At 47.3% G+C, this 243,793-nt stretch overlaps 8 protein-coding genes and 3 long non-coding RNA genes across 17 annotated transcripts; 2 read left to right on the forward strand and 9 right to left on the reverse strand.

The window, feature by feature from the left end:
- Window positions 1–9,934: 9,934 nt before the first annotated feature.
- Window positions 9,935–36,166, reverse strand: PCBD2 (pterin-4 alpha-carbinolamine dehydratase 2). 2 transcript variants are annotated; one of them, XM_061457049.1, is made up of 4 exons: window positions 36,021–36,166; window positions 33,518–33,649; window positions 11,487–11,567; window positions 9,935–10,071 (listed from the first exon to the last, which is right to left on the reverse strand). In XM_061457049.1, the coding sequence occupies exons 1-4, from the start codon at window positions 36,114–36,116 to the stop codon at window positions 9,976–9,978; spliced, it is 405 nt and encodes a 134-aa protein (XP_061313033.1). In that variant the 5' UTR covers window positions 36,117–36,166; the 3' UTR covers window positions 9,935–9,975. The 2 variants fall into 2 exon arrangements, with proteins under 2 accessions (XP_061313033.1, XP_061313034.1); XM_061457050.1 differs by lacking the exons at window positions 33,518–33,649; window positions 36,021–36,166 and adding exons at window positions 17,989–18,080; window positions 19,953–19,981.
- LOC133271164 (uncharacterized) lies at window positions 25,835–31,197 on the reverse strand. Its single transcript, XR_009744019.1, has 2 exons — window positions 31,059–31,197; window positions 25,835–26,108 (listed from the first exon to the last, which is right to left on the reverse strand). It is a non-coding gene; the product is annotated as an uncharacterized LOC133271164 (long non-coding RNA).
- A 300-nt stretch (window positions 36,167–36,466) lies between the features above and the next one.
- On the reverse strand, window positions 36,467–39,896 carry TXNDC15 (thioredoxin domain containing 15). Its single transcript, XM_061457051.1, has 5 exons — window positions 39,807–39,896; window positions 39,310–39,719; window positions 38,639–38,802; window positions 38,308–38,438; window positions 36,467–37,793 (listed from the first exon to the last, which is right to left on the reverse strand). The coding sequence occupies exons 1-5, from the start codon at window positions 39,856–39,858 to the stop codon at window positions 37,597–37,599; spliced, it is 954 nt and encodes a 317-aa protein (XP_061313035.1). The 5' UTR covers window positions 39,859–39,896; the 3' UTR covers window positions 36,467–37,596.
- Window positions 39,897–41,776: 1,880 nt separating this feature from the next.
- On the reverse strand, window positions 41,777–54,840 carry CUNH5orf24 (chromosome unknown C5orf24 homolog). Of its 2 annotated transcripts, XM_061457053.1 has the most exons (3): window positions 54,719–54,840; window positions 46,028–46,457; window positions 41,777–44,193 (listed from the first exon to the last, which is right to left on the reverse strand). In XM_061457053.1, exons 2-3 carry the CDS (start codon window positions 46,452–46,454, stop codon window positions 44,153–44,155), a joined length of 468 nt encoding a protein of 155 aa, XP_061313037.1. In that variant the 5' UTR covers window positions 46,455–46,457; window positions 54,719–54,840; the 3' UTR covers window positions 41,777–44,152. The 2 variants fall into 2 exon arrangements, with proteins under 2 accessions (XP_061313037.1, XP_061313036.1); XM_061457052.1 differs by having other exon boundaries at window positions 41,777–46,457.
- Window positions 54,841–61,528: 6,688 nt separating this feature from the next.
- On the reverse strand, window positions 61,529–80,363 carry DDX46 (DEAD-box helicase 46). The gene is made up of 23 exons (XM_061457054.1): window positions 80,228–80,363; window positions 77,744–77,926; window positions 77,335–77,475; window positions 76,841–76,958; window positions 75,773–75,938; window positions 75,339–75,490; window positions 74,921–75,034; window positions 74,108–74,273; window positions 73,635–73,755; window positions 73,120–73,295; window positions 72,570–72,691; window positions 71,782–71,860; window positions 69,902–69,984; window positions 69,023–69,187; window positions 68,511–68,673; window positions 67,518–67,711; window positions 66,808–66,945; window positions 65,984–66,133; window positions 65,138–65,332; window positions 64,585–64,803; window positions 63,231–63,375; window positions 62,586–62,659; window positions 61,529–61,858 (listed from the first exon to the last, which is right to left on the reverse strand). Exons 1-23 carry the CDS (start codon window positions 80,242–80,244, stop codon window positions 61,811–61,813), a joined length of 3,129 nt encoding a protein of 1,042 aa, XP_061313038.1. The 5' UTR covers window positions 80,245–80,363; the 3' UTR covers window positions 61,529–61,810.
- Window positions 80,364–82,638: 2,275 nt separating this feature from the next.
- CAMLG (calcium modulating ligand) lies at window positions 82,639–87,212 on the reverse strand. The gene is made up of 4 exons (XM_061457055.1): window positions 86,984–87,212; window positions 85,287–85,729; window positions 84,506–84,571; window positions 82,639–82,948 (listed from the first exon to the last, which is right to left on the reverse strand). Exons 1-4 carry the CDS (start codon window positions 87,138–87,140, stop codon window positions 82,757–82,759), a joined length of 858 nt encoding a protein of 285 aa, XP_061313039.1. The 5' UTR covers window positions 87,141–87,212; the 3' UTR covers window positions 82,639–82,756.
- Window positions 87,213–89,847: 2,635 nt separating this feature from the next.
- SEC24A (SEC24 homolog A, COPII coat complex component) lies at window positions 89,848–115,485 on the reverse strand. 2 transcript variants are annotated; one of them, XM_061457057.1, is made up of 23 exons: window positions 115,296–115,485; window positions 109,629–110,150; window positions 107,225–107,392; window positions 105,722–105,799; window positions 105,226–105,392; window positions 103,969–104,141; window positions 102,943–103,045; window positions 102,042–102,168; window positions 101,589–101,698; window positions 101,111–101,223; window positions 100,355–100,473; window positions 99,673–99,728; window positions 99,159–99,365; window positions 98,729–98,849; window positions 97,994–98,152; window positions 97,359–97,532; window positions 96,844–96,954; window positions 96,309–96,484; window positions 94,803–94,940; window positions 94,162–94,266; window positions 93,923–94,015; window positions 93,287–93,390; window positions 89,848–92,881 (listed from the first exon to the last, which is right to left on the reverse strand). In XM_061457057.1, exons 1-23 carry the CDS (start codon window positions 115,366–115,368, stop codon window positions 92,767–92,769), a joined length of 3,312 nt encoding a protein of 1,103 aa, XP_061313041.1. In that variant the 5' UTR covers window positions 115,369–115,485; the 3' UTR covers window positions 89,848–92,766. The 2 variants fall into 2 exon arrangements, with proteins under 2 accessions (XP_061313041.1, XP_061313040.1); XM_061457056.1 differs by having other exon boundaries at window positions 109,629–110,165.
- Window positions 115,486–115,515: 30 nt separating this feature from the next.
- Window positions 115,516–129,999, forward strand: SAR1B (secretion associated Ras related GTPase 1B). Of its 2 annotated transcripts, XR_009744021.1 has the most exons (8): window positions 115,516–115,589; window positions 119,902–119,977; window positions 123,458–123,577; window positions 124,358–124,423; window positions 124,966–125,069; window positions 125,228–125,359; window positions 127,014–127,200; window positions 127,365–129,999. XR_009744021.1 is itself a non-coding variant. In XM_061457058.1 (7 exons), exons 2-7 carry the CDS (start codon window positions 119,920–119,922, stop codon window positions 127,128–127,130), a joined length of 597 nt encoding a protein of 198 aa, XP_061313042.1. In that variant the 5' UTR covers window positions 115,516–115,589; window positions 119,902–119,919; the 3' UTR covers window positions 127,131–129,999. The 2 variants fall into 2 exon arrangements, 1 of the variants encoding a protein (XP_061313042.1); XM_061457058.1 differs by having other exon boundaries at window positions 127,014–129,999.
- A 4,894-nt stretch (window positions 130,000–134,893) lies between these two features.
- LOC133271173 (uncharacterized) lies at window positions 134,894–147,959 on the forward strand. Its single transcript, XR_009744022.1, has 2 exons — window positions 134,894–134,975; window positions 147,488–147,959. It is a non-coding gene; the product is annotated as an uncharacterized LOC133271173 (long non-coding RNA).
- JADE2 (jade family PHD finger 2) lies at window positions 147,601–224,086 on the reverse strand. 3 transcript variants are annotated; one of them, XM_061457061.1, is made up of 12 exons: window positions 224,028–224,086; window positions 216,466–216,523; window positions 213,454–213,539; window positions 202,453–202,610; window positions 184,242–184,411; window positions 173,949–174,160; window positions 169,451–169,618; window positions 168,822–168,938; window positions 162,568–163,029; window positions 158,467–158,584; window positions 153,764–153,892; window positions 147,601–152,175 (listed from the first exon to the last, which is right to left on the reverse strand). In XM_061457061.1, the coding sequence occupies exons 2-12, from the start codon at window positions 216,521–216,523 to the stop codon at window positions 151,325–151,327; spliced, it is 2,529 nt and encodes an 842-aa protein (XP_061313045.1). In that variant the 5' UTR covers window positions 224,028–224,086; the 3' UTR covers window positions 147,601–151,324. The 3 variants fall into 3 exon arrangements, with proteins under 3 accessions (XP_061313045.1, XP_061313044.1, XP_061313046.1); XM_061457060.1 differs by lacking the exon at window positions 224,028–224,086 and adding an exon at window positions 223,226–223,620; XM_061457062.1 differs by lacking the exons at window positions 153,764–153,892; window positions 224,028–224,086 and adding an exon at window positions 223,226–223,621.
- Window positions 224,087–225,256: 1,170 nt separating this feature from the next.
- Window positions 225,257–236,355, reverse strand: LOC133271174 (uncharacterized). The gene is made up of 3 exons (XR_009744023.1): window positions 233,822–236,355; window positions 230,424–230,555; window positions 225,257–227,809 (listed from the first exon to the last, which is right to left on the reverse strand). It is a non-coding gene; the product is annotated as an uncharacterized LOC133271174 (long non-coding RNA).
- Between the last annotated feature and the right edge of the window lie 7,438 nt (window positions 236,356–243,793).

A 243,793-nucleotide genomic window follows, 5' to 3' on the forward strand; every position in this document is an offset into this window, starting at 1 on the left:
AGGGACTGGAGTGACAGGACAAGGGGTAATGGGTTAAAACTTAAACAGGGGAAGTTTAGATTGGATCTAAGGAGGAAATTCTTTCCTGTGAGGGTGGTGAGGCACTGGAATGGGTTGCCCAGGGAAGCTGTGAATGCTCCACCCCTGGCAGTGTTCAAGACCAGGTTGGATGAGACCTTGGGTGAGATGGTTTAGTGTGAGGTGTCCCTGCCCATGGCAGGGGGGGTGGAACTGGATGATCTTACTGATTCCAACCCTAACTATTCTATGATTCTATGATTCTATGATTCTATTATTCTATGATTCTATGAACCCTTTCAGCTGCATCTATGACAAGCCAACCAAGAAGGCAAATAGGATGCACAGCCTGGGCTGGTATAAAAATAAGCAAGGAAGGAAAAGGTAATTTCTCCTCCATTGAAGGTTCATCCACAGCTTGTGCTGTTCAACATCTGACATTTGCAGCCAGTGCTCCCCACTCACAGCCCACCTGTTCCAGAGTGACTTGGTTGCTCGTGTTCTTCCCCTGCTCTTTCAGCATCTCCTGTTTCTTCAGCCCACGCAGCAGCCACCTCTGGTGCTTTGCAGTCCTTGCACTTCTGAGTCAAACCCTGCCGGTGGCAGACAGCAGGGATGTGCGTGAGTCCTGCAGCTCACAGGTGGTGGGGGGAGAGAGGGGTCAAGGAGAGATCCTGAAGAGGAGGTTGCTCAGTGGGATAAACACGACCAGGAGCACGTGGCTGCTCCTAAACCCACAATGATCCATCGTGCACTGTAAGTCCGTCCAAGCATCGACCTGCAAATGTAAGAGAGACCAGAGAGTGAGTTCCAAACCACAGCATAACCAGAAGCTGTATGAAATCTTCCTCTTCCTTTTCTTTCTCTTTATAAACTGAGCAGTTTCTCTGTTCCTCAGAGGTGCGGGTTTAAATCAGCTACTACAGCTTCACAGATTTACCCCTCTGAATTTGCAATGCTGGGTAAGGAAGTTTGTCTATCAAAGCAATTGTTCCCAGGGATCTGGAATAGGAAATCACTGTTGAGCAGTTCATACTCTCCCTAATGAAACCACAGGTTAATCAAACAGCTTCTTCAGCAGCACTCAGTCATTTGGCTGAGACAGAGTAGAAAATGCTCTGTACTTGCAGTCACCAAACTGAACAGCTTGAGGAAGGCAGCCTTAACCTGCCCCAGTTTTTAGTGTCTCTGGTTTTGGGATCTCCATCCATGTCCCAGCGTGGCAAATACAAACATCAGCAGGAGCAGCAGGATGAGGGTGTGCATCACTGCACCATCTAGCCAAGAGTCTCTGTATAAACCTGCACAAGGAAAAACAAAGGTGTGCTCCACGGGCGAGGGAGATGCTCGGCAGGGATGAAGGCTGGGAAGTGGGGCTGGGGATGCGGGAGGTGACGGCCTCCCTGGACCACCTCTGAAGCAGCTCCCTTACCTGCATCCACAGGGTTGTGCTGGGAATTAAGGGGAGGGAAGGGGCAACCACCACGATGCAGAGGCTGTGGCCATGCGTCGGTCTCTTAGACTGGGAAATGGTTCTCGTAGGGCTCAGTGGTGAGTAAGTGGCAAGACCAAGGACTGCTTGTTGGTCCTGGAAGCATCACACCCAGCACTGTCCATCCATCCATCCATCATCTCTGACTGCCAGCAGCATCTCAGGTTAATGCTTTGGATCGCATCCGGCTGCTTGGATGGTACCGCCTGGAGGGGACGTTTGTGCAGAGCTAGAACAAGGGGCTCTTCCCCCTGTCCTCTGCCTGCCAAGATCCTGAGATGGGTTAAGGATTCCTGCAGCAGCTCCCTGCTTTTGCAAGTCATACTTGTCTAGGTAATCATCCCACCACGCTACGCATGGGATGGGCAGCACCCAAAAGAGACAGCACACAGAGCTGTGTTGTCTGCAGAACCACCTCAGAAAGCCCAAACCAACCGCCCTAAACCCATGGAGATTCCTGGAGGAACCAATGGAAGGTTTTCCTGCCTCTGTGCACACGGAGGCCGCTCCAGCAGGCGCAGCAGGGAACAAAAGCCATTCAACCCCCAAATTCAGGCGGCATTTTTGCCACGTTATGTCATGGCATGGGGCAGGTTTGGGCTGTGGCATCTGGTCATAAAGCAAAGCAGCAACCCAGGGCTGGGGGCAGCAGGAGGGCTGTAAGAGTGCCTCCCATGCAGGACCATCACATCAGCTTCAATTGCCAAGGCTTCTCCGGCTGCTTCAGGAACCACTGTGGAGTCCTCTGAGCTTTTATTAAGGAGCTTTGTGGTCTGCAGTCTGCACAGGCAGTAAACTACATGGGAATTAATCCCAAATATATTTGTAAAAGAGCAAAAAAGTGTTTTTTTTCCCTTCCCCCCCCCCTTTTTTTTAAGGAACAACCTGGCATTTTGGGAGTTTATTTTGAAATTGAAATGAGGATGAATGGGGCCTACACTAAAAGAGGGATTGCAGCAAACAGAACGTCTCTGTATGGAATACAACAAGGAAATTATTTCCTCAAGGTGGAAATTTATTGCTCCGAGGTGGAAGGCAGAGTGTTTTAAAGAGGTTTTTAATTAATAAAGGGAAATGTGCCAAGAATGTGTTGCATGTTGGAGCTCCCTGCATTAAATACTGCTAACCTGTTGAGGTCTAATTGAAGCTTTAATTAATAAACACCAATGCACACAGAGGCATAAACAGCCTCCTGCACCTTCAGCAGAATGCATTCAGCCCTAGCACACTCTAAAGCAAGTTTCAGGCAAAGAGGTGCTGTCTCTTGGGATGCCAAGCGGCTCAGGGCACTTGTCCCATCAGGTCAGGACACAACAGCAAGGACCAAATGCCCCTGGAGCTGGGAAGCAGCGGCGCTGCAGGGTTTTGCAGGGCATTTATAGCATCCCTGGAACAGGAAAGGGACTGTGAGAGCCTGAAGAGTTTTCCTCTTTGGTGTCTTTCCCTTGGTAGTGCCATTCGAGGCATTCCCACCCCAAGCCAGGATGCGATTTCCCAGTGGCCCCAGTCCCTCAGGTGTTAAGTCCCATTGACTTCCACCCACCCCTAGTGCTGCCCAGGTTTTCCAAGGCATTTAAGCTCTTTAAACTTGCAGGTTTGTGCCAAGCAGGGCTTTTTTTTCAAAGCACCTCAACATTTAAAGTGTCTCAGGGGGAACGGTGCCAAATCTTATCCTATGCAGCTTCTTCCTTGCGGTCCCCAGACGAGGCATCTCCTGGCTCAGTTCAGTCCTCATGTGCATAGCGTGAGGCTCAACCCAACAAACACATGCTTACCCTCATTTAAATGCCCCCCTGTTTTGCCACGCATCCATTTGCTCCCTTATAATCAGCCAACCCAAACTGGAGCATCTGATTCCCCATGCTTAACCCATTCGTTATTTCATGCTCTCCTACATGTTCCCCCTTCTCCCAGTGACACAGAATAATTAACATATAAAAGTCTGGTGACAAGTGAAGTTTACGATGCAAACCAGAGGAACAGAGGCTCAGAAGTGAACATTATAAGAGCCCTGTGCCCATAAACATCCCACTTCTGGTGGGCTACCCAGCCAATTAATCACACGCAGAAATGCTGGCTGAGCATTCATTGCCCACGTAAGCTCCTTGCTGCAAAGCAAACCTCCAGAGTGACCAGGAGAAAACTAAGGAGGAGGTGGTGTGATGGAGGGAAAATTACATATGAAAAATACATGAGCAAGAATAGGATGTGGCCTATGTCCTATAGGCTGGGTTTTTTTTGTGCCTACTTTGCTGTAGTAAAAAGTCAAATCTCTCCTCTTCCTTTGGGGAAGAAGAAACAGGGAGAAAACCAACAGCCAAGCTGCTTAAAGAATCAGGAATGATAAGTTTTTGCCTTTCCTCATGAGCTACCACAAGCATCAGTCCCTATTAAGCCAGGCAGCCCCCAATACCTGGGTACAGCAAAGCCTTCCCCTCTTCCTGGGCTTGGGATTCCCCATGTCTGCTGTGATATAACCACTGACCAGCACTTTACCTTCATCCTGCTGCTGTGCTTGATGAGCTTGAGTAGGTGGGAGGTCTGGAGACCTCTGTTTGTCCCTTCCAGATGGGTCCAAGTGGTGGTGCCCATGGGCAAGATGTGCTGGAGGAAGGCAACGAGGGGGATGATGGCATCCGAGCTGTTGTAGCCGCTCTTGCAGTCTCCATCACTCCTAAGTGATGGGATCCATGAACAGCTTCAGCAAAGGCTCAGTGTGATGAAGAAAGCATCTGTGACTTGGACAAAGGAGGAGGTGACCCCAGGCAGGTGCCTGTGGCTGCCAAACCCCATGCACCAAACCAGCAATTCCACATTCAATATCCCCAACAACATCCCTCTGCCCATGGGGACCATTTCAAACGCGAGCCAAGCTCACCCTGCTGCAGCCATCGTCATGGCTCACTGCCCAGCACAGGAAGGTCCTGGTCACTTCCCAGCACATCATGCACCCCACTGGCCCCTCAGAGCCATTTGCTTCCCTTCACAGAGCCTGGTCCTGCAGGCGGAGCTCTCAGAAACGTCCAGCATTAGTGACTGGGTTTCTTGACATTAGCCAGGCCTGGCTATATATTACTGGGATATATAATTAAGGCTCAGAGGTTTGCATACAGTAGCTGGCTTGTGTAAGACAAGGAAATCAAGGAGCATGACCAAAAGGGATTTTTCAATGTAAAAATGAAGTATTAAAAGGGTGCTTAAACTATATCTGTGCTAAAACCACATGGAGAAAAGGGCTGCCATGGAAAGGGCTGAACAATTGCATGTTAAGAATGATCATTATCGGATAAGTGAAGGGATCTGAGGCTGAAATGCATTCCATCCAGGCCCTGGGCTAGAGCAGGCAGTGGCACAGGGAAGGAACAGCAGGCTGGAAGCCACCCTGAGCATCTGTAGGGCCTGGACCCCCATCCCCTCCATCCAGCCCCTCCTGGGTACCGAACATCACCTCCAAATAGGAACCCCAGCACAACAAGCAGCAGTGGTTGGTCCCCACAGCCAGGGAGATGGTGCTGGTGGAGACGATGCAGATCATGAGCATCGCCCAGGAGGGAGGCACAGAACTCGGTGCCCTTCTGCTATCAGAAACAAGGGCAGAGCTGGAGGAGCTCTGACAGCCCTGCCTGGACTCCTTCCAGCGTTCATGTGCAAACGAATTGTCAGCTCCTCACCAAAGGGTCCAATCCTGCAGCAGATCACCAGCCCGAGCAGCGCTGACACGAGCACAGCCTTTGATGTCAATGGGGTAGCTCACACCCATGTCTGATTCTTGCCTTGGCTCCTTAGGAGAAGGACAAGTAACAATTGCCAACTTATTTCAATTAGTCAGCATCTCTGTGCTTGCCAGCCTGGGCACTCTGCGAGCACTTGCTCCAGGACACACACGTTTGGCCATTCCCAAGGTGCTGCTTTGTGTAAACCACAAATACTTGTTTCTTGGAGCAGACACGGTGGAAGACCTGAAGGTAGCTCACGCAGAACTCATCGGGCTCAGTTAAGTGGCAATCCCTTCGTCAAGCTGAGGGTGGAAAGGCCAGAGGATTGTGAAGCGCAAGGCTGTCAAAACTGTGCTTTGCATGACTGGAAAGCACAATGAGGAGAGGACCTGACAGGCTGTGAGGCTGGGCATGGAGGCAGTGCTGGAGCAGGGATCAGGCAAAGCCAGGAACTGTGCTCATCACCAAAGCGCAGGGACGCTGCAGGCACCCCTGAGCCAGGGCCAGGCCGCTGTGGGGACAGAGAGCAACAAAAAACTCTGGTCCAATGGGATCTGCCCTGTGGTTTCCCTGTGTTGAACCCCAAGGGCTGCTGGTGGGGCTGTTACCACTGGCACAGCAGCTGGGAAACATCCCAAGGGATGCTGCGATGCCTCCAGCCCCATCCCGGAGTTGGGAATGTGTCACAGACAACAGGGAAGCATCTGGGAAGTAACCACGTCAGTCTGTCCTTCCAGCCTTGAGGAGCTGGGTGAGGACACATCCTCTTCAGCCTTCTGATGTCCAAAGAGCCCTTGATGAGAGAGGTTAATTAAGAGCAAACCAACCTCCTCCCCAGGCACTCCACCACCGCCCCAGTCTGGGCAGTCAGGAGGATGAAGGGGAAGGGCAGGAGGAATCCCAGCACAGCCTGAGCCTAACTCACAAACCAGCACAGGCTGCTGCTTTCTAATCTGACCCTGCAGAGCTGCCTGTGGGGACTCCATCCCCAGAGCCCTCCCAGGGCCAAAGTCACCCCTTTCAATATGATTTTGGCAGTTTACTGGGCCTGAGCTCCCACTCTAGGGAGAGGAAAGGATTATCCCTGGCCCTGGTTCAGAGGCAGTCCTGTGAAGGTGTGATCTCCAGCCTCGCAGGACCGGAGCAGTGATCCCAACCGTTTCGCATGCTGCCAGCATCCTTCCTGCTCGGCTTTCTCAGCCTTTGCTTTTTAATTTCCTGTGGTCACAGAGCACCATATGAGGGTCTCCCAGGGTTGGTGTTTCCCACACTGGGTTGGGGGGAACACAGTGAGTTCAATCAGTCTCTGCACAGGGAAGTTACCTGCAAGGAGGAGCTGGATTTCACGATGGATTATCCACATATTTCAAGCCACAGTCAGTGTTAAAGCAAAGAAAACCCCAAACATCCCAGGGGAATATTTAAGCTGGTGGCTGCCAGCCATGAGCTGAGCCTTGCAGTGAAGAGGCAAATGGGATTAGATTGCAGGAAGAGCATTGGGGTGCAGGCACATGGGGACCAAACACCAGCCAGCACAGCCAGGAAAGCTGCATACTGCTTGACCTGTATCATTATGGAGCATCACATCACCTGGAAAAGACCCAACCCCTGCACCCTGGCTACTTTTGTTCAGAGCAGAGCTGATGATGCTTTTCACAGGAGAAGGTGCCTTAGGCTGTTTCCTGGCCCAAATCCAGCACCTGTCATTAAATCCTTGCTGTGTACATCTGCTGTGAAGCTCCAGCTCTGTCAGGGAAGCTCCCTCCCCATGGTCCTCAGCATCCTGCACTCACCACACACCAGCAGCACAGTGCTGGTGGAGAAGAGCTGGGGAGATGCAGGAGCATGGAGAGGCTGCAAGCTGGGTGCTGTGGATTTAAGGAGCTACACGGAGGTGGGTCAGGGCTCCTCAGCATCACAGGGCTGAGATGCTGCTGAGATGGGGCTGGAGGTGGAATTCAATGGGTATTCATTGCAGTTTTGGGATGCGCTTCAGAAATGCTGAGAATCTTGTCCATAAAAAGCACCACCCCAAAATAAAAGGTTCTTTTACCATGAAGGAAACCCCTGGGTTCCGGCAGGGTGAAGCTTCCCAGCTCACACAGGGCAGCAGCCAAACAAAATCAAGCAGGGATGGAGGCAAAGGCACTGCCTGGGAGCCCTGAGGGAACCTCTTCATGGCATCAGCAGCGGCAGGATTTCACTGGTGAGGCTGCCCCTGCAGCCAGCACTCGCTGGAAAAGAAAGCAGAAGCCGTTTATTCCCTATTTTCATTCTATTATTGTTGGTGTTGCACAGCAACGCTCGCAAAAGGCACTCACAAGCCTGTGGGATGCCCAGAAGTTAACAGGGAATTGTGGCTAAACAAGCGCTGACCTAGAAACGCCGAGTGCTTCAAAGACATCCTGCCCTTTTCGGGGTGTTTTTGCCTCTTTGCTGCTCAGGCTCCTCCAAGCACCACGGCTGCACAGCTCTGCCATAGCTGGACGCTGCAGCTCTGCAGCTCAATTGGCTGGTGGGGATTCTTTTTGCCTCAGAGTATGTAAATAAACATCAATATTCTAAAGCAAAGACCTCCCAGTAGCTAAACGTTATTTATCTTCAATTTCTCTGAAAACTAAACAGCTTTGTCACATCTGTACAATAATAAAGCAAATCACAGCGGAGGAATTTGATGTGATTGGTTTTATTTGGAGCGCACGCGTTCGGTACCCATTGCTAACAACAGAGTTTTCACAGCTCGTTAGAGATGTTGTTACAACTTTGGGGGAAGCTCCTTTCACTCCCCCACCAGTGACAGGAGACATCCCAGCCTCCCTGTTTGTTTTAGCTCTGTTCATCCCTCACAACAGTGACCGCTTCCAACCATATCAGGGAAATACTTCACTGGGGAAAGGCACTTTGTGAGCAGCGAACTTGGGAGCACGTACTCAGAATTTGGGTCTTTTTAGGTCTTAACGCGATCCCCCAAGTAGTGTTACCAATAATAAATACCAACATAGAATCATAGAACAGTTAGGGTTGGAAAGGACCTTAAGATCATCCAGTTCCAACCCTCCTGCCATGGGCAGGGACACCTCACACTAAACCATCTCACCCAAGACTCTGTCCAACCTGGCGTTGAACACCACCAGGGATGGAGCATTCACAACCTCCCTGGGCAACCCATTCCAGTGCCTCACCACCCTAACAGGAAAGAATTTCCTCCTTATATCCAATCTAAACTTCCCCTGTTTCAGTTTGAACCCGTTACCCCTTGTCCTGTCACTACAGTCCCTAGTGAAGAGTCCCTCCCCGGCATCCCTATAGGTCACCTTGCTTCCTGTGACCAATTAGCACATGACAGTGCACTTGCTAAGGATTAACAAAAAATACCTTTCTTATTTTATCCACAGCAACACTCGCGTGGCAGCCATGTGGCATTTTGCATCCCACATATCTGAGAGACCACACACCTCGCGTACACCCCCCCGATATAGACGCTGGCGCTCGTGGATCTCCCTTCTCAGTAGCTGGTGGCTGTGTCATGCGAGCAATGCACTCAGGCATTTGGGAGGTGTCAATCTCCCCCATCCAAGAGCTGCTTGCAGGGCATGACAGTACACGTCGGGGACACTGCAGCGGGATTGCGGAGCCCAGAGGCCCTTCTGCAAGCCTTAAGCAGGTTGAAACCTCCCTGCCGGCAGTGGAAATCTGTCTCGGTGAGGATCATCGGATAAAAACAAAGGCTTTGAAACCAAGGCAGAAATTAAAGCTCGTCAGTGGGATCTGCAGCTCTTGGAACAATGTTGGCGATGAGTAATTGTAGCTACAGAGGGGGAAAAAAAAAGGGTGAGCATAGCTCCAGAAGAGCCCAGCTTAGCAAGAATCCTGCTAATGCCGCTTTCTTCACTGCCGGCAGCTCTGGATGGTGCCTGGATCCAATGGGTATGAGTGTTACAACACAAATAATGGCTCAGTCCCACAAGGTGATGAGTCCTGACCCGGCCCAGCCACACACTCAGCCATGTGCTGCACTTCATGGTGTGAATCTGGGCTCTTTTTGTACTTGCTGGACCAAAAGCTAAAGTTTTCAGCAGCTGCAGGACCCAGTGCTGCATCTGAGATGGGGAAGGGTTCTCAGGCAGCCACACTGCTGCTGGGTATAGCTGCTGGACTGTGCGTGCAAAAGGGCTCAAAGAGCCAGCAGACAAGCACAGAAGAAACACTGAACTGCAAAGCTGTAATTGCCAGTTGAGCTGCAACTCCAAGGAAGCAGCAGCAGCTTGCACTGATCTCACCAGCACCCCTTGTACTTGCCAGGGGTCGCTTGCAGAGATGGAGGGACCAGTTCAGAGGGACTGATCCAGCCTGGCTGCTCTCCCACTGTTTGAAGTGCAGAGATGTATAAATCTATAGTAGGGAAGTGCCTGGGCACGGAGCAGGCTCCTGTGGGCCTGGGGAACACCGGCCCCTGTGGCTGGGCTCCTGCTTTCATTCCAGCTTGTCAGAGGTTCTAGAAAAGCACTGTTCAAAATTTACTTGTTGGTGATTTATCTGCTACATCCGTGTGCAGTGCCAGCGACAGCAAAGGACAAGCACAGGCATCCAGAGGGGTCACAAGACTAAGATCTTAAAGGCCAAGAAAGCTAAGCCACTCTTTACAAAGCATCCTGTCTCAGGAGATTTGGGAAATAAGGGTTACAAGGAATGAGGGATACTATTTACATAATACTGGTGGACGCCGTATTGAAGTGTTTTACATCCTGGTTACACTGAGGCAGCAGCTTTGTCAATAAACTGAGCCAGCTTCACATCTCTTTTGGTCAGTCCACCGCAGTCGTGGGAAATCAGAGTTATCTGAACCTGTCAGAAAAGGAAAAGAAAGGGGTTACAAAACCATTCTCATCTCAGACACAGTCAAGCAGCAATTCATCGGGAATGCTGCGTGCCTCTGGCAAGCTGGTTTTACATGATGCTCCCCACCAGCAGCGAGCTGGATGCTCTGCTCATGTAAACCAGAAGACGTTGTAGGTGGGGATGCTCAACAGAGCCTGAAGTGTAACCAAAGTGAGCCCCTTCACAGAAGAAAACAGGCTTGGTGTTCTTGGGCTTCACCCAAGAAGAGGCGTCTGATTAAATAACTCACTCTTCACGTTTAAATCCCACAAATGGGTTTCATGAAGAACCAAGCTGCCAACGGCCCAGTCAGGGGCTCCAGAGTTTGGTTAAAAACCCAGCACCCTGGAGGTGAAGAACTGGTTATGCCTGGTGCAGATTAATTCCAAGAAGGGAAACAAACGGGCTGGTGCGTTCTGCTGTGATGCAGCTGCCTGCGCCGGTTTGTGCAGACTAAGGCGGATGACGCGGTGCATTTGTCTCGCCTTCGACTGGGATTTTGGGCAAAAAGATGAATTGTGAATAGTCTGGAAACACCCAAAAATGGTGAAGAGCAGGTGAGTAGGTCTTTGCTCAGCAGTCATTTAATGTCCCCTTAAACAGGGGGACCTGAAGGGCTGATGGAGAGGAGCTGGTGTGGCGATGCTGCCACAGGGAATAGAGGTGGAGATGTCCTGCTCTAGTGATTCCAAGCCACAGGCTGCTTGTCCATACCTCCTTTCAGTGTATTTTTACCAGTATTGCTATATTCACCAAATGCTAAACCAACTTGATACAATGCAATGAGAAGTATTAGGAAATAAAAATAAAGGGAGAGCAATAATTTCCCCTTTCACACAGCACCTTTCATTCGAGGGTTGCCATGTACCTTGTAACTCTTGTAAACACGAGACCACCATGAGTTAGGTAATATTATAAACAAATGTTATAAGCTGCTATGTAGAGACATGGGAGCCTATAAGGTTTAGAAAATCAAACCTAAACTGAGAGTGCCAGGCTCCCATTTAGGTACCTACACAGATACCCTACCACCCTACACTGCTGGGCTCCTGACTTGCCACACAGAAAGGAATGAGAGTTGGTGAGTAGTTTCCAAACAGTGATTTATTCAGGATGGCTAAATAAGAGTTTAAAGGCTTCTATTTGATTTTGAGAGGTGAAGTTACAGGTCCAAACCATGCAGCTGGCGGCAACCACAAAGAGCTTGATTCTTGATTCCTCACCACTACAAATATCTCGGCGTCTCTTTAAAATCTCAAATCTCTTTATAAAGACACAATCTATTTCTATTCCCTTATCTTGTATATTATAAGCTACAGGCAGAGAGTGGTTTGGTCTCTTTAACTTGCCATGCCTGTAAATAGAGCTGGTGAACACGTTACCTTGCTGTAGACATTAAACCATTCTGGGTGGTGATTCATCTTCTCTGCTTGTAGAGCAACACGTGTCATAAATCCAAAAGCCTAAGGAGAGAAAAAGCAAAGAGGAAAATACACCCTCACCTGCCAAGACTGGCAGGGGATCTGCAAGATTCACTCCAAAACTCCTAGAGATGCTCCAGATTGCTGTACCTCAGGTTTGTGTGTGCTAAAGGAGCATTTCAGCACCTCACACCACTGGAGCATTTCCTGAGACTGCTGAAATCATCTCCTTCAGACCCTGGTAAATCACTGCTCAGTGCTACTTCCTCCAGGATTCAAAGCCATTGCATGAGATCAATGATTTCACCTCTGGCATCCAACAGTGCTTTTAAACATCCACCCCAAACCCTTCATCACTTACTGCATCTTAGAAACGTGTCATTTCTAATTAAGCATCATGCCACAGTATTACTGATACAACTTCAAGGAACTCATCCTTCCATGTAACTATCTTTGCTGTTTATTTTACTGGGGGGAAAAAAGGGACAGGTGGGTTTGCCCCTCTGCTTTAGGAGAAAGCATTTCCCCTTTAAATGAACTAAATAGGTTTCCTCATGCTCTGCCCCTATATTCTGCACGGCACGCTCCCCCAGGACACAGGTTTTATCACAGCCCCAAGAAGAAACTAATAGCAGGCTCTTGCAAAAATACTTCGGGGCAAATCACTGCATTATGAAGAAAATTAGAATGTCCATGTAAATCAAGGATGCAATTACACAGCGGGGCCCAAAGGGCCTCGGTCCGTGAGCAGGACGCCTCTAAGTCAGCGGGCTTTGTTCAGACCCAGCTCCATCTACTGAGGTTCAGGACTTGAATTAACAGGCAAAACTAAAGTAACATCCACATTATAGTCTGGTTCATATTATAACACAAGCTCAACAAAACTCTACCTGATTTAGGTAGGTTTTTAGTGCTAACTTATGGAAGAGAACGTACGTAGCCCGCATTCTGCCAAGCGATGGCCATTTCAAACAAACATGTGGTCAATGAATAACATATAATGGTTGATAATAGTTTCAAGTCTTTTTTCCTCTCACAAATTACAAAAACCTTTAAGTAAAGAAAGGAATTGGTGCCTGGATGAAGTATGACTTTGTTAGCTGCTTTGCCAGTCAAACGAACGCAAACGTTATAATCAGAGAAAATCATTCCAATGAGGTTTGTCATTTGGAAATCACCAAACTGTCAGCAATTAAAAAGCTTTTTTCTTTGACCCAAGAGCATTCCAAAATTCAGGAAAACCTGACTTCCCTCGGTTTAGTTTTACTTGGAGCGAACAACTGCTTTTAAAAACTGCAAATGTTTCAGCAGCAGCTTTTGAAGCAGAAAGCTGCAAGTTGTGCATTAGATGTCTGAAATGATTTGGGAAACTTCTGCCTTAATAAAGCCAAATGATTATTTGATTTAAATGGTTTTAGTGTGTCCATACAAATGCTATTTCCAGTACAGGAATCTGTAACAGGAATGTCCCCAGAAGTTTAAAACAGCAACTGGATTGCCTTTGTACAAACAATGAGAGTAAAAAATACATTGTATTTATGAAGATCCCTACTAGGTTCGTGTTTGCTCTACTGGTGTCTGTCCATCCCAGGTACTCCCCCGCCTATGCATACACACAGGTTACACTACACAAACACAGTTCATTGACTGTGTGATAATAATCGTTGCCCCAATGGAGTGAGCCATGCAAGCAAATGAGTCCACTAAATTAATCTGCTCTGCAGACTTTCCTTCACACTTTGTGACTACAAATCCTCCCAGTTAGTGGACCACCAAATCCTTTCCAACCGGTGCACCACAACAACCCACCGCCTCTTCCCCTGCAGACAGCAAAATGTCTTCAAGGTGAATAAAAGGGATGCTGGGGAGGGACTCTTCATTAGGGACTGTAGTGACAGGACAAGGGGTAACGGGTTAAAACTGAAACAGGGGAAGTTTAGATTGGATCTAAGGAGGAAATTCTTTCCTGTGAGGGTGCTGAGGCACTGGAATGGGTTGCCCAGGGAGGTTGTGAATGCTCCATCCCTGGCAGTGTTCAAGACCAGGTTGGACAGAGTCTTGAGTTGCATGGTTTATTGTGAGGTGTCCCTCTCTGCACATGGAATGGTTCGGGTTGGAAAGGACCTTACCATCATCTAGTTCCATCACCCAAAACAACTTATTTCGTGCATTTTAGCTTATTTTAATGATACACAAAGTGCATCTCCCACTAATAAATGAGCCACGGTTCTACCAAGCAATTTCACTGCTGCAATCTCCATTAAGGTCCTAAATACTTCCTTTGCTAATTAAACGCATTGCAACGCTATTGTTGATGAATCACCTTTATATTTGTAGAGCCGTAACCTTGCTTAGGGAAAATACAATTGGCTCTGGAAGGAAAAGATATTTAGGTTTGATTGGATATGAAAACACTATTACACAAAATCAGTTTGGACATTTCTTCACGTCTTGAAACTTGATCGGTAATTTGGTCTAATTGGTGATCAAGGAAACTATCTTGTGATCAATTAAAGTAATTACCACATTCCGGCGACACAACCAACCTTAATTGGAGCAGGAGTCTGCACTTCTTCAACGTGAATTAAAAATAATGGGAATTATTCTGCAGTCTGCAGTGCAAGATCACTGCCAAGCCTGCATTGGTGGGCAGAGTTTATCGGACCATCACACGTTTCTTGATGAAAGTGGGACAAGTACTTTACTCACGCCAGTAAGACTCAACACAGTCCTGACTTTCACTATTAATAACAGAGATCTGCAGCCCCTTGGTCACTAACAAGAACTTTTATCGATTTTGCCTTCAAAACTAAAAGGGAGGAAAAAGAAAGGATTGGTGCATTTTCTAGAAGCCATAAAGAAGTATTAAGTGAGGGTCGATGTACTAAGTATGATAAAGTATTCGGATATTTCAGTGACAGGCATATAAGACAGACATTTTCAACTTAATCCTTTTAGGACATTTGGGCTAAAATAACATCCAGGTTACGTTAAATGAGTACATCAAGTCACCTAAGTAATGCAGACTGCAGAGTCCCTGCAGGGAACCACGAAGAGCCACAGCAGCAGCAGCGAGTGAAGCAATCCTACACAGACAATGACATGCCTTGAGCTCCCTTCATGCCTGTTAAGACCATGAAAGAAGGAACTAAAAACTAATGGTGTTTCAGTCATAACAACACTTCCAAAATGGTTTTTAAATACTGGCAGCCGTAGTACGTCTTTATGAGATAAAAATCAGGGCTACTCTTAGAACGAGTTAACCTAAAAGGGTAAAACAAACCCCCAAACAAATCAGGTAACACTCAATTCTCCAAGACTGGCCAAACTGCTTTTGAAATACACGATCACAACGTAAGATTTAATGCGACTTTTTTTTGCCTGAGAATGGGAAAACCAGGGCCAGACACTTTGCTGTCAGAAGCGGGAGGAAAGATGAAATTCCATCCGTCCCTCTGCACCGCACAACGCAGCACGGCTCCGGGAGAACCACAGTATCCCAGAGCTAATCTGCTATTATTCTTCCTTTCACACTTCTTAAGCAAGGAATCAATTCATCTTAATACTTTTTAAACATGCTGCCTTTTGTACAATGCTTGCCAACATTATCTTGATGAGTTATACATCAGAGGAACACAGGTCGATATGTCGTGCTAATACATCACCCGCCCGCGAGTCCCTGGTGATGGATTACCCCAGTGCATCTCCAGAACACAGCAGCTGACAGTACTTGACTCAAAAGCGCAGATATTCAAGGGAAACAGCTGAAAGGCTCAACAATAAAACCATACACACTTTTTATTTGTTTGTTTTAACATGTGAACGCTATGAAGTGCGGACCAGGGCTTCTTAAATCCTTCGGACACTCAGCCAAGGAAACCATATGCTAATCACAAGTACATTAAGGTTTCTGCCTCCCATCTGTCATTATAATGCTGGAGGTAGCATTAACCTTGACCTTCTGCGGTACGAGGGCTACCTGTCTTCCCTTCCCCACCCACACAGGCTTCATCTGTATCATTTATCAGTGGGGAATGAACAAGTAAAACAAGTTATAGAGTCCTTGTCATACAAGGCAAGAGAAGACTGTGCTTCACACATTTGCTTTCCATTCACCCAGAGTAAAAAATACTCAGGATACAGCACATGTTCTCCTTAGCAGCTTGACACTTATAACAACAATAAACTCGAATCATTAAGGTTCACTTCCAAACTGCAGAAGCTTTCACACATCCAGCTGACATTGCTACCTAAGAGCGAGCTACAGGCCAGCACATAAAAGCAAAAAGTTCTTTAATGTTGAGCTATTGGAAGTTATGCTTAGCTCACCACAAGGGTTGCCATGATGTTTTATGTTGTGCTCTGAAGACAAATGCTGGTTTCATTCCATTTACTCCATTAAGAAGGACTCACAAAACCACACTCTTCACCTGAGAGTGACACCATGGTTAAAACAGCAAAAGAGAGGAACCCAACTAGTGATAGCAGCACAGGAGGACAGGCATTCATTCTCAAAACCATGTACCCATTTCGGGATTCTTCCCTGTTGGCATCATCAACCTACCTGAACCATTCCCACAGGCATTGGATCCATGCAGCATTAGGTATTTCCCTTTTCCTTTTTTTTTCTTTCAAGCCTTGTTTGGATTCACCCCTGACATAAATCAGGGGAACACCTTCCCGTTGCTCTCCCCCTTTTAAATATAATTCCAAGAACAACAGGAGACAATGCAACTAAAACACACCCCAAAAAAGAACTGAACTCAGCTTATTCACATCCCTATCCACTGAGAGTGTGCCTGCATTTCCCTACTCCCTCCATCCCACCCCATCCAGGCACCCCCAGCATGGTCTGGAGGTGAAAACCACCCAGCAAACCACTGGCAGAGATCTGGTTTTCTCCTCTTTAATAGCTTGAGCATCATTCCCAACGCATCATTCGTGATGAGGGAGAGCAGTATTCCTAACCCTGAAGGACACTAATAAAGAGAAAGGAGGGAAGAGGAACACTACCAACACACTGGCATGCACTGAGATGCCATTTCTGTCTTCATAATAACATATGAAGCTGTAACAAAACCCCCACAACTACTTCATTTCTGTGCTTTCCTGCATTTACAATATTCCTTTCAAAGCCAGGGCTGACCGCTCGCATCCCCCATGCTTCTCTGCACACATCATTTATCCAAAAGTGAAATGCTGCTTTGCCCTCCCAAAAACTTACCTATTTATAGTCCTATTCTAGCTGTAAACACTGCTCTCCATGTTAGACCTGCAGCAGCGTATGTGAAAACCTTTACACCATGTCCCACAAAAGAAGGCTGTTTCTGTCTCCCAACACTTGTTTACAATTATGTCGGTGAAGAAACTAGCTCGCCAGCTCTATATCAAACATTTTTGACAGCAAAAGCACAAACACTGATCTATTCTAAGTAGTTTGCCACTCGCTGTAATCTTGGAAAAGGCAGCCTTGCCTTTGATTCGAAAAATGTTTATACTTCATACATTATGCAAATAGTTTTTATATATTAAGAAATAATGCAAGCAAAGCTCAAGTTAAATTTAATTCCCCAACAATAACCTTGCCAAAGCACTGATTTTCCTATTACAAAAATTATTCCAATTTGTTGATCTTACATTGGATGAAACATACTGTAACAATCTTCATAATTTATGTCCTGTTGGGACACTATGATTTAAAGTAACATAATACAGACCAGCATCACTGCTAATCTAAACCACCTGACCAGATAAACAACAGTTTCCCCTTCTCTCTTCATTGAGGGTATTTCTGTTTATTGTCATATGATTTACCAATTTCAAGAACATGAAGAATAAATGGAGGCAGAGAGCAGCGGAGCTCGGAGGCATGGCCTTTCCTCCACGGGAACGTTTCTCACACAGGTACCGGTACAATGTCAAGAGCTGCAGGAGATGACAGAAGGCAATTCCAGGAATGCTGTCCCAGGAAAAGCCTGAGCAGCTCACGGCCAAGGGAAGTTTATGCTCACTCAGCACAAGCCAGACCAGGTGCTGCACAAGACGTGACATGGTCCTAATGATGCTCAAGATGCAGCTCTCCAGAAGAAGTCCAAGTCAGAGGCTTCTTCCAAGCCCAATCCATGACATCACTTTGCCATAAAGCAGGTGCAAGCGTAATTTGCCCCATCTGAGGTTCAACTGGTCTGAAAAGCAGATGCAGATTTTCTGCTGAGGCCAAGGGATGTGGATCAATGCAAGAAGAGGGTCCGAGAGGAAGGCAGAGAGCACTGACCTGCTCTCAGAGCCTTCTCCTCGCTTTGCCTTTGTCTTCCCTCGTGCTTAATAAAACCTCAACTGCACAAACCCCCTCAACATTTATCTTTTCTCAGCCCGTTTACATCAGGATTTTCATAACTGCTGAATTTATACCTATTCTTCTCCTATCGGTGATAACACGATGCAAAACGTTACTTTCTATTACCTTCTTCCTCGTCACGTCTTGACTTTTCCAGCAGCCTCAGTGCCAAGGCTCATTTTCCCTATTCTCATTTTTATTACAGTAAGTGATTGCACCTGGATTTCACGAACAGAAAGCAGATAATATTGTCAGTGATTCAACGAACAGACTTCACACCAAAATTAACCACCTATTCCTCCAAGTAGATGGAGTAGAAGTAGGGGAACACGGAGATGTCTTAAAGCAGCATAGAAACTTCTTTCTGGGAGTGATAAAAGTCAATACAACCATACTAAAAAATACATTCATTTGCTTATAAGATACAAATAATTATAGCTGCCCATAAAGATGACTGCAAAGTAGACATCCTAAATCCCAACCAAACCTGGAACAAGGAGCTGTGGAATTTGTGATACATCACTTTGTATAGAAATATGCAAAATAAATGCCTTTTTTCTCCCCAGTTCCTTAGCACTTTCGGTGAACACAGACTCACAAATGTTATTTTACACATTAAAACATGCAGATGTCTAAATTGTTTTTTTAAGAAAATGAAGGAAAATAATGCCAGCTTCAGGACTGAATTAGAACATGGAAGAAATCCTCCAGCCACAGTCAGCTAAATGCAGCTCTCCACCTCGCAAGCCATTTCTGTGTGCTTTGTGCTAAGAAAAAAGGAATAGGAAGGTTGCACTTAGGAGGTTTACACCAAATAAAATAGCTGTTTCAAGGAACATGACTTTTCAAAATGAGCTTTTTGCACCCTACCTAAAAACATGAAATAATACAGCAAAGCCCCCATTAACCCAGCACCTGCTAAAGCAATCAGTCACTTAGAATAATAAACTCTCCTGGCTGTGCAACTGAAGGAACAATGATAATTTCACTTGTTAACACAAATGTTTGGCCCAGCAAATCAAACCCGTGGCTGCACCCTAATAAAACCATCACACAAACCACTATAAAAATAAACTAGTAACAAGGTGCAGTCAGTCCCCAGTTCCAAGCTTTCCAATCCCTGTTAAGGGACTCTGCTCACTGATGTGTTTCATACTGCACAAGGATGCTGTTGCTCAGGCAATGAACCATCCTTGATCTCTCAGTGCCAGCCCATGACATGAAGCTATTGTAAACCAGAGCAAGCAAGAATTAATTGAAGTGAATGCTTCACTTCCAAAAGGTGCTCAAATCCTCTGGCTTTTATAGGGCTCAGGTATGGGTGTAGAAAGGAGTTCGTTATTCCATTGCACCACGTTCTGGATGGAACAGGCCTGGCTACAGAATGAAATACCACTGTTTTCCCCAGTGTTTCTTTTTACTTGTATGAGAAGGAATGACTTCATTCTGTAGATATGAAAGTGAAGCTCACATGCCATACATGCTGTTGATATCACAGGGAGTGCTCAGGCAAAACTCTCCTTGGTCTTCTGGCCAAGATTACACACACTACCAGTTTAATATCCAAGATCTTCTCTGCTGAGTATTCAAGGGTAATCATATCCTGCCTCTGATAATCCTCTAAATCTCTACCATTTATGATTCTCAGAAAACATCAAGGAGTGATAAGAAAGGCATTGCTTTATGATGGATTAAGAGAAGCGGCTGGTCTCATGACCAGCTCATTTCATCTTCCAGCATCCTCACCCACTACACTGTCAGCTTTTCTGTTTCTCCTTGTTATGTTAAAGACAAGGTCAGCAACTCAAACATGCAACAAAGAACTCATGATGGAGGTGCGAGGCATTTGAAGAGGTCTTATACTGACCCTCTTGGCCAAGCCAGAATCTAAAAAGACCTAAAGCTGTGAAGTAAAGCAAACTGAGGAACATTTACTGCAGATCCAGTCAGGGAATCATTTCACTCAACTACGTTGGTAAAGAATCCTACTGTGTTGTTAGAATGGATCTTCATGCTTGCAAGCCTTTTATAGTAGAAGAGAAAAACAGTTTCTCTTCAGGGCTCCCTCCAACCTCTAAGCAGAGGGTTACCTGGTTTACCATGCCCACTGTTCCCTATGCAATCTGTAGGTCAATCTGGACCTGTGCTTCATCCATCTCCTGTCTCTGGTATTTGGACGAGTGGCTGGAGCAGGTAATGGAGAACTGGACAAAGGCAGCTACGTTAAATGACACTACTACACCGTTTATACATGAGAACATTTGGAAACAGAGAGACTGGCTCACAGGGGAGACAAACACTAATTCTCCAGTGAACATCCAATTTCTGTTAGAAGTTCATAGGAGCACAGCACAAAGGAAAACCCTTTGTGCACTTCTGGGTTTATTAAGTTAGGCATTACAAGACACATGCATAAACACAACGTCCTGGACTTGTACAACTGACAGTCGTTTTGCTTGCTACAAGCACCCACCCAGTGTATCACAGAGTAAAGAGTCTCCCAGCCTCAGACGCCTTGGTCATACTCAGACATATATAAACCTATTGCTTTTCTCATCACAGCATGAGGAAAATCACAGTAAACCATTAAATCAGGACTCTCTCTAATCCTGGGAATACAAAATGTATTCTTACAGAGCACCCTTAGTGATAAATGAACCTAACAGTGTGGAGCTGACTCAGCACAGGGCTCCCACCAACCCTCCTCTAAGCTTTATGTTTGTCCAAGGCAACTTTTCACCTCAGCCCAACAAAACTCAAGGAAGAAAAGGGCAACGGGAAGAGGAAGAAGGGAAGCTCTCCCTACAGAAAACCTACACGAAGCAGGTTTGCAGCTTTACAGAAGAGGCACAAACCAGTTCCCCTCTCCTCGCCCTGATAAACCGCGGCCCTGGCAGTGGCTTGGGAGAGCAGATGTAACGTTTTAGCCAGCCGTGATTGTTTGTGAAAGAAATGATTCTGATCAAGCCCTGAAATTGCAGCCAGCAGAAGCGCTGCTCTTCGTCACGTTAATCCGGCCTGACGGGGAGCGGCGAGCGGAGATTCCTACTGCGAGAAGAGCAGATGCGAGAGGTCAGCGCCGGCCCGCGACTTCAAACCCCTTAACGTGTAAAACAGTGTGCATTAAAGCCCGAGACGGCTCAGGGCGGGATTAACGGATGTCCGCTAAGTGGGTTTGATGTGCTTTTGGTGAGTAATGGTTCATTTGGAAATAGGGGCGGTGGGGAAGTTTTATTTCGGTTTATTTCTGCCAGCCCGAGCCCACTTCGAACTGCAAGTGCAGAAAAGCATATCCCAAAGCGTGTGTCTCCTGTGGGGGATATGGGAAAGTGAGAGCTGTGGGGGGAAAGGGCAATTCATGGTCTGAAAACACAGGCATTATCCTGAAAGCGAGGGGATGCAAAAGGTGGAACAACCAAGATTGAGGGATGCGCTGCGTGCACTTTATCAGCATCTTTCCAGCATTCCCATAAAAACCCATTTTAGTGCATAAAAAGCTAGAAGATGAGATCTCCTTCAGTGAAAAGGTAAAAGAATTATTCTGAGTGATCATCTTTTCATCAGCACCATCAGCCTGACTTGCTCTTTCCCAAACAAAGGTGTCCAACTGAATTCAAACCCATTGGATTTACCATTCCTTTTCCAAAGGTGTTTTAGCAAGGAAACAGCCCAAACTGTAGATCAAATCAAACTGCGCTGCTCATACTTGCTCTCTGTTGGTACGAACGTGCAGCAGCCCTGCGTCCATGGCCGGTAGAATGTTTGTTCTGCTTAATTCAGACAAAGTGAACAATCAATGTGGGCAGCTGAAAAAGAGGAGGAACGTTTCTTCCACTCCAAAGCTACAAGACAGCTTGTGAAACCCAAAAGGCATTTTGACAGATAATTCCTTTTGCACTTTGAGATCAATGCATGCAACAAGCGCAGGGCAAACGCTGTAATAATTTCTACTTGAGTGATAATAAATCCATCTCTTAGGCAAAGCCGCTGCATTAGAGCCAACTGGAGAGCAGCCCAAAGGTCAGCTGGGCAGATTTAAGCAAAGGCCTGCTTAAATGGAGATACAACAGATCTCCTCTGGGGGGGGGGAATGCAGCAATTAGAAATGCCATTGCCCCTGGTAATTATAAATAATAAAAGAATAGTTTATTCTAGGGGAAATATGACTTAACACATCAAGAAAATGAGCATCCCTAATTACGGTTCAATCACAAGAAAGAATTAAACTGATGCAACTTCTGCAATACCCAGGATGGGACATTGTGCATGGTGGCGATGAAGGACACGTGCCCACTTTGAGACTTCAATTTAAATATGAATTAATTTCATTTAAATATGATTAATATAACGACATCTTAAATAATCCTCGTAGCCTGACACCAGTGGAATTGCCATGATGATAGTGGAATGGGGACACTGGCCCTGTTATGATGCTTGTCACAGGCAGATGGGATGTGAGGATGGTGGGATCTTTATGCATAGACCCGGCCAAAGAGGAGATGAGATACGCCATAGTACGAAAAGGAGGAACCACTGCTCACCATCTGCCTGACACTGATCAGCCACTAATTTCTTCCATGCATTACAACTGTGACGGTCTAATAAAGGGACTGAAGGACAAAACTAGGTTCCCAGACATATAAGAAAAGGCCAGTGGTGAAGACTTTGCCTTTAAAAGATGTAAGAGGCTGCTGGTGCACTAACGCAACTCTATTTAGAACAGAAGAATGTTGCCAAATGCAAAGCACTGGTCCGAAAACATTCTGAAGCACAGGCTGATCTTACATACACTGCCCATGAGAAGAAAATGAATCCTTTATTTCCCAATTCCCAGCACCAAGGATTTCATTTCTGCCTAGATGCAACCCAATCACATACTTCCACCAATACGGACTTCCTCACTCACATCATTTCCCACCACTGGCTACCAGTTAACTGGAAGCATCACTGGACACAGGACATGCTGATCAGGGAACCGGTGCCATCTCCTCCTCAGCCATGGTAGGAGACTCATAAGCGTTCAAACAAGCCATGTCCCAAACCTTCTCCTTTCATTTCACCCCCAGCCCGAGCTCCCTGCCTTCCATGGGCAGTGCCAGGCAGTGGCGCAGCAGGACCAAGCCCAGGTCCTGCAGCTGCACCCTGACCCTCCAAAGCCGAGGCGAGAGCGTTATTTCCTCCGTCAATCACCAGAATAAGCTCAAGGAAGGTGCGAGCATCCAGGAATCATATATTTTTACTGTGCTCCGCTCCCAGACACTACATTCAGCGCCAGTTCATTCAGCCTGCACGTTAACCTCTGCCAGTCCCCAAAGCTTCGCTATCGGTTTCTAATAAAGGAAAATGTCAACGGGCAGATACGCCAGAAATTCATTATTCTCAGATACAAAGATTTTTCTCAACTCTCTAAATCCACTCATAAATAACTCTGATTTATTGTAACTCTGTTACTGCATTCATAAAGGCGGGGAAGTTAGTGAACAACCTAACTACCACCAGAAATACCTTCATAACTTCGCAGGTGCACAAATCACAGCATATGGGAGAGGACTCAAAGGATAATGGAAAACGAAGCAGTTTGGGAAAGCCTATATGAAAACCAGCACCTACCTAGGCGGATAAAAAATGTAATTCATTTCCATTCAATGGGCAAACGAACGCAAAACTCTATCAGACCAACACTCCATTAAAATAGTGATTCTCCCCCCAAATGAATGAAAACAAGTTCACCTTTTGCTTAGCACAAGTGACAGTCGAGGGCTGAGGCTGCTCAGGCTTTGAGGTTAAACACAACTGACATAAGCTGCGCCTGAATCCAATCACTCCCCGTGCTCTGAGAAGATTCACATGCGAGAACCAAATTTGTCACAACTGGGTTGGTTTCCGATCCTCCCGCAGCCAACTTGCTTTATTCTGACCTCCATTTAACAAATCAACTTAATGGGCACTGGGAGTGCCATAAAACTTAACAATGGAGTGATTTTTACTTTTAAAATATACTCATGAAGCAAAATGTTGGAGAGCTCCTTCAATACTGGAAATCAAATTAAATCTAGACATTTTTTAGCAGTCTTGACAGATATAATCCTAGTTACCATGTAAATTTATGGTAAGCTGCTGTGATATTAGCCACAGGTGCTACTTTTAATATATGGCCCGCATCTGGCTGGGAATAAAATTTCTCAGAGGACTGAAAATGACCTCACTATCAGACAATGGAGAAGAAAAAAAAACCCCACAAGACCACTGTGGCATATAAAAAGCTGGAGATGTGGCCCACGACCGAATATTTAACATGAAATTCATTTCAGCTCTGCAGATTGTAGGTTAAAGGATATTATGTTTTCAATATATAAAAGGCGTGGACGTATTTCAGCCCAACAGCCAAAAGATTAAGTGCATAAAGCAGCAATGAAATACACAGCCTACATATATAAGAACAACTTTTCCATTCTTTGATCGATGCAGAAGACAAAGCAATGTGCAGGGAGCTGAAATATCGACACCCATTACATTACAGGGACTGGCACAGAGTACCCCCATCAAAATAACTCTAGAGTATCCACTGCATATCCCACCAAATTCATTCTGATGTGTAACTGGCATAATACAACAAGGATGATGAATTTAAAGGAGCAAATCTGAGCATGTCTCTCTATAGCTAAAGGAAAATAATCGGCATTTCAATGAGGGGAAAAGAAATCAAAGCATCTACCATACCATGCTCTGTCTGCTACTTTTTTCCCTGGATTACAAGCAAGCGAGCTAGTGAATTTGGGAAGGAAATGCAAAGTGAGAATAAGAACTGATTTAATAGTTCCAGAGGTTTTGCACATCTTTAAATCACTACTCAAAACCCCAGACTCCGCAATGGCAACGCAACACATGTGCTTCCACTCTCCCTGCACACTGGGCTCCAAAGCATCTCCTCACTGTCCTCTCCACTCAGGCTCATCTTTCGCCTGGGTCCTGCAGCCTCCAAACACAAGATGTATTTAAACCAGCTTCTCAGGCTCTTAGAGCATTTGATTTCCTGTCATTTCATAAATGACGTTAGAGGTCTTATGCAGACTTCCTACATGATTTACTCCTTTTCTTTAAAAAACAACCTTAATTAAAAACGGACCCTATAAAAGAAAGCAGCTGTAAATGCTGAACCTGACCATCAGCAAACTTGCCCACCTTTGTAATTTCCTAACTGCATTTTCTGCCTTGGCGTGATTACCTAAGGAAATGTAATCACACAGGCAGTTGCCCCTTAAACCTTCTGGTCAAATCCAACCGACTTTGACAAGAGACATGGAAGACTCGAGAAAAGAACCACGTATCCTATGGAGCCAGGCTGAGAGAGCTGGGCTGGGTCAGCCTGGAGAAGAGAAGGCTCCTTAAGGGGAGACCTGAGAGCAGCTCCAGTGCCTGAAGGCGCTCCAGGAAAGGTGGAGAGGGGCTTTGGACAAGGGCCTGTAGGGACAGGCCAAGGGGAATGGCTTTAACCTGCCAGAGGGGAGACTGAGATGAGCTCTTAGGCAGAAGCTCTTCCCTGGGAGGGTGCTGAGGCGCTGGCACAGGGTGCCCAGAGAAGCTGTGGCTGCCCCATCCCTGGCAGTGCTCAAGGCCAGGTTGGACACAGGGGCTTGGAGCAAGCTGCTCTAGTGGAAGGTGTCCCTGCCCGTGGCAGGGGTTGGGACTGGATGAGCTTTAAGCTCCCTTCCAACCCAAACCATTCCATGATTCTATGTTCCTGCAAATTTGGACTAACAAACAGCACGAGCGCTTTCAAGCTGTGGGTTACAAATTCCATAAGCCAGAAGTGTCATTAGCTTGTCAGCCTTACAAAGGCAGACCCTGCCGCTGATCGCTTTTAACTGAGCTAATCTCAGCCTGAAAGCTTCAGGAATCTAAATAACTCTTGTTTCACAGAAGTTTCATTTCATTCTCATGCTGAAAATAATACACATCAAGCAAGCTCATGTCTACACATTTGCACGACTCCATAATGAAAGTTGTGTTTATATTCCTAACATCTGTTGACATACACAGACTTTGTAAACCTGGCACAGATTTTAAAGGCACAGAATTTTCCATGCATCATGAACATTATCTGCGAGAAGCAATAAAGAATAGAGAGCAATGAATACATTCATCATCCCAATATCATCTGCAACACATAAATCTGGAATACCCTTCCTGTCAGCTCAGCTGCCTTGTTTTGCTGTTATTAGTATTTTACACACCTGATTTTACACCTGTCCTGGGTTCAGCAGTAGCAGTCATGTTTTTTCCTTTGTGTTAACTGGTGCAGTGCTGTGTTTTGACTTCTAGTTTTGAGAACAGCGTTGGTGAAGCCGATGTTTTCGGTTGTTGCTAAGTGATGTTTACCCTGACCAAGGACTTTGTGAGGCTCATGCTCTGCCAGGGAGGAGGGGAAGCTGTGAGGAAGCAGAGACGGGGCGCCTGACCCGGGCTAGCCGGGGAGGTATTCCATACCACAGCACGTCATGCCCGGGGTGGGGGGTAACTGGGAGTTGCCCGGAAGGACAGGGGCTTCCGGGTGGAACTCGTTTTCTTGGCCGGTGGTATCGTATTCTCTTCCCTTGTTATTTTCCCTTATCATTGTTTTAGCTGATAGTAGCGGTGGTGATTTGTTGCTGGACTGTTCTTGTCTCAACCCGTAGGAGTTGCACTCTCTCGATCCTCCTCCCCGTTCCTCCGGGAGCGGGGAAGGGGAGAGCCCCGGTGCAGGGAGGGGGGGGAGACGAACACGGACCTTGATTGTTGTCAGCTTGGCACCACTCACTGGGAGTGAGTGAACAAGTTACCTGACTGGGTTTAAACCACGACAGTTCTTTTTGGCGCCCAACGTGGGGCTCGAGGGGTTGAGATAAGAACAGATCTGACTGGATTGATAGTCACTCGTCACAATGCTGATTTATTGGCTCTCAAGGTTTTTCCTCTTGATCTCACAGTTTCAGTATACCATATCTTACGTCCATCCGGTATTGGCTGTATTAGTGTTTTTCAAGTGTGGGGCTTGGGCTAAGGTTTTTATCCCATTGTACTTTATGGTAATGACTTGTAATACAATAGAATCATTGATCATGAAACTGATCTGGTTTATGTTCCCAGTGTGGTCACCACCTTTATACTTTGGGAGGTATATGATGGAGGTGCTTAGCAATTACACATCTTTTTTCTCCTTCTCAGGTGCTCAACCTGTGAAGGAGACATCCTTTTACCCTCCTAGTCGTCCCCCCAGACCATTTACATTTGAGAGTTTTGAATTTTTTAAATGGCCTTTTAATGCTCTTGAGACTTGTTTGCTGATGGTGATGGGAATCACCATGCTAACACGCATACAGAGTGTGTTTTGCCCACTACTGATTTCAAGAGTTAAGCAGATTCAGGTTTGGGTCTTGTCTGGGGTCAAACGACGATGTAGGAGGACCGAGAGATTTTCCCAGAGGCTGGACAGCCATGAGTGGCAGGGTGTGTGGGATAGTATGGGCAAGTATCTAGGTCAGTGGGCCCCTCCAGTATTTTGGAATTTCACTACCGAACAACTGCAAAATCCAGAAGAATTAGTAAAACACTTAAATGAGGTGTGTGGTCATTCTGGCCATACCAGAGATGGACAAATCACGGCAACGTGCTGGGGCTTGGCCTATGCTTACAGGGCCTTGTTCAACACTATTCAGCACCTTCAAAAGGAAAAGAATGTCGGCGGATTTGAGGGCAAAGTGACAGTCGCTACTCAAACTTTGGCTGCAATGAACTGCGCAGCTACCCCAGTGGCAAGTACAGCAGCTGCTCAAACTTCAACTGCAACAGACAGCGCGGTTACCCCAGCTCCAAGCACGGTAGCTACACCACCCCCAGCAACAAGTACAGTCGCTACTCAAACCACAGTGATAATCACTGCAGCCAAACCAGAGGACCAATTCGTACCAATATCAGTTGCCCCTGTACGCAAGAGAACAAGCAAAAAGGAGGCAAAAAGGGTGAAGCGAGATGAAGAACCAATGAATTCACCACCCGGTCCAGAATCTGATCAGGAGTCATCCTCACATGACGAAGAAGAAGAAGAAGTCTTTGAGAAAGGGAGGAAAATAATCCAAATCCTGCTGAAAGCCGGTTTTGCCATAAAACGGAGTAAGGTCAAGGGACCTGCACAGGAGATTCAATTTTTGGGAATAAAATGGCAAGATGGACGTAGACAGATCCCCACAGATGTGATCAACAAGATAACAGCAATGTCTCCACCAACTAATAAGAAAGAAACGCAAGCTTTCTTGGGTGCAGTGGGGTTCTGGAGAATGCACATCCCAAATTACAGTTCGATTGTAAGCCCTCTCTATCATGTGACCCGGAAGAAGAATGATTTTAAATGGGGCCCTGAGCAGCAACAAGCCTTTGAGCAAATTAAACGCGAGATAGTTCATGCAGTAGCCCTTGGACCAGTCCGAACCGGACCAGATGTAAAAAATGTGCTGTACACTGCAGCTGGGGAGAACGGTCCTACCTGGAGCCTCTGGCAGAAAGCTCCAGGGGAGACTCGAGGTCGACCCCTCGGCTTTTGGAGTCGGGGATACAAAGGATCTGAGGCCAGCTATACCCCAACTGAGAAAGAGATACTGGCAGCCTATGAAGGGGTTCGAGCTGCTTCGGAAGTGATTGGCACTGAAGCACAGCTCCTCCTGGCACCCCGGCTGCCCGTGCTGGGCTGGATGTTCAAAGGCAGGGTCTCCTCTACACATCATGCAACTGATGCTACATGGAGTAAATGGGCTGCACTAATTACACAACGAACTCGAATAGGAAATCCCAGTCGTCCAGGCATTCTAGAAGTCATCATGGACTGGCCAGAGGGCAAAGATTTCGGAATGTCACCAGAGGAGGAGGTGGTGCGTGCTGAAGAGGCCCCACCATATAATAAACTGTCAGAAAGTGAAAAGCAGTATGCCTTGTTTACTGATGGCTCTTGCCGTATTGTGGGAAAGCATCGGAGATGGAAGGCAGCTGTATGGAGTCCTGGACGACAAGTTGCAGAAACTGCTGAAGGAGAGGGTGAATCGAGTCAATTTGCCGAGGTGAAAGCCATCCAGCTGGCCCTAGACATTGCTGAACGAGAAAAGTGGCCAGTACTTTATCTCTATACTGACTCATGGATGGTGGCAAATGCCCTGTGGGGGTGGTTGAAGCAATGGAAGCAGAGCAACTGGCAACGCAGAGGTAAACCCATCTGGGCTGCTGCACTGTGGAAAGATATTGCTGCCCGGGTGCAGAATCTGGTGGTGAAGGTACGTCATGTAGATGCCCATGTACCCAAGAGTCGGGCCACTGAGGAACACCAGAACAACCAACAAGTGGATAAAGCGGCTAAGATTGAAGTGGCTCAGATGGACTTAGATTGGCAACATAAAGGTGAATTATTTTTGGCCCGGTGGGCCCATGACACTTCAGGCCATCAGGGCAGAGATGCAACATATAGATGGGCCCGTGACCGAGGGGTGGACTTAACAATGGACACTATTGCCCAGGTTATTCATGAGTGTGAAACATGTGCTGCAATTAAACAAGCCAAGCGGTTAAAGCCTCTTTGGTATGGAGGACGATGGTTGAAGTATAAATATGGGGAGGCCTGGCAGATTGACTATATCACACTGCCACCAACCCGCCAAGGCAAGCGCCATGTGCTTACCATGGTGGAAGCAACCACCGGGTGGCTGGAAACATACGCTGTGCCCCATGCCACTGCCCGGAACACCATCCTGGGCCTTGAGAAACAGATTTTGTGGCGACACGGCACCCCAGAGAGAATTGAGTCAGACAATGGGACTCATTTCCGGAATAACCTTATAGATATTTGGGCCAAAGAGCATGGCATTGAGTGGGTATATCACATCCCCTACCATGCACCAGCCTCTGGGAAAATCGAACGGTACAATGGGCTGTTAAAAACTACACTGAGAGCGATGGGTGGGGGAACTTTCAAGCATTGGGATACACATTTACCAAAGGCCACCTGGTTGGTCAACACCAGAGGATCTGCCAACAGGGCTGGCCCAGCCCAGTCAGAACTTTTACATATTGTAGAGGGGGACAGAGTTCCCGTGGTGCATATGAAGAATTTGCTGGGGAAGACAGTCTGGGTTATTCCTGCTTCAGGTAAAGGCAAACCCACTCGTGGGATTGCTTTTGCTCAGGGACCTGGATATACTTGGTGGGTAATGCGGGAAGATGGGGAAGTCCGATGTATACCTCAAGAGGATTTGATATTAGGGGAAAACAGCCAGTGAACTCAATTGTATGCTGTTGCCTGCTGTGTAATGCTTTTATAGCCCATCAACTAGATGTCTCCAGGTCACCAGCGACTGGCCCTGACTTCCCTCCAGCCATCATCCCAACAGAGAATGAACTTGGAACATCATGGACCGAATGGACTCGGCAGCATTATAGGGATTGGTCCATGCACTAAGAAAATGATTTTTTTCCTCTTGGTCTGTATGTATATGGATGTATATATGTGGGAGAGCGATGGTGTATTGAAAATGTGGGATCTGAGCACGACGTGAATGGTATGGAATAAGGGGTGGATAATGTCCTGGGTTCAGCAGTAGCAGTCATGTTTTTTCCTTTGTGTTAACTGGTGCAGTGCTGTGTTTTGACTTCTAGTTTTGAGAACAGCGTTGGTGAAGCCGATGTTTTCGGTTGTTGCTAAGTGATGTTTACCCTGACCAAGGACTTTGTGAGGCTCATGCTCTGCCAGGGAGGAGGGGAAGCTGTGAGGAAGCAGAGACGGGGCGCCTGACCCGGGCTAGCCGGGGAGGTATTCCATACCACAGCACGTCATGCCCGGGGTGGGGGGTAACTGGGAGTTGCCCGGAAGGACAGGGGCTTCCGGGTGGAACTCGTTTTCTTGGCCGGTGGTATCGTATTCTCTTCCCTTGTTATTTTCCCTTATCATTGTTTTAGCTGATAGTAGCGGTGGTGATTTGTTGCTGGACTGTTCTTGTCTCAACCCGTAGGAGTTGCACTCTCTCGATCCTCCTCCCCGTTCCTCCGGGAGCGGGGAAGGGGAGAGCCCCGGTGCAGGGAGGGGGGGGAGACGAACACGGACCTTGATTGTTGTCAGCTTGGCACCACTCACTGGGAGTGAGTGAACAAGTTACCTGACTGGGTTTAAACCACGACAACACCATCTGTAACAGGGCAGCGGGAAGATCACCAAGGAAATGATATTTCCAAGTCCTTTGACTTTTATTAAATATTCATACTTTCAATACTGCAAACAGAACATTTATTCCCTGAAAGAATTTGTTCCTACAAGCTCTATATTTTTCATGGGTATAGCCCCACTTCTGCCATTTGTTCCCTAGGTTGTAATCAACACAGTATTTACTAACAGTCATTCTAAGCATCAATAAGCACACATGCATAAGTTTAATTTACTTCCAGCTTCATCTTATTGAAAGGCAAATTCTTGCTCCCTAATTCCCTAACACCCTGGGGATCCGCACACTGAGCCCTTTCCTGCACTGGTGTAACAGGACTGGCTTCTGCCCTCTGCAACCGCACATGGAGACACTGCAGCTAGTTTGTAACAATCAGCAGGTGAAACTGTGCCCTCAGATATTCACATAGAACCTTCTTCCACCCAGAACCCCCTGCCCAGCTTGATGTTCAGTTGTGAAGTCAATTCCCAGCCTTTCGCTCTCCTTTCTGCCTTACCTGACATCCATAAAGGCCAACCACGAACGAAAGAGGCTGCACCAACATCTCCCAAACCATTCAAGATGCGGTTCTGCTGGAGTACCCTTTCTAAGGTGAATTATAAATGTATAGCTCATCACTTATTAATGAGCATACTTGAATATAATCAGCTTCTTATACTGGTACACTTCACCAATCCTCAAATGAGGAAGACATGGATATGACCCTATCAGATGAATCTACAGCCAAAAAAACCCCACAACTTTGTAAATGTTTGCCAAAGCAGTGGGTTTCCTAGGTATCTGCTGGTGCAACACACAGATTTGTCTCTTGACCTCTCTGTGGGCACACTGCTTAAGTCTTCCTGACCAAATTGCCTTAGTTACAGCGTGCAAACCCACTTCTTAGTTAAGGGAGAAAAATAAGTCATTTCTAGCTGTGCAGAGCCAACAAAGACTTTGACCCATTCCCTGTCAGAAATGCCACTGCATGAATAGTCAAAGCACAAAGGCTGAAAATCTTAACTCCTCCAAGAGCTACTTTATCCAACCGGTGTCAAATGTGCTGGTCTCTCCCTGTTGCTCTACCAAGTATCTCACCGAGGTTTCATCTGAGCTCCCTCTCACGGGCTTCCCTCCTTTGCTGCCCTCTGAATCAGCTGATGCAGTTCTATGTGTTCTGTATTACCGTTCAGGTTTGAAGTGCAATCCAGGAAATCATGTACTCGTGGCTCCAGATGTGCTCATTGTCCAGCACTGCCCTGCTCAGGAGCTGGATTCTTCTGCAGTTGTTTTCTTTTGCTTTCACCCAGCTCAAAGGGGCAGGGAGCACTTCACTCACCTTCTCTCTACTGCCTGGGCTTTCCTTACCATGATAGCTACTGTCTGAAAGAGCAAGAGAAGAGCCAGTGTTCCAAAGTGCTGTTTACCTAGCTCACTGTGGCTTCCTAAAACATCTCGGTCCGGGTTTAGGCACAAGGTCTGTGTAAATAAACAGCTCACTGCATAGCTCCTGGTCCCTACACACCAACAAACCACAGCCTCCCTCAGCCTGGAGCTTGCTGCGTCCCTCCCATAGTAAGGAAAAGCTCAGCAAGAGCCATTGCCCAAACAAAGCCCTGGGTTTTTTCTCCCTACCAAGGAAGCACTCACCTCTCCTGCAGAAACAAAACAGAAGGGAAATGCCTGCTCTTGGAGCATGATTCTTGTCTAAGCAATGTCATGACTCCTCAGTTGTTTAGGGGGATGCAGCTGACTGCAGATCTTGATATAAACTCAGTATTCCTATAGCAAGTTTGTGTCCAAGGTGTCTTCTTGTGAGTTTGAGATGTGGGTCAGGATCCTTACACCTAATAGAAGCCCAGTGAGGTCTAACCAGCAGTGTGACGTGGTGAACACACTGTGAGATCAGCTACTATGATTCATAGGATCACAGAAGATTCAAAACAGAATCACAGATTCATTCAAGAACATAATGGAACTCTGTCTTCCTGCTTAGAAAGTGAATGTATCACATTCTCCCTACCTTATTTGCCAAAAGTCTTCTATTTACCCATTTTCCTTGAGTTTTTCCCTGATGAAAATGAACTCCATTGCCCATCACTTACATATTTCCAGTATTCACTTGGAAGTGCTAATAATGAGGAAAAAAACAACCCAGAATCAAATATTATTTCTCTAATCCCATATTAATGGCCCTGACCCTGATATTCTAATCAAGAAACTGTAATATTAGAACAAATCTACTTAACACCTCCAAACCAGAATTAAGTGCCTCCACCTAATGAGCTCAGGATCAGAGAGCACCCGTTGAGGCAAACCCAAGGGTTTGGCTCCACACAGCTATTCCCGAATTTCTGAATATAAATGTTTTCCCATCCGGAGCGCATGGAAATCAAAGCCATTGTGCTTCCTTTATATGAAAAGTGGTATCTGGCAATAATTACCTGATTAAAACTCTTGAAATTGAACTCTTTGTAGATGGCATCTCTTTCGCTCAACTCCACCCAGCCTGAAGCCTTGAGATCCAGTAAAACCTGGTTCCTCTCCTCCGTCGTCAACCAGTGGGCCTGTGAAGACTATTGAGGAGAAATGAACACAAACGTGACACGGGGGAGGCTGAGGCTCTCTTTTGTTCAACAATAAGAAAACCACACAATGAAATCATGGTTATGGATTGCAGAAAGGTGAGGAGGTGGGAAATTCACTTTGTCGTTTCATAGAGCAGCTTAACTTAAAGCAGCCCAAAAGCACCACTGCAGCTTGGTCAGTTAAATGCTAAACGCTTTTGCACAGAACTAGGGAAAAGCAACAGAAAGCAACATGGACACCATGTACCTGTACCCATCTCCTGTTCATCTGAATTGGTACAGATGCTGTAACACTTGAAGCATTTTCCAATCTTCCATATAAATAAAGGATTATTTACATTATATTCTAAAGGTACAATGATAAGGCTAAAAGGGAGAAGCAAACCAGGAGATTACATTCTATCTGTCTTGTATTTTACTACTTCCAAGAAAATAGGAATATTACTCATACTATTTCTTTTACTATTGCTAAAAAAGCAGGAATGGATTTAAGGATAATTTAAGGCTAACATGCGCTATTATTCCTACTGGTGCTTGTTCTACAAGCAACAAAGAGCTCTCCTTAACAGCGAAAAGGAAGAAAACTGACAATACAGATGCAAACATGGGAAGTTACAAGTTACTGCTACGAGCACGCAATTCTGCAAAGTGTTTCTGTTTAAATCTGTCTGATTTGAAGCAAGAGCAGCCTGTTTGAAGCCACTGCAAGCACAGGCAGCACAGATCAAACTACCTGCTTAAATACCTGAATCAGTGCTGGGGCTGTGTGTGACGCCAGAGCTTCCATGGGGCATTTGCAAGAAGCTTGATATTTTCCCTCAAAGCAGAGACTAAAAGCAGTAACCTATATGACATATTGTGACCAATGGGTCTGAAATCCACGCTCCCAGCACAACGCTTGCATGGGAAGAACCTCTCTCCCCAGCGCAGCAACATTTCGATTGCTTTCGTGCGTGTACCAGCAGCCAGCACAGCTTTGTGAGAGTGTCTGCAAAAGGGATGAGCAATTTTGCCCCAAAGCTTCACAGAGACCTTGCAGGTTTGTGGGTATCAGCTCAGGGAATCTCTTCCCTCTGCCAGTTGGTGAGAGACCAGCAGCAGCCCCAGTGCCACCAGATGGGGCTGTGAGCCCGAGCAGAGAGGAATTAATGCAATTAAGGCGTCCCGAGCGAGGCTTTAAGGGGCAGGCAGCCAAACAGCAACATTTTCACCAATAATAACGGACAAAACCAACCCCAAACGGCATAAATCAATCGCATAGCATCGCTGCCACCACTTGTGTTCAGCTGGATACACCCAGCCCAAGAGACAGGGTTTACAGGTCCCAAATGGAGCTAATTCCAGCTCTTTACGCTTCAAATGCAACTTTGGACTTGCAATAACACACCTATCAGATTTGTTGCTATAACAGCAGTTGCAGACATCAGTTTCTAATGTTCTTCTTTTTCCAAGAAGATACAAGAATTGCCAAAGCTAACGGCTGGCTTGAAATACATTATCTAGCATTGGGATGAAGTTAGTTGATAATATACAGGAATAATGGGGGTGGAGGGTTTTATTTGCGATAGCAAAGTTCAGGATCGTGACCAGGAGGCAGCACAAAGTTCATTCCTCTGGCTGGCAGCAGAGATGTTCTCTGTTAGATTTAGGGATGTTGCAGTTACTTTCCTAAGGCCTCACCCGGACACACAGGTACTGATGAGAAAATGCTCATGTGACTTGGAATGAAATCATAAAGATCTTAACAGAAATAGAGACTGAGCTTGATGCAAGCCCTGGAGCACAGCGATGGCAGCGTTTTGCTCAGGAACAGGTTGGGAAGGCAATGTCCTGAATCAGCCCCTCCAGCACATCACAACTATATGCAGAAACGCAGCAGAAAGCAGCAGGAACTTGCTTGTAAAGAGAAGAGAAGGTGGAAGATGTCACTTGCATCTTCACAGTTTTGCATACATAACACCATGCCACGGGCAGGGCACATGCAGTGAGACCAGCAAGGCATGGGCATCAGCACACAAATAGTACCTTAGCACACAGCATGACAGCACCCAACCTGCGACACACTATGATACGGCGAGTTTAGCCTGGCTATTGGTGACATTCATTTTGAGGGGAAAAGAGCTGTTAGTTACATAAAACGTTAGTACAAGGTGGGAGTCTGAACCTGAGCTGCAATTACCCATTGGGTCCATGTAAAACACAAACACTCGCCCATAGGGTCGCGGCTCATGGCCATGGCAGGCAGGGAACGCACGCGGCTCAAACCCCAAGCACGCGTGGCCGTATCCCAGTTCCGGTACCCCCTCCCCGGGCAGGGCCCAGCGCGGTCCCGCCGCCCTCCCTCCGCCGCGCCCCTCACCATGGCAGCGCGGCTCCCACCGGCAGCTCCCCGCGGCCTCGCCGCCCTCCGCGCTCCCAGCAGCGCCCTGCGCAGCGCTGCCCCGCCGCCTGCCATGGCCCCGGCCCCGGCTCCGCCTCCCGCTGCAGCGCCGGCCCGAGCGGAGAAAGCGGTGCCCCCACCGCTGCCTTCCGGTGCACCGGGACACGCTGCCCGGGGAGAACCGAGCAACAGCGGCCCCGGCCCGCGGGCGGCGGCTGCTGGGAGCGGAACGAGCGCGGTGCAAGGGGAGCTGCACCGAGCCCGGCGCTTCCCGCAGCGGAGGGGCGCTGCTCCCAAGACAGCGGTGTTTGGCCAGGTGACACCCGTTATCCAGGTATGGGTTAGGAATTACCGCCATTCCTGGGGAAGGTCCTGCCCTTACTCTCTAACTGACTGCCTGGCCGAGGCAAAACCGCTCCCATTCATTCAGATTCTTCATTCTTTATTAGTAAATTACAGCCTGGCTTTAGCTGCAGCAATACCAACGTTGTGTTTGCACAGTTTCCTTCTCATACACAGAAATACAGAGCCTGAGGCTGCTAAAGGGGAAAGACACATCCACCAGAAAAATACCTGATAAATAACTGCTCTGCAAACAATGAATCTTACTGGGTTTGTGTGTCTTTGTTTCATTTCAGCTCAATTTGCACTCTAAAGCTTCCTGTCAGGGTACTATGTCAAGCCTCCCCTGTGTATAAATGCCACGCAATCAGATAATCCAAGCCCCCACACAAAATACCAGTCCATACCTCATTCAAAGTCTTCCACACTATTTATAGCTAGAAACCGTATCAGTTCTTTGCATAGCCTCAGCTGCAGCCTGTGCAACCAAATCTGGGTTTGCTAAGTGGGGCAGGTGACCAGTACTTCAGAAGTTCATGCTTTTAGTCCTGTGAGAAAGTGACTTAAAAGGTTACACTAAAAACCTGATTTATTAAAAAAAAAGAGTAAGGCCAAACCATCTTTTTTCTCATAGTTAATTTTCCTGACAGTCAATTAGCACCATAACCACTCACCTGTGGTTTCCTTTGAAACATTCCAGGAATACACAAGCCAAAACCCAAAAATGATCTGTGTGGTCAACACATCCTAATTCTATGTGTTTACCACACCGCACAACAGCTTTAGTTCCTATGTCTGTAGGATCTGAAAAAGATCCACAGGTTGTACCAGAGCAGAAGTGCCTCTGCTCCTGTGCCAGGCAGCGCCTCACAGCCAGGCCAGGGTGATGCTGTACACATCTTGATCGATGGAGCTTGAGGACCTCTTCAGGAGAGGAGAGGAGAACTGCACCACCTATTTGTTACAGTCCAGGAACAATAAGCTGATCAGCTTAAGAAATACTTGTTTAGTTCATGGTTTTCATATTTGTTTACTTACCACAGTAATTGCCACATGTTCGCTTTTTACAGCTTGATGAATAAAGCAGATATTTAGTCAACGTTATAAATTACAACCACCAAATTCAACAGCTCGTCCTTCTGTGCTTGTAGTCCATACAAATTCCTGCATTACCAATAAGCAGGAAATTCTTTTCCTGTTTCAGGATCTCAGATTATTCCTGATGCTCATGCTCTTGTCCCGGGATCAGCCACCGAATACTCTCCGTGCGCACGGTGGCATAGAGGACAAAGCTGGCCAGGAAGAGCAGTGAGAACAGGAGCAACCAGTCTATGCCCTTTGTCAGAACGCTGGGCAGGGGCCCTTCCCAGTCCTCCTTGGTCACAACCACGTCACTTTTCGCTTCTATTCCTGAAAGAGAAAGCACTTGATCAACACCAGAAATAACCATTAAACACAGAGAAGCTGGTTCCATTTGGAGCTTTGTTCCTGATCCCAGACTACAGTATGTGTACAGCCCTCACAGCATCTCTGTGGCCTCCTCTAGATTCGCTCCAACGCACCCCTCTTGTGTTGTTGTCTGAGAGCTGGACACTGGACTGCAGGGGTGTCTCCCCAGAGATGAGCAGAGGGGAAGAATCCCTTCCCTCAACCTGCTGGGCAAGAGGATGTGCTCAAACCTTCTAGCACCCTCTCTAGTTAAACACCGCTGTTTCCCCCTGTTCTGTGACAGCAGCCCAGTGAGTTGAGTTCCTGCTTTCAGCACACTCTGAAGCCCAGCTCACTACAGCAATGGATTCTATAAACCTCTGCTGGGTCTTCATGAAATTAATTTCAAAGAACAAACAGCAGGGAGAGGAAAGCCCAGCTTGGAGCTACAACCAGCCTCTTCCTCCTAATGACACATCAGGGCTGATTCACTTACCTGTTTGATTAAAAATGAACTCTTTCAGTGTTTCCAGTGTCCTGTCTGTATGATTAAATCTAGCCATAGGCTTAGCACCTTGGAAAAGGAGGATATTGGGTACAGCCACAGTTCCAAATCTCGTTGATAAACTGGTGGACATAAAGCAAATACAATGCATGAAGGAGAAGGGATCCACTGGACGAAGAAACAAAGATACCAACAACACACAAAGTGGCAGTTTTACTAAATTAAACTGACACTTTATAAGAAAAAAAAAAAGCCACCCCGTTTTAAAAGACAGATTGCTAAAGGAAATAAACTGATGCTAGAGACAGGGAGTGCAAGTTACCTGCTGTGCTGAGATGCATCCAGGGCCAGGAAGCGAAGAGTTGGAAACGCTCGAGGTAAGGAATTAAAATGAGGTGCCAGGCTGGCAGAAAAGCGGCACCACGGTGTGTAGAACAAGACCAACGTGCAGTCACTGCTGTTTGGGTTTAGGAACTCCATCAGGTCCTTAGAAAATGAAGGAGAAAACCAAATATGGATGATTATGTATTTGATAGAGTTGAATTCTATGCAGGAACACATCACTCAGCAATCGATTAGACTCTCGGCAATACTTATCAAGTAGCTGCACCTTTGTTTAACCTTTTTAATAGATGAAGAATTACATTTAAACTTTTTAAAAGGTTGTTTTAAAAGCTTATTACTTAACAGTATATATACACACAGCCACTACAAGAAACAAACTAGAAATAGGTGCTGGCAATAAGCACCACTAACAGTTTCAGAGAGACACACTAATCCATGCAGCACAAAGGTTGATGGTTCACTGCATACAGATGAGACACAGGCATGGGGACTGAGATGTTATCTTCATTTTTTTGTGCTCAGAATGACACTAAAGGCCTCCTTGGCCAGACACTTCCTCCTGTTGATAGCACAGAGGATGTTATACAAGGACATTCACACAGCCAGACACTGAAAGCAACACACACATGGTGCTGAAAGGTAACCCACCTGCGACACGTTCAGGATCTGCAGCATTAGGCGCTCCATACCAGTCGTGTTCCTCTCTTCACAATTCACTTTGGGAGCCTTGGCGCTGTCGGTGCTGTTGGTCTCCTCGGCGGGCACAGGCGACACCGTCTCCAGCCCGGCTTGCTCCCGGGACTGGCTGCCCGTCGCGCCGCATGCATCACCTCCGGCCAACGCGTCGCAAACCCCGGTAGCCCCGGCGGCCTCCGGGCCGTCCTTCGCCTCCCCGGGCACCACCGAGAGCACCACGGCCTGCTGCGGCGTGGGGACCCCGCAGCCCTGCATCGCATCCGCCATCTCCGCAGTCCGGTACCGCACCGGCTCGCCGCCGTCCTGCGCGGGGCCGCCCCCTTGGCAGCGGGGCTGCCCTCCCGTGCTCTGCTCCGCCGCCCCTGCGCCGGGAGGGAGATGTCAGCTCTGCGCACCGACCGGGCCCTAGAGCCCACCGCGGTTCCAGCGCCGGCACCCCCCGCCCTCACCTGCAGGCAGGGCCCTGCCGAGCCAGGCCAGCGCCAGCAGCAGCCGCCACATCCCGGTACCGGTCTCGCCGCCTCAGCACCACGGCGTCTCCCCGGACAACGGCCACTTCCGCCGGGGCCCTACTCCACTTCCGCTTCCGGCGTGACACCGCCGTGCGTGTGCGTGCCTAGCGCAGTGAGGGCGGAGAGCCGCCATCTTGTCTTGGCCGCGGGGCAGCGGCTGGGGTCGGGAGCGGCTCCGTGAACGCCGGTGCTCTGCGCGGGCCCGGCCTCTTCCAGCACCACACACACCGGGCTGGGTTTGTCTCCCGCGGGGACCTGCAACCCAAGGGCCTGCTGCAGCCGGGGCGTCCCGGTAGCCACATCTGCCTGCCCGCCCACCCACCGCAGTGAAGCACAGATTAGAGACCGGGAAAAAACTTCCCTGTGAGGGTGCTGAGGCGCTGGCCCATCCCTGGCAGTGTTCAAGGCCAGGTTGGACACAGGGGCTTGGAGCATCTGTGATTCTATGAAAAATCAATGTATTTTGACATAACTAACCCGTATACTGAATATATGTAATATATATGTTTTAACTGTACACGCGCCTTGGTGTGAGAAGAGGAACAAAGCTCCAAATAGAACCTAAACCTTGCTACAAAGCAAGTAAGCCTTGGTGTCTGATCATACATTAAAGGATGTAAAATCTTCATTTCATTACATGGCAGAGAACACAGTGGCCATGGGAGCAGTCAGGCAACTTCCAACACAGCCAAAAAACCTGGATTCTTGTACGATATAATCCATGACTGACAATACCCCAATACTGACAGTTTCTTCACAATCAATAAACTGATCTCTTTTGCTCAGGGTATTGCATCCAGGAACTGATTTTTAGGCTAGGAGGGAGCAAACTGTGCTGTGGAACTCTGTGCTGGACATACCCAGTCATCTTGAAAGCCACGTATATAGAATCACCAGAATGGCCAGAAACAAACTGAACTGGCATCAGATGTCTTTTTCAGTTAAAAGCAACCTAAACGTCTGCAACTGACATTTAAATGTTTCAACCCTGTATTGAAACGTTTGGAAGTACATGGAGAAAACAGAGGGTGCTGGAGAGCAAGGGAGGACAGAGTCTGGCTGCTAGGTAGCACTGGCTGGCTTCCCCACCATCACTGAAAAACATCAGTAGAGGGGAAAACTAAACTACACTAAACTAAAAAAGGGAGCTGGGGGGTATGCAAAGCACATCTTACCAACAAAGAGAAACTGGAATATTGCTGGAATACAGGGATAAACAGATCTCATTCATCACAGAATAATGAACAAGGAGCACCATTCTGTGAAAGTGTGCTTTATGAGCATTACAAATTGATATCTATGTGCAACAGAGGAAAAAAGAAGTTAGCAGCTTACTATTTATATGGAACTCCTTTCCTCCCCTCTTCTCATATTTGAGTGCAAGGGTAAGAACAATTACGTTACTGTAGCAGTATTTTCAATTCATTAAAATAACCAATATTCCCCTGTGTTTTGATACCTTGCAATTCATTCAGGCTTTCTGCCTTAATTCAAACCTACGGGACTTGCCTGTAGCAAGCAATACACCTCTCATGCTGGAATTCAGAAAGCAAAGTATACTGAAAGGGCAGGCTTATTTAATTGAAACATCAATTTAATTCCATTCATCCAGTCACCCGACACAGTGACCTCCCAACACTCACCAACCCTGTGTACGTTCTGAAGTGCACACAGGCACGAACACAGTCCATCAGTGTCAGTTACACTTCGAGAGGCAGTGGACAAACCCTAACACTAATCTAAGGGTGTGAAGTGAAATGTGGACAAGGTACCCCAAAACATTTCAGTGCCAGTTTGCGTCACTTGTCTCTGACCGAGATGTCAGGAGAACAAACACATTTCCATATCCAAGAGGCATCTTCATGCAGGATTTAAATGAAAAAATAGAAAAAATAGGGAAAAAACAGTTAGGTTTTAAAGTATTAACTTTATTAATAAATATACATCCATATGATGATGTAAATACAGATCATGAACACTACTCCATTCCCATACACATAATTGCACACGAGTAGCTCAAGTTCATGGACATAAAAACATACACAGTATCTAATCAGGCTTTTTACAGCAGAGGATGGGGTGCCAATACTAGTTATTTGATTACTGCTTCCCCCAAAGTAAACCTGTGGAAAAGCAAATGATGAAAGATTAAAGTATCAGAAAGTGGTTCAAATTTTAGAATACAGGTGTTTCTATTTGGGAAGAAAAAAAAAAAATCACAAGGAGAAAGGTCTAATCTCTACTAACGTCATAAATATATTTAAGCAGTGTTAAAATATATGCATTAAAATAGAGAAGAATAAACTTTTTTTTTGTGGTCAGAAATGAAGTCTGCAGTTTAAAGTATTTATGATTGTTATCAGCTGTTTTAACTGTCAACTCTTAAGCGTGAAACATTATTATACATATAACAAAGACAGCAGAGTCACAGCTAATGAAACCATCAGACAAATGACTTCACATTGCTCTGCCTTTTAAAGCTCTTCAAACGTGGGGGAGGGAGTTCAATTCTCATCTGAATTACTCTGCGTATTGTAGTTCCAAGTAATTCTTTTCACAGACACATTGCTTTTCGCTTACAAGGCTTGGGTTTGTCCTGACTGAACTCAAGGATCTTTCATTCAGAACAGAGATCTTTAATGGCTCTTGATACATAGAATGGTTCGGGTTGGAAATGACTTTAAGATCATTGAGTTCCAACCCCCCTTTCGATTCATTTCAACTAAATCCAAGATACAAGAACATTGCCTCAATGACAAAGCTAACTGCCGACTTTAAAGATACTATCTTTGCTATCAGTCAGCACTTCTGATGGTGTCTCATTTTTCTTCTGCCAAAATACGGTGCGAGCATCTTGAATATGTCCAGTGCAAGACTTTATAGTAGCAAAATTATTTGGTTTTAAAGTTTAAGTAAATTTAATCAGAAACTGAATAGTAGTTACTATATGTATATTAAACAGTGAACTCTTATAGCATCATGAAGGAATAATAGCAAGCTAATACATTTCATTGATGTATAAATAAGACGTTAAAAACTTGATAATTAAAAGGAGTTCTTAAAACCCAAACTTGACATGGAGATCTTCTGAACAGTGTTAACACACAACAGTGATCCTAGCTTACCAATAGCTGAATTATGAGAGATAATATAAAATAAGCAATTTAACCTTACAAGTAATGTTTTCATCCTATGGGGGGAAAAGGCCAGTTTTCCCATTGGTACTAATAAAGTTTAGGCATTAACATGCTGTTTCAGTGTTTCTCATGGAAAGAAAAGTGTTGAAAAAAGCACAATGTATTCTGCAGATTATACATAGGAAAAGCAGAAGTATTTGAAAATTCCATTTCTGGTTCACTTTGAACCTCTGTAACTTCATTTTCCTTCTCCTCGCTGCATGGCACCAGGAAGCTATAGCCAGACAGAAAATCAACTGGAATTTGGAAATGCCCAGCAGTGCCCTTCTGGGTCTCCTGGCTAAATCCAGAGTGCCAAGGAGCCCATTACAGTATCTCTGAACACTTTTCTACTTTATGCTCATCATTCCACGATTGACAACATTAATTGCTTTTTACTGGGATTATATTCCATCTGATGTAATTAATAAACACTGTAATGAACAGGAATTGCTTAGCTGATTTCATTATTTCATCAGCATACTCAAATACAGAATTCATTATACCAGCAGAACAGCAATACATCGGCGTTATCTCCTGACACACAGCACAGCACCACTGAGGAGATGCACGAGTGAGAAACAAACAGGAGCAACAGGATCAACAGGAGGAGGTAAGAAGTGGAATTTCTCCAAGGTACAGTGCTGACATGCAACGCGCTCCTTGCCAGTGAGGTGGGATGCTCCTGCGTTATTACATTCAGCTGAAGAGGAACTGCTTTCCCAGCTGAGCTCAGCAAAGAACTTAGAGCAGTCTTTTGGGGAAAAATCATCTGATTAAAACCAGCCAATACAACACAGATCCTGAGGGTTAACTCACGTTAACATTTTGCATGTGTCAGAAGTTACAGTGTTCTGAGAAAGACTGCTAAGTTTCAGACTTCAGAGTTTGGTGAGGAACAGAACGTATAACTGGATTTCATAGTTTCAGCATGAAGAAACTCTACCTTTTAGTAGCAGTTTAGCTGCCATTAGTTCCTCTATCGCCTAAGGAGCCATCCAGTACAGTTGAGGTTCATTGTCTTAGTTGCCAGTGCATACACAGTTCCCCCAAAACAATTCAACACACCTATTGTAAAGTACAGCATAAAGTCCAGCTCAATATGTGTTAGGCATCACTGGAACACCTGAAGGCTTGCTGCTTTTTTCCTGACAAAAAAGGTATGAAACATGACATCTGTTTCGTAAGTTGTCATCACTGAAAGCAAGAGGTCTCATCAAAATGACAGCAGGCCAGAATAGCATTTATGTTAACAAAAAATACCAGCATCATTCAGCACAGGCTCAATTCACCCAAACTTTTATGCTCCCCCAAATCTGCAATGTCTTTATATATATATATTCCCCCTCCCCAGATATTTTAAGCTACAAATAATAGCATATTATGTATGGAAACAACTTAAATGTAACCTTTCTTCCTGATGGAAGAAAGAAAGGAAAAGCTTTAATTCCAGTAAAATAAATGTAGCACAAACAAGCTGCAACATTGAGGAGTGATTTTCTGATGTCTAAAGGAGAGTATTTTACACACACACACACACACACACATATATACACACACACTCTCTCACACTTAAAAATCAAATGCACCCAGTTGAAAAATGGAACATTTCTTTTGGATGGAGGGAAGGGTTTAGTTTGAGACAAGAAAGGTTATTTATAGCTAACGCAGAACAACTTTTTTCAGCTTGCATGCATAGATGGATTACTTTCTAACTGGGGTCTAGCAGGGCAGTAAACTACATCCTGTTTGCATCAGCTATAGAGTCTGCTTTTATAAATCATGAAAATGGTGTCCTTTGGTAGATATATAAGCTTCCATAACTTAAACAGAAGTGACAAACAACAAAATAACTGTATTTCCAGGAATATCTGGCGAAAAGAAGTATGAAAACTTGGCAACAGTGTCTATTTAAAAACACTTTTGTCAGTGTTTGTATTTGTAAACATTATAGGTTAATATTTTAAAAGCTATTAAACTGTTGCCACCTAAGCACAGATTTTAAAGGCAAAACCCAGTGTAAATAGCTATTTACAGATTTAAGAACATACTGTTTAATATTGATCAAGTGTGTAACTAGAATGAACAGTACTTAATGTCTTAGAAAATACTTCAGTTTTCAAAGGATTATCTGTGGTTTGGTATAGGTACTATTAGGCATTTCAAAACGACACAGCAGAATCCTGTACCAGCAGAACTAAAGGAACAGCTATCACCTAAAGGCAAACGAGCTTGTATTAATAAGGCTCTGTGAATGTCCTGTACAAATGCTCAGTTTCCTGCAGCTCCAAAAACAAAAGCCACCTGAACTGAGCACTTTAAAAACAGGTTGGGGTTTTGTTTGTTTAAGTTTTTAAGTGTCTATTTGAGGTCTGTAGAAGCTCCTGCACAAGTGGAAAATGCAGCATGCTGCTTTCTTCATCAGGTTATCAAGTAAGAACTCATCTGGCTAAGCTCCCTGTTGTGGGATAGGCCACATCATGACCCAAGAGCGAGCTAATTCTGTCCTCCTTATTTCACTTATTTAATGCATAACCACACAACTAGATTTTCCAGAAATTAAATGTAAAACTAGGGACACGACATTACTTAAGTATTGACACCAAGTCATAATGCATCACTTCAGACTTTCTTAGAAATGATCATTTAAAACCCACAAACCCCCCTTTAAGCCAGGGCCTTCTCAACATTACTTTTAGTTACTGAATTGCACCCGCAGGCTATGGCATTATCCGAACAAAAATAAAAGCTAGAAACTCAGGCAAACACTACAACCAAATGCAAGAAACATGCCAAAATTCAGAGTAAAGCGGATTAGTAAGGAGTTCCTAATTCCCTCCTTTCATTCATTAGGCTGTTTGATTTTGCTGCTAGTCTCCCCAGCAGCATGTACTCCTCTGTTATGCACCATAGGATAAGGAAAAGCTGCACTGCCACAAGTATAACTTAGATTTGCAAGCCGTGATAGAGCTTTAATGCTACCTGGAGGTCTGCCTGGGCTGACTTTGTATCCTGCTGCTTTAGTTGTACCCAAGGGTCTGCCTGGACTTGTCTTAAATCCAGCTGCTTTGGTGGTCCCGAGGGGTCGACCTGTGCTGGTTCGGTACCCTGCTGATTTTGTGGTCCCTGATGGCCTTCCACGTTTCCCAGATCGGTTGAGGTTTTTCTTTTTCTTTAGTTCATCTTTTGTCTCTATACTCCTGCCACTTGTGGTCTGCAAGTGCGACTCATTCAACGCATCTTGTCTCTGGCATGCAATGGGTTTGTGGCTGACTGCGTGGCTGTATTTACTTTGCTGCGTGGCATACAAGTCAAACTGATCGGCAGATCTCACATTGTCTTCGTTAAGGCAAGAACTCTTGCCGGTCCCACAGAAAGCTGGATTACTGCTGGCAACAGGGTGCATCATTTTCTACCAAAAAATAAGAGAGACAAATAGATATCAGTACATAACACTGCAGAGTGCCACAAGTGAGAATCTTATAAAAGCTACCTCTAGTTGTTAAAGTTAGTCCAAACTACTTTGTCTATTTGTAGTAAACAGTATTGATGTCAGTCAATTACTTTTAAAAGAGTTTTATTAAGCTTTCACTTGAGGTTTTGCATATACATATTATATATATTGATTGATATATATATATAGCCTTTACATATGGTTACAAAAGACAATTTAAACCACATATTATTCAGACAGATAAAGAAGTGTATGTTAAGGAAGTGGACAAGAGCATTTCACCAAGATATACAATATTCAGTCACCCATTATGGTTTTAAAACCTTTCTAACTGAATCTCATCTAAATTCTAACCATTCTATTTGTAAGAATAACCTATCACCTGTGAGCCAAGGAAAAGTATGGTGTCATTGTCTTGATTATGTATACAAAGGCTTCTAAGGACTTTTTTTTTTTACAGCAGATTAATAAAACACTGATCAGTTTTGTCATTTCTTGTCACAACTGATATGAAAGAAAGAAACAGGTAAGGCATTCAGCAAAGACTATGGTGTCACAGTTGGACAGCTGAAGGATGAAATGAATCTATTATGAAGTACAAGATGCTGGACTGCAGAAATGCCACCACTGTCCTAGTTAGAAGGGCAGGTACAAACTGCTGGTAACGCCAGCTCCGAGGTAACAACACAAAACTGACTTGAGCTGTGCTCTGCTTACAGAGGTTTATTTGTTTCAACAAGGATCGAAGCCCTGTCTTCAGGACAGCAGAAGGGTGACTCTCACCATGTTACCACAGGTTAACCCCAGTTCCAATGGATGAAGTGACGTCCAGCTGCTAGAAACCATGAACCATCACTGTCATAGTTACAAGCAACTGAGGGTGCTGAAGCACTGGCACAGGGTGCTCAGAGAAGCTGTGGCTGCCCCATCCCTGGCAGTGTTCAAGGCCAGGTTGGACAGGGCTTGGAGCAAGCTGCTCTTGTGGAAGGTGTCCCTGCCTATGATTCTATGAACTATTTCTAAGTGAATTGGTTCTGCTTATGTCCATCATATCAAATCCTTGTAGCACATGTACTGGGGTAGAATCACAACAATTAACAATATTACTGGTATTCTAGAACATTTTAGTATTAATACTTCTGAATGCCAACTATACAGATCAGATTTCTTAACGGGGGCAATACTGTATGAAGCCAGCAAAGCACTCAAGGAACAACACGGCAATATTTTCACCCATTCAACTATACTGGTTCTACAAGTTAAATCAGCTGAAAATACTCAGTTTAAGATAATATTTAGCCATGCTACAGAGAAGATGAAGCCAATCAATATCTGGCACATCAGAGTATTTCTGCACCCTACAGTCATGCTGAGGGCACCAAATACTTCTTCCTGTGATAAATTTCTCTAGTACATAAGGTCTGGAAGATTTATTGCACTTTCCATGCAGTGTCTCTGGAATATCACCTGGAGCAGCCCAATTTAAACTCTGCCACTGATTACTGAATTTATTTGGCAGTTATGAATGTTTCTTCCCAGCCAGAAGGCAGACAGCACAGACAGTCTATTTACTCAGGAATAAATCCTTGTGCCCTTTTCTTCCGATTACGATGGATACATTCCCTGCTGTAACACCCAATTTACCTTGGCTTGTCAAATGCTCATTACAGTGTATGCACTACTCCTGGGCAAATATATGAATATGGTTTGATGTCAAATAGTGAAATTATGATAGTCATATAGTCTAAATATTAGATGGTTCTAACAGAGATTATCCAAATGCTGCAATTCTGCTGTGATGCATGGGGTACAGTGGAACAAACATGAAACCACACTTACTGCAAACGCTGACTAGCAAACGGTACAGCTAAGAATAATTAGCAGGCCTGTGGTTAACAAAGCACAAAGGAAGCAAGCTACAGGTCAGGAGACCAGACAGACTTTTCTGTGCAGCACAAAAAAAGGAAACGTCAGATTTTCTACCATTAGCAGTCAAAAAAAACGTTACCTTCCTTTAACCCCACTAAAATAAGGCCCACAAAAAAATAGCTGAGATTTTTGAGGATGCGTAACTGCAAACATACCGGTTCTGATAATGTACTTCTGCTGCCGAGAGAGTAAGCCCAGCAGCTCTGAAAGGCTATTCATCTCTTTGCTAATACACTGGAGGACACTTGGAGCAGTTACCAGCATTCTTGTCTGAATACTCCCTTTAAACACTGGCTTCAGCCCCAAAAAGCTGCTCGGAGCTCGACTGCCACAAAGAAGGATCAGTTCAGCTGCCTGGTATCCGGGGAACACACCAGAGCAGGGAAAAGGCACTGAATTATGTGGGGGCCCCTGGCATTTCTCAGGAGACCGAGCACTGCTCAGAGTCATTCCTGCTTATGTTACATTCTTATTCTCCACCTTTTTTCCCTCAACCCAGGGGGATTTTTCCTACAGACTGCATCCATCTTTCCTGGGGAGAACCATCGCAGGTACTCCTAGACAGTGAATATACCCTGCTGTAGCAGCCAAACATTGGAGTCTCATCATCATTTGCATGTGTTTTGTATCTACTGTAATATCCCTGAGAGTTCTAACTTTACATACAAAACCTGACTGATACTCGTTTACCTTCCATCTGGCCACAGCCAGCATCACTGTAACTGATGAGAGAAGAAAGCCAAACAAATCAGTAACTGTTTCAAATTTCTTACCAGATGAAGTATAAAAACCCCACCATCTTGGTGGAAAACTGCCAATGAGCTTTTTCTGTTCTGCTTCCCCCCTCACCTTGCACCGGTTTTCATCAAACCATGAAAATTTCAAGTAGGAGCCGAGGTTTGTTTTCTGTGGGTTTTGATTTATCCTAGAATCCCAGACTCTCTCAGCCTGTCCCTCTTGTGTTGTTGCCCCAGAGCCGGACACAGGACTGCAGTGGGGGGGGGGTCTCCTCTACTGAGAGGCAGAATCCCCTCCCTCGACCTGCTCTGGGGATGCAGCTCAGCACATGGCTGGCTTTCCAGGCTGGAAGTGCGCTCTGCTGGGTCATGGGGAGCTTGAAGACTTTTTTTTCTTACGTTTTAAAAAGGAAATCTGTAATTGAGCTTAATTCCCCTAACATGGACATCTCCAGCATAATTTTACTTCATTCACATTACAGCAGGGAATAAAAGAATGTAATGAGTCCATCTGTAGAGTGGAAGCAGGTTTCTTGGCAGGGAGATACACGGGATAAATCAGAATTGGTATAAAATGCAAAGCTATGCCAATTTAAAAATAACACTAGCTAAACTGTATAGCTAAACACACACACGCTTGTGTGCAAGCCGCCTTAAACAAAACCAGCCACAAAAGTTTCCAGTAGAATAGAACTTACTTGGTTTAAACTTGTAAAAGATATTTGTAACAGTTTACTTAAATCAGTTTTTAAACTGATTCAACTGACTGGTTGAACATCCCTGTGTAAACAAACAGTTAAGATGAGGCCTTGAGGTAACATTTAGTTGCATTTCAAACAGGTTTTTACTGGGAACTGGCTGTAGAGGATTTTCTGTATGGATCCTTTTTCCTCTGGTATTTTATTTCTATACAAATGCTGGGGAAGGGAGGAGAGAACCGGATAAGCTAGCTTTGGGAAAAGAGAGGCAGCATTAGAGCTTTATGTGTAACAAAGCACAGAAACTTCACCACTGCTAGAAATAAAGAAACAAACAGGTCAATCCATCCATCCGAGACCCGCAAAGCTTTGCTGCATGGGCATTTCTGGACATGGCAAGGAGCTCTCCTTTTAAAGCACAGCTGTACTGCAAGGTTTACCTGCTGCAGCACTAGCAAAGCGAGTCAGGTTTTGTTTTACTCAGATGACAGCCAGGCCTATTGGTTGGTTAATACACAACATATGAGGCTGCTTTTTTTTGTACTTCACAGTCAAGCTTGGTATGGTTTGTTTTCTTCTGCAAGGAGATGAAACAGAAGCCATATTTATAGGCGATACAGATGAACCAAGAAACTTAAGTAATTACACCTAATTCCAGTAATATTACAGGTTTTGGATGGACAGAGTGCATCCTTGTAGCCCTAAACACATGTTAACACACTACACAGTTCTAGCTTACAGCTACTAAAGCTTGTGCTATGGTATGGTCCATCTCTCTCTAAGCTTGAAACCCTGCAGAAACCCCCTGTTCATGTCTTGTACACTACAAAATATTGTAAGATCAAAGCTACACAAATCACTTGTCATAAAAACACCCTCCATCAAGCAGAATACTCAGTTCCCACATCAGAGCAGTTGCCTGCTGCTGCTGCTTGTCTCACCCACTCCAACCTGCTTGCTCAAACTACAACCTGGTCAGCCCCAAAACAGCCCTGAGTCGACAATGCTTCTGACGTTAAAACACCCTGAATCAGAGCAAAACTGAACAAAGATGGAAGCACGCCTATATTACAGCTCTCCAAATTATGAATATCAGGAAAAGCACATTCCTATCACCAACAGGGACAATTTTGCTTTCAATGAGGGTTTGTGCATAAAACCCCACTCATTTTCTGAAGGCTTGCTCTGCCGAGCCCACAGTACTTTCAACAGAATCGATGGAGCTGTAGGAGGCCACAGCAGCACATTTTCATCATCATCCAACACACAAAAAGCACATGACATACTACCTAAAACCACAAGCAGCTACAAGTATTATTTCTGCACTAGTACCCTGCATGTCACTTCTACTAAGTAAAGCGGCTGGAGCGGAGCACAGGAGCAGCTCTGTTCAGAACGCAGCTGCATAAAGAACGCTCTGTGCCACGTGTCACACGCAGGGGCTGCATGCCCTGGAGAATACCAAAGGGCTCCTTTACTTTGCAGGGAGGAGAGTTTAAGCGGCAGCAGAAGCAGGGATATTTTCCCTTTCAAGACTGCAACAGAGATATGATATCAGTTCTGCTTTTCCCTCTTAGTGTAAGAAACACTTTCACTACTCAGTTAAAAGAATGAACTGTATCACTTTAAATGTTCTTCAAGTGTCCCTTTCACTGTCAGCTTCTTTTCTACACCTTAACCCTTGCTGAAGTAGGGCCTTCCCCAAGTCTTAAAAACCTGTAACTGCTCATTTTCACAATGTTGCACCTTACCACGTGTATTCCCATAAATGTAAATATTTTAAAAACACCAAGTATGAAATCCTATCAGTGGCACAATATGCACTCTAACACCTGACCCTGCATTTGGAACCTGTTCTACTTCTGAAGCTGGATAACCGCTTTCACCAAACCATGCTTACGAAGCACTTTCCACAGCTGATTGCATGATTTTCATTTGACACTAGGTAAAATACATTAAAACCAGCCAAAACACACAACAGCTTCTTTACAGCAGTGACTCACTAGAGCTACCACATGACAACATGAGACTGCAAACTAAACATGATTTTGAAAAGTTTCTCAGTTATTCTCAGTGCAAAAAAAAAAGGACTAAGCAACACAAGGACTTACAAGTACAGTCCTTCCCTGTGACCCAGGGTCACTTTCTTGCATGACTGAAGTTAAATGAAGAGTTATTTGGAGACGATATACCCACCCCTTCAAATTCCTCTTCTCCCAAGATGTGCCAGGCAGAGGGGAAGCCTTCCCTTCCAGTGGGGCTGTGATTCCTGGTCCTTACCAGAGAGCTGTAACCTGGCTGCATCTCTGTGCCTTTGGGAGTTCTTTTGACTCAGATGCCCTTGGAGAAACACTGCTCTCCAATGCCTAACCACCAGCTTTGTATTAAAGACAAAGATCAGTGCTGCTCCCACAAAGTTTAGATGTTGTCAGGCACTAGGTAGGCTAAGCGTCAAGTAAACTGAGAACTTTTAGGCATCATTCATTATTTGATTGAGAAACCAGGCAAGCAAGTAACTGTTAGGCTTTCTGACCTTAAAAACCAAATAAGTCATACCTAAGGGCAGAGTTTCATTAGATGCTAACATCAGCAAGAACATCAGCTGACTTCTCCCACCCCAAAGTTAAGATCATATAAACATGTGATGAGAAACAGGACACTTGAAAAGGTTAAGAGCTTCACAAAAATTAAGGAAGATCACATCAATGGTTTAATTAAGTGCACACCTCCAGTTACACTGACACAACTGACAGGCTGGTTTCATAATCAATAGAAACCACTCTGAATCTGTATTTTTTCTGAACAGGACAATCTTGCCCTTTCCTCTTCTCCCATGTTCCCGCTCCTTGTGCCAACACTATTGTGCAAGAGCAGGACAAACCAACACAAGGGCTCTGACCCAGGTGAAAACCAATCCAGCAGGAAAGCAAAAGGACCAGTTGGCTGGCAGTGAGGCAAGAGACGAACAGAAACAAATTTCCATTATAAGCATACAGAAAGACTGAGCTCCCAGGTCAGCTTAAGCCATGTTCCTCACTGGCTGCCACTGATCCACTCCCCCCTGGTCCCAGTTACTTAAAAAAGCTCACCAGACTTCACAAAGCTGATTTTGACAACTTAATGGACTTAGAAGACTTGAATGAAGGGCATAACAAGCCCCAAACACACCACAGGGAATAGAAGGTGGGGAAAACTCCCACAGTTGGGGATGGGGCAGCACAGAATGAAGGCAGCCATCAGGCCAGATAGACTGGCTTAGAGGAGTGAGGTTGTGAAACTGCACCCTGATTATCCTGCGGTTCTCTCATTACCAAACTTCAAGGCAATCTACATATGCATATGAATGATGGAGCAGGTAGAGATCTTTATAAAGAGAGGACTGTTAGTGTTTGTGAATTGTCCATTCACCTCAAGGAGCTATTCCAAGCTAAACAGGAGCAGACCACAACAACGGCTTTGAGGAGCTGGAGATGCTTGTTCATCTCAGTGGGTGTTCTCGCCCACCCGTTCCTCTCCCCAGGGAACAGACCTAATGCAGCCTGGAACAATAGCTCGGAGAGATACAAGGTGCTCATTCATCTCAGTGGGTGTTCTCACCTACCCTCTCCTCCTTCCCTAGCCTCTTTCCACAAAAGGATTTGGGAGCTTAAGAGATGGATCAAACATCTGCCTGATGTGCGCTTCCACAGGACTTAGAGCAAAAGGCTCCGGGCACCTTTCAGCACACCCAAACACCACCACTGCAGCGCACTTATGTGAGAATGCAGAAAGGCAAAGTCCTGAACCTGTTCAACAACGGTCAATGGACAAACACACGGGACTTTTCTGTTTAAGGTTGCATCTAAAACCTGGAGGATACAGACAGATTACAAAGAGCAACTGTGGAATGTGAAACAGAAATAAACCATAATTTAAGAACTGTATTAACCAAGTGTTACTCCAACTCTTTCACTGCACAAAAATAACCACATGGATCAACATAACTGTCACTTTTTTTCCAGAGAGAAATGCACGTGAAGTGAAGGTGCAACTACTCACTAATTAATTACCCCAGAAGGACTATGCACAAATAAGGGTGTAGTAAACTCTCAGTAACTACGTGCAAGCATATACACCACTTAGAGGGATTACTCTGGAACGCAAACACAGAAGGAACACACCGGCGGGTATCCAGACACCCTGACACGCAGGTGAATGGAGGCACTACTTAACTACGGCAAGGTAATACACCCGTGGACTGCATTCATGCGTTACAACCGCACACGCTCACGGAAACACTCTCCAAGTACAAGCACTGCACACACACACACATACACCATCCCCACCACGGGAGCCATGGGTGCTGGGGGGAATTAACAACAATTCCCGAGCACGGCGAGGCCCCGGTGGGGAGCAGCGGGAGGCCCCGGCTCCACCTGCGGAGGCCAAGGGCCAGCTGAGGGGACAAAGGGGCGGCGCAGCCCCACCACCGCCGCCGGTGGGTCACCGGGGGCTCGCCTCCCGTGTCACCTGCCTTGTGCGGGCAACAGGAAACAGGCCTCGGCCCAAAGCCCCGCTCCGGTGCAGGGCACGGCCCGGCTCCCTCCCGTCGGGCGGGGGACAGAGGGACGGGGCGGCGATGGCGCAGCTCCACTCAAGCGGGGCGCGCAGGCCGGCCCCCCCCGTATGGAGACCGAGGGATCCCCCTCAGCGGCGGGGCCGAACGCGGCCGGCGGCGGAGGGGAACGGAAGGGAGCGGAACGGAGCGAACCCTCTCCGCTCCCCTCCCCCGCCGGCCGCGTCTCCATCTTGCCCGGCCACCGCCTCCCACCCCGCGGAGAAGGGCCCGGGGGACGCGGGTCCGGTCCGCACCTACCTGAGGGGATCGGGGCGGCCTGCGGGGCGGCGGCGGGCGGGCGGGCGGGAGCGAGCGGCCGCCTCCCCCACACCCCGCCGGGCGGCTGCAGGGAGCGGCGCTGCGGCGGGCGCGGGCGGGAGGGAGGGCGGGGCGCGCTCCCGAGCGGGGCCGCGCCGCGGGGGCGCGCGGCGAGCGTGCGCGGGGCGGGGCCGGCGGGGGGCTCCTCCCGCCTCTGAAGCGCTCAATGTGAGGGAGCGGCCGCCATTTTGTCCTAGCGGGCGGGAGGGCGCCATCGCCTCCGTGGCAAGGCGTGGGAGCGCCTGCGTTGAGCTGCCTTTGCTATTCCTCTCCGTTATTCACATGCTTCTTTGCACCTGGCTCCTAAGGATAAAGCGCTGATTTACTGTATGGTGAAGTGAATCACAGAATCACAGAACTTAAAGCTCATCCAGTTCCAACCCCATGCCATAGGCAGGGACACCTTCCACTAGAGCAGGTTCCTCCAAGCCCTGTCCAAATACTGTAAATGCTGAAGCATGTTCATGGAAGCTGATGTAGGATTTGTGGTATTCCCATTACTTTGATTCGGATGGAGGAGCGTGGTACAATGCATTATAGTCAAGGTATTTATTGTTGATTGTCAAATACTTTGCCCTGTTTCATCCATCATGTCCTAGGGAGTTCAGCACTGCAGTCACACTTCACTATAAACAAGCCTTTATCCCTTTAAGCAGGTATAAAGTTGCTGCTTCAATTATTTCCATGAGAATCCCATTGAAAGAGGATTTTTAAGAGCCCAGCACTTTCCATAATCCACCCTTTTGTCTTCAGTGTCCCTTTTAGCAAAACAATGTGATTTTGTGGAGGGCTCTGACCAGCAGATTGCTTTATCCGCCTGTTTGTTAATGACCACAACTGCATCGGTGCCTCTCTGTATTCATCCAGCCCTTCCTGCCTGCTCTTCGCACCCTTGGGCCACTTTGGGCCACAAACCTTCAAATCACAGGCTCTACATGAGCATGGAAGGCCTTAAATTGATACCTGGGAATAAAGGGTTAACATTGTGCCTGCTTGCTGAAGCAGTCATTGTGCCTGGCGAAGCAGAACCGTAGGAGTCAACATTGGTAGAATGGTGAAGCAGAATTGTAGGAGTTACAGCTGCCAGGCAGAACTGTAGTAGATGAGATTCATAACTTGTGTGAGGAACATTGAAGACATTCTTGTTTAAGCAGTATCCATAGAAAGAAAAGGAACAAAAGATAAGCAGAGTAACAACATTTGCAAAGTTGACAAGTTTCTGCCTTAAGATACATAAAACAGGCTTGTACCGAACCTGAGGTTTGGATGGGAGCCGAAACCCTATTGAGTCTGTGTGAAAGCAAGAGGTGACTCATGGTGATGAAGAGGAACTCCAGGCCTTCATCCTCACGACCCCCTAATGACCACCACCAGGAGGCACTGCGCAAGCGCACCAATGAGACAAATGCCAGCAAACTAACTATAATACTAGACAGGAATAGGTTTTGCATATGTATTAGGTGTGAAGTAATCTCATGTTTAGGTAATCATTACATGCAATATAAACAAACTGAGTGGCAAAGAAAAGGTGCGCATGCCTTTGGAGGAGCCATCCCCCATGCGCCTCAGCACCGAATAAAGCATACCTACTTTAAAACTTTAACGGGTTGTGGAGTCTGTCCGCGTATCAAAGTGACATATGAAACGGTCTGGAAGCTGTTCTGCGTTATTCAGATGAGGTCTTAGGAAATAAAACCAGAAAAGAGCAGGCAAAAAAAAAAAAGAACCTGCAGCTTTTACAAAGGGCTAATTCTGTTTTTCTATGTACATGTTGTTTGGGGAGCTGACTGCTGTACTCCAACCCTCGGGTATTCCATTGCTATGGTACTTGGAGCTCCTCAGGCTGAAAATTGCTGTGAAACATCCTGCCAAGACGATGGTTTGTGTTTTTCTGCCAGTGCTTCCTAATGCATGCAGGAATCCTCACTTGCAATGTAAGCAGCAGGGGAAAGCAGCATTTATTTAGCTTAATTTAGCAAATGATTCACTTTATTTACAAACCTTTCTGCTGGTTTTAACTCTTGGTTGGAAATGCTGCCACCAGCCAAAAGTGGTTGAGTTTGATACCTCCTTGGTTATCACGTTTTAATATCTTAGACTGGAAGGGGATGGAAACCTGGCCATGCTCAGGCTCCTGATTTATCAAGAAGAAACCATGATCTCAACAGAACACAGAAGCAGTCAGACTGTAGGGGAGTGAACCTGTAACGTGAAGCAGTGAAAGGTTCCATGCCCACAGTGCTCAAATATGAATCTGGTAGCAGCTGTGCTAATGAAAACAGGACCCAAACAAAACATAAACCCGTCAAGCTCCACAGAGCCTGAAACACGGCTGTTACTCAGGTTGTGAATCTGCTTCCTCCTTTGCTCCCTCTAGACTGCTCTCACTGGCAGTAGCAGATGATTACATCCATTATCTGTAAGGTAAACGATGCAATGAAATGCTGCCCCTTCTACAGCTGGACTGCAAAGTCCTGTTCTCCTTTCTGCAATCTCCACGTCTTCAAGGGGAGAGGAAGGGCCTAAGAGCACGAGTTCATCCTCCTGCCAACACAAGAGCTTCTCACTGTCCTCAGCTATGCAGCGTGCTGAGCAAGCAGGGAGAATTCAGTACTGTAACTGCCACCACCTCCTGTCCATTCAGCTATGAATTACTGGAGCTGGTGATTTCTGCAAATTCACTTCCTTGCTAACATGCACAGGCAGAGGAAACACAGGTTTTAGTTGGGATTAAGGATTTTCACTGAATACAACATTTTCCTTGCTTGGCAGTTAGTTTCACAACAGTTGCCTGGTGGTATTTATTGTTCTATGAAACATGTTTGTGATGATGAATTTCATAGTCAGAATGGCCAAAGTATAAAATAACTTTAAGAATCATGTTATTAAGAATTCCTTAGCTCACTAGAACAACTTAGTTCTGAGATGCTCATTAATTCACCTCTGCTTATGCTGGTCAGCTTGACAATTCTGTATCTGTTTGACAACAGAAGAAGATTTAAGCCTGTTTCAGATGCAAAGTCTCAGAGAAGCAATGTTTGGGTGGCAATCACTCAGCCTAATGGTCATTTATTTAAAAACAATTATTTCCACTGTAGCTAAAATGATGAAAACCAATCTTCCTGCCTAGCACTGTATAAACATTGTGCAAAATGTACATTTTGGGACAGACTGGAGTCCAGCTGTGTGCCTTTCATCTTCACATTCTTAGGTTGCTCCCTGCCTCCGCTCCCCCCCCTACAGCCACAGTAAGCTGGAAGCCACGATTTCTTCTGCAAATGCCCGAGCTCCAAGAACACCAACTTGTTTAAGCTGAGACCATATTTGGAAGAGATCTGGGTCAAGAAAAATAATCAAAGGGAAGTGCATTCCTGGAGCATCACGTGAGGAGGCCAGAGCACGCAGGCAGGACCAGACCGCGCTGGGAGACCGCCAAGGGGCCGTGCACGAGTGACTCGCTGCGAGGAGGCTCATGGCAAGGGCAGGCTTTACACCAACACTACCTCACTCGCCTATCTGGGCAGACTGGGGAAAGGTTCTAATAGAGGTGTTCAGCAGCACATCATTGATAGTGGGTGTCCATGGCAGAAAATGGAAAACTAATCCTGCAAGCTCCACAGTATCCATCCTCAGACATACACTTACCTGTCTCTAACCCTGCCACTAGCTTCACAAAGTAACACTGCTTCTTATGAACATAAACACATCTGAAGGACTGAAATACCAACATGCACTCACTCTCCTTGAGACTCTGTCATTCTTTTTCTTACTTTACAAAGATCCCAAATCCAGCCTTTGGTGTTCTACATTCAGCTATTACAATTCAGAATTTTAGCAAAGCTTTGCTTAAGAATCATTATTTTTTTGTCTTCCACTTGGAAGCCTTGAGAAGAATTCCTACAGATGGCATGCTGAGCCTCAGAATCTTTTATTCAATCAGCAGCCAAATGCACAGTAAATAGTCTGCACTGCTTTAATTGTACAAGTAAAATCTCAAGCAGCCAAGGCAGGGAACAGCTACAGAACATGCCAGGCTGTGATCTACTCATTACATTGTGGTTACAACTTTCACAGCATAAAAGACTAACAGGTTGTGTAGGCCTTAAGCTATTTAACAGAATGAAGGGTGGTGATGATGTGCAGTGTGGCTGGGGTAGTATAAAATTCTGAACTGTGACTGCACACAGTTTTCATCTTGCTGTGATTCCCCCCCCCCCCCGAACACTGGCTGTGGTCCTCCTTTTGTGTTTTCTTGGCTAGGGCATAGAGCAAACCTCTGCCTGTTCACCCACTCATTTGTGTAGAGAGGAGCCTCATGTGCTGTATCAGCTCGAATACACAAACCACTGCAGCAGAGGGGCTGTCCTTAACCTTCACAGTGTGGTGAGGAATATTGCTGTATGAGTCTCTGGAGGGCTGCTTGCAAGGGGAACGACAGAGCCAGCACAGCTGCGAGCAAGAACCTTGATCTATCCTTCTCCTGACACAGACTAACTTCCTTCCTAACTGATGTGGACCTGCTGAGGCTGGATCTCAGGCTATGGTGGAGGCTGCCATGGAAAATGCTGGCCCAAGGCTCCCCTTTGCTGCTTCGAGTGATCACCACTGCCTCCAGATTCACACACCTTCACCTACCTACACCTGAAAATGCGAGTGTCCTGTTCCCTGAGAACAGCAATCACCCTGCCATCACTGCTGCATGATGACAACATCACATTACTGTGACAGGCACAAGCAAAAACTTATTCATGATCTAGTACCAAATACCTGTATCACCTACCCACCCAAACCACCACTGTTGACTCAAACACTGAAAACATAAGGCAACCTGGAAAGCTGGTAGCACATCACCTTGGGCAAATAACAGAACAAGCTGTGCTTTTATGTATTAAAAATAATAATAAAGAAGAAATACAACATTCCTGTGCTCTTCCAACAATTGGCAACAGGAATCTGCCTCGGGCAGATTCCCTGGAAAGCAGCCAAACTGTGATGTTTATAAAGATCTCGCCTATATCCATGGATACCTCTGGAAAGAGCTAAATATAACATTTTTCATTACTATAACATCTCTTCAATGTAAGTGCAGCAAACAGATGAGCTATTCAGAAAGACAGTTTCTGAAAAACATACATTGAAAGTATTTTTATTTTCGCTGGAATTTAAAAAAAAACATAGGAATATTGACATTGCATTTAAAAACCCCAGGAAGTGAATGATTATACATGGTTGCGTCTCTGAAATCCAACAGTGCAAAGCTGGAAGTCACAAAAACGTCTCCATCATGCCTTTTTTAGGATACCAGCACATATATATGAACATCTTGAAACAAGGTTTTTAAGGAAGTCTCCGTCTGTCCAAACTTGAGAGTGCTCTTCATTAAACACACCCAAATCTGTCACTCTTCTGGGGACACACTGTCAAGAAGTCAGACAGTTCAACAAACAGGCTGCATGAAACATACCAAACCCCAGTTGTTAAGGGAAGGAATCCCGATGTATTTAAAGGGAACCACAGGGCTTTAGTTTGAGATTTTGACAGGATTTAGTTTGAGAAGTCTTCCTGTGTGTGCTGCTTCTCTTTGTTTTACTCACTGTATTAACATGGGCAAGTGCTACATTATGGGTGTTCTTATCCTAAATGCATCCTGTTAAGCTGATATAATCATTCCTTTCCTATGTTGCAGATAAGAGACACTGACGTTCAAGTAACAGACAGTTGTATGCAAACAGAAAGAGTCATTTAAATTACCTGAAGCTTCGAAAGAGAAGTTGTGAATTTATACATGATGCAGACTGTATGATTTGTCTTCACCAAGGTTAAAGCAGTATATACACAGCTGGTTTAAAATGACACATCCCTTCTCAACGTGTCAGGTAAGAAAAGCTTTCTATAAAAGCCCTTTTGAAAGTCATCATCTTGAAAGTCTTTCAGCTGCTACAATGATACAATTCAAATTGTGACCATTTAGGCTGCAGGTAAGTAGACAGGAAAGTTAATTGCTTAAGAGTAGTAAGTGTCCATCATGAATACTAATGGTTATGGGGATGAGACCTCAAGAAGAAAGGTCCTGCCTGTCCCTGACTGCAGTGATAGTCAATATTTGTGGAATTCACTCATAAACATCATTATTAATTTTTACTTAGAGCCATGTCCTAACAGTAATAAAGATGACAACCCTGGGGGGAAAATCACATTGAATGTCTACATAAGAACACTATAAAAAAGTGACAAAGTCATATATCATTACAAAAGAGGTTCCTCCTTTTTTTCCTGACAAATTATTTTTAAACCAAGCAGGCTTTCATTCCTATGTCAGAGAATGAGGGAAAAAAATCAAATCCTGTAATTCTGATGTTTAGAAAAAAACAGGAGAAGTCTTTTCATACTACAAAACATTCCACTTTACAAAAACCCCACAGAGGTGTATATTCTGTTACCTGGATGATAAAGACAAAATGGGACGTTTCAAGGATAAGAAGATCTTAAAACTAGACCTCAAGTATTTCTGGGTAAAATTCACTTCTCTGATCACTGCAAGACTCTCTGACCTTGGGGGACGTTTGTACAGGGAGCAAATGTGTGTGAAGCAGCCAGAGAGATGCTATGGATCAGGAGAAAATCCTGCCTTTATTCTGGTGGTATATTATATTCCCAGTGTAAACTGATGTGACCCATCCCCACAATATGAAGCAGGTACAATTTCCAACATGAATCCCAACACTGTTTCACTGAACAGTACAGTCTGTCAGAAAAATCAAAATCTGGTTTATTTTATATTCTTTATGATGAAAAGTATATAAACTGCACCTTTAAATTAAATCATGCTCCGCCCAGACTGCTCTGCATTAAGACTGATAACTTTAGTGGAGAGAATTCAGATGGTTCAGCAAATATCCATTTTCTGTTAAAAAACGTCCGCAAGACAAAATAAAAAAGTCCTTAATTTACAATAAGCAGTGTAAACAGCAAAAACAACAGAAGCCACAAGTGTCACGCACCAGCCACTGGCACACAGGTAACTCCAAATGCTCATAGAACTTTGTATCTTCCTTTGTTGGTTGGTTGGTACGAATTTTGCTGCAAATAAAGGAGAGCAAAATCACAGTTAAAAGTGAAAACAGAGAAAGGAATTGCAATGAACCCCCCACTAATAAATCCGTATTATATGTGCATAAGCAGTTCCTTAGCTTTGGAAAATACTTTTATGGGGAGGTTTATGATTTTGCAAAAGAAACAAAACTCAGTAATGGCTCAGCAGGACCAGTGGAACTGACTGCTGATCTCAATAGCTACTTGAAGTGAAAAAGCCAAAGGCACTGTGTTGTGTAGTAGCATTGAATGTTATTCTAGAGAAAGCCAAGAATGTGATTTCTTAAGACATATCTCATTTGAAAAAAGGAGGATGTTGAACACAGCCATTATTAGTTGGGTATGCTGTAAAGCTAAGGCAAAACAAATCCTTCAATGCATATAAAGTATTAAAATCAGGGGAGTAGTCCTCTCCTTTCCTCTGCCTGATGGTGCTGAAATAAGGAAATGTATTGGGACTTAACTCTTTGAGGGGTTTTCACTCAAAAAGCTCTGTTAATGTGTTATCTCCATCTGCTGGCTGGATAACAGCTGTGTGTTTGCCTGACTAAGCACAGTAACGTATTTTCTAAGCTGTTCAGCAAAACAGTCTTTGAGATCGATAGGTCCCTGATATTAATAAAAATGTAAGCCTGAGTGCCACCATTTGTGGAAATGGATCTCATAAAGCATAAATTAAGGCACTTTCCCTCTGCATTTTGGGTATTTCACTCACCAATCTGATGAGCTCCTCTTTTATAAGTCGCGTGATTTCTGCCTTTGCTTTCTGTACAGCCAGTTCGTTGGCACCTGAAGACAAAAACATACCTTAAGCATTTTCTGTGTGTGAAGCCTACAGAATACCCACTGCTGGCTATTTTCAGAAACATCGTAAAGCTTGCTGAGTATCCTCAACTATTTGCTGAAGAACACTCTAGTACTGAACAGACTGCCACAGCTAGGCTGTGTTCTAAGGAAGATACTGAAACCAGGCAATCATAAATTACACTATTCAAAAATATCTTGGACAAGAGGTTTCTACTCTACTCAACCACTGTAAGATTTGCAAGATTTTTGTTGGCACTGATGTAATTCTTTATACCTTTAACAGCCAAAACCCACACAATTCTATTTTCTTCCTTACTTCACAATGGCACAGATTATCTTTGTGCTTATTCTGAGGAGAAGCATCTCTGTCATCCCCACAGATTATTTGACAAAGCATATTAAGATAAGCAAGTGTTTCTTCAGTAACTGCAAAGTAACTACATTGGGTCTCTTAAATGAGCAACCACAGACATTATGACTAGAGTGACTCCATGTCCAATCACAAAACTAAACTCCTATCTTTAATGACAATATTTATAAAAAGAATACATACTCTCAATAGCCAAATAAATCTTTCGCTCTCCTTCCTTGGGTTCTTTGCCCGGAGGGAAGTAAGTTCCTCTGATTGTAATAGCAGCTTCAGAATATTCACTGATTCTCTGTAGCGCTTCTTTGGAGGTAACTTTCCACCTGGCAGTCTGCAAGGTAAAGGATATGGGAGGATCAACATGGAGAAAGGCATCACACAGTTGACATTACAGACAAAGAGGAGCACTGTGCTGTAGCAATCAGTCACAGCACTCTATTGCAAAAACACACGCTGAAATTTCATCCACTTGTTTTCATGCAGGTATAGGTAGAAAGACCTTCATCTTGTGTCAGCAAGATAAAATTATAGAAGGAGGAGAAAAGAAAAGGGATGCGTAGTACTATTGAAGCAGGAACTCTAAGGACCTTCCACTTGGCTACACTGGAAGTTTAAAACTTGTATTTTTTTTCTTGTGATTTTCTGAAACAGCACTCGAGTATTTTATTTAGCACTTTTTGTACAGGATTAGACTTCAAGGGCAAACATATACTCTTAACGGCGGCAAGTACTTCCCTTTATCAAAATAAATGCCATTTATTCCTACCCAGTTCACCAGTTAAAGACAAAAATAAGTAAAGCTTCAAATCTCCATAAATACAGCCTAAGGAATAAACACTGCCAGTTACATATTCTCTCTCTAAGAGGTACCTTATAAAATGACTCGCCCATCATCAAGAGGCTGCCCTATGTGTAACTTACACGTGATGGTACTGAATGGTTGCATAGTACTTCTATAAAAACCAGCTTACACAGTCAGCTGACTTTTTGCTTTAGGCACCGATTTTATCTTACTTTATCATCTTGGATCTGCACTGTGTTCAGTGTTAACACATGTATGCAGTACAAGATGAGTCCCTCTCCCTTTAGAGGTTTCCCAGGGAAAGTGATGATTCTCAGTGATGAATTTGTGCTTGATAATGTGGAATACAAATGGTCAAAATAACAAATGAGGTAGATCAAGGCAGCAATACTCTGACTGGCAAAAATACACAGATCATTAAAAAAGCAAAGAGCAGCATCAGCAGTAGTATGGCCTTTGAAATAAGAAGCTAAATAGTGACAAAGATTTAGATGTAAGAGAAGTCATTGGAAAGATTTCTGTACGATAAGAAACACTTGTTTTTTTTTGTGATATTCTCTGGAATATGTCCAAAGCATTGTGCTAGGAAGTGACAACAGATAGTGCAGTAATTCCAATTAGGCATAATAGGAAATAGAGACAAGATATTGTATTGGCATAATCATAGTCTAAGCTATGAGGATAGCCTTTGTTAAATAATTGTCCCTTACACTTGATTATAGCAAAGTGGTTACTTACCTGTGGGAAGTCATTGATCTCTAATTCTTCTTCGTATCTCTTAAAGGATTCGTTTTGTCCTCCATCCTGTTTCTCCTCCTCCTGCTTCTCTATGGGCACGTAATTGAGCTTAGCATTGATTTTTTCAGCCAGTTGCTCTGCAATGGTCTTGGCAGATACAGTAGGAGCTTGAATTGTGCCTCCTCTCAGGATAGCGTTTGTAGCCTGCTGCATCACATCCTGTAAAAAAACAGGTCCACGTTGGGAACGAGATAGCTTAAAGAAGTCCTTTATAACCCAATTGCGTAATCTTATTAGTAATGAACTAACCCTTTTCCAGGGCAGACACAGTATTTCCAGTTCTGTATTAAATGTTATTATCATATTAGCTCAATTACAAGTCCTGCAACTTGTAACTGGAGTAAGCGCAGCACAGATGAGCTAAATAATGTAGTACTGTTAGCGGTGTGCAGAAGCACTAAATGAAATGGCAGCCACAGGACAAAGAACTGAACAGCGGTGACAACAACAATAACAACAACAGTAATAGGAAATGCTCTGTAAAGAGCCTGACCTTGAAGTGGAAGGGGACCAATACTTGTGCCTCTGCTCCAAGATTCTTCTGGGCATTGATTCTCAAAGCCAGTCTTTTAGCAATTTCCAACTTCTCTGCATTCCCAGCGGATGGTGTAGGAGCTGACGTTCCTGGGGCTGCCATGTCCTTTACTCTCTTCTTTGAATTGAACATGCTTTCAATTTGTTCATCGATCTAAAGAAAGTAACAGTTGTTATATCACTGCATTTACCATTAGGTAATCTCACCAGCCTGAAGAAAACACAAAGGTGCATTTAGTTTATATGCTTTTAAAGAAATTAATCTCATAATAAATGGTAGAAGCTGGTCCAGAACCACAACTCAGCAAAAGGAACAAACGATCTACTAATCAGGAAAAGGCTTGAACACAGTGTTTACTCCCAAGGTCATAAACCAGGAGTCTAATATAAGGATTAAGACATAGAAAAGGCTACAATTAATTTCTTTAAAACACTGCAAGTAAAAAGAAAATTACTGTAATTGACAGCAATCGTTCTCATTTCATTCTTATTTCATTTATACAAGATTCTTATAATAAAAAATGTATGTGACATTTACATAAGCACACATATTAAGTATAAAGTACAAGTAAGTCAGAAAGAGACTTTGTAGAACTTCAGAGATCTTGATCTTCAAAGCTATTTACACCTTATACCAAAGAGTACATCCAGACCTACTAATGGAATTTAACTAACTAAGTCAGTAGCAAAGGACACAGAGTAACAAAAATCCATGTGTTCTGCAAAGTGTCATGTAACCTACTGGGAGGCAAACAAGTACACTGTAAATCTTTAAGCAACGTAAATCTTGTTTTCAGGTGCTTACATCCACAGCTGTATCTTCATCATCTGAGTCTTGCAAGCCAAGAGCTGCTTTTTGTAGCTTCTTCCTTTCGTTAGCCAAAGCCTGTTCAGTTTCATCAAACTTAAAACCTTTCCCAGAGAATCCACTGCTTTTTTTAATCAGCTTTCCTTCCTGAAAGCAAAAACAGCACTTTTGTACTTGGAAGTTTAAAATCCCAATTGAGAGTCACAAAATAACTACAGAAATGTATAAATACTTATTCTAAATTTTACTTTAAATTATTTATTTAAAAAAGCAAATCCCAGAAAATTCAGAAAGCTCTTCAAATTTAACAGTGGTATTTTACAATGAAGTGTAATAAAAGAGCAGTGTTCGTTCAGCTGACAGAAACAATACACTACTGGGATTTTCTGGAAGTACACATTTAAATGCTTTTCAAGTGCAGTCAAAAAGAACCCTCCAGTTTTTCTATTGGAAAAACTCTGAAGTCACTCTTCTCAGCATGAGTAAGATCCTCTGATGGCGAGAGCTCTAGAAATAACAATACAAATTCTGTGAAAAGAACTTCATTATCTTTTACGTGGACTTTGATAAAAGCCAAAGCACCCCATACACACTGTTTCCCTATCACATACCAGATGACAGTATTTAACTTCTCAAGAACAGTCCTGTAAATGACGTTCAAGATCCCAATCCCAAAACCATTTCCACACCTACCTAAGCATACACATGTGGGCTCAGTGATGCCAGTGAGATGACTTACGTATATACACTGCACAACTACACCCACGTTCACACACATTAAACTCAGCCCAAAGCCCACTACAGAAGAAAGAATTACTTACGGCTTTCTGCTGGTCTTTGAAGTCAGCCCAGAGCTTCTCCAAATCAGTAGGAATTGGATTCCCGGACAATTCCAAAGCCTTAATGATATCACCAGCATACCGTGCCTGATCCTCAGTAATGAATGTGTATGCATACCCCTAGTCAAAGTGAATATAAAAGATAATAAAGAAAAGCCTCTAAAGGCACTTTATCTCTAAATTTATGGAAGCACCCTGCACAGATGCTGTTGTTCTGGTCAATAAAAGCAGACGTGATATTCCTGCTTGAACTCTTTTATCAGGAACACAGAATGAATAATGTGATTCCCCAGAAAGCTGACCCAGAGGTAATCAACCACAGAGGATAGAAACGGAAGCTTTTCCTTTCAATCTTGTCAAGGTTAAAAGTTTGGAAAATAAAATCTTACAAATTTAGTAGGGCACATTTCCAACAGTGAAAACCACCCAAACTCTCAGGCAACAGATAGGATTTAAAAGAACATTCAAGACATCAGAAGAACAAATACGTTCCAACTTTTGTAGTACTGAAATTCAGAATATACCTTACGCATGATCACTCAAAACCCTTATATGCACTCTAAAGGAAAACCCTCTTCCCACCAGTAACATAAACTACTCCCTCTGTAGCTATCCCTTAGGAACAGCTTGATCAAGCAATCAGTAAGGAAAAATGTTCAGTAAAACCAAACCAGGCAAGTGATGATACATACTTTATTGCCAGCTCGTCCAGTTCTTCCTGCTCGGTGCACATAATCTTCATAATGGTTGGGACAGCTGTAATTGACCACCAGCATCAGCTGTTTCACATCCAAACCCCTTGCTGCTACAGATGTGGCCACCAGAAGTTTGCAGGTTCCATTCTTGAAATCATTAATGATGCTGTCCCTGTCATACTGATCAATGCCTGCCAGAAACCAGACACACAGTTCATTATCAAGCGCTGCTTTGTACCAAAGATCCAAACACCAACTTCAATCAAAAGCAAAGCAAAATTCACAGTACATTCACACTTTCACAGGCAAAATATATTAGCCAGAATGATAAATCTTAGTCTATTACCCAGAATAACAGAACTTTCATTTTTCCTGCTATCAAAAGCTGTTTACCACACCAGGATCTTCAAATGCTTTTTTAATATTATTTTCTATTTAAGTTCTTATATTCAGTTGAGACCTCATCTGGAGGCTTTGCCTGTTCTCTAAAGGCAACAGAAGTCTCAGAAGAACAGGAGTATTTTTCCTTCTTCCACTAAATGAAGAGTGGTTTTGTACTTATTCACTACTGCATTTTTAAGAGCATTATATATAGACAGTTTTAAAATGTTCTGGGATGGACAGTGTTCTAAAGAGATTTCCTCTTCTTGCTACTAAACTACTTCCGTTCTGTTACTACTTGATGGCAGAAAAGCGAAACAACAGCTGCTATTATTGTGCAATCTCAAGTAAAAATATCATGTAATATCCCCCCCAATGGCATTCACTACTTTACAATAGCAAGCAGTAATATTCCCTGAGGTGTTAACACTCAGTAACAACTCTGTTGCACATTCCAAGTCAAGAGACATCTCTTTCCCACTTCTAAAGCAAAACCTGCTTAGGAAGAAATAACAACTGGTACTATACAGGAACTAAGTAGCTTCTCTTTGTAACTACCAAATATCAGTCTTCTTGTTTTGAGTTGCTAATATAAACCCTTAAGGTTACCTCCATGAAGAGACAAGCAAGGGTAAGAGGCTCTCATTAAATCTTTCAACAATCCATCAGCATGTTCTTGTTTATCTACAAATATGATCACAGATCCTTTCTCTTGATAGTGTCCCAGGAGCTCCAGTAACTTCAAAAACTTGTTCTCCTCTTCTATGACAATCTAGAAAAAGACATACCAAAGTAGGAAGAGTATAACTTGTATGTTCAGTCATTAAACACATTCAGGGTGTATAAAAGTAATCAGGAACAGGAAATGACCTTTTCAGGCTGTTTCTACAGCCAGGAGCAAAAGTGCTGTTCAGCTCAGTGGGATAAAACAAAGTTAAAACCAAAGTGATCACTGTGCATTTGCAGACTGGGGTGCTAGTTTATTCTGAGTTCACATTTAATAAGGTCTAAACTTCTGAAACGAAAAGCTTTGTGGCTACATTGGCCTATATTCAATATTGCCAGGAGTAATTTTGTGCGAGCAAATAAGAAGGTAAGTGAGGCAGATGTGCGATACTCACAACGTGCTGCTCCACGTCAGAACAGACAACACTTCTGCCTCCAACCTGCACTTCTATGGGTTTACTGAGGATTCTCCGAGCTAGTGCCTCCATAGCTCTGGGAAAAGTAGCAGAGAACATGACAGTCTGACGGTCAGGCCTGACGTTGTCTACAATGCGCATAACCTGGTTTAAGAGGAGATTCCCTGTTAGTGCTGTAATTGAACTTCATACACAGATAAAGCTGTCATCTTTTGAAGTCAGGGGCTATCTGCACTACACAGACTACAAAACTTTTCTTCACAGATTTCCTCTTGGGATGTAGATGCTGGCACTGGAAGACAGGGAAAACTTGCTGGATGAGAAAGAATATGAAATGGCAATAAGCAACCTGACAACAGCCCAGCAGAAAGCTTAAGACATGCAGCAGAAACACTACAGCTCAAGAGATGAAATACAGGAATTTCTCTAGTTCTGGAGGACAATATAACCTGATGGCAACTGAAAGAGTCCTGGATGGCCAAAGCTGCCAGCAAGTAATCTGTCACTAATGCTTCCAGCATTTTGTTCCTGTGTCCTGCACGACTTTGCCAGGAGACATCAGGCTGTATAAGCAGGCTACAACTACTAATATGACACTTGCATCAAGGGATTACATTGGACTACAAGATGGCCAAAAGTATCCAAAACAAGTGTGTAAAAAAATAGCAAGTTTACATAAGAAATTATTGAAAACAAAGCATTAGGGAGAATAGAGAAAATAAAGTCAGTTCAAACTGTTGCCCGTATGCAGTACATCTCCTTGAACACTCACTGACAGTGTAATAATAACACAGCACTGCAAAATCCTGTAAGTGGCAAAGAACATCTTACGGCAGCATCACTCATATCCTTACTTACCTGAGGCTCAAAGCCCATGTCAAACATTCTGTCTGCTTCATCAAGTACAACATATGTGACTCGACGGAGATTTGTCACCCGACCTGTGAAAGGAGAGGAAAAAACACATGGGAAACAAAATCAAATGGACATCAAGTTTCCCCTCAGGAATAACTTTTAAAATATTTTATAGTCTCACTATCTTCTAACAAAGACATTAATTTATTGTTATAAAAAAATTCACTAAATGTGAATTTTCGTGTTCTCATTTTAATCAGGAATACATTGTGGGAAACGTGTAAGTATGCACAAGGCCCTTTTAGTTTGTCAAACTCTTCTCTTGCATACCATCATAGGGCCAGAAGAACCTGTAAAATTCAGAAAAGTGCCCTCGCCAAAACACATCATAAAACTAAGACTGAGATGAAGCAAGGAGCCACATCAGCCATTATCTGACAGCGACACCTGGAAAAAAACATATTAGAGATTACAGCGCATGTGTGGAAGGCAAAGCCCAGTGCTAACTGCTGCAGCCTCAGACAAACTCCTCTCATACATATCATCTGTAATGCTTCTTTGGAGCTAGAAATCACTAGTTGAGGATAATCATACTAAGTTAACTGCTAGTAATAGGCATAAAACAGAGTAAGCAGTCTTTTCAAAGTGAATATATAAAGATTGAAACCTACCCAGTAACACTACTAAGTTTAAGGACCACCCCAAACTCTGGGACAGCTGGAGACAAACTAAGTTGTGTATCTGTGAACATTTAGAGATTCTGATGGACAGGATAATTAGCACCCTTCCCAAACAAATGGCCAAGAGATTCCCTTTCACGAGAAGGATTTAACTGAAGGATTTAAGAATCATATTCTCAAATGATATAAACATGTGAACACATTCAGCTCCAAACAGCTGTGGAGCGCCACTGTCAAATGCTCTCAGAATGGAACAGATTGCTCACACTTCCTGCAACTACCACGCAGACTTGTGCCTATCAAACTAAAGCAGAATTTGGTCCTTTCAGCTTCAGCAAATTGGAGCTGAATCCTCAAATTACTTGGTAGAGATTTAGCGCTGCATTTTTTTAAGATAAGGAATTCAGACTTTAGGAACAAAATAGGTATTTCTTTATATCTACATATCTAGTTAACATCTTAACACTTTCATCCCCAAATAATAACTTTGTAAAATTACTTGGGAACAGCATTAATGTACCTACCTTTGACGATTTAAGTCTTGGAAGCCCAGTTCTATATGTCTTGAAGGTACTTTTTCCACAGAAGTTAAATAATGTCAACAGTTTAGTAGAGGTTTTGATGTGGAATAATTTAATAATAAAACTTTATCTAATAAGCATGCAATGGTTACACTAGGACAAAACCTCTTAAAGCTGCAGTGGCTCAGTTGAATCAATCTGAATATTTGATATAAGGTCAATTCTTTTACTTTTGAACAGTTATTTAGGGAGGGCTTCTTTGGTTTTAAAACCCAACAGATAAGGGCAGAGTCAGAGGCTCTTATGTGCAAGCGGGTAACTGCTGAGCTACGCTAATGACAATAAAGGATCAATGGGCAGACAAAATAAGCAACTCTTACATAACCTTTATCTACATGACTTGAAGGTAAAGAATTTGGACCAGCACATCTTAAGTTTAACAATGATAAACATTCTCAGAAACTCAAGAATGTATTTATTTCCTGTCCTCCCCAAAAAAGTCAAACCAGTATTTGATTTAACCTATTACTACTGCTATATATTCTCAATAGCAAGATAGTGCAGCCTGAAGAGATATAAGAAAATTCCATAAGACCATTTATCAAAATACATGATCTTTGAATTTGTTAGAATTACACAACAAATATACAAAACTCTCCGTAGGAAAAGGTTTTCTACTCACCATTGTTAGCTGCTAACATGTCAATCATACGCCCAGGTGTGCAAACAATTATTTCAGCACCTCTTTTGAGCTCAGCAATCTGATTTTAAAACAAAGTGAACAAACTGTTAGAGTGGGGTTTTGCTTTATGATTTTTTAAAAACATGTGTCGTAGAATCCCAGAGTGGTTTGGGTTGGAAGGAACCTTAAAGCTCATCCAGTTCTAGCTCCCTGCAATGGGCAAGGACCCCTTCCACTAGAGCAGCTTACTCCAAGCCCCTGTGTCCAACTTGGCCTCGAACACTGCCAGGGATGGGGCAGCCACAGCTTCTCTGGGCACCCTGTGCCAGCACCTCAGCACCCTCACAGGGAAGAGCTTCTGCCTAAGAGCTCATCTCAGTCTCCCCTCTGGCAGGTTAAAGTCTTGTCCTGTCCCTACAGGCCCTTGTCCAAAGCCCCTCTCCAGGATTTTTGTAGCCCCTTTAGGCAACGGAGCTGCTCTAAGATCTCCCAGGAGCCTTCCCTTTTCCAGGCTAACAACATACACTGCTATACAAGTGTTCTGCTATTGTGAATTGTAGCCTCTAGCAACCAAAGCTGAAGGACAACTAATACTTCTTAGAATTTTCAAGATCAGTATGTTTAAGGCTATGTTATGTGCAAACGCTTAAGCTCGTGTCTTACTACCATTCATACAGAGAAAATCTATAATGAAGGCTGCAAATGTAGTGGATTTATGGGAGAGAGAAAGTAAATTCACTGCAAGCGTAACATTAAGGTTCAGGAGTTATGTGCATTTTTTTACATACCTGTTCGCTGATTCCTGTCCCTCCATAAACACAGACAACTCGAAGCCCAAGTGTCTTGGAGAATTTCTTGCACTCCTTGGTGATCTGCAAAGCCAACTCACGAGTAGGTGTCATGATGACAGCTGAAATGCACAGCATTTCCATCAGCCATTGTAATACAAGAGGTGTTCTTTATACAATAGAAGTTAATCTTTTGTAATGATGTTTACAGGAATTTACTTATGTTTTTCTTGAAATTACATTTTAAACTAGACATACAAATTCAGACAATATGAGGGGGTGGAAATCTGGTCTAAGTTTCAAAATCAAAGGAGTAAGATCTCCCAGATACAGGGACACACGAGTGCTCTTGAAACAGCATTAGACAGCCCAGTGATCACAAACAACATCATGGTCATCATTAATTACATTTTAAAAAGCCAGTCATTAATATACAGTAGTAAGTAAATATTCCTTCCTATAGCCAAGAGAAGAACTGAAGACCCTTCTAAAGAATATGCTTGACTTTTCAGTTACTTAAATAGTAATGATGAAAGTAAGAACTGTGTACCTATGGGACCTTCTCCTTCTTCTAACGCTCTCTGATCCATAATGTGTCTGAACATGGGCAACAGAAATGCAATAGTTTTTCCACTTCCTGTTTTAGCAATGCCAATCAAATCACGGCCGTTCATAATTGCAGGGATAGCCTGGGTCTGAATGGGAGTGGGCTTTTCATAGCCATGCCTTGAAGAAAGGAAAAACAAAAGATACTTTAAAGAACAAAGTAGGATTTGATAGATGTGAATTGTGAAGTCATGCTAAAAAATCTGTATATTCATATTTACTGATACACATAGCAATGCCATTCAAAAATACAGCTTAAAATGAGCAGCAAAAGCATGATACAAACGGCAGTTTCATTACAACAGTCCAATATAGACCAATAAGCACTCTGATGACTATAAATGTAACATCTACAGACATGGATGTGTTTCACTGTGACAAAGAAAAAGGTTTTTCTCATAAACATACAACAGAACACAGTGAGCAAAGCATGATACAGTTCATAAAGTGCTTGCTTACTTTTTGAGGGCAGTGAGAATCTTCATGGAAATACCACACTGCACCCAGGTTTTTATTGGTTTCGGGCAGCCTTTTCCCTTGACTGTAATCCCCTCCAACTCCAGCCTGTACACATTCACCTCTGAAACAGAGTTTGCATTACAACAGAGCCAAACTTGACATTTCTCTACTATCTTGATCAAGATACTCTCGAAGAACTGATTTTATCACCACCACAAAAACAGCTTTTAGCTTGTTATGCATACATACAGGAGGTGGGTGAAAAAATCAGATGCAGATTTTACAGTCAAAGCCTCACACATGATTATATGAAGTTATCCATAACAGTGATCTGACTCAGTGTTTTTCTAGACAAAGTTGCTCCAAACGCTCTTTTTTATAGTCCAAAAGAATTTGCTGTTTCTTTGCACATCAAAACCTGTCATTCTTTTCTTTAACAGGACCCAAGGCATTCTGATTGTATCTGTCCTTACCTTCTTGAGTCATTTTAGCTAGCTCTGGTACTTCAACATAGAAGTTTTTCCTGAAAGGTTCATATTCAATCTTTCCATGATCCACTGGTTCTAGCAGCTTCCTCTGCTTGGTCTGATAGCCAGTCAGGGCAGTCTGGAGATCAACTTCCTCCTCTTCTGAGGAATACTGCACAGGTTATAATTTGTGTGAAAATTAGTATGAATGGTATTCCAATAGACATTGGCTTTCCATTTGTGGAGGAACTTCACTCAGCAGCAAGTTACTCCTTACCATATAAAACCAGGTGCTAAAATCCCACTCTCAGTGTGAATCCCAACTGTTCTGTCACCCATTTCTTTCGTGTTCCTCCCAAACCTCAACTTTCACCGCTTACTGTATCACCTTCATGACTTCATGAATACTAACTAGCAGCCAACTCACTGAACCCACCTCCAGAGAGGGCAGCATACATCTACTTACTTGCACCACCTCTTCCTACTAAAACACATTTGTTACTTAGAGCCAGTGTAACAGAAAATGCTTATAAATATTTGGCTTAAGTGTGCTGCTGCCTACTTGAACACATGATTTGACACCACATTTTGTAGTCCTAGAAACAATCAAATTCCTTCCTACTGTTTCCTAAACTGTAACAACAGTACAAGTAACAAGAAACTGCAAGATCAAAAATCCTGTGACTGTGGTTCTGCAAATTAAATAACTAAATATTTCTCTCCTAAGAAATGGATAAATCCCAGGACTATCCCCATTCTCATGTCTCTTAAAAGCAGCACATTGCCTTTCATAGTAGAAGTACAAGACACTTCCATTACCTCCATTGCATCTTGGTCATTCTCCATGAGCTCCCCTTTCTTCTTTTCTGACTCTGCCGCTGCCTTTTTGGTTGTCACCACAGTTACTACTTTGGTAACAGTTGGTCCGGATTTCTATAAAGACAGTAAGAATTACTGTGCTATCATATACAGCAAAACCCACACTGCATAAAACATACAGAGCATCTGTACTGCTGAATTCATTATGGTGGTTTGGGATTTTTTAATTCACTTTGTTCAGGGAAATTTCATCAGAATAATCCCTGATACAAAGAGCTTGATAAAAACACCAAGAAATTAAAGCTAAGGCAAAAAGGCATTAAGTGCATCTAAATGACTTCTTGCTTTTTTGCATTTCCCCCCTTTTCTTCCAAAGCCATTGTGGTATTAAAACACAAAGCTTAATAAGAGGTTTTACCTTTTCACTCCCACCTCCACCTTTCACGCTTCTCATGTTGAACTTCTTCACCTCTTCTTTTACTTCTTCCATATAAGCATCTAAAGGATCTAACTCTTCATCTTCAACCTCGTTGCCTTCTTTTTCTCCTTCTGCAGTTTCCTCCTCGTCATCTAATATGAACAAGAAAGATGGGAATAAAACAGACAGCGTAAGAGGAGAGTGCTCACATGTGTTAAGCTATTAGTCTACACTAAAACTACAGTCCAGTTTTATCACTGTACCATTTTGCCTCACATAAATCTCTCCAGTTTGTTAATCTCAATTGTATCTTAAACCATTTGAAGCCATGACCACGTTTAGGCTTTGTTATTTTACAGTTCTGAAAAGTAATGAAATACTTTACAGACAATGTAATTCTAGCAACAATAGTATTTTAACTGTAATATAAATACCATCATCATCTTCCAAACTCCATTTTTTCCCCTGTTTCATCTCTTCAATTTCCTTCTTCAGCTCTCCTATGTTTTCCATCGCCTTCTTGCGTTGCTCTTCCCGCCACTTCTCCACTCTCTCTTTTCGTTTTCTCATTTCTTCTTCTAGTTTGTTCTGATCAAAGTTCTATGGTAAAACCCAATCAAAGAGTGAAAATTAATGGCCACTGGCTTTGGTCTATGCTTCTTCAAACAAATATAACCATTATGTGAGTGTGGACTTGACACCCACCAACTAGTCCACCAACTTATCACAACAGAAGTCAATGAGAAGTACTAACATCAACTATAACGTTTTCAAGTAAGAAATGCTGTCAACTGTTTTATTTTCATGAGAGTAGCTTGTGTCTCATTTGTAACATAATAAAAAATTAAACTTTCAGTTATTTACCAGGAAAAAGAATTTACTAGGAAAAAGCACTGTGACTCAGACCAGTCATTTTCAACTCACTGTAGCCACTGACTGATGAAAGGCTAAAGAATTAGCCTGTTACCCTCTACTTCCAAAGGTCCTCTGGGACTGGTTTATGCATGGGGAGCCCTCACTGACTATGCAGCAGCTTCTAACAAAGGAGCACTAGTAACAACCTTCTGGTTTAGAAGAGTCAGCTAGAACTGCTGGTTTGGGCATTCTTCATCTAGGCACAACTTTTTGTATCATGGAATCTAGTGAGCTTCCCTCTCCCCCTGTTCTTTGATTCCTGCTTGCGTCCAGACAACAGAATGTTCAGCTCCTCTGCTGTCACCTCATCTGTGACAAATGAGAGATCAGGCTTGTCTGGGGTTTGTGGTCTATGAGGTCTAAGAGGTTTGAAATCTTGAATTGAGAAGAAGGTTTTTCATGCCAAGAGGCAGAAGCATACCCCATGACAGGAGTGTGCATTACTGAAGAGAATGCTCTCTCATTCAGTGGGGATTTTGTCCAGCTCTAAGAACAGGTTTTCTTTCATTAATGCACTAATCTATGGCTAACTTAATTCCTAGTTTAAATTCTTATATTTTAAATTTGTAAGTATTAGAAGTTTCTACCTCAGTAGCCACGGTATTTGGGGCTCCATCTTTATCCTTCTCATCTTCTTTGTCATCTTTGTCTTTTTTCTTTTCTTTGGAAACATCCACACCGTCTGTCTTTTCTTTAGATCTTGACCTGAAAGGGAAGATAAAAGAGTTCTGAGAACATCAGAGCTTTTCTCAGGGGGAAGATACACATGTGCTGGATAGAAACAGAACTCCGAACACCCTGTACTGGTTCATGCTTTTAAATACATTAAAAAGCACACTGCTTTCCTGTCATGGAAATATTCCTTTTAACTACCAGAAATGCAGAACCTACTGGAACCCAATTCACACTGGTTCTCCCAACCAGCTGCATCAGACATGTTAAGCAGTGGGAACAGCTCATAACAGTACAGTCACATAATATTCTCCTTGTTCTACAAACCAAAGCTGTGTCTGATGATTCCCTCCATGCTACCAACAGTTCTATGACGGCTTGTCACAATAATACCGGAGGACATAAATACCTGTTTTCTGTTTTCCTGTTCTTGCTTGGACTGGAGGATCGAGACCGTCTGCCTCTGCTCCTGCTTCTAGAGCGCCTCCTCTCTCGGCTCCGGGATCTTCTCCTCTCTCGGCTCCGTTCCCTTTCTCTGCTTCTTGAACGTCTGCCATTGAACATAATTGCATTTATTTAGCCTGTGATCACAGTGTAATTTTAGCTGCTGTTGAGGAACAGTTTGTGAATGGAATCCAACAATCATCAAGACCGCTCAGAACTTACAAACTCCAGCATCAAGAAACCATTTAATTGCCAAAATCATTAAACATAGTAAAACCTATCTTGGACAACAGCACACTAATCACAGTGGAAGGACATCAGTGTTCAGGTGACAAGCATTCCTATCCCATTTGGTTGGGATTGGGAAGCCATACCTTTGGCGCTTCCTGTCCCGCGATCGAGACCTCCTCTTGTCCCTGCTGCGGGACCTCTCACGTCTCCGGTCTCGATCCCGACTTCTGGAACGTCTGTCTTCACGTTTCCTCTTGTCAGATGGAGAACGGCTCCTGGAGCGGCTGCCAGAGCGTCCCCGTGACGCGGAACGCTTCCGATAGTGCCTGACCATGGATACACGGAGAAAGGAACAGTTACAGTGAGAGCAGTCTGCAGTTAAAGGGTATTGGTCACATATAAGTGGACAGGCCAAAAATGATTACTTATCTTACTTGGGCTTCCTGAATCTCTAAGCATTTGTAATCATCTTGCCAAACAGATTAATATTTATGTATATTAATCAGTACATATATGTCTACTCCTAATGATGATGGAATTAGAGGTGTTGGTCATGTTTTTGCTTTGATTTAGAGTACTACTGTAAGCACATGAGAACACTAGGACATGAAGAACAATTGCCTTTCCAGAAATCCACTACTTTCCCTTACACAGAGCAAAAGACAAAGACTCTTTGAAGCCATCTCAAAACGTCACAAGCAAACACAACTGTTCTTTGTCGCTTTTTGTACAGTATAGCATTTTTATCCAGGTTAGCTACGCACATTGCACCTCTGCTCAACAGAAATGCTGCCCAGCTGCAATTCAAGAAGCATAAACCCCTGAGCGTATGTGACACAGCAACATCACAACAGAAGTCTGAAGAAGTCAGCAAGGCCCAAGCGGTGTGTGAAGGAGATGGGAATCTTTTTCTCCCCTCATTTAACACTCTTATCCCAACCACACTGTGGGAAAGAGAAGGGCTAAGAACCCCATAGGAAACTCTTGGAAGTCACAGAGGGACCTCGATGGTGACCATCTCCTCTTCCTCCAGTTGCTGATTTTCAGTCACCAAGCCAGAATAATGCCCTTGCTCACCCTCCTATAGCCCAGGGCCCGCAGACCCTTTCTTCCAACAAGCCTGGGAAGCAAGAAGAGAGAAGACAAGACCTCAAGCCCTCATCTCCTTCTTTTCCTTCTGTCCCTGCCACACAGAGTTGTGTTACAACCATACTGGCACTAAAAATAAAGCTTATTTCAGCACCTTGATATATTTAGGTGCCACATACACTTGGCATCAGTATGGTAGTGCATGATATCCATACCCTGCCAATCCACAGCATAACTGAACGCAAAGAACATTTGTCAGTGTAAGGTACCGCTGATTTCCTTGGCATCTAAGCCACACAATGCCCTAGGATCTGCTCCCCATGCCTCCCCCTTTCCAATATTTGAGGTTTAGGCAACCAAAAGTACTACCTTTTCCCCTAGGGTACGCAATAAAGCTGAGATGATTTCAGGGTTCAAAAGCCCCAGTCACTGCCCACCATCAGCTGCAGCACATGCAGCCCACCCCATCCATCTCCACCCACCACTCACTCAATGCCTTCGCTTTTAGAACTCTTTGTAAGCACTAGAATAGAAAATGAATACACGTTTAAACCCACTTCTTACATTCGTTTTAGCCCAAACAAAAGACATTGTCACTGTCACAAGAGAAGCTGTCCTGTGATGAGAGAGGGGCTCCTTCTTCAGTGGGAGCAGTTTGGTGCTCAGCTCCCAGGAGATTTTGCAGCCTGAGTCTCTAACCATGCCCTGCTGCAACAACGCCTGCCCCAGCCAGTCTGAAACTGATTCAGAGCCATCTATAGGAGCAGAATCACTGATCTGAACCCAATCTGGTCGTTAAAATTTCACCTCCTCTGCCTCTCTCTGTATAAATCTCAGCTGTGGCTCTCGGAAGCTGTTAGCCTGCAGAAACAACCACACGTAGGGCCTACTGAGGCACCGCTTTGGTGTTAAAACCTGATGGTTTGGTTAAACCAGGAAACAGAGACGTGCCCCAGCAGCACGTGTAACTTACGGAGCTGGCTTAAAGCCTGGTAGGTGTGAGCAGCTCCAAATCGGGCCCGACCTGAGACACCCGAGTAGGCGGTCACATCACCGCTGTGCGGGCTGCACCTCCTCAGGTGTTCATAGCCGCTGCGAGAGGACAGGAGGTGCGCGGCCCTGCATAAACTTCGGGAGAACGAGCAAAACCGTCTAATCCGGGTATGAAAACCCAACCCGGGTAACGACGCCACGGCTATTGACTCAAAGCGAGCCGGCAAAGGCCAAGCGGGGTCAGCCGGGTTCGTGCCCGGGAGCGCCGGCTCTTCGGGCCCAACGCCCCCGGGCAGGTCCGCGACCCGCGGGCTCCTCCGCCCGGCTGCTCCCGGCGCTCTGAGGCCCGGCCCCGAGCCTTCACCGCGCCCTCACAGCGAGTTCCGCGCCGGGCCGGGCCCGGCCCAGCCCCGGGGCCTGCCCCAGCGGCCCTCAGCGTGCTCGCCGCCCTTTGTTCCTTACACAGCCACCCGCACCGCGCTGCCGCACCGCCGGACCCGCTCCCCTCGCTGCTGTCCGTGCCGGCCGTGCCCCCGCTGCCTCACCTGGACTCCCGGCCCATGGCGGCGGTGGCGGTGCGCTCCCTCCGCTACTCGGCAGCGGCCATTCCGCGCCCCAGCGCCCGGGACGAGGAGAGGCACGGCGGGAAGGGCCCCCCTACTTCCTGCCGCCTCGTACCTGCAGCGCCTCCTGCTGGCTGGAGGGCGCAGTGCCCCTGCAACGGACAGCGCCCGGCACATCCCAACGGCCCGGTCCCCGTCTCCCTCCTCCCGAGCCAGGCCAAGCTGCCAAGGAAGCGGGTAACAAATATCCTTTTAATAGAAAACACTCAGTTTGGCACTGAACATGGAACAGAACCAGGTACAGCAACAGAGAGAGGATAAAAACGGAACAAAAGGGATTCAGGTGTTGCCCACAGGTCACCCGGAGCGATGCCCATGCAGCCGAGGGCAAGCCGAAACCATCGGATGAAAACAAGCTGCAACGTTCCAGGTTGGGCCTCACAACAGATTCATTCCATTGCTTGAAGAGAAATCCCACTTCATCTTTCCTTGGATATCGGATGGTGCAAGGGACGGAGCAAACACACCGCAGGTGGGGCAGCTCTGTGCTGTTTAGCTGATGAGTATCAACATTTCACACTGAGGATTAAGAATTCATTGCTTTTGGGAGATGTTAGTACAGGGTATTTCGGCAGTTTATTTGTATTACATTGGGGCACATAAATAGAGTCAGAACAAGTGCAACTTCAGAGCAAACTCATTATGTACATACCTCAACCTGAACTGAACTGACAGCCATTTCAACCTGCTGAAATTCCTGTCTAAAAGAAACAAATGTAAAGCTTCTGAATAAATATCTGTGCTAATAGAACCAGATCAGAACATTCTGCAGCCCAGCTGTGGGCACCTGTAAAAGAATCAGTAAAAACCAGCCTGGAAATAGCCAAATCGAAACATAAGCTTCTTGTTTTCATGCCACAAACAAACCTGAATCTAATGGAGTCGTCAGAAATCCTGTGCTACAGGAACAGCAGGAAGCCTGAACAAAAAGGCAGCAGAACACAGAGCCCTTTGCTTTACAGAGCCATGGTCAAACTTTTCTGCTCCCTGAAAGTATTTCTGCAGACAGATACTGAGATAAATGAGTGTTTCCCTGTGCTAAAAAAGGGCATGGCTGAGATTGCCTTAAAGTCCAGATTCTAAGCAGAAAGCTATAAGCCGACAACACTGCCAAATTTAGCTTCAATAGAAAGTTTGGAGATCATCAGTGTTTAAGTTGACACCTCCTTCCTTTCCCTGTGCAAAATTCATGCAAGATTGAGAACAAACACATTCAAGAGCTTCTCACGTTAACCAGAGACAGGATTCAGTTGTATTTGTCAACCTCTCATCTATGTGGCTGGACATCAAATGCTGTTCTCCTTTCCTCCATGTTCACGTGGGAGGCAGCTCAAAGCCCTGGGTTTGATTTCACTGTCACCTGTGGTACAGGGTTTAAACAGGAACAGTCCATGCAATTTCAAGGGGGCAAGGTTGGAAACACCCCAAACTGAGTTGAGATGAAGAGCTCTGCTGCATCAAAGGCTGAGCACTCCTGGGTATGATGCTGCAGGAGCAGAACTCCTCTGTTAGGAACCTATTTACAGGATAAACAGAGACAAACTGCAGAGATGAATGTCATATTAAAAGGTGTCTTCTGCAGTCCTGCAAAGAGCTGGACAACAAATAATTCCCTTTTAAGTTTTACATGTAGCAGAGCAAACAACAGATACTGCGGGTTGGTTGCCAATATATACAGCTTTCCCCTCATGAAATTAACTCTTGAAGTAAAGTAAAGGCATGAGGACGAAAGCACAGGAATGGCTGCACTAGGATTAGGTTGCTGGAAACTCACAAACAGGCAAGATGAAGAGTTATGTTTCTTCCTACTTTTCGATTAATGACAGTCGTAAAGAACAGGACTTTCTTTGTCGGTGTTTTTGCTTAGCTGTTTTGCACTATAACCATCAAAATGGATCACAATCACAATGTATAGCAAGGCAAGGATTAGGACAACAAGGTGGCATGTTTCACCAACCTCCTCCAGAAGCAGCTACTTGGTTCAACATTTGGAATTGGAAAGGGATTTATTTAGAACTTGCTTAAAGAAAATGGGAACACCACAAAATGAGTTCTTGTTAGCTACAGTCATACTGGAGATAGGTATCTATATGTTCTGCTCTATGGGATTCTCTTTGTCCTCACTGAGAATGACAAAGGCAGCTTTGTAAATGCTTATGAAGGAGGCTGAGAAGGGCACCATCAAACTAAACCAAATAAATCACCCACTGACACTTGCCCCCTATTCTTCACATTTGTAACAGGCAGACACAGCATTAAATAAACTGACCCAATACAACTGGCAGTCTGGGACCCTGCTCTTCCTTTCCCCAAATGACTGGATTTAAGGCTCCTTTCAAGTATTTGACCAGGTTAAGAATTTTAATGGAGGTTGAAACCTGTCTGCACAGTCAGATGCTAAAGGAAAACAGTCCAGAAAGCTTTAGTGTAACTACTGCGGTCAATTCTACGTTATGGTTCTTCAGAACCAAAAGCCAGAGCAAGTTCATGGCAAAAGATGAAAGCAAAGAAATAGACACAGAGGTCTGTGAAAACATCTCCCATTTTGCTGTAGGTGTCCATGGAGCGACTAATGACTTCCGCAGGGATTCCAGACAGGAGGAGAGCAGCAGTTAACACAGTCGTTTTCACCTTCTTCTCATACTAGAAGATAAAAACCCCACAGTGTTATGTTAGCTCTTGTGTTATAATCCAATCCTGCTTTACATGCCACGGGTGTTGTGCCAATTTCACACACAGCCAGGAACATTCCAACTTCCTTGGGAAGAGCAGCAGGTTTGGATTGATTCTCTCCAGACATGCTCCAGGATTCACTTATCCCAGCGACAGATTCACACTGTGCTGGATGTGCTGGAGCTGAGTGAAAGGCTGGTAACAGCAGATCAAATTCATCACACACATTATGTGCTGGCACTGGGGCTGTGCAGCAGCTTCTGTGGGAGTGGGGAGAGTCCCAGACAAGGGCAATCTGGGTGTGGGAAGCCAAGCCAGGCATCTCCACTGGCAGAACAGGATTCATCTCATCACACTACTTGGCAAGAAAAAGACTGTTACTTTTCTAACACAGAAAAATGATTTAGGATTGAAAACCAACTGTTTCCTTCTATTTTAGGATGGCTCCATGTGGCAGTTTTAATCTCTGAACCCAGAAACGCCCCAAGACCTTTTGAAAGCTGATCTTAAGATGGGGAATACCAAGGAGGCAAAGCCTGACAGGCAGGAAATGATGATATTTGCTGGATATCTTAATTTAATCCAATCTACCTGAAGCTTTCCAGACTCTTTCTGGGTTTCATAAGAGAAAACTGAAGGCTAACCAACTGGTTGCCCTCATGGATACAAATGCAGTAAAAACAAGCTGTGGAAAGGAACAGCCTCTTAAAGAGCTGATTTTGAAGACAGCAGAAACAAGATCAAAAAGCTGCAGCAGATGAGCTACTCAAGTCTAAGCTAATTCTACTGTTTTCTGTTGTGACACATCAGATTAGTGTATCTACTATGAAGTTTAGTTTCCAATTATCCTGCTTAACTACAAAAGAAATGCTGATTTATTCTGGTTTCTACAGGTAATCTCTTATTCCTTTTAAAATGATAATTTTCCTTTTCAGCTATGTATTGAGCATCATTAAAATCTGCTTTGTGCTGCACACCTGACAAAGTCATCAACCAAATACTTGAGCACAATCAACCAGTGTAAGCATATAAAGCAAGTGATACAGCAAATCTTGCTAATAAGCAGCGAGTTTCACACAAATACATGTCTCGTTTCAAGCTGCAGTTCAAACTGATCCTAGGAATGGAATGCAGAGCCCTCAAAGCCTAAGGACTGTCTCATTTTATAAGGAACACCCTCCCAGATTTTCTCCAGGTATCACATGCAGACCAGTTTGCTGATAGAGCACACTGAAAAGCATCGTCTAGGAGAGAAGCTTCCTAAAGACATGCAGGAACTACCTGCCTTTTCCTGGTCAGATGCTTTTAGCATTGTTAGTCCGCATTTCCCCAGCAACTTTAAAAGAGATTTGGACTAAATCTGGGAAGATTAAAAGCACTATAAGATATCAGAATTCAGTAACTCTCAATCCTACAGTTTAAAACAAGGGAAGAAAACCTCACATGCATTGGTCTTAATACATTCTAAGCACAAGATTAAATTTAAAACATTTCAAATTAATTCTGAAATAATAATTATAAAAATACCTTTGGAAAGTACTTGGCCAGGCCCATATAAGCAAGTTGTAGAGTAAGAAATGGTGCAAATATTGACTGAAAGAAAAGAACATAGAAAAATTAACATGGTCAGAAGTAATAGCTAAGAAAACACAAAAATTTAAAGCTTCTCAAGTCATAAATTAGGTAGAAAGATAATTTGTGGACAATAGCAACAATATTTTTCAATACTACAAGGCTAAGCAGACAATTTACATGTCAAAAATAAGGTTTCTTTGAGCCTAAACCCCTGAGATCACAGCAGCATAGAGCAGCGTGTAAACACGAGCCCAGAGAGCCAGGAGGTGGCAGCCTGGACCAGGCACACACCGCTGTGATGTATCAGCAGCACCTGCAGCACTGAGGAATTCCTTTGCTCAGGAGACTGATACATGAGTAGGATCTGCTTATCATGGGACGACTGCTGCTGTTTTTACTCTATTATTCTTTTCTAGACTCCAATCTAGAAGAGCAGTTGATTCATGCTCACAGAGATGGGACGTAAGCTGCAATAACTACTGCAGTGGTTGTGCTCCTCAAACACTACTGGCCAAAGGTATGCTATGTAGAGGCTGTGTAAGGTAACACAGATTCATCTCAAGGAATTTAGAGATCATTTTAGGTTTTATACAGTTGCCAGAAACACAAAGAGTGCCTGAAGTTCCCACTCAGTCACAACTGAAAAACTTCAGCCCTAGATAAAGGGTATTTCATAGTAAGTTAGCAGTACACTAGCAAAGCAGAAAAGGATTGTTTGCTTCCCTGCACTCACCAAGTGCTTGCACACAAACGCTCTGACTGTGATGGCAAGCACAGTACACCCCACCAATCTAAAAATGCGGAAAGAGTCAAACTCCTCCGCTGCATTCCCATTCTCTTGGCTTGGCTTCTCATTCATCAGCTGGTTCCTCAGCTTCAGAGCTTCTTCAAATCTGGACAGGTACTGGTCTAATCCGTGTCGAGGTGGCCGTGCTGCAGCTTCAGGTGGCAGTTCCCCTCTGCCACGGTGACGGAGCTCGCTTGTGCCCTCATTGACAAGGTCTGATGTTTTAGTGAACAAGTCCTTCTCCCCTTTGAGGTCTGTCATGCCGGCTGCATGGTCAGCTGTGCCTGCCATGCTACAGACAGTGTCACCAAGCACAATTCGCTTGGAAACGGAAGGAATGGATTTATCTTGCTCATGCTGGAGCTTTGATTCTGTGTGACTTTCATCATCTAGAGAAGAGAAACAAAAACCACAAGAGTTATACACATCAGGTACGTAGAACAACACTTCAGCCATTCTGGACTCAGGTTGCTGTTCCAAAGTGAAAAGATAGATTTATGATTAATAAATGTACTAATTATTCAACACAAAGCCATTTGATGAATACATTTTAAAAGCAATGGGCTCGGCTGATACACAGCCTCCTTGCGTACCAAAGGAAAGGTTTACAGTCAAGTTACACACAGATGGTAATGAAAATGGAAGAACGCAGCATGGACCAGACCGAAACTGCTCTCAGCACAGCCCTGGCTACACCCTCTCCACCAGCCTACAAAGAACCCTTGTGTAGCACATGCTTTGAATTGCAGGGCACTCTTCTGAAGTGGGGCAGGCACAAGACAGAAGCTGTGCAATGAGGTCGGAAGTTGACGCTGCCAGTCAGCAGACATTGGACTTCCTTAAGCAACAACACTGCATGAACAAGAGGAAAGATGTTTCAAATACATGGAGCAACATTAAAAAGGACAAAGATTTATGGAAAGTGAACCACACAGAAGCCGCAGTAGACTGGCAAATAAGCAGGTGATAGAAGCAGCATACTTTGGCTTGCTCTTCTCTATTATCAGAGGCAAAGCTGTGTTAACCTGTTCTTTATCCAGCCTGAAGACCCCATCTTATAGCAAAAGGTGATGCCAGAGAACAAAACCAAACCAGGAGGTGTGCAGCACAGGGCTGGTCCTACCAGAGAGGAACACTTAAAGAGAATTACTCAGTATTAAAGCAGATTGCCTCATGGCTCGTGGGCATCTTTGTGAACTCAAATGTGGGAACCCTTTCCTGACGAGACAGTTGGCCTCCTCGATGTACAGAAATGAAACGACCTCCTAGGAAGCTGCAAGGAAATCCTGCGTGCCAAACACAAGCATCCAATGCCTGGTTATTGCCCAAATCAGAGAAAACTCTGCTATAAAAACGTAACTATGAAAGCAAGCAGTAACCGGATGCAAACACGGGGGAGACTTGAGACAAACTACTTGACAGCTTGTGTGCTCACTACGGCAGAGCAGCCACAGGCCCGAGAGCGTTTCTATGCCGGGTCTCCTGAGGACCGCAAATGGTTTTGCTCTGCTTAAAGCACCACTAAACCGGATGATCGCGCTGAGGGCTCCAGCAGCAGCCGCCGGAGGAGATGCGGCAGCAGTAACGGCAGGAGGCGGCCGCAGCCCCGGGAGCCCTCACAGCACCGCCGCCCCGCGGCTCACCCTTGCCCGCGGCGGGCCGGTGGAAGCCCATGATGCGGTTGATCCGTTCCTCCGAGTTCATCAGCAGCTTCTTCCGCCGCAGCTCGGCTCTGCGCTGGGAGGCCGAGAGGCCGGCGGGGGCCCCGAGGGCCGCTCCCGCCCCGCCGTCCTCCTCCATCCCCGGTAGAACAAGGCCCCGGCGTTACCTCAGCGCCGCACAATGGGGCCTCCTCGTATCAGCGCGCATGCGCCACCGCCGCCCGGCGCTGAAGCAAGCGCCGCCATGTTGAGTGAGGGCAGCGGCACACAGGAGTATGCGGGGAGGGCCTGTGGCAAGCCACTCTCTCTGCCCATGCGGTGCCCGCATTGAAGATGGCCGCCGCGGCGTCGGAAGCGGTGCCCGGCACGACGAGGCGGTGAATCAGCGCAGTGAGGAGGCGGGAAGGCAGAGCGGGGGCATGGCCGCGCTGAGGGGAGCCTGAGTAACGGCGGCAGCCGGGCAAGGGCTCCGGCGTGCTGCGGGGAAACAGAGCGGCCGAGGCGGGGAGCCACGGTCCGGAGCTACCGGTGGCCCGCTCCTTCCGTGGTGTCAGTACATCAGGTACTTGCCTTCGGTGAGGAAAACGCGCTTAACAACGCGATGTAAAACCAGTACAGGGTGGTGACATTCTCCTTATCATACAGAGATGAAAGCAGCGTTTGCTATAGAAGCTTAAAGTATGAAAGCGAACATTTATGTTTCTAACCAAAGTAATATTTACCTCACACCCATAACTAGAGGTTAAAACTGTACAGAAGCAGCAGGGCATCAGAGGTGTTCACAGGGCTCAGTGATACCTGGGAATAAAGGGTTAACATTGTGCCTGCTTAACATTTATTACATTGCTTGCTGGGAATAAAGGGTTAACATTGTGCCTGGCAAAGCAGAACCGTAGGAGTTAAAGTTCCTAGAATGGTGAAGCAGGATTGTAGGAGTTACAGCTGCCAGGCAGAATTGTAGTAGATGAGATTCATAACTTGTGTGAGGAACATTGAAGACATTCTTGTTTAAGCAGTATCCATAGAAAGAAAAGGAACAAAAGATAAGCAGAGTAACAACATTTGCAAAGTTGACAAGTTTCTGCTTTAAGATACATAAAACCGGCTTGTACCAAACCTGAGGTTTGGATGGGAGCCGAAACCCTATTGAGTCTGTGTGAAAGCAAGAGGTGACTCATGGTGACGAAGAGGAACTCCAGGCCTTCATCCTAACGACCCCCTAACGACCACCACCAGGAGGCACTGCACAAGCGCATCAATGGGACAAATGCCAGCAAACTAACTATAATACTAGACAGGAATAGGTTTTGCATATGTATTAGGTGTGAAGTAATCTCATGTTTAGGTAATCATTATATGTAATAGAAACAAACTGAGTGGCAAAAGAAAGGCGCGCATGCCTTTGGAGGAGCCATCCCCCATGCGCCTCAGCACCGAATAAAGCATACCTACTTTACAGCTTTAACGAATTGTGGAGTCTGTCTGCGTATCATCAGCTCATGGAGCTGTTCGATTTCAGGCACACAATATTTAAACCACAAGCAGAAGCTCCCCACCATGCTGCTCCTCAGGCTGGGGGAGGTTTTCTGCTGGAAAATCATTTGGTGTGCTGTACAGATGGATTTAGGGAGTCATTTGTCATCTCTGGGCACATTCCAAAGGAGTGGAGAGAGTCTGCTGTTTACTGGAGTGCCAAACAGCTGTTTTTATGTGTACATGAAAGCTATATAGTGTAGGGAAATGCCTTCTAGGGAACTGCTAGGCAGCACTTCCCAAGGGTCAGCTTCCCAAATCGTATTCCCAGCATGGTGTCACTGCACTGCCGTTAATAAACAGCTGGAGGGATTGAATGTACATACTGGGAACAAGGACCTCTCAAGGATTCCAGATTTACCATAACATCATAGAACAGGGAGTGTCTCTGGTTCCTGAGCTGCATCCCCACAGCATGAGCAGGACGAGGGAGAGGATTCTCCCCTTTACTGCACTCTGATGAGAAGTACCTGAAAGCCAGACCAGCTGAAGACAGTGACACGAATGCTTCCCATCAATATGTCAAACTAATTACCTTCAACATCCTTGACACCGAATGACTTGCACTCATAAACTCAGACTGCGCCACAAGCACTTCACACAGAAGCAGAACTCAGCTTCAAGATCCTGTTTGGAGTTCCACAGACCAGTGCTGGAATGGCTGCTAGTTCATTGCCGAGTGGTGAATTCAGCAGCAACAGGGCAAATCATTACACTGGGGGAAGAGCTCTGTGCTGACAAGTGCAGTTAATATTTCTACAATACAAAGTGATTAAGAAGGAATATGAGAGGATTCTGTATTCAAAACCTGCTCAATACAGAGGTCGAAGGACCAAGCTCATGCATTAACTTCCATACGGTGAACCAGAAGCAGCAGTGATGACAGCTCATGAAAAAATGGGCAAACATAAGATGGAATGACTTTTACAAAAAGGTGTTGAAAGGATAGGATGTTAAATGAAGATACAGGATTACCTATGATAAAATTGATCACTTGGGATCACTGCTGAAGGCTAAATTCCAATCATCAGTGGCAACTGGCTCTTAAGACCAACTCCCAGCCAGCTAGTAGGGTACCACATAGTGGGGTACGGCCCCACTCATCTTGCTGGAAGAACGCATCCCAAGTCAGGACGGAGTACCAACACTGACTGACAGAGGTGCTCTGCAGGGACAGATTTTCACCAATTAATCAGTTAATCACCTGAATATTATATGTTTTATCTAAAAATAAAATTTCTCACTTATGGTACATGGAATTTCACTCAGTCGATCGAATATGTTATTTCTAAGAAAGCACTGGTGGACTTGCATGAGTTCTTTCAATTAATTTTATTGAGTAGCCAAATCTGATAAATTAGCACAGATAAAATAAGCATTTGCATGTGTTACAAATGACTTTTTACAGGAATAAAACAGTGAAAATTACAAACTGTAAAAAGGCGGACAAGTAAATCCTGTCTCAGATTCAGAAGGGGGGAAGATTTATCACTTCATACTGAAGATCATATGTTTGAGTTCAGAAAACAAAGATTTAATATTACAATATTATACACTACTTTACAAAATTAAATTTACTATAAGGATTACATCCATAATAGTAAACAGAACCTTAAAATCACATTTAATGGTCCCTTACTTAACAGCCATTCTGTATCTTTGATTAAATTCTGTTAAGAAGTTAATGCTAAATAAAAGTGAATCATTCTAATTATTGCAACACAGTCTATGTGGAGTCAGACTCAAAGAGATTAAATTAAAAACGAGAATGAAAGCAAACTAAAATGGATGGTAACAATGTTGGCTGAACACTAATGTGTCAAATACAGATAGAATTCAACAAAAAGAGTCTTCAACTGGAAAAATAGAGACCATTTTCAGTGGTCGAGTTGTGGTGCTGAGATCTCAGTACCAGAGTCACTCCTGCCCGTTTTGGCAGTTCATCTTCAGTGTCCTTATTTTCCAGTTGTAGGTAAAAGTGACAAATCATAAGTAGTTTCTGTGTTCATCCGTCCTGTACTGCCCCTACAGCAATAGAGGGTAAACCAGCAGGCTTTCCCACTGATAGGGAATATAGTAACAAAGCTCAACACTGAATTCCTTCCAAAGCAAAGAGGACTCCAAGATTTGATTCTTATCACGTTTTGCTCTGTAAAACTTAGGGACTCTAATTCAAAGCTGTTAATTGCCACAAAGATTGACATCTTTAGCCATTAGTCTGGTGTACATAAAGCAATGAGGCCATCTCCAACATTTATGTCTTGAAAGAGTAAGGGATATAGTAACAAAATACAGTCATAGTAAGAGACACTTTGGGGGGGCTGTTAAGGTACAAGGATGATTTTCAACATCTGAGTGGTAGTATACCCAAACCCACAAATTTAAGTCATAACCTATGCAAGTGCATAGCTTCCATTTATGATTTAAATGAAGAGACCCCTTTCCCCCAGGAAAAAGGTTAAATCAGGGTGTGAAAACTTAAAAACCTCTTCACTATGACTTCAAAACTGTGCAATTCTCTGACAAGCTCTTCAAGTAAATATACTCCTATTTGAAGGGGGGGAGCAGACAGGGAAGCTTCAACTGATTCTCTAATAGTCTTTTCATGCTATTTTAGACATTGTTCTGAAATTCAGCTTCCTGTGCTCAAGTGACAAGAACATCTTCCCTCAAGGAACTCCCCTGAAGTAAGGCAACTCCTGACAACCACGTGCAGCTACAACATGAAAAGGCAGCAAATGATTACCTATGATGCCCTTGGACATCTGTATCACGAATGTAAGTTAACTAACCTTATCACAGTGCATGTCTGAACACTTACAAGCAGTTTACCTGTGCAAGTTACTTGCCCTAGGAAGTAGGTTTTGCAAGTCCTTTATCACAAACAAAAAAGCAAACCAAGATTTGTCCATATGAAACACTTCCACAGGCATTGGGATACTGTAACTTCAATACTCTTTATGTTGGTAGCTATCAGTGATAGCTTAATCTCCACCACAGGACAATGATCAATGCACTCTTAAAATGATCTAAGTATTTCCGTATATAAACTTTCACTTCAAGGCCAATGTCACCTTCCCTCTGAAGCTCTGGCAGGGATCTGAGAGTATATTTAAAGCTCTTATTTGGTGCACCCTGGCTTTGGACCTGGGCTCATTATAAACAAAAACGAACAGAAAACTTCAAGTGTGTCTCAAACCACCCACGAATATGCAATGTAAAATATGTTTGTCTTTGGAAAAAGAATCTCTTTTTGAATTTTAACCTCAGGATATTCAATGCGGTCTCAAAGCGTTAGGTTTGAAGTGCTGCCACACAAACTTGCTTCAGAAACACACTAGATTTTAGGGGCTAAACATTCAGTTAATGTAAACAAGAGCCGAAAGTCTACTAAACATAAACCAAAAGGTCTGAGAGAACCTTCCTTGCCCTTCCCCTCCCACCCATTCACAAACTGAAATGCCAACTATTCCTTTCACTGAAGAAAAACAACGTTTGCCATCTAAGTCTACTTTTGCTGCTGTGTCAGCCACTGACATTAAGATGTTCTCATACAGAACCCACTCCTCTCTTTTTTAATTCGAATACTGACTTATTAAAAGCTTTATCAAACTCAGCCATCATGTCCAGGTTAAGCTCACCTTTAGTCCTGTTAGCCACAATCCCTGGATTCTACACTTCACAAGTATTTGTTCGTTTCACAATGAACAGTTGTTCATTGCTACTTTAAGTTTGAACACTGAGATGCTCTGTCTGTAATCACTGGATGCACTTAAAACAATTTCCCTGCAAATCATGATCAGTATTGTGAGGTTTTGTATCTAGCAGCAAAAAAAAAAAAAAAAAGAACAAGAACAAGGCAAAGAGTTACAGAAATATACATTTTGAACAACAAAGAACTCTTTATTTTACAAAATGTATTTCACCTTTTCAGTATTGCCTTTGTAAATATACTTCATGCTGCAACTACTTACAGTAAAAACATGATTTGCAGCAAATTAAAGGTGCTCAACCAGTTCCAACAGTTTGATTTTCCTTTTTTTAAGGTATAATATTATGTAGTAGCACATTTGATTCTCAGATGTGGTCCTTTATTTGCTTTAGTTCGTTGAAATCACAGTGAGAACTTCTCATCAACTGCCTCAGGCCACAGATTTAATAAAGATATTACAAGCACAATCGTTCTTTACTGCAAAATCTTTCCTTAAAGAAGTGAGCCAAAGGCTAGCGTTTCATTTATTCACTTGCTGCTGTATATGAAGGAGGAATTCATAGTATGATAAGGCTGATTCTGTTCTGTCTTCAATCATATTTTGCAGAAAACTTGATTTCAATGGACTGTCATCCCTTCAAAATGAAAATATAAGTGTTTGAGTGAAATAAACATTTGCCAAGACCACCAGTGCAATGCATTCATAAAGTTACAGCTCAACTGGCAAAGCTATTTCAAGAGCATAAGGACATATGAAATGACGATCTCAAATAACCCTTCTCATTAATCCTAACAAGTGTACTTATCAGCATTCACTTCATTATCTGACATTAACTCAAGATTGTTCTGTGACATTTAGTCGTTTTTAGTCTGTGGCAATTCTAATTGGAGTCAACTTATAACAAGTCATGTCCGTTGTCCAATCTGTTAGGCATAGCATGCACCACTTCAAACTTCCATCAAGAATGTCCAGTATATGATACTGAAATATATATTAACAGATCCCTAAAGAAGCACAAATACTGTTAAAAAATACTTACTTTATTATATATAGTATAGGGAAGAAAGGTCTCTGTTCTCTCAGCCAAGAAATGAAAGCTGTTATTCTGATGGATTCTGCAGTGTCAAGTTCTGGGAGATGTGTCTAAGAGGCAAAGGGAATCATTAATACATAGAGGACAGTTTTCAGAAGAACAGTGAAAGGACTCTGTCCTCACTGAGTATAAAGGAAACCCAGGCACACACAGTTTGTCTAGTTACATCTGAAAGGGCTTGAGACAGTCAAGCACACTAAACTAATATAGCAATATAGTAAATAGCAATTAGCTGTCAGAACAGTGATGACTGAGCTGTGATCAATACCTGTTGCAGAAACCAAAGGATTTCCCACTCACCCACTGTGCTTACTATTGGCAAGTATTCTCAGTCTGCTCCCACAAGTCTGAGAAACTTACTCACTGCCAGCCTCTTCTTACTGCGCTTTCCTGGGAATAGCTATAAAGGTTTAGCCTGGAGAAACTCCAAGAGAGGCAACAAAAATGATTTATTTCCCTGAATCTGGATTTATAGTGAATAATAACTAAAGGGCTAATACCTGAATAGAGGTATTGAAGTTCTCATGAAAATAATACTTTGGTAGCACTGTATCACTAATGTACAGCAAAACAAGCACATACCATGTTCTGTGGTATCGAGCCATAATTGGGAACTCCAAGGACTTGGCTGATAAAGCTCTGCCCACAGTTCTTCCCAATCCACAGAAACATTACCTGAAAGATAGCCAGCAGTAACATTAATAACATTAATCCAACACGGAACCACAGCTCAGCAGTCTCCTCCACATTATGACTTCTCAGAAAGAACACGTCAAGTAAATGTGGGTACTTTTTAAAATCACCACCACCACCCAACTTACAGAGCCAGCATCCATAAGGTAAGCACCATCCCTGCTCAACTTCTCCACTGACAGCTGGAGAAGGGGTGGCTGAGGTATAGTTCTGTCGTTTATGTTAAGAGCCCCCTGAAGGAAAAGGCAAAAAGGAAAACAGTGGTTCACATCTGAGGCATTGAAACAAGCACAAGAACAGAAGGTTAAATAAGAATAAGATGGGTTACACTGAATACTGAAGCTGGACCCTTTTTCTCAGTTCAAGTCATACTTGGAGTGCATAATTTACTAGTAAATCTCTTCATGTTTTATTCAGAGAGGGTGTACTTCAACTTCAGATAATTAAATTCTAGGACAGGAATATCAGATTTGTTGTGTACAAAAGATGTGATTTCTGTAATTATTCAGGCTCTTACATTCACTGTTCACAGAGCTACTTTGACATTTTACAAGGAAGGAAGCCACAGAGGGACGAAATGCATGTTATGCTGTCTTTATGTACATGTGATTTATAGTGAAAAGATAATGACACAAGGCAAAAAGTGGAATAATTTAGAAGAAACCTTTCCCATCCATCCATAGCCAGAGCACAGCCTCTCTCCAGAATTCATCGCTCCAGTCCCAAATAACAAATAACTCTGGGATCAGACAAACAGACCAGTACTCACCTCATCTGTGAGGTTATCGACTCTGTAGAGGCTGGGATGTGTCATGAGCATGAGGTAAACAAGGGGCTGGTTCTTCACTTGACACATGGTAAAAATGCGTTCATCTAAACGTGTGCTCGTCCCGGTTTGAAATGCTTTCTGCAAACAATCAGGCGTTTCATTTGACCGTTAAAGCAAAGTGAGATAAGCAGAATCTAACACACCCTCTATTGATCATATATAACTTATTTAAGTCATAGAGATGAGCCACGAGTATTTTTTCCTGGTTATGGTATTTTAGGACTGCTATTTTACTTCTCTGTTGTCCTTTCAAGGGTTTCACAGATCATACAAGTCTCCCTATTCCCATTGCTGGGTTCTAGAATTAACCATGACCTTGCACCATCAATCTTTTCCAGGGAGCACTACAGCTGAGATAAAAGCATCTTGAAAGGCATCTCTTCTAACACACACCTCAAAAATGCTACTTGATGGAATTTAGAATAATAAATATTGGAGCACTTTACAATTGGATTCTACATATGGCATCTTTGGTAATTCTGGATTTACAATAAAGATGTAGTCCTACATGTTGGGACAAAAAAAACCCCAAACAGCTATAACTGAAACAAGGGCTTGTTCCTCCCTCTTCACTGGGTCAAACACAAAGTCTTCTACATGAAGAAGTTCAAATGTCAGTATGAACACGCTGCTTAATTCCTTATCAAGGGACATGAATAGAAAATTCTCTCTAGATCAGGAAGCCAGCTTGTCCAATGCTTAGAATGACCTCAAATATCAGTTCAGGGAAATCCAATCAAAAACTACTTACATTGAGCAAATATTGTGAAAGGCTTTAAACCTTTGGCAAGAACAGCCAGGCAGCTCTCTCGATACCCACACTGAACTGCCGTGTGGATCCACGTTGCCAGAAATGCACAAGAATTATTACTGAAAACACACTCTACCAGTGCCACATTCTATAGCCCAGACAGAGCCTTTAAGATTCCTATTCCCTTGTTTAGAACATTTATACCATTGATCTTATGCATACTTCTAAACTCCTGCTTCTCAGCTAGATCACTCTCCATAATGGTAATCTTTAAACATCTCTATCCCCTATTGCCCTTTGCAGGTAAGAGAAGGCCTGTCCGTTACCCTGATGTATTTACTCCATGAAAATCTCCAAATCCCTCCATTTTCATAACATAACAGACTTCAAGGTAAAAACACATGTTCAGCACCTGTAAAATCATAAGTTATCTACCCAGGCCTGAGAAACAATTAAATATGCTTTGTTCTATATTGACCTTTCAAGTCATTAAATTCTGGGGTGCAGAGAAATGGAATTGTTATCTTGAGAAAGGCTGGTTCTATTAAATGATCTAAACCAAGCAACTTTCCAATTTTGAGTCCTAAATACACTGAAAGAGAAGATGCTATTTTGCACATCAAAGAAACATCCCTTTACTTCAGGTTGACATGCCAAACAGTCATCCCCTTGCACAGCTTCCTTTTAGCTCTTACCTGTTTTAAGAGTGCCAGTACATAAAGTGGGAAGAGCCGTAGCGAGGAGGGGGCTGTGAGACCAGGTTGTTGAATGCTCAGGACTGCTGAGCGATAAGCAGATAAAGAGTCTATCACTGCATTGACCAGAGCATCCCGAGCATCGCTCAACGTAGCGGAGACTGACCGGTCCACAGCTAAAAATAGAGTACAGAGCTCACATAAGAGGCTTTCCTCCCTTGGTAGGAATACAGTCACGTGTTATTTCTTCTCATTAACATATACTTCCGTGCATCTTAATAAGCTTTTAGTAGACTATCAAGGAAGTCAAGACAAGGGATTCAGAAAAAGCCTGGGATGATGTATCAGACTAAGTTAAGGTGACTACGTACATCTATACTGACACCTTACCTAAGCCTAGCCTTAAAACCCTCTTAGGTTTGCAACTTAGAAAGCACTCTTGGAAAGAGAGAATCTTTTCTTGTAACGTTACTTCCCAGAGGATTACTGCTCAGAGCTGTAGGGATATCATCCCTACATATCCAAACATGCTTACCCATATTGGCTAACAGCCCTGTGATGGCCTGTACATCTGCCCCTAGGTAGACATCGCTCAGTGTTGTCACAACAGGTAAACACATAGTGTGGACACGAATCCGTCTTTCACCTGTAAGAGAAGAAAACTGTAGTCTCCACACATTGCATTTGTTTTATGAAACAACAGAACAAATGCCAGTGATTACTCAATAGCAACAAACCCCTAAGATTTAATCTAATTTATCATACAAGTGGTGAATCAGGCCATTTCCAGTAGCTTCTAAAACCAGTTATTTCTCAGTTTCTGGGTTAACTCTACCTATTTTCAGACCAGAAGTTTCCCAAGAAACTTCCTGGTCTGGAAGAAGCAATAACATCACCAACATGCTGGAATACATCACAGCTGTGATCTTGATATTAGATAAAATAGTTGATGTGAGTTACTGCCACTGAATTGCAGCTGATAAACAGACACAAAGAGACTCATCCGAGTACTGTACTGCTGATGCAGCTAACACTACCTGTGCATCTTACCTTTGCTGGATGTGTACAGGAGAGCTGACTGAAAGGAAACAACCTGCATATCAGTAAGACTCTCTTCTACTGACATTTGCACAGCATATCCTGCATCTGGGTTCACATTGGGTAATGACAACAAGTCTGTAGATCGTACAAAGAAGTTCCCATGGAAAGTGTGAATGGAGAGACCTACAAGACAAGCATTGTACTGAGTCAGTTTTATGTTCATAGTTGTGAAGTACAGACACCATTTACACAGCTGCCATAGACGGCTCTGTATCAGAATATTAAGATCCTTCCCAATGAAATAAAGTGTCTTCAGGAAAGGTAAATATCCCAGACAAGACAACTAATCCACAGAATCCAAAAACCCTAGCAGAAAGCAGGCATTTGGAAGTCAAATCAATGCAGGATAGTAGTAAGTCTCTAGACTACAAAAGAACTCCCTTGTTGAAACAGCAGTCCAACAAAACCTCCAGTTTTAATCACTGTAAAATGGAACTTGGATGCCAGTAAAGATGCTGCAAATACAATCTTTAATAACTGGTCTGATTCCTGGTACTGAAACACTCCTCAAAACATTCCCAAGTAACAGCAAATGCTCCTTCCCCTCTCTCCCCTCTTCAGTCCAAAAAAATCTGTGTTCAAACCTTTGGTGCATCTTATCCTCATGACAGCCTCAAACCCGATCTTTCTAGTTAAGTATCGCTTCAGTTCCTTTTGCAACTTCTCCACCTGAACAGGGTTGTGTTTATGGTGGTAGGACTGGTAGTAGTAGACACTACCTGCAGAATACCTTGATATACAACCTGAAACAAAACCAACACGCTTTGGCAGAGGGCAGGCAGTTGCTGCTGTGGTTTTTAAATATACCAGTTGAATGCAATACTCCCTGTTCACACCCACAAACAGCTTTTACATAGTTACAGACCTGTTTTCAAAGACAGGTCTGTGTAACACAACTCTATGTATTTAAGGAGTTTCAGGTACGAAATAATCGTCCATTGACCTGAAATTACAGGTACATTGTCACTTGAACATTGGGTTAAACGGAGAAAAGAAAATTCAAATGCTAATGAAAGTTACTCTAAAGATGTTTGCACTGACGGTTCAAAGGCATAAAAGGAGGAAAGTATTTCAGCCACTTATACCAGGATCACAAGAATCCTGACTCACTAAGGGAGAATATGAAAACAGCTAGGTTGAATCAGGAAAGATTGAAGGATTACATTCTATTCACTGTCACTGCTCATCAAGGATTAATTTGCATCTTATCACATTAGATTAATTCAAATCAGGTTCATGTACTAAATATTAATGTAGATGCTATATATTTTCCAAAAGTACAAGAGTTACACACCCCAGAATGGCTTAATATGACTTACCTAGAGAAGCCAAGTCTGAATATTGTCCACTAAGAAGAAATAAATCCACTGCAACCTGTTGCCCTGAGCAGTCCAAGGCTAACTTCTTGTAAAAATCAGTCGATGGCGTCAGGTGTATATCCTGTTAATACAATGGGGTATTACAAAATACAAAGGACATGCAAACAAATTAACACATGTACTGCCTCTTTTCAGGGACACTAACAGTTGACTCTCCATCACTGGTTACAGTGATAGCATTAAAAGAAATCTAATCATTAAGCCATGTTTATAGTGCTTGGCTTTGGTTATTTTTGTTCCTTCCACTTCTTTAACAAAGGAAGCTTAGCACAACAAGAGAGCCACAGCATTAACCCAGAACAGGCAATTCCAGAACCACCTACACATACAGAAGAGGGCAATCATTTCTCAACCTTTTTGCTTCCCTCACCTTTGCTGTTGCTCTTTGGTTTGGCTCTTCTCGTGACTTCAGCGCTCCCATTCCCACAGATGGAAGCTGTGTCTGGAAGACAGAGATTCTACCTCCAGTAGGGGACATCAGTTTAAAGGCAGCCTGTAGTGCAGGCCCCAGGGCACTCTGAGTTTCCAGGGACTTGGTAAACATCTGTGGCAAGGCCTTCAGCAGGTCTTGAATTAGCTACAATTGAGAAGACAAAAGCATTAAGACCAGGAGCCTTTGGAGTTTTCTTTCTTCATAGAGCTGATTGCTGAACATGCAACAACATGTGTTAACACATCTAATATTAAGGTAGTGAAGAAAAAGCCCTAGCAGAAGTCAAGTACTGTCTTGTCTCAGGGTAGCAAAAGTTTACAGTCACACAGGTAAAAGACCTCTTTCTTTCACCTCAAACTTTGCATTTAAACTGTGGGTGTTTGAGTGCATTAAGTAACACAGAAATTATCGAGCATATCCCAAACTATGTGAAAGTCACTAAAGTTCTTACCTCTTTATTTTCATTTAAATTCACTAATAAGTTTTCTGGCATTGGGATAAATACATCTGGAAGAGGGGGGAAAAAACCTGTTTTAGTTACTTTTAAAAACACATCAACCTTCCGTCAATTCTATTTGGCAACCATTACACCTCTTGAAAAAAGAATACAGTATCAGTGTGTAAACCCATTTAAACATCACTATGGAGATTTCTTCTTTTCCCATAGGGAAACTCTAACCCTGTTAGATTAGCAGTCGACAGGGGTGAAGGATAATCAAGATTATCAAGTAAAAATGCACAGCAAAGAACTTTCTAGTGTTCATTCTGCCTTACCTATAACATACAGTGCAAGGTGACTTGAAACTAAAGGCAGAAGAACAAGCACTGAGCATCAGTCAGCACAGAATCTATAGCTATTGACCAAGCATCAGTATTTGGGGGATCACAAGAGAAATCCAGGTAACATTAAAGTGAAGGTTAGAAGGCTGTCTTCATGTTTTAAAGTCAAGAACAGCCACAGCATTCGCACACATCAGGGGCTTCATAGACACACACAAATACATGCTACTTGTAAAACCATTACTGGAAAGACTAATGAGCTGGTCTAGAAGCTTCCACCAGGTATATTTTTTAAGGGCTGTCAAACCCAGCAGCATCAGTAGATACAAATCCCAGGATTTATTTCTGCATACCTTCAATATCTGAAACAATAAGCATCTGAGGCTGAGAGAGACCTTCCTGAAGACTGTAGAAATGGATTGTGCTGTCAAACGTTATGAAGCCTATTTTTGTTCTAGTGTTCCCAGGAAGCCTGAAAATGAGACATATGGTGTTCAGCAAGATGGAATTTCATTTCTGCAGGCTTGCTTTTTTTGAACCATCCACTGCACTTCTCCATGGTTGTTACCAAGTAGTTAGCTTTACAGCTACACTGCAACAGCTTGACTCAGTCAGTTTGGAGCAGAAAAGGAGCTCATAGTAGGGCTGCTTAGCAGACACTCATGAATTTTTTAAGAGGGTCACAGGAAATGGAAGAAAAGGAAGAAACAAGCTGCAAAATGCAAAGCAGCATTTAGATGAGTTCAAACAGCATGTATTTTATCAAAAATATATTAGATGTATGCTTTTCTTTAAGCAGATCCTTACCTAAATTTCAGCTTTTAAAAAATACATTCTAAAGACATCATAAATGTTATATTTATTCCTTTTGGGGATTGGTGAAGCAAGTAAGAAAGAGGCAGATTGAGAAACAAGCCTCAAAATTACCTTTTATACCAGTGCAGCTGTGATGGGAAAAAGACTACAGCTTTACACTACATTTTAATACAGCACTCACCATTGTTAGCCAATTCTAGGAAATTTCTCTTCTAGACAGGCAGTACAGGCACACTGATGCCTGCCACAAGCATCATAAGAGGAACAAAAATAGGAGATTCTAAGATACTTACAAGTCAAGATTGTCTAACAATGTCTGGCAGACTGTATTCAAGTATCCTGTCTCTACTGCATTATGAGAGACATCAAACACAAAGAGGTACACGGGTGGCTGAGGTGGACGCAGCTGAGGAAAGAACAGATTAACTTCAATTTTCAAAATTACATTTATTAGATGGGGTTTATTTATGCCACTGCAAATTTCAACTCTATTGTAACAGCGCACAGATGATAGCTACAACTTCTGAATGCATTTGTCTCTTATTGGGTAATCTAGAAGTACAATTTTCTTCCATAATACCCCAAATACATTCTAAATATAGAAGAACTTTGACATCATAACTGTTTAGAGAAGAACTTTCTGAAGTGCTTCCCAAGAGTTCTCAGATACACTCCTTGAGGCAGGAACTGCTCTACTAAGCTGGAAAGCATTGTCTATTACAAGGCTTTTTTCTGACTTCCCTTTGGAAATAGAAGTAAATAAAGCCTTACCATGTATTCAGATGGAGCCATAAACTCAATTGTAGCATTCTGGACTTCAGGTCTTTTATGAGGTTCTCCATAAACTCTTGTCACAGGATTATACATGAATTCTTCAGGAACTATGCAGATAAGGTTAGATATTATTACTTCACCCTAGTATTAGCTGGGCTGCATTTTAAAACAAATACATCAACTCTTCTCTGCGCCTGTTGGCCAATGCTTCTTGGAGAACTATGCTAAGCAGGGCAGCTACTTTTCACCTGCTAGGGTGGGAAACCACATCAGACTCTGTGCTTCATTAGTGACACCCTGTCTTTGCCCATGGGAAGCATTTCTCATGTCTCACAGCCTCAGCTGACAACAACCCCTCGTACTCATGGCCAACAATAGTCCAGTCTCAAAGGCCAAGGTGGGCAAGGCTCACCTTAAGCATTCAAAGCAACAAGCACATTTAATACCTACCATCATTCACTCTATAGCACAGATTGCATTTCCATCTCCTTTGGTCTAGAAAGCTGACAAAAGGGTTAATGTATGTCCGACAGGAGCGGCATCTCACAATAGTACTTGAAGTGACCACTGGCAATTGCTGGAAAAGAAAAGCTTCCTGTTTTAAGACACTACCACACTGCAGCTATTCATCTATGATTACATTATCTATACTGTGCTTCTTGCTTAGCTAGTCAAAGCAGACATGTTGAAGAAAAGGATTTCTGCAACCTCACAGCATCCTCACAACTCCTCAATAAACAGGTTGAAATTGAGCTCTAACCTACTCAAGTGAGCAGGTTCTCTTTTCAAGCCTCTCGGGTCTTGAGTTTTACACTGGTGGCTTAAGACCAAGTCCTGTGCCCAATAAAGACCAAAAAAATCAGAAAAAAACATCCCACATAATTGAAAAACTATTCAAATTGTGAAAAATAACAATGCTTAAAAGAGGCACTGCTAAATTCAGAGTCTCCTGGCTATCTGAGGACATCCAAACCCTTTGCACTCTGTTAACTCTTAATTAGGTTTAGAATTAGGACTAGGTTTGGTATGGGAAATCAATAACTACAACTGCTATGTGACAAGATAAAGCTATTTAAGCAATTAAATGTGCTGCCTTGTGTCACAGTCCCAGTGCTGTGCTGGCTCTAAGCTGCTGGGATTTTTGATTAAGTGAGGCTTCAAAGTTTAAAACTGGTAGGGAGATAAATCCAGGAACATGACAATGATCTGCCTGGTGCAGGGAAATGTCCGTTACCAAGGGAATTTTTCTGGGCCACACTTGCTCTTCTTTTATAATTCACTGTCCAGCTCTGGACTCAAGGGAAGGCACAGTTGAGATTTCAGCATTTAAAGGTTGGAATATTTGTCATACCGATAAGTCTTTGAAAGGATGAAGCAGGAGCCCCAAAGGAAGTTTGGCTTTATTCAGTAAGGCCTGAGTTTGAGGAATGTTAGTCAGGGTACAGCGGAACAACCTACATGGAGGACAAAGGGTTATTTTTAGAGGCTTTCAGATAATAAAAATGATGATTTCAGTAGTACAGAGCATCCTTTATATTTTTCTATATAAATGGTGATGGTGAATTTCCATCTTCTCCAGCTCTGTCAAATTGTTCTGGTTTAGTCTTAGCTTGACCCACAGTACGTACTTTGAGTCCTTACTTTATACACAGACTCTAAACAGAACTGTCAGTCACTCAAGTCAAAGGTAAACCTAAGAATGTTCAAAGTTACACCAAACCCTTATATACGGTGTTATTTTGGGATACCGGTCTAAGGTGGCCTTACACACAAATTTGAACCAGCAAAGTTGAAAAGGTTGTCTTAAAACTTAGCAACTATAAGCAGAGACTTCAGAACTCAGTCATTTCCACAAGTGCAGATGTGCACAGCACCTTTGCAACTCCTGTTCAGCTTGTTTGTATGAGCAACTTCACAAAGATGCTGTTATTTCCTTTGTCGATCATAAAAGGCCTTGCAAAGCAGGAATACCAGGTTATACGCAGCTTGGCTGGTCTCCTCAGAGAGATTACTTGAATAAACAACTGGCAGTGGCTTGTTTGACATTCCATTTACTCCATTGTTTAAAAGGCTACTATTAATACAGAGGTTTCTGGATTGTCAATCTGTGGTATGCCTCACTCAAATGAGTTAACTTCTATTACATCTTTTCTGAGTCATGCTTATTGCCAGCCATATTGTAAAGTTTTTTTTTTTAATGTACCTATCTATCACTGCCCTGCAAAAAACATATCTTAACTCATACCTTCTACACACAATTTTCTGTCAGTTTAAACCATTTACCACCTTTATCTTAACACAGCGAAGCCCATTTTCAATGTTTTCTACTCAAAGACATGTTTACAAGTAGGAATTTATAGCAAATGGATAATCTTACTCAGGATTACAGTTGAGCTTCTGGATGTCCTCATGCAAGTTTGGGACTGGAGCCTTCAAGAGGGTTGTTGGAAGAATATTTCTTTCTTGAAGAAGATTCACAGGTCTTAATCCTTCTTGCTGTAGACTCAGCGCACCCATAGATGCACTTAGGTGATTAGTGCCCAGGGCAGGCTAGAGCCAAAGAGAATTTCCAAAATTAACACCAATTCTTTAAATAATGGAATGGTTTGTGCTGGGACCTTAAAGCTCCTCCAGCTCTAACCCCTGCCACAGGCAGGGACACCTTCCACTAGAGCAGCTTGCTCCAAGCCTCTGTGTCCAACCTGGCCTTGAACACTGCCAGGGATGGGGCAGCCACAGCTTCTCTGGGCACCCTGTGCCAGAGCCTCAGCACCCTCACAGGGAAGAGCTTCTGCCTAAGAGCTCATCTCCATCTCCCCTCTGGCAGGTTAAAGCCATTCCCCTTGGCCTGTCCCTAAAGGCCTTTCTAAAAAGTCCCTCTCCAGACTTTCTGTCAGCCCCTTTAGGCATTGGAAAACTGTTGTAAGGTCTCTTCTCCAGGCTGAACAATCCCAATGAATAAAGCCCCCAATTAACTTAAATAACAGAGGTATTTCCCATCCTTATTTTTTTCTCTTTTGTTTACATATTAACTGCCATTATATTACAACAATATAGAATCATAGAATAGTTAGGGTTGGAAAGGACCTTAAGATCATCAAGTTCCAGCCCCCCTGCCATGGGCAGGGACACCTCACGCTAAACTGTATCACCCAAGGCCTCGTCCAACCTGGTCTTGAATAGTTTGTTACATAAACTTGGATTTAAGTATGTAACACTGTAGAGGTAAACGTCAACACACAGTTGCTACAAGCTCTGGAACTTCAGAGGCTCAGCTGGCAGAAGTGCTGGTAAGTTCACTTTGAAAGCTCAGTAAAAACCCAAATCCTTCAGCTAACTCTGGCAACCCAGGGGAAGAAAACCATGCCAAAAGCAGCTGAGTATTTTTAAGAGAAGTACTCTGAACAGATTCAAGGATAGAACACTTCCTAAGGAGCTGGCACACAGCTTTTCCAAACTGGTGCCAAGGCATCAGCAAAAGCATTTCTTTCAGGCTGTGTCTGTCACCTTGAACAACCAGCACCCCACACAGTGAACCATCAAAGCAGCACCCCACAGATGCACAACACACATCAACTGCCACCTTTTCTTTACAGGACAGGTAGTACCAAGATGAAAACCAGACAACCTTTACCTGGTGGAAATGTTTTGATCCATCTGGATATTGCAAAGCAGATGCTTGCATTCCTGGTGCTCCGGGTGCAGAAGTATTTTGGTAGCCTGGAGGTAAGGCAGGGTAAGAATACCCAACACTTCTGTTCATCTTAACATTTGGGGGTGCAAGAGAAGGATGTGGAGTTGCTAGAGGCAGAGGAGACAAATACCTAAAATTAACTGCTGAAGAACCACAGCTTGCTCAGTGCATTAATAGAGCAGAAGGGCTTTTTGGTGGTGGTTAGTTTCTAAGCATAAACATTACCACTGCTGTCAGTTCTGCAAAGTGCTCTTCACTGCTTTACCATACTTACAGGAGAAGATGTGGTACTTGTCAAGGCTTGACATTTCATAGTTAGTTTCACGACAGACATGGAACCAAGTGTATGGGTTTGTACATGAATGCCTAAACTTCTATCTTTCCCTGCCTCTTCAAAGTTACGTAGCAGTAAATACTTCCACTCCCAAAGCCTTACCTGTGAGGCCACCACCTTCTAGTGCATCGTAGCTGTTCTGCACTGCAGCCCCATCACTGGCAGCAGATGTAGCATCACCTATTAAAGACAATCCCAGTAAAAACTTTCACCAGCTACTAATTGTAATGAGGTAACTGCAAAGAAATCCTACTTGCTGGATGAATATTAAGATTAGCATTAGTTTGGATCTACTTTGCTTCTGCCACAGGATGAAACGGAGTTAAATATACATATTGGCCTCTTCCCCTGGTGACATGACCATGACAGAGGACATTCATAAAACACCACAATCTTTTTTTAAGGAGAGCAAAAGTCCCTACACCTCTGGTTGAATGACCTTTTACGTCAGGTATTCACCACAACCTCCAAGCTGATACACTTGCTTGGGGACAGGGGACACTTCCTCCTCATCAGAGGAAGCATCTGTAGGCTTGCTGCAGTTTTCAAAGTACCCTGGAATTCAGATGCCAAGCTCCCTTAACTTTTCCCACTGATAACTCTCAGGAACACTAAATTCCCTTTGCTTACACACTTAGTCCAGTATTGCTCACACCAAACACCAACAGTTCTGACACAATCACATACCAGTCAAGATACAAACCCCAGCAGAGATAAGAAAAACCTTGAAATTGAGGGAATGCTCCCAAAGGATAGTTATTTGTAAGGTAACTATGTCTAAATATATAAAACCAACTACCTATTGCTAAGGAGAAGTAGGAACTCAAGTTTATCATCATTGAAATCTTTAAAGATGACCCAATGAAAGGAACTAGCATTATACACTGAATCTTGCTGGTATGCGCCAATAAACCTACCACACAGACTAAACATTGCTGTCTCTCCAGGGCCTTGGAAACGTTTCTCTTCATTATGAAGAAAAGCCTTTCTAACCCAAGCAGTTTCTAGCACACTTCATATGTTGAAAACGAAGCTAAATCTGAATATACTATTCTTGTCCTCACACAGCTATCACATAGATGAAAGTGTCAATCTGAACATGCGAGGAACCAACAGCTTTGACAGAACCAACTATGCATGTAAAAATAAAACTGACGACTACCACATGGCCCATCCTAGGGCACTAAATGCAATACGATTGCAGGTCTGTTTGATACAGAGTTCTTATGTGATGGTATATTTGTGAAGGGCCCACAGGAGACAGAGAAAGTCAGATATTCTATGTTTCTATATGTGCCTTCAACAGATGACACTTAAAAGCCTCTAGTAACTACCTTCCAAAAATGAACAAATCCAAGATACATGTTTCAGTGATTTTACACACAAGGGAAGAATCAGGCACAACTACAAGGAATTGCAGGATCCATATTTTATCTCTCCTTGAAGAATAAAACGATACAGGAAGCTATAGACAGCTAAAATTACACTGGATTAGTATCAGTTTTACCATTTGAGTCTCTAACAGAACAGTGTGGTTGACTTTAGAGGTTGCACATTAGAGCAAGTTGAAATGTGCAAATTCAAACAGACCATGTTATTTCTTACCTTCTTGACTTGCAGTTGAGTTTAGCAGGGACTGTGTATTAGGTGGTCCAGCTGTCAAGGTTGAAGGCCTAATTAAAGGTGGACCACCAACAGGTGGAGGCCCTAAGGGTGGCCTTGCAGGAGGGTGGAGCGGAGTTAAAGGCTGAGTCACTGGTGGAGGAGCAGATCCTGTAAAGAGATTCAGTTTTAGGAAGAGTTTAACCCAGATGAGGAAGTCACAGAAGCTTTGTTACCAAAATGCAGACTGAACTCTATGCTTCTTATTCATATGATAAACAGCATGAGATACATAAATCCTGATATGGTTGTAGAAGGTTTCACGACTGCAGGTTGTTTCTGTCGCACTTTTCTCATACTGGGTTCCTGTAGCTATTATCCATGACTCTTTCACATTTTTGTTGCTATTAAGAACTTCAGCAGTAGAAGAAGAATCCCAATTCAATTACTAAGGCTAGACTTTATAAAGTTACCATATAGCCCCATATGAATGAACTAATAAGGGTCTAAACATTCCTTTTGACAGGATGCTCATCTTCCACTTCAATAATCTGATGCAAAACAGCAATGTCCACATTCTACAGCTACTAAAATTACTTTGGGAAACGATTTCTCTTGGGAAAGCATCAGCAATTTTCAGTTTGAATGAACTTGCTGTGTGAGTGTGAGGTGTTTTGCTCTGGAACGTTTAACCCTCTGTGTTAAGAGTCACAGGGAAGTTTTTAATTGCTTCTATTTTAAAATCCTAGGACTTTCTCCAGCCAAGACATTTCGAAACCCAATTGCTTTTCTCCCCTTCAAACAATACCAAATCCTAAGAGCACTTCCACCCCTTTGTTCCCTATTATTCCAGAGGCCAGTATAACTGCCCTTTAACTCTAGGAAGGCACCAATGTGTTTTAATATAAAAGGTAGCCTTTCAAAAGATAAGGCCAAATTGTCCAGTGTTACCAGGTCTCAACGTGGTACAGAAGCCTGTAAGTTCAACAGGATCAAAAAGCCACCACACAAAATATGCAGCTTCATGAGCCTGCACAGTACAGAGGATTTAAGGGAGAAGGGAAAGAATGAAAGGAAAAGGGGGGAAAAATCATATCCAGTGGAGTTATCTGCTTGTTCGGTTGTATTTGATACTCCAAAGTTAATTAATAATGGCTACATGCAGGCAACACTATCACAGAGCTTGGAAGAGATTCCGTGTCTAAGAGGCTGTCGTAGCTGGCCATGCAGGCAGGGAGCTGGCAGACCTTTGTTCTGAGAATGGGTGTGATCACTAAACAAGCTAAACTCCTTTCAAAAGTTATCACTGCTCTACAAAACCTATCAGGAGAATTGCTCAGGAGGATTCCCCATCAAAAGGATACAGGAATTCTCTCATTCCAAACACTTGCTCTCATTTCATATGCCGCTTCCCAAAACGTCTCAGCATTTTCCTCGCTAACTGCAAAGTAACTAATTGTTTGTGCCAATAAACTGCCAGCATAAGTTCCATAAACTCTGTGAGCTTAAGACAGTTTGAACATCATAACAAAATGAGTCAGGCATGGAACACAAAGCTAGCATCAAGGAAAAGCTCTGGTGAGGCTGAAATATGAGAGAAAACATTTGCTTGAACATTTACAGTATTTCTGTATCTATCTCCTATTTGCAGGCTCGGTCAGAAATCCTCTAGAACAACAAACAGCAGTTTAGCAAAGAGAAACCTGAGTATCCACTTCGTTTCCATAATCATCACAATTGCATAATGGAGCTGGCTAGCGTTAGCAAAGCTTCTCACCACTGCACACAGCAGCACATGAGCAGCAGGAAGGGAAGTCTGACACTTTCAGAGGACTTTCTAAACACTGACCATTATTATTAGTTACAAGTTTGGAGGAAGGAAGCTTCCCATTGAACTGGGCTCTACTTCAATGGCACAGAACTGCTTTGCAGTTTTCTTTCCAGGCTGTGCTCAGACTGTTTGCATCAACCCGACTGAGGCTGTTCACTGAACTACCTCAACCAAGTGAGTAACACAAAGGCTAACAAGTTTTAAGCTGCAAAAGATGACACTCACTGAAGAGGACCACAGTTTTCAACCAGGAAGTCCTCAAGTCCCTGCTCAACTGAAGCATGTAACCCAAGGAACAGTGAAGGTCACACAAACACCATTACCCACACACAGCTTCCCAAAACCATAAGAGCATTCAGGAGTTACCTGCTGCAGCCAACTGAAATGCCTGACTGGTACACAGAACTTCCATTTCTAATCCAAAGAAACCACCCCTGTATTTGTGCTGTCCTTTTGCTCAAAATGCTCTGTTTTACAACTTCATTGCACAGGCAAAACACTGCTGTGGAATCAATTCTTCTTTTAAAAGGACACTGAGAAAGGGACATTGGTCAAATATCAGAAGGTTATGGTTACCTGGCTTCATGTAGCTGTTCTGAAGCGGGGGACCTCCTGGAGAAGCAGCATATTGATAACTTCCTGGAGGATTTGTATTTCCTGATAACGATGACAGTGGCTGGGGTGACCCTGTCCCCGTCACATGTGCCAAATGGCTTGTTTGAGACCCAAGGGGCTGGCTTGTGGGAGCCTGGCTGTACTGCCAGTTTGAAAGCACTAATGGGGTAGCTCCAGGAGGAAAGCTACCAGCAGATGATATAGCAGCTGAGTTTTGCAATGGAGGCAGCAGCACTTGTGGAGCAGGACCTGTCTGTTGTACTGGGGACCCAGAAAAAGGTGCCAGTGGTGGTCTGTTGAGAGTCTGCCCAGGTCCTTGGTAACTGTTTAATTGAGAAACATTCTGAGAGCCACTATAGTTATACTGTCCCAAAGATGGATGTGGAGGAACCTTGGCCGGCGTCTGATGGGAATACGATCCTGGAACTGAAGGGCTGTATCCTTGGCCATCCGGTGAATGCATCAGCTGATTCTGAACAGGACCTGGAAGAGAAAAAACTACAAACCCTTTAGAAAGTCAGCGTTGGGTATTGCTTCTGAAAAAAAGACTTGTTCCTGGGAATCTCTTTCCTGGGGATTTTAGTCTCCAAGCCATTTTTATGTTGGATTCTTAACAACCAGGTGTGACACGGCTTCAGAGGACATGAATGTGGTAGTATTTTGCTATCAACACTTACATCAGTGTTTTGCTTTACAGTAGCCTCACAACCACTCAGCATTCCAGTGCCTGAGCACAATCCATCCTCCTGGACTAAAAATCACACATGGCACTATTTCTATCCTCAGGAACACCCAAACCAAGCCTACCAAAGATGAGAGCTCTCCCACACAGCTGGCAGCAGAACAGGCGAGCAGACCGAAAGCAGAAGCATCCATTGCATCATGACTGTGTTTCACTTGACGACTGACACTAACTTCAACTTCAGCTTACCACAAAGACACAAAGAGCCACTTTCAGCATAGGTCACCTCCATGCATCTCAAGTGACAGAGTTAATCTATGGAAGTCTCTGCAGTTAATTTTAGTAAGAGAACTATTCATACACATACCACTCATGAGCAGCCAGCTAGTCATGAAGATGGAATGAAGGGTAGTTTCATCATAAAATAATTCACCAATCAGGAAGATAAAACCGGATGGGTTAATGGTGCTTTATGTATTTTTGGGTTGGTGGAGCTGTACTAAGTTTTACTCATTGAAGCAAACAAAACATTGAAAAAAGGTTAGTAACTGCCCAAAGAGGAAACAAGAGAATTATCAGATTCCTGCTTCACACAGAAACAGAATATTGTGAGATTTCCAGCATGACAAGAGCTCCATCAAGAAAATCACTACTACAGGTTGTTTCTAACATTGCCACAAACTATACAGTTTCAAGTGAAATCCTTCTAAGCAGAACACACCAGATAACACATGCCGGAGCCAGCCATGACTCGTCAAAAAGTACTAAACCACTTTCCAGTGTGCCAGCTGTATCATGATCCTGCTCACCCCCGAAACACACAGCTGAATACCAGAGACATCGCACATACACAGCTAAACACCTGACAGCAGAGATCCTCTTCCTGGTTTAGAGATACAATTCTTTTCTTTGCAACTCTGTACTATTTTCCATGTTGCCCAGAGAAGCTGTGGCCGCCCCATCCCTGGCAGTGTTCAAGGCCAGGTTGGACACAGGGGCTTGGAGCAACCTGCTCTAGTGGAAGGTGTCCCTGACTGTGGCAGGGGGTTGGAACTGGAGAAGCTTTAAGGTCCCTTCCAACTCAAACCACTCTATGATCCCATGATATATATTTATCTTAGATACATATTTACTATACAAGTACTGGGAACAGCTGCCACCAGAATGAACTCATAGAATTTCATTTAACATTAAAACAAAGACAACTGGTTTCTCATTCAACATTCCAGTTACATTTCAGCAGGTGTGGAAGCTCCCATTTCCAAAGTAAAATAACTTTGAACTTCAGCATTTCTGACAATAACTAAAACTAAACACAACATACATCAGAATACTTCACTAGGACAAACAGTGCACCGGCCATTCAGCTCCTCATTTCCTAGAAAGCCTTAGGCTGTGGGTCACAAACAGCTGTTACTGCACTGAATATCACCAGCATCCACATTCACTACATTGCCAAAGCAGTAGTACAGTGATCTCACCCTCACTGCCTCTGTTATTTATGTGTAAGAAGTCCACACCATATTATTCTCCACCCATTAATCTCAATATGCCACTTACCGTTCTCAGTTAGGTGACCCAGTTATACCCAATTGTCCTTACAATGTTGCTCATAAATCTTAGTAATTAATAATTCCCTAAGATCAATGGTGTCTAAACAAAAAGCCTGCAGTCAAAAACACTAACAATTGATCCACCTTCCAAAACTACCCTGCATTGTACCAGATGGGTTTGCAACGATCGATTTACAATGCTCATTGTAAATGAAACTTGCTAACTCTAAGAATAAAGAATTCCTACATGATGCCATGCCTCCTGTCTGCAGCAGCATGTACGTTGATATAATATTATTATAAGCTGTAAGAAAAATACAAAACAAATGCAAATTAACTTCATAACTTCATTGTCCACCTTCAAGCATGACTCTCTAGACCAGGCAGGAATCAGTGTACTTGCACTGATGTCTTACACACTGTTTTCCCTGCTTAAGAAATAAGCTCGAGAATAAAGCAAGAGAAGTGAGGTGAAATCCAAAACTGACTTGGTATTTTCTATGTTTTCAATAAAATATCAAATCCACCACAGCACAATGTTCCAAATTTCAATTTTTAATGTCAGAAGCTCAACAAAAAAGCCTTGATAGCCTGCATGTGGTTCATGTTTCCAAAACAATCCTGCATAAAGCTGCCAACAAAACTAAAGCAGCAGCACTGAGAGGCACAAACCCTCTCCAAGGGGCTTCACAGTGTACCTAATCCCAGGATTTGCTATTTTGCTGCTGGCAGGTACCCATCTTGCCCTGACCTCTTCAGCCAGAGAACATCCAGGCCCTTCAGCTTTCCCCAGATGCTGATGCTGGTTTTCTGTGCTGTTCTGTGAAGCCAAAACCCAACCAGGAATTCAGTGTTCAATGAAGAGCTGCATACCTGCATGGCAGCAAAACAACTGACACTTGGAGACCACAGATGATTTAGTAACAGAAGAAAGGCCACCTACGTAACAGCAGAAGATGCCTCCACAGGAACACAAGGCCATTTCATGTTTCTAAAAGATCAGGAATGGCACCAGAATGCATTTGAAGGTTGCCTGGTGGGTTTATAAAATGAGGAGTCAAACTATTAGCACAGGAGGCTGGGATTCAAATCATTTTCTGCCACACAATTTCACTGTCACCTCCTCCAAGCCAGTTCTTTAGTATCTCACTATCACCAGCCACAACCTCTCCAGCCTCCAGGGAGATGCAAGGATAAACAGATGGAAAAGCTCCATCCCAACTGAACAGCCATGGGATGTGCCACTGCCAGCACCCACTTCATCTGACCCTGACCCACTGCTTTCCAACCCAACAGCTGACCTTGAAGTGCCATCAAGTAAGGAGAGGAAAAGAGTCCTAAAAGAACTGCTTCTCCTTCTTGTTTGCACTTCAGGTCTATTAACTGGAGAGCAAATTAGTAACCTTCAGTTAAACAAATACGGAATGCTGGTCCTATTAAAAGAAAACCATGGATGAAATAGAGGAAGGCTGCTGCTAAGCAACCCAATGCTCCATGCTAAACAATTTCCCAGTCAGCACACAGTGCTGCTGTGACAATTTACTGCCTTCACAGACACGCGAGCTCGGGGAGGCACCTGCAAGCAGTAAAGCGAGCAGCAAGTGGAGAGGAAGAGCTGACAGCTGTAAACCAATTCATCATCCTGCTGACAGCTCGCTGCGAGTACCCCCACAGCACTCTCGGTACCCTCCAGACTGTTACAAAAAGCCTTGTTTTTACTGTAAAGGTCAAGGATGGCAGCACCTCCTCAACGTGTATTTTAAACGCTGCCAAGAACAGTCCATGCTTGAATACTCTTATTTATTCAAACGCCAGCAACCCAAATCTTCTAACACACCATAACAGCAGTTTAAATTTATTACCTTGCATTTGCCTAACTCTGAATTTCAGTTCTTTATTTTTCATACACCTGACAGCCGGGCAGCCTGAAATTCCTCCTCCTCCAACTGCCTCTCCAGAACTTCCATTACGTGCTTAATCCGACTACAGGGGAATCAGCAAACATAAAGCAATGCCAGTCAGTAAATCATCCCACTTCGCTACTCCATTAGCTAACGTCCTCTTTGTACACTCTCCACGTAGACCAGAAGCTGTCCAGAAAAGAGGCTCTCTCCAACCTGTGCTCATACACTTCCCACTTTCCCGACCCTATATACAACAACACAACTCTTTGTGGAATGTCATTCTGCAGATGACTTTGATGAAAATAAGCTGCAAAGGAGGAGGGGGAAGACAAGTCAAACCATTTAATTACTCATGCACACAGCAGAAAAATCAGAAGATCTCATTAGAACTGAACTGCTTATGATGCAGCCCAGCTACTCAAATGCAGACGTGTGTAATTAAGGAGCCAAGGACGGAGGATGCTGGCTGGGTATGGGAAATCAGGAAACACTTCCAACAGCACTGATTTCCACACAGGCAAAGAAAACAAATACAGAGACAAGGCTTGTCTTGTGCTTCTTTCCTCCTGGCTGAAAAGGCTGGTGTCACCTTCAAAAGACGTATTTTGATGGGAAGAAACTTCAATATCTCACTTTAAAAATCATCACAGAACTCCAGGTTGGAAGGGTCCTCAGGGAGCATCTGGTCCAACCAAAACCCGACCTAGACTGGATGTCCCAGCACCCTGTCCAGCCGAATCTCAACAGTGTCCAACAGTGGAGAATCCACTGCTTTCTTGGTTAGATTATTCCAATGGCTGGGTATTCCCATTGGGAAAATTTTTCCTGTAGTGTCCAACTGGAATCCCCCCAGAAGTAACTTGTGCCCATCGCCCCTCATCTTTCCCGTTGCAGAGACACATTTGGAGGGTAAGAAAGCGGTCAGGACTTCCCTGGATCGCAGCTCACTCATGGCACAGGGCGGTATCAGTTTTACACCCCTGACAAGGCAAATCTCGGCTGCGCCGCAGCCGGAGCCCCCCCGCCCCCCCGCCGGTGATAACCACAGTGCCACATGTACAGCTCCGCTCCAAAGGGCCCGAGGCTGCGGCCCCGGCTGTGTCACAGCCTCCAGGAGCGCCCGGTGCGGCCCGCGAACGTCTCGCCTCGGCTCTCCACAAGGAGCCTCTGCCGGGTCACGCGCGGAAATAGACCCGGGGGGGGGGGGGGGGGGGGTGCCTCCGTCCCGACAACCGACCGGGACGGGGTTCGCTCTGCCCGGCAGAGGCTTTACCTTATCCTTAGTGCTCGTTTGGGCAGGACGCGCTCCAGCCACCCCCGCACCCCCACTGGGCCGGGCGAGCTCCCGCGGTGGAGGGGGGGGGGGAGAACCGAGGAGCCGGACCCGACCCACCCCGCTCCCGTCCCCCGCGGGGCAGGAATCACCCCCCGACCAGGCCTCCTCTCCCCACCGCCGGGCCCTGCGGCCCTGCACCGGCTCCGCGCTCACCGTTGCTGTAGGGCTGCTGGCCAGCGCCGTTGTGGCTGGGGTAGCCAGCGGGGGGCCTGGCGGGCTGGGCCATGGCGGCGGGCTCGGCTCGGCTGTGCCCGTGTGGCGGCGCCCGGCCCGGCTCAAGGGAGGAGGAACGGGACGGGCCGGCCCCGCACCGGAACTACCGGGCGGCGCGCGCAGGCGCACCGCGTACACGTGGCACTTCCGGGAACGGCGCGCTGCGGCAGTGGGCGGGGCCTGGCGCCTTAAAGGGGCAGGGACAGAGGTAGGGAGAGGCCACGGGTGGGCCTGAGGGAGGGAGGGAGAGAGAGAGGAGACACCGGGCCCGGCGGAGCTGGGGCGGTGCACCGGGACCGAGCCCGGCCGCCGCGGTGTGTGTGAGTGCGGCCCAGCCCGGAAGGAGCTGCCGGGGAAGGGGGCGGAGCGGGGCGCAGCCGCGAGGTTGTGCGTCGGTGCCGGCGGAGCGGAGCGTCCGCAGCTCAGGCTCGGTGGCGGCGGTGAGCCGGGGGGGGGGGGCGGCATCCTGTCAGGGCGGCCCGCGGTGGTTGGGCCCGGAGAAGGGGCCTTGGGCTGGGTTCCCCCTTCTTGCTCGCCCCAGGAGAGCTGGGGCTGGGGCTGGGGGTACCGGGCCATGAACCCGCCGCGGGGGGCGGGCAGCTCCGCGTAGCGCTGGTTCTATCTCCCTTGGGGCCTGCGGTGCTGGGGGTGCGATGTCCTGTGGCCTCCAGGTGCTCTTAGCCCGCTTGTGCAGCCGCCTGGAGCATCGTAGCGATGTGCTGAGTAGCGTTATTTATTTGGCAATTAGGGCTTTTAAGGTTTATTGTTTTCGGAAGTAAGTTGCTGTAGTAGGCCCTCCACTGCTCTGACAGCTGGTGCTGGTGGGCCGGGCTGCCGCTGAGCCACTGCATTCACTGCCTTTGACACCAGTGTGTATGTGGCTGTGCTGTCCTTGCAGATAAGATGCTCTTTCGGGTGTGCTTGAGATCTTTGTCGTCTGCAAATAGGTTGCTCAGAGCAGAAGATGTGATAGAACTGAATTTAAAGTCGTTTCCCATGCAGTATCTGATCTTTCTGCTTGCCAAATGGATTAGTAACGGATCAGTGTGATGATTTCTCTTTCTGGGATCTCAAAGATGACTTGCTATCAAAAACATGATTAAAATACCCAAAGAAAATCCTTGCTGTTCCCTCCCTTTCCAACTCTGTCCCTTTTCTCAACTTTTAAGGTACCACATCCAAGTGCGGTTTCATATCCTAGAATAAACTGTGCTGTGCAGGGCAGATAGCAGCTTATTCGCTGATCTTGATTTTTATTGTCTGTGGTAATGTTTTATGATGCTAAAAGGATTATATGTGGAATTACAGCTTCAAGTGATCGAGTTTAGATCCGGCTTGTAAAACTGCAAGTCCACCCCTAAGAGCAGACTTCAAGCTCTTGCCTGTGTTGTGTTTTCAGCTGTAACCATGGCTGGGGCAGGCAGAGCTTTCTTGCTGTCGGCACCCACCGGGCACAGCACAGCGTGTTTCCAGTTACCGCAAGAGCTGTTCAGTCTGGGTGTTGCTTCTGCTTCCTGTTGTTCCATGAAGGGATATAAACCTGTCTTTAAAAGCCTGATACCCTCTCTTATCTAAAGCTTCACAGGCTTTGGAAGCAAGTGTTGTTCTAAGTGCTTCAGAAGTGACATGATGAATCTATAGCTAGAAAAATGCAGGTTGAGAGTACAAGGGGAAAATCTTCTTTTTCATACTATAAAAGAAATGTGTGAGTTTTCTTGCTAGTCCTCTCTGTCAGTGATGTTCCATTCAGGAGGCTGCCTCAAAATGTTGCCAAAGGGTAGGAATTCCACATCCCTGTGGTCTCCCATAAGCAAGCCCTCTCTTTGATCTAGGGAGTGGCTTATAGGGCTCCATGTGAGCTACCAAATGATGCTTTGCTGATGATATAATGGTAGCCAAGATCAGTGGATACCTTTTGAAGTGATAGCCTTCTGTTATTGATGTCATGCTAGAAAATCAGCTTTCCTGTTTTGATGGAAGCATAAGGAAGTTGGCGATAGCTGTAAAAAGTTGGTATCAACCTTGTGCCCAGCACCACATTGCATTAAAAGCTTCTGCCTGCTTGGAACTGATCATTTACAAGGCAACCCTTGAAATCATAGCATCATAGGAATAACCATCGAGCAGTGGTTTTGTCTGCACTGTGGCCCGTGGACAGTGATTCATAGAATCGTAGAATAGTTAGGGTTGGAAAGGACGTTAAGATCATCAAGTTCCAACCCCCTGCCATGGGCAGGGACACCTCACACTAAACCATAGTTTGCCCGAGTGTTCATTGTTCTGCTTTTATGGTATTTTTAGCGTGAGCCTGCGAGTTTGAGTGTGTGTGTCCTGAAGAACCTCAGCTCTCCCCTTAGTTTGGTGTATCTGTGATTTGGATGTGTTAGCAGCAACTCTGTCAAAGAGCGCAGCCCTGCTATGGCTTTATTTAATGGTTTGATTTGTCGCTGCTGTGAATGATGTGGTTACTTTTCCTGTGTGATAAGGGCAGATTTAATATCTCTGTTCAAATACTACCCGTGTGCCTTTACCATTAACTGCCCATTTTTGCCTCGTTTTAAAAGCCTTTTCCTTCAATCACTGCCAACTGATACAAAGGCTGCTCCGGGTGTATTTGGATAGCTCTGTTTCCAACACCCTTTCCTCGTGGTGATGGAAACTTAAGCTATGTTAATGCCACTTCAGCTGTGTTTGCAAAGTAATCCTGTTCAGCTTAATCGTTTGAATCTTACCCCTTAAAGTCTTGTAAGGCACAAAGATCTTGTTTTCTCCATAACTTGACTTGATGGGAGAGGTTAATACGACCAAAGGCTCTGAAGTTATTCGCACCTCAGTAACCTGAGCACTTCTCTTCCATCACGCTGTTTGCCCTGATTTGCAGGTTATTTGAGTCGATGGTTTTTTTCAGAGCCCCACAGAGGCTTTTCCCGCTCGCTGTTTTGCTCAGGCAATAAATAAATCTGCTGACGTGTGTGTTCTGTGTTTGCTTGTTCTTGACCTTTGCTTTTTAGCCGTGCAAGGGACAGTTTCAGTGGTGACGTTGTGTAGCTGGGTGTTTAAGCACGGCCAAGTGTATTTCAGTTGTATTCCTGAAGCCTGTGCCTGTTGCAGCTGATGTGTTGTTCAGGATAATGTAGGATGTGGGCAGTGGTTTCAGGGTTACTTATGGAGAAACCAGGACTCCCAGGGCTTTGGCATCGGAACAGATTTTGTCACTAAGCTGTTCTCTCCTCTTCTTTCCATATTATCGTCCCATGACAGACCTGTTGTTGTATAGTGGGGAAATTCTGTTCTTTGTCATGAGTGTAATTGCTCAGACAACTGGATTTTGGTCTGGTTCTGACCTATGTTTTGACTACCATGTGCTGTGCTCCATGTTCAGAGCTGCCCTCAAGTCGTTTTCTGATGCTCCAAGGTGCTGCTGCAGCATCAAAAGGAGCGTGGCCATACAGCCTGCAGCTGTGTGGATACCTCTACCAGCTGCATTTAGCAGTGCAGCCCAGTTTCTCTAGGATAGTTGGACTCCAGCATCCCCTGATGTTAGCAGGTTATGCACTCCAGTAGGAATTAGCTGGCTAAATGCTTCTAAGGATGTTGCCTTTAGTCTTCTGAGAGGTTTTAATGCTAGACACTAATTCACTGTGTCAAACTGGTGCTTTCAGTGTGATTATCCTTACTTTAGATAATGGGGAAATTCAGATGAAAGCTAAGAAAGGAATTGCTCATGGCTGTGCAGTGAACCCAGTGATGGCTTTATTCTTGTGCCCCAAAGCATCGCCTTGGTAGTAGTGACCTGTTCTTCTGGGCTCTCCAGGTGTGGTTATAGTCATCCTGGCTGCTATCAGCTTGTTCTTCTCTTCCTGAATCTAAGCTGAAGGAAGGAAACATGGTGTTTGCATAACCTTAGCATTTAAGGTTTAAACTGTGGCAGCCTGTGCAGGACACTACAGGTCTCTGAATGGCAATTCCAGTACTTTGTGCTAAGTACTTGTTCCCCATTACAAGGCAAACAGGCAGGTTTTGTGTAGACAGTAGGGATTTATTTGGTATTGGACTTCTGGGGTTCTACTTCCCAAAGCTTCTTCACCTCTTATTATCTCTGCTTCGACCCCCAGCAGCTCCCAAGGGTGGCTCTGCAATGACATCCTCCTGTTGCCCTCTCAAAAGTGCCACCTTCTCCTAGTTGGAAAGCATATGTGAAGATCCCATCTGAAATCTTCAGTGGCCCATCACACATCTCCACCAGACTGTACTGAAGATAGAATTGTTTTGCCTTTTGCAAAGATTTCAGTCCACGGAAGTCTTTCCAGGGGGACGAAAAGGTCTTTGCTGTTGACTCACAACATCTAGGTTCTGTCTTCCATTTCTGCACTAAGATTTTTAGTGCATTGTGGGGTCACTTGACTGGTCCGTGATACAGTTCACCAAAACAAAATTGGGGTTTGTTTTTAATACAGGACTTTGAGTTACTTTTGTTTCCTATAAATAACTTGTAATATTTAATGGGCTGTTCTAACAAATCTTAATGCATTGTATTTTCTATTTCAGACTATAGGATTCAGCGATGTCCTTCATATTTAATTGGATTTACAGCGGTTTCAGTAGCGTATTACAGTTTTTAGGTAAGTTTTCCTTGTTTGGTTTATTTGGTCTGATTTATTTCTGCTGTTCTTGTCTAAAATGGCTGTTCCCCTCTGTTATCTTCACACACAGCTGCTGGTTAAATAATATTTGGTTTGGTGTCTATTCAGTAACATTCAAACAGAAGCTTCACTTATCAATACTCAGTATTTCCAGAGCATGCAGTCTGCTCAGTCTTACATTAATCCTTCAACCTTGTGAGAAACCTACATTTTCTTCTATGAACATAACAGGTTTAGTTTTTCTAGTCATACTACATTTGAGCTGGTGCAATTCAGGTGATTCATAGGGAGTTTCTCCTGATTTTCCTCTTATAAAGACCTGAACTGGGTTATTTTAATTCAGTTCTTTCACATGTGAGGATATCACTTCAGAATCCAAGTACGAGGGGCTGCCTAAATAAAATAAGTGCTGGGTATTGAAGCCCTTGCTCATGTTCAGCAGTGCGTTATTCTGTGACTGGTGTCACTGAAATCTGTGTAAGCCTTCACTGTCACCTGCTGAAGAGCCTCAGGAAAGTATTCCCTGGCCAAAAGAGTCTACAATCCATTATCAATCCAAGGTGAAATATTAGCTTGTGCAAAACAGGAGGCGGGGGAAAAGAAAACGATGACAAAACCAAGCCAGCCATGAAGAAAAAGAATGTTTGGGTACTAAAACAAGGAGCAGAAGCTACAGATCACATAGGTGAAAGGCACAAGTTACAGGCTCAAAGGATTTAATTGGAGTGGGTAAAAAGCATTGGGGATGAAGGAATCCCAGTGAGCTGTGCCACCTGCCTTTTATCAGTTGAAAGTTTCAACTTTGCTGCATGTTGGACCCTTGGCCTGCTATCGAAATATTAGCCAGTGAAATTTTAACTATGTTGACTAATCTTTCTTATCTCCTCTTCCTTACCCAAGCAGTGATTGCTGCTCACTGGCCCACTTGGCCATTCCTGTGCATGCAAAGGCTAATTCTGGTGAAGGGTACTGGAGCTTGAAGTGGGAAGCAGAATTACTTTCAATGTGTCCCTCTTATTTCAGAGGAACTGCTTTCTCTGTGCATTCTCATTTGCATTTACAGTTGAAGAAGGCTGGTTATAGCATTTAGGAAACTCCCTGCAGTTCACTGTCCTGTCAGCAGGCTGATAAGATCACATCTTAAGTACATCTTTGCACACATATGCTTTTAGAATGCATAAATCATCCTGTTTAATCTATATACATAAACTCTGGTCTTGGTGCAGCTAATAACTGAAGTATTGCTACTCATTCATCTTGTGCTTGTATGAAAGGCACTTGGGAATAGGAAATGTTTCACCTGATTTGGGAGCAGAGACTCCTGGATGTCCAGGCTGAGAGTGCCAAAAGTATTACTGCTTTACTATGGTTTAGTAAGATTCTGTTTCATTCATAGGTGTGAGCTGGAGTTTCTCACTGTGGTGTAAGTTAATATATGAAAATGTTTGCCCACTCCTCCTTTCTTTGTCAATACTAATAACTTTATCCTCCACTCTATAGCTTAATAGTTAATACATATTTGGGTACATGAAAAGGTGAGTTTGGAAAGTAAGAGTTGTTGTATTTGAAAGAGCTGTGAGGGCACTCTACAGTACCTGTAGTAATAAAGTTCGTAAATAGAATAAGCTGAGAAATGTGTAACTTGCAGTAATGAATATTCCTTCATAACATTCTGTGCTGGAATGTGATCCCAGGGCTTAGCTTGAAGGCAGAGGGAGAGGTGAGCAAACAGCAGCAGTGTAAAGGTCAGCCAGGCAGAGGCATGTCTGCCACATGTGGCATCAGTGGGGCTGTCTGAGCAGCCACCTGTGCAACAGCATCTCTTAAAACCCCACTGGGTAAAACATGTTTGAGGGTAACACATTAAACAAGAAGAATAAATGAGGGCTCCAGAAACTGATGTTACTGCTCTGCCCACTGCCCTCCTGGTGCAGGGAGAGCAAGGGATGCTGTAAACGTGCCCTTTGGACAGCTACCAGGGACTGTGGCAATGGGACATTTGAGCTGTAGCAATAAATCTGATTGTGTGCTTCACAATGTTTCTGTATCATCATAGTGGTGGTAAATGAAACTTCAGCCTATTGCAGAGCACCATGATGCTATGACTATAGTAAAAGATCCTAGTGATGTAAAAACCTCCCACATTTCAATATTTAGTTGTATTTTGCAGTTATTCTTGCATAGAAAGAAGAGAGAATTCCGTTAGGACCAGAGCTCAGGTTTGATTTTGAGGAACTGTAACTTCAGCATGTATATAATATGTATTTCCTCACCCGCTGTTGTGTATTGTGCAGTCTTCTGAAGGCTGTTGGGGTTGGTAGTGGTTCCTAAGGAGGTGTGTGGTATCCAGCCACAGGTCTTGGAAGAGGGAGTAAGGGAGGATTTTCTGCTTTAAAAAGGCAAAGTTAAGACACTTTTTTACTTTAGCATTTTTCTCAGTACAGAACATGGTATTTAAGAAATGTGGTTTGTCTTTGCCAGGTCTTACTTTGAATGTCCATCACTTTGAAGCCGTGAAAAATAATCCTGGCATAGGCTGTGGTGTTGACAAATTAGAAGAGAATTGCCCTTTAATAATGTCAAACTTCAGAAAATATGGTGTTCATGTTTCAAATGTCCTTCCTCTCCTTCACAGCAACTGTTGCATTCACTGGGCTTACAAGTAGGTGAAACAAAAAGAAGGAAAAGTCATTTTTGTAAAGATGACAAGCAGTGACAATAAAATCTCTTACTGCTGTTATGCAAACGTTATCACATGCCAGCAAGTGTGTCAGAAGGGCCCTGATGATGCCATTCAGGTTATATCCACACCCTTTAGCTGGGGCTATGGGTGAATGTTTCTTCTTGTCAAAATAATCATGAACCAACATAAGAATTCATACATACACTGATATGATTGTTATCATTGAAACCAGTTTCTCTGTAATACCCTGATTGAAGCCTGGGCTTTATATTTGCCTCCAAGTTTTCTGTCCTTGGTAGCTGAACAAAGCCTCTTCTGTTAAGGTCCAGGCTGGTCTGTATTTCAGAGCCCACTCTTGGTGCTGTACCTGTATGCTCCCTCTCCACCATCTGTGAGCAAAACTCTTCGCCTATTGGGGCAGCATAAGCTGCACTGCCAAGATTTAGTCCTGTTCTGCTGTGGCTTTCCTAAGAACATGTAAGTGCATTTACACAAGTGACACATTTATATCACTTTCGTGCATCTCCCCTTCCTGCTGAGTATCCCACAAGCAGCACATGATGCACATAGTGCAGTAGGCACGGGAGCAAGTGTGAGCGTAGTTCATATGACTAAGAGAACATGGATAAAGGGCATTGATAAAGCACACAGTGGACCTTGACTGGTCTGGATTTTGTACTGTAACACTTTGTTCCTGGGAGTAAAATCATCTCTAATGCTAGAAATGAGCTCCTTCCAGTTTAACTGATTAGTCACTGGGGGTTTCTGTGTTCTAGGACTGTACAAGAAATCGGGCAAGCTAGTGTTCCTTGGACTGGACAATGCTGGGAAAACTACACTGCTGCACATGCTCAAAGATGACAGACTGGGACAGCACGTCCCCACGTTACACCCCAGTAAGTTAATATCACTGGTTCAGTAGCTGGACAGTATTTGTAGTGTTGCAGGAAGTGCAGGGTCTGTGTATGCATCGTAAGACTAACAGTAATCGTGGAGAAACAAAGGGATTTCTGGGATCTGTAGATATTTTAAGTCGTATTCAAAACTAAGTGTGTGTGATAGTTCAATGTGGCATATTTAAAATAAAGAAGTAAGTAACAAGCAGAATGATGGACCTGAGAGCTGAGATTACAGAAGCTGTGGGAAGCTGGGGCTTGTACTGTTTGTGAGCAGCTTCTCTGTGGAGCTGGGAAACCAGCATTGAGGTCATTTATGTATCCTGGTTTGATTTTTATTGGCTCAGGGGTTGCTGTGTAGTTGTTGTCCTGGTATTCTCGCAAGAGGAAAAGTTCAACACAGGTTAAAGCTCTGAATTGGGGAAGTCCAATAAGGAGGTGATAAGTGGGGAAAGATGTGAAGAGGAGAAACCTTGAACAGTATTGCACACGAAATGTAACAAGCCAGATGCCAAAGCCAACTGTTGCTTGTGTAATGTGTAGGGATAAATGATGTATGAATATTCCCTCCTGTTAGCATTGTAGATATTCCACATGTGTTCTAATGGTTAATAACATGTTGTTACACAAATGCGTCACTGAGTTTGAGAATGTGTTACTCTGATTTGCTTCTTAACAAAATGCTGTCAAGAGCCAAGAGACAAAGTAAAATGTACCTGCTAAAAGGTTAGCCTGTTCCCATCCACTGCATAATTCTTACAGAGAAATAATTGTTTCTAGCTTCAGAAGAGCTGACAATTGCTGGCATGACTTTCACTACCTTTGATCTGGGTGGACATGCTCAAGGTAAGAGAATGCATTGATTCACTTCACTGAATTGAGTTACAGCTGTCTGCAGTCGGCTTGTTTCACATCAGAGCTATGACCGTGCTGCAGAGATTGACTTCCCACACTCTTTAATAGCATGAAAACCCTTCATTGCTCTTTTGTCTCACCACTTATCACAAATCCCAAATACAATTTGGCAAGAGCTGCAGTTGTTGGTTCATACTTGTATTTTGAAGGGGATTCTGTACTTCGATTGACTTACGCTCACCTCTAAGCTTTATGCTTCAAACTTAGCTTTGTTGGTGTAATTCTTAGGGGCAGGAAGCATGAAAAGTTTCAGGGCATCAGTGTGCACATGGGATAGGGTGGTGGTAACTGTGGAGGGAATGATACTTTTGCTCCATTATTTCAAATAATTTCATGTAAAACATGAAAATGCATCCTCAAGAGTGGCAGCATAAACCAAGACTTAGAAGAACCCTGTTGCTTCTTAATTCCTGATGCGCGTCGCTGAAGTTTGGGATAACTTCCTTTTGTTTTTCATTTGCACCTTCCTGTAGCTCGCAGAGTGTGGAAAAACTATCTGCCTGCAATTAATGGCATCGTGTTCTTGGTGGACTGTGCAGATCACGAAAGATTGCTTGAATCAAAAGAAGAACTTGATGTAAGTTTAAGGTTTTGGAGCTTCTAACTTTAACTTCTGTGAGTTTGAAGTGATTTCTTAGTACCCAATAGAGCTCTGCTGCCACCTGGACATGAGTAATAGTAATTTGACCTTCTTGTTCTACATTAATCTCTCCTCATTTCTCCTTTCCTTTGTAGTCACTAATGACAGATGAAACTATTGCAAATGTGCCTATCCTAATTCTTGGTAACAAGATTGACAGACCTGAAGCCATCAGTGAAGAGAGGTTACGAGAGACGTTTGGCCTCTATGGCCAGACAACAGGAAAGGTAATGCTCCTTTTTCCTTTATGGTTTTCTTTTTGTGGTTGTTTTTTTATTTGTTAAGGAGTGAGTTTGTCTTACGTTTGTGTTGACTTCAGTTCACTCCAACTGCATCAAATAAATGGGGTTTGATTTATAAAGTACTTGGTACATAATGACCATATACAGAATGAATTCTGGGATCTCTGTGTGTTTGTTAGCTGCATTCCTGCTACAACTTTCTACATCATATTCAATGCCACGTTTTTTTAGAGAGAGCTTAACTGTACTCAGGATAATTTTTAATACTTCAGCTTTCCTATGCAGTGTTTTTAAACGATGGGCAAGTTCTCAGAGGCTATAGTTGTAGTGAGAGCTGTATGAGAAAACCAGATAGAGTCTTTCAGTAAGTGACTTTTCTCATTTGAAATGCAGACTTAGTACAGCTAAGTAATTTGTTACTTAACATGTTTATCTGAAGCTTAGCAATAGGTTTACACTGTTGTAAAAGGCTGAGTTTTGAGGTTGTGAGAGGAAAAAAGTTCCTACTGGTATCTGTAACAACAAGGCAGATTTGTATTGCAGATTGTTGTGATACTGCAGCTCTTCTTAATTTAAATACAGCCTGCTGCTTGTAGGAGACATTTGGATACAGGGCACTAGAAACAAGTTGCTCTCCTTTGCCCTTGGAAAGACATGTCCCTGCAGCTGACAGAGCTCTTCCAGTGTGGCTCCTGTCCCGGCTCCTGTCCCAGCTCCTGTTAGGTGACTGGCAGGATGGCTCTGCTGAGGAGGGCACAGGTCCTGTAACTCCTCTTTGCTTGTGCACTCTTGGATGCTTCCCTCAAAGCTCTGAAACAGAGTTTAGGTTGAGCAGGAGCAAATCTTCACCTTCTTTTCTATGTAAAAGACGACAGGTTAGTTTTAGAATAGGTGTATTGGGCTATAAACAGTTACTGCTGACTTATTATTCTTTTTTATCTTGCCCTGGTTTTGACAGCACTGCACGTAGTCTATGAAGTACGAATACCATTGTGAATCTCCAGTTGAGCAACAGCTTTATCTCACTGTGCTGATCTTGGCAAGCAAGCAGCTTGTGCTCTTGCTATGGTCAGTCCTACAATTAGTAACAAATGCTCTTTTCATCTGCTTGGAAAGCTTTAGGACCAGAGCAGGGAACTGCATCTAAAAACCAAGCACTCAAACCCCCTGTGTATAGCTTGCTGTTGGAGAGAGTGAAGTATATGAAACTAGAATGCAAATTGTAGACTCACAGTATGCTTTGGGTTGGAAGGGACCTTAAAGCTCCTCCAGCTCCAGCCCCTGCCACGGGCAGGGACCCCTTCCACTAGAGCAGCTTGCTCCAAGCCCCTGTGTCCAACCTGGCCTTGAGCACTGCCAGGGATGGGGCAGCCACAGCTTCTCGGGGCACCCTGTGCCCGCGCCTCAGCACCCTCACAGGGAAGAGCTTCTGCCTAAGAGCTCATCTCAGTCTCCCCTCTGGCAGGTTAAAGCCATTCCCCTTGGCCTGTCCCCACATCCCTTGTCCCAAGCTCCTCTCAAGGTTTCCTGTAGCCGCTTTAGGCACTGGGGCTGCTCTAAAGTCTCCCCAGAACCTTCTCTTCTCCAGGTTGAGTTTTATACCAGTACTGTAACTTGGAACACTGCTGTCTCCCTGCAGGGCAGTATACCATTGAAAGAACTGAACGCCAGGCCGCTAGAAGTGTTTATGTGCAGTGTGCTAAAGAGACAAGGCTACGGAGAAGGCTTCCGCTGGATGGCACAGTACATTGAATAATGCCAAATCCCATCAGTACCTTCTGTCCCGTGTCTGACTATTGAGTCTCCTCTTTATTTGATCACTCAGTGTATGTAACTTGAATTCATTTGACTGTTCAGTTATTAAAAATACACAATTTTTAGCTAATTGTATCATGTATGCTAAATTGTGAGGATTGAGGAATTACTTCAAGCAGGTTTGTAAGTGCCACAACCTGTGAGCTTTCTAATCCCATGCAATGTTCTTTTGCAGCTTTTAATTTAACAAGCCTCCAGCACCATTTTTGGTCCGAGCAACTTTCCAGTACAGTACGTTTCGAGTGCACTTTTTAACCGCTTAAAGACAACCTACAAACATGTGAAAAATATTTAAATGCTTATGTTTAAATTTTTTTATGTACTTTTTTGAAACTGGTTTTATAACTTCAAAGCCTATAAACCATCTTTCAAGGAACAATAAATAGCTGATGGAGAATTGCATGATGCCTTACGGTTTTCAATAATACACTTTCTTATGCAACGTCATGCAATAAATGCCAATCCCATTTTTGGCTACTTCAATGGAAAAATGTTTCCTTTTAATGTGTCTTAACCAGTGAGGCTGCCTGATGACCTGGATATGTGGGATATTTTCCTGAAACACAGGAGGCCACAAAGTAGTTTCATTGTGTGTTAGAGTGAGGTGGCTTTTTCAGACTAGCAAGTTGCATTTAGCTTAGGGTTTTGCATTAGTAAAAGGGAAGAATCTGATCTGATGCCCTTATAACCACCACCTTTAAAAAGTACAAGTAATGTCCATCAGTCCTGCCTTGTGAATCTTGAACTAATGTCAAAAGTGGTCTTGCTCTGCTGGTCTCTTGAATTAAACCCCTGAAGCAACACAAGAAAGAAGAAATTAAGGACTCCATTGCACTAAATATTCTGTTCCCAATTCAGTCAGATTTGGGGTCTGCCAGGAGGTTTGCCTGTGAAACTGCCAGGAGCAAAGAAAATGTGACCATTGCTGCTTGTAAAAATGAATTAGCCCACACTCAACTGGCCAGGTTTAGTTTTGGTGGCTTGAACTGGGCCAAGCTGGGTTGGTTTTGGTGTGTTTCCCCTGCCACCCAGCCGGTGTGGCTGCTGGCTGCCCTCGTGGCTTGTTTCTGGGGTAGATTTGGGTTCTCTGCAGCCTTTATTTCCAGACTCGTGACTGGGTTTCCCTGTCTTTGAGTGCATCAGTTCCCCAAGGAGAAAGCAGGTTACTGCCAAAGAAAGGGCATAGAAGCACATGTATCTGTCAACATCTTGGTGCTGGCTGACACTGCCGTGGAGCTGTGGTTGATGCTTCCCTGGGCTGGGGCTGTTTTGCTCTGATCTGTTAAAGGGAGGTAGGGTTTCAGCCCTGGAGTTGCTGTTTCGTTGCGATGGGCTTGAGTTTCACTGTGTAGTTCATTTTCCCCTTGGACAAGTGTTTTTAATTGAATCCCTTTTACTCAACTGTTGTAGGTCTTCTCCAAAATACTTTGGGCTTTTTGTTTGCAGTATCCATGGCAGCAAATAGGTTTGACTGGTTTGATTTCATAAATAACTTCCTTGACCTGCTGGGCTTCAGTGCCAGACTCCTAGCAAATAAAGGAGACTTACTCCTTGCCCAGATCTGAACTTGTCTGATTGAATATTGATGATCAGTTCCCCACAGTCCTGGACTGTGCATCTGAATGAGATGAATAATTCAGAACCTAACTAATGCAAATTGTAACTGAAGCTTATTACTGCACAATCATATGCAAAGCGTTAAGCCTAGTTTGTGCATGGTAAAGTTCAGAGTGACAGGTATCTGATAGCTTTTCCAAATCATAGAATCATATGACCAACATAAGAGGATTCTGCATTTAAACTAGTGCTCAGCTGCAATGTCTCTGATGCATAAATCAAAAGGGGAGGTAAGAAATGGCCTCTCACCAGCATGTGGACAGTATGTGAGTCTTTACTACCTGTAGCTGTCACGTAGGGGACAGGCCTCTTTATTTTCCCCTCTAGCTTTTTCTGATGGTGGTTATAATGCAGAGAACAGCATCTAAATCAGTACATGGTGTAAATATTAAAAGTACTTACTTGCAGAGTCACATTGTGGTGGTGTGGGAGACTTGGGACTGCGTTGCCTGTGCTTTATGGAAATGAAGCTGGAGGTGGAGGTCTTTTGCTGCAGACCACTTCCAAAGGCTGAGCCATTGCGTGGGCACGGGGGGGTCCTCATCGCCTTCTCTTCCAACTGACTGTGAATAACATTAGCAGTAGGATCATAGTATTAAGAAAAGAGAAGGGAGGTGATAGTGCTTTGAAAGTGTGTGTTAAGAGTAATTCTTAGTATTATGGGAATACTCCAATTTTCATGTTTCCTCCTGTAGGATGCTAGTTTAAATGTGGTTGTAATAAGGGCATGACCAGCTCTCCACCTTGTGTTTATCCACGTGGGTATTGTGATGGTTCCCATTGTGGGAACAGCTGATCAGCACTCTGTTAAATACACAAACATCTTGCTCTGTTTCATTTCATTCAGTAGAGGAAGTATCTTTCTTCTGTGGTTTGTGTTCTGCTGTGCACATGAACGTGAATGGGTGTTGTGTGTCTTTGTGTGAAGACTTCATTAATAGACAGATACAGTGATGAGAGTTTTTCTGGTGGTTTTCATTCCCGTACCCTCCTCATCTCCCCATTCATTTATTTCTGGAGGTTGCTTACTCCTGTGATTGTGACCAGTCTTAACTTGAACAAAGCAACGTTCACATTTGGGTCCTGCTGCTATGATTTCTTTTTTCCCCACTCTGGACTATGCAGAACTCAATGAAACATCACTTGAAAGAATGTGAAAAAGGAAACCCATTAATAAAGATGTTATTTATGAAGTGTCTTGTTTTGGTTTTATGTCGTAACAGTTCTTTAAAAGAAGTTAATTCATCTTTCTAAGATATTAATACCCACTTCTGACAAAGTGGCCTGTATTTCACTGCGGTGACCCCATACAGTGGCATCTATGGGTCGGATAAGATTTATTCTGCTTGGATTTAATTAAACTCGGGGTTTAGTACGTATTGTGTAACTGAGAGGCATTGCTGTACTTCAGGCTTGGTTGAATGAATGTTTCAGCAACAGTAGTTGGCATTGGAGACGGGAAGGATGTTTGAGCTTTCTCATTTATCCTAATGCCAGATCAAGATTATTGCATTAACTCCTGTATTCAGTGTTTAGGTGCTGTCTGATGTGCCAAAGGTGACCTATGGCGTTCACTGGAATACAACACCTGCATGCCTGCGAGCTTTACTGTATTCTAATAATGGCTTGAAAGAGAAATAGGGCTTTTGGCATCCACTTGTTTATAACTGAGGTCAGGAAAATGATGGTGGTGGTCACAGGTCTGCTTGAAGTCGAATTATTCTCTTGTTTGTGCTGTCAAGAGTGGTTGGTAGTTACCAACCAAAGTCCGGTGCTGACTGCAACATGCTCTGATCCAGTGCAGGTGATGTAATTGTTAATTAGGGATACAGGAGTTACATTAAAACCAGCCTCATCAACTCGCTGTCAGTGGGGAAATGTAACTTATTTGCACTGAGATAAACCACTCTTTGCACAGTATTTCAGCGTGGAACTGAATGTTTTCTGTTTTGAAATGTGAGTGCTACACATGTTTAAAAGCCTAATTTATATAATAAACTGCAGAAGAAAAGCTAAAGGTGAAAGTGGTCTTTAACATGTTCTTAACATGGTGCATGTTATTGTGTTATCCCATTCTGGTTTGAGCTGGTAGTTATTGTCAGATTATCAAACCCAGGAGAAAAGTGCGTGGTCTGGTACATGGTCTGCCAGTGAGTTTGGGTTCTTCAGCTGGGTATAATAATAAATCAGTCTTTCCTTTGCTAGGTTTTCTGTTCATGTGTGCATGGAAGCAAATCCTCCGCTTGGAAAACTGACCATGTTAAAAGTGTTTCCTTTGTTTCAGTTCTAAAATGCAATAAAAGGATGTGACCTGACAGGCGCATGGTGCTGCCTCAGGATCCAGCTGCCCTCTGGGATCTGCCATGCGTGGAGTGGGGCTTGCCACTGAGTTTAAGTATGTATCAAACTGAGTCCACTCCATGCTGTTGGGCACTGCCCACGGGAAGGAGTATTAACCTGCTGTGATAGAGAGCTGCTTTAAATCTGAACTCTATCTTCTCCTTCCTTTATGTTTTTCAAATGATTTCTTAGTTGACACTTCTGAACTAGAATTAGCAATGTGTTTGGTGAGCAGTTATGGTCAAATAGTAATTAAAGGAGCACATCCCTTGGTTTTCCCATGACCCCATTCCTTACGGCACATGTCCCATCACAGAAGAAGTTGGTAATGATATTTTAGAGCCTTTGGTGCTTTTCCTTCCAGGATCTCAAAGCTTTCTACCTGCTAATCCAGCCTCAACATCCTTGTGAGGCAGAGGGCTCTTAACCTGTGAGGAAGGTGGGGTCTAGAGGGTTTTGTTCACTTTTGGTCACTGCCTGAATAGGAAGAGCTCTCAGTGGCCACCAGCAACATGGGGTGAAGCAATGCCCCCCTTTACCTGGGATCATGTCCTAGAGTGATGCCAGGAGCCTTCATCGCATGCAAGCTACTGAAGGTACTACACAAACCATGTGTAAATCAGTGGTATTTTGGGTCACCTCCTCTGCGTTCTTAGCAAAAAAGCTGCTCTAAGTGTATGCCATTCACTGTCAGCTGTGTTGCACCCAACTATGACAATATTTAGTAGATAACAAGTTAAAAGAGCAACACAAAAACTTGCAATGTGTGGAGTGGGTGCAAAGCTTGGATCTACTTGTAATTTCTGATTCTCTTTCCTAAAATTGCCATGTAAATAAATGCTATTCTTGTAAAAGGAGGATTTAAAGGCATGTTTTCAGTATTGGGGCTAAATGGATCATTTTGCCAAAGGTGAATAAGAATTTATATTGTTTGGCTAGATATTTCCCCCCTCAGAGATGCTACTTCACTATCAGAGCGGTTTGATCAACTCCAGGAGCAGCATTAGCTGGAGCAAGCCCCTTGCAATAGGTTGTGGTGGAGATGAGCTATTGGAGATGTGGTCTTAGCAATTTGATGGTACTTGAGTACCTTAACCCATGAGCAGATACAGCGACTTTATGGCCATGGGGTGTATAGTGACAAGCTGCTGCCTGGGCAGGGATGGGATGATGCTTGCAGTAGTTTGTACAGAGGGAGAAGCTGAGTTAAGGGGGTACCCTGTCGAGAGGATCTGCAGTAGCTCAGGTTTTGTCCATGGGGTTTGAGGGAAGGAAGCTGCTCCCCCATGAGAATGTGGCTCTTACAAGGGAGGTTGGAATTTGGTTTAAGTTAAAATCGTTGTTAGAGGTTTGTTGGAACCTAAAAGCTTTGTGGCAGCAGGAAATAGGCGTCAGCACTGGGGACCATGGCTGGGGGCTGCCCTGTGGGTTGTGTGAGCATCTCTAGGACCAAGTTCCTGGCTATGCAATGGAGGAAGGGAAACATTAACTGGGTTGAAAGATGTTCTCTTGCCAGCAAGGTAAGAGGGAGAGCAATGACAAACAGGGCTCCCAGTGCTGCTCTGCCACAGCTTGTTTGTGGGCTGACCCCAGGGCTGGTATTGGGAAACACTGGTGGTTGGGAAAGCAAAGGGGAGTGAGAGAAACTAGTGATAGGAGCTGTATTTCGATCAGCCTGTGCATGCTCTGGTCATGCCATCGTTTGTCAGCTGATGTGGAAATCCATCCTGCATCCTACAGCTGAGCTGGTCCTGGGTGGGCCCTTCCCAAGGACAAAGCTGAGGTCACTTGCTTGATTCTTCTGACCAGAGATAAGCATGAACTGCAAAACTTCAACCCATATCTGAAGCTCTTTTATACCTGTTGGCATTTGGAGCTGCATCTTGAGCCTGAACTGTTGGTTCCAGCCCCAGTGCCCAAATGCTGTTACCTCGCTGCTTTCTCAGCAGGATTTTGGTTTAGGTTCAAAGCAATTGGAGCTGTGAAAGACTCCTGCATGTGCCACTTAACTTCTTCTATTCCTTGCTCTGTAAGTGTATGCATGTAATATACAATATGTAAATATATATGTATGCATATATATATATAGACACAAGGTTTAAAATAAATCTGTTCAAGATACTGTTACTAAGAGGCATTAACATGAAATTGCAGAGGACATTGAGTGCGAGCCTGTGCTTGCAGCAGGTTTTAAAGGCTTAGAGAACCTCAGGAGGAGTTTGCAGTCGGGCAAATGGAAAGCTTTTGCTTTACTGGTGAATAAGTAATTACAGGAGACACTGGGGAAATGCAGATGTGCAGCTACAGCAGGGAGAGCAGCTGGGTGCTGCCTGCGGAGCTGGGTTTATGCAGAGCAGGAGGCAAAGCTAATAATACAGCTTGCCTTTCTTTGGAGCCTCTGCTTTGTTCCTGGGACCAGAGGCACTCGGAGCATTGGTGTGAAGCGGTTTGGGTGTTCCTGCCAAATGAGATGTTCACTCCAGTGTCTTAGGGAGCGTGTCCCATCCACTGGCTCTGTTTGTGACTCTTCAGCTGGTTCTGAAGAGCTCCAGAAGGAGCTTGTGTTGATTTGAGATTTGCACCCCAAAATCTGTCTCCTTCTGGATCTATAGCCTTGTTTTGGTCTCCCTCCCATCCTTCTACCTGCTGTTACCACTCTGTAATACCCTTTCATTCCCTCATCTGCTGTTGGAATTGCCTCCTGAGGTTAAAAACCAACAGGACTTTTTCCCCTTCTGGCTTTCTTGGGGAGAGCTTTTCCTCAGCAGTTTGATGCTTACAATCCATGGGAAGGAATTTGCCATGGGGCCTTCAGTCGGAGAAGGAGTTCTGCTCGTGGTCCCAGAGCCGTTGTCAGGATGCAAGAGAGAGTCAGGATAACGCTTACACGTGTTGCTTGCCGTTGTTATTTGGGGAGCAATGAGGAAAACCAGCGAGGTTCATTGGAGTTCACAGCCGCGAGCCTGACTGCAGCGGAGAGCGTGTAACAGATCCCCATGCATGTGACTGGGATGGGGTCTATTTATGTCTCCATAAACATGGAATTATGAAACACCCGCTGTGGAGATGGGGCTGCTCAAGTCCTGGCCTGACCTGCTCGGCTGTCATTGGACTTGCACCTCCTTGGGAGCATGCAGTGGATCTGAACCCACTGCAGGACATGGCGCTGCTGGGAGATGCTTATTGAAAGGGAAGCAGGTCAAGTAATAAAGCAAAGAATCCACCCGGTGCGTTACCAGGTAAGAGGGGAATGTGCTGGGGGTGAGTTTGTGTAATGCAACCTTACCTTGTGCACGTAAGAGCCCTTCACAGAAAGGAATCCAAAAAAGAGGTAGTATTTTCTTTCGTACAGTCCAGATGTGAAATCCTTTAAACAGATGTGGCTGAGACCTGGATTCCTTCTGCAAAATAATAATTAAGGGGTGAAATAATAAGATACTGTTATAATAATAATAAGATTGTGAAATAAGGACAAGAAGATGGGGGAGAAATGGGTTACGGGGTTGTGTATACTTTGCTTTTGTACTTCGTAGGTGGTACTGATGGGGACCAGCATGGTACAAGGCTGCCATGGGGAATGAATAGCTGGTCCTGCTCCAAGCCCGCTCCATCCCTGGCAGTGTTCAAGACCAGGCTGGATGAAGCCTTGGGCGAGATGGTTTAGTGTGAGGTGTCCCTGCCCATGGCAGGGGCGTTGGAACTGGATGATCTTCAGGTCCTTTCAAACCCGAACTATTCTATGATTCTATGTGTCCCTTCTGCATCACTGGGACAATCCCAGGCACCTCTGCATCAGCTCCCGTGCCGAGCCTGCATCCCAGGTCCAAAGGTCAGTGATGTTCCTGCCCCAGATGCTGGATTCCTCCCTCAGGTCACCCTAGCGCAGCATCTCCTCATCCAGCACCCATGCTGGGTGTAGCTCGCTGCTGTAGGCAGGCTCAGGGAGCCTCCTTGGGATCCGGAGCCCATTGCCAGAGGGGATGAGTGGCAGGGCTGTGCTCTGGGTTGCACCGGGCAGGAGCTGGGACAAGCAGCAGCCTGTGCAGGCAGGTGAGTGGAAAACCAGAGCCTGTGCTGGGGACTGGGGGAAGAAGTCATGAAAGGAGGGAGAAGGAAAGCATGGAGGGGAAAACCACCAATGAGATCCTGGATTTATGCGATTCCTGGTTTTACTGTTTCAGAGCAGTGGCAATCCAACCCCTGCCTCATTGCAGCAAGTGCCTGAGCAGACCTCCCATTCACACACAATGTCCCCAAACCTTTGTCTTTCTCCTCTGTAATGTAGCTTATAGACACATTGCATCCCTGTGTCTGCTCCCTTTAGCCTCTTTCTGTATCTCCCTAGGGAATAATCTGCTCCCAGCCCTGCTCCTTGGGAAGTTTGTCCTAAGACTAAAAGATGAGGTGAAGTGGAAGGAGCAGCATCCCCATGCAAGCTGTCATGTTGCTGCTGCTCAAGAGCCAAAGAAAACCCCCAAACCCCAAATTCAGCTCATTCCCCCATGAAAATAGAGCCATGCCCCATACTGCGTGGCTGGACATGGTTTTCAAGTGATGTTCTTGTTCTTTCTTTGCCTTCTCCTGTTACTGTTAAGGCTGCTCTATGCCTTGTGCAATCCTGCCCTCGGGATGAAGCTCAATCCAAAGGAACCATGGCAGGAGTTTGCTGGAGCGCCCTGCCTGAGCTTGCAGCTCCCTCTGACTCCAGTTGGCACTCCAGGATATCGGAGCTGTGATTTATGTTCCACAAGGAAGTGCAGCATCATGTGTTTAGGATAAGGTGCTGAGCATCATTTAGGCTTGACAACTGCGGGATTCAGAGGACATAAGGCATCCAAACTCCTTAGTTTGTTTTGCTTTATTGATAGTCATTTAGTAGGAGGTGTACACAGGGAGCATTGCTGAGGTCTGGGTGCGTAAGAAAAGCAGGATCAAGCCTTTCACCTGTGAATTTGAAGGCTATTTTTTCCTCATTCAAAACACACTCATCCCTCACATTGTTGCTGATGCTGCATTTGCTGCGCAGGGGTGCTGTACCCTTGGGTGGCAGAGGGGAGTCGAGCTCCGGAAGAGCTCCCTTTGGCTTGGATTCAAACGGATCTGTGTAAGGGCTTCAATGAAGTGCATAATTGGGATGGTGGCCGCTTTCCCCCATGAGTTCTACCAGATGAGCAATGTCTCCGTAATGAGCCGCTGTGTTTCTGCTGGGTTTTGGAGGCTTGGTATTTCAGCACTAGCGCTTAGGTCCTTGCCTCTTCCTTACAAGTTGATGTACTTGTATTTAACCACGAGCCGGGCTGTCAGTAAGAAGTGGTTCCTGCCTCTGCCCTTCGTAAAAGGTGATTACAAAAGCAAACAGAACGATGGCTCTGGGTTCACGGTTGGGAAGCTGGAACAAAAAGAGGCTTAAACAGCAATGAGTCAATGCAGCAATGAAGTGCCTATTTAGCGGTAAATAGCGGCTGGCTGCCATTCCCTGCTTCCAAGCCCGTGTGCCCTGGAGGGGTTTGGAAAGGGGTGATGCAAACTGATGAGTCACAGTTCAGAACAATGGTTTCTTCATGCGAAATGAGTCAGGATAAAAGCAAAACAGGTTTTTCAAGAAGCTGAAATTAAGAAGAGGAATAAAATAATGGGATGTCTTTTAACCCTGTGCTGACAGTGTTCAACCTTCTTTCTGCAGAGCAAGTGGTTGTGGTGCATCCCCGAGACCAGTGGATTCGACTGGGCCTGCTTGCACTTTGCTTTCCACTCTCGGGGTGTGCATGCAGACAAGCAGAGCAACAGATGAATGCCGTGTGTATGAGCCCTAAGACTGGTGTATGTATGACAGTGCCTCTTAACACGGAATTGCAGTGATTCCTCTGCACCGTGCTCCCTGTGCTCTCCCCTTTGCTTAATGTAGAAGGTTGGTTCCATTGAGAGATGAGCTGCATGCCTGGGACCTCGACAGCCAGTGCTCTCTGCCCCCAGCCTGGCCTCCCATGGGTGCTGCAGTCCCTTTTAGCATCCCAGAGTGGTTTGGGTTGGAAGGGACCTTAAAGCTCCTCCAGCTCCAACCCTGCCACGGTTTCTTGTGAGCCCCTTTAGGTGCTGGGAGCTGCTCTAACATCTCATATGTATATGAGATGTTATAGCACATATATATATATACACACACATATATGTGTGCGGTAAGGTTTTATTGCAGGAATTATCACTTTAGCAATCTGAATGCAGATACTTCCTATTCTTAAGGACTTCATTACATCAGACCAGTTAGGTAAAGGGGAGGGCAAGCTACCCTCTGTCAATAAAGACACCATAATCCGGTTAATCCAGCAAGCCAGAGGAAGGGTTTATTTCCTTCCTCGGACTATGTGTATCCACAGGATGAGCAGTGGATTTCCCAACGCCCTCCCTCATCCCTCCGTGCCCTGCACTTTGCTCAGTTGGTCCGAGGAAGGAGAATCCCAAGTCTCGATGGCATCTTCCCCACTGTCAGCGCTTCTTCTCCTTCGGTCCAAGCCCTCGTTCCAGGCTGGGATGCCCTCGGGAGCTCTCCTGCTCTCTCTGCTTTCCATCCATAGGTGGCAGCAGGCTGTAAACTCTTTAACCTCTCCAGGCTGCTGTTGCTCAGGAGCTCAGAGCGGTGTGCAGTGAACTCCGGAACTTGGGAGCGCGGAGCCTGGTCTGAGGGGTGAATTATGTTCCAAGGCGCAAATCATCCCTTGCAGCTCTTGGCTGAATTGCTCTATGAAGACAAATAGCACAAAGGCAAACGCAGGGGTAAGAAAGGGCAGATGAGCCCCTATTTCAAGCCAGCACAGGCAAGGAGCAGCAATTGTGTTCGATGAGTTACCCAGGAAAAGCGATGCGGTGACAGCTTTGCCTTGTACAAGCACGGGGGTGCAGGGGTCGTGTTTGTGATGCAGATTTAAGTGGGTTTGCTCAGATTTGCTTTTGCACTTCGGGGATGTGAGGATCTCTCTTTGCTTTCCCCTGGGGGTGATGCCTGTTTCCTGCCTGGGTTGGTCTCTGTAGCATCCCCAGGCAGGCTTGGCATGGTGGGGACATGAGGATGGTGCCATGCAGGGTTGGCTGCTCCTGCTCCAGCAGCACACGGAGTGTGATCTGCTCCATGGTGGTAATCACCCCACTGCATGGTGTGCTCAGGATCCTGATACATCCGTCTTCGCCAGCATCACGCCATGGCTGCCCTGGGCTCTGCAGTGCCATGAGCCAGCCCTCCTCCAGCACCCACATCCCAAACCCGCTCTTGAGGATGGAGAAGATAAAGGATGCAGGTCAGCATCAAGGCACTTGTACTCACAGTGATATTAAGGTGCAGGTCCCCACTGGCACTGTTCATGTAACAGATGGTGCAGCCACATCTTCTCTGGGCACCCTGTGCCAGCGCCTCAGCACCCTCACAGGGAAGAGCTTCTGCCTAAGAGCTCATCTCAGTCTCCCCTCTGGCAGGTTAAAGCCATTCCCCCTGTCCTGTCCCTACAGGCCCTTGTCCCAAGCCCCTCTCCAGCTTTCTTGCCAGCCCTACATTTAACATGTTTCAATACATTTGTTTTCCACATCCCACACAAGGCGAAGAGCTCATTTCACTCGATGCGGGTGCAATGCTGGTGCCACTGCTGGGCCATGGGGTACCCTGTGCTGGGAGCCCGGTGCATTACCCCACGCTGCCAGCGTGTGGGAATTCTCCATCCCCACAGCCCCCGCTCCCCAGCAGGGCTCCGAAGTGAAGCACGATCCTTGTTTGCACCCCGTGCCTGGCTTTGCAGGCAGGATCACCCCTATTTTGACACCTCTCAGAAGCTCGCAGCAATGAGTGACGGCTCTTTGAGAGGAGCAGCAGCTCCGCTCCGGCTGCCGTTGACAGGAGCAGATGACAGGAATATGAGGGCTTAATTATTATGTAATTAAGTTGAAGTGATCATTTATGTCTGTTTAGTGTCTAACGTAAAATAAGCTGGTGATCTCAGCGCAGTTCACAGTGGCCTTTGGTTAGAAACCATGAGCATGTGGGATGTGAATAGGGAGAGAAGGAGGTCTGGGAGCGGGTTCCTGCATGGAGGGTGGATGCTGCATGGAAGGCTGGGATTCTGTGGTGTTCTGCCTGGATTTGGGTGGCTTCTTCCCTTCTGCACTCCGGGAGATTCCCAAGGAACCATTCTCATATCAGAGAGCTGTGAGAGCAGTGGTTCTTCATAATATGTAGTATAAAATGTGCAGGATGCAGGGGTGTTGCTGTGGTCCTCGGAGCCAGGCTCACTGCGGTCCTGCCTGGCCTAAGGTGGGAAACCCTCCGCCTCCGTCACTCTCACTGGTCCCAAGCACCCAGGAGCACCAGCAAAAAGCCCCTATTCAAACCACCAATGAACACCCCAGCTTCTTGGTAACCCTCCAAAATCAGATTTCCTTGGAAGCAGAGTTCAGAGGATGGTCCCTGTCCAGGATAAGCACATGCAGGGATCATGCCGTGCTGTGAGCGTCCTAAGCCTGAGCGTTGGCAATGGTTGGTGCCACACATTGTGACTGTAAAGGACATAAGTGAGTGTCTCTCTGTCTTCCCATGTCATTCCAATCCAGGAACTGGGGTTTTCAGCATTAAATTCTATTCACATAAGCTACTCAGTATAGCTGTGCCTGCAGGATTCTCTTACAAGGCTAAAACCCCCTTTTAATTTCAGGTTAATGCTGGTGCTGGTGCTCTGCTGTAATACCCAAAAGCTTCTGCACCCACAGGTGGGAACTGCATGAGGAGATGCTCTTTAACCAGAAACCTTCACCGCAGTTTGGCTTTTTGGTGGTGGTTGATGCCATTGGTGTTGTTTCATCGTTCTTCTCTCAGCAATAGCGTTAGGGAACGTTAGAGCAGGTGCGAGGCTGTTTGGGCTTTAAAGGCATTTCTTGTTGTGGTTCACATCTGCATCAGGCAAACCAAAGGGAGGTATCGCAGTTACGGAGGGAAATTCACAGCATCACACTTCCTAGAAACCCCTTCTGCTCAGGCTTGGGCTATCAGGGCCTCATTCCCAGGCTCCATCTGTGCCTGCTGCTCCAACGCACCGAGCGCCTGCAATGCCTTCCAGAAGAAGCTGAGCCTCTGTTCAAACCCACCCATTCCTGGCTGGAGCTGTCCATGGCTTTCACCCAGCAAGGACCCCACAGTGCTATTGAGCTGCGGGACAGGGGATGTGGCAGCCCCTGAGGGGCCGGGCGCTGGAAGGGGGTGATGCTCTTCCTGCCATCGGGAGGGTTCTGCTCAGTCTCTACAGCAAGTGCTGCTTTACATTGATTTGCACGATTGCTCTGCATAAACCATGCGGGGAAGTAACCGCTGCGCAGCCCAGCAGTGTTTGTACCTAACAAACACAGACTTCAGCGTCTCCCCACCCTTCCCTTGTGGTTTGCTGCTTTGGTTGTTGTACTGATGGTGAATGTGGTGCTTGATAACAGCGCTGGAGCAGGGACCTGCCCCTCCACGGGCAGCACAACGGGTGGTGGGGTGGTTTCTTCTAGGCTGCCCCATGGGCATGAAGCCGCTCTGCAGGCACTCAGTGTGATCCCCATGGAAGCTTCAAACCAGCCCATGCACTGCGTGTCCCATAAATGCTTTTCCCAGTACTGGGATGTCTGCCACGGAGGCGGCAGTGCCCAGGCTGGAAGCACACTCCATCAGGAGCTTCGCCAGTGACCTGCTGGGACTTTTCCTGCAGAAAAGAGCAATTCCCATGTGTTGCTACCATGAAAGCAGCTCCTTTGTGCACATCCCTGCATCTCTCTGGGTCTCTTCTGCTCCCATTCATCCTGTGTCATTTGGAGCAGCAGCGATGGCTCAGCCTGCGGGGCTGAAGTGCCACTTTGCCATTGAATTAGACATGAGAAGCCATAGATTTATTGTGATAACAACTTTATGCTGCTTTCATCATTCAGCAAAGAGCACTGCATGCAGGGAGCACAGGGAAGCTGACGGTCCTCAGGCTGCAGTGATGCTGAACAGCCCGATGTGCCTTGGGGATCCCTGTCCCTATTCCCATCCCTGTCCCCACTGCTGGGGTGGGAAGGGGCTCAAGCAGGGCTGTGCTGCCAGCACAGAGCCTGTGCGCAGCAACAAAGGGAAGCTCTCTTGGGGCAAAGCCCCTCTCCACCTCATCAGACCCAACCCAAACTGCTTGGAGAGCCGCGCGTACCCTGAGGAGGGAGGGGGGCAGCCCCAGTTTCTCTCTCTGGAGCCAGCGGGCCCACATTGACCACAAGCCCCAAACCAACAGCGGTGCCTTGGGAGAAGCAGCATCCTCTCGAGCAGGGCCCGTGGCTGCTGAAAGCGGTGGAGCGGGGAGGGAGGAAGGAAGGAAGGAGGGGGCCGGTGCTGCCGGGAAGCCAAACCCGCTCCTTTGGGCTGGTTCTCCGCAGCAGCCCGCGGGCAGAGCGCTGGGATCCTGTGTGTGGGGCTGACACCGGCTCTGCGCTGCAGAGCTGACTCGTGCTGCGTGGGGAAGGTGATGCTCCCGGTGTCTCCTGCCCCAGGTGAAGGCGGCAGAACCGCGCCGAGGGGAGATGATGGCCACGGGGAGCTGAGCCCTGAGTGGGACAGGCAGAACTGCAGGACCCGTGTCTCAGGAAGGAGATGCTGGGTTCCCTGCCTTGATAATTTGGGGTCATAATTGCACATAGAGGAGTGGGAGGCAAGCATCTCCCCGTGCTGCTGAGCTGCACTGAGCTCTGACAGGGCTCAGCTGAGCACGGCAAAGCCAGGTTGGGGAATGTGGCTTGGCCATTAGAAGAGCAGAGGTTGGGCTGGGTCAGCTGAGGCAGCATTTCAGTCCTTAGATTTACATTTGATGGTGGCACAGGATGAGAAACAAATTCCTCCACAGGCGAGCTTAGTTTGTCAGTCCTCTTGCTTGGATTGGATCCAGGAGCATGCCCCATCCCTGGCAGTGTTCAAGGCCAGGTTGGACACAGGGGCTTGGAGCAAGCTGCTCTAGTGGAAGGGGTCCCTGCTGTGGCAGGGGTTGGAGCTGGATGAGCTTTAAGGTCCCTTTAATACAGCCCATTCCATGGTTCCAAAAGGGGCTGCAGCACCCATGGGAGGCCAGGCTGGGAGCACACAGGACTGTTGAGGTCCCAGTGAGCCCATGTCGGTCCTCTTCAGCCTCCCCGCTGCCTTCCTCCCGTGGGTACCAGCCTCCCCCTGGTTTTGGTCTCAGGTCTCCCTGTCCCCCGTCGGTTTCGCTCTGAGTTTCAGGTTGGGATGAGTCAAAACTTCAGAGCAAACACAACTGAAGCTACCCCCTGCAGCAGCGCTTCAGCTTGGACCAGCACGCAGGAGCATCCTTGGGGACAGGCGCTGCACACGGAGCCATGTCCCATAGCGGGGCACAGCCCTGGTCCCGCAGCAGGGACACATTCCTGGCCCCATGCCCTCCCCAGGAAAGACAAAGGGGCACAAAGTGAAGCAGAGAACGGAGTTGTTTTGTCTCTGCTCCTGCCACTGGAAGCTCACCTGAGCTGGGTTCAGTCAACAGCTGAGTCTGGGAAGTGTTTCAGTCCTTGCTGGGAACTGACTCCTGGTTCTTTCTTGTCATTCAATAAGGAGCTAATACCTCGCTTCTTTACCCCAGCCATACAGCCCTTCACATCCCCAGGCAGCAAATCTTCCCCTGCTCCATGATCCCCCCATCTTCCACAAATCCCTTCCATGGACACACACAGATACCTCAAATGCAAAGTGGGTTTGTAAACGCAGGATGAGCTCAGTGCTGGCAGCGCCCGGCATCCCAGCCCTTCCTCAGCAGCCAGCAAACACCTTCAGGCTGGGAAATCAGCCAGAGTGGGATTTCTGTTAGGGTCCAAGTGCATTTCCTTCTGGCTAGCAGGGAAGTGCTGCCCTTGGGTTGCTTGGCCACGTGTTTGTTAGTTAGTGTAAAATGATTCTGTCTGCTTAGGCAGCATTGTCCATTGAATTGTAAGGAGATGGCACCCCTTGGCTATGCCAAAGGTTATAAAGTATATAAGAAAAGCCAGCCAGCAGTCCCATAAGCTGGTCAATGGCATCCTGTGTCCTCCCATTGGAAAGCAGAGTTACACTGCGATTACTATTTCATTTGGGAAATAAACCTGCTCTTACTCTATGCAGTCCATCAAAGCAGCCAGGCCCAAGGTAATCCCTGCGGATGAGCAGGCTCCAGGACTTTGGAATGAAACAAAGAGTCCCCACTCCAACTGATAGTCCAGGCACCAGGCTGTGCCCCTCCATCTTTGCTTGTGCATGGTTCGGGGGGAGCTGGGCTTGGCTTACGGTGCAGATGGGGTTGTTGGTTGGGGATGAGCTACCCTGAAGGTGAGATGTTCTCCTGCTGGTCTCATCCTTCTGCACCCAGGAGGGGAAGCAGAGCTTTGGCGGTGCTGAACAAAAATCACAGAGGAAAGAAAGAGGAGAAACAGAATCTATTGATTTGTCCAGGCCGTTTCCCCCTGGAATGACGAAACAAACGTTTTCCAGCTCCTTCTCCAGACTCCCTTTTAGTTCTGCTGCCTATTGGGGCATTCTATGAGAAGGTGTTTCTGCCAGGAGCTGCAAACGCACCCATCCTAACACCGAGCTTCCCTGCTGCTGCACGTCCAAAGCAGTCCTCTCAGTGAAGATTACAGCCTTCAAAAGTCCATTTAATTTTGCTCTGAAGGCACTTTAACCAACGTTTACCTTTGAAGAAGCTCATAGAAAACCACCATGAAAGCTCAGCAGCTCACCATCGCTCTCTTGCTATTCACCATCAAACCCAAACGCAACCTCGCAAGCAGAGAGGCAAAAGGGACCTTTCAGCACAGGCTTTGCCGGGTTTCCTGGTGTTTGGTGTATTGTGCCCTGCATTTAACGGGCTCTTTTCCAGCTTCCCTGCTGAGACGATGCCTGGACCCAAAGGGGAGGTGAGCAGGGAGAGCCAGAGCAACAAAACCACTCAGAGCCAACCTCCTTTTCCCCTTTGCAACTGCTACACTCATCACACGGGAAACACCCGCGTTACCTTTGCTCCCCGTGTCGAACAACTCGGTGCGTATTTGCCTTGTCCCATCCACATGTTGACATTCTTCATCCTTCTGTTATTACAGATGCTGCAAAGGCAATAACCCTGAAATGTCACAGCTGTGGAGTCGTACAGAGCGGTTACGATGCTGTGGTTCAATAATCACTCAACATCTAAATACGAGGTGTAAGATGATGGAATCTGCAAGAACAAGAACACCGCAGGGTGCAGGAACGGAGGGGCTCCCATCCCTGCTCAACCTGGGAAGTTTTGCTGGCCTGAGAGGGTTAAGTCATAGAATCATAGAATAGTTCGGGTTGGAAAGGACCTTAAGATCATCCAGTTCCAACCCCCCTGCCATGGGCAGGGACACCTCACACTAAACCATCTCACCCAAGGCTTCATCCAGCCTGGTCTTGGACACTGCCAGGGATGGAGCATTCACAACCTCCCTGGGCAACCCATTCCAGTGCCTCAGCACCCTCACAGGAAAGAATTTCCTCCTTATATCCAATCTAAACTTCCCCTGTTTAAGTCAATTTAAATCTCTTCTAAAGTGCTGCAAAGCTCATGTAGACCTCATCCCTCTGAGGTTTTGAGCTGCTCCCTGCTCCTTGCTTTGCTCCCAGCAGCATTTGGCAAGCTGTTCAGCAGAGGAGGCTTGTAAGGGACAGGCTGAACAAAAGACTTGATAGGAAAGTCATTCACGAGACATCAGCAATGCCCATTGAGGGACCATGGCGGGGGGCAGGTTCACACCATAGCTGGGCATTCCAGGGGATGCTGGATGCTGCACTGGGCTGTTGGTGCCATGTCGAGCACCTGAGCAGCTCTGCTGCTCCTCACCCAGCGTGGTTCTGCTGCCTGCACTGCTCAAGGGCTTTCCCCCATCACTCTCCTGAAGCATCTCCCTCTTCTTCCTCGGAGAAGGTGATGGCCGGGGCAGCCACCTCCTGCTTGGCTCCTGCTCGGCACCATGGGAGCAGTTCATGCTCCAAAGGGATCTTTGGTTTACCGTTAACCCCTCCCCAGTGCTGAGAATAACCTATGTCAGCAGTTAAGTCTTTTCCCCGCTTAAGGGTGTCTTCAGTGACAATCACATTTAGTTACCTCTGTAACAAGTGCTGGTGGCTGGCAGCTCCCCAACCAGCTGCATCCCTGCCGTATCCCATCCAGCTTCACCTTTATGGATGGAAGGGAGCTGGATGGAAGTACCTTTACGGGGTGTTTCCCACCAGAGCTGCTCCTCCTGGTTGGCCCGGGAGGACAGTATTTGCTGAGTCCCAAAGCTCAGGTTGTGTTTTCCAGCCATAAAGGACCGCTGTGAGCTGGAGGCAGCAGCATCACCTCCCCTGGTGTCCGGTGGGGCAGTTACTTTATCATCAATGACTACTCTTTAATGCTTGGGGTGGAAAACGCTGCACATGGCTGGCTGGTGAGAGGTGGCTGTGGTTGCTGTTGGTGTGGGGAGGCACGCTCTGCTCTGGCTGTGCCGGTGCCCAGCCTGCACTCCTGGAGCTTGGCTGTTTATAGTCCTTCTTCCTCCTGCTGTATTTGTATAAACCAGTTTTAGAGCTGTTCTCTAGTGCGCAGAGGACTGGGAGATGCTCGCAGGCTTTGGATCAGAGGAATGACCAAAGTCCTCACGGCTGGGCTCACGTTTGGCTCTTGCCATGCGGATGAACAGCGGCGCTGCTGCCCTGTGCCTGACTGTGCCTCAGCATCCTCATGCCTCAGAAAGCCTGAAAACCTTCCCCTTTGTCAGTTTAAAGCCATTCCCCCTTTTCCTGTCCCTACAGGCCCTTGTCAAAAGTGCCTTTCCATCCGAAGGATGGATACGGGCAAAGCCGTGGTCTCACCCTGTGCCCCCAAAACCGCTTGTTTCTGTGGGTGAACTTCAGTGTATGGGGCCTGCAGAGGAGCAGAAAGAGCTGCCCACAAGCAAACCCAGCCCCATCTCCATCACTCCCACTTCCCCACGCTGATCATCCACGGAAGGTGATGTTTAAACCCTCCCCATCGCACACACGAGTCCGCTTTTAACTTGTGCCTTAAATGAACAGGGAATGGGTCTGTCAAGTGAAGCAAGGCATGAAAGGCAGAGGCAGCAATTGTGAAAGCCATCTGGTTCAGCCAGGGTCGGCGCTGGCCGGAGCGGGACTTCTCCCTTGTTTTGTGGGTTAGTCATCGGCCTGTTTATTTCTTTTAGAGTTCTTTTCCCTGCTCATCTGTTGCAATCACAGCAGACACATCATTTCACAGCCCTACATGGAAATCCAAGACCCAGGAGCTATTTTTAGCACACAAAATGTCTCCCCTAAATGTATTAACTTCGGAAGAGTAAATATTAAATACTCCCATCACATTAAAGGCGTTTATGGCAAAGTGCAAGCACCGGCGTTTTTAATGGGTAGGGGAAATTATGTTACACCACCAGCACTTAATCAAACACAATAAACCCAGGCCTTGCTGCAGTTCTGTGAGGGTAAGTTGAAGGGAAATGAATTCACTTTCACATCCGTCGCCGATGATTTACTGCCACTGGGGCAGATTGGCCCCATTAGTATTTATGGTGGCACTTGCAATCCTTATGCAGAACAGGCAGGGGAGAGCCTAGCATTTATTTTGCCATTAAACTGAAATGATTCTTCACCTGCTCACTCCAGATCAAGGCACTCAGCACTATCTGTGATGAGGGTACTACAGGCAAACCCCAAGCAAGCAACACAGGGAAGCCCTGTGTGCTGTAAGTGCTTCTATATACATACACATATATATATATATATATATATATTTCTAACTTTATTGGGAAAGTATTTCCCAGGTTGGGCTTTAAGAGAAGGACAATGTGGAGCCCTGGTCCTGGACAAACAGCAGTGATCCTCATGGCTGATGGCTCTCACCTGACGATGGTTTCATTGTCATCTGTTATTGTGACTCTTGTGAAATGGGCTCTCTGGGAAAGGAGGTCCAGAGGCAACATCCTCCTATTAGCTGCCCCAAATATTCTTTTCTCTTCCTTTACTTCCACGCATTTGGGTTCTGTTTCCCATATCCATTCCCATGACACGGCCAGACAGACCATCCCAGCCACCTCTAATACCTCAAATATAGGCGCCAGAAGCAGGGATGCTCTGGACCAGCCAGGAGTTCATCACTGGGGTGGTCATCATCACTGCGAGCAATAACACAACCCAGTAATCAAATCCTTAGTTTGCAATAAACCGATCCTTTTCCTTTTCATTTAAGAGCCAAATGCAAGGCTGTGGTAGTTCAAAGATGTATTTCCTTCTCTTCTTCCCCATGCCCCTAGGAAGACCCATCTCAGATTGAGATGCATTCCCACGCACAGAGCTGCATCCCCTGGGATGCTCCGGTCAGCCCGCTGGTCCCCAGGTAAATCTGCTCACTACACCGACACGGAGGTACACAGAAAACACTGCTTTATTGACTGCATTTGCCAACACATTGAGGAATGCAAAGGGATTCTTTCATAAGCAATGGGCCATGGTCCCAATGTGTATTAAAGCATACACTGTATCTAAACAGGATGAAAATAATGGCAGACAGAGCTATTCCAAGGCAACACAAATAGCATGCATAATACAGTCTCACACAGAACGAGTTTGAGAACATTATATTGCTTTAAGGATTAACTAACATGGAAAATGTACAAAAAGGAGAAATAGGTTTTTGCATTAATGAAAAATACATTTTTTCTCTACAAAGGAATTTCTAATACAAGAAAATAAATATTGCAACATAAGCCAAAAATAATTTAAAATTGCTCTTTTCAATATATTTTCAATATTTCTCTTTTGTATTAACAAATGGCACATCACGTTCTTTGAAACAAAGAAAACAGAAGGGTTTCTCCTCCTGCGACATTCATATCGTTTCCTGTAACTGATGTGAAGTCGGTCTGTTTGTATGTGGAATGGTGCAAACTGCGGGGTGAGCTCCTTAAAGAACAACCAAACCTCGTGCCCTGCCCTGCAGCAGCATCGTCCCGCATCCCGCTCTCGCCTCCCAGCTCCGTCCTGCACCCGCCTCGGGATGAGCTCCATGGACAGCAGGCACCCAGCCCCGGGGAAATAGGTGCAAAACCAAGAAAGAATAGTTAAAAGTAATTGAAAAATGGGAATGGAGGGAAATGGGCGTGCAGAATGGGAGCTGTCCTCAGGGAACTCCCACCACCATCGGGGCTGGGGTTGACGTTGGGGCTGTGCTCCATGATGAGGGCATGATGCTCTTTGCATCCTCATCTCAGCGGCTGCTGCTTCTCCAAGGAAACGGGTGCTCTTACAGTGCAAATGTCAATTCCTGTAGTTTATACATCTTAAAAGACAATATTTCTCTACTAAAATAAACCCTTTTATAGTAATTATTTTTTTTCTTTCTATTCATTTCAAAATACATTTACAGTACATCAAAAATATTTTCCTTGTGCATTTTCTCTTGGAAACGCCAGGTTACCCTGTTCCAAGGCGGTGGCGAGGATGCTCTGGGCAGGGGATGCACCAGAGTGGTCCAGTCCTCCCCCCAGCCCATGGCTCACAAGAGCCCCTTTTCTCCTCTCTATCCCCTCTACCCCGTTCTTCTCCCCAGGTTGGACATGCCCCACCAGCCCCCTTAACCTTTCCCTACCTAAACACCATCTCCCAATGGCAAAATACAATGCCTGATATTTTGGGAGTGTTTCCAGCTGTTTTATTGCCTGGTGCTGGTGGCGATGGGTTGGTTGTTCTTTAAAGTCTCCCCCTCTTTGCTTTCCTGTACTGAGAAGACAAGTAGTGCAGAAGCTGATGAATGGAGCTGTGTACAGTGAAACTTGTGGATTGCTTTCTCTGATTTAACCATAATTGAGTGAAGCACACGGAAGCAAGATTCATTAAAAGGCAGCATATTGATTATTGTTATGACTCTTATACTAGGATACTGTAGCTAAAGCTAGCAAGCCTGATAAGATAAACTAAGTCCTATTTACTGTATTTAACATTATCCGAACATACTGAGCCTTAATTAATGAGATTTTCATTCCCAACCTCAATGGATTATGCTAATTTATAACAAAGGTGGTTCTCGTTTTGTTGATTTTCTGATGGTTTTTTTCCCTTTTCTTCCCCCCCCACTAATAACATGTGTCACATTTTTCCCATCTGAGGAAGATTCCTCCCCAGGCATGGTCAGTCTCAGCCGGGTTAGTGTTGGGCTTAGCCAGGGCTGGGTGCAAGCATCCGACCCGAAGCCCAAGCCGCTTTGCCATGCCTGGGATGAGCTAGGCTGTCATCGCTTATCTCTGCTGCAATTTAATCACTAATCAGGACTTTGGAAGGCTGGTAACAGATGATCTACCCTAAAACGTCAAGTGAAGGAGTCTCAAGAGTTTCAAAACAGAAAGCTCACAGTGAAATGAGCAAAAAGCACTGGAAACCAAAACGGCAGGATGCGGTCTTGGAGCAGCAGCATCCCTCGGAGCAAGCTTGGAACCTAACGCCGCAGCAGTGTGTTATGAGTGTGTCTTTAGTCCTTTGTTGCTAAATCGAACTTCCAATTGGTGATTATTTCCTATCGTGACAAGTTTCCGGGTTGTGGCTGTGCTGTCTGACTGTCAAAAAAGATTCTTTGGCATCCACAAAACTGGTTGACGGATTGGTCTGACCACTGCAGGGTTGCTTGTTTCGTGACGGGTTGAACCGGTTGCGGAAGTGTCCCAGGTTTTGGGTTATCTGGATTCTTGTTATTTTATTTTTTTTTTCTTTTTTAAACCTTATTTTTAAAAAACAACAACAACAAAAGTTTCAGTGAATTCCTTTTTTTTTGTGTTTTTTTTTTGTGTGTGTTTTTTCTTTTGTCTTTGTTCCCTGAGCTCACACTGGGGTCACTCCAATAAAACACGTAGCACGACTTTAACTGTGACCTTTGAAGCCAAAACCGAAGTAATGGTGCAATTAAGTGCAAACATGGAAATTCGCCTGACTTGTAGGTAACCATGGGCTTTTAAACAACATTTAAGGCTTATTGGGGACGTTTTATGCATTAAATTATTGTACTATTTATAATGTCAGCTTCTGTGAATCACCCTCCCACAACGAGTCAACAGCTTGTACCCAGGATTTAAGGGAATTAAATAACAAAGAAAGGGATGGGGAGGAATCAATTCACCGTTTCCACTGTGGCGTTTAGTAGGAAAACAAACTGGTGAAGGCAAGCGTTTCCATTTCCCCTCGGTGATGGCCTGCCCGGCCTCGGGGCCGAGTGTTTCATTGTGCAAAGGGGGTTTCAAACGTCAGTGGGACCACGGCAGCCATTGGAGAGAAGCACGGGCAGGAAAACTTCGCTCAACCTCCCAGGTTAACCCCAGCTCCCCACGGTGTTGACAGAGGATGCTTTTCTCCTCCATCCTGCCCCACATTCCATTTCCCATCGCTCTCAGCGTACCCATTCACCCCAGTCAATCACGTCTGTTTTAACAGTGACCTCAAGGGGGTCGATCCATGGGGCAGGGGTAAGGAGAAATTTCACATCCTGGCTGATGGACGGATCCCGACCAGATGGAAAAAGGGAAAAATCACGACCGAGGGGTTTTTCCCTAAAACCAGAAACTAACGTTGCCCTCTTCCACCCCAAGCGCTTCCCTCCAACAAGCTTTTGTGCTTTAGTCAGTATTTATTTTAGCATCACTTATTTACTTCCTCATATACACGTACCCAGGTGGGTACATCCCCTCCCGCAGCTAGCCACCACCATACCCTCTGCTCGCTCCCTGCTCCGGGGGCAACCATCCCGGGCAGGAATCTGCCCCTCATTAAATAATGCCCATTAATTACACTGCCATCCCTGCAGAGAGCACGGGTACCAGCACCCTCCGCCCTTGGCACCCTCAGCATCGGTCCTGCTGGATGCCGGCTTGCATTCCTGGGAAGCGGGGTCTGGCAGGGAGCCGGGGAGGGACCACCACTGTCACGGTCATCGATGTCGGTGAAGCTGAAGCTGTATCTCAGGCGTACAGAGAAGAGAAAGACAACAGTGCTGAATTTCCAACTATATACACATAGTAAAAACCCCCCCTGCTATGATCCCAGGCAGGAATCAGACATGGCAGTTGGAACTGGGCGTGAGGCCTCGCGCGAGGCGTGCCGGGGAGGAGTTAGGATGCCAGGATGCTCATCCTGACGATGTCCTCGCCGGCCGCATCCAGCTGGCCCCGCTGCGCCCTGCGGGGCTCCCCATCCGAGTCGCTCATCTCGGCGTCGGAGAAGTAGCCGTCCGTCTCGGCGTCGAAGCGACGCAAGGAAGCTCCGCCGGCGCCGTCGGGCTTGGGGGGCTGCGACCGCCTCGGCCCTCGGCTCTCCTTTGGTAATTTAAACCGCACGACGGTTTTGGGGCTACCTACGGAGTCAGGCACTTTGGGCGCGGGGCTGGGCTCCGGCGGAGCGCAGCGCGGCGGCTCCTCCTCCTCCTCCTCCTCCTTGCTCACACAGCCCCGTGCCCCGGGATGAGGCTCACAGGCTTTCGGGATAGAGCCCTTCTTGGCCGCCTTTTTCACCTCGCCCGTCCCTTTGCGGTCGGTGGGAAGCTTCGCAGCCCCTTTCTCCACCTTGCTCGGTCTAGAATCCGGAGCGAAGGGCTTGGTGGCATCATCCGACAAGTCACCGGTGCTGTTAGTCCATAGCTCCGAGCTCTCCGGGTGGCTCCCGCCCACAGCGGGGGGGCTGCTCCGGGGCAGCTTTTTCTTAGTGTTCGTTCTCGTTTTGCTTTTCACTTTCTTTGCGGCCTCGCTCTGCTTGAACGGGGACCGCAGGGAATGGTCCATCATGAAGCTCAGCAAGGTCTCCTCGTCCTGCAGGAGCTCCTCGGAGAGGCCGGGGGTGCTGTCCTCGTGGTGGGCGTTGTTGAGGGACCACTCGCTCATGGCCATGTTCTCGGCAGTGATCTGGACCGACTGCGCCAACCAGCTGTTGAAGAAGGTCCCGTCGATGGGGAAGGAGGTTGATAAGCCTGGAAAAAACAGACGTGGAAGGTTGGTTCAGGAGCCAGGAACAGCCACGCGGCCCTTCGACATCACCAGCTTCACCACAACACCCCACAGTGGAGAGACACCCAAGAGGTCAACTGTAACACACCACATCAGGACACAGAACAGGGTTCACTCCAGCACTAGTGATGAATTTGGGGTTTACAGCACAACAACCCGAGTGCTTCCCCGCATCCAACACCCCATGAACCTCCCCAGATATAAACTGAGCATCTTTCTGCAGTGAAGATGCCAAGCCCCAGCACACCCTAGCATGGGTGGAAAACACATCCCTGTGCAAAGGTGCCAGAAAAGCCATCCCTGTGTAAGCCTAAAAACCTGGTGACTGCCACCAGTGCTCAAGCAAGGGTCCATGGGCTCTCCAGGGAGATGCTGCAGCTGGGCCACCATGCGCTGCCAAAGCCCCTGGCAGCACCGGAGCCAAGCAGTCAGTGGGGTGGTGGGGCCAGTGCTAAACCTGTGTGCAGAGGCAGGGAGGGCAGGAGGCAGGGCTGAGAACTCACGGAGGGATGCCTGGTTTTCCAGGCTCGCAGCAGTGCAGCTTTTCTTGGAGATGCTTTTCCCACCCTCCATCATTTGATGGAATTTGCCCCAGCAAAGCCAAAGCTTCCTTAGCAGAGAACAGCACAGAGACAAGATGAGCGCAAAAGCTGTTACCAAAGGGGCTCCTGCCCATAGCCCAACAGCTTGGAGACGAACAGAAAGCAACAGTTGGGGTGAGCAAAGGGCAAAGCAGAGCAAGGCAGGGTGGTTCAGACCCCCAGACTTCCCATAGAAACTCCATGGGAAGCTGAGCACATGGGAACCCATCGCATCCTGCCCTGCATGCCAGCAGACAGAGGAAGTCACACAAAACCCCAATTCTGTGTAAAAAACCATATGTAGTTGTCAAGGATCTTATCAAAAAAGACCTTTTTGTTTTGGTTTTTTACTTCTCCCCAAGCCCCATCTGTTGCTGAGCAACAGCAGGTTGTGGCTGATGGGGAAGAGCCGGAGGTGGGTGAAGCATCCACAGAGCCAGCCTGCATCTCCTTATCTCCCATAGCAAATTCAAGAGACAGGATTCACTTTGTGCCTGCCTCCTGGATGCTGCTGGCACGACCAGCACAACCACAGGGTTCTGGACAGTTTAAGCCATGCAAATCCACAGCCCATGAGCTGTACCCACCATGGGTGCACAGCACAGAAGACGCAGGGGATCAGCCCTACTGCCAGGTGGGTAAGTCTGATTTTATCACTGGAAAGCGAAATCATGCTTCAGCAGCAGCACATCACAGGGTCTGTAACATCATCCCAATCCAACAAGCCCTAGGGCTGGGGGGGACACTTTACACCCCTTCCCTGCTGAGTACCATGTCTCCAACGTGGCCTCTCCCACAGGACCTCAATAATTCAGGCTGATGCCCACAAAGGGAGAGATGGAAGAGGCTCCCATGGCCTCGGGTGTAACTAAGCAATGTACATGCAGGAGGGATCAGGGGCTGGGACTCTTAACCCTGCTCCCCAAAACAGGGAGCCTCCAGCAGCATGGGTCCCTAAAATCAGACTTACCCAGTTGTCCCAATACAGTTTCGTTGACTGATTTCCTTTTCTCTTTCTTCTCAGGACTATTTTTTCTACCATCTCTTCCTTTCCTCCTCGGGTCACTTTTCTTACCCTTTGTCTTCTTCCCAGTTTGTTCTGGCATTTTGCAGAAAGAAAGGAAAACTCCATGTGAGACGAGGCATCAGGGATGCTGCAGTGAGCAAGTTCCCCTTGGGGCACACCCCTGCAGTGGGCAGCTGGACCAGACCTGCAACCAACTCCAAGCCAAAGAGGGAGCGCTTCCTGGGCAACTGTAGGCTAAGGTCTATGTGCAATAAGAAGATCTGAATCCTATAGGTTATATAAAAACAAGGTTGAGGCCTTGGATATGAACTTAGTGTGGCCACAGGGCTATCCCACTGAAGGCAAGGGACTCACTGGAAGCTCTGCACCACCAAGATGCATTCCTGGATCTGTGCTTTGGGGTGAGGATCTGCATAACCCCAAACGCTGCTCAGACTCCTTCCAGGAGGATGAGGACCCCCAAACCCAGCTGTGTGCCACCCATCACCAACAACAGCATCTCCTGGAGGGATTCAGCTGCAAAGGCAGCTGGACAGCAACGGTGCCAGCAGTGTTTTAAAGCAGACCTTGATTTAATTTGACCTTTTGGCTATAGTAACTGCTCACACTCATAGTGGGTGGAAACAACCCAAAGTTGTAAAACTGAAGCAGTATATTGAGCATAAGCAAATAGAGTAGGAAGGCGGCCAGCACTGCCTATGGAAAGCCGTATGACTCTTAGCTATGTAGCCATTCAGCTAAAAATCAGTATTTCCTAAACGGCTTTGAACTTCTACTGGATTTATTCCTCTTGGGTAAACAGGACAAATACCCCATAAAAGTACAACTTGTATTGCCAAGCAAAACACTTCAACAGCTTTTACTTACTCCATTAGGTCACTCTCCCAGAGAAGTCCACGCTAAAACCTCTATCACTTTTCAGAGGGGGAAGGATACTGCCCTAAAACCAAGATGAGGGTGGCTGATGGAAGACACGCAGTTACTGAGTCTGGCCCGTGGCTGAACCTGCACAAGCAGCTATCAGAGCAGTGATGTTAAGGAACAAACTGGTTCATGCGTTAGGCACCTACAAACAGCTTCAGCAGTGAGGCCATGGGCTGGATGGGTCAGAGGGAATAACCTCTCCTCTCCCCTTGCCTCTGTGATGGAAATACATGGGGTGAGCAGGGGAGGGAATTCACACTGCACCTGCCTGAGTGTGGATTAACAGGATTTATAGCCCCGGGCTTGCCAAGCCAGGACCCCCCCTCCTGACCAGAGCACCCACTGAGAGCAAGGAAGGCAAAAGCTAAGCTGGTGTTCGCTGCCTTCCTGCCAAATAACTGGAGAAGGGCAGACACATTTTCCACTTGGCTTCCAGACCAGAGCTCTGGCTCGGTTCAGGCAGCACAATGGGGCTAAAGAGAAACCCGAGCAGCAGCTTTTGAAGAGGAACCTGTCAAAATAGCAGCCGTGTCTCAAAGCCAGACACTGTTGACTTTCCGTTCCATGCAAGAAAAATACAAGGCAGAGGGGTGGGTTCATCTTACACTGATTTTATTAGAAATCTCCTCCTCAAATGATCACTTGTCAGTGGGGGAAATGAACCCCTCCAAGCTTTGAGCTTTAGGTGGAGCCGTTCCAAAACTGCTTCTGTGCCAAAACCATCTCTGGAATAAGCCCAACAGATTTCTGTCGATGAGTGCTGTAACAGCAGTTAGAAACGGGCCTCAATCAGGCAAAATCATGGCGCCTTCTTCCTGCCTGCAAGAAGCCCCAGGTACCCAGAGCAGCTTGGTGGGGAGCTGTTGGGAGGGGATGCTACAGGAGCAGTCCCCCCACCTTTACACCAGTCAGTGCTTTGCAATGTGGTGAGGGCACAGGGACAGGATGACCAAGGAAGTTGTGAAGGCTCCATCCCTGGCAGTGCTCAAGGCCAGGTTGGACACAGGGGCTTGGAGCAAGCTGCTCTAGTGGAAGGGGTCCCTGCCCGTGGCAGGGGTTGGAGCTGGATGAGCTTTAAGGCCCCTTCCAACCCAAACACTCTGGGACTCTGTGATTCTATGAATATGCAGCAGTGAATTATCCATAGCTTTGGTCCCACTGGTGCCAAGTATCTTTAGCTCCAAGTATTGTCAATTGGCACGGAGGAGGCTTAGCAAACCCTTGGGTGTTGGGAGCACTTGGTAGCACTGGGGTCTATAATGGTGCACGTTCAGGATGGGATGAGGATGAGACAGGAAGGAGCTGAAGCAGAAAATGCACACAACACTGCTCTGCTCTGTGCTGCCATGCACGGGCAGGGCTGTGTAGCTGCCACAGGAAGGCTGAGCCCTTCTCTGACCTCAGTTTCACTGCCCACCCCTCCATGCCACAATGCCACCAGCCCCGGGGCTTGCTCCTTCCATCGGGCAGGAGTTGGAGATGAGCACGCATATGAGGACCACATATTGCACTGGGGAGGAGGTAAGGTGCTCCTGCCTGCACTGCGACTGTCACAGCTCACCAGGCCGTCCTCACTTCCCACATCTGGGATTGCAGCTTAAGATCTGATGCTACACCCTGGTGAGGGAACGCTTCCTGAGCTTGGAAGACCCTACACACCGATGCTGAAAGGCACTTGGGTCCCTAACATCCCCCTGGCATGGAAGGACCCAGATGCTTAAACCACCTGAAGATCGCAGGACCAAACTCCCCCGGTCAGGCTCTATCCCTGGCATCAGTTACTTGCAGGAGTCAGGTCCCAGAGGCAGCAATCCCTGCTCAGGCGCAGGGATGGCTCAGGCCCATCCCAGGAGCAGCTCAGCTCAGTTGGTTCAAAGCAGAAAACAAACTGGCAAACACCATCCATTTGGTGCAGGAGAGGAGAGCATCTGCATCAAAACGTGAACGCCACAGCCTGCACCCCAATCACCTCTTGAGCCACCCTCGCGCTGTGGGTTTGCCTCTGATCACTCACCTTTAGGCAGAGCAAGCATCATGGTAAAGGCAGTTGTGCTTTCCCCAGAGTACATGCATGCCATTTGTGGGAAGGGCAATGGTGCAGACAGCCCCAGAACACGAGCAGCAGAGCCCAGCACAGCTCCCCTCCCTGGCTGGCATCTGCACCCCATCGCAGCCCTCCTCAGGAGGAGCTGCCACGCCATCGCTGCGCTAGACTGGGTCGGGCATGACCAGAGGTTGGATTCCCCAAGGGCATTTCCAGCCATCCAACACCTGGTTTGTGAGGGAGCCAAGTTCAAAAAGCCTTCCTGGCAAAGCACCCTTGTGCCTGTCACCTTCTGAGGGCTGCAAATGCTAATCCAGGTTCGCCCAGATGAACTGAAGAACATCACAAAGTCCCTGTGATCCCCCATCAAACCTGCAGAGCCCAACAGGAACAGCGCATGGAATCTGCCTGCAGGAGCTGAGACTGTTGCTCTTGTCTTTTATCCACCCGTTACTCCTGAGCTGGACCTCCCTCCTCACCAGCAGCATCCCTGTGGGGAGCACCATCCAGCACATTCCCATGTGCCAGAGAACGGCTCTTGGGATGTGGGGTCTCCAACACCTGGGAACACCATTCTGTGTCTGTCCAGCCTGGTGACCTCAGTCACTGGTTCCGTGAGGATGTATGGAGCATCAACACACAGTGGTACTGATCTGTGTCACAGGGCCTGAGGTGTGCAGGAGCCACATCTCCCTGGAGCACACCCTGGGGTCCCGGCCATCCCTGCCTGGCTCTGGCCTTCCAGAGGAATTCACCCAGGCTCCGAGTCACAACCACCTCAACGCACACCCTCCTCAGGCTCCAAAACTGCCGTCAAAGGGAACTTTTGTCAAGGAAAGCTCAGCCCAGACAGTTCCTGAAGAAACCCCAACCATGTGATGGCTTCAAACGCGGCTCCAAAGCCACAAACACAACAACTGCTGGAAGCGCCTGCCAAAGCGCCAGATGCTGCTGCTGGAAAAACTGCTCTGCAGCCACAGGGTCTGCTCTGCTCTGCCACCACAGCAGGAGCTGCGGGCTCCGGGAATGCTTGTGTGAAAGGCAAGAAAGTAGGACAGAAGGAAACCAACTTTATTTCAGTTCCTTAACAGTGAGTTGCCAGAGGCTTTGCATGCGGCAGCATGATGTTCTCCACCAACAGGTATCTGGAGGAGAGGACTGCAGTCAAGCAGTGCTAACGGAGCTGGTCTCTCAGAGCAAAAGACACCCCACTGATAGCTTAACCTCTGATTCCTGACAGAGCCAAAGGCATCTGCAATGAGTCCAAAGCAAGGGCTGCTGACCCATGCCAGGGAGCCAGCTGCTGTGAACCAGCCCCAGCATCAGCAGCCCTGCGGGCACGATTTGCTGTCTCCTGCCAGACAGCTCCATCTCCATAAAGCCCCCAAACACTGCCTTAGCATCACTGCCTAGCCAAACACTTGGGCTTTCTGGTAGACTCCTGGGGAGAGGAGGATCAAGAGGCATCTGTGAAATCACTCCGGTCACCCGGGGTACGGCTTTATTGGGTGCTTCTGAACAAAACTGGAGATGGGTAAAGACTCAACACACAAACCAACCTTGGGCAGAGGGAGCTCTGGTTCCCTTGGGGAGGGGTCTGAGCCTTAGGCACCCGTCTGGCTTCAGAGGACAGCAGGGACAGAGTGTGTGAGAACAAGCTCTGGCAAGCGGTACTGACCTGGGTAAAGATCTTTCTCAATAAGCTTCATCTGGAGATGGAAGATCTGCTCCTGCAGCTTACAAATGGTGTGCTTCATTTTCTCCCGTCTCGTCACCATGTAACACAGATTTCTAACCTACGGAAGCACAAGAAACAGTGTCAGGTTTAGGCAGTGTCTGGTTTGGGACCCAAACTGAGGGGAAAGTTTGGGTCCCCTCAAACTGTGTTGCTGCTTCTGCTGCCCTGGGAAATCCACACGCCCTGAGATCCGGTCCTTTTCACCTCACAGGCCAAGGGGAATGGCTTTAACCTACCCCAGGGGAGACTGAGATGAGCTCTTAGGCAGAAGCTCTTCCCTGTGAGGGTGCTGAGGCGCTGGCACAGGGTGCCCAGAGAAGCTGTGGCTGCCCCATCCCTGGCAGTGCTCAAGGCCAGGTTGGACACAGGGGCTTGGAGCAAGCTGCTCCAGTGGAAGGGGTCCCTGCCCGTGGCAGGGGTTGGAGCAGGACGAGCTTTGAGGTCTCTTCCAACACAAACCAGTCTGCACTCCTATGATCATTCACAATTCACATTCAGTACTTGTTGCAGCTAGGACAGAGCATAGGAAATACAGCAAAATATGCAGGTGATGCTGGCCCAGGTCAGCAGCTGGTGCACCTCCCCTACCCCAAATGTAGCCCCTTTCTATGGTTACTCACACTTGCCCCTGCAAATCACTGCTGCCTTCTGTCCCCATTGCAAACAGCAGAGCACCAGACATAAATGCTCATGTGAGCCAGCACGGGAGTGGTTAAACCCTGCTCATCACACAGGGATGCTGATGAACACCTTCTGAGACAACAGAGCTACCGCGTGGTACCCACTGGCATCTGCCTGGTGATGAATCTCAGTGCCATGGGGTTTGCCAGCCCTGTATCAGGGTGGCTGCAGAGCCGGGCTCTGTCACCATGGCTGCACCGGGCAGCGAGGCTTTAGGAGGAAACAGGCTTTCAGCTGCGAAACAGAAAATGCCAGTGGCAGCTCTAACAGGATTTGACAGCGTTTACTCAGCTTCCTGGTGCTCTGAAAGAGAAAACTGCCTGTAATGAAGTGAGGAGGAGGGGGCCCGACTGGAGGCACTGCAGCAATGTGTGTGGGTATGTCCAGACTCGCACCTGAGACCCTCATGCCTCCGATTCCTCCCTCTCCTCATGTTCAATCCCTGCTCTGCAGAGGAAGGCTGGGGCATTTCCAGGATTAGGGAACTGCTCCTACACGGTGAGGAGCCTTTGTGCCTCTCACAGTGACAAAGCAAGCCAGGACATCATCCCTAGTGTCTGCCACCAAGGGCTGTGAAGGCACCAGGATGACCCCCTGATGGCACCAGTCTTACCTAAGGACAATCTGGGAACACGTAGGAATACAGGAGAAAAAGCTGCTCCTTTTGCTGTCGAATCAGCTAGCTGTAAACGCAGAGCAGTGAGCTAATGCTGTGTATTTTTGTTCTGGATTGGAGAAAACATCAACCCCAAATTTCTTCATGAGAAAAACAACTGCCTCTGGCAACCTGCATCTCCAAGTGTTTGGCGGTATCTCTTCCCTATGATTTGATATTCCTGGAAGAAAACATCACTTGTGCTCTGCTTAGAGACTGCTGGTATTTACACACACTTACACAGCTAAATACCACCCAGTGCTGCTTCCCCAAGCCAAGCTTGGATGGTACGAGAGACAGGAAACTACAGCTTTATGTTAAAGCTGAATTAAAGCACCAGTCCTTATCCAGATACCATTATCAGCCCCAGAATTACAACTGTTCCTGACAGATCAATTACTGAGAACACTAACATTGAATGTGATGCCCTGCGGACACCTCCTCAAAGCCACCCCTCCAGGCTGCCCTTCTACAACATCTATTTGATGCTTTGCCTCACTACTTGTAAGTGAAAAGGGGCGGCTGTGAGCGGCACTGACAGGCAGGATCAGATACCTGGGATGCACTGGATTTAAACCTGTATCACCCACTGGACTTTGATCTGGCCAGTGTTTATTGTTCCCTGTCTCAGAAGCAGAGCAAACAAACAGCTCTTCCAGGGCCAGGCAGTGAAACCTGGCAGGGAGTTGCTAAGCAGAGGCTGAACGCTGACGGGGAATGACCCCACAAAGCCTGGAGGTTACTGTGGTAAATGAGGAAATCTGGTAAAAAGTGTGGCTTTGACACCAAAAAACATCAAGGAGAAGCTGCCATGCCATGGGTTTGAATTAGGCAGCTCCCGGAGCAAAGGGCTGTACGAGAGATGCAGCGATGCACTGCAGACTGTACCCAGTGATGCACGGTGGTTCACTGCAGCTGGGAGCAAGTGGAAGCAGAAGGAGGCAGAGCAGCCTGGTTTAGATTTACACTACAGAGAAGCAGATGAGGGAAGAAAGGGAGTTAAACTTGTCACCCCCGGATCTGGCAGCTGCAGCCTGTTGCCTACAGCTTGGTGCTGGAGACCCATTAACAGTGGCACCAGCCCAGACCACCACAGAGGTGGGAACATGATGCAGTACAGGCAGGAGCAAATGAGGCACAGACTGATGTCAATGATGTATGCAGGGATAGTGGCCAAAAGGGCCACAGAAAAGAGACCGATAGCTTGAAATCCAATTGCTTTTACACAGGAGAAGGCTCTCAGGCTCTGAGACCCACCCGGGAAGTGGGTGCAGCAAGGAACCAGGATGGTTTGGTCCAGAGCTGAACCCCCACCTGGATGTGAACATGGTGCTGACCCACACCACCCTTTTCTCTAAGGGTTAAACTATGCCACAGACCCACAGCAGCTTGGAGAGAGGGATCAGAGGTGCAGAGCAGCAGCATCACCCCAGGGACAGCATCACCATCACCTTTGCCTCCCGGGGAGCAGCACGTCCCCTGCAGCACCCTGAGCACCCCTGCTCAGGGCACCACATCCACTGCATCAAAGCAATGCTATTTTCCTGCTTTCCTCCCTCTTCGCCTGCTCCCAGTGACTCCCTGAGCCCTTCCATGGTGTCTGCATAGTGAGCAATCACGCAGGGGCCACGGATTCACCCCTCTGGCAGGAGCAGGAGAAGGGGGGACCAGGCAGGGCTCAGGTTTTAAGCAAAGGAGAAGAAGGAGCTTGGCCCCTGCATGCCAGGCTCGCAGCCCTGTCCTGCCTTTCCTTGTCTCACTGCTGCCCTGTGCTATGCCCATTTCCCCCACCCAGCAGCAGCACCAGTGCATCCATCCCCTCCCCTGGCCACTCTTTGCTGTCCGACACAGGGTGCTGTGCTGTGCTTCTTCCCCTTGTTGCTTCTTGCTTCCACTGCTCCTCCTCCTCTCCAGCCTGCTCTACCCCATCCCTGCTCCTTCCATCCATGCAGCCATGACAGCCCAATCCACAGGCAGGCAGTGATGCTGCAGCAGCCAGCACAGCCAGGGGAGGTCCAGCACTGCTCTGGCACTGCTCCTCCATGGATGCTTGCTCTCACCCCAAAAGCTGCCGTGGCAGTGGCTGCTCCCTCCCCTGCGCAAGGATGCCCTGCTCCACAGGGAGCTGCAGGTGCCTGCATCCTCCATCTGCATCCTCCGGCACGGCTCTGCCTCCACCAGCAGCTCCTTGAGGACCTGACCCACTTTCGGCTGCAGCAGGGTAGGGAATGCCCGGTCCAGCTGGCCCCACTGCTCCCTCCTGCCATTCCCCTCTCTTTGATGTTCAATGTAGGAGCATAATGAGGTGTTCCTGTGCCTTGCTGCTGGAGAGCATCTGAGGGGCAGGCACTGGGTAGCTTTGTGGTTTGAGACTGTGAAGATAGAGTGGATAGAAGCTGCAGCATCATCTGCCTCCCATCCACCTGACCCCACCGAGGCACCTCTCCCCATAAACATTTGTTCTTTTGAACCCCCAGCTGAGGCTGCCACTAACTTCCTTCATCAGTGTCAGTGTTTTGGCAGTGATGATGCACACACTGAGCACTGTTATTCTTCCTGATAATGCTCTAGATGGAGGGGCCCGACTGTTTTGGGAGTTGAACTGAGCCAAGTTCCACTTTACTATAGACTATAAATGCCAGCACACATTAAAGCAGCCCTGATGGAGCGTATGGGCACACCACCGAAGGAAAAGCTGTACTCACCCTCTCCAGGTCTTGCCTGAGGTGCATGAAGAGCTTTAGGCGTCGGTAGAGAACATCCTGTTCTTGCTGGGCCAAGTTGTCCACTTCATCTGTTTTTGGTGTCAGCAGCGGTTTGTTGGAGTTTGCTTTCCTCTTCAGCTTCCAGTACTGGTAGACAAAATCCACCAGCGACTCGCTCAAGTCCAGGTTCTCCGCCACCTCCGAAGGCTTCACGAGTTCATAGAAGTCCTCCTCCAGCTGCTGGAGCTTCTGCTTCCGTAGCGTGACCTTCTCCAAGTCCAGCTGCGCTTGGTCAGGCTCTGTCCGCGCCTCCTCGGGCAGCTTCGTGGCACCGGTGCTGTGCTCAAGGCAGAAGGACTTGAACTTCACTTCGTCGTTGTCTGCTAGGATCGTCCGCATGTCGAGGTTGTGGTCGAAGGCGCAGGTGACGTGGAACGCGGTGACGCAGGCGGGCATGGAGCACTGCGGGGACAAGGACAGGGCTTATGGCCAGGACAAAGCACCTACTGCTTCCCACAAACCCATCTGAGTGACAGCCCCCACTGGGAAGCGATGGATGCTCCACAACCGGTACTCCTTATTGCCCAAGTCTTAGACACCTATGAGCCAGACACCCAAGCAGAAGAAACACTAGGTATGAGCAGGCACCTTCCCACCTCACCTGCTTTAATCCTTCTCTCTGCTGGGCTCTGCTCACCCTTCACCTACAATAAGCAGGAGCTTCCAATGGTTCTTCCAACAAGACATGACAACAGCCGAAGACGACAGCGCGATGCTCGCAGGCTGTCAATGGATTTCTCCTGATGGAATCTGTATTTCACCCTTAAACTACTCCAGTTACCACATCTAAAGTGAATATGCTGTTTTTATTGAAAGCATACAGAACACGTCAGTGTTTATGAGTGAACATGGGATCTCAGAGGCAGCCAACACTCCCGGAGCACGATGCTGCTCTCCTCTGGAAATTACACAGCCTCTAATTAGCTCCATTAAAAAAGGGGAGGGGAAAAAAAAGGGCAACTCAACATCTACAGAGCAGAACATCACGAAATGAACCTTTCCGAACGGGCACAGCGGCTGGACTGCTGTCAAACTTATATCACACTGACATTATAACAGTTCCCCACAGTTTATATTACTTTGGATCCCACAGGCAACAAACCTCAGCCTGGTTTCCTACAGAGAACACCCCCCCCCAAGCCAGCGCTGTGCCTGTGTCCATGTCAGCACCTTCTCCCCCTCTACTCATTAACTGGTTTTTAATGGCTCTGAGTATCAGGTAATTATTTCTACCATAACCCATAAGAAATCAGTCTATTCCAGCTGCTAATGACCAGTTTAACTGCAATAATGAGACATTTTAAGTGGGCTATTACTGTAGGCACCGTATTTCAGTGTTTATAGAAGAATTATTCTTGTGGGGGATGAAGATGCAGCTGTGGCCTGAAGGACCAGGCGGAGGCACATGAAATTTCCTGGATGTTGACCACAAACCATTCAGTTTAACTGGGGCTCTGCTGCACTTCAGTTCTCAGACAGAGGGAAAGGAAGCGTATGCTCTGTTAGGAGCTGAGGAGCAGAAGCTGTACGGCTCTTTATCCTCATCCCATCGGCCCTGAATGCCTGCTCCATCACCCAGCGTGTGAACTTCTGACACTGCTGCTTTTAGATGTTTTCCCTTGACTTTGTTAATGAAGCTGCTGGTGCTTATGGAAGCAGAGACTTGCCTAGATACCAGGGCCAAGAAAAGCATAAGCAAGTGCTGTACAAGCCCTCCACTTCCAGGGCTCTCCAAGCCCTGCTCCAAAGCCTCCAGTGGGAAGAGCTGGATGCAGCCTTCCCATGGCCGAGCCCTGAACTGTACTAGCATGGCTCCAGGCAGTGATGCTGGGCACTAACTCCCGCAGGCATCAAATGCAAGCAGGCTATGAACTCCTAATCCCTGCTCGCCCTGTTGGAACTGGATGCGCTTTAAGGTCCCTTCCAACACAAACCATTCCATGATTCTATGCTGCCGGCAACTGCGTGGAGCCTGGCATCACAGGACCCATAGGACAAGCCCTGTTGCAGCCTCCCACGTGGCTGAAGCACTAGCTCCACCCTCAAGTATTTAGTTTTGGTGATGAAGGAGGGACAGAGGGAGCTCAGCCTGACTTGAAGCCTCCAGATTTCTTCGGTGCAGTCAGTGTGTCACACACTGGCTTTTACAGCTCTGGCATGCACTTCTGCAGCCACTGGCACAAGAAGATGCAATGAGACTTGAGATTCACCCTTCTTCACTTTAACAACACTTTCAGGATACTTTGCCAGCTGGAAGGTCCCATAATTGAGCTTTCTTCTCTGGCAGCCAAGATGTAGCATGGCACTACCATGGAGCTCCTGATTCACTCCCGATGTACTCCTGATATACTTCATCCTGGCCATTTTGGCATTAACAGCTGGGGGTGCTTCAAGCTACAGCATCCTTTTGTGCTGTTATGCACATAAATATCTAGAGTGGAGAGAGTGGGCACAGAACTCACCACCACAGTGAACCACGCGAGTGAAGGAAAGCTGCAAGGATGTTTCTGCCACCAGAGCTAACAACAGCATTAACAACAGGGCTGTGGCTTCTGCCAGGACAATGTCCTGCTAACAGGAAAGACCATCACTCCACCTTAGGAACAAAGCACATGGAATGTCACCCGTGCCGGATCTCTCCTCTGACAGATGGCAAGCAGCACTCGGCAGAAACTGTGCCCAAAATGCAAACAGAAAATCATCAGGCAGCCCAGCTGACAGGGCAACAGAGCAAGGTACCTGCTCAGCCACGGCTACCCAAGGACCTTCCATACACTGACAATAAACCCACACTGATCCACCCCAGAACAGCGCTGGAATGAAGCAGCTCATCGCGGGAGAAGGGATCTGCCATGCAGAATAAACCAGGCTCAAAAGACTGGCCCAGCCCCTAAGTCTGCTTCGTTATTGATGATTATCTCACAGGACCTTTCACTCGAGGATCTCAGCTCACTTTGCTCATCCAGACAAATCCATTCCCAAACACAATTCCGAGACAGAGAGGATGAAAACTGCACCAGAGATTACTGTGGGCTGATAATGAGTCCTCAAACCACTGACTGGGAAGAAACAGAAGGATGGTTTTATGCGCTAAGGGAGCTCAAACAGAAGTTTTCCAGCTTACAGAGGTGCTCTGGTGCAGTTTGGGGCCGGAGGGGAAGGAAGCAGCTCCTCCAACAGACCTGCAAGGGGGACTCAGGAAGGGAAAATGAATTACCGGTGCTGAACTGCAGCCAAGCCATCAGCCAGGACACTCCTGCATCCTTACCAACACCACCATGTGATGCTCAGTGACCACAGATGGTCTGGATCCTGGTAGCGCTTCTCAGCCCAAACAGGCAATTCTCAGCATCCGGGAACCACTGCACCAGTTATCCCAGTGGATGGGGACCAGCGGCACAAGCAGCTCAAAGGGGAGCAGTGGGAAGAGGAGCAATAAGGAACGATTGGATGGTGGAGGATACTTTTGAGGGCTTTTTCCTCCAAAAAGCAACAACAAAAAGAAAGCTGGAAGATGGTGACGGGAAAAGATTGTGCCCTTTGGAGAAGCCTGCCAGCAGCTAACAGGGACCTGGCATTTTGTACTGTGTTGAAAGGCCTCGGTGAGCACTTCCAGTTGTTCTGACAGGGATTTGGTGAGGAGGGAGCTGGGTCCCAAGGAAGCGTGGTCAGGACTCCTGGCACTTTCTTTTCCATCTCAGCAATGCAAATGAGAAAATTCCTGCTGGATACCGAGCTCTCCTTGGCATGTCCTGGTGTCTGACCACAAGAACCACCATGAAGTCATGATTTCCCTTTAACAGGAGCCGGGGATAGGGTGACGCCAGGGCTGCATCCCTGCCCAGTGTCCAGGAGCTCTGGCTCAACTATGGATATGACAAGTTACACCGGGTTCAAAGCTCTGTACCAGAAAGCAAGGGAAGTCATTATGAGGAAGCAGGAAGGTCAGGCAGTGGGAATCCCTTCCCTTGGGATTTGACCCTTTGATGGTCAGATTTGGATGAGGAAAAACACCTCGATGCTCAGAGGTCCCCATGCAAAAACTTCTCACGTTTGTCTCTGCCCATGTGGTCCAGGTGGGTGTTTCCTTGCTGCCCCTGAGCATCCCCATGCTCCGTTGGGATGATGCTCTTCCACCCCTCCAGCCTGCCTTCCAGATTTCACCTCCTGGTCCAACAAAGCCCATTTCCAACCAGCCACTTGGAAACCCCCCTCCTGGAAACAACTCCCTTTCATCCCCAAACCTGCCCCACCTGCAGCACCTGATTCCTGAATCAAGAAAAGCTCAGTGCTGGAACAGAGAACAACCTCCTCCTGTCAGAGCTGGGTCCTGAACCCAAAACGCTGACAAAGGTGGTTGGATTACACCTGTATAAACAGGCACTGATCAAAAACACGCTCCATAAACAGAAGCTTGCAAAACAGAGCTCTGTACCGCTGATGAGTACAGAGTGTGCTTATTTACCTGTGCAGGAACTTGTTGATTTACCCCATCAATCCTTAAATAAAGGCTCTGCTGCCCTTTTTCCCCCCTTCTCCCCCTTTTCCTTGAAGCAAAAGCACCCCGAGCATGGAAGGGTGGCCTCGGCAAGCACTGTGGTGGCAATCTCATGAAGCCTTATAAACCATGAGCTGCCGGCTCATGAGACAATAAAGCTTCTGTTCCATCTCAGGTGACCTTTAATGCAAATCCATTCAGTCCCCGGGATCTCACAGCTCCCATGCCATGCCGGCACTAAGAGGATGAAGCCTCAGAGAAGCTGAATTCTTTTTGATGCTGCCAAGCCTGTTTGCCTCCTTCCCTGCCCTTCCGTTCTTTGAAAGCAGTTGCCGTTATGACACAGTCTCTCCATCTGGCAGGGTGAATAAGCAGATCCACCCGGAGCCATCAAAAAAGATGTGAGTCAACGCCAGAGATTTAAAGAAGTATTGTGAGATTTCATTTCAAGCTAAGGGGATTGCTTTTAAATAGCTCCCTTTAAAGTATTAAACCCAGAGCAGCGACATGAACGCAACAGAGCCTGCAGACCTCCTATTCCTATCACCCCTTCTGCAACCAGCCAGCTGCTCCTCATCTCCCATAGTGAGTGCTGTGAACACCAACCTCCGAGGTGCAGCTCCCGTTGCTGTACTGGAGCTGATCAGTTTGGACTGGTCCACATCCCAAACCTTCTCCCAGTTTCTCAGAGCTTAATGGTTATTCTGTCCTCTCCTGCACCCCAAGACTGCTTCAATGCCGGCTTTACCAGTGAAAGCAACAGGCACAGGCACTGTAGAACAGCAGATCCCCACGCCCATTCCCTGGGACCATTGGGATATTGCACCGGCCAAGCACAGGGAAGCAGGGAGAATCACAGCAAGGATTCCCAGATGCTCTCACACCAAGAGTGCTGCATTTTGGATGGGAGCTTCTCTTCTTTGCTCTCCAAGAAGAGAGCTCACGGCCAAGGAAGCTCTGTCCCACTTTTGTAATAGGAAAACCCAGAGCATCCTGCTTTCTGTCTGAAAAGAGAACTTACCTTCCTGCTGCAGGGAGAGCAGGCAATCAGATGTCTGCTTAGGTGTGGCAAACAGGAGAAAATGTGGGAATGCAATGGTAAATACTCTATGGGAATGTATACTCTACTTTAGTGTGAGGTGTCCCTGCCCATGGCAGGGGGGTTGGAACTTGATGATCTCAAGGTCCTTCCCAACCCAAACTATTCTGTGATCCTATGATTCTATGATTAATACATGGTAAATACTGCATTTTCCAAGCCAGCAGGCTGGTGGGGACTACCTAATCCTGGGGCTCCCTGATATCCCCCCAACAGAAAGGCTTCCCACCGGTTTGTGAAGTACTTGGGCTCTGTATCCCACGAGCATCCCACTTTCCCGGCAGCTCTGCCAAGCCTTTCTGCTGGAGGCTCCTGGTTTCAAACCAAGGTCATTTGCAGCCCTGGTAATTAGTGTCACTACAGCAACATCACTGTGTTATGCAAAGAAAGTTAATCTAGATTCCTAGCACCCAATACATTAAATGATTGCAAACACCTCATGATATCTGATGGGCGCTCCTGCTCCCTGTCATTAGGTTTACTCCGAGCAGGAATAAGCCTCAGCCAGATCACATCCTCTAGCATGTCGAGAATCTCCAGTGGCAACTAGAGGCACAACCCCAGAGGTCTGAGTTTCTTTGGTGCCAGGTTACATACCTGAATACAAGTCCCAGTGCACTCCTTGCAAAGGCTGCAGGACAAAGCCCATCTGCTTGCTGGGATATGAGAGATCTTCGTAATGGGTTCCATTTTTTCAGGACATCCAATGCTAACCTGGCCACGAAACAGAAGACAAGTTGTAAATCCTGCCTTCCACCCCAAATCTCCCACAAGAGGGTATCTGTAGTAGTGTGAATGAGGGATCCATTTCCTGTTTGTTATTTTTCAGGGTCACTTGTAAGCTGGAAAATAAAACCAAACCCCCAAACCCAGAAACCAGTTTGGGTGAAATGGAAGGAAAGATCTATGTCTTTCCTCTGAACTAACTCCTCACCCGGCTGTTGCTGTGTATCTCAGATGGGTACATGGAATGAGCTTTACCTTACCTGGAGGTCTTGTGAATGCCCCCCACCTCTCTGCCCTTGCACCCCACCTCTGTGTCCTCCCTTAATAGGCTGCCCCATGGCTGCTAATCAAACACACAGCCTGGCGACCCACCAGTATCACAGCCGTCACCCAAACTGGACTTGCTATTTACACCATTAATGGACATCCTGGGCTGAGACTTGAAACGAGGTCCATGCCCGCCCGCCCGCCCGTCAAGAGGAGGTCGGGAAACATCTTACTTCAGGTATCCATAAGGCACAGCTAACGTGGACCCATTTCGTCCCGCTCCGGGTGGGCTTCAGCGCTCCCCCCCTCTTCGGGCACAGTAGACACTTTGGCTGAACCCCAAGGGCGCAGGTCCGGCACAGCCAGCTCCCGATGGGCACCTTCAGGATGCCGTAGCACGCCTGTGCAGACACGAGGCAGGAGGGTTAGGGCATCTAAGAGCAGGTAAAGCATCATCCCACACCTCCTCCTTTGCTCCCCCCTTTTTCACTACCGCTGGCTTCCTCCCACCACATCTGGGCATCCTAATGTAAAGCAGTTCCGCAGTCACTGACAGCGAGGTTAAGCTCTTCCTTCGTTGCTACCTTCCCTATTTTCACACGGATACTCATGCTGGATCAGTATGTCTGGGGTTTTAACTAAAAGCTAAGTGTAAAAATGTGCTGTGCATCGTGCCAAGCATCCTCCTGGCTCTAGGTCTGGGGTGGGCAACCCAGCTGCTCCGACACCAGCAGCTCTGCTCTGTGGGCAAAGCCTGTTTCTAGCGGCCATTAGACCCACAACAACTCAGAGGAGTAAGAAATGCCATGTGGAGAAACCTCTGAGGTAGCTGAGGGCTGAAAAGCCACAACCTCATCATTGAGAAAGATGGCCACACTGGTTACACCCCAACACAGCCTGGAGGGGAAGTGAAAATAACTACAGAAAGGTAAAAAGGGGAAAGCGATAGTCACACATATGAATCAGAAAGGAGGAACCACAGAGGATAATAAACATCAAGGACAATAAATCTAAATGACACAAGAACAAGTCTACAGCCAAGAGAGCTGGAACTAAAGGACTCGGCTCACCCACGGAGCTCCCCGACCTGCTGAGATAGTGCAGGACACAGAGAAGCCAAAGTGTTCATAAATGCTTCTGTTCCGTTCTTGGGGAAGAGCCAAATGATAAGCCCTATCCCATAGTGATGGTGATAAAATACTTTCCACTCCGGCTGTAACTCATGACAGTATTAAACAGCTACTCCTAAAACCAGGCAGTTTGTAACCAGCAGGTCCTGGCAAGTTGCACTCAGGCTTTCAGCGAGTGGCACACAACTGCCTCGGGCATAACGCGGGGCTGTGCCACTATCTTAAGCGAGGAGATGTAATTCATACTAGAGCTGTCTGCTCTGAATCCCTGCAGGAGGGAAGCGGCAGTAAGGACCCGGTGCTGCTGGCTGGGAATGAGCCCAGGCATTTGTCAGCTCTGATGCTTGAAGTTTACCACCCCCCCCCCGGCCCCAAACCAGCTTTTCATCCTGCTGGAGGTCACCGCCACTGCAAGTGACAGGGGCAGAGGGGGCACACGGAGAGGCATGAGCGTGGGAAAAGCACATCCTCAGTCTTTGCTGGCCAAGAACAGACTTCATAATGACAGGAAATCTGGACAGGGACTTTTCACAAGGAGAGGCAGGGACAGGCCAAGGGGAATGGCTTTAACCTGCCCCAGGGGAGACTGAGATGAGCTCTAAGGAAGAAGCTCTTCCCTGTGAGGGTGCTGAGGCGCTGGCACGGGGTGCCCAGAGAAGCTGTGGCTGCCCCATCCCTGGCAGTGCTCAAGGCCAGGTTGGACACAGGGGCTTGGAGCAAGCTGCTCTAGTGGAAGGGGTCCCTGCCCGTGGCAGGGGTTGGAGCTGGAGGAGTTTTAAGGTCTCTTCCAACCCAACCCAGTCTGGGATTCTATGATTCTATGACTTTTGGCTGTCCCGAAGCACAAATCGACTCAAGACAGTGATTTCCAAAGGGAAAAAGCCACTTCATGAAAAGATTATTGGGATAACAAGGTATTAAGGCAGGTAATATTGTTGTTGCATGTCTACATGGCTCACAGAGACCTAACTGTGTGCTTCACAGCACCTCCAAACCTGAGAGATAAACCATTTCTGTAACAGAGTTCTATAAACCATGTGATTTAGTACCAAACAAAAAGCAGCCTGGTATGTACTGTCAGGAGCATAAACTGGCAGATTGAGCTCAAAATCCAGGGGAAAGCAGGAATTATGACCACTTGTGCATCTCTAGCAGAGTCTTGGCTCTCAGTTCTTTACTCCTGGAGGTTTTAGAGCAGCTGAAGGTGCAGTTCTGCTCCGAGAAGCAAATACTACAGCATCTCTGACCTGGACAAGGAGTGCTTCTAGATAGGAGGTGGGTTATCAGCTAAACACGCTCTCCCAGTCCATCACCAGCCAGAAGGTGCTATGGGAATACGGAGCCCGAGCAATGCTGAGTAGGAGCAGAGCAGCTATTTTTATTGCTGTGCCTGTCACGGGTGCAACATCACTGAGAGGGATGCTAAAAACCGGGGAGGATGCTGAGCCACAGGGAAGCTTAGTGTGGTGCATGCAACAGAGGGAGGGCTTGGCCACGTCCTCACACCAGGGAAGGGGAGCTCAGTAATGACAGGACCCTGCACGGTGGCTGGAAGCTGGAGATGGCTCACTCCTATGCTAAAGAGAAGTGTGATGTTGCCACCGTGACAGCAATGAACCACAACGATTTAGCAGCAGGGGGGAAGATTCCTCCTCACTGAAGATCTGGGAACGAAGATTGCATGTGCTTACTAGAAGCTACGCTTCACAGGAATTAATTAATAGCAAGCCTCGTGGCTTGCCTCATGCAGATGAGATGTTTACAACCATACCTTCCGGCACCAGCACCTACCAACGTGTGTCTGAGTGCAACCCTGCCTCTGCCCCTTCCCGATGGGATGCAGGAGGATGAACCATGGCTCTGGCTGCTTCTGATGGGACCCCCAGCTCCCCTTCTCAGCTGGGAAAGCATCATCCCCAGCAGGTTTGGGATGTGGGGCTGACAGAGGCACGGGGCAGGTTAGGTGAGAAATGTGATGCCATGTAACATCCCATGCTGTGGCTCTGGACTTTGTGGCTCAGGGTGCAAATTGGGGCAGAGATCGAATCACAGGCAGCTTATGGGCTGGCATCAGGCTTAGGGCTGGACTCTGCTCCCTGAAAACAATGGAAAATCCCCCTTTTCCTTCAGCAGCCTCGAAATCCAGCCTGCTGCATCCCCTTCTGACAGCCAGGGTCTGTATGGCCCCATGACACCCTGTGCACGCTGACCACCTCCCCCTGAGCCTCTGCCCACCCGCAGCGGTCAGCTCACAGCCTGACACTGCAACCTGGGCTTGTTAAAAACCCAGCCCCAACCCAACATCACTCAACCCCAAGCCTGAATTCATGCTGGCATTTTGTGGAATCTGATTCACTGATGGAAACCATTCAAAACACCCACCTCCCGCAACTATAGATATCTCCAGTGCTCTCCCACCTCCAGGAAGCGATGATGGAAACGCTGCCCAAAAGATGAGCAAAACGGCTCTCTTCAGAGCAACAAAAACCCTTTCATGCAGAGGGTGAAGCCCAGAAGCTGTTGCTGCTATCCCAGCACCACACAGTGCTTCCCCTCAAAGCACAAGTAGCAAAACCTCCCCGGACCCATGGAGACCCTCACACGGCTGCTTTCTCCTTGTCAAGGTTTCCCCCAGCGCAGGCTCCCCCCCAGGAAGGGCACGAAGCATTTGCATTCAGTTCTAAAAATAAAGCTATTTCCCTGCAGGCAGCACAATCAAATGAAACCCTACCCTCCTATTGCAACGAGAACCAGTGCTCGTGGAGCTGGCAGGTCCTGCTACCCCTGTGGTATGCTGCGGGAGAGGAGGACGTTGGAGGTCTGTGCATGCCCATCCCTCCTTGAGAGCAGGGTGACTGTGGGGCTGCAGACCCACATCCTTCCCAGCCCAGCAGCCAGTCCTGCACATGGTGCTAAAGATCTCACTGCAGTTTAATAAAGAAAGATGGGATAAAGAAGAAGAGGAGGAGACATAAAATAAAACATGACAGAGATCAGAGAATAAGGAAGAGGGGCAAAGCAGGAGGCTGTTTTCAATCTCTGTTGTGTATTTCTATGGGCATTTATGAAGGGTTGGGGCTAAGAAACTAAGAATAGCAAGTTTGCAGCCTGTCAGCTGTCCAAGACCTCATTTGCTACCCTTGTTCCACCAAAATTGCACTGGGAACCCATCAGAAAAGCCTATCAGAGATCTACAGCTCAGGGCAGTGGGAACGCTGGGGATGGGAGGAACCCAGAGGAGCATACAGAATAACAGAATCACAGACGGGTTTGGGTTAGAAGGGACCTTAAAGCTCCTCCAGCTCCAACCCCTGCCATGGGCAGGGACCCCTTCCACTAGAGCAGCTTGCTCCAAGCCCCTGTGTCCAACCTGGCCTTGAGCACTGCCAGGGATGGGGCAGCCACAGCTTCTCTGGGCACCCTGTGCCAGCGCCTCAGCACCCTCACAGGGAAGAGCTTCTGCCTAAGAGCTCATCTCAGTCTCCCCTGGGGCAGGTTAAAGCCATTCCCCTTGGCCTGTCCCTCCAGGCCCTTGCCCACAGCCCCTCTCCATACAGAATCACGCCGTGCAGGCAGCCCAGAGCTGCTGCTCTCAGCTCACCTGGTGCACGCAGACGTTGCACTTGTCACAAAACACCATCTCGTTGCCGTCCTCCCCCTCCGGCGAGCGGCACACGTCGCACACCACGTCCTCGTCGTACTCGATGCCCAAACCCTCCTCTGTTTCGATGGCGATGTTCATGTTCTCATAGCACATGGTCTCCAGCTCCTCCAACACTCGCTCCAGGGTGATCTCATCCAGCTCGGGCTTTTCTGCAAGGCAGAAGGCAGAGGAAGTCACTGATGCAGCTCCGGTGCCTTCAGGGAGCGCTTTGCAAAGGGCTGAGCGTTTCAGATTGCAACTCAAGAGGCAAATCCACGGCGATGGCAAGAGCAGTGATTCAGAAAACGGCTGCTCCGAACTCAGGATGCAGTTTATATTTCATAGACAGTAACAAAATATTGCTGCTGGCTGAGAGGAACGAAACCCATTCAGCTGAAGCAATGCGGATAATTAGGGCTGACAGTTTCAGTGTTCAAGGAGACAAGTTCTGCAGAGATGCGTTCTGCAGCGAGGGCTCGGACAAGCTTTGGCAACACTAAGTCAATGCTTTAATTGTGAAGGCTGAAAATTGACCTTTTTTGAGGCGAATTAAACGGAGCTGTGAAAGGGAAGCCAAAGGCCGACACGGAGAACAAAGGGGCTTATTCCTGGTTGGGTTTAGCAGAACCAGAAGGACAGACCCAGCTACAGGTGGGCTCGGATCTGCTGCAGTGCCTTTTATTCCCCCTACACCAGTATCTTTAGTGGAAAGAAGTGGCAGAGGTGCTTTACCAGAGGTTTCTCTACAGTGATAACCAGCAACACAATAACCAGGAGAGGCTTTCACAGAGCAGCAGCCTCCAGCAGTGGGATACCTGGATACCATTACAGGGGGCTGCTGCTGCCTGATGCTTGGCTGCAAACAGGCTGCCTCTCACCTGCCCACAAAGCTCCTGTTGCCACACACACTATATGAGGTCACTCCAGGTAAAGGAAACAAAGAGGGGAAAAAATCTGTCAGCAGCAAGAGAAAGGTTCTGTGCGAGGGGTAGGAGGCAGAGTCCTCACCACACCCCATCTCCCCATGAGCAGTATTTCATCACTGGAGATGATTACATAGAGATGGGAATGGAGATACAGCAGGATGCAATACAAAACACTTAAGCTTTGTATTTCAGTTGTGTGTATTACCCACGATGACGGCCAGGATACTCCAGTATGCAGCAGGCAGTGCAGGAGCCTGACCCGCGCTGCTGTTCACCATTCCTGTTGCAAGGCAACGGCAGAAAATATCTCATTTATGAGCAGAGAAGGGGAAAAAAAAAGGCTTGAGGAAATAGCAATGTGAAGCAGTTATTTCAGGGAGAAATTCGCCATGTTGGGCATCCCTCGAGCCACGGTGTGATACCCCCATCCTGGGCTGAACCCTGGGCTACGAGAGGTGGGGAAGGAAGGGGTCCTGGGCAGCAGTCCCAGCACCTCTGGCTGGATGGGGCTGGTGGGGCTGCACCTTTCCCTTATGGCCATGGACTGGCTGAAATATCTCTGTCAAGGGGGAAAGCAACCCGCAGGCGAGCAGGCGCACCAATGCCTGCCTGCTTCTGCTCTTCCCCAGTGTTTCGCATTGGCACGGGTTCCCTTGGCTTGACAAGTCTCTGCAAACATCTAGCCTGGCATTTTACATGTCTCTGTCGAGTCTGAGATACCATCTAAGACAGACAACACTGTTCCCTATCGCAGCCCTTTCAAGCGCTGGGGCTGCTGTGCCGCAACACGCCGAGGAACCTGCCGGTACCTGTTTGATTCCCAAGGGGCCCTGGTGATGGGCACGGGATCTCTGCATGGCTCCAGGCTGGCACAGGCTGCCTGGGAGCTCGGTGATGAAGCATCATGTGCTGGCACGGTGGCACAGCAAGATCCACGCATCGGAGCCGGGATGGAGCCACCAGCTCGCTTGTGGCACCGTGCCGGTTGGATGTAACATGGCAGGTAGTGGGTTATAGGTAAAGCCAGGGTATTATTTGCTATATATCTATATACACTCTATAACATATATATACTCTCTCTATATATACTCTATAAACACATCACCTAAGTTGAAGTTGCTCTGTGGAGAGCCACAAGCCATGACTCTAAGCCCAACAAGAATCTGGGTCGCTGTTCCACATCTGTGAATGATCCCAGGCACCAGAGCATCAGCCTGGAGTTACTCCCTTTCTTTCTCCCACCATTCCAGCCTCTGCTCTCTCTGCTGTTCTGGAAGGCACAATGATCATTAGAGTGGTCCCAGTGCCTTTCTGCACACACCTTCCAGAGCCACCCTGTGAGGAGGGAAAAGAGCAGGCAGAGAGCCGGCAGCTGCAGGCAGCACGAGGAAGGAAAGGGAGGGAGGTTTCCACAGGAATCATGACCCTGACCTGCCTGCAGGGCCGGGATCGTGCTGGCACCACCACTGTTCCCATTCACCTCGAGTGGAAAGAACCGGCTCCCATCCCATCCCCGGCACTTTCCATCCGCTGCATCTCCAGCTTAACCCTGGTGAGAAACTGATCCCTAAACACACACTGGAGCACCACCAGCACCCCAGTGAGGTTTCTGCATCAGCCCACGTGCAGTGTAGCTGTTATACCACTACATGGAGATATATAGATCTCTCCCCTCCCTCACACACACGCTCTCACACTCCATTTAGATGTAATTACATCAGGAATCCGTTTGCCAAGCGTCATTCAGAATACCTCGGAGCTTATTGAACTGACAATTGCACTGGATGGGGATGAAGCGATTAATCGTTTATGAAACACTAAACAATGGGGCCTGGGGGTGAAGTGCTTTTTCCATTTGTGCTCCATTTATCTCCTTCTGTATCGTATCAAGTTTGTGCGATTACACTCCATTCATAAAACTGCCATCTTTTTGGCTGCAAAAACGCTCTCAGTATTGATTGTGGACAACCAAATAGGAAACCCCAAGGAACGCTCCACCACAACACTCCCTGTGTACTGTACAAGTGACACCAACGTTGTCCCCAGGGAAGGATAAGCCAAGACCCAGATACTGATCTTGGCTACAATGAATAAATCCAGCGATATCAATGGGCTAAGTCATGTTTGAGACCATCATCGGGACTGTGGATGCTACCTGCTGACCAAGAGAGAGGTATTTTCACCTGGTACACCTGGTACACCAAGCTCTTGTATGAAAAGCTGCGTTCAAAACACTGACACAGGAGTAAAAGGCTCCATGTCCCATCACCCCTTCCAGGGGACCACCCATACCCTCTCCCCATTAGCACTTCAGCGTGTTAATGATGACCTCCTTTATCCCAAAGGAGCTGGGATCGTTGGCTGGCACCAGGTCTGGGAGAACCACCAAGCCCATCCCTTTACACAACGCCGCCCTCCGTTATAATTACTCCTGTAATACCACAATTTATGTGGCATGAAGGAGCAATATTCTTCTGCTAAATGAATCCTCAGCTGCTCCTTCTCACAGAGCGAGCCGACTCGCTGCACAGGGAGAAAAAAAACAGCTGAAGAGGCACCTTTCACAAAAGGGAGACCTATTCCTGACTAAAGTGTGTGCCACTAAAATCAATTTACTGACACAATAAATCCTTTTATGCTGGGGAGGATACCTGGAGATGAAACAGCTCATGAACAAACAGTCATCAGGACCGCAGGCTGGTTTATCAAGCTATAAGCCTTGGAGTCTACTTTTCAGTATATAGAAACAAGCAAAACTACTGGGTTTAAATACAGGAAAGCACTTGTTAGAAGATGCAGGCTTGTCTCTTAGTCTTTGAAACACTGAGAGTGAGAGGATGCCAGCTCCCTGACGGGGTGTTCAGACACAGCACAGGGACCACAGGCTCCTAAGATCTCCTTCCAGCTCACTCAGGGTCACTTCAAACCTGCTCGCTTCAGCTTCTGCCCCTGCAAAGAGAATCCTTCCCCCCTTGGAGACTGAGAGAATGAAAGCAGCCCAAACATAAAAGTCACTGGTTAGATGCTGAACTGAGTGTAGGCACTGCTGTGCAAAAGGATGCTTTGGGAGAAGCATGACTTGCCTCTGAATAAGGCACCCATGGGGACACCAGCTACCCCTGCCCTAGCCTGGGTGCTCCCTAGGGCATCCCAATAGGTCAGGGGATGACAGCTAACCACCCCAACACGACACGAGGCCATGTGGGACTCAGCCACCCCTAACCCATCACCTGCAGGCACGCAATGCTTGGGGGATGAGTGTACATGAACCTTTTACCCACGTTATTTATAACAGGCTCTTAACGTAGAGCGTGACCGACGAAGCAACCAGCGCCACGCAATCAGCGCGAGAGGTGCATCCGTGGCGAAACTTCCACATATTTTGTTACAAACAGCCTGCTAATGCACTTAAAAGATTTACAGAAACCAATTATCACCCTTTCTGCCACCCACCGACATCAATTATTGCTCAAATTTAAGATGATGATGACAGAGTATTTTAGAAGCCACTTTCTAAGCCGCTGTCTCTCTCCAGCGATGCTCGGCACTGACAGAGCTGTCCTGGAGCACTTGTGATGAAAGCCTCCTCGCTCCATCCAGCAGCAGAACTCTGAATATCATTGGGAACGACTGCAATTACTGCGAGGAATTTATGGAAATGGCAGAAACAATGACTTGACATAAAGGCTGTGCTGAAAAACATGGAGGCAAAACGTCTAAAGCGTCTCCCACTCATCTCCAACCCTGCTGATCTGTATGTTAACACATAGCCTTCATGCCATTAATATGTTAATCCATACATTAATTGGAACCAGATGAGCTTTAAAGGTCCCTTCCAACCTAAACCATTCTATGATTAACCTATACCCAACTTTCCTGCTTACCTGTTTCTATAAGGAGCTCATCAGAGAATGGTTTGGGTTGGAAGGGATCTTGAAGATCACCTGGCTCCAACCCCCCTGCTATGGGCAGTTAAATAAGAGATAAATAAGCTCAGCTTCCCCTTCCAGAGGCCTGTGGTGTTTTCATCTCTGCCTACGACGTTAAGGAAATGCCAGCTGAAAGTATTTATGGATTTCCTTACAGATAAGCCTAAAAGCAAACATTCCACAAAATTGGCCTGGATTATTTGCGCCTGGATTATTCTTCTTCTTCCTCCATTAAACTGGGGTACACAGCCCTATGTTAACAGCAACAACCCACCAGCAAGCACAAGCGTGGCACCTGCCTACAGGCAGCTCAGGCGAGTCCTCCTCCCATTGATACCCACAGCACTAATCCAGATCAGCAGCGATGTAACTGAGAACAGCTTCCAGCCCTAAATCTGTTCCCAAGATACTTCCATGCTCTACATCGGTACCTCTATTAAATACATCTCTTGCTTGTAATATACCACCAAGTAGTGGGGGATTTGCTGCTTCATCTATCCACGCACCAAACCAGTCTGCTGCTGAAATGATTACTTGTGCAATGAGCTTATGATCTCAGTGAAGAATAGGGATTTCAGGCTACGCGCGGATGTTTGTTGTGGGCTGCAGCACAGACATGTTATAAAACAGCTCCAAACTGGCAGGATTGCTTCAAAACAACAACAAGAAGAAGCCCAAACAAACAGACCCTGAATTATTAATGGGCTAAGCTTGCTCAAGTGAGGAGCAGCAAGCAGGGTGAGCCTGGGTGCAGGATACAGCGGGGAAGGGGGTGGAAAAGCCATCGCTGCGAGCAGTCCCTGATGGCTGTGGTCTGTGGGGGGGAAAAGACACTTGAAAAGGGGAAGGCTGGATGGTGGTTAAAGGAAACGGATCCCACTACAAAAAAGACAGACCCCCACACATCCTCCTGCCAGCTGGGGCTGGGGAGCATCCCACAGGAAGGACAGCAGTCCCTGGATCCCCTGGGAATGGGGCTGCACCTCTGGCACCAGCACAGCACCCAAAATCCTTAAAGTAATAGAAGAACCTCCAATGATGGCTATTGGGGTAGCCCCATGTAGTGGGCATGGTGACGGGCACCCATGGGTGGGTTGTGGCTGCATGGGGAGTGCCAACATGCTGCATCGGGGCTCCCTGTACCCCAAAAGGATGCAGTAGGATGGGGCAGCCTTGGAAAGGGACTCCCAGCCCTGCCAGGGAGGGAAGCAGCCGCTCTCCTAGGCGTATATTTAACAGCAGCTTCTGCTCCATTGAGCACATCTTTCCCAGCGTTACTCCACTGACTTTGGTTTATTCTACATCTACTTGACCAACCTCACCTCCGCCGAGGGAGGTATCATCTCATTAGCGCACAGACATATCTCAAGTACGCAGTGATGAATTCCCCCCGGGAGCTTCAAAAGCAATACATGTGACCTTTGCATGTTCCTGCCATAAAATACCAGGAACACCTCCAGCTCCCAAGATAGAAGCTGTGGTGGGCATATGTGAGCAGCATACACCATATGGAGTAAGTCAAAGGGAATACTTGGAAACTTCGACTCTGCCTTCAGCAAAATTGATTCCGGCAACAGTTTTAGCAATTCCTTGAGGATTTTCCGTGTGTTTCGGATCACTCCAAAAGGATCCTTCAGCCTTGGCCTCTGAAGTGTCTCTAGCCCCGCTCTTCCCATACCTTTGGATTTAGTGGAGATCACAAAACAGAGCATAAAACGGTAATATAAGAACGAAGACTTACAGCACTGTAAAAGGGAAGGCCTGTGCTGCCTGGGGTGGCGTGTACATAAATCTGGTTCAGGGTTTCATTCAGCCTCCTTCAGACCCACTGTTTTACTATCTCGTATTGCAGCAGCAGCAAATGAAACATTCAGGCACACTTAAATATTGATTTCACCTCTAGCACACACAAGTTCTTTCAACAGTGTGTTCCTACCCGCACTGAGGCATCGCACTGGGGGGGTTAGAACTATTTAAAGCTGTTTTACATGCAAGACACTTGCTTTTTGGAGCAATTCCACCTAATTGGAAGAGGAGCCGGCAGAGCGCAGAGAGCTGGAGCTATCCCGAGCTTTATCTGATCTCGGTGATAAAATTCCATCCCCGGGGTGACCTAAAAAGGACTGGAAAAGGCATGTGCTATGTGCTACGTGCTACGTGGATCAATGCGGCGCTAACGGCAAAGCGAGATGGATGATCTCATAGGTGTTTTCCAGCTCTCCTCCCCGCCGCTCCTCAGGAGCCAGTCAGAGATCAGGCTCCTTCTTTGTCACTAACTGTTTTGGGAATGACAAACAGTGCCCCTGGACTGCCCCATGACAGTGGCTCAGCGGAACACCAGGAGGAATTTAAACCTCAGCACATCTCTTAGAGCCGGGAGATAACGCCGGACCCCTCTGAACAGGAGAGGCTGCAGTTCTCCACTTAAGTCACGTTAATGATCTCCGAGATTAGCAAAGCTGGTTTGGAAATCTCAGCGTGTCATTAATGTCAAGGGCTTCCGGGAGAAAGCACTATTTATGGACTGCCTTCAGACCAACCGAGGCAGGCGGCAATCTCCTGCCCTGGGTGGTGAAGGGCACCCAAATCCCAGCCTCACCGTGCCTGGCTGCATGGATTCTCCCATATGGGAAGCAGAGGGAGCAGAGCCCCTGCTGCAGCACAGCCCGGGAGGTGAGCAGTGACAGATTTCCTGCAGCAGCTTCCCTCTATGAGCACCCAAACCCCATCACTTCCATGGGTAGGAAAATGCATTCCCCTAGAGAAGCCCAGGCAGCGCGGGTGATGTGTCCATGGTCCCACAGCCAAGAGCATCAGCACCCATCCCGGTCCCTACCTGGCAGACCCAGCTCCCTGCAGTGCCACGGCTGGGATATTAATCAATGCCACATGTTTTCCCTTTCAAGTCACTGGAAAAAATGCACTAGCCCTCATTCTGCTTGGGAAGTCGCCGGGGCTGGGGGATGGATACCAGAATTCTTTCGGCTGAAGCCATATCCGCAGTGGATTTCACACGCCAAACGCTGGTTTTCAAAGCTCCTCTCTCCCCAGCATATTTAAGGCTCAGTCAGTAATTAGAGAGCTCTTTCAGCAACAGAGACAGGCTGGAGAATCAGCTGACGGGCAGTGAGGCTCTCTGCATTACCACTGCTGAAATCCCCTGGGTTTGTTGTTACCATCTATAGTTGGTTATGGAGGGAGGGCGCAGGGGCTTTGTCAAGGACTATGGTCCCATCCAGCCTGGTGCTGCATGAACACCTAAGGACCATCCCTGAAAAAAGTGACTGGCTGATAAATGGCATGGAGCCTGAGAAAGAAAAACGCAGCTTGCTCAGAACTGCAGAGGGTCAGTGCCAAAAAGCATCGCCTGTATCCCAACACTGGGCTCAGGGTGCGCTCACTGGGATACTGTGATGCCAGCCCACACAGCACACCTGCCAGGAGCAGGGACAGCAGGAGCATATGGCTGCAGTGATGCTCAAACTCCCCTTCTAAATCCAGATGCTCCCAATGCAGTGCTGCTAGCAAGACCACTTCTTCCCCAGCACACTCAGGTTTGGCACATGCCAGCCCGATGGTGATGTGCCACTCGGGATAGCCATCTCCTGTCTGGCATCCCTGCCCCGATGGCACCCCTCTCATCTCAACCTTCCTGTTAATCCACTAGCATGGGAGCTCCACAGCTGAAAGCCATTTAGACACTGCACTGGTAACCTAATACTTTGGAGAAATAATAAAGCGAGCCAGATTTAACCCAACTGAGCTGGAGAGGCCAAACCTCTGCCCGCTGCCTTTCTAGAGACTTACGGAATACATACAAAGGGGAGGGGGAATAGAGACAACTCTTCCCTGAAGCCCAGAGACACCTCTGACGGCCTCCCCGCTGTGGAAACAGTGAGAGAAACGCAGTAGGAGATGCAGTGAAAGCACAGTGCATTCAGAAGGATGTCCAGTGTGGTACAAGCTAGTTTCTTGATGCAGAAAGGGCAGCTTTGCAGTGTTAGGAAGGGTGGATCCTCTGCAAGGTAGCTCAGCAGGGCCAAGCCACTTGGCTTTGCCCAGGAGCACCCTCTGCTCTGCCCAAGGACTGCACTGTAGCTGCCAGTATCTCAAAACCTGGATGGGCTAATGACAGAGCTGAGGCTGCTAATGCAGGGCCAGTTAATGAAGGCAAAGCTGACTGTGATTTGCTAGTGATACTATGGGCTCCATAAGGCTGAGATTATGGGAAATCCAATACACAGAATATATATAATAGCTAATGAGTCAAACTTTAAGAGCAGCCCCTACAACTTCCTCATGGTGCCAGAGTTCATGGCAACAAAACCTGGCTGTAAATCATGAGTACCCCAGAAGAACAGAGGTCTCCTGGAACCTACATCAGCCAATGCAGTGGTCAGCTTCTGAGCTGCTTTGTGCTCCCTGTGAGCTCACTGAACTGGATCTCCCTGCAATCCCACTGAACCTGCTCCAGCTCCCCAGCTGGGAGGCTCAGCACAACCTCCCTGTCTGCTCAAGCACTGATAACATACTTTGTCCCACCCTTGAAAGACCTTTGCCACGGGGAGTAATGCTTCATGTAGGCACGCTTCAGCCTTCACTGACCTCGCAAGGTGAATGGTTTATTGTGCTGTTGTTCTTACCTGCGTGGCAGCAGCCACACCACAGCAAGCCTTACCTAACAAGGACTGGAAAATCCCTCCAGAGCCTGGCAGGACTACACACCCATGTGTCTGTGCCAGCGGATCTGCCCAGCAGACCATGCTAAGCGCTAGTGCCAATGGTCAAATTCCAAGCCCAGGCACTTGCACTCAACCGAAAGGCACTAATGGATCTTAAGAATGTGCAGTGATGTAACAGCAGGGGTGCAGGCCATGTTACACTGTGATGCTTCAAGACACCTGGGAAAGAAGTGATATTTTAAGTAGGAAATCCTCTTTCTTTTGACTCCCATCTGCCCAGCTGGCTACAGCTGGAGAAATGCTGGAGCAATGCTTTCAGATCTGACCAAAGGAAGAGGGGTCATGCTCATCACCCCCATCCTGACCAACACCTGCAGTACGGATGCTCAGCGGTCAGTATGGGAGGTGATGACGATCGTGAGTGATCTGCATCTATCAATTCTGCTGCAAATCAGACCCCTGCTCCACAGCCCACACTGCACTGCTCCTACCATCATCTGGTTTACCCTGTTCTTCTTGCACCACATCCCTGGGTGAATAAGAAGCACTGAGATATACACAACATCTAGTGCTGCAGCCATCCACATAACCTCTTCTGGAATGCCTTAGCAAAGATTTCTTCTTCAAGGCCTTTTGTTCCACACCATTACTTGAAAAGCCTGAATGCCCACTCTGGGATGCCCAGGCAAGGAGATAAACAACAGCAACACTCACCCATCTCCTTGAGCTCCATATTAACAAGTTCCAACCAGCAAGCATCGAGCTCGTCCAGGTCATAGCGGCTCACTCCTTGCAGGTAAGTCCTCGTAGCTTCTGAAATCTCAGAGCCAGGCAGGCTGCTCGGTGAAACCTGTGAAGGCGAGCTCTCGAGCTGGGGCATGATCCTGGAAGGAAAGGAGGAGAGGTTGAGAGCTACAACTTGCAGAAGTACCCCATCTCTTGCCATGGAGGATGTGACCACACCGTCTGCAAACCCGGCTCTAAGAATGAAAGCAAGCCAACAAAATCAAGGGGGTTTTGCACACTCAGTGTTGTCTCCTGTGCCTTGAATGTTCTGAGGACTGTAACTTGGAGACAAGCGCCTTCCCACAGACTGCTGGTCTGGGCACCTGTGTGATGGTTTGAGTTGGGATGTGTCAAAACAAGCTGATTTTCCAGCTCCCAGCTCCCCTCCTAAGGACCTCAGACCTGGGGTTTGTGCTTTACCCAGTGTCCCAGAGAAAAGCAGTAGAAGAGAGGGAATGGCTCCAGCATCGTGCCTGCTGCCTCGGGCTGTGATCAGGAAGGGAAGGAGCAGGTTGGGAAGCAGGAATTTGCTATTGTATTCCTCACTGCAGATCGGTGGCATAACACCAATCCCATCAGAAATAAAACCATACCAGTGCTGCTCACAAGCATCTCATCCATCCCAAACACCCACTGATGCTTTCAGGTACAAACCAGCTTGCACCCTGCATGGCTCCAGCAGCACCGAGCAGGCGGCTCAGCGCCGGGCTCTCTGTGGGCACACTCCTGCTCTTCATCAGTTCCCCAGTTCCCCCTCACACCATGAGAAATGAAGCCATTCTTCCACTTTGTCTGGCTCCTTTCTCCCTCTCTGCCTTGCATTCCCACCAGCCCGGTGGCAGCAGCCTCCCACAGGTTTGGATTCCCAGGTCAGTAACTCAACCTACGGCTACAACCGCTGGTACCAACCTCATGTTGCTGCCCCTGATGTAAGAGGGTTGCTCCTCCCCACAGGGCTCACACAGGAATACCACATCAGGGCAGAAACACCCTGTTTTGGGAGAAGTACCCTGTCCTGCCTGTGAAACTGGGAAATGTGCTGTGGAAAGCACATGCAAGCACAGGACCAGGGTTGTTTCCAACAGCGATGCTCCTGCCCGGAGCCAGTGGGCCTGCTGGCGATGGGGACAACGGTACCAACCCCTCCCTGCTCCATGGCTACACAGAGCATCCCACATCCCCAGAAAGGCAGGATGCGCCCAAGCCATGTGATAAACACTGAGACAGGGCTAAGGAAAGGGCTCCTGCTCCCCACGCTGCCATCTCGGCCACGCTGCCAACACAGCTCCTTCCACCCTGCAGGCAGGATGGTGGCACACAGACACTGGGTTTGGCACCGCCGTGCCCTCTGTGAATATGAGACTCTCTGCCCAGCGGATGAACCCAAGCACAATGTTCCATCCTAGTTACACTGGGAAACATGAGCTCAGCCAGCGCCCTCTCCCCACTGCACCCTGCCCCAAGTGCTCAAGGAGCAGAAGCATCTCTCAAGTCTCTCCAGAGGCCTCTGGGGACTGGAGGAAGCCCCAGTTCCCCCTGTCCTTCCCCTCTCTCCAGCCCAGGACCTGACTGTGGGATAGAGGAGTTATAGTTTGGCGACCAGAAGCCACCCACCGCTGCTGTAGGAAACAGTGTTGTTAAGTAAGTGAATTGTTAAGTACCCTAAATGGAAACTTTCCAGCTACAGTTTTCCCATTCATCTACAGAAATTAACTCCTTACATGAGAAAAATGAGGTCCAATGGATACAATGGTCCAAATACTGATAGGAACAGCAACAGCAATTAACAGGAACAGTAACAGCCATCAACGCAAGCCATTACTGCTAATTAACTTCTTCACTATGAGGGTGGTTCTTCCCTGTGAGGGTGCTGAGGCACTGAGTGCCCAGAGAAGCTGTGGCTGCCCCATCCCTCAAGGCCAGGTTGGACACAGGGGCTTGGAGCAAGCTGCTCTAGTGGAAGGTGTCCCTGCCCACAGCAGGGGGTTGGAACTGGATGGGCTTAAAGGTCCCTTCCAACACAAACTGATTCTGCAATTTACCAGAGCACAACAGAGACCAGATCCTGGTCCTGGGCTGCTCGGATGAGATGCTCAAGCCCCTCTCTGCAGACATCCGCTCCCTAAAGCACCCTTTGCAGGCAGAGCACCCTCTGATTTAAAACACCCTCCAGCACACCATGCACTTTAGTGCTGCACTCACACCGTGACAGGCAGCTCAGCAATGGAGAACATCCCATGGTGGTCTGCGAGATGGGCTCTGAGCGCTCTCTATTCCCCACCACAGGGATGGGGAGAGGAGCTGCCTCATGTACTGCAAGCTCCCTGCACAGAAAGCGAACAGGCGCTGGCTGTCAGCTCTTCTGCCTTCCCTTGGCAGCCCTGCGGCAGCAGGCATGACACTTGCCATGCACACGTCAACAGTGCCATGCGTAATGGCATGCAAGTAGAGGGCAAGCTGGAAAGGAAAAGCAGCCTGTGGTGCCAGCTGAGAGATCCCTGCAAAGTTGGGTGCTGGCTGCAGGATCTGCACAGCTCACGTGTGCGTCGTTGTGTCGTTCCCCCCAAATACCACCCCCGGCACCAATGTCGACACAGAAAGATGCTGCAAAGAAACAAACAAGCCAACAGCAACCTGCTGCAGCACATCACCCCCTTCCAGCCCTGCTCCTGCACCAGCACCAGCTGGGAAGCCCGCTGGCCCCCACAGTCTGCCTCCTGTCCTGATCTGTGAGTTAATGTCAGAGCATCGAGGGCTTCGTGCTCTGTGATGTGCCTGGGGCAAAGCCATCGTGTCCATCATGTAACCAGATGATGCTCCAAGGCCTGTAAGTGCCAAGGCAAGAGATATGTGCACAATTGCCCCTGTGAACAGGACCCCACCTGCCTTGCCCAAGGTCGGGAAGGAAATCTGTGGCAGGGCAGGAAAAGGAACCTGGAGTTTCTCCAGACCCAGACACGTTGTTTAACTGCTGTCCTCTGCAGCCACAACCGTTGGAGGCACTCCCAGAGCCACCAGCGGGAGAAGCAGTAATTCCATTGCTCGGAGAGGAAAACCTCAAGAAAGGGGCTCATTTTGCTTCCTCTGCCTTACCTTCCCCAAAATGAAGATGTACCCCAATGCCCTGAGGACACCTCCAAATTTCAGCTCAGGATCTGAAAATAACCCCGTGAAAAGACAGCTCTCACTCCCTAGATCTTAAAACGAGCTCAAGTGTAATCTAGGACAGGGCCTGGGGATTCAGCAACGTCTGTATTTAATGCAGAACAGCAGTAATAACACTGAAACGAGGCGTGCTCCTACTCAGGCTTCAGGAATGTCATCTAGGGAGCTCCCAACCCCTTAAGATATACAGGAGTCACGGTGCAACGTGAACTGGTCCAAGAAGGACTGAACCTCTCCTTCCCACAAGGTCCAGCTTTGCAAAGGGCCCATGGTGGGTCAGCACTGGGGTCTTACAGGAGAAAGCTCAAAGCTGTTGAGAAAAAACCCTAATCCTCTGACTGCAATGAATATTCCTGTTGGAAAGAGCCATAAGCCTTCCTTAAGCCGCGTTACACAAGCTGCTTGCTGAACAACCGGCTGCAGCAGGTGATGGGGTGACGCGGGCCAGCCGGGGATGCTCGGGAGAAAGGAGCCGCTAATTTTAGCCTGGCATAGAAGTGCAAAGATTCCTGCTCTGTGTTCCTATCAAAGGAGCAGCCTGAGCAGGTCGTGTGCTGTATTGACAGGCACTGAAGTGCACTTAGTGTGGTAAGGATGCGGATGGTGACTGGAGGAACCCCTTTGGGTTATCTCTAGTGTGGGACAGATGATACCACATACCAAGAGCCGAGGCGCTGTGCTCCCAGTGCTGCCGGTGTGCAGGACATAGCAGCCACCCCAGGTGAGGTCAGGTCAGGTCCCATGTGTGTGTGCAGCCTCTGCCTTCTCATCGCAGCTAGCTCATGGAAAAGGATTTTTGCTGAACCTGGTGCTCACACATGGGAGATAAATGAATCCCCCCAGTCATGAAGCCACCTGAATGCTACCGAGCCCCCCAAAACCTCGTTGCATGCTTAGACCCTCAGGTCCTGGCTTTGCAGAGACCCTGGTGATGCAGAGATCACAGGGAGCCTCACTGGGGATAACAGCACCACCAGCAAAAGAGCTCCGCATTCAGCTTTTCCTGACACTGCTCCATTAAACGGAGTTTGCTTTGGTTGAAGAGGAACTGGAATTTGCAGAGGGCCTCTTTGCTCCTCTGCTGCTCAAGATCAAGTCAATTAAGATACAAAGATTCAGGAAGAATCCCAAGATAAGAAACTCTTACACTACTTCCAGAACCAGGTCTGCACCTCCATAGGGACAGCACTGCCTTTTGTCGGGACACTTTGCCCTGCTGGGTGGCTTTGAGCTGTGACTCAAGTGGCGCTGGTATGTGCTGCCAAATAGCACCTTGGAAATAACTGCAGAATTGGGTTTTATACAGTAAACAGCATGTACAACCTATATATAGAGACCTGCTGGAAGCCTGGTCCACATCAACCCGACTCATCTGCAGCACTCAGTTAAAACACAAGATTTTTATGGCTCAGCAAACCACACCAAAGGCTATCCCTGTCCCTATGAGCATCCCTCCCATCCCAGCAGGTGCAGGAGGCAGCCTGGGGCTCACATGGGACACCCCAAGCCTCTGGGAAGACCAAGGATGCAATGCCTGGAGAGGCACAGCCTCTCACTTACTCCTGGATTTGGATTAGTGTGTAGAATCATGTTCCTAAAGAGCAACCCATTCCTCCCTGATCCATGCGAACACACCGCATATAAATGTTCAGATACAAAGATCAATGACTGCAGAGACAGTTGCCTTGGGCTAGGAGAAACACTGGCAGGAAGAGGTTCTATGATTTAATACAAGAGAGCAATCCTCTGGATAAAACCATGCCCTGATTTACAGCAACACAGAGAACAGCCCATGCTGTGCACCTCTCCTCATCGACAGCAACAGCAAAGAGAACTGGAGCCCAAAAAGCTGTAAACTTTGTGCTGCCCACACACTGCACTGGAGACACAGCTAAGTAAAGGGAACAAACCATGGAGGCCACCTTAACCAGCATCTCCTGCTGGGCTCTGAGAGCTGGGGCTGGCAGAGATGTCATCAGGGCTTCCCTTACACACAGGAATGGGGCTCTATCAGCTTTGGTATGTTCCATATAAAGGGTGACGGTGACACACCTTGCAGCCAGGGACCTTGTGCAGGGCACAACCAACCCAACCAAACCAGGCATGCAGAAAAAGCAAGAACATGCTCCAAAGAGCCCCAGACCACTTCTCTTCACCTAAATTAGAGCAAAAGAGTCCTAGGTAGCAAGCAATGTGTTATGAAGAACATAGACAAGCCAAGACCCTGAGCTTCCGAGGCTCTGTGATGTGCAAGGGGTGTTAAGAGAAGACAAAGTGCTGTACACGAACCTGGGTTGGGGATGGAAAGCATTGTGAAGCTGAGGTGATCCGTATCCCAACGGGAAATGTTTCAAATACACCAAACTGGGCAGGTGGCAGAGGATGAACAGTGCCAAAGCAGGAAATGAATGAACAGCATGGCCTGTCATGAATACACATTGCTGGAGTACAGGATTACCCAAGGATTTCCTTCATCTCAAAATACACCTTAAAGAACTCACAAAGAAACCTCTTGGCTGGACCCTGGTGAGCTTGGTTGCCTTCCTTAAGCCAGAGCACTCCATCACAGTGGCTTCCCATCAGCACCTCGCTGCCAACCCAGCAACCTGGGGTAAGGGTGATGTGTGCCCTCCTCGTGCAACACACTTCAGGGATGACCTATTCTCCAAGCAGCGCTCTGATGGTGGGACCACACGTGTGCCCACTGCAACTACTGGTGTTTGCTGGTGATGTGCCACCACTGAGATGCTGGGACTCTCCCTCCATCCTCACAGCAAAGCATCACCAAGGCAAAGCCTCCCCCAAGCACCAAACCATCTGCAGAAGCTCGATTACACTGGAGGAGCATTTACTCCTTTATTTATCCAGCCAGAGACACAGCATTAAAACCCATCAAACCCTGTATCAATCAAGGGCTTATTTAAACGAAGGGTTGAAAATTGGGAGCAACCTCAAAAGCACAACAAACCTGGGGCCATTAGTCTAAAAGTGGGTCTCAAGGGCACTTGAGGAAAAGGAGTAAGTGGACCCCAACACTCTTGAGGATCACATGTATCCCTGGAGAACATTACACAGTAATAAAATATACTCAGCAAATTCCCATGGTTAATCATCTCTGTAAACTGAACGCTTCACTTGGCTGAAGGGAGAAGGCAATTTTTCCTATATGCTCCCTTCTAATATGCTAGATAGAAATAATTAATCCAGTTTCTCTGCTGAAAAGACTGCATTTTATTACGACGAAGGCTTTAGTCAATCATCTTTTCTTTACTTACATCCCACTCTAAATTAGTCTTGTCCAGCGTCCATAAATAAATCAGCTTAGGAAAGTCAGTGGAAAGAGAACTCTGCCAGCAGCCTTCAGTGGACGCTGATCCTGTTCTCACCAGCAGCTCTGCTCATGGGGGGAGTTCTCCTGCAGCACATGACAACTTTCAAAAGGCAATTTAAAGGGGTGCTTTTCATCCCCTGGTTATTAATATCTAGCAGGGCATTTGGAGCAGAGACCCAACCTTCTTAGGAACTTAAGCTAATAGATTTCATAGGTGCTATAGCTTGCCCATAGGAGAGCGGTGACATAAAGGCAGAGGATGGGGTGAACGGTCACAGCAACAAACCTCTTTATTATAACAAACAAGAGCATCAACAGATTTAAAGCCCCGTTTTCAGCTGGCACTGCTGGGACCACTCTGGGCAGCAAAGTAAGAATGTGCAGTATTTCCTCACTGGCTGCTGGAGCCAAAACCCCTCGAGATTTGGCAACAGCCTCTGCAAACCCACAAAAATTCATACATACATAACAGAGCGGGCACAGGGCTCAGCCCAGGAGTCAAAGGTGGGAAGAGAAACCTGCAGTGGCTGTCTGGCCTGGTGGCCCAGTCTGCCACCCCACTTTGTGCCATTCATGAACTATCCTTGTGTTAAGGGGCTCTAAAAAGCACATTTCTAGCAAAAGAAGTTGATGGAGGTAACACAACATTGATCCTTCCTGTGCTCATCCATGCTTGAGCAAGCAGCCCGGTGCAACCATGCGGTTCATCACCACCACTGCTGATGGGTGTGATGGATGGCTGGGCTGGCACTCTCTCTAATATACCCTAAACCTTCAGTAAAGCTTGTCCCAAACACATACACAGGTGATAAACACTTGGTTCAGCTTTGAAGCTCTCATTCGGCTTCTTGCTGCTGTTTTGGGAGAACAAAAAGCAGCTTCGTTTGGCCCTGGAAGGATCCACCAAGCTCTGTAACAGGAGCACCCATGCCCAAAAAGCATCCCCTGACTGCACAGACATCGTTGGCCAATGCTCAGCCGGGCGAAGGTCCCTTTGTGTTACCCAAGTGGCACTGGGGATGCTCAGGAAGGGGTTAACACTGTTTGCAGCAGTGTCCTGCCCTCTGGGTACCAGCAGCCAGTGAGTGTGGCTCGGGGTGACGTAATGCCTGGGTGGCTGCTTGCAGGCTGCACACCCCATCCCTCCTGCACTGGAGATGTGTCAGGGACCCCGGGATGCATAGGGAACCTCGGGATACGCGGAGGACCCTGGGATGCATCCGGGATCCCAGTGTCCTCGGCCAGGCAGGGATCAGCACAGGACAGCGCGTCTCACCAACACCAACCATCCCTTTAGCTGTTGTTTTTCCCAGCTAAACCCTGGACACTCAGCACTATCCAGTGAACATCAGGAATTATCATTACCAGCTTTTAAACTGCTCCCAACGATCGGGATGCTCAGCTCCACAGGGCACATCCTGCAGTTGCCAGCCCTGTGCCTGCTTCTTGGCTGGGAAACTCCTTTTGGCTCCGGGATCAGGATTCAGGGTCTCACTGTTTGGGATTGGAAACGTCCCTCTATTAACCCCATTCCTGTGCAGGATGGTCAGGTCGGGGGTGGGTGGCCCCTGATGTGCAGCTTAAGATGTATATAGGCAGGCTCTGGAAGTTTTACTGGAAGGAAGCTCAAGCTCCAAATTGCAATTAACAGGTGCAATAAGAGAAATGCTGTTTTCTCCTCTCTGTCTAAAATCTCCTCCAGTAACAGCCTGTAACCAGAGTGGGTCCTTCCAGGCCTCTGGAATAATGTAATCCTCTAAGGAGAAGTGATTCACTCTCCTTTGATGTGATAAAAAGAGGAAAACAAGTGAACAGGAGGCACTAAACAGCCATCTTGTGAAACCCAGCCAGCTTGTCCAATTTCCCTTTGGAGCTGTTTATCACCATATAAAAAGCCTGATCCTGGGCAGACTAGATCAAGACCAGAGCGTTGATGTCCCTGTCTTTCTCACGTTTACATTCCAGCCCAAATCTCACTGAGATTTAGCTCAACCATTTAAATCTCAGCTCTGATTCAGTGCCCAGAAAACCACTGTGATGTAGACCAGAGAAGGGACTTGGCAAGGAAGCATCCAGGTGCAGCGCTGGGAAGCTGCAGAGCTGCATCCACCTTCCCGAGGTGGAGGAGAGGACGGGCACTGTTTCACAGCAGGCTTCATGTGCACAGCTGCTGGGCAGCAGCAAACCAGGGCTGCATGGGCAGGCAGCAATGGCCAGGCAGTGGTTTGCTGGTGGGCTGCTTGGAACAACAGAACACAGATGTGTTTCTGGTTGATAGAAGAAAGCAGCGTCTGGGCTGAGAGCAAAATACACACAAACTCTGATGTGGTGCCAGGATCTTCTCCCTATTCCTTTACCCCTTTTCTCTCTGTGCCCTAACAGTGGCATTGTCCCTGCTGGTGGCAAGGGGTTGGAACCGGATGATCTTTAAGGTCCTTTCCAACTCAAACCATTCTAGGATTCTATGATCAAAAGCAGCAGGACTCCGACCTGCTGCTGTGAGGAGGCACAGACTTGTGCTGCTGTTCTGGCTCCAAAGCCCAGCAAAACACAGTGGCCACTGACCCCAGAGGATGCTCAGGCAACATCTGCTCCCCATGGGCAAGGAAGACAGAGCCAGCGTCGGCACCCATGGGTGCTGCTCTCCTCTTTCTCCCATAGCCCCACTACCCAGTGGCCCCTCAGGCACCCATGCCACCCGCCAACCTTCCCCAAACCCAGCCAGCCGGCTGCTAGCATTCTGCTCATTTCCATGTAAGCAATATGTACCTTGGAATGGCTGCTAGGGAAGCCAGGGACACTTGAGTATATGTTTTCTGGATATAAAAAGACAAAAACTGTTGCTTCTTTATGTAACCTAAGCCAAGCTACTAACGTTAAAGCATCTGGAATTAATTATCTCAGCCAGATAATGTTTCCACAATTATTCCAGTAACACAAACAGCTCTGCTTGTGCTTGCATCCCACTCTGGGGACCAGAGGCAGAGGCTGCGGGTGATGGCAGCACCTGCCATGGGCTGAGCAGGGGCTGTGGCCACGAGCCACAGCACATCAGGAGCCAGCCAAATCCCCCCCCCGACCCTGCTGTTAAATGGAGCTGAGCATGGGAAAGCTCAAGATACAGAGCAGGGCAGCAGGATGACTGCTGCTGTGGCCACTGCACATGTCTCCTTACAGAAATCCAGCCCAAGGAAAGCAAAGCTTTGAGGAATTTGGAAAGGCAGCATCCAGCCATTTCTTTAATGCATTCTGAATCACTGCACTAAGGCTGAACCCTGAGACACACGAGAACAGCTCCGACGCTGAGTCACTGGGAACAGCACACAGCCCATCCCACACCAGGAGGGACCCGTCTGCCTCAAGCACCATCCTCGGACTGCTCTGCAGCTACGCTTCTTTTGGGGTGTTTTACACATCTGGAAGTGCACTGACAACAAAACCACCTTCTCCACCTCACCAAGGTCCTGGGACAGCTCCAGCAATGCTTCACCTAAATCCAACAGGATTATCCACAGCACCAAGAACGGAGCAGCTAGTCCTGTCCTGCTCCTCCCAGCACTCTGAAGAGCGCTTAAAAGTAATAGTTTCTTGTGTTGTTCAATGGGGACACAAGGTATGCTAAATCACTAGCAGGTGATTTAATTACTGCTGCTGTTGCAAGCAGCAGTGATCAAATCTGCCAGGGTTTGCCCAGCTAAACACTAAATCCATGGTTGTGAATGGAGAGTGGAGGTGATGGAGCGAGATACGGAGGCTCCCAAGGCTGTACCAAACCAGAGCTCCTTCTGAGAGCTGCAAACCTCGTTACAGAGCAGTGAGAAATCAAACCTGCTTGTTCTATACATTTACTGCTGAAGTACACTTGACTTTCTGTGTGCTTGGTCCAGTATAAACCACAGGCATCCACTGGGAGGATTAGCAAACATTCAAAGTAAAAGTCCAAGTGGCTCAGCACTAGGTAAGAACAGGTTGGATTAACATGTTTCCTGCAGCAAATAAAGGTGAGGACCTGCTGAAAGCCCACACGAGAACTTGTCAAGCAGACTGTAAACCAGAAATGATTACAAGTAACAGAGTAAATCCCACTTACTTCTTTGCAAAGCACTCTCAGGCACCGAAAACAGCCCTCTACAGCACCAATAGCGCCTTTTGTACTGCCCAGACCCTCTGAGCCACCAAACTGCTGCTGACACAGAGGTGATTCATCCCATCCTCAATCAGGCATCTAAAAGACCAGCCTTTCAGTACCTAAAGGGAAATCTGGAGAGGGACATTTTACAGCGCCAGGTAGTGACAGGACAAGGGGGAAAGGCTTTAAACTGAAAATGGGGAGACTGAGATGAGCTCTTAGGCAGAAGCTCTTCCCTGTGAGGGTGCTGAGGCGCTGGCACAGGGTGCCCAGAGAAGCTGTGGCTGCCCCATCCCTGGCAGTGTTCAAGGCCAGGCTGGACACAGGGGCTTGGAGCAAGCTGCTCCAGTGGAAGGGGTCCCTGCCCGTGGCAGGGGTTGGAGCTGGAGGAGCTTTAAGGTCCCTTCAACCCAAACCATTCTGATGCTATGACAGGCCACCCTGCCAACAGCCCATCCCTCCCCGCTGCTTGTGGGGACAAGGGCTGCCTGAGCAGACCCGAGTGAAAACCTCCCTTTCGCAGCAGCAGAGCTGCAGAGGGAACTCACTGATGTCACATCAATGGGGTTTTTTGCTGTCCTGGATCAGTGCCACTGGACATCCCGTCCTCACCATGGCTGAGCATCACCATGGGGGTACCCAGGAGCACAGGGAGTGTACCAGCATCAAGCTTTCCTCCCTCTGTGCTCCCACGTCCCAGGGCTTGCGATCCACACATTTACCAGTAGAGCAGTTGGGATTGTTACTTCTTTTGATCTGAGCAGAGCCTCAGATCTTGAAAGGGAAGAAAGGGAAGCATACATAGATTTCTGAAGCACACCCGAACCCAGGCTTATTTAAGGGCAGAATGGGGATAACTGACCCAAGAAACAGCCCTTTGTATGAGCACCAGCGTGCCATCTGCAAGCTCCAAACTCACACATTTTTCATGATGAGCTGGAGGGAAGGAAGGAAAAAAAAAAGGCTTAAAAAAAAAAAAAAAAGGAAAGATCATGTTAAAAAAAAAACCAACCCAGCAGCTCTGTTCCAAAAGATCCACAAACTGCAGCAGAATCCTGCCTGCCCCTTCTGCAGCGAAGCCCAAGGGAAGCTGCTGATGAGTCAACAGCCAGCCTGCGTCGCCGACCGAGCAGAGGAAGTCCAATCCCAACACTCGAGAACAAAGTGTGCTGGTTCATAGAGTACATGCTGAGAACGCAGCCTCGGGAAGCCCTCCCCGGGCTGGAAGCCGCGCTGCCGCAGGGATACAGCCTGGACAGCATCCAGGGCTCCCGCTGCACACCAGGGGAGAGGGAGAGGTGAAGGCCAGGCACTGCTGGGACATTCGCATCGTGCCACCCCGCTGCTGTCCAGCCTGGCCACAGCTCCTCGGTGCTACCAAGCTCCCCACTGCAACACATTCTGCTCCCAGCATTATTTTCTCCCTTTGATGGAATCATTCCCTCCCTGTTCTGGATGCAGCGCCCAGTCCCAATGGGATGCCCCACAGTGTTCACTCACTGGGGCAGAAGGGAAGAAGGGCAGGGATGTGCTCAGCCCTACACATGCTACTGGTGCACCAATTACTTCTCCCCACCCCAGTACACTGATCTCCAACACTGCACCCCACAAGTGGACCCACTCCTCTTGCTCCCTTTCAAGTGATGTTGGTATTGCACAACCACGACACAAACATCCCTGCCAACAACTCTGCATCCTCTCAAAGAGCTGCTGGACCTCCTGGAGATGTTGGGGCGACTCTGGAGCTCACTACAGAACAATGCAGCCTGAAGGAGATGAACACTGAGCAGGTCCACATAGCAACCCAGCCTCAGCACCACCACCCCAGCTTCACACACAGGGCAGCAAGGAGCTGCTTTACCTGTGTGTGTGGTCATTGAAGGAGGAGGACCAGAGGGGGACCAGGACAGGGCAGGGACACAAACACTGTGCCGACGTGGCAGACGGCGTTTGCGCTGGTGCCACCGCCATCGCCGAGCTGGTACTCGCAGAGGTTGTGCCTTCCTGTTGCCACAGCACTTTCTGTTTTCTGTTAAAACAGGGCCACAGCGACGATGCAAGTATAGATCTGCAACGCCAAGAATATCTGGGAAGGCTGCCAGCAAGAAGCAGCCTTCCTGCTCGTCCTCCCGCTGTGTGCAAATTCACAGGAAACAGAATCTACAGCACATACTAATGTGGCTTAATGTGAGATCCAAGAGCCACCTCTAGATCCTGCCTGCAGCCCCGTCAGCCTGGGGAAGGAGCCGCGTGCCAAAAACGTTAAATCATTAAATAAAGGAGGAATTAAAGCCTGTACAGGTGCATAAAATCCCACGTAGGGGCCACTGCTTTATGGAGTGATGCTCTGCTGGGCAAGCTGAATGCAGCACCATGCACAGCACTGGCATTGATGCCTGTAGGTATGGATGAGCCCAGGTAAGGTCCCGGCACACCCACTCTCCAAAGAAGGCTTTGCAGCCTCCTATAAGCACCCATGGAGAACCAGCAAGGTCCACTTTCCTCTTGGGTGTATCACGGTGTGGCCCAGGGAAGACAAAGCTCACCTAAAGCTTCTCCTTCCCTTTTGTAACAGGAGTGGTACCCACAGCCCTGATGCTCCACAACTGTTGTGACAACTCTTCCCATTACTTTGTTATGCTTAATCCTTACACTCAAGCCGTGCTGAGATAGTCCAACATCACATCCAGCACCCAGCTGTGCCCTGCACCAGGCTGGGACCTCAAACCTGGCTCTACCATTGACCCATGGTGGAAACCTCTGTCCCTCAGTTTACCCAATCGTGAAACAATTCACAGGAGGGTTGTAAGGCTCACCTCTGGCTCTGGAAAGCCACTGGAGATCTTTCAGCTATGGGCTCCAGCAGAGGTGGGATGTAGTGTCATCACTGGGATGCAGCGTCACCATCACCACCTGCATCCCAGGGAGGGCGATGTACAGGGGATGCACAAGCAGAGGATGCCACCCTGCTGCTCCCTGCCTCGCCAGAGGGAAACTTATCTCTACTCCTCTCTCATCTGACTGCAAAAGGCTTTTTTCACTACACTGGAGCCCTGCAAGCTCTGGGCAATTCTCAGACCTGTTACTACACAAAATAAAACCCTTTTCAGCAGCAATGAGCCAGAAATGATTGTGGAGAGGAAGCAGCTGATCTGTGCTGCCTGATCACCCATGGCCATCAGCAGCATCCGTGCCTCCTGGGACACGGAGCCAAGAGATGCTGCACCTCTTCCCCCACTGCTTTCCTCACAACTGCACTGCGATTTGTGCTAACCTAGAAAGGACCCTCGGGTTTAAGGTGGCTCTTGGTGGAGACATTTTGAGATGACGCTTTCTGGGGAAAGCACTCCTTAAACTGCAGCTCTTCCCTCCTGCCTCACCCCCAGCTTGTGACATTTTACAGCTCCAGCAAAAGAAAATGCTTCAGAACAATCTCATTTTCAGCTTCGGAGGCACAAAACCCAGAGGCAGGGTGCGGGTACCAAGCGCTCAGGTGGGAGATGGGAAGAGCAGCAGCGGCTGCATACAAGGCACCTTTCGGAGGGTGAGATCCATCTCCGGAGTGGGAAAAGGCTCTCACACCCTCCATGGCAAAAGCTGCTCGCTGCCAATCACCCAGCCCAAGAACCAGTCCCCTGGGGTCAGGATGATGGGCTCAGTGTGATGCTGCAGGCAGTGCTTGCTGGCTCTCCAGCTCCCAGAGGCTCTTGTGGCTTCTCCCTGCCTGCTTCCCTCTAGGAATTTAACAGGGCAATGGCTGTCAGGAGTGACAACATGAGGAGTGGATTGCCACGGGCATCCATTCCCTGGTTCCCACAAAGGGCAGGATACTCTGTCACATCTTTGTGTTACACCTTTGGGATGGGGGGAAGCAAAATGCTGCCCTGACAGCGAGGAAGGGACTCTGCATTTCCCAGTCTGCGATGCTTTTCAGCAGAGAAAGGAATTAGGATTGTCCATATCCAACACAGGGAGGATCCATGGGGTTTATGTGACATATTTTGAGCAGGGAAGAAGGAAAGTTTGGAAGCAAAGGGGGGAAACCGGTGCAGAGGTGTGGGGCAGTGAAAGCAGCAGCTCAGGTGGTACCAGCGAGGCACCTGCTCACTGCTGCTGGGATGGAGACAGGGGCAAATTAAAGCAATTAAACCAGGGAGGTAAATGGAGCTGTAAGGCCTTTTCAGGCTGCTCTCTTCAGGCAGATGAAATATAGTCATCTCCTGTGAAAGAACACTTGACATTTCTCCAAAGGAGGGCAAGCTGCAAGAGGGAGCTGTCTAACACTGGAGATACAAAAGAGATTGCAGTCTTCATCTGAATGCTGCTCTCTCCCATCCCCAACTCACAAGGGTCACCCAAGTGGGAGAACACTGAGGGCAGGGATGCTATGGGAGAGAGAACTGCTCACACATCTCTTTGGTGTGCCTGTGGAGAGATGCTGTCCTGCTCGAAACAAATCTGGCACCGCTTATCCCCCTGGGATGTGCATCATGGCACAAAGCAGGTGGAACCATTAACACTGCTGCAAAATGAGATCTTCATTCCACTCACATTGCACTAGTGAAGGTGGAATATCCCAAACAGGCTTCAGACTAAGGACAAAGCCCTTCAGGCCATGCTCGCTGTCTTGCCAGCCAAGAGATGGTTCAGGCAGATGGGACACAGTGCAGGACAAGCAGATGGAGCAACAAGAGAGGAAAGACCTCCAAGGAAGCGAAGGCTGTGGGTAAGCAGCATTATCCCACAGCAGTCTGGGATGACTTGGGAACATCAGAACCCAGACGGGCTGCAGAAACCCACCTGAGTGACGGAGCCACTGATGAGGATCTCTGGGAGGTCCCAAAGAAGAGGTCACATTTCAGAAGAGCAGGAGATGACACTCAATATCTGCCTCTACAAATAAAACTCAGGGAAACCCACTGAAACACTCAACCTACATGAATACAGACAGAAAGTAACAGGGGATAAGAACCATCTGACATGGGACGGGACCTCTGCGGTGGGTGGATAGGAGAGGAGCAGATGGGACCCATCTTCACTTAGCAAGGCTTCAACACTACCTATCAGGAGCTGCTCCCGGTGGCCGTGGGCTGTGCTGACACCTCTTGCAGGGCCAGGCTTCCTCACACAGACATGGGTGCTCTTGCTCACAGTCTGCTGAGCATGACTTCAAGGGAAGTCACAAACTCTTCGGAGAGCAAGGCTTGAACTCCAAAAGGCATTGAGAAAGAGCTGGAAGCATCGCGAGAGGCAACTCATCAAGGATTATGGCACAGTGCTGAGCCTGAGGACACAGCAGCCTTCCAGTATCTGAAGGGGGCCTATAGGGATGCTGGGGAGGGACTCTTCATTAGGGACTGTAGTGACAGGACAAGGGGTAACGGGTTCAAACTTAAACAGGGGAAGTTTAGATTGGATATAAGGAGGAAATTCTTTCCTGTTAGGGTGGTGAGGCACTAGAATGGGTTGCCCAAAGAAGCTGTGAATGCTCCATCCCTGGCAGTGTTCAAGACCAGGTTGGATGAGGCTTTGGGTGAGATGGTTTAGTGTGAGGTGTCCCTGCCCATGGCAGGGGGGTTGGAACTGGATGATCTTCAGGTCCTTTCCAACCCTAACTATTCTATGATTCTATTCTAATCCAACGAGCAAAATAACCCAAAGCATTAGGAAATTCTTCAGAGCATGACCTGGTGGTGGAAGTGAAACCCAAGCTCAAGGCAAGTGTGCAGCACCAGGCTGTGGTGGGGTGTCTGATGTCCCCTCCGAAGCCTGCGGGCATGTCCCTGTGGTGACATGGGTGAGACCAGGGGAAGCCTGGAAGATGATGACACAACTCTGGAAAACACAGCCATAGATGGAAGCTGAAAGTAAATGGATCTGCTTAGTTTAGAGGAGAGAGGACGGAGAGGAGACATGAGGGCAGCCCAAAACCATGTGAAAGATACTGGGAAAGGGCTGGTGCTAGAACAGGACAGAGTGGGATGGGGATGCTGGAGGGATGACCCGCACCAGCATCGCTTCAGGAGCGTCCCTGTGTGGGAATGTGCATCACTGTGAAAGCTTCCCCAGGATCCCTAAAACCAAGGGCTTGGCAAAAAGCAGAGGAGCACATCCACAGCCTGCCTGCCCTGAATCTGGGCTCCGAGGTCTGGGATGCAAAGGCACCCGATGGAGTAGGGAGAAGCAGCGCCCGCAGCAGCCACAGGTCAGGCTGCCTTCCCATGGGCACCACCGGCCCCGGCAGCCCCAGGCTATCACTTTTCAGCTGCAAATAGCACGGGCACAAGGCCTCAGCTGGGGAGCAGAGCACTGAGGAGCCCAGACTGTGGTTAGCTATCAAAGACAACTAAAAAAAGATATTCCACACACAGGAGGATTTTTCCCTGTTATTTTTTTGCTGGGCTTTTTTTTTTTGTCTGGGTTTTTTTTTTCCCTTCCCAAGGATTAAATCAACTCAACAGCCCCTTTACAACTTCCCTTTTGATGTGTTCAGCCTCATTAAAGTTTCATTTCTCTCTCTGTTTTCCCCGGGGGGAGGAAGGGGAGCGTACACAAAAGTTTACTTCAGCAGCAGGGCCGGCAGCTGCAGGAGCAGCTGCTGTTGCTGTGGGACAAGCAGAGCCTCCACCAGCTTTGCCCAAGCCCCTCAGCAAAGCCTGGCTCCCGCGGGCAGCCCCAGCATCACGATGCTGTCAGCGGTGTTTGTGCACCCAGGGTCACGCACCACGGAGGGAACGGGGGAGCTGCAAAGCTCCTGCGAAGCCTGCGAGCTGTGGAGTCCGACCCTGTGAGGTTTAGGGTCTGACCCTGCCAGTTCTGGGGTCCCTTCCCAACCTGCCTGCTTCCCTCCTCCAGCCTTTCCCCCGCGCTTCACCCATCACCCCGGGATATTCCCACACACAGAGCGGATGGGTAGCAGCTCCCCCACGTCGCTTCTTTTTTAGCCCGAGCAGCTGTTTAAGTGTCTATTTTAAACCTGAGTTCCCTATTTTAAAATAGCTAATGAGACACGGGGCTAGGCCGATAGACGTCGTCGCTACGAGGTCTGCGAGATGCTCCTCTGTTCCCCGAGCTGCTTTTCCAAGCCAGGAACCTCGCATGCCCATCACACTTCCACAGACAGCTTACACGGTAAAGAGGGAAGGTTTTAGTCCAAGCTCTTGCACCCCTGCCATGAAACAGCAGCAGAGCCATGTGTTTCTAGACCGAGATGCATCAAGCAGCCAAGCAGAGGTGGTTCTGGGTGGTTTTCTCTTGGCAGGTTTTTATCCTCCCTTTGATTTTATCAGGTCTTTCTAAAACTTCCCCAGTAAAGAGCAAGCAAGGAGCCGGTCACCCGGCACAGCAACCTGCTGCACACACAAGAGGGACTTCCAGCAAGCAAATGCCTAAGACAAGATGCAGCAGGAGGTCCCCCGCATCTCTGTGCAAGCCCAGGATCCCGATGCACTCCGAGATGGTGTCCATCCCACCAGGACAGAGAGAACCAGGCACATGGGACCCCACTCACTTACCTGACCACAGGCTCAGGAATGGCCTCTGCACTCGCTGGCACCTGGACACCCTTCTCCCACTCCTGCCTCCAAGGATCAGCCAGGATGTAGTACTCATCAGGGCTCAGCTGGAAGGAGTCAGGGATCTTCATGGCTGTTATCAGATCCGTACGGAAAACCTGCACCGGAATAAAGAAAAGGTCCAACAGGCAGAGTGAAGGGGTCTGGCAGAGGGTGCAAGCCTGGCTGAGACACAGACCGAGCATCGCTACTGAACTGAAGAAACAAGAGGCTGCTTCCTCTTAGGGGATCAATGTTTTCAACATAGGCACAAGAGTATCCGCTCCAAATGCCCAGGGATGCGCAGCAACTGGGCTTCTCCACACCAGCCTTACTGGGGAAAACGATGCTCCTGATGTGAATGAAGCTGTGGGAAACACAGAGCCCTGACCACCATCATGTCACCTCACTGCCCCCAACACCTTCGTGTCCCCATCACATCACCTCACTGCCCCAAGCAGGGACACGTAAAAGCTGAAGGTACCCTATCATCAGGGCTCAATTGCTCCAGTGGTCACCAAGGATCACAAGGCAAAATATAGCCATGAGGGGTTATGCTACAGCTGGAAAACATCCACTAAAAGGTGATCTAGGTTCCTGCTTACACATCCACAGCCAAACACACAGATTTCTCCTGCCCCAACAAACCTCCTGTGATAACCAGCCCTGGCCCCCTCCTCTATGAAAACCCTCCGAGCCCCTCGGACAGTGAATGGGCTTGTTCTCCACCTCAGTTCTGGCCCTGCAGAGTCTTCTCCCAATATACTCCAATAAAAAACTGATTCCAAAAATACCCCTCACAGTAAATAAGATTTTCCTTGCAGAGGATTGCCTGACAGCAACGACTCGAGCAATCCTGCCTCTTGCAGCATAAAAATAAATTGTAAATGAAAATGGATGATTTCTTCCTCTCCACCATCTGCTATTAGCTGAGATAATAACTAACAGTGCCAGCAATCATGCCTGGACACCAGCTCGCTCTGTCTACCCCATCCCTGCTTCTTCTGCATTAACCTTCTGTGGGGCTGGGATGGATCAGGTGTTCTCTTTAGACACTGTTCAATTCCCAGGGCCTATTCCCCAAATGAGTATTGCTTTGTCAGAGCCACAATAAATGATAAAATATGGCTTGACACCTTCCATACAAAGATAACTGCCTTTGGAGAGAACTTGGGAAACCAAGTCGGCTGAGATACAGGAAACCAGACTTTAACTAAGACCACTGAGACCAGTATTTAGGTCAGTTTATTTAATCCTCAGAGTCTCAGCTCCTAACCCAATTAGAGTTAAATATAATACATAAACAACCTTTTCCATCTTGGGTCCTCTTTGAATCTTACTGGTACCTCTTGATGCATCTGCCTGGAGGTATTTTTGCCTATGCCTATATAAACCTGATGTGAGTTGGCCAGACACAGCCTCAGCGCATCCTTCAACAAACATAATTAACAGCCTACATATTACAGTCAGAATTAGGTTCAGCTTGAGAAAGATCAGGGTCCTTCAAGTCTCTGTGCTACAAACGCATGGATCCAGACGCCACAGTAACCTTTTAATACACTGCCAGTGTGAGAACTTTAACAGAATGATAAAATACGAAGCCAGACGTTAATTAAACATGAGAAGGGATATGTGAGATATCACAGCCCTTCTGGGGCTGCAGAGTAACACAAGCAAAGTAACCCTACTGTGGCTTGGTGCTTAAAATACAATGTAGAAACGCCCTCTGCTCTTGGCACCCCTGCACTGCCAGGGTCACAACTCGGGCAAACAGCATCTCCCATTACCGAGGTTTGGTGCCCATCTTCAATGAGGACAACACAAACCCAAGTGACTCTTCTCACATCTGACTGCTCTGCTTTGATGGATGAGATGCTCCCCCATGCCTGGACCACATGTGGCTGAGGGCGGTTTAAGGGATGGTGCCAGCTCCCTGCTCCAGCCACCAGCCCCATGTCAGGAGTGATGCACCACTTCTATACTGCTCCATTTGCCAAACTGTTATAGCAAACACTGTTTTGGAGACACTCACCCTTGGGATCTGTGGGCAAAGCCAGGTCGGAATGGCTTCCAAAGGTGCTGGGCACCCAATAGGTTTCAAACCTCCCTGGACTGGACCCTGCTGACATCCAAGTGCCCTCCACCTCCTTTACTGCCAACCCCACCACCTCCTGAGGACACCCCCTTCGATGCCACGGGGTGCAGGAGCATTGCATCACTCCTCTGTGGCACACAAACACACAGTTCCTCCAGGGCCCCACAGGCAGCACAGGGCAGGCAGCAGGCATGTTCATGCTGCTGCTGCAGGCACACGAGCTGGCAGCCAGCACAGGACTGCCCTTTCCAGCCCTCCAGAGGGACCAGCCATGTCATAAATACCCCCGGCATCCTCTCTCCCTGGGATGCTGGCACCCAGTGCAGCACCTTTCTAGAGCCTTACCCCAAACAAGGATCCCCACTCTCTTTTGCAAAGTCAGCACCAGGCAAGAGCCTGAGAGGTGGTAAGCCCCATCACTCTGCTGTAACACCAGGCGTGGGCAGCCACAGTGGATTTATGTCAATGCCTGGCCCATCACCTTCCTCCTGCTGATGAAGAGCATCACGGAGGCGCCTGAACTGCATCGTGCAACCTGCCTAAGGAGGAGCTGGCAAAGCTGCTGGGGAGCCTGGTCCCCCCAAGGGCTGCTGCCCACGGGTAGGAAATAAACCAGATCCTCATGTCAGAAACTGAACACATTTTGCCCTGCTTAGAGCTATTACTTAGGTAACCTCCTTAGTGCTCTCAGCTGTCAGCTGGGGTCACGGCTTTGGTGGTCCAGCACCCTGGAGCATCCCACAGGCAGCTGAGCTGCCCGTGCATCCCACACTGCTCACCACCACTCTGAACCAGCAGGACCAGCCTCACCAATGCTCTGCAACACCCTCAGCAGATGCAAAACCCTCCAGCAAACCGCCAAACGTCCCTCATAGCCTCTGCACTGGAAAGCGCAGCACGGAGATCAGCCCGCGGTCTCATTTCTCCCCCCTGCATGGAGCAGATCCCAGGCTCATGTTTTCCTGCATTAAGCCTTCCCCAAACTCATCCCTTCTGGCTTTTCAGCTCACATCGGCGCAGAAGCTTAGTCTTAATTTTAAGCCAAATCAGCGCGATTGTATCTCTTTCCCTGCCGACGATAAGCCACATCGAGGGCTGGATTTGCAATCTCACGACTTCATTTATTTAGTTCCTCCTTGGAAAACAGATAAGCTTGCCCATCCAAAGGCAGCGTGCGCGGCCGCGCTTTATCACCACGCCGCCTCTGTCTTTTCATGAAGAGCTGGGAATGCTCAAATTATTAACTATCAAAGCAGAACACTTTAGAAGCGAGCGGAACGGCACAGAAATTGTAAAGGAAAGCAGATCAGTTGTCTGGAAATCTCCCAACAGCTAATACGCTCAAATTGTAATCTAAATGTCTTTTTGTTTTGAATTGTCTGGGATTAGGGTTGGGAAAAGACTCAATTATTCTACTCAAACTCCTCTGAATTATTTATGAAAAGCAAATAAAGGATAAATTGGGCACTGATGAACCGAGGACCTGGCGGTGAAGAGGAAGTTGGGTACCAGAAAACAAGCAATTTTCCCTCAATAGAGTGTTTACTGTTTCTCCCCGGCTGCAGGAGCTGACAAATCGTCTCGGCTGCCCCGCTCCCCCCCTCCCCAGCCCTGGCCAGGCTCTGGCCTCCCCTTCCAGGCCGGCAGCGGATCCGGTTTATTGCCTATCGATCCGTGGCAACAGCGAAGGCCAAACCGAGACGTTCCCTTTATTACCTCTGCTTGCTCGGGAACCGCAGGCAGGATTCAGTGATGCTCGGAGATGCATCACACCAATGCCCAGAGGCCAACCTCGCCCTTTGCTAGCATCAGCTTTAAAGATGGGGAAAAGAAGTGCAATTGCAATAGCCCAAGATATGCCTTTGTACTGCTCCCCAGACCAAAGAACTACTGGGCAAAACCAGACCCGAGCTCATCCCTCCTGTCCAAGCACCACCAGTGCCACCACAGCCTGGTCCTGCAGATCCAACTGCTCCAGCCTGGCTTCATTTCTAAGGTCTGTGAGCCTTCAGGCCTTGGTACTCACATCTCACCAGCCAGGCAGGCTTGTATTGCAGACCTCTATCCCCCCATCCTTTCATCCCACCAGCTTGCAGTGCTGGAGTGACTGTCTCCCCCAGGACAGCTGGTCCTGGAGGTTCAGGAACATCAAAAGTCACTGGGACACCAAAGCCATCACATTTCACAAGGATACATCAGCCTTTTCTGTTACTTCTGTGATCTGCTGTTGAGAAGCACAAGCTGTATTGATATTATCTCAAAATAAAAAAATCCCCCCAAGCTAATTAAATATTACATATCTTCACATCCTAATGCTTTACTTGGACCCAGTTTGGTGTGGGAAGGATGTTCCTGTGGTTATGGCAAAGACTTGCAAGGCAGGGGCTGGATTCAGCTCCTGCCTGAGCCACATGCCCCTTGTTTAGCTCCAATCTACTGCTTCACCCATCAGACACAGCCATTCCCTTCATCCCGAGATGGCTGCGAGGCACCTCCATGAGCTCTTCGTGGACCAACATCTACTTGTCCAACACCTGGACCACCTCCAAGAGAAACACCTACCCCTGGAAGGAGAAGCCATGGTGCACAATGCCTCACTATGAAGGGAAGGGCAATGGGAATGCCACACAGCATCACAAACTGCACTCCCATCCCTCCCTTAGCAGAGGGTTCCCAGACTGCAATGCTTTGCAGCTGCATTCCTTCTCCTCCTCCTGTGTCCTCCACAGCTGACCAGCCCCTGTCTGTACTTCACCACCTTTCTGTGCAATCCTCATATTGATTTCCAGGTTCTCTGACTCACTCACAATCCCTTTGAACAGAGTGGCCCATCAATCTCACCACCATTCAGCTCTCACTTTATGTGCTCTGTCAAGATCTCAGCTTTTCAAGTGGCTGCACCATTGGTCTGAGCCTGCCAACTACTCCTTTAACTCCAAACACCAACCCGAAAACATCACATTCAGATCCTGCAGCAAAGACTTTCCACTCATACAAAACCAGCTCCTGGGCTGGAGCCAAAGAGCCCTATCTGGTTTGGGCTTTAACTCGAAACGAGAAGAAACACTCATCTAGCACTGGTTTTAATTAGCTTTGGAAGCAGCAGCCAGCCCAGGGACCGCCACGCAGGATCCACATGGATGAGCGCACCCAGCGAGGCAGCACGACCTCAGCAGCACCCAACATGGGTGCTCTGAGGTCTGCAAAGCAGCCCGGGTGGAAACCGGCTCTGAAGGCAGCAGGAGGCTCAGCCAGGCACAGATGGGCTCCAGCAGGACAGGTCCCCCCACACAGGGCTTGCTGAGGCGGCAGGAACTGGGTTACACATTTCCCCCTGCACCCTTGGGGCCTTTAGACCTTTCTCTAGGGGTGGAAGGATGAGCTCCGGCCCTTCTCCCATTCCCAGCATGGGATACAATTCTTTTAACACACAGTAACATCTATATCCCTGACAGTTTATAGGATAAAACACTCCTTTCCAAAGCATGACACACTGCAAAGCACGGGTTTGAAGCGTAAGAGAAATGAAGCCCATCGTTCAGAATCAAGTGCACGGTGGAAAGCACAATGTGCTCAGGAGGAAGAGGGGGAACGGGAGAGGTGTTGACCACAGCCTGCACCTCAAATCTCACATTTGAATCTATTCCCTCCTATAACCCAATCTGAATCAATTACCTCCTATAACCCTGTAACACATCTGCGATGCTCACACAGTGCCCTCACATCCATGGTGCCATACGGCATCTCACATGGACCACCTCTCCATAGCGAGACTGGCAGCAGCAGGTCAGCATATAAAGGATGTGGGAATGCTTTCTGACACCAACATAACAGGCTTTGATTAGCTTCTGGTACAACACTCTTCTCCCAAAGCAGCTGTGTCCTGTGCACCCCGCAACCATAACCCCCTTCCTCCTTCCACATCAGGACCAGGGGTGTCTCCGGCTGCCTCATCTGCAGGGCTCCCTGCTCACTTCCAGCCAGTGCTATTAGCCCTTCATTCTCTCAAGCATAAAATTGTTTGCTGTAGCTCATGAGTCACAAGGATTTTCAGAGAAAGAGAAAACAACGGGAACAATGGGAGCCCTGGGAATAGTTTTTGGTTGTACAAACTGTCTTCGTATCAGCTTGAGCCGGCACCTCCACGGGTGCAGCCCTTGGCTGGCCAGCCCTGCTCCCCTCCAGCCCTATTTCCCTGCCATTATATCACAGTTTTCCAGCCCTTTCTAAGAGGAGAGGAGCACTGATGCTCAGTAGCAAGGCTCTGAAGCACAGCAATGCCTGGTTTGTGTGTGTAAGCAGTGATACTATCTGCCTGTGGGGGAAAAAATACTTACTCTCGTGCTCATTTGGGAGCCAGCCTGCTATCTCTTCATCTCGCCTTGTTTCCTCTCACAATGCTGAATGCTAAAGATCCAATGAACAACAGAATTTAAAATAGGAACAAGAAGCATTTTTGTTTGGCCCTTCTCAGCATTCAGAAGACAATGGTATTAGACTGCTATTCCCATGTCAGCTCAGGAAAAGTGACAAAGCCACTGCGGTCAAATCTTTCAACAGACGGATTTACTCCTCATCCAGCCCAGCAAAAGCATGTCCAGTCTTGCTTGGCCATCCTCATAAAAGCCCTTCGTCAAGCATGGAAAGCCCTGGGACTAAATTCACATTGCACTGGGCCATGATATACCTATCGCAGGGGGAAAACCAAGATTCAATGCACTAAGAGTTACCTTTTAGAAGGTTTTAGAAGGAAAGCAAGGAGGATGTTGGCTAAAAGGGTTAAATCCTTGTAAAGAGATATAAAAAGGCATCTTTCAAAACACGGAAGCAGTATCTAAACAAGGCAAGCAGAAAATAATGTAAATTGTATAAATCTTGTGGTTTCCCCTTCATCTTGAACCCTGCCTGCAGCTGCGGTCTCCTTGCTTCCAGAAGGTCTGGACCGAAGGAGAAGGGTGATGAGGATGTCCGGCGAGAGGAGCAGCACCCACTGAGGAGAGCTGAGACCACACAGAGCTCTGCAGCTCGGAACAGGGTGGCTGCAGGGCTGCCAGGCAGGTGGTTAGCACAAAAAGCAGGATTCTTTTCCTCCCCACTGTATCTTCTATCAGTGCAACTCACTGCAGGATAGTGGTCTGCATCCCAAGTAGCTGAGGAGCTCAGGACCAACACCCCGGCTAAGGCAGTGATTCAGAGGCAGCATCTGAGGGAGTCCCCAGGCTGCTGATGGCTGGGAGCTGGCGGATAGAACTGGCAGCTATCACTACACACTGGCCTTGTTCCTGTATTCTCTCCTTAGACACTGACAACTGTTCTCTGTCAGGAACAGGAGAGAGGGCTTGATGACTGCAGTCTAACCAGCAAGGCTTGCGCTCGTATCCCCAGCAGCCCTATAGCCGGGGGCAGGATTGCACTAATGCGCCGCTAAAAGCAGCAGAAATCCACACTTCAGGCACATCTTACTCCCTGCTGCAGATTCAGCATTCAAAACAAGGGAGGACCTGAGTGAGCATCCTCCTCCCTCCAGCTCCTGGAGCAGGGAGCACAAGCAGCACCTCCTCACTGAGCTCCTTGGCCAGCAGCACCCAGGCATGGGTACCGACCACCACGCTCCATCTGCGTCCAGGTTCAGAGACAAACAAGCTCTAATGGGATTAATTAAAATGACCAGATCGGTAGACTCCTATCAATGCAGATGCAAGAAGCTGCTGGCACCTGCCCACATCCATCCTCTGCCTACTGGCAGGGCAGCAGAGCCATGCCCATGCCTGGGGCACCATTGGCATCGCACTGGAGCTCAGCCCTGAGGTCTCTGCTGCCCATGCTTGGGGCAGGAGAGGACAAGAGTCATCTCTGCAAGGGAGGCAGCCAGGACAGAGGCCTGGTGCCTGGGACACATCAGGAAAGAGCCCGGGCAGAGCCCCGTGACAGGCACAGATAAATATAATCACCCTCGCTGGCAATGGCCCCCTTGGCGGATGTTTACAAACAGCTCAGTACTTTTCCACGTTAAGAAGCTTGTTTTTCCAGATGCCTTGTATCGGGTGGTTTTTAATGTGTGGAGTTAATCCCTTCTCACAGAGTCTTTCATAATAAACATCACCCCCTGACCTGGCTAATAACTATGGAACACTAATGCTTTGGAGTCGTTTCATCTCCTGCTCGGGTTGGCAGGGGGAATGCAGACTGCAGCTCGCAGACCAACGGGGCCATGACTTTGAGAGGGACAGCTCTCCATGCACACAAACCCCTGCTCCCCCAGCCTGGCCTCCAGCATCACCACCCCTCTGGACGTCCCCAGAACCTCCTTGCAATACATTCACCATGCTCTCCCTGTTACCCTCCTGTGGCTGCCATCCTCAACAGACAGCAAAGAGAAAGGTACTTCACTATTTCACGTGAAGCTGTTTGACAGCGGTGTGGTTTATGCTTTACGCTTCCCAGTACTTGCTCCAGCAGGACACAATGCCCATCCCTCTCTGTGCCTGAAATGCTTCAGGGCTCCTGCAAGAAATCCCCTGGGACATGCCAAACCCTGCAGGTTTCATAGGTGACAGACAGTGGATCCCACACTTGGATGCTCACAGCAAGAAACACTGGGTCATTCATGGAAAACCATGGAAGATGCTGTCGCAGAGGAAATCCATAAACCAGCGCTCACTGGGATGACCTCCAAACCATTACCATGTGCTGCTACACGTCTTGGACCTGCTGTGTGTGGCAGTCCACATCCAACCCCATGGACGTGTTCTCCTGACCCCTGGGTTTCACCTGGAGCTGAATTGGGGCAGAGCTGGATGCCAGCAGCTGCAGGGGAGATGCAGGGTAAGGGGAGGCCAGCTGAGACCTGGGCTGCTCCCATCTGCTCAGGTTCCCACCATGCTCTTGTAAAAGATGGTTTGGCAGCTTGAGCATCCTGGCCCAACTCCAGCTTGAGTCATTACTCATGGCCTCCCCAAATTCCCCTGGAGTTTCAGTTCAGATGTGGCACCGAGGTTCACTTTCTGTCCCAACTGCTGCTAAGCTGGGCACTGTTAAGCTTTTGCTTCACTTTATTTGTTCCAGAGCTACATTTCACTGAGAACTATCCTCTGGGTATAACAGAGCATGAAGCAGAGAGATAAGCCTGGCCCCTGCAGGCTCCCCATCTGATGTCTCGCCGGGTGCTGTGGACTGAGACCTAGTTTTCACTCCAGCTGTTGTACAGCAGCAAAACTTGGATCCGGGTCTGAACATCCTTCAAGTGCAGAAGTGTTTTCACTTGGGAGTCTTGGGACTTCCACCCAGTAACTTCATTAGCAGACAAGTAAACTGTGGGTGTCACAAGTCACATCCTTGCACATGTGACCAGGTCTACTGATGAGCATCCCTGCAGGACCCCTGAAGGCACCTCCATGTCAAATCTGATGATTTATTGCCATCAAGCACAGGGATGGGCAGTTATTTCACAGTGTCCCAGCAGGAGGAGATGCCCGAAATGCTTCACTTTTTCAGTGAGGGATCAGCTCACAGATTACACCCTCACCCATTTCAAGAGACACATCTATAACCAAAAAATGGCATTACCAGCCCTAATGCACAACTTCCCGACAGCCTTGTCAGCAGCCAGTGACATCTGCACCCTGGTTCTTTGTTCTCTAGAGTGTTTCCAACTACTTCCGCTGGTAATAACAGCTTTTCAGCCCCTCTCTTTATCCAAAGCACAAACAACTCAGACTTTTAAAGTCTGTCCATCGCCGATCCCTTAGATGCACCAATGCAAATGTGTCAGAGTGGCAAGAGCCAAGCACAGCTGTGATTCACGCAGTGACCACAGGAAAACCTCAAAATCTCTACTCAGCATGATGCAAAGGGAGGATGTTAGAGAGGTTTGTGCTTAGCCACAGCCTCAGGAGAGGTGTAACATAGGGGCTTGGGATGGAGTTTACAGCCTGTGAGCAGGCATCAGCCGTGCCAGCCTCACCTGCTTCTAAACATAGCTCTGTTTGACTCCAGACCCCGGTCCAGAGGAAAAGGAATGCAAGAACAATGTCCCTCTGGCTTTGCTCATGCTGCTCTTGAAAGGAAGGTGACCACCACTAAACACTGCAGTTGCTACAACAGCAGCTCATGCCTGGTATAGTTTCCATGTCTAGTGAAAATGTATCCGAGGCACGCAAGGGAAAACAGGGCACAGCATCATCCCTTCCAGCACAGTCCTTGGGAAGCAGAGTTCCCCCGACCTGGTCGCAGCCCCTGCAACACAGAGCTGGAAAGGGCAACCAGGGCAATGCCCCGGGGCAGGCAGCACTGCCCTGTGCCAGCCAGGAGCAAGGGAAAACCCAGCAGCAAGGTCAGGCACCAATGGCCTCAGCTCAATGCCCTTGAGCCCCGTGACAGGAGGAACCCAACACAACTTGATCTGCAGCTCAGCTGTGCCGTGTCTCATTTCACAGCCCTGAACCTCCCACTTGCTCACGGGGAGGAGCCCTGTGCCACTGAGCCACCCTTCCTGGCATCAGTGCTATGACCTGAGCTATTAATGAAAGGGCATCCAGGCGGGCACCAAACCAGGGAACCTCAGCCATGTAGCTACTCTGATAGTGCAGGACCTCCCAGTCCCACCAAACTCCACCTCTCCCCACTTGCATCAACAGGGATGCAGTGAGCACAAGAACCCCTCACCCTCCGTCAGTGATGTCTGCAGGGTACCTCTGCCTGCTCCCTCCCAGCAGAACCAAGCACAAGGCTAAGGCCAAGGCACCACTGGCTCCATCATCCTGGAGGATATCCTGTCCTGGTACCCACCACCCGCAGCCAGCTGTGGTTGCCATGCACATCTGGTTTTTCCCTAAAGAAAAGCTCTCCTCTGGCAAAAGCCCACGTACCTCAGAGGGCTTCTTCTCCTTCTGCCGTGACCAGGGGGATTTGGTACTTGGAATCTTGGAGCATCTGGAGGCAGAGGTCGTGTGACCTGCAATAAGGCAACAGAGACAGGTTACCTGGAGAACAGATCCATTTTATTCCCCATCTTTGTCCCCACCCCACTGCCACTCCTACAGCCTCAACCGAGGCTCTGGGTCAACACTAAGAGGCAGTAATACATTGACGTGGCATTACTGGTGTGCACATCCCAGGGTACTTCACCAAAAGAGATTAACGTTACTTTCCTGCTGCTATAGATGATTGAAGCAGAGGCTTCTGGAATGCAAACATTAGAAATGAGAAACCTAAAGACATGAAGTAAGAACAGCTTCTAAGGGGGAATGAGCAAGGGCTCATTCCTGAGATCTGCTGGGATCAGGAATTCAGGAGGTAAGACTAGAAGTTTTCTAACAAGGATGCGTACAGAAAAGGACCTGAACTGCTCAAGGACTTCAGACCCCATGGTCAGAAACACTGCCCAAATTGGGTCCATGCCAGGACTGAGCATTCCCATGCCTGTTCAGCACCTGGTGGGAACCATGCAACAGGACACATCAAGCAAATGAATTTACACTTTTCAGCAGGAAGACAGCATTTGCTTTGGGATTTGGGATTTCTTTCCTCTGGGAGCATTATGAATGGACTCTCACCATCCTGACTGGAGCAGTATCATCACCACTGCTACCACCTTCCACAAGGCAAGGGCAGCTGAAGCCTGGAATGTGCTCGGACCATGAAGTTATTAATCTTTGTTTCCAACCCAGGTGTGTTACTATCACTAAAAAAAACCCCAAAGACATGTATTTTGTAATAAGAAATAATAAACTAATTATTGGAATCTTTTTATAATGAGGAGGACAGCTGGGTCTTCTGTAGAGCAGGACCCCTCCAGATTCCAGTAGATAGAGATGTTTTTGGGGGGTGCAGCAAATTAACTATCAGTAAGTCTATTTAACACTGATATTACCCTTGGATGGCTGAGCAGGAGGAAACCACACCATGCACACAGGGAACTGGCAGACCTGATGGAGCCATGCACACAAGGGCTTCAGGAGCTCTGCCCAGAGGCTGAGCTGTCCCGAGGGACCAGGGCTGTCCCTGATGCAGTATCACTGCGGTGGGAAACGCGCCTTCCTCTGCCAGCTCAGGCCATTGAGTCCCTCCTGAGCCCAGACAAACTCACGTGCCTATTTCTGCTGGCAGGGCAGGAGGCACTGGTTCACCCTGCGCTCTTTGCACCCTCTTTCTTGTACTCCATGAAATGAAGCCCAGATCTGACAGCATCAGTCGTCCCCAAAGCACCCCTGGTTTTCTGACTGCAGTGTCAAGCTAGGTATCATTGGTGGGCTCCACACAAACGCCTTCCTTTAATCATTTCAGTACACAACAGGACTCCCTAGGGAAAGCCCACGGCTGAAGTCCCCTGCTGCAGCCACCGGGAAATGCCTCCGGACTCAGTGAGCTCCTCAGAGCATCGCAGCACCAGAACCACAGCTTCTACTGGGAGACTGAGGCACTACATCCACCTTGCCCCCTCTTCCCTAGCTACAGCGCGGTGCTACAGCTACACAGAGGTAGATAACGTGCCACTGCCATCCTTTCCTGGCAGAGGAATCAAAAGGAAGGTCATCACTTTGTTTACAGTTATCCTGCCGGAGAGCATTTGTCAACAGCTTAGATGTCACCTGCAGCAGGAATATCCAAGCCCAACAGAGATAAGGCCATGTTGTTCAATACTGTGATTAAAGATGCCTTACCCCCGAAAGGCAGAGCAGCCAGGTAGCACGGCTCGGCTCCGTAAGCCTTTGAGCATGTGGGGATTAGGAGAGGGGAAGTTGGGAGCACGGCTTCCAAAACAAACCCTCCTCTGAGACAGAGATGTTTCCTTGTACGAGAAGCCAGCGGCGCTGGCAGAGCCTGAAGCACTTCCCATAGGCACAGCTCAGCCCCCGGCCCCCTCCCTACGGCTCCAGCGGGATGGGGGTCCCCTCCAGCAGCCAAACAGCAGGTTCCCATCGGCAGCAATGGTGCGAGCTGCACTCAGGCTGACAGGTTTTTTTGGCTATAGCTGTGGGAACGGCAGCCAAACCCAGCGAGATCAGCCCTTCCCTAACCCCCTGTAATCTCCCCATCATCCTGTTAGGAAAAGGCCCAGAAGTTTTAGTGTCTTTAGCAAAGTCCCGTTCGGTCTCGGGTATCCAGCGGCCAGATCCTGTAAAGTGTGGAGAGCAAAATCCCAGCACGGCCCAGATGAAATTACTGTGACATTCGTAAGAAACCAAGGGGAACCAGGGAGAAACTCGGGAGCCCAGACAAGGGATTAGACTGGTGCCTGGAGGGTACTGAACACGAAGGCACTGCGGTATGTCTGCACTGGGTGAAACCCTGGAAGAAGTGGGAGAGGGAAGCACTCTATTTATAGCCAAAATCCATGTTTATTGTTGAGCACATGCTTCTGTGCCTTCCTGAATGAGGATGAAGTGAGGTAGATGGTGAATAGCAAGCGTGGGCTTGCAAGCTCTGCTGGCTTGAACCTCATCCCTTTTCCCACATCACTCTTCAGCTCACAAGGAGGGAACAAGGCGGCTCCGGTTTTAATCTGACTCCACTAAAAACTTCCCTTTCCCCCAGTACAACTCAATCAAGAGCTAACCAGTCTCAGGCTGCAGCAGGAAAGGACAACTTGCCTATAAAGGGTATCTGCTTCGTTAGCAGGTTTGCCATCAGCAGCTCTCCCTTGCCCGGGCTCCTTACAGAAGGGAGACACTCTCATCAGTACAGAGGAGCCACAGCCAGGCATTTAAATTGCTATCAGGTTGTTGCTGCATCTCTGACAAACCCAGCCCCGCACACAATTCATCGTGCAGAGACTTCCCAGTAAATGCAGCTTCCTCCACTCTTTGCAAAGTTAATTATTCAAGCCTTTTCCCTGCTGGAGGTGAATCTCGTTCAAAGCCTTGAATTAAAGGTCTTACTGTCAGTGGTGTCTGAGTTATCACTGCTGATCGAGTACTTGCGTCGTTTCTCTTCCATCTGTAACAAAAGAAATTGAACATTACATGTGATGTCCAGGAAACCCGTCTCAGCACCAAGTCACTGTTATCTCTGCATTATCAACACACGGAGTTACCTCAGCACCAGCCAGCACTTACCCTCACACGCACACCTACCCAGGGGCTTAAAAACAGGAAGAAAACAATCCTCATAGGGCTTTTCTGTAAGGGTGTCAGTATCTCAACCAGCTTTCCCTTCTCCTAGGGGGACCAGCGAGTACACTCTTATCACCCAGCTTTGCATGGTGATTTGCCTATGAAGGATTCACAACCAATGGCTCTGCTGCTGCAAGAGCATCATCGCCTAAGGATGCCAAACCAGGGACCATGATGCTGTCGGATGGGACAAAAGACATCCCCGCTGGGAGCCACCCATCCAGGCTGCAACTTTGAGAAGTGCACACGTAGAACAGAAACCCTGCACACTTTCAGTACGGCTGCAGGGGGAAGTCCAAGCATCCTGGAGCTGAAGAGGACCCCTGTGTACAATAAGCCTGGGGTTTTACCCTCTGACTCATCTTCCCACTCAGGCAGCATCTACTTCTAAGACTTCTGGTGTCTCTGTCACACAGCCAGCACACTCTAGCCAAGCCTGAAGCATGCTTCCCATCACCCAGAGCTGCTCTGCCTGCTCCAGTGCAGCCCCAGGGGGTGAGCAAGTGGCTTCTGCACAGCTGCTGTGAGCTCTCCATCCGCTCAGATACAAACCATGGCACTGGGTACCACTGCACCAACTGGGAGGACAGAAGACCCATTTCGAGCTTGGGTGCTGGTTTGCTTTGTGACTATGAACAAACCATAGAAACACTTGAAATCAGAGGGCTCTCCTGGAGTTGCCCCTCAGGAACCAAGCATTTGGAGTTGAAAGTTAAGTACCTTTATCAGTAGGTGATGGAACAAGAAAGAAGGAAGAAGGAAGGGGAAAAAGACAGAAGGAAGGGATCAAAGAAAGGAGGAAGGGAAAAAGAAAGGAAGAAGAGATTTTAAACTTCTGAAGACCCCAGCTTATCAGTGTGGCTGGTGGCTGACCAGTGTGACCCCAATACAGGGCTTAGGGAGCGCTGGGTGGGAAGGGCTACCCATGGACCAGAGACCTCTCCAAGAGGCTGTGAGCTAAAATACACCTGCAGAAAACAATGTTAACCTCATGGACACCTTCCTAGTGGTTTCTGAGATACTCTGTAAGAACCTCAGGGTGCTGACATGGCACACACACTGCTGCTTCCCTCAACTGGGAAGTGGGAATGATAATAAAACACTGCTCTTGTGTGCTTTGGTCACAGCAGGTACTAGAAGCACTCAAACTGGATAGGAGGCGAGAGCATGTCATCCCCACCAAACAACAGGAAAAGTCCCACATAAGCATATAGAACCTCTGCAACGCCTGTATTTTACACTATATGTGCTATGTTTTATCACACCATTATAAGGGATAATACTACCAAGTATCATAAACCTTTAACTACCAGTGTTGTGGTAAGGCACAAAATGTTCCTTAAGAGTATGGCAATATCAATACTTTCCCCCATGGATTCCAGGGGAAACAGATGTTATTAAACCAGCCTTGTTGCAAGCAGCCACCAGATTTTGCTAGGGGAAAGCGATATTGAAGATGGCTCTAACTGCAGTTTACTTACTGTTAGTGGGAATTCGACCTGAACCTTCTAAACTGGTTCCTCCTGGTTTGAAGTGGCTAACAGAGCACAAAGCTGGAGCTATGCTTTTATTGCTCCTGGAGTTCCTCGTCACAGAGATTAAATAAACCAAAGTCAATGGGGAAAAGAAACACCTGAGCTGAAGCAAAGAAACGCTACTGATAACCAGTGAGATTTCCAGTGCTTCCCATCTTTGCCTTTACAGCAAGACAGTGCCGTGGGCATCCCTTTCCTTCCAAGGGAGGGAAAAAGGTGCATGATTAATGTACAGCACAGCTGTCAGGATGCTGGGACTGGTTTTGGCTCTGATACAGATGTGAGAAGATGCACTGCTCGTCCCTTTAGTTGAGCTTGGTCCCCTGCATCCTGCTTCCGTCCTACACAACATACTGTTACATGCTCACTGTGTAACAGTATGGATTTATATTCACATACAGCAGTGGTTCACACTGCAGGTAAAATAGCAGCTCTACTTCAGGAAATCATTTTGCCACTGTTTGGCAGGATCCAAGACAGCATCCTCTGAACCAAATTGCATTAAATTGCTCTGAATGAAATCCTGGCTTGAGCAAAGCGCTGACATCTCTGAACACAGCAGCAAGAAAAGCAACTGCTGCCTGGGATGGGAATGGCACAGAACAGCCCCACAGGCGCTGTGTGCCTAAAGGGAGCAAACTCTGGGGCAAAATCCACAGGGTTCAGCCAAGCCTTTTCAAAAAATGGTAACTTCCAGGCAGTGCTAAGAAGATGCTGTTTTCTGATGGACTCATCTTCTTGAGCAGTGAAATAGTATGGTCCTTAACAGAGGGATTTTCTGTAGAAGTAGTAACTGAGCCATTTTTCCACCTGGAGCACAGGGTTATAAAGTCTGATGGTGGCTGGCTAAGCCATTGGAACCCAGCACAGGGACCCACTGCCACATCCCACCCATTCCAAAGCGAAGGAGCTCCAGCCCCCCAAAAACCCCCCACCGAGCTCATAGAAACAATTCACTTGGTGCGCATCTGAGCCATTTGGAGTCTCCACAAGACACAGTCTCTGCTCCAAAACGACTCTTCTGTTTACATTAGAAGCTAATTTCACCTTGAAGTGACCCATTCCCTGCATGGCATCATCATGAAAGTCATCAACAAATACCAACAAAATTTGTAATACTTTGAGCAGGTCACTGTTAGGTCAAACTTGGCCCCAAACCCAGCTCTTACAGAGCCAGAAACCAAGAGGAAGGTTTCTATGTATGCTTGCTTAGAAAATTCAAACAGAAACAGATGTGGGTTTCTTTTCTAAACAAATGAACATCCCCCTGAAGTGTCCGCAACTCAAACCCACAGGCAAAGCCCAGCTCTAATGCCTGCGAACCCAAAAACTGCCTGCAAACTTACCACATGCGCAGCATCGCCTTTGTTCAAGCTGAGAAAGGCAGATAGATGCTAAACCCGGGAAGATGATGGCCCCCCATCAGCCTAAACAAATGTAAATCACTAGCGCCAAGGACAAATTAGAAAGATTTGAGGTGATGGCCTCAGGCTGCCTGGTCCAGCAGGGGAGGGGCTGGAAAGGAGCTTTTGGAGATGCAGCCCATGCAACCAGGGAGAGGTGAAGGCAGCAGAACTCTTCACACACAGAGATGCTCAGACCCTGAGCTCCTGTCCCGCTTCCCCACTGCTCCCATCCACACTAAACCACCATCCAGCCTCATCCAGCAAACAGCTCCTCACCCTCTCCGGACCCCTCCACAATCCCTGGGGAACTGCGATGTCTCCCAGCTCCCTGTGAACTCTTTGGCACATCGAGTCCACAGGGGAGCTCCCAGCAGCATCCCAACAGCCTATGCAGGGGCTGTTTGTGAGAATGAGCTACTCTGGACTGTGGTGAGCAGAGAAATGCATCCATGCCTGCGCTCACTGCTCCCACAGGGAACAGGCACAGAAACCTGCATCAGTTGCAGTACAAAACCCAAAAACCCCCAAGTATTTGTCATCGTGTCATCGCCTCTCCCCAGCGCCCACCCGCAGGCTCGGGGATGCGCCGCGCTCGGTCCCCCCTTTGCCGTCACCTCTGACGCTGTGACAGTTGAGCAACACCGGCTGAATGATGTGCTCTGTTTGCGAGCTGCAATGAGACTGCAGAAAAACCACTTCCCTGTTTGTTCTTCCAGCACAGAAATAGGAACACAAACAGAAAGAGAGTGCCCCCAGCGGCACCCACACCGCTCCGGCCGGCCCGCACCCCGCTCACGGGGACCCCCAACACCCGGGGACACCCGGTCCTGCACCCCCCCGTCCCATTGTCTGCACCCCGGTGGGTACCGTGGAGCCGAGGGGCTGCTCTCAGTGCATCCCCTCTGCCTGAACTATTCCTTTGCTCTGTCTAGGAATACCAGCCAGTTGTTAGAAAGTATAAGAGGGCCGGTATAAGCAAGCATAACTATAGGAAGGGTGGAGGGCTGGAAGGTCCCAGCCTTGATGGTACAACGGTTGTCCCCATAGGATTTCCCTTTCGTTAACCACTTTGGAGCCAAGCACTGCTATAGGAGGCTCTGACGGAGCAGCAGCATCCTCCAATGCAGGCACAGCCCCTATTTCACAACAACAGCAGAACAAACTTGTTGACCGAAGGATGTGCAGCGGCTGTGCCAACAGATCCTGGTGCACAGTCCTTACATCTTAGAGCGGGGAAGCCACACTGCTCCTCTCCTACCCTCCCTTGTAACCCTGTGAAGTGTCAGTGTGGAAAGGCACGAGCCTGGTACCCAGAACAGTCATTTTCTGGGCGGTGGGAGCCTGTCCCTGCAGCTCCTCTGCCTCCTCCACAGCCTGCTGTCAGCTCCCACCTCTTAAGCAAGAACTCAACTGCCCAGGTGAAGGGAGAGCCATTCCTCCTCTCCTCCCCTGCATCCCTGCCTGGGCTCCCTGGGGCAAAACTTCATCTCATTTAAATTTAAAACAAACCAAGCCCCGTTTACTTCCTGTGCTTTGCCCTTTTCCACGTCTACAGGGGGATGCTTTGGGGTTTATTCCTTTACTACTGACATTTATAACTTTGCTTGCCTCTTCTGACTCCTTACCCTCTAATTAGCCATGCTTTTTTCTTCAGCAAGCTCAGACAGAGCACAGGTAATCAGAAAGGTTATTGCGGGCACTTGGGGCCACCCCTGCCTTTGGGCAGGAGGAAGCAAGCGGGGACACAGGGATACAGGGACCCGTCTCCTTGCCCGCAGTCGGCTGCCCCATCCTACAGGTCTCTGAGCATTCCCACCTCAGAGAATCAACAGTTGCTATGAGCACACCACTCTTTGTACCAAACACCCACGAACAGGCAAAGACCAGATCTTATTTGAAATCCCTTCCTTTGGGGACCACCCATCCACCAACTTCCCAAACTTGGGTGTCAAACACTACCAGCAGCCACCAGTACTTCAAATGAACAGCATCTCCCTGCCTACAGACCTAACGTGTACTCTCCCATGCTTTACTCCAAGCCTTCATTTTTGGCCATCAGCCCTCAATTTTCCTAGGAAAAACAAATTTAACCTTTGATTTAACCTTTCGGCAAGCTATTTTTACTTCTATCTCAAGCTTATTTTAACCTCAGTAGCCAATAAACCCTTAAAGGTCAAACACCATTCCTAAGAGCGGGGCTCCTTACCCCGGGGAGAAAGGCTGAGATCACCGATTTTTTGCCTTTCCCAAGCAAAACCCCCTCGGAGCAATGTCCCAGCGGTAGGAGGGTCTCAGCTCCAACCCATCAGTAAACAATATTCACCGTGGGTGCTGAGAGCAGGAGCTGGGAATTTTCCCTCTGAATGCCATCCTTCCCTTCCCACTCAGCGCTCAAGATGTACAGGTATGGAAAAATATATATATATATATATATGATATCTCTCCTCCTAATTGCACCCGAGGTTGACAACTCAGGAGCTCCCCTGCCTCTGCAGCGCTTCCCAACTCCAGCTCGGTGCTTCCACCAGCCAGGGAGCCCAAGGTAAGGATCCCATCCCACCCTGCATCCCACCCTGGGGCAGCAGGTAAAGGCTCTATCTCACCCCATCCCACCCTGGGGCGGCAGCTAAGAGCTATCCCATCCTGCATCCTGGGGCGGCTGAGACCTCAATCCCACCCCGGGGCTGCAGGTAAGGGCTCCATCCCACCCCGCATCCCGTTGCAAAGCGCTGGATGCCCCGTTCGGCAGGAGGGAAGCGGCGCGGGGTCCCCGGAGGATGAGGAGGGAGCCCGAGGGCAGGTGCCCGGTTCCGGTTTGGGGGGGGGGGGACGGACGGCACCGCACTACGCAGGACCCCCACGGCGCACGGGGACCAGGGAGGGGATGCGTTTGTCCCTGGGGGATACGCGGGGCGGGGGGGATGAGGGCGCCTCCAGGGCCCGGCATCCCGGGGACCCATCGGGGACAGGCGGTGGGGAAGGAAGGGGGAATGGAGCGAGGGAAGGGCAGGCGGGAGCCGGCACCGCCACGCCCCCGGGCAGCGCCATCCCGGCCCCGCGCAGCGCTGCGCGCCCGCGGGAACCGCGGATCCTCAACACAGCCCCCCCCCACGGGGCCGCGCACCGCCCCGCGGAGCCGCGGAGCGCGCTCCCGCCCCGCGGCGGGCAAGGAGAGCGCAGGGCTGCCTCTGCCGCAGTCATTAATTCGGGGTGGTGGTGGTGGTGGTTGGGGGGGGAGATAAATAACAAGTAAATAGAGAATGGAATCAAAACAACCGCGGCGGAGCCGGGAGCCGACCCTGGAAAAGTTGGTGTTTACGTTCCCGCTGCCTCCCTCGTACACTTTAAACCAGGAGTGACCAACATGCGCAATCCGCCCCTGGAAATGCTGCACATCCCCCGCCTCGCAGCGCTTGGGGAGGGTGGGGGGGGTAGGGAAGGGGGTGGAAAAGACACACACACACACACAAAAAAAAAAGAGAAATAAATCAAAAATGAAGATTTTCAAGAAATAAATCAACGGCAGCAAAAGCCGCGGAATCCCCTCCCGCGGGAAAAGCAGCCCCGCGCCCGCCGCGCCTTTACCTTTGCCAGCAGAGTGTCCTCCAAGAGTTGAGCCGGTCTCTCGGGTTACGGGCGGGGAGGAGGCGGGGGGCGGGGGATGCTCCCGCAGTCCCCGGCCGGGAGAGCCCCCCGTCGACCGCCTCAATCCGGTGTCATTGCCGGGGCCGCGCCGCCGGGGCCCTCCTTTAGGAGCGCCCGCCCGGTAACTCCATGGATGCAACCCCGCTCCCAGCCGAGATGGCCGCTCCGCGGCGGCCGGGCGAGCCCTGCCCGCCTCCTGTTTCTCTTTCTTTTTCACCCCGCACTTCCTCACGCTCTCCTCGCCCCGCCGCTCGGGCTCCGGCAGGGAGGCGGGGAAGCGACTTTCGGAGCGGGGACGGATAATGGTGGCGGCGCTTCCACCACCACCACCACCACCACCCCCCCCCCCAACCCCAACCCCAACCCTCCCCCCCTCCCGCCGCTGCTGCCGCCCCAAACGTTCAGTTTCTTCCCGTCCGTCCTCCCCGCGCCGCAGCGGCAGGGCCGGGTGCGGGCAGCGCCGGTCCCATCCCGGCCCGCTGCCGCCCGCCCCTCACCCCGCCGCCGGCCGCCGGGGCCCCATGGCGCTGCCCGGAGCCCCGGAGCCGCCCCGCAGCCGGCCCCGCACACACCCGCACTCACGGCTCTTCCCCCCCCACCCCCCGCCCAGCCCCGCTCCGCTCCGCGCTGCGCACACGCGTAAACGGGGCCGCTCCTTAAATAAAAAAAAAATAATAAAAAATAAGCTTATACTTAAAAAAAAAAAAAAAACAGCCCTTTTGGCGCCATATTAATGACGTACTTCAAATTTGCCATTTCTCCTGCGTCAAAAAGACGGTTCTTGCCCATCGCGGAGCGGGCGGGGAACGCGGTGCGGAGCCGTTTACACACACACCCCCCCAGCCGTGCCCCCCTCTCCACCCGCGCGCACACACACACACACACACACACACACACACACACACACACACACACACACACACACACACATACACACCACACACACCCCTTCCCCGCGTAGCAAACTTCCGCGGCCGCGGGGCGGGCGGGCCGGCGGCGTGGGAATTGCCGGGGAGGGCCACGGAGGGGCTGCAGCAGCGAAGCCCCGTGTGCGTGTCTGTATGTGGGTGTCTATAGACCGTGTATGTGTGTCTATAGAACATGTATGTGCGTCTATAGGACATGTATGTGTGTCTATAGAACATGTATGTGCGTCTATAGGACATGTATGTGCGTCTATAGACCATGTATGTGCGTCTGTAGACCATGTATGTGTGTCTATAGACCATGTATGTGCATCTATAGAACATGTATGTGCGTCTATAGACCATGTATGTGCGTCTGTAGACCATGTATGTGTGTCTATAGACCATGTATGTGCATCTATAGAACATGTATGTGCGTCTATAGACCATGTATGTGCATCTATAGAACATATATGTGTGTCTATAGAACATGTATGTGCGTCTATAGACCATGTATGTGTGTCTATAAAAGTATATGTGTGTCTATAGAACATATATGTGCGTCTACAGACTGTATATGTGTCTATAGAACATATATGTGTGTCTATAGAACATATATGTTTGTCCATAGACTTTGTATGTGTGTCTATAGACCATATATGTGTGTCTATAGACCGTGTATGTGCATCTATAGAACATATATGTTTGTCTATAAACCGTGTATGTGTGTCTATAGAGCATATATGTTTGTCTATAAACGATGTATGTGTGTCTATAGAACATATATGTTTGTCTATAGACCGTGTATGTGTGTCTATAGAACATACATGTGCATCTAGAGACTGTGCATATGTGTCTATAGAACATGTATGTATGTCTATAGACTGTATATGTGTGTCTATAGACCGTGTATGTGTGTCTATAGACCGTGTATGTGTGTCTATAGACCGTGTATGTATGTTTATAGACCGTATGTGTGTGTCTATAGACTGTGTATGTGTGTCTGTAGAACGTATATGTGTGAACCCCCCCCCCAAACTTCACTTATGTCCCAGGTTACCCCCACCCCAGGCCCCCCGAAGGGGAGTTTCAGGCTCTGCCCTGTGGGAGCTCGTTCCCCAGGATTCCCAACAGCGCAGCGCTGCTGTGAGATAGAACCGCTTTCTTCAGTTAAAACAGTGCTAATTGCATGGCATGCTCTGTACCGTGCACATCCTTTCAGTCCCAGAGGCCCTCCAGTCAAACACGTTGCAGGAGCTGTCTTGCGCTGCTTCAGTTGCTGCAGAAGGTTTAAATCCAGGTTAAAGATGTTCTTCCAGTCACAGGCTGCCATCGTCTCGTAAATCCATTCAGCTAGCCAGCTTTCCCGGTCGTTCAAAACCATTGGGACCACAGAACCACCACAGATGAGGCGTGCGGATGCTCCCCACTGCACAGCCCTTATAATTTACCTAACTTGAAGGAATTTAGGCTGCAACTTTCTGCTTCGGCAGGCTGTGGTCTGAATGCTCCAAGTCCTTTGGCTCTTCCAAGGCGGAAAGCAAAGGAGTATTGTGTCGGTCATCCTCAGGCTTGCTGTGGTGTTTTGGACTGTAACTCTAGAAATAGGGTCTTACAACTTGGTGTGAGACGGCCTTTATGGTGTTTTAGATAAACCCACCCAAGTTAGCCTTATTACTGGGTTTAAAGAACAGCAGCTTACAGCGCACAGCAAAAATCATGCCTGGTTCTGGATGCTGAGGTCTCTCAAGGCGCTGCTCAGCAGCTCACTTGAAACTTCAGCCCCCAGGTAAGAAAAGCCTTCCCTTGTAGTGCAGCAGCAATGGGACACATGAACACAACCCCTTTCTGTCAGTCCCCATTGGCCCTAAGTGCCTTGGCAGCTGTTAGCCCCGCTGCTCTGGCACCCAGTGCACTCCCTGCCAGGAGTTCACCTATGGATCCCACTTCAGCTAAGTGCACGGGCTGCCTTAAGGGATATTTTGAAGGTCACTGTGTTACTTGGTCACAATGTCACAAACATCCAAAGTGAGGCATTCCATACCAATTTATGGAGCTTTCTTGCACGTGCATATTCTAATGCAGTTCTTAATTATGTACTCACAATCTGTTTTCCATATGACACCTGCAGCCCATGGACCTGCTCTGTAAGTCAAATAGGAAACAAAGTTTGGCCAGATCTCCATCTTCAGAACCAAAAGCTGCCCACAGCACGATAAAAGGGCTTTAACATACAGGCTGAGGACAGGATAAAACTCTTCCAAAGAGCAGGATTCTCTCCTTGCTCTTGCCACAGGCTTCGTAACGCAAACGAACTCATTAAACCAAACTTCTGGCTGCTGAGGGTTGTGTTGCCCACAGTGTAGCCTGAAACCTTTTGCCTGAATTGCTGACATCCATCTTAGTACAGCTGGAAGCAGCGGGTGCTGCGCTTGCATGCACGAAGTGCTGTATCATGTTAAATGCTCTGAAAACGCAGACATTCTGCTCCTCAGATGGACTACCCCGAATTAGTCAAAACTGACCTTAATCCATCCATGTGTCACCCTGACCCATCTTCATAACGGGTGTTTGGGGAAGGATTAATGAAGGTGCTGAAGCACTGACGCAGGGTAGTGGAAAGAACTGTAGGAAAAGCCATGAGGAAATTAATAATCCTGTCTCTGGAGGAACCTGGCAATGGTCCTGTGCAGTGCACCATAACCCTACAGCCCTTCTGGCCATTCCTCCAGGACTTCTGGACAACCCCTCTAAAGGAGGTCATGGAATATCAAAACCCAGTTCCTTGGTGCAGATGGGTTGTGTGCTGCAGGTCACAGCATCCCTCGGTGCAACCTCTAAGCATTTTTGCTATGCAGAAGAGGAGCACCTTGTTCTGGCTTTGGAAAGTGCACACAGAAAGAGTGGAGCTGTGTTTCCTACTGCTGCGGAATCCAGAAGTGGTCAGACATGTGGATAATGTGCTGAGCTCAGGCCTAGCATCGTGTGCTGAACAATAGGAACAAGCCAGCATTGCGGAGCCCCTCGCTGCATCTCGCTCCCTGCACACCATATAGAGATGCAGAAGAAAAACAGCGTGTCAACATGCAATTACAATCATCTCCTGCTTCAACAATAGGGTGCAGATGAAAGTTGTGCCAACAAGAGTTCGGACATTTCTGCATTTTGAGTACTTTCCTGGTCAGTAGCTTAGCAGATTTTTGCCTACCATATATACACACTTAAACAAAACTCATATATAGGTGCATGCATGTAACACAGACAAACAAAACACACAGGTAACACCTGAAGGATAGCTCTGCAGAAAGGTCGTGTGTATGATCTGCATGATACTCAGCTTACATAGCATGACATTTATGTAACACTTACAGGCGTTGTCAGCTGGCATTTGCCCAGAGAAGAAATAAATCTAATAATAAAAACAACCAAAACCCAGGCATTTTAAAGGAAATAATACTGCACAAATCCTCTGAAAGGACAGAGTTGTCTACACAACAAAGACTCAGCTGATTGATGCTAAAATAAGCAGTTATGCAACAAGTGAGAAATACAATCTCCAGGGAAGAAAACAGCAATGTTTTCCTTTCATCTTCATTCACCAGTGCTTATTTTTGCAAACCTAAAAGGAAAAATATAGGTAACCTCTCAATAATGAGCACCTAAGTAGAATTAACAGGTATTTGAAAGCGAAGGATGGAATCTCTATGAGCTTTGGATGAGTTCTGCAGAGCTAAAGCCTGTTGCTGGCATGACAAGGTGTGAACACATTGACTTTAGGGGTGAATTGGCTCACCTACAGCTACGACTACAAAACTGTTAAAGCAGCTTTAGGACAGCAAAGCTTATAAAATAGATCATCTCCCAATGCTTTGGTGTAATAAAGCTTCTGACCAAGGCTTGGGACCCGTGAAAAATCAGTGCAGACGGATCTCATGGAAAGGAAGAAGAAAACCCAGTTGCCTTGTTGGCATCGAATTTGATTACTGCAGTGAATTAGCGCCAGACACACGGATAGGGCATGTCCAAGGGAGTGCAGGTAGTCCCCAGCTATCATGAAAGTCCAATGTTGTTTTGAAGACCTTCAGAAACAACCTGTTTCACAACTTGAAAACAGCACAGGAGACACATGGCTGGTAATTTACTGCCTTGGATACCCTCTTGTGAAGCCTCTGGTTGCCAGAAGTCATCAATATAGCCTCAAGTCATCAATATAGCCTCAAGTCATCAATATAGCCTCATGGCTACTTTGATTTCTATCAAGGGCCAGAACAATACACAGCCATTCCAGGAGGGGAGCACAAAGATGATGAAACTTGCCTCCATGTCCCAGGTAGGGTCATCCAATAGCCCACCTACAGCCAGGATATTTAGTTTTTATTGCGATAGGTGTTAATTTGGAGAGTAGGAAGCAGATGCTGCGGAAGGAAAAAGAACAAGCTCTGTTCTGAATTACAATAATAATCATTCCCGTCTTCGAGAGTGAGCTACTAAGGAAAGATCAAGGGAGAGATGGCTGCTATGGTCATTATATGAACTAATCCCTTTTCTCATTCATTCGGCATAATTGTGTTCCTCTCTGAAGCTAAGGGAAAATGTGCTTACAGGAGAAGAAAATGTGATTTGGCAGCTCAGAGGATAGTGAGATTTTGTTTGCAGTCTCAATTACCTGCAGTAGGTAGGAATTTGGTACCAAAATAAACTGTAAACAGAAAAAAAAAACAGTGGATATAACATTACAAATGTCCTTCCCTTGATGGATAGCTCAAACATTCCCTATGTTCTAGCAACAGCTGCTTTAATATCTTGTAAAGAAATGGCAGCCTCTCTGTCTGAAGGGATTACCTTTAAGGGATGCATCGGTAAGTGGTTTTGTGCAAAGATGCTCACGTTCTTGTGGGGTTTATGCACTGATTTTTTTCCTGCCAAATGTTAAGCTTGGTTTTCTGCTGGTTTTGGTTTCCCTGTTTCCTGTAAGTTCACTTCTATTGCAAAGTACATCTAGTATATCACATGTTTCCTGCAGTCCCCAGACTGGAAGAACTGGGGTTTTCATAGGGTGGATGTGGGGAAATAAGGAGCATCAGTGATGAGCTGAACAGCTTCAGTGATGCTCCTGCGACAGAAGACCTGTTGTGGCTCCTCCTGCTTTGGATACATCCCTAGGCATCCCAGAAGACTTCCCCTACACACTTCCCCACTTTGCTCCCTTTCGGGAGGCATTTCAAACTTTCCACATTAGATATGGAGATGGGATAACACAGCTGTTCAGACCTTCACATGAAGATGTTTGACTGCTACGGGCAAACTCAGCAGTTCTGGGTGATGGATGATGAACATAGAAGTGGATTTAGAATAGTTCAGTTGGAAAGGACCTACAAGGATCATTTATCCCAGCTACCTAAGAACCTCTTCCCTCCCTCATGAAAGGCTATCCCAGAGGCAGGACATGCCATTGCAAACCTTTTCCCTGCTCATTCCCACCCTGCGATGCAGGAGAGGATCCACATAGGTGTAAAAGCAGTTCTGGTTTACTCCCCTGAGCAAGCCAACAGGGTTCTCCTCCTCCCACAGCTAAGGGCAACAGCCAAGGTACCAGTGGGTGTCTTCCTACCTGCAGATCCCACCACACAACATGCCATTACTTTCTCAATTAAAACCAAAGAGAGACATTAAGGATGTAAGTCGCGATTCAATGCACTGAGCAGGACGTATGCGAAGCAATACATGCATCAGGACTGCATTAAACCACATTTTAGACGGATTCCCTCTAGGCATTCAGTTCATAACCGAGTTGGCTATTCCCCTGTATTCCTCCGGAGTTGGAAGGTGTGAAAAAGACATTTCCATTTCATTGACTAAGTTCCCAAGGGGAGAGTTTATGAAAGTGCAAGTGCATAATTTACTGCCTGACAGGATAAAGATGGTATCTGGGTTTAAAAAAAGAGTGTACCCTGAAAACCAAAATTGCTAGAGCAGGCATTAGTTTTCCATAAGCACCGTATTTTAGAAGCATTTAATTTAGCTTAGAAGCTCTGTTAAAAATACATGCATTGTAAATTGCAGCTGTATAACACGATATTTATCAGATAATGTCACCAAATAGGCTCCTGTTGCAATATAAATGCCAAAGGAGTTATAGAAAATAAGTGTTGAAGTGGAGAGCTTCCTTTTTGAAAGTGGAAAACCATTATCTCATCCAAAAGTCATAAATAAAGCGATGAGGGTTTGCTTACAGGGTTGATTTTAACCATAGGGGGGTTGCCACAGACACTCCATCTCCTGAGTGATGTTCCCAAGCAGCAAACTTATCCTGGATGCTTCGAGCAGAGAGGGATGTGGGATGGGCGATGATGACTCGGAAGGACCTAAGAGTAGCCAAAAGGACAAATCAGGTGTTAATGCATTTGGGGAAAAGAGATGAAGGTGGAAAGTGAAGGATTTCCTGAGATTTACAACTTCACACAGTATTCATCAGGATTGAACACAGGCAGGACCTGATACAAAATGCCACAATCCGAGCTTCTCAAAAGGATGCCCAAAAGCTGGCTCCAAAAGCCCCATGTTTAGACACATAAATGCACGGTCTGGTTTTCAGAGGATGGAGCACCTGGCAATTCCTATTGATTTCTTCAGGGTTTGGATCAAGTTGTGCATGTGCAGCACTACTTATTAGCAGAAGGTACAAAGGGCTGTGAGAGAGGGAGGGTAAATAAGATTTCAGATCCAACATCTCCGCCTTCTGCTCCTCTGATGGAAGACATTGATCCGGTCTTTTTTGTCTCCTGTTAGAACAGGACTGAAATAAGGCTCGTGCTGCCATTCATGCACATTGACAAATTGCTTTGCTGAGCAAGATGCTGAGTCCTGTCTATCTCAGGTGCTTTTTGTACCATAGGTCCATGTGCTGCTGGCGGTCCCAAGACTGGATAACACCAGAACCACCACATGAACTCTCTTCTCCACTTCCACAGAAGCACAGTACTTTGGAGGAGGAGGAGCAGACAGAGAGCATCCACTGCCCCAGGCTCCTCTGGAGTAATCCTGCTAATTTTATTTCAGTCATTCTGGGTTTGACCCAGCCACGTTTTATGGGATTTGTAGTTTTCTAATTCACTTTTAGGCTGCTTAGTTGGGAGCAAAGTAAATCCAAGGAAGCTGCAGCCATCCCATTTCATCGTGTCTCTAAAGCCGGAACGGCCACCGACCTGGAATCCCTGCAGCCCTCTCTTGGCTTTGTGAATTGAACCTGTTGTGGTTCTGCTCCTCTTTCAGCCGCTTCTTGAATGACTCATGTGGTTATTGCCTGTTTCTTCCTCCCTCTGCTGCTCATTGCATTTTCCTTTGGACAATCCAGTCCACTGATCCTCTTCAGTGATTATATTAGAATCATAGAATCACAGAACAGTTTGGGTTGGAAAGGACCTTAAGATCATCCAGTTCCAACCCCCCTGCCGTGGGCAGGGACACCTCACACTAAACCATCTCACCCAAGGCCTCGTCCAGCCTGGTCTTGAACACTGCCAGGGATGGAGCATTCACAACCTCCCTGGGCAACCCATTCCAGTGCCTCAGCACCCTCACAGGAAAGAACTTCCTCCTTAGATCCAATCTAAACTTCCCCTGTTTCAGTTTAACCCGTTACCCCTTGTCTGTCACTACAGTCCCTAATGAAGAGTCCCTCCCCAGCATCCCTATAGACCCCTTTCAGATACTGGAAGCTGCTCTGAGGTCTCCACACAGCCTTCTCTTCTCCAGGCTGAACAGCCCCAACTTTCCCAGCCTATCTTCATACCAAGTTGCTGGTTATCCACCTCTCCACTCTTGCTCATCTCTCTCCATTGCAGAGAACGCTTCAGTTGGCCCCATAATATCACACCCCAGGCAGCACAATCAAAACCGAGATTGACGTGCTGAGCTGAACCCCTCATTCTTCTCACCCAACTTCCCCATCCACTCTCCCAGTCAGAAGAGCAATGTACGCCTGGCACAGCTCAACCAATGCCCTGTCAAAAGCACTTTACGATGAGTGAGATGATGAATGCTGCAAATATGTGTTTAACTTCTACATACAAGAAGTGGCTGGCTGGCTGGCTGGGCAGCTGATTCCCTGGCTCGTCAGCCGTGGAGGGGAAACAGAACACACCAGGACATGTTTCTAGGCCACATGCAGAAGAACTTATTCAGTACTGGTAGCTCCTTGCAGAGGGGATCCCAAACTGAACAGCAAGCACAGAGGACCTCAAGGTTGTGCACCCTGTTTGTAAGATATCACAGCAACAAGAGCATGAGGACTTCCAAAGCCATGGAGTCCATCTCCTAGGATGGGCTTAGAGCCCTTCCACAGAGGATGTACAAGCTGTTGATGTGAATTTACCTTTGCCCTGTGCAAACAGGCTCCGAGCAGTGATTCAGAGAAAACTCCAGGAACAAGCTCACCAACAAGGGTTTCAAGTCGATAAGCGGGTATTCTTTATTGCGGTGCCGGGAGACACAAGGGATAGCTCCTCCTAACGTGTATCGCCCTGCTGCTCTACAGGCCATCCTTATGTAGTCCCTGGGCATACATGCATTACATATTCATGAGGCTACACATGGGTTACATCGTTTTCCTGAAGGTTCCCCGCATGCATGCACAAAGGTGGTGGTGGTCTCTGAGGGTCCTTTACTTCTCCCAAGAATCTTCATCACTTCTGGCAGTCTTTGAAGCACCAACTTAATTACATCACGGACACAGCAATAAACCTGTCCTACTTATCAGTTAGTTTAACTGCTTCCATCCTGGACATCTGCTAGTCCCTGATACTCCCCAGTAGATGTTTACACCAGCTTAATGGGTTCATTGACACCACAAACACAGCAATCATCCTGTCCTACCGATCAGTTAGTGTAACTGTGCCCATCCTGGACATCTGCTAGTCCCCGATGCTCCCCATCCCCAGGTCCTGTTTTTCTATTCTGTTTTTCTTACACTTTTTGTACTAAGGTCCTAAGGACCTAAACCCCTGTCATCTACCTTCAAGCACTGCAGTTATTGTCCATTACAAAGCCATCAAACTTCAAGTTACTTAGGACTGATTACATTGTGCTTTTGTGCCTCCTTGTCTCAGCAGCCACCCATCTGCCTGAGCCATTCTCTGGTGAGCTCCACAAATGACATACAACCAAAGCAGCATGCTGGGACTTTAATGCATTGTATATGCAACGCATCCCCTCCTTTACAGTGGTTATAATCTCCTAATCAATCGTACCTGGTAGTGGAAGTTTCACACTAATGACTTCCTTATTATGGATGGAGACACCTTTCAGAGCTAATGAGCAGAAACAAGACCGCTCAGCTCCTACCTGAGGAGGTGACTCCACGGTCACCACCAGCACTCGGAGCAGAGCTGTAGTGATGGCTGCAGCACAGCAAATGCACAGGAGTCAGTCTGTGCTGCCCTTGCCTTTGAGGCCTGAGTTCAGAAAGGCCTTTAAGGATCCCAGCTCATGCCCACCTAACAGCAGGGAGGAGAGTTACCCATCACACTGTTGCATCACCCTGCCCTGCAATACAAGCTGGGACTGCAGCCCAGGGGAAGCCTTGCTTTCCCCATCTGGAAGTGTGAAAGCAAAGGTTCAAGTTCAATTCTACCTTGACAACCAGGAGAAAACAGCGAGTTCCACGGGTCATTCCCAAGCTGGTCCCGCAGGGCAGGAGCAGTGGGTGAGCCAGGAAGGATGCTCAGCATCCATCCCGCAGTGCCCGGGGTGGTGGCATCTGCCCTGGTACCTCTGGGAGCAGCCCAGCACAAGCGTGGCTGCTGAAGGAGAAACAAACAAGCACATGAGTCACAAAGGCAGGCAGCATATGATGGGGACAGGTACTTATGCAAATCGACTGTTAACACCCAGCCAGACAGAGCTGATAAGCCTCCTAGGCCAGCTGGAGGCTTCTTCATCCAGCTGGGCGGGGGAGGAGGAGGAGGACGGCGTTAGGACAACAATAGGAAACCGCAAAGCAAGAGCAGGGCAGCCCTGGGAGGGTTGCACAGGGTTTCGGTACCCATCTGCTCTACCCTGCCATGCCACCGTGCCCCTGCGCTGGTCAGCCGCAGCAACCGCGCTCCTCTCTGCTCCCAGAAGCATCCTGCGGTGCGGATGCAGGTTTGCATGTGGTGCCTGTCACCCACGCCTCCTGGGAACAAAGTTTGCATCTCCCTGCGTGCCCTTGGGAGCAAGGAAAAGCATCACGCAGCAAAGTGTCCCAGACTTACGAGCCTGCACCACAGGGGAGCCTTGAACTGCCCCCATAACTTCTCCGCTGCCCCTTTGTCGATCAGTCACCTCCAGGAGCATAAATGAGGCAAAACATCCTCCTGCAGCGCTGCCGGGGATCCCGCAGGAAGCTTCCTATCTGCCTGGCTGGGCTGCTGATAATCAGATAGAGGGGGCTTAAAAGAATCAAGCCTAAGCAGCTGAAATGCAAACGGGAATAGGTAATGGGGTCAGGAAACAAACACTGTGCAGCCAGGGCATAGCCGGAGGGTCTGCAGGGCCAGTGGATAGAGACCATGCATGTACTCAGGGCTTGCTGAGCCAGGAGCTGTGGTGCTTCTTCAGGATGCTCAAGAACTAGAGACTCGGGTCTCATCTTTCTCTGGTATTAGGAAACCATATGAAAGACCCTGTGTGTTTCAGAGAGCACTGAGACATGTGGCTCCTTCCCTGCCATTGCATCCATCACCACAAGCCTGAGTTGTAGAAGGAAGGATTTCGCTGTCCCAGAGCTCCATTAGTCTCCAGTCCTCGCACTGCCAGCAGCTCAGAGGATGCAGGACACATCCCTGCTCCTGTAACATCGCCATGCACGTGGTCCCCTGCCCCACACTGGCTCTGCCACCACCATCACCTGCCCTACCCATGGGCAGGGAAGAGGGGACAGAAGCACCAAGGGAAGGGGGATTGCTGGATTTAGGGACATTTGTTTCTCCCGCCGCTCAGATTCCCAGCTCGTGTTAATGATGTAATGCTCCAGTGGTGAGAAGCCAAAGTCTGCCCTTCCTACGGTATTCCCTTAGGGAAAAGCTATTACTGCAACGTAAAACTGAGCACTGGACCAGGCTGGTGATTCACCAGAGAAGATGCCTCTGCTTTTCCCTATTCAGCGAGGGAGAGATGAATGTTGTGAGGTTTGAAAGAAAAACTGAGAAAGCCTTTAATTAATCCCAGGAGGTTAAACCATGCCAGATAGGGACGGGATTCCTTCTCTGCCTCCTTTCTGGAGCGGGAACACGCTGCTGCCTTCCTGCCGCAGTGCTTTCCAGGGCATCCTCCAGTCCCTAGAGGGGAATCCAAAGCATTTTCCAAAGCTCCTTTGCCATGGAAGCCTCGCTGCTGTCCCAGGGCATTGAGGAGACCAGGAGCCTCCTCTGGCAATCCCCGCATCAGCGCAGGCTGTTGGAAGCTCCTACCTGCTGGGAGGAAACGCCGGAGTTCAAGGTCAGGTTGGTTTGTCTCCCATCCTGACAAGCACAAGCTGTTACACAATATCCAGGAAGTCACTTCTATCATCAGGCTCGATTCAATTTATAAGATTAAGAGCATGGAAAAAGCCCAAATAGCAGTGCTGGAAGGTGCTGGCACTAACCGGGACGCTGCTTGCTTTGGACAAGGATTGCTCTTAGGGTCTCTTATTGCCATGAATCAGTAGGGGCAGGATACAAAGTGTGCTGCTGCTGCTGATGATGAGAAAACCTAACTCCTGCTTATACAGAAGGAAATGGAGAACAGGGTTTAGAGCAACTTATGTGGTTCCTACAGCAGCTCCCGCATAAACATCTCCAGCCTGGGAGCATCCCATGATGTAAAGCCAGGGCTTGATCCCTGGCAGAAGGCAGGGAGTGCAGCTCCATTGCCAGCAGTACCTGTGCTTGGAGCATCCTGCTCTAGTGGAAGGTGTCCCTGCCTGTGGCAGGGGTTGCAACTGGATGAGCTTTAAGGTCCCTTCCAACCCAAACCAATCTGGGATTCTATGCCTGATTCATCCCACAGAGCAGGGGCCCCTGCCAGAGATCACACCAAAACTTTACCTGCCTTCTTGACACCTTTTCCAACCAAGATCCTCATAAAGCTGCAGTAATACAGCAATTCTGTGGCTGAATAATTGCCAGAATTGAGACTAGTTCAGACCAGGAAAAATAGCAAATTTAGTTTCCAGGGCTGTGAACTCCCTTAATTCAGTGCCCCATTTATAGACACTATATACAGAAGAGTGTAGTAACAAGGAGCTATGGAGTTTGATAACGGCTAAGGGAGAACCTGAGGTTTCAAAGAGAGCATTTGCTAGGTCAGCTATGGGAAGGACCACAACAACCTGAGCGCCTGCTATGGCTCTTCCTTTTACTGACTGCATTTCTCCTTGAAGCTGGGCACTGCGGACTGCGCTCCGTGTTGATTCCGATTAGCGAGTGGCGGTAATTAAACCTCTGGAGCATTCGGTTCAACCAAGTGCCTGCGGTTTATCTTGCTGCCAAACGGAGAGCGGGATTGGGAGTTTTCACAGTAAATAGAAACTCTTGGCTGCTCCACAGGAAATCCATTCCCTCTGCCTATAGAGGCGAGAACATCCTCCTGCGTCGTTTCTCCTGCCCTTTCACCAATGCACACACTCATTGAGGAAGCTTCTGCACACTGGCCACCCTGTAATGTTTCTAATGTGGCTCCTTAATAGCACTTTTAATCCAGGGACCTGCAGCCTTACCTCCATGTAAGAAAACACAGAGTTTTGCTCCAGTGTTGTAAGTGGCAATAACCCAGCACCCAGCTTCAAGGTCTGTCCGCCAGCTACATCCATGCCCTGGCTCTCAAGTAACACTTTCACCTACAAACAGAGAGGAATGGTGCAAATCTACTCCATTCTTAGACTCAAGTTTGGTGACAACAGCCCCAGGTCTGCATCACCACACACCTATAGCTCAGGAATTGGGCAAATACAGCCATTTCAGGGCACAGCTATAGGCAAGCCATCTAAGAGTGGTTGGTTTTCACCGTGTATCACCTTGAGCATGCTTGAACAAGCAACCTGAAGAGGTGCATCCCTTAAATCCACTGTTTCATTGCATTGAACAGCAATATATTGCTGGAGTAGGATCGCGACACTCAGCAGCACCAGCAGAAGGCTGCAAGGCTGCAGCGTGCGCTGGCTCCGTGGCCCCAGGTGCTTTGGGAGATGAGCTATTGCGATAATACAACAGCTGTTTGTGCAGGGGATCGGGCTCAGTCGCTCTCAAAGCCCAGCCCTTGCCACAAAGGCTTTCATCCTTTGCTTTCAGAGTAAAGTGCATCCTCCCTGCCCAGAGCAGCATCAGGTTTACCACAAAATACCTGCAGCATTTGATGTCTGCAGAGGCAGGCATTACTCACCCTGTTGCTTCTTATGCAAACGTGGTACCGCAGCTGGGATAGCAGAGAGAGGAGCCTGAACAGAGAGATGCCCATCACCTGGGGCTCTGTTTCCCAGCAGAAAAGTCCTCCTGCAGATCCTCCTTGCTGTGTTATAGCATTGGGAGCTGAATGTTCAACCTGCTCTAGTGGAAGGTGTCCCTGGGGTTGGAGCTGGATGAGCTTTAAGGTCCCTTCCAACCCAAACCAGTCTGGGATACTTTGCAGATGGCTTCTGATTTGAAAAGGATCACAAAGTCATCACCTATTTTGGAGCAATCAGTGCTTGCTCTTTAAAGTATGAATTACCCTATTACGCATAATAAAGGAAAACTAAAGGAAATATTGCTACTCAATTGCTACCTGGATCCAGGTTTTCACACCTTGTTTGCATCATTCCATCCTGGGATATGATGCTCTCCAACTTCAACTGATAAATCCCCCCCCCGCCCCGTACCCAACTGTTCTACACCCTGGTTTTATACTCCAACAGGAACAAACTGAAAAATCAATATAAAAGCAATTTTTTTTTTCCCCAGCCAAACAGATTTAGGAAGAATAAAAATCAACTTCATCACATTCCCAGATGTAAATGTTTGGGGGAGGAGAAAAACCGCCAATATCCTGCATTGACAGGACAAATACAAAGTCATCTTTGAAAGACTCCTCTAGGGATTACTCTGCATTGTGACATTAAGGGGAACGTTCCTTGAGTGCGTCTCTTCTTGGGAATGGGGAAATGGAAAAGAGAACTCAAAAGGGTAAACTGGAAAAAGGGAAGCAAGCATCTAGGGTTTAATCATTGCTCTTTTCTCCACTGACCATTGCCACATTTATCGGGGTGATGGCCAGAGCCAGAAGGGACAAACCACCACAAGGCAAGATATTCCCAGAGTAATTCTTCTGCTAGGAAGTGGAAACAGCAAAAGGAACCTCGCTGGTGTGAAGCTGGTGGGAGATGATGGAGAATCAGGCTGATGGAATACCCCCCACAGCGACCTGTATTCTATGGCACTGGGCGAGTTACCAGGATCAGTAATGATATAAAGATCCATTCATCAAAAAATAGATGGCAAAAACACTCCGATAACGCAAAGAGATAGCAACAGCTCCACAGAACAGCTCAGATCACCGCTTTCTACCCCTCCTGGTAAGCCAGGTATAGGTTGTTTGCTGCCATCCTCCCTCTTTTCCCCCTCAGTCAGGGACAACCTCCATCTCTCTCTTAGAGACTCCCTAACCTCTCACTTAGGCCCACAGTCTCACCCACCACAGGCAGGCTGGTTTGCTTTGGAACCATGTCTCAAGCTTGCCTTTATAAACATCTAAACCCCTTTCTCTCTCTCTGTTCTCCACTAAGCCTCCCTCTTCATCCATCAGTTATCGTCATCTCCCGTTCCAGCAGCTGCCCTCAAGACCACATCAATTCACTCCACAGTCACTCTGGTCCTCTGCTTACATAATTCAGAAGCTTCTTGCCTTCCCCTCTGTATTCCTGTTACCTTTCCACATCTCCTCTTACCTCGCTGAACCAATAACCCACCTACCATACGGCCAGCCCATCACCTTTGCCCCACCAGCCTCTAGAATCTGTCTGTCAGCTCCTTCCCTAAGCGCAGCCTCACTTTCTGCCCAGCTTTCTTTTAAGCCTGGGAAAACCTTCCCGATAAAATCTGAGCAGCCACTCCTTCCTCCTCCTCCTCCAAAACCATCCCTGCAACTCCCTCCTGCCAAAAATCCCTTCCAAACACAACCTTGCCTATGGCTGGGCAACGGAGGAGCTAAGGTTTTCTCTCCTCCCTCCATTCTCAGCCAAGCATCAGCCCAACCAAGTCACACCACCCAAGAAGGGTCCTTGCCTTTTGTACATCTGTATTTTGTATGCTGTATGACCGCTGTTATTACTGCCTGCAGAACACAAGTCCCCAGGGCAGGGATTGCCTTTCTTTAAACCCTGCTTCTGCAAAGCACCTAACGCAGCAGCCATGGCTCAGGTCCCTGTGCATGCTCCCAAATACGAACATGCACTGGTAACAGAGGTACAGCAGAGCTGGGAACTACCAGTGAACTGCAGTTGTCACTGGTGCAGAACGGGAGGGCAAACAAAGATCAGTTGGACAAGAGTGAGGGTGAGATTGTCAGGGCAATCCCAGGCACAGCTACAGGCTGGGCAGAGAAGAGATTCAGAGCAGCCCTGCGGAGAAGGACTTGGGGGTGTTGGTTGATGAGAAAATGAACATGGGCCGCCTTCAGTGTGTGCTTGCATCACAGAAAGCAACCGTATCCTGGGCTGCATCCAAAGCAGCGTGACCAGCAGGTCGAAGGGGGTGATCCTGCCCCTCTGCTCTGCTCTTGTGAGACCTCACCTGGAGCATTGTGTGCAGTTCTGGTGTCCTCAACATAAAAAGGACATGGAACTGTTGGAACAAGTCCAGAGGAGCCCACGAGGATGATCAGGGACTGGAGCACCTCCTGTATGGAGACAGGCTGAGGAAGTTGGGGCTGTTCAGCCTGGAGAAGAGAAGGCTGCGTGGAGACCTCAGAGCAGCTTCCAGTATCTGAAAGGGACCTATAAGGATGCTGGAGAGGGACTCTTCATTAGGGACTGCAGTGACAGGACAAGGGGTAACGGGTTAAAACTGAAACAGGGGAAGTTTAGATTGGATCTAAGGAGGAAATTCTTTCCTGTGAGGGTGGTGAGGCACTGGAATGGGTTGTCCAGGGAGGTTGTGAATGCTCCATCCCTGGCAGTGTTCAAGACCAGGCTGGATGAGGCCTTGGGTGAGATGGTTTAGTGTGAGGTGTCCCTGCCCATGGCAGGGGGTTGGAACTGGATGATCTTAAGGTCCTTTCCAACCCTAACTATTCTATGATTCTATACAAGCACAGAGCACAAACTGCTGCTATCAGGTGTGGGAGAAGCGACCGTCAGTGCTTCCAGAAGCTCGTGTTTTTCCATGCTCCAGCCCATCACTGTTAGAAGCGCCCTGGTTTCCATGCACTTACAGCAAACTTTGCTTTCAGCACAAACCCAGGGCTTTGAGCCTTCACTTCTAAACCAACCCCCTATTATGATCACTAAAATGTCAGAGCTAATTAAGAAGAGGAAGCTGTGCATAACGCAGCCAAGATGCGCATCTGCCACCCAAGAGAAAGTCTTCCTCTTGAAGCAGGTAGCTAGGCTGGCAATTTGGTCAGCCCTGAATTACGTGCTGGAGTGCTAACTTCCCTTGTGGTTGTAAAGAAAAGAAAGGCTTGAAAAACATGATTTTAAATGATGCCCAGGGGTATATTTAAAGAACAACTAAGCCCAATTCCACCCTGGCTGCTGGAGCACCAGTGGGGCTGCACAGCAGATAAGAAAGCACAGCTTTTGGCCAACTAGTTTTAACCATCACTATGGAATATTGATGCCATATCGAGTACACATCTATATTCTGGTGTAGCAACTGAATTACACTGATTTATGAAGCTGATAGCGTGCACCCGTGCCAAGCTACCAGGTAATTGATCAGCTGCCTGGGCTGAACTTCAACATGCAATTTCCAGCACCATTTGACTGATCAGCAATACCATAATTGGTTGCAAATGTCCTTCCTTCTCGTTGTTGTGTTAAGTGGCTTTTGCATTAACACAGCAGAGCCAAGTAAATAAATAGGACTTTACTATTGGGCTGAAGGCAGAGAATGGCTCAAAACTGGACCCAGGCTGAGATGGGACTGTGTAATATTGCCAGGCCAGCACTTCTTTTATCCCCTCCCCATTTTGCTGCAGTTGGAGCCCTGGTTGCTTCAGAAGAGATGTGCTTTTAGCAGAAGGGACTTGGCCAACCCTGTGCTCACCGAAATGCAAGTTTATTGAATCTCTGCCCCCAAATGCCTGAAGTCAATAGGTTTATTATTAGGCCAAGCCTTGATGTCTCTAGTCCTCAGATGCCCTGGCTATGAGAGGAAATCAGCCTCCAAGATGAGGCTCTCTGCTCTATAGAGCAGCATTTGGGCATCTGAATGAGCTGGCAAACTCCAGACTGGGCTGTGAGAGGTCGCACCTCATCCTCCAGCTGCTCTAACACCAGAGCCTAAACTGAACCAGATGGTGGCTCCCACCTCAGTTCAGATCCGCTACTGCAGGATGCTCAGCTCACAGCACTTGTAGAGGACCACATAAAGACCAGAAAGTGTCAGATATGAGACCAAGTAAGCTGCAAAGTTCCTGAAAATACCAACTCCAGCATCATATCTGTGAGCAAGGGCAACCACTGGAACAGGAGATGGGTAGAAGTGTGCTGCTGTGGCTCCACTTATCCCATGCAATAGCTCTGTACAGCACCAGGTCACCATGTGCCATTTCTGATTTCCAACAGAGATATAAAACATTAGTTTCTGGTGTACGATTCCTCAGTACCTGGTTTTTTAATGCTCTTCCCATCTCTTATTTCACCCTCTTCTATCGAGGTCAGCCCATTTCTGGCTATATTCTAAACACTTGGAACCGGCTTAGACCAGCGGATGAATAGTGGTTATCTGGTGACTTTACAGCAATGAAACATTAGTACAGACCTTTCACACCGAGTCACCACAACACAGGATGGAAGAAAAGGCAAGGAAATAAGTCAAAACGAATAAAAGCCTTGAGTCAGGAGAACTAATCTGTTATTTTCAAGTGTTCCCAGCAGTTCAGGACTTTATACCTTTGATACCTTTCAGCCCCTGGCCTCTGCCAAATAGAGCCATTGTTTTTCTCCCGTTAGCTCCCTGAGAATATCTGCCCGTGGCTTACTCCAGTGTGAATGAAATTAAAGACTAAGCTACTTAACTGATGGGTGCTCTTTGAACTATCCCATTCAAACCCCCAGGGTAGCAGCCCGTTGCAAACAGGCACACGTCATCCGATGGTTCTTAAACCTGTCCACGGAAGACATCAGGATGGAAGTGCTCAATACCTTTTGTTTTAAAGCCTTTTCTGGTGCAGGCTTTGAAGGGCTCTGGGCTGCTGCTACACAGAGCATCAAGCTCTGCAGCAGGAATAAAGCAGTTTGACTGAAGAGGTGGTGGACAAGGCATCGCTCCCTACCCGGTCAGGGCATACGTGGCACAGAGGCGAGCTCTGTGATTTTCTATGTGCTTTATAAAGAGTTTAGCATAGCCATTACTCAGCAAATAACCGAAAGAAACAGGTTTGTAATTGGTTTGTTGAGACAGTTGTAAGTTATTAGCATTTACTATGCCCTGGTGCATGCACAACCTGGGAAAAGCACCCTTCTTGTAAGGGCCTGTCCTGCAACTCCTGCTCAGAGCATTTGCTCCCGAGTGGGGTCAGAGACACCATAATTAATGTGATCAAGCAGCAGGCACCATCCCCTTGGATTTCATGTTGGAAGTGCTTTTCAGTGCCCAGTGCCTGGACCGTGCCAAGCCCCCACCTCCCTCCCATCCCAACCTGGCCACACAGCAGCTCCTTCCCGCATTGCTGACTACTTCTGCCCATTCAAACTGCTCCTTCTGCAGCCTGAATCCCTCCTTGGTACTTCACAGGGGCACAACCTCCCCAGAGCCTAGGGCATCGCTCCCAAAGCACACAGCACAACAGATGGCTTTTCATGCAAAGGACATTAAATCTGCCCTGGCTGATTGGAAGGGATGCATTAACCAAGCCGTGATGTGTTTCACCCCTGGCTCTTGATGGGGAAGGAGGTCGGTTTGGTTTGCAACAGCTCCAGAAGTCAGACATGAGAGGGAAACATGCAACAGCTTTCAATGATGTCTCAAGGGCAGCGGCTGCTTCTTGGCAGGAGCCTCTGCTGAGGCACCACTGAGCATCACTCCCACTCCCAGCACTGCTCTGCTGCCAGTGACTAAGCAGTTTCTATAAATCAAGCTGCAGCAGAGTTCAGAAGCCCAATAATAATACGCTGAAGATGTAAAATAACAACAATACGGTGGGGTTCATGGTAGGAAGGTCACAGAGAGGCGTAACGGGCGTTCTGATGGTGAGACTCGCAGCTTGGCTTTGAATAATTTCAACACAAATTTGATGCCTTCGAGCATAAGGAACTGGAATTAATGCAATTAAAACAGAGCAACGCTGCAATCCAAGTGGATTTTCTGCTTCTACCATTGCTGCTTCAACCTTTTCCTCCAAGCCCTTCATCTCTCATGTTAAAAGTGGGTGCCGTCACCTATGT

This window comes from Pezoporus flaviventris, unplaced genomic scaffold, assembly GCF_033815535.1.
Source record: "Pezoporus flaviventris isolate CSIRO_AGI_PZ_B2104156 unplaced genomic scaffold, CSIRO_AGI_Pfla_v1 ptg000023l, whole genome shotgun sequence".
Classification (NCBI taxonomy): domain Eukaryota; kingdom Metazoa; phylum Chordata; class Aves; order Psittaciformes; family Psittacidae; genus Pezoporus; species Pezoporus flaviventris.

Excerpts from the sequence above, each read along its gene's own strand:
- SEC24A (XM_061457056.1), bottom strand. The coding sequence starts at position 115,368 with ATGGCCCAGCCCGCCAGGCCCCCCGCTGGCTACCCCAGCCACAACGGC. Across the intron at positions 99,366-99,672 it reads ATTTAAATGAAAATAAAGAG|CTAATTCAAGACCTGCTGAA; the intron begins GTAAGAACTTTA and ends TCTCAATTGTAG. Across the intron at positions 97,533-97,993 it reads GAGGATAAGATGCACCAAAG|GTCTCTCCATTCACACTTTC; the intron begins GTTTGAACACAG and ends CTTGTCTTGTAG.
- PCBD2 (XM_061457049.1), bottom strand. The coding sequence starts at position 36,116 with ATGGCAGGCGGCGGGGCAGCGCTGCGCAGGGCGCTGCTGGGAGCGCGG. Across the intron at positions 11,568-33,517 it reads ATTTCAAGAGTTTTAATCAG|GCTTTTGGATTTATGACACG; the intron begins GTAATTATTGCC and ends TTCTCTCCTTAG. Across the intron at positions 10,072-11,486 it reads GGTTTAATGTCTACAGCAAG|GTTCAGATAACTCTGATTTC; the intron begins GTAACGTGTTCA and ends CTTTTCTGACAG.
- JADE2 (XM_061457061.1), bottom strand. The coding sequence starts at position 216,523 with ATGGAAGAGAAACGACGCAAGTACTCGATCAGCAGTGATAACTCAGAC. Across the intron at positions 184,412-202,452 it reads ATTCCTGAGCCTGTGGTCAG|GATCATGCCCCAGCTCGAGA; the intron begins GTAAGTGAGTGG and ends CTTTCCTTCCAG. Across the intron at positions 163,030-168,821 it reads GCACTGGGACTTGTATTCAG|TGCTCCATGCCCGCCTGCGT; the intron begins GTATGTAACCTG and ends TTGTCCCCGCAG.
- DDX46 (XM_061457054.1), bottom strand. Across the intron at positions 73,296-73,634 it reads ATTCTCACTGCCCTCAAAAA|GCATGGCTATGAAAAGCCCA; the intron begins GTAAGCAAGCAC and ends CCTTTCTTCAAG. Across the intron at positions 67,712-68,510 it reads TTGCTTGTCTCTTCATGGAG|GCATTGATCAGTATGACAGG; the intron begins GTAACCTTAAGG and ends GGTTTCTGGCAG.
- SAR1B (XM_061457058.1), top strand. The coding sequence starts at position 119,920 with ATGTCCTTCATATTTAATTGGATTTACAGCGGTTTCAGTAGCGTATTA. Across the intron at positions 123,578-124,357 it reads CGTCCCCACGTTACACCCCA|CTTCAGAAGAGCTGACAATT; the intron begins GTAAGTTAATAT and ends AATTGTTTCTAG. Across the intron at positions 124,424-124,965 it reads TCTGGGTGGACATGCTCAAG|CTCGCAGAGTGTGGAAAAAC; the intron begins GTAAGAGAATGC and ends ACCTTCCTGTAG.
- CUNH5orf24 (XM_061457052.1), bottom strand. The coding sequence starts at position 46,454 with ATGATGCACCCTGTTGCCAGCAGTAATCCAGCTTTCTGTGGGACCGGC.
- TXNDC15 (XM_061457051.1), bottom strand. The coding sequence starts at position 39,858 with ATGTGGCGGCTGCTGCTGGCGCTGGCCTGGCTCGGCAGGGCCCTGCCT. Across the intron at positions 39,720-39,806 it reads CGGCAGGGCCCTGCCTGCAG|GGGCGGCGGAGCAGAGCACG; the intron begins GTGAGGGCGGGG and ends CTCCCGGCGCAG. Across the intron at positions 38,803-39,309 it reads AGATCCTGAACGTGTCGCAG|GACCTGATGGAGTTCCTAAA; the intron begins GTGGGTTACCTT and ends TCATTTTCTAAG.
- CAMLG (XM_061457055.1), bottom strand. The coding sequence starts at position 87,140 with ATGGAGGAGGACGGCGGGGCGGGAGCGGCCCTCGGGGCCCCCGCCGGC. Across the intron at positions 85,730-86,983 it reads CCGGCCCGCCGCGGGCAAGG|ATGATGAAAGTCACACAGAA; the intron begins GTGAGCCGCGGG and ends TCTCTTCTCTAG. Across the intron at positions 84,572-85,286 it reads CGTTTGTGTGCAAGCACTTG|TCAATATTTGCACCATTTCT; the intron begins GTGAGTGCAGGG and ends CTTTTCTTTCAG.